The sequence below is a fragment of the Lutra lutra genome, chromosome 5 (assembly GCF_902655055.1).
Source record: "Lutra lutra chromosome 5, mLutLut1.2, whole genome shotgun sequence".
Classification (NCBI taxonomy): domain Eukaryota; kingdom Metazoa; phylum Chordata; class Mammalia; order Carnivora; family Mustelidae; genus Lutra; species Lutra lutra.
This window is the reverse complement of record NC_062282.1, coordinates 94,351,351-94,632,103: the sequence shown is the minus strand read 5'-3', so window position 1 is coordinate 94,632,103 and position 280,753 is coordinate 94,351,351. Positions and strand designations below refer to the sequence as shown.

The window sequence follows — 280,753 nt, the reverse complement described above, 5'->3', positions numbered from 1 at the left end:
CTTTGGAGTTAGCTGACTTGTATCTGAAATGTGGTTCTACCAGCCTTTAGTTAAATGATCTTGAAAAAAGTGACTGATCTCTCAAAACCTCAGTTTTATCAGATGCAATGTAAGGAAAATAATGGTACCTCCTTCACTGGGGATTTGTAAGGATTAAACAAGATAGATAGAATAGTAAAATAGTGAGCACACAGTTACATTTTAGCTGTTTTTATTCAGACAAATAATGACTAAGGGAAAAAGGATGCTTGAACTATTAGTGAAATTGTGTTTTTTTTTTTTAAGATTTATTTATTTGTTTTAGAGAGAGAGAGGGAGAGAAATTGAGAGAGTGCATGAGCAGGGGTCAGGGAAGAAGGAGGAGCAGAAAGAGAGAGGAAGCAGACTCCCTGCTGAGCGTGGAGGCTGATGGCAGGGCTTGATCTCAGGACCCTGGGATCATGACCTGAGCTGAAACCAAGAGTTGGCGCTTAACTGACTGAGCCACCCAGGGGCCTTGAAATGTGTGGATTTGATGAGAAATGAGAAGATAATTGTCTGGGCATTATTTGCCTGTGGTGAAGAGATTATTAGGGAATATAGATAGAGGACGACATTAGTAGGGATCAATATCAATTGATCTATCCCATCTGAGGGATACAGTGATTAGCAGTTGTTATAGTTGGATGATAAAGGAGGTTTTAAATACTTTCTGTGAGCTTTTCTAAATCTTATACCATAGACCAATGAGATCATCGATTCCCTTTGTTTAATGATTGGTTGCCATACTATATTGGTTCATCCTCCCTTAATATTTTAACTAAAAAGACCCCAACAATACAGGGGTGCCTGGATGGCTCTGTCAGTTAAGCATCTGCCTTTGGCTCAGGTCATGATCCTAGGGTCCCGGGCTCAAGACCTGCCTCATCTCCCTGCTCAGTGGGTGTCTGCTTTCCCCTCTGCCTCTGCCTGCCGCTCCCCCTGCTTGTGCTCTCTCTCTCTCTCTCAAAACACACACACATACACACACCCACCGCACAATACATTGTCAGCATTTCCCATGTTATCAAATTGTCTTTTTTTATTATAGTAAAATATATATAATATAGATTTTTAACATTTTACCTATTTTTACATTACAGTTGAGTAACATTAAGTACATTCACGCTGTGCATGAAATAATCTTTTATAACATTAATTTTATTTTATTTTATTTATTTTTTTTAAGATTTTATTTATTTATTTGACAGAGACCACAAGTAGGCAGAGAGGCAGGCAGAGAGAGAGGAGGAAACATGCTCCCTGCTGAGCAGAGAGCCTGATGCGGGACTCGATCCCAGGACCCTGGGATCATGACCTGAGCCGAAGGCAGCGGTTTAATCCACTGAGCCACCCAGGCGCCCCTATAACATTAATTTTAATAGTTGCACAGTATTCCATTTAATGGATGTTTTATTATTTAATCTTTTAATAGATATTTAAATCGTTTCTGATTATTTTTGTTATTACAATAAAACTGGATATTAAAAGACATCAGAGGCAGCAGATGTGGGGAACAAAAGGATGTTGAGGTATTTTACACAGTTCTTAGGGAATGTCTACTGTAAGGCTGCTAGGGTGGCAAAGCCAAATAGTTAAGGAAGAGATTACATAAATCATTTGTTCCGTTTTTCCAACTCTGAATGGGCTTTGTTTCTTGGGGTGACAGAGAGGATAATGACTGAAGAAGACACAGAAATCACTACTGGTATTGAGGTACCCTTTTTTTTCCTTTTTTCTTTTTTTAAAAGATTTTATTTATTTATTTGACAGGCAGAGATCACAAGTAGGCAGAGAGGCAGGCAGAGAGAGAAGGGGAAGCAGGCTCCCCGCTGAGCAGAGAGCCCGATGCGGGGCTCGATCCCAGGACCCTGGGATCATGACCTGAGCTGAAGGTAGAGGCTTTAACCCACTGAGCCACCCAGGCGCCCCGAGGTACCCTTTTTTCATGTACTTTCTGTGTTCTTTGTTTTGTCTTGACACACACTAAGGAATATTTTTGAACTCACTACCACGTAAATTTTGAAGTGAAAATCTAGAAATGCTCCATATTTTAATACAGTTTATATTTGATTACTAATTTTAGTCTCAGCATTACACTGGGCCATATGTGCTGACTTTGTTCTCTGTACCTATATTGTGAAAGAAGGGAACTCTGTTGAAAACTCAGTGTATTGGGGCACCTGGGCGGCTCAGTGGGTTTAAGCCTCTGCCTTCAGCTCGGGTCATGATCCCAGAGTCCTGGGATGGAGCCCCGCATCGGGCTCTCTGCTCAGCGGGGAGCCTGCTTCCTCCTCTCTCTCTGCCTGCCTCTCTGCCTACTTGTGATTTCTGTCTGTCAAATAAATAAAAAAACAAAAAAAAAACCAAAAAAAAAAACAAAAAACCTCAGTGTACTGACAGCCTTTTCTGAACTCAGGAGTGTTTTGCTCTCCTTTCTGAGAAATGTATAGATTTGCTGAAAGAGATGTTTATTTCCAGTTTGTTTGACATTCTGTTTATGCCATAAATCTATATATGATTGACTTAAGTTTTCTTTTGCTAGGCCTTTTAGGGGTGGGTTCTGCTACTGGAAGAAGGTAATCACAAATAGTCACTCTCTGTGAGTTGTATTCATCTTATCAGTTTTGTTAAGTATAATATTGAATTTTTGTTTTGACGTTTAAAATTCTCTTTTATGGGGGTGCCTGGGTGGCTCAGTGGGTTAAAGCCTCTGCCTTCAGCTCAGGTCATGATCCCAGGGTCCTGGGATCGAGCCCCACATTGGGCTGTCTGCTGAGCAGGGAGCCTGCTTCCCCCTCTCTCTCTGCCTGCCTCTCTGCCTACTTGTAATCTCTGTCTGTCAAATAAATAAATAAAATCTTAAAAAAAAATAAATAAAATTCTCTTTTATGAATTTCATACAATTTGAAGAGTATAGTAAAGAATCAAGAAAAAGAAAATGCTGGCAATTTCATTATTTTAGGTAAACATTTTGGGCTACTTCCTTACAGTTTCATTTATGTGCATTTTTCATGTAGTTGAGATTGAACTGTAATTGTATAATCCCTGGCACTACTTTTTCTTAACCATTATATCAAGCTTTTCCCTATGTATATCATTTTCATTCTGACAGAATATAGATGATACACACTTGTGGGTAATCTGAGGAGAGTTGTTTTTTAATTTTAATTCTGTTTGGTCGCCATACACTGTATTATTAATTTCAGACATAGAGTAGGGTGACTGATCAGTTACATACATGTTCTTGTGCTCTTTACATCACGTGCCCTCCTTAATGCCTGTCGTCCAGTTACCCACCTCTCCCACCCTCCCTCCAGCAACCCTCAGTTTGTTCCCTAGAGTTAACAGTCTCTTATGTCTTGGCTCTCTCTCTGTTTTTATCATAGTTTTATTGACGAGAGTTTAATAAAAGGACTATTTACAAAGTTGTGGAAGAGAAAGGGGAAACATAAGTAAAGGATAATATGGTATTGAGGACTTAAAATGTGGCTAGTCTGAATTCAGGGGTGCTATAAGTTTAATATATACACTGGATTTCTAAGAGTTAGTATGAAAATAGAAGAATGTAAAATACCTCATTAATCATTTTTTCATATTGGTTCCATATTGCAACAATAATATTTTGGATGCCTTGTGATAAATAAATGAAATACATTGACAATAATTATATCTTTCTGTAAAAAATGTGGCTAGTAGAAAAATTAAAATTATATGCATTACTTGGATTATATTTCTCTGAGATAATACTAGTATGGAGTACACTTCAAAGATAAGCTGATAAAAACCATGATCCTCAGTAGAGGGTTATAACCAATGCGTACATGGACCCAGAAAGGAAAAGAGTCTGGGCGATAAATACTTTGCCTCTGTTCTTTTTTCCGGGCCCTTTCTCAAATTCCTGGCTGTATCTACCATGGGTTAAACCCAATAGGGAGTCAGTTCATATAGTCCATGGGTTTGGCCTACTTAAGCCCAAAGCAGGGCAGAGACAGAGAGTGAATCTGGAAAAGCCTTCTGAAGATGTGAAGTATAATAACTCATTAAAAGGCTTTGCAAATATAAGTTTCAAGGACTACACATTCCACTTAATGTATGACATTGTACTGTGGAAGTATTGGGTAAAGTTATGATGTAATTGGATTATGGGAATTATTTTGGATATATAGTTTGATTTTATATAAATGATAAACTGAGTTTTTGAATTAGAATAGCAATCATGCAATTTATGGATAAGAGATTTTTAAAGTGTACTCAAGAATTTGAAAATTTTGTACCTAGGTGGCTCAGTCAGTTAAGTGCCTGCCTTTGGCTCAGGTCACAATCCCAGGGTCCTGGGACTGAGTCCCCATATCAGGCTCCCCGATCAATGATGAGTCTGCTTCTCCTTTTACCCCTACCCCCTGCTCATGATCTTGCTCTCAAATAAATAAATAAAATCTTTTTAAAAATTTTAAAAAGTATTTGTAAACAGAATTTTTATATTGCCTACTTTATTTCCATTATTAAAAGTAGCATTTTATGTAGGATTAGTCTTTGTCTATCGTTGATAGTAGGGCACACAACTTGGATTAAGTCCATTGAATTTCTTTCATTTGTTTACATTTATTGCTTTAAATCTGAGAGATTAATTGATAACATTTCATCTTAATGGAACTTGATATTGCCAAAATGGTGAAATTAAGTAGTAAATTTCATTTTGAAATGGGAGAGCATTTAAAAACGTAATTCTACTCATTAAAAGTGCACCTAGTTGGGACGCCTGGGTGGCTCAGTCAGTTGAGCAGCTGCCTTTGGTTCAGGTCATGATCCTGGGGTCCTGGAATTGAGTCCCGCATCGGGCTCCTTTCTCAGCGGGAGCCTGCTTCCCTCTCTGCATCTGCCTGCTGCTCTGTCTGCTTGTGATCTCTCTCTCTCTCTCTCTGGCAAATAAATAAATAAATAAATCTTAAAAAAAAAAAAAGTGCACCTAGTATGAGGCATTTGTTGATAAACTTTTGATAGATGGGATACTTACAAGGTTATGTAGGACGTTTTCTTTCACTAATTTATACAAGAAATGAATGTCTGTTAAAAATGGTGTAAGCGTATTATGATATCTGACTTCAAGGCATATGTACTAGCATGATCAAAATCCTTAATTTTGTTCTCAGTTTGAGCTATGCTTCTTACAATATATGGTTTGCTTTGTACTTTTATCACAGAGCTAAATCATAAACATCTCTTCGGTTCTTAAATCCAGTACACATTCCAAATTAGAATCCAAATTAGAATCAATTATTTTTATAGTAATGTATTTCAGAATTAAATATAGCATATGAAGGTTTCAGTGGATGATTATTCTCATTACTGATCTCTGTAGAAAGAGAAAATTCAACTGTAGTTCCTTTTAGGTTTAGTAGTGACTACCTATAGTGTATAGTTTAAGAACAGGACTATTTACAAAGTTATGGGGAGAGAAAGAGAAATGATAAGGAAAGGATAATTTATTATTGAAGACTCAAAACATACTCTTTGGGTAAATACCAGTAGTGAAATTATAGAATTATTTGGTAGTTCTATTTTTAATTTTTTGAGGAGTCTCCATACTATTTTCCAGAGTGGCTGTACCAGCTGGCATTCCCACCAACAGTGTAAGAGGGTTTCATTCCGCTTTCTCCACATCCTCACAGACACTTGTTACTTCTTTTTGATTCTAGCCATTCTGGCGGGTGTAAGGTAATAACTCAAGTTTAAAACCAACATAGCACATGTCCTCTTCCATCACCATAAATAAATGATGGTGTTTATTTCATTGGACCTTAATTTTCATGATCAGTTTATCAATTCATTTTGGTTTTATAAGCAACACAGATTTATACCTAATTTAATATTTGAACTCATTTTAACTACCATTATGACAATATTTTTCAACACTCCAAATTATGAAAGAATTTATATCTTTCATAAAGGGATTGCCACTCAAATTTAAGCAGCACTAAATTAATGAAAGAGCAGGTGAATTTAAATCAGTTTGTAATGAAAAGTATCTCCCTCCTCTTTTGTTCCTTATAGAAGTGCCTCAAACTATGAGTGGTTTATAATCAGTCTACATTAACTTTTAAATGTCCTTGAGGCCTTGAGTCTTGTCTTTTGTTCCAGATCTTGTCTTCTGCAAAATTGTGCCCTAGGGGTGTGTTTGTGTTACATTTGCAAGAGCTTGAGGGGAAGTATGGTCTGGGTTCTGTTTACATCTGTACATGCATTATCTCATATACCCCTCTGGTAGCTAGATTCCTTCAATAGGAAAGGAGCTATCTGTTCTGATTTTGGTCTAGTGTTAATGGATGACTTTATGTTCAGATCAGCTTGCTATCAGGGATGTTAAATATTTTTGTAAACAGTTTCCTGGCTCTAGAATTTATTGAAACAGGCTCCTAAAATTTATGATAACTTAGCCCCTTAAATGAATCTGAGAAGTTAATGATTGTTGAAATACACAGTAATTTGATGTCTCTTTAATACTTTGATATTTAGAGGGGAGCGTGGGTGGCTCAGTGGGTTAAGCCTCTGCCTTCGGCTGGGGTCATGACCCCCAGCCACCCACGTGCCCCAAGTTGGTGTACATTTTTGTTGCTTCCTCAAAAAACTTAAAAATAGGGGCGCCAGGGTGGCTCAGTGGGTCGAGCCACTGCCTTCGGCTCAGGTCATGATCTCAGGGTCCTGGGATCGAGCCCCGCATCGGGCTCTCTGCTCGGCAGGGGGTCTGCTTCCTCCTCTCTCTCTGCCTGCCTCTCTGCCTGCTTGTGATCTCTCTCTGTCAAATAAATAAATAAAATCTTTAAAAAAAAAAAAAAAAAAAACTTAAAAATAGAAATCCCATATAATCCAGTAATTCCACTACTATTTACCCCCTCAAAAAAGAAAAATAACTAATTTGAAAAGATATATGTATCCTGTTTACTATTTTTAGTATTATTTATAAGAGCCGTTATTATTTATAATTTATTTATCATTATTCATCATTATTTATAATATCAATTATTTATAATTTATAATAGCCAAGATACGGAAGCAGTCTTTTATCTACTTTAAACTCAGTGTTCATTCAGGCCTTGATTATATGAGAAACAGTGCAATGAAATCTTCCACTCAAGTTCTCGCTCTTTTGTCAATTTTCCCCTCTTACCTGGGCAGTAAAGGGATGTGGTAAAAGACATGTTGTAGGGTGAGTGGTGAAAAAACTGCCCTCTAACCTAACCATTTTTGTCATGAGTCATAAGATATTAAGAGTGTTTATAGGCAAAAGAAGATTAACCCTTTTTTGAAACCCACCTTGATTCATATGCCGTAATCTGGAGCTTTAGACACTGTCCCATTAATTATTTCAGAAGTTTAGAATGTAATGTCATCTAACATCCCAAACCTCTTCTAATGATATTTTTACTGGTAATGCAAGTGATCTTAATCTTCCACATGAATAATATACGTGAGTTTGTGGAGATATTTCCCAAGGATAAGATTTAGTAAACCCTCAAGTCCTTTCCATAGCACCTCTTTGGGGCAGCTCCCGTGGAGATCTTCAGAAATGGAAAATCCTTGCTTTGAGATGCCTGAGGCATGATCATGTCGGAAAGCATGGGAAAGCCATCTGTAATTAAAAAGAGAATATTGGCTAACGTGAAAGTAATCTTCCAAAAATGAATATTCTAGATACAGCTATAGCTTAAGATAAAAGTAAATGTGAGGACAGGAATTGACATATGGGGTAAGGAACGGGAAAACATGCAGGAGAACATTTTTGTCAGTGTGATGCCGAATTTTGATGTTTTGAACACAAGATTGAGTTATATAGGTGACCCTTAATGGAAAAAATAAATCAACATATGTATTTTTCCCTCTGAGATAACTATAGACACTCTCCGATAATACAAATACATCGAGCAGGGAGCTTCACTTTGTATGATCTTGTGGCTCTCCTTCCCAGAGTGGACCCTGTTTCAGTTGTGAGAATAACGGGTGCACAGCTGCCTGAGGCAGCCGAAAGTGGGGTTTACAAGTACCCAGTTGGACAGGGCGTCTGGGATGGGCAGTTTGTTGAGGTCCGACTCTTGGTTTCAGGTCAGGTTGTGATGTCAGGGTCAAGCGATCGAGCCCCATGTCGGGCTCTGTGCCCAGCACAGACTCTGCTTGAGATTCTCTCTCCCTCTCCCTCTGCCCCTCCTACTTGTGTCCTCTCTCTCTGTCTCTCAAATAAATCTTTAAAAAAAGAAAAAGAAAAAGAAACAACACCCTCTCCTCTCCCCAAATACCCAGGTATAGATGGGAGTTTTGTGTGTAAGTTTCTTTTTTTTTTAATTTTTAAAAATTTTTAAAAAATATTTTATGTACTTGAGAGAGCACACAAGCAGGGGTGAGAGGCAGAGGGAGAAGCAGACTCCCCACTGAACAGAGAGCCCCATATGGGACTCCATCCCAGGACTCCAGGATCATGACCTGAGCCAAAGGCAGATGCTTAAATGACCAAGCTACCCAGGTGCCCTGTGTATAAGTTTCTACTAATTATTCTGTATTTTTTTTCCATAATGGAGACTGAATGAAAACTCTGAATTTAAATAGCTTTTAACATTTTAAAAATTTAGTTTTATAAATTTTTAAATGTGCATAAGGATGTTTAGAAGTATCTCAAATTATTTTTTTAAAGAAATAGCACAAGTTTGTCAAAATATTGGTCAGTAAAAATTATACTTTCTGTTAAAAACTCAGACTATTTTTAGTTGTATATGGGTATACATGAGTGGGCCCTTAATTTCAGTATCTAACTACCTAGAATTCTTTTTTTTTCTTTCTTATTTGAGAAATACTACTTTTTTTTTTTTTTTAAAAACTGGCTTTATACCGAGTCCCAGTATAGAATTCTGAAGTAAATGAGGATGGAACAGTAGGCTTACGGCTTGAGATCTTTTTTTCCCTCCCTTCTCCCCTTCAACCAAAATATATGACATGGCAGAAGCTCAATATTGTGATCTATACTGTTTTTTACCGTACATATTGTAGGGTACCAAGCAGCAGGCATTAATAAGAGCCTAAAAAATAGAGTGAGACCAGCTATTTGTAGAGAAAGCTTAGAGAAAGTTTTTTTTTGCTTTTACAAAATATTATTATCAATTAGGTTTTGTTTAAAAAACTTAAAGATATCACTCATATCATATAGCTCATCCATTTAAAGTGTACAATTTTCAGTGTTTTTTAGTATGTTCACAGAGTTGTACAACGATCACCATGGTCAATGTTAGAATATTTCCATTACCCTCAAAAGGAACCCTATAGCCCTTGGCGGTCATTCTCGGCATTTCTTTCCCACCCCTGACCCAGCTCTAGGTAACCACTAAAGTGGTTTGGTGTTTTTTTTGTTTGTTTTTTTGTTTTTGTTTTTCACTTTTTACTGTTTTTTTACCTTTTTACTGTCTTCTTGCCCTTAGCATGTTTTCAAGTTTCATCCATCCAACTGGTTTTTGGTATGTTGAGTAAATTACATTTTGACATCAAACCGATCTGATGCTAACATGGAGAATAAACTCAAGAAACTTAAGGTAATGTAACTGGCTATCTGTGTGTACAGTTGAAGGTGAAGTGCATAGGAAGTGCTGTAAGTACCTTTTTCCCCAAAGTTAGAAATGCTTATTTCCCACAGTAAGTGCAGTTAAGACTGAGCTATAGCCAGTAGTGTTTTTTTTCCTTGTAAGTAGTTCACCTCTTGATTTTAAGTGTTGTTAGGTACATCCACAAGGGGATTTCACACATGATTTTAATTGGGCCTAGATTTTGCCCTTACTTTATTTAGATTATTGGTTTTTCTTCAACCTATAGTTGTATTACTTGACCTAGTAGGCTCTTATCCAGTGTTCTCCTTTTGGGTGGGTCATTTGCTTCAGAAAAATCCTACAGATGGGTGGAAATAGATTCTATGAGATTCCCATGTATATTCTGATCTATGAGGCAACTTTCCTTTCTTTCAGAGTTCTCCTAGTATAAAGTCACTCCGTGTCATTTCCCTTTTTGAGTATACCCAAAACAGTATCTTGCACCCAGTAAGGCGTTTTAGACATTCTTCATTAATTTTATAGGCTAGTATGAAATGAGGAGTAGACAGGAATTAATCATATTTTGACTTATTTCCCTAGAATAAGGGCCTGGTGGTGGGGTAGGGGAGGGGCACAGCGCAGGAGCAGAATGAATGTTTGAAGTCAGAACTAAAAATGTAAAAATTATTTTAGGGTATTTTAGACTTTACCATGGTTAACTGGGTTTTAGCTGAATACTGACATGTTGAATAGGTAGGGTGAAGATGATAGGAGGAAGGATGAAGCTGTGAAAAAGAGATAATTACGAATACATAGAGATGCTTTCCATTTCCTTCTTAGGGATCTGGTTAGTGGGTGTTGTAGCAGGGAAACGACCCTGGAAGAGTTGAGCAGCACTGTTGTTTGCTTGGAGGTCAGCTCATTTAAAAAGGCTTTCTCACTGGGTGCCCGGGTGGCTCAGTTGGTTAAGTGTCTGCCTTTGGGCGCAGGTCATCTTCCCAGGGTCCTGGGATTGAGCTCCGCATTGGGCTTCCTGCTTGTCGGGAAGCCTGCTTCTCCTTCTGGCTCTGCCTGCCTCTCTGCCTATTGCTCTCTAGCTGTCTGTCACATAAATAAATAAAATCTTAAAAATAAAAAAAAGCTTTCTGGCTGTCAGCATTAGTTGGGCTGGCAAATAAGAAGACTGAGTCAAATGCCAAAATCAACCCAGCTTCAGGCTAAGGGCGGTGCTGTATCAGCTTTTCTTCAATGAATAGCTATTGGACAAACATTCCCATGGGCCCTGTCTTGGGCGATCAAGAAATTTCTATGTTCACAAGTTCTTGTATTCTTCTGTGTTAAATATTATTAGTTTTTAGGGAAATCCTCAATTATCACATCCCAGGTCTGCTAGGAGGAAAAGATGGATTTTTCCAGCTGAGAGTTAATATCAGAACAGAAATTTCATCATTTTGGATGAAAACTTAGTAAAATGTTCCATAAAGTACTGTGTGCTTTTCTGCCTTCAAATTTATTGCTAAAGTTGACCCTGTTGAATGACTCAAGGTCATCCTCATTAACCTTGAGGAATGTGCAGGAGATATTAGGTGTAAAGGCAGATACCACAGAAAGAATTGACTTGGTTTGGAAAAGGGTACCCATTTAGACTGAGTCTTCTTGATAAAGTTCCATACATCACTTAAAAAAATTTAATAGCTTTATTGAATTAGAATTCCTATAGCAGGCAATTCACCCACGTAAAGTACACGACTGATTTTTAGGGCTGTGTGATCATCACGATAGTCAATTTTCGAACCTCTTCTCCTCCCAAGAAGAAACCCTGTGCCCATTAGCAGTCATTTCTGGTTTTCCCTCAAAACCCGCAGTCCGAGGCGATCACCCATCTGCTTCTTTATAGATTTGTCTAGTACAGATCTTTTGTATAAATGGAATCATGGAATATGTGTCATTTCACAGCAAATGTTTTCGGGACATATCACATTCGCCTGCACCCTTACTTCATTCCTTTTTACTGTGGACTTAGGTTTTAATTTCTCTTGGGTGTGTGTTTCTTGGGTATATATTTCCCTTGGGAGTGAATAAATGTTTCATTGTTGCTGTTTGTGTTTTTTCTCACCAAGGGGGAGTGAGGCACGCATGGTCATAAGACATGTTGGGAGTTGGAATAAAGCAGTTCTTTGTACATGGAAGAACAGTACACCCTGCGTGTGAGATAGCGGTATGAGTTTTGAAAGGCAAGGTGGGGCCAGCCTTGGGAAGGTGTATCCTAAATATTTGAGACCTTTCACTGCGGGTTAAGGCGAACTGTCATTTAATATTAAGCAGGGGAGCAATATCTGATTTATATTTTAGAAAAATAACCAGTGGCAGTGACAGGGTGGAAAATAAGCTGTTGGGGGGATGAGAGGATATATGTGGGAGATATTTCCCAGGTATAATCAACACCCGTTAAAATTTGATTTGATGGGGGACCTGGCTGGCTCAGTGTTAAAGCCTCTGCCTTCGGCTCAGGTCATGATCTCAGGGTCCTGGGATTGAGCCCCGCATCGGGCTCTCTGCTCAGGAGGGAGCCTGCTTGCTTCCTCCTCTCTCTCTGCCTGCTTCTCTGCCTACTTGTGATCTCCGTCTGTCAAATAAATAAATAAAATCTTTAAAAAAATTGATTTGACTTGAATGTAGTGATGTCAGAAATCTGATTCGATTTGGATGCAGAGATAGTGTCAGATACCTTTAAATTGCTTTGAGGCAAGAAAGACGGTATTTGGGGGCCAATTAAATCGGTCTTTAGTTATGGATTCCTTTATTCTGCAGGATGTGTTACTAGTCTTAAACTTATTTTACACGTCTATGGACTGACATTCATGGCATTTCCTGGATTAGATACTGTACCCTTTCCTTCGCAGTCAACCACTTTTCTTGAAAAATAATTTCCCCGTTTCTGTTTAAAATTAGACTAAAAATTACTATCTGATGAATGAATTTGCACACGTGCAGACAAGACAAGTCTGTGCCACTCCGACGGCAAGAGAGAGGATCGAGTTGAAGACGAGCGCCTTTGTCGCCGTAAATCCTATGGCCTGTAACGGAGACAAGAGACACTGAAAGAGGAACAGGGTGAACAAAAAACATAATCAATGGTGGACGGTTGTGTAGAACTGTTGGCTATGCTAACATGTTCTACCTGGAAGGCTTTCACTTCTCAGGACTGCATAGCATGAGCCTGAGGAAGAAGAGTCAACCTGTTTCGAACTTGGAAGGACTTGACTTAGTGGTGCTTGCCGGACTAGAAGTTGTAAACCTTTGAGCAAATAGATCTATATCCTCAGGGTCATAAAGCTGTCGAAGGTGTGATCTGTGGTGAGTCTTCTTGCCATGGAAGTTAGATCAGATCATTTCTCTGCCTCAAGGTCTCCGGTGTTTTCCCACCGCATTCAGAGTAAATGCCAGAATCCTCTCACGCCTTGTTCTCTCTCCACTTGCTGATGCCAACTTTTACTACGCTCTTCCTATTTATTTTGTTCCAGTGACACAGGCCTTTTTGTCAGTGTGATTCCTTGAATAAGAAATTCCTTTTACCTCAGGGCATTTGCATTTCCTGGGTTCCTGCTTCCAATACTCTTCTCCAGATATTTAGAAGGCTTATTCTCTCACTTTTTCCAAGTGTTTACTCCAAAGTTACCTTTTCAGTGAGTCCTTGATTGGTCTCCCCTGTACAAAATACAACTCTAGCATTTCATACCCTGTTCCTCCTCCCTAGCATTTATCACTGTCTGACATGTGGTATGTTTAATGTATTTATTTTATTGTATATCTCCTCCACTGTTGTGGAAACTCTATGTGGGCAAAGATTTTTATTTCTTTTCTATTTCCAGCTCCTGTAATAACACTGGGTATACACATTAGGTGTTCCTGTAAGGGCCCATTTAGCCAGAGTGATTCCATCGTGGATTAAACAGTGATTTTGTTGTTTATGCAGAAAAACTTAAACTGACCCTACCCCTCCCTTTTAGACTTTTGGAAGTAGATATAATAAAATAGAGATTAAAAATAAAGAGGTTAGGAAGTAAAGAAGAAAGGGATTTCCTTTTCCTTTTATTCTGTCCCATGCAAGTGTGAGATGTACTGGTATTGGAGATAATGTATACTGGTGACAATTAGAGCACACTGATGCTTTGTACTACACAGAATTGAGACACCAATATAAATCACCTATGTGGGACTCAGGCTTTGTAAGTTGGGAAGAGGGAAAATCACAAATGTTCATCGAAACATGGGTAGATAGGAGCAGAAGGTAAGCCCAGTGATAAATTCCCAAATAAAGTATCTGTCATCTGACTGTATATTTGTGTAGCATATGCTTTATTCTCACATATGGTTTATGGTTAGTGGTGATAAATGCTTATATATTTTCTGAAGAAATCTGTGCACTTCAGATAAGCAGTGTAAGGGCCAGCCAGGAGTGGAGGAGTAGCTCCCCAGCCCTGCCCTCAGCACCTGCTCTCCTGGCTGTGCTGCTCTGTGCTCTGAGGCCCAGTCCTCCTTTCCAGAGCCGCAGGGGCTGGGCAAGTCCAAGGCCCTAAAGAGGAGGTTCTAAAATATTTTTTGTTTTCCTTTTTTCCCCACATGGAGCTTGTCTGGTGATATGAAGGGAAGCATTCTTATTTTTCCAGTGTAGCAAAATAAAATGTGTTCATTTAAATTTTCATACCTGATCTTACCTCTCACTAGTCTATATTTTGTAGAATTATCCAAGCATAGATTTTTCCATCGAGTGGATGGAATGGAATTTGGGTTGGATCCAGATGCAGTGCTAGGACACCAAATTGTAAAGAGATACTGTCAAAGTTCAAGGACAGTTCTTAGGGAGAAAAAAATGCGTATCTTCTTGCTGTTAAGGAATACATTGCAAAAGTGAGATTGATTTCCTTTGAAAATGTTTTAAATAAATTCCTTGTTTTGTGTTAACAGGTGCATTCATGCACATGCCCACATCCACACCTAAGTTTTCTTTTGAATGTTTCAGATCCTTGGTGGTTTATATAAATGTTTTCCATTGTATTTTTTTTATTCATGAATTTGACTAATTTATTATGTGCAGTTCTGATTTCATTGTTGCTCTTTGTCATGGTATTAGATTTTAAGGTATAGAACATCCAGAATTTATGCTTATTAATATGGTTCTATAAATGCTTGGCAAACATAGCCAGAGGTGGCTGAAGAGCTGTAAAATACAATAGTGGACTTCTAAGCTTTACATTTAGTGGAAAGCTAAAAGAACACATTTAATGTTCATATTTTTAATATATCTTCATTGTTAATGCCATTCTTAATTATGTACAATAAAACGTGGGTCACTAAAATCTGTGAGGACTATTAGGTTTAGCCCCATGCGTTCTGGAATATGCAAGCCAAGAGCCGTGTTAGGGTAGTGGCAGGAAGATGGTTAAAAGTGAGAGGTGTAATCTCAGGAAACAAACTGAGGGTTGCTGGAGGGGAGGGGGGTGGGAAGGATGGGGTGGCTGGGTGATAGACATGGGGGAGGTTATGTGCTATGGTGAGTGCTGTGAATTGTGTAAGACTGGTGACTCACAGAGCTGTACCCCTGAAACAAATAATACATTATATGTTAATTTAAAAATATATAACATATATAATTATATGTAATATATATTTTATATTATATATAATATATATTATATATAATATATATTATATATAATATATATTATATATAATATATATTATATATAATATATATTATATAATAAAATATGTTAATCAAAATATATAATATGTTATGTATAATATATATAATTATATAAAAATATATAATGAAATATGTTAATTTTAAAAAGATGAGCACAAGAAAATAGGGGCAAAAAAAAAAAGTACAGGGTGTGAAGTCCCAAGGCTGAGAGCCGTGTAGTAGAATTCAGATGATGATCAGTCTAAACAGATCTCCCAACCATTTTCCTTGTGTAGCCATATCTAAGGATTCTGGTAGCCTCTTCCTAAAGCTAGTAGGCAGTAGGGACAAGAACAACAGGGTCAGGGTTACCATGTTTAAATCGAGATAGGAGGACAGGAATTGAAAAGGTTGATTCACCCATATGGAAACGTATGTCTTCTTTGTATGAAATTGCATGTCAGTGCCTACTCATATATATATATATATATATATATATATATATATATATATATATATATAGAGAGAGAGAGAGAGAGAGAGAGAGAGAGAGAGAGAGAGATATCGAACACGAGCAGGGGGAGTGGCAGGCAAAGGGAGAAGCAGGTTTCCCGCTGAGCAGGGAGCCTGATACAGGGCTCGATTCCAGGACCCTAGGATCATGACCTGAGCCGAAGGCAGATGCTTAACTGTGAGCTGTCCAGACATCCCCTGTACTGAAAGCCTTTGAAGAAGATTCGGATAGACCATTGGCAGTAATTGCGGTACCTGGCATAGAAGGACAAACTTGCCATATTTCTCAGGAAATAACACTTGCACCAATAGAACTACCAGAAAACAAGGCTTAAGAATTTTTCTCATTATAGGGATGCCTGGGTGTCTCAGTTGTTGCGCGTCTGCCTTTGGCTTAGGTCATGAACCTAGGGTCCTGGATTGAGTCCCGCATATTGGCTCCTTACTCAGTGGGGACCCTGCTTCTCCCTCTGCCTGCCTCTCTCTCTCTCTCTCTCTGACAAGTAAATAAATAAAAAAAAGTTAAAGAATTTTTCTCATTATTAATAATGTGTGTAAAATTTCCAATTCTGTGGGGCGCCTGGGTGGCTCAGTGGGTTAAAGCCTCTGCCTTTGGCTCAGGTCATGATCTCAGGGTCCTGGGATCGAGCCCCACACTGGGCTCTCTGCTCAGCAGGAAACCTGCTTCCTCCTCTCTCTGTCTGCGTCTCTGCCTACTTGTGATCTCTGTCAAATAAATAAAATCCTAAAAAAAAAAAAAAGTTCCAATTCTGATTTAAATACTCTGTAGGTCATGTGGTTTGTTGTCAAGGCCCAAATAGATCTGACAACATTTTGGTATTGTTAAGCATATTAGACGATTTTGATTATTTTGTATTATTCTAGAATTAATTTTAATTCTAGGTATATTGCTCTAAAACTTTCTTTGCATTTGATTCTTATCGTCATGTAACTTTTGACTCTTCAGTGTGTTATGCAGAAAGCAATACATGTACATTTGTAAACATGTTGTCACTTAAATATATGCCTTGCACCTTGTTTCCAGATTAAATGAGTTCTGTGCTCACCTTTTCACAGTACTTACTGATACCTGATCTTTTTCCTCTTAGTCTTTGCTTATTTTTCCTGTCTGAATGTAATACACATGTCCTTTTCCTTCCGTTGTTGCTTTAAAGACCACTCAACTTCACTCCCCTTTATGAATCTGACTTGATTCAGAATAGGAAAAAGTAGATAAGTGTATATAACTGTGACCATTAATATTTATTTTTCTAGAAAATTTGATGATAAAGTTGTAAGATATGGGAATGAGATCGGATATAAAGTACTATATTTTTAGAAGACCTGAGTTTTTTTCCTTTTTTAAAAGATTTATTTAATTTTTGAGACAGAGAGAGAGAGAGAGACGGAGACAGAGACAAAGAAGAGGGAGAGGGATAGAGGGCGAAGAAGAGAGAGGGAAGCAGACTTTTTGCTGTGCACGGAGCCCAACACAGGGCTCTATCCCAGGACCTGAGATCATGTCCTGAGCAGAAATCAAGAGATGGCTGCTTAACTGAAGCCACCCAACCACTCCATGAGTTTTTCATCTTAATACACAGTTCATGTATTTTTTAAATGCAGTCTGTTACTTATTACTTTTGGTCCAGTTAAGACATTTTTTGTTCCTTCTTCCAGAAAGAAAGGAGGGATTATTGCCAAATTCATCAATGAACTATGTCCAAAAATTTACCTTGCAATAGTTAAAAATGAGATTGGGCCAAATTTATAAAGGGCTTATAATAGACTAGTTGATAAAATCATTTTCCTAAACATATGTGATAGTTTTAAGTTTATAATTTATGAAAGTAAAACGTAACTCCTGCTTTTTCTTAGCTATAAGCTGTACATATGTATGTGATTCCAGGAAAGAGACATTTTTTCCCCAGGGATGTCATGTGTGTGTCTTTGTAGTTTGTAGAAGGAAAAAGACACACACAGTTACTACCTGGATTAGGAATAGTGACTGGCAATGACCACCAGCTCTGCACGGTAGCGTCCTTTAACCTGGGTGGGGCTTTATCTGGTAGAGGTGGTACAACTTTCACTTAATTTCCTTCTGCTTTTAGCCCACAAAAGCCAAAATGCATGTGATGATATACATAGATACTGATGGTGTTGTATCAATTCATGAAAACAGAAAGCAGAGAGGAGTGGAAAACTTGGTAGCAATGGTTTTAGCCTTTACATGAATAATCAGATACCAGGTAGATTTCCGAACTCTATTTTTAAATTAGATGGAATAGATAGACTCCTAGGTAATAAGAATTGGTTCTGAAATTCTCAAGCTATGTGATGAGCATTTAAGTGGAGTTCAAATCATGGACAAACCTGAACACCGTTTACAGAACAAGTGGGCATTTATTCATTAAGTAGTGATTGAGCATATTTGGTTTTTGTTGAGTCAACAAGTGAATAACCAGATCTTATATCTAGGTGTTATCATTGAGTTTTGCTGTGTGAATATGTACTACTTTATATGAAAGCTTTAAGAGTAGAGGGAAATGCAATCCAGGAGGTTAAAACCAAAAGGAACTAATTCACAGAGACAAAGTAGAACAAGAGCATCAGAAAGGATAAAGACGAAAGGTAGCAGGTAATAAAAAATGGAATATTAGCTGGCTACCCTCTAGCTTAGTATTTTTCTTCGATAATTTATTGATATGAACTCTGAACATCTACCTTATATGTTACAGATCACTTAATTTTACTCGGTACACATGGCAAATATAAAATGACTTTTCAGATTGTGTTCAAGTTTTTACAGTTAAAATGACATGCTTAGAAAGGCAGCATGTTGGCTGCTTTAAAAAGTATTAATTTAAATGCATATTAATTTAGACAGGGCTGATTAAGAATGTAGAAGTTTCTTTGGAAACCCTTTAGAATGAAAATATATAGTATAAAAATACAAGAGTTTAAAATATGAGAACATTTTAAGCCAGCTTCTTAAGCCATTTATATATTGACATGCTGATTAGAAATCTTCAGTCTTTAAAACAGAACTCAACTAGCTGAGGCCTCTTAGGGTTTCCTCCAATTAACTTGAATTGATGAGGTTTATGGTAATTTATCATTTTTATAGCCTTGGAATTTGCCACTATACTTACCTCAAGGTTTTTATGTTTTCCTTTTTTTTCCCCAAGCAACCTACTTATTTTCTATCGGCCCTCCTTTCAGCATCTAATTTGGTTTTATTTCACTGACAAATAACGTCCATAGGGGGCAGGCTTCCTACTGGGAGCAAGGGTGTGCTGATGAAATCATTTATTTTTGGTTGTTGTCCTTTAATTAGATAGTCAGGCTTTGCACTGAAGTGAAAAAGATCTTTATTAAGTAAGTCATTCAGATGTATTGAAAAAGATTTAATGACCAAAATGTACAAGGGGTACAAATAGAAAATGATCAAGATGATTAGTTCTCACATTTTACCATCTATTAGATTCAACCTAGGGAACTTTTGAGAATCCCTATTGCTATACCAATTAAATCAGAACATTTAGGAAGGAATAGGACCTAGGTAAGAGGATTTTTTTTAAGATTTTATTTGAGAGAGAGAGAGAAAGAGAATAAGCCAGGGGAGGGGCAGAGAAGCAGGCTCCTCCCTGAGCAGAGAGCCCAGTGTGGGGACTTGATCCCAGGACTCTGCGATCATGACCTGAGCTGAAGGCAGACACTTAACCTACTAAGCTACCCAGGCGCCCTAGGTACGAGTATTTTTAAACACCCTCCCAAGTGAGTCTACTCTGTGGCCAAATTTGAAAACCAGTGACCTGTACCAGCTTGAAAAGGGCTCTTGGGTTTGTTTTGTTTTTTAATATGTGATAGCTGTTACATGTGGCCCCAAAGCCTAAAATATTTACTGTACAGCCGTTGACAGAAAAAGTCATTTGGCCCACAATATAGATTTCATGTTTTCTCAGACAAAGGCTTCGGATCACATGAGAACTTGTTAGAAATGCAGGATGTGAGGGGCGCCTAGGTGGCTCAGTGGGTTAAAGCCTCTACCTTCAGCTGAACCCTGATCCCAGGGTTCTGGGATCGAGCCCCGAATCGGGCTCTCTGCTCAGCGGGGAGCCTGCTTCCCTTCCTCTCTCTGCCTGCCTCTCTGCCTACTTGTGATCTCTGTCAAATAAATAAATAAAATCTTTAATTAAAAAAAAAAAAAAAAAGAAATGCTGGATCTGAAGCCCTGCCTCAGACGGATCCCTAGGGGATTCACGGGGATAGTAAAGTGGGAGAAGCACCGACACATGTCATGTTGATGACAGTAAGTATTAAGCTCCCTGATAATTTCCGTTACTGACTTAGATTTTATACTCCTTTTACCAAGGATTATTTTCCTATTTTTCTTAACCCTGCACAGTGATTTCCCGGGGTGATAGATTTATGCCGTTCTGTTGAGAATCTTAGCTCTCTTGCCTTGAATCTGCACTGGCCTAAGTGACGTTCTTGATGAATGGAAAGCCCCCAAAATACCATCCCAGGACTTGTGGTGATCAGCTGGTGATGAGCAGCTGTGTGGTTTCTGCCTGGCTTTCATGAGCGTGCCTTGTGGGAGTTGCGAGCCGCTGTGGAAGGTGTCTGACCGCTCTGAACCTGCCAGGCTAGAGAGACACGTGTAGGTACTCCTTTTGACTGATGTACCTGAGCCCACCTTTCAGTCATCCCTGCATGTCCCCCCCACTCCAAAAGACTAGCCCTCTGGAAGAGTCTCCTGCCCCAGAGTTGTCACCAGCTGACCTCTGCTGTTGCCATGTGCAGCAGAAGAATCATACAGCTGAGCCCTGTCTGAAGCTCTGATCCGCAAAGTTGTGACAGATAATACAATGATTGTTTTCTTGAGCCACTGCATTTCGGATAGTTTGTTGTCCAGCCATAGATAATCAGGCCATCTATGTAGGACATTTAAACACTTCTACGGTACCAGAGAATTATTATTAGAATGATGCAATAAACTTGTGAGTTAGTCCTCATTTTAAGGTTGGTCATTTTCTCTAAATAGGCCAGAGATAAAATTTAGTGGAAGGGCAGTTAGTTGAGCATACTCTTTGTGATGGCTTTGTGGTATGTCAGTGTAGCTAGACTAAACTGCATTCCCTAGAATTGTCTTTCCAGTATATTTCTGGATAAAGAATAAGAGCTATTCTTCATAGGAGTTGGGAGATGGAAGGGAAATAGCAGCTATTTGTAACATATACACACTTACTCCTAGTTATTCAGTAAAACATTAAATTTACTGTAAAGAGACTTTGCAGATATGAAGTAGGTAATCAGTCATTAGGAAAATTACTAGGGTGGGCCTGACTTAATCAGTTGAAAGTTCTTAAAAGACAGCAGCTTCGACCAGTGTCATTGCAATTCCAGCCTTCTTGTGATCTTCCATTTCTGACTACCTGCCCTATGGACTCTGGATTGTCTGACCAGGTCCCAAAAGTGTATAAGCCGTTTCAGTTCCTCGCTATGCATATGTGTACACACACACACACACACACACACACACACACATCTGTACTGGATGTATAGATACATACATAGCTATGTCTGCAGGAATGGAGAGATTCTTCCTGCTGGGTTTGCTTGTTGAGTTGGCGTGGACACAGATTTTGATTCCAGCAGTGCTTCCTGGAGAATGGAGCTTAAGGATGAGTCCTCTGAGTAGGTTCTGATTTTCTGGAATTGTTTCTTGAATCTGATATTTATTTATTTATTTATTTTGAATCTGATAATATTTAAAGGCACAAATGGGCCTCTTCCCAGGAGCTAAAAAGGACGTTGAATGTTCCTGGCATGATGTGGGTCAAGAACTGCTCAAAGTCTCACCTTTGGCTACATGGCACTGAGCACCCGTAGAGGGTGGGGTGCTTACATATGAGCTACTCGGGAACATTTCTGTCAAAATAAGGTGCACGATGGTGTTGGTTAGTTACTTCCTCCTGTCCAGGGTGAAGTGGGGGATGAAAAAGATGAGCTGAAAACATCTATATCTGTCCTCCAAGAAACGCTTTTCTGCGGCTGACCACTGTATTTGGTCTGGCCAGAGCTACAGGGTTTCTGAGAACCAAGGTTAGAAGGTCCTCCTGGGCGTGGCTCATTCACAATGCAAATTCGATTCCCAGCCAGCAATTTAAAATTTTGGTTTCTGACTGTGAAGGAATAGGTTCCTAAAACTGAAGTGAAAACTTACGGGTAGATTCTGATAAAGCTGAGGATCTGAACTTCCTTAATAAAACTGAATCATCTTTGCCAGTAGATGTAACCCTTTTGCCTCTACCTGGGGAAGTGTAGCGGCTTGTTCTGTGTGTCACCTTGACTGGGCCATGGGCTTCTTGGATATTGGATCCAACATTATTCTAGGTGTTTCTGTGAAGATGTTTTTGGGTGAGATTAAGATTTAAACTAGCAGAATGAGTAAGCAGGTTGCCCTTCCTGGGGCCGGTGGGTCTCCTTCAGTCGGGTGAGGGCCTAACTAGATCAAAAGGCTGACCTTCATCTGAGTCAGAGCCTTCTCTTGCCTGAGAGTCTTGGAACTGGGACATCACCTCTTCATGTTTCTACAGCAGCCTGCTGGCCTTCAGACTTGACCTCGACATTGGCTCTTCCTGCTGCGACAGCAGCTTCTGGACCTGGGACTCAAGCTGGGACAACGGCCATGCAGATTTAGGACTCACAAGCCTCCACAATCACGTGAGCCAATTCCGTATAAAAGCCATTTGTATTTATCCTGATGGTCTGGGAGCATTCTCGGGAGAATGCTGAGTCATACAGGAAGGTAGCCCCCTTTGACCTGAACAGCCTGGAATGGCCTCAGCAGAAGTAGTTACCGACAGGGAACGCCTGACCATTCTCAGGACCTACAACCCAGCAGCCCTTTTCGTGTCTAGATCTACAACTAGATTGAAATCACAGCAACTCTCAAAAATGAAGTGCTAGTTGTGGCTCAGGAGGAGGGGTGAAACACACCAAAAAGAACTGAAAGATTTGAAAAACTTTTATAGACAGAAAGCCAGAGGGTGTATGTGAGAATGGGTATTACAGGTGCATCATCAAGGCGGAAGGGATATAAAGTTAGATCATGCTCACTTTGTTGACACGGGCTGACTCATCAGGGATTCTGGGCTCAGTGTTTAAGCTGAAAGAGTTACGAAGGGTTCTAAATGGTTGGGCAGTTGGTCAGCTGGCTGGACCCAAAGTGTGACCTATGTTAAATGAAGTCAAAATGCCTTATTATATTGTAGAGGATGGTATCCAAAGGCTTAAGGAGATGATAATGGTACAATATATATATTCTATAAGAATTGCTTTCCAACCATGGAAGGACACACCTTTCACAACAGCTGTGAAAACAAAAAAGTCGTGGGGGGAACCTCAGCCTCTTTGAAAAACTCCGTGGTCTCTCTTCTTGGTAGGTCAGAAATTAGAAAGGAGACCACTGCCATTGAACTAGGATCACTAAACACAGTGGTGGTAACCAGATCCTGGGATGGCAGGAGCCACACGGTGGCAAGTCATTGCCAAAGACACAGTCGGCATGGTTAATATAACGAACAGTGCGGTCAAAATGGTAATCAGATTAGTCCGATTTACAGAGATTTATGCGGTTGGCCAATTTTCAAGATATTTCCAGAGCAGAAATAGATGATCAGTCTATTGAATTCTTACTTTATCTGTATAAGCAGAGGAGTTCTAAGTCTACTGAACAGAAGTCTGACTTAAATTACCGAAACACAGAGTCAGTGCCTTCTATAAATTCCGGGTTTGAGCTGGTTACAAACCCAGGCTCCCCCACACCCTGCTACGCTGCCAAAAATATATTTAGTGTTAATCTGTCTCCCAGTGTTCCCCTAAAGAGATCCGTAGCCCTTTGCCAGATTGACCGTACATTGGAGAAAGAGCTTTCTGGGATGTGATTTAGCCTAGCCATGTTGACACCCCTCAAAGCCATCACACCTTGCCTCCCCGTTGTCACCTGGGTAAACTGATCTCCTTAAACCATACTGCCTGACACGATAAAGCTGTTTCTATTGCAAACATGCCAGTTCTTTCCAGAACAGGATACAAAGTCCTGGGGTGATGTTCCCCTACTCCTTTGTAATGTAAATCCTGAGATTAATTAGCATCAGTACATCTTGTGATATAAAATTAGCTATTATGAACACAACTTATGCTAGATGATAGTAGGATAAGGCAAAGATAAAATATTCGGTAATATTTATATCCACAATCACAAATCACACACTTTAACCAGTATAGACTTTTAGCTTCTTACAGGAAAAATGGACAGCCTAGGGAACTGCTAGAACTTTGGCACCCTGGGAGATTTCCCCTTACCATTATCTTTCAGGGATGACCAGAGTAAGGCTGTGAGAGTTTTAGGTGTCCACCCTTGGATGGTACCTGCAGATCACGCCAAACCCTGGGCCCATCATGCCCGAGTCTTTTGGTCAGTCAGTGCGGCTTAGGAAGACGGAGTTATGAGCTGAGAGGGTGAAGATAACATAGAAATGCTGCTGTGCGCGCCTGACGTTATGGCTTGGTGATGGATCAGACAATACCCAGTTCATAATGGGTAGCTCAGGGATTATGGCCCATGGGCACAAGTTCAGTCTCTAAGAAGGCCCGAAAGCTGTTTCTCAAAAGGAGAACAGTTACCTCCAGAGGATGGCGTGGCTTTGGTCTAAAACTGTAGGGCTCTGTTTTGTGATCTACCTATGGAAGCTTGCCAGAAGCTTCAAATGGCAGTCCCATCTACCTCTGACTGTTCAGACGCCTTCAGAAGTGCGGGATCTTGTGGCTCAAATGACAGAACAGTTTGTGTGGTAGCGTGGACCTGTTGAAGAAACCTCTCTTATTCTAGTACTGCTCAGTACTGGAAGGGGTATTTTGACATGCTACAAACACTGGACCCTTAAAAATGTCACTGAGGAGGGATGCCTCTGAATTGTTTTATTACTGGTAAAGTCTATATATTAGGAACTGGACTTCTTAGGGGTAGTGAAAAGAATACAGCCTCAAGAAATAGGCATGTCTAGGTTTGACTTCTGGCTGTGGCACTTGGTAGCTGTGTGACACTGGAAAAGTTACCTAACCTCTTATAGCTTTAATTTTCTTGTCTATAAAATGGACATAGTAACAGAAGTCTTCTAGGGTTGTTGTGAGAAATACGATACTATATACAAAACACCTTGATAGTATGGGGTACACATTTATCACTGAAGATGTTAGTTCCTCCTTCTGCCATGCAGAATCACCCATACAAATGTTTGGGTAACAGGTGATTTTCGGTCTGCAGCTGCCTCTGCCATCAGTTAGACCTAGTTGTCTGTGGGAGTTTTTACTGTGTCGACTTGGCTCACCTGCTATTATATTGCCCAGAGTCCTTTTTCTGTCTGGTCTTATCATAGTGGTTTTGTACTTTGCCTGGTAAGCTCAGCTCATGATACTTTTCCAAGAATTCCTTTCCTATATGGTGTCAGGTATAGTTGGCCAAAAGAGAGATTTTCAGGAGATCTGAAAAGCAGAAGCACGACCTGCCATTACCCTCTGAAGGTCTTTGAGGTCTGAGGCAATGAGAGGCTGATGGAGATGGCCAGTAGGTTACAGTTTGTGCTTGTTTTCTCCTGATCTGCATTCATCTCGTCTTGACTGGTGGTACTCTGACCAGGAGGCCCCGGCTCACCACCCCCATTCTTGGGCGAGGTGTTCACAGAAGTCAGTGCACGGAGCTAGTGGCTCTACAGAGACCAGCTTCTTTTTGTGGCCCCACTTTAAGGGCCGGATTTGTTGAGCTACCACACTTTCCTGAAACTTGCCTTTTCTAATGTTTAGGAAGATTTCTCTCTGATTTTGAACTCTCCTTTTTAGACCTTTACTTTCCCAGCTCTTCCAGCGTTTGTGTAAGGTCTCTTCCTAAATAGGGTCCTTATTCCTTAATGTAATATATATCTTGAGTTTTCTTCCCTGACTGAAAGACTCTGCTGTCCAGTACAGTGGCCAGCTGTTAGCCGCACATGCCTATTGAGCCCCTGAGGTGGGGCTAGTCTGAATTGAGACACACTGTGTGGAATAAATACCAGATTTTAAAGACTTAATACAGAAAACACAGTATCTATTATTCTAAAACTAATTTGATATTAATTCTATATTAAAATGATAACATGAGGGGCGCCTGGGTGGCTCAGTGGGTTAAAGCCTCTGCCTTCAGCTCAGGTCAAGATCTCAGGATCCTGGGATGGAGCCTCACATCGAGCTCTCTGCTTCCCCACCCCCCTGCCTGCCTACTTGTGATCTCTGTCAAATAAATAAATAAAATCTTTAAAATAAAAGATAACATGTTGAATGTAATCAGGTTAAGCACATTATTAAAATGTGTTTCTTGTCACTTTTACATGTAGCTGTTAGAATATTTAAAATTACATACAGAGCTCACATTATAAATTTCTCTGACAGCACAAATCTAAGTCTTTTTATTATATAGAGATGCTTTTTATGTGCTGATGGCTACAAGGAGGATTTTCCTTTCTTTATCCATCATCTTATTATATCCGGGGAAGGTGTTGCTGTGGAATGAAATAAACATCTTCCAGGCATCTAGAGCTAGATGGAAGGACTCAAGGTTTGGTGGTGGTTAGGTGGAGTTGAAAAGCCATGTGAGTGCTTTGCCTCTAATATATAGTTTGTATGAAATTTTGTGGATTAATGTGGGAATCCAAATATTACTATAATTCTTTTTTTCTATGATGAAACATATTCTAATTCCCAAGAAAAATAAACGTAGAAGGAAGATTTAGTGAAAACAACTTGTTCTTAGTTGAAGACTGTTACTATATTAGGAAACCAAACACGGAAGAATATGTTATAAAATATTTAGTGCCTGTAAAATATGAGCTTTGGACTGCCAAATATTTAAAAATTGCTCTTACTATTCTATCAAGAATAGCCTATGTAAAGAATATTTTAATTATAGTTGAAAATTATATATATGTAGTCTATAACTCCTTTCTTGTCTTACAGTAATGTCTAAAATATTTTAGAAACAAATCCAGTAGGAGATGTTTGAGCTTAAGGATAATTTGATAGGATAGTCTCAGGTTTATGATCAAAGGTAGAGCTCAGTAATGTACTGAGTGAATGTTACGATTTACTGGCTAGATTATTAAGTTTATAGTACTATTATACAGAGCCATAACTGTTAGGAAAAGGAGGCCCCATTTTCTCTGGATTGGTATGGAATGGCATGCTGCTTCTAAATTGTAGGAGTGCAAAAAAATGATTCAGAGCACTCTTTGAGGTACTTATTATGTTAGATGCTTTTAAGAAATAACACTGTAATTCCAATTGTAGGGAGGTATCATCAATAGAATTTTAAATGTTAAGAAAACAAATGCCAAAAATGGTATTTATTTTATCAAACGTAAAACTTCCTGGAGAACATCGAAAATGGGAACTCCATTGAGAATTGGGAATTCCATTGAGGAATACCTCAACTTTCTGAATAGTCTTATAAATACAGCAGAAAGCATTTGCTTTAGGTTCTCAGTAGGATGCTTTTCTCAGTGTGGCCATGTGCCAGGAGCCAAGTGCCACGATGCTACTAAATCTTGGGTTCAAACGAACTGGGACCCATGAAAGAAGAGAAGTGACTCTTCATCCTGTTGGCTAGAACACTTGACTTACAATTCGGTGTTGCCTAATGGCCCACTTAATTTTTGCTATACTATGGCTTGTCAGCTTCAGGAAAAGTAAAATTTAGTTGTTTGTAATTAAGAACTCTACTCGTGCATGAACAATAATGTGTTTGTGTCTTATTAATATCTTTAAAAAAATAAGACCTTTCCTATGGCCTTTTTGAAAGTAAGATTTTAAAGAGCAGAGAAGAAAAAGAAGAACACATTTACTAACAGCTTGCTTTCACTAGCATTGTCTTTTAATCCACAAATACTATTTTTTCCTTTTCCTTTTTACAAAAGAAGAAACAAAAGTAGAGAGGTTAAATAACTTGGCTGTTGCTAAATAATTGGTAAATACTGCTTTGTCTTTGCATAAATTGTTAGTCAAAGAACTTTTAGATCTGTTTCATCATTTTCTTGTGACCTGAATTTTACCCCAGAGAAATCCTCTGAAGAGTTGTTTTATGGAGCATAGTTTTACAGGTGAGGAAAATGAGGAAAGAAAGTTTAAGTAAATTTTAGTCCTGTAACTAAGGATGGTAAAGAGTTCTCTTGATTCTTGCAGTTGTAATGAATAGTAAGAATTTGAGGTAAGAAGAAATGTCACAGTATATTTTATTATATATCTCCAGAAGTGGTGATATTAGTGGTAAGGATGATCTCACATTTGTTCTCTTCAGATAGATTCTAGATAAAGATATCAAGGGCAAAGTTTGGGTACTGGGGGAAAAAATAGGGAAAAGAGGAGAAATAGTTTTTTCCTTAAAAAAGGGGTGGGAGGGGCACCTGGGTGGCTCAGTGGGTTAAAGCCTCTGCCTTCAGCTCAGGTCATGATCCTGGGGTTCAGGGATCGAGCCCCACATCGGGCTCTCTGCTCCACAGGGAGCCTGCTTTCTCCTCTCTCATTCTCTGCCTGCCTCTCTGCCTACTTGTGATCTCTGTCTGTCAAATAAATAAATAAAAATCTTAAAAAAAAAAAAAAGGGGGTGGGAGGGGTGCCTGGGTGGCTCAGCGGATTAGGCCTCTGCCTTCGGCTCAGGTCACAATCTCAGGGTCCTGGGATCGAGCCCCATATCAGGCTCTCTGCTCAGCAGGAAGCTTGCTTCCTCCTCTCTCTCTGCCTGCCTCTCTGCCTACTTGTGATCTCTGTCTGTCAAATAAATACATAAAATCTTTTAAAAAGGGGGGGGAGTCTGATTTGTGGATTTTAAATACTTACATACTGCTGCCACCAAGTAATTTCAGAAGCTTATTCAATAGATTTATATAAAATTATAGCATAACTCAGTGTAATTCCCATATATTGGATAATATATGGTATATATATGATATATATAATATATAAATACTGGTATAGTACTGTATAGTACTATATACTATACTATAGTATAGTACAATTCTCAAGTGCTAAAACAATGAGAAATTTATCTTTTGGGAACAGTTACTGTAATGACAGGGATGCAAGATCCATCTGAGGTTTTTGAGTTCCTGGTTTTTCTAAGTGTGGCTCATGGGCCAGGAGATCCATACCACCTGATAGCTTATTAGCAATGAGGAGACTCAAGCCTACCTCATCCCTTCTGAAAAATATGTGTTTTAACAAGACTTAATGTGGGCATATGAAGGTTTAAGAAGTAATGCTGAGGTTCACTTTTGACCGAGGTTGATTTTAACACTATATATACTTACCTACAAATATTGGGATCAGAAGAGATAATACCAGTGGCATCCATTTAGTCCTGCAGAATTTGTGAAACAGGACTACATACTTTTTTTTTTGACACGTTAAAATTTTTTTAAATGAGAAAATTAAATTGCATTGTAGCTACACTGTTATGTTTTAAAAATCTTCTATGGAATTCACAACTAGGTACCTATTAATCTTCTGTTGTAAGGGAAATGAAAAGTCAAGGACTGTAGCTTACTCTTAGTTACATCTCATACCTACATTAATATCTATCATGGTGTTATGAATTATAGTCACTTAATTGCCCTTTTGTTTTCCTTCAACAAATGGTAAGACCTGCTTCCAAAACCAGAATGCTTTTCTGCACTCTTATCTAAATACCTTCCTCATCAGTCTCCTTCCCCCATATTTGAGGGACATCACCAGTGGACCAGAGCACTTTTCTTCTTGGAGCCAAGATGGAACCTCAGAATCCTTCTCAATAAAGGTAGCCACAACAAATCAATCTAAGTTTGCAAACAGAATGGAAGCTCTTATCAAATGTAGTATTGCGTATTACACCATGTCCTGCAGATACTGTTTTTCATTGGTATAAGCAATGAAAATTGTTACAAAGTGTAAGTAGTTAATTCCTGCATTCTTGATTCAAATCATCTCTTACATTCCCAAAGCTCCTTTAGCAGTATTACGACCAGTCTTTAGTGAATGTCCCAGCTTCATCAAATTTTATCAGATGCCACAGACAGTAAAATCACAGATCTTGAAATCCCTCATAAATGAAGATAAATCAATCACTTTTAACTTTGTGTGACTTTGGTCACATCACTTCTCATCCTCACCAGTAACATGAGGTTAACATCATCTTATTCCAAGTGTACTAAGGAGATTAAATTAGTTAATATGTTAATGGGACCAGCTAAATATCTAAGATAGAACAGTTATGTAAATAAGCATTATCCTTTCTCACTTCCCTTTTCCTCTTAATGGTTTTGTTGGTAGACGAGGTGACACATGTAAAGCAATGAAAATATTAACCTAGTTCTTACAAGAGCAATAACCTCTCTCACTCTGCTGTCAATAATAAAAATGGAACTTACTGGGCAGTCCGTGTACTTAGTAGGTACTCTTTGGGTGAGGCTCACAGGCTTATAAAAGTGTGAGAGAGTAAAGAGAAACAGGACTGTGTCTTAGCAGCACTTAAATTTATTGATGGGTATGTAAGGAGAGGGAACCATAAACTTGTTGATAACAGTCCAAAAACTATCTTGAGAAGTGTTGAAATAAGAAAAATGATTCTCACAATATATCTATTGTACCATGTGAGAGATCCTGAACAAGAGTGGGAATGGCAAAGTATTTGCTTTTCTGACCCTGTAAGAGAAGCACGATTATTAGATAGATAAATGTACATTGCAGTAGACACATACTGTTCTCACAGGATGTTAATACCATGGCCTGAAGATACTTAATGATGTTTCTCATAAGATCTGTGTAAAAACTAAAAATGTATAAAAGCGATTCTTACTATAGGTGTTGTCTTCAATAAAAAAGGAAAACCAAGGCATCCTGGAGAAAAGGATACACTGATAGAACTTACTAAACGCATACAGTGAGAATTACTGAAAGTCAGAAACTACATGAAAGTCAAAGTTGAATGTGTAGGGGCGCCTGGGTGGTCAGTGGGTTAAGCCACTGCTTTCAGCTCAGGTCATGATCTCAGGGTCCTGGGATCGAGCCCCACAGCGGGCTCTCTGCTCAGCGGGGAGCCTGCTTCCCCCTCTCTCTTTGCCTGCCTCTCTGCCTACTTGTAATCTCTCTGTCAAATAAATAAATAATTTTTTTTTTTAAAGTTGAATGTGTTAAAATCTTCACTCTTAGGCCCACTGTGCTGTCTGTTGGTGTCCTCTGCATTCAACTGCAGCATCTGTGAAGAGTTGAAGACTGACTGTCATTGCATTTAATCTGTATTCCCTTTTCTAAGGCATTCCTTAACAAATGATCCAGAGAAAAACCAAGCGTTTAAAAATCTCTATCTTCATTTAGCCACAGAGAAGGCATTTAAGTGATAACTTATTATTAATTGGCCTTTTTTGGGGTCATATCATTTTAACTACCTTGGAAGCAAGATTCCAAGGCAGAAAGAACAGTAATTGTGGCTTTGCTGTTACATGGAGTGTTTATTACCAGAGTGACATTAGTAATAGAGCAGACTGAGAAATATTAAGTGCTTTTTTTTTCATGCTTGATTTTGGTGATTCTTTGTACAACAAATTCTGATTCTTTCTATGTTTTGTCTAATTTAGATTCCCCTAGCTTCTACTGAGCATAAAATGAATTGATTTCACTTTGTGAAATTGTTTTTTTGCAATCAAGAAATCACCTCCTGAAAGAATTCAGAAATGTAACTTGGGGCGTTTTTTAAAATGCATGTGTGAGAGTATTTAACCTTCACAGTAATTAAGCTCTGGAGAAATAGAAATTGTTGATAGAGATAGCTTAGAAAATTAAACCTTATTAAATAATACTAATTAGGGCATATCTCAGACTTCATCAGTTTCAGGATTTTTCTTTTTTTCCTTTGTTCTTTATTGGAAAATGAGTTTTTATGTGGTGGATCTATGAAAAACACTAAACAAGAACAGCATACAATTTGTTTTACTCTAAAGCTCATTCATGTATTTATACATTTATTTTTCTTCATAAATTTATTATCTATTGAGGAAATAGGAGTCAAGATGGCGGAGAAGTAGCAGGCTGAGACTACTTCAGCTAGCGGGAGATCAGCTAGATAGCTTATCTAAAGATTGCAAACACCTACAAATCCAACGGGAGATCGAAGAGAAGAAGAACAGCAACTCTAGAAACAGAAAACCACTTTCTGAAAGGTAGGACTGGCGGAGAAGTGAATCCAAAGCGACGGGAAGATAGACCGCGGGGGGAGGGGCCGGCTCCTGGCAAGCGGCGGAGCAACGGAGCACAAAATCAGGACTTTTAAAAGTATGTTCCGCTGAAGGACATCGCTCCGGAGGCTTAACCGGGGTGAAGCCCACGCAGGGTCAGCGTGGCCTCAGGTCCCGCAGGGTCACAGAAGGATCGGGGGTGTCTGAGTGTCCCAGAGCTTACAGGTATTAGAACGGGGAAGCCGGCTACAGAGACAGAGCCAAGGAGTGAGCTCTAAGCTCGGGGTTACCTTGAACCGGTCGCAGGCTCAGTCAGCTCGGAGCGCGGCCGGAGGCCAGGGTGGCGGGAGTAATTGGGCGCTGTACTCTGAGGGCGCACTGAGGAGTGGGGCCCCGGGCTCTAGGCCGCCATCTTCATTCCCGCCCTCCGGAACTCTACGGAAAGTGCTCAGGGAACAAAAGCTCCCAAAAGCAAACCCGATCCGATTACTCAGACCGGCCCCGGGTAAGGGCGGTGCAACTCCGCCTGGGGCAAAGACACTTGAGAATCACTACAACAGGCCCCTCCCCCAGAAGATCAACAAGAAACCCAGCCAGGACCAAGTTCACCTACCAAGGAGTGCAGTTTCAATACCAAGGAGAGCAGCGGAATTCCAGAGGAGGAGAAAGCAAAGCACGGAACTCATGGCTTTCTCCCCATGATTCTTTAGCCTTGCAGTTAATTTTTTTTTTCTATGTCAATTTTTTCTTCTTCTGCTAAATTTTTTTTAACTTTTACCCTTTTCTTTTTTAACGTTTTTTAACTAGTTTATCTAATATATATATATATATATATATTTTTTCCTTTTTATATTTTTTCTTTATTGGTTTTCTTTTTTTAATTTTTTTTTTTCTTTCTGACCTCTTTTCATCCCCTTTCTCCCCCCTCACGATTTGGGATCTCTTCTGATTTGGCTAAAGCATATTTTCCTGGGGTTGTTGCCACCCTTTTAGTATTTTACTTGCTCCTTCATATACTCTTATCTGGACAAAATGACAAGGTGGAAAAATTCACCACAAAAAAAAGAACAAGAGGCAGTACCAAAGGCTAGGGACCTAATCCATACAGACATTGGTAATATGTCAGATCCAGAGTTCAGAATGACGATTCTCAAGGTTCTAGCCGGGCTCGAAAAAGCCATGGAAGATATTAGAGAAACCCTCTCGGGAGATATAAAAGCCCTTTCTGGAGAAATAAAAGAACTAAAATCTAACCTAGTTGAAATCAAAAAAGCTATTAATGAGGTGCAAACAAAAATGGAGGCTCTGACTGCTAGGATAAATGAGGCAGAAGAAAGAATTAGTGATATAGAAGACCAAATGACAGAGAATAAAGAAGCTGAGCAAAAGAGGGACAAACAGCTACTGGACCACGAGGGGAGAATTCGAGAGATAAGTGACACCATAAGACGAAACAACATTAGAATAATTGGGATTCCAGAAGAAGAGGAAACAGGGGAGCAGAAGGTATATTGGAGAGAATTTCCCCAATATGGCAAAGGGAACAAGCATCAAAATCCAGGAGGTTCAGAGAACCCCTCTCAAGATCAATAAGAACAGGTCCACACCCCGTCACCTAATAGTAAAATTGACAAGTCTTAGTGACAAAGAGAAGATCCTGAAAGCAGCCCGGGAAAAGAAGTCTGTAACGTACAATGGTAAAAATATTCGATTGGCAGCAGACTTATCCACAGAGACCTGGCAGGCCAGAAAGAGCTGGCATGATATATTCAGAGTACTAAATGAGAAAAACATGCAGCCAAGAATACTATATCCAGCTAGGCTATCATTGAAAATAGAAGGAGAGATTAAAAGCTTCCAGGACAAACAAAAACTGAAAGAATTTGCAAATACCAAACCAGCTCTACAGGAAATATTGAAAGGGGGCCTCTAAGCAAAGAGAGACCCTAAAAGTAGTAGATCAGAAAGAAACAGAGACAATATACAATAACAGTCACCTTACAGGCAATACAGTGGCACTAAGTTCATATCTCTCAATACACACCCTGAATGTTAATGGGCTAAATGCCCAAATCAAAAGACACAGGATATCAGAATGGATAAAAAAAACAAAACCCATCTATATGTTGCCTACAAGAAACTCATCTTAAACCCGAAGACACCTCCAGATTTAAAGTGAGGGGGTGGAAAAGAATTTACCATGCTAATGGACATCAGAAGAAAGCAGGAGTGGCAATCCTTATATCAGATCAATTAGATTTTAAGCCAAAGACTATAATAAGAGATGAGGAAGGACACTATATCATACTCCAAGGAACTGTCCAACAAGAAGATCTAACAATTTTAAATATCTATGCCCCTAACGTGGGAGCAGCCAACTATATAAACCAATTAATAACAAAATCAAAGAAACATATCGACAATAATACAATAATAGTAGGGGACTTTAACACTCCCCTCACTGAAATGGACAGATCATCCAAGCAAAAGATCAACAAGGAAATAAAGGCCTTAAATGACACACTGGACCAGATGGACATCACAGCTATATTCAGAACATTTCATCCCAATCAACAGAATACACATTCTTCTCTAGTGCACATGGAACATTCTCCAGAATAGATCACATTCTTGGTCCTAAATCAGGTCTCAACCATTAACAAAAGATTGGAATCATTCCCTGCATATTTTCAGACCACAATGCTCTGAAGCTGGAACTCAATCACAAGAGGAAATTTGGAAAGAACCCAAATACATGGAGACTAAACAGCATCCTTCTAAAGAATGAATGGGTCAACCAGGAAATTAAAGAAGAATTGAAAAAATTCAGGGAAACAAATGATAATGAAACCACAACGGTTTAAAATCTGTGGGACACAACAAAGGCGGTCCTGAGAGGAAAATATATAACGGTACAAGCCTTTCTCAAGAAACAAGAAAGGTCTCAGGTACACAACCTAAAGGAGCTGGAGAAAGAACAAGAAAGAAATCCTAAACCCAGCAGGAGAAGAGAAATCATAAAGATCAGAGCAGAAATCAATGAAATAGAAACCAAAAAAACAATAGAACAAATCAACGAAACTAGGAGCTGGTTCTTTGAAAGATAATGAGATTGATAAACCCTTGGCCAGACTTATCAAAAAGAAGAGAGGACCCAAATAAATAAAATCATGAATGAAAGAGGAGAGATCACAATGAACACCAAAGAAATACAGACAATTATAAGAACATACTATGAGCAACTCTACGCCAACAAATTTGACAATCTGGAAGAAATGGATGCATTCCTAGAGACATATAAACTACCACAACTGAACCAGAAAGAAATAGAAAGCCTCAACAGACCCATAAGCAGTAAGGAGATTGAAACAGTCATCAAAAATCTCCAAACAAACAAAAGCCCAGGGCCAGATGGCTTCCCGGGGGAATTCTACCAAACATTTAAAGAAGAACTAATTCCTATTCTCCTGAAACTGTTCCAAAAAATAGAAATAGAAGGAAAACCTCCAAACTCATTTTATGAGGCCAGCATCACCTTGATCCCAAAACCAGACAAGGATCCCATCAAAAAAGAGAACTACAGACTAATATCCTTGATGAACACAGATGCAAAAATTCTCGCCAAAATACTAGCCAATAGGATTCAACAGTACATTAAAAGGATTATTCACCACGACCAAGTGGGATTTATTCCAGGGCTGCAAGGTTGGTTCAACATCCGCAAATCAATCAATGTGATACAACACATTAATAAAAGAAAGAACAAGAACCATATGATACTCTCCATAGATGCTGAAAAAGCATTTGACAAAGTACAGCATCCCTTCCTGATCAAAACTCTTCAAAGTGTAGGGATAGACGGCACATACCTCAATATTATCAAAGCCATCTATGAAAAACCCACCGCAAATATCATTCTCAATGGAGAAAAACTGAAAGCTTTTCCGCTAAGGTCAGGAACACGGCAGGGATGTCCGTTATCACCATTGCTATTCAACATAGTACTAGAAGTCCTAGCCTCAGCAATCAGACAACAAAAGGAAATTAAAGGCATCCAAATCGGCAAAGAAGAAGTCAAACTATCACTCTTCGCAGATGATATGATACTGTATGTGGAAAACCGAAAAGACTCCACTCCAAAACTGCTAGAACTTGTACAGGAATTCAGGAAAGTGTCAGGATATAAAATCAATGCACAGAAATCAGTTGCATTTCTCTACACCAACAACAAGACAGAAGAAAGAGAAATTAAGGAATCCATCCCATTTACAATTGCACCCAAAACTATAAGATACCTAGGAATAAACCTAACCAAAGAGGCTAAGAACTCTATATTCAGAAAACTATAAAGTACTCATGAAAGAAATTGAGGAAGACACAAAGAAATGGAAAAATGTTCCATGCTCCTAGATTGGAAGAATAAATATTGTGAAAACGTCTATGCTACCTAAAGCAATCTACACATTTAATGCAATTCCTATCAAAGTGCCATCCATTTTTTCAAAGAAATGGAACAAATAATCCTAAAATTCATATGGAACCAGAAAAGACCTTGAATAGCCACAGCAATATTGAAAAAGAAAGCCAAAGTTGGTGGCATCACAATTCCAGACTTCAAGCTCTATTACAAAGCTGTCATCATCAAGACAGCATGGTACTGGCACAAAAACAGACACACAGATCAATGGAACAGAATAGAGAGCCCAGAAATTGACCCTCAACTCTATGGTCAACTCATCTTCGACAAAGCAGGAAAGAATGTCCACTGGAAAAAAGACAGCCTCTTCAATAAATGGTGTTGGGAAAATTGGACAGCCACATGCAGAAAAATGAAATTGGATCATTTCCTTACACCACACACGAAAATAGACTCAAAATGGATGAAGGATCTCAATGTGAGAAAGGAATCCATCAAAATCCTCGAGGAGAACACAGGCAGCAACCTCTTCGACCTCAGCCGCAGCAACATCTTCCTAGGAACATTGCCATAGGCAAGGGAAGCAAGGGCAAAAATGAACTATTGGGATTTTATCAAGATCAAAAGCTTTTGCACAGCAAAGGAAACAGTTAACAAAACCAAAAGACAACTGTCAGAATGGGAGAAGCTATTTGCAAATGACATATCAGATAAAGGGCTAGTGTCTAAAATCTATAAAGAACTTAGCAAACTCAACACCCAAAGAACAAATAATCCAATCAAGAAATGGGCAGAGGACATGAACAGATATTTCTTCAAAGAAGACATCCAGATGGCCAACAGACAGATGAAAAAGTGCTCCACATCACTCGGCATCAGGGAAATACAAATCAAAACCACAATGAGATATCACCTCACACCAGTCAGAATGGCTAAAATTAACACGTCAGGAAATGACATGCTGGCGAGGATGTGGAGAAAGGGGAACCCTCCTACACTGTTGGTGGGAATGCAAGCTGGTGCAACCACTCTGGAAAACAGCATGGAGGTTCCTCAAAATGTTGAAAATAGAACTACCCTATGACCCAGCAATGCACTGCTGGGTATTTACCCTAAAGATACAAACGTAGTGATCCGAAGGGGCACGTGCACCCAAATGTTTATAGCAGCAATGTCTACAATAGCCAAACTATGGAAAGAACCTAGATGTCCATCAACAGATGAATGGATAAAGAAGATGTGGTATACATACACAATGGAATACTACGCAGCCATCAAAAGAAATGAAATCTTGCCATTTGTGACGATGTGGATGGAACTAGAGGGTATCATGCTTAGCGAAATAAGTCAATCGGAGAAAGACAACTATCATATGATCTCCCTGATATGAGGGAGAGGAGATGCAGCATGGGGGGGTTAAGGCGGTAGGAGAAGAGTAAATGAAACAAGATGGGATTGGGAGGGAGACAAACCATAAGTGACTCTTAATCTCATAAAACAAACTGAGGGTTGATGGGGGTAGGGGGGTTGGGAGAGGTGGCGTGGGATTATGGACACTGGGGAGGGTATGTGCTATGGTGAGTGCTGTGAAGTGTGTAAACCTGGCGATTCGCAGACCTGTACCCCTGGGGATAAAAATGTATTATATGTTTATAAAAAATAAAAAAAGACAAATATGAAATTTTAAAACATTTAAAAAAAATATTTATCTATTGAATGGTGACTGCATGACAGATTCCAGAATTAAATGGTTTCTTCTTATCTCAGGTTTTCTCTGGCTTCTAATAAATTGGGAGCTCTAGGAAATGCTGTACTTCTTAATATTTGGCAGCTTGTAGCTCCATTTGCATATAATTTAAATATTTTAAAGTAAAATTAGAAATTTATATTTCTAAAGTTACTTTTAATATGCCAAATGATGTTATTCTCAGACTAAGACTCATATAGCCCATCTAGAATGTTCCTCCCGACTATGCTTTCTTTTTTTTTTTTTTTAAAGGTTATTTAAGGGTATTATTTTTATTTGTACTTAGTTTGTAGATACAGATCTATAAACTGATATTATCACTGAGCTACTATAATCATATTGGGAATCAAATCTGTTTCTCCGAGAACTCTCTTATCTGTTATACTACTAAGTTTGCTTCATGTATAGTTAGAATCAATCATTTATTTATTTACATAGGCTCCATGCCCAGTGTAGGGACTGAACTCACCGAGATCAAGACCAGAGCTGAGCTCAAGAGTTGGACACTTAATTGTCTGAGCCATCCAGGTGCCCCTTTAATCAACTTTTTTTTTTTTTTTAAAGATTTTATTTATCTATTTGACAGAGAGAGAGATCACAAGTAGGCAGAGAGGCAGGCAGAGAGAGAGGGAGAAGCAGGCTCCCTGCCGAGCAGAGACCCTGATGTGGGGCTCGATCCCAGGACCCTGAGATCATGACCTGAGCCGAAGGCAGAGGCTTAACCCACTGAGCCACCCAGGCATCCCTTTAATCAACTTTTTAATTTAGTAACGAGTAAAAGCACATTTGCTAGAGACGATAAACCAGGAATTGCTTGGGAAATGGCTGCAGTTCATTTTAAAGTTATTAAGATATTGCCCCCCAATCTGTGTTTTGTTAATTTTTCAGTCCTGACACGTATTACCCCCACTTGGAGCAATAAATTATAAATACCCATTTTTATTTCTGTAAGATAATACTGAGGTTTGTAAAAAATATTGTTTTACCACGATATTAGTTATATGCCACTAGACTAAGCATAATTTGTCTATTTTGATACATGAGCAAAAACTGATGCTTCTAAAATGTATTCAGTTTTCTGCTTTCTAGATTTGATAGGGTCTAGTGGACACTGCTGTTTCCTTTTACAGACATAATTTTAAAAACAATAACAGTGTAGAATAAAAATCTGTTATTCTATGAACATCAAATATAGGTGCTTTTATTCAAATACACTTAGTTGTAATTAGGCCAAATTTGGACTTTTCCTAGACTGAACTCTTGAGGCCTCAACAGTGACAATTTGTTTGATGGCGATTTTTTTTTTTTTAAAGATTTTATTTGTTTATTTGACAGACAGAGATCGCAAGTAGACAGAGAGGCAGAGAGAGGAGGAAGCAGGCTCCCTACCAAGTAGAGAGCCCAATGCGGGACCCGATCCTAGAACTCTGGGATCATGACCTGAGCCGAAGGCTTTAGCCCACTGAGCCACCCAGGTGCCCCTGATGGTGATATTTTTAGTGCCATGACAGTTTCACTTTCCTTGTGTAAAAGTATGTTCACTGCTTTATCAGATATATGATAGCACAGTGTAGGAATGTTGTTCATAATCAAAACACTCCTCATAGGTTACACAAAGACCATCTTAATTACTGAAATAAGCCTACTTCTTTGTGCCTTAGTTTTCTCACTTGTGAAAGCGGGGTACTAGTGTTGTTTCCTATTCTGGAATAATTTAGATTTCCTTATTTTTTTTTAAAATTAAGGGAAAAACCAATTCCAAGGCTTATAATACTGTAATAATAAAAAGAAATGCCAGTTTTTTTTTGTATATACTCATAAGCCTATTTCCAAAAATTCCTTATTCCAGATATTAAATTACTTAATAAGAAAGAAAAAATGTAAAAGCCACTCTTTATTGCACATGTACAATATATTTAACAATCTCTGTGTTAAACAAATCACTAAAGTAGTTACATTTTGGACATGCATTGTTCTTTAAACTACTGAAAGTAAGTATTTTAATTCTTCAGGTGAGTAATCCTGTAATTTGGAAAGGATTAACACATCTCTTTCTATTGGGGGTCTTTCACATTTACTGTTCTGTTCTTACAATAAATAAAAATGTTGCATTAATGCTATTATTAGGTCTGTTTAAAGAATAGCCAGCTTTTTTGATAATAGAACAGAAAATAAGTAGAGATAATTGGAAACCAAAACTGAATATACCCTGCTAGATTAATTCCCAGAAAGTATAATTTATATTTAATGCACATAATTTGCCTAAGAATAAGTGGTGATTGACTAAATATTTTTTCAGCAAAGATACTATCTACCCAGATTATCATTTCATTTTGTATTTTTCCTACTTTTCAGTGGAGGGAAAACCTCAGTCTTTACAATTAAGTATAAAAGCAGTATTGTAAAATTAGAGCCCATAAATCCTAAACCAGGGGGAATTATGAAATTAATTATGAAATTAATAGTGCATTGTTGCTAAGTGCTAGACAAACTAGCTTCTCAGTAAACTGTAGTTCATTGCATGAAAAACATTAATAAATAAGTCCATTATTCTCATACTTTCTATAAACACCAACAATTTATATAATGCAACATTATAAAAACTTCAAAACACATTTTTAAAAAGGTTTAATTGCTATCTACATCATTTGTGATAGTTCAACTGTAGTAAGATATGAAAATTCCTAAAACGGAAAGAAAAAATAGCAAAGAAAGCAGAAAACAATGAATCCAATGACCCAGTTCACTGAATAAATATAGATGATCACCATATCCATGTCAAACCACCATCCACGGCTATCATCCTCAAAGTGCAGATAATCCATCCTGTGTGCACCATGTGGGAATTGCCTTCTTGTGACTGGAGCTGCACGTCTATGGAAACCTACAAGATGCATCAACACGTTATTGTAAAGCGCATGGAATTCAGGTATGTGCTCAGAAAGGAAGCTGTGTTACGAACACTGGGACCGTGAATAGAGCAGATCTTGATGTCATTGAGTGATATATTGTATTCCTGACAGTTTGTTTCCCCCCAATGATAAACAATAGTCAGAGTCTCTTTTAGTTATGGGTTCTAAGGGCAGGATCAGTAAATTAGCAAAGAGTATGGGGTATGGAGTCAGGAGACCTATTCTTGTTCTGTCACTCTCTTTGGGTCTCTGACTGCTCATTTATACCATCTAATGACTTAATCACAACGGATCCTCACAAATTTTTAAATTATTTTCACAGGCAAGCAATTTCTACATTTGAACTCGATTCAGGTTGTATTGTCACAACCGCTCTTTGTAACTAGTGATCACCAACTTAACCTTTTATCTCATACCTTGAGAATTTTATTGGTATTTGAATAAAATTCTATGCAGAAAATATCTCGTTTTAGCACTGAACAAACTGGACATACAAAATGGTACACCTTTGAAGAAATTTAGGTTTAATTTTTATAAATTTTAAAGCATGGGCTTACTTAAGGAGATTGGTATATAAAAAGCCAATCTCAAAATCTCTAGCAACAACCTTGAAGAAAATGCACGGGGTATGTGACGTGGAATGTTAGCAGTAAGTCAAGGTGCTACGGGGGTACTTCTGCAATGGACATAATTCTGTTCCCAACCTGATTATGATTTCAGGCCTCTCTAGTTTTCACATACAGAAAGTTTTTTTTCTGTTATATTCTGTCATATGGTGTTTAGATTGGCTCTAGCTGGTTTTTCATGCCCTTGTCTGCTCTTTGCTGGTGATGTCAAGAGAGACATGAAGCTCTAAAATGAAAGCACTGCTTAAGAACATAGGAGAAGGAGAAACTATAACAGGAACACAGGAATACATAAAATCATTTAAATTGAAAACAACATAGAACCTGGACCTGCCAATTGATATTTCACTATGAGATGTTAGTTTGTAAAAACCCCTCTTGCTATGGTAAAAGTCACATCAGTGGTTGAAAGGATATGAAAAATGCAACCAGTCAGTCATTTGATTGGACTCCAAGTGCCAGAAAATTATAAAACCAACCAACCAGCCATCAAACAAACAAAAATACAAACAGACCAAAAATGACCTACTGTATCCTTTGGCTACTCAGGGCTCTGAAACTCAACTAGTATACTACAGAAGACAACTAGATCTGATCAGAAGTGTTTAGTAAAGGGACTAATTTTACCAGAAATTAATGCACTCAGTATTTAATAGTAGTAGGTGTGAAATTTTTTGTATGTGAGTGTGTACTTGTCAGTGCTTACGTTTTGGTACCAGAAAAACTACCAGAAAAAGCTAAAGAAAACATCATCTATATGGATAAAGGGAACATCTAGTGGAAACACCACCATGGGATCCTTCCCAGGCAGCTGGTGGCTCTTTGATCTGTTTTTAGCTGAAGTGTTTGAGAGCTGCCTTACAGCACAGGAACACATGTGCAGGGAGGAACTTTCCTGGCGGGGGTTCCTAAATGCAGAGCATTTCAGGAAACCATAAAACCGCCACAATGGTCCTGATTTTAGCTGGTCGGGCCAAATGGCCACTTGCATTGCTATGTGTTTGTGGGTTTTTTTGGTCCCTATAGTGAAGGTAATCACCAGTCAGTGCCTGAAGGTGACCAAGATCAGAGGCAGCGACAAGTCCCAAGCTGATATCTTGTAGACATTAGGATCCTGGTGCCCAATTCTCAGGCCAGGGTGATCAGAGGGTGATAGGATCATTTTTTTGGACCCCAGTGGCTGTACAGTTGGGTGAGGATATCCTTGCAGATCAAAGCCTCTAGTGCTTCACCCTCACTATTCCAGCAACCCATCACTGCACCAGCTTCCACATGGATACCTTCTCTGACAGGTTAGTGGCTATTGTTCACACAGAAGCCAGTGCCCCCAAAAGCTCACAGTTGTGTATTGCACAGGCCACTCACTGACAGTATAGACCCCTGAACTTGAGACTCCTTGGGGGTGACTGGTGTTGGACTCCAATGTGGCTGCTGCAGCCCCAACTTAGCTCTAGTGTGTAATGTGTGCACAGGTGCCACCCCCAAGGGTATAGAGGCCTTCCAAACACTCTGACACAACCTTCCTCCCACCTTATTAAGAGAGCCATTCTTCCTATGGCTTCCCTGGACAAAGCTAAAATCCCATCTGTCCTGAGACTGACCTTGCTAGTCATGTTTCAGACGTTCTAGCCCTCAATTTCAGGCAGTGAAGTAGACCCTTCCACTCTGTCTACAGCTATGGGTAGATCTATACATACAGCAATCTGGAAGAAAGACAGAGTACAGCAGGAGAGAGATGGAGGAATTTAGGACCAGATACATGTATCTACAGAAAGAGACATAAGATAGAACCTATGGAGGCAAATGCAGATGGAGATACAGGTGTATCTGTGTATATATCTAACAGGCAAATAGAATTCTTTTCTGATTTGCAGACTCTGAACATAAAGGTGTTGGAAAGTGGGCCTTAAATGAAGAAATTCAAAATCTCTCATCTCCCAGGGTAAAATGTTAATATTTTGAGGCAGAATTTAAAAAACAAGGAAATAAACTGCTGGCACCCACATTAAAAAAAAAAGTGGTAGTTCTTGTATGACTAAATGAAAGTATTACTGAGAGATATTACATCTCCTTGTGAAATAACTGCACTTTTTTTCGGTAATATGTACCTGCTAATTATTTAGAGCTTGAACATAAGCTTGCCCAATGGCAACATCTCTTGGTTGACCAATACATAGTTTCAGAGTCTTCTAAAAAAAAAAAAAAAATCAAATTTCAAAGGACTGATAATCTGATCGTAATCTTTGGTTTTTACTTACTAATGCCTACTTTAAGTATTTCTGTCCTTATTAGTCTTAGTGGGGACAATAGAATAAATTATGGAAAGGCTATAATTTTGGTAGCTGCTAGTAACTCTGGTGATAAAAGTTCTGTGAGGCTCAAGCTTTAAGCAGATTCTCGTTCATCCATTTTAACAATGGAAGAACACTAAACATGCTTCAGATCAAGCTGCTTATTCTGATGGCAAGGTTACACTCACTTGGGTAGTAGTATTTAAAGTCAAACTTCTTTGATCAAAGATAATTCTAGATAACTGTTTATTTAAGAAAAGTACATAGCATCTTAATTTTTGTAATCAATGAACATGCAATAACTTTCCATTTAGTTGTGTCTTTTCTGATTACTTTCATCAATATTTTATAATTTTCAGTAAATTATATTTACTTACATTATGTAGATGTAAAACATGAAATTAAAAAGGATGAGATAAAGGGGAAATGGTAAATTAGAGGGCCATATTTCAAATAGGTTTGTAATAATTCATAATGTTTTTGGCTGACTTCCTATCACATTTTATTTTTAAATTATTAATTTTTATTGCTTATAAAACGTTTACAATAGGATGATGTTTCTTCCTGTCTTTTTTGGTTGCTTTGTTAGTATTAAGTCTCTTGTGTACTTTGCACTAATATTTATCTAAAACTAGATAATATAAAGTAAAATCCATTTAACTGGGCATATGCAAACTTCAACATATTTTAACAGATAGAAAACACACCAACAAAGTCCGTCCTTCGGTAATTCGACTTCCAGTTTTCCTCAGCCAACATTACATACCATCATAACCTCTAAGTAAGAATGCCACTGTTAGTCTTCACTCAATATTATTAAAGCTTAACTTCTGTTTAGATAAGTAGAATATATTCTTTTATGTTCTCTTCCCACATTCCAGTGGGTTGCTTTGTACCCACCTGGGGGGGGTATTCTTTTTTGGAGAGCATATTAAGGGAATTTCATCCCAACGGGTTTTTACGACTATCTAACCACCATTCTCTAAACTGTAGTCATTATTTTAAGAGAAAAGGGGGTCTTTCTGTTAGTATAGGAGGGAGGGGAAGTGGGAAAAGTTTTTCGCACAAAGATTAGCCTAATACATAAACACAAATATTTCCAAAGTAGCTGATATTCCTTTTCCAAAGCTTCTTCACAAATAGAGGCTGGAGAATAGGTAGCACTATTATTGGAAATTATTATTATATAACAAAGTGATTTTTCTGACCTAAAGGATTATTTATAAACCTTAGATGTTTCAGATTTAGGTTTCAGTTGGTTGGGTCAAAGGAACGATGGTATTAATGGTATAGCCCTAGAAAAAAGTAGGGCTAAGAGAAGACATGGCACAAAAGACGAAGCATTATGTATGGGTGGGGAGATCATATGTGCTGGTTTCCCCAGGACAGTCTTAGTTTACTTTTGTTGTCCTGGTAGAAGTACTAATAGAGTGCCTCTCATTCTGAAAGTGTTCTCATTAATGCTAATTTTCAGCTCTGAACACCACAAGACTCAGGCAGTAAGTTTTTATAGGTAAGGTGGATAAGGATCATTGCTTAATATTAATTTCTTTTTCAAGAAAAAAAGAGAGGGGAGAGAAAGGGAGGGTCAGAGGGAGAGAAGATCTTAAGCAGTATCCATGCCCAGAGTGGAGCCTGATGAGGGGCTTGATCTCATGATCCGAGCTGAAATCAAGATAGCCACTTAACCCCCTGAGCCACCCAGGTACCCCTTAAATTTTGTCTAGGTGGGGAGTTAGTAAGTAGGTTTTTGTAAATATTTTGGGATTTTCAAAGCTATACATTGGATGGGATGATTGTAATTTCTCAATCAAAATCTGATGAAAGGAAAATCACCTCACAGATATTGTTACTTGGTACGTATTAGATTATGACATCAGAAGAATTGCAAGAATACTAACCAGTGATTAATTCCAGTAATCAGTAACTGATTCCCCTGTAAAATGATCACAATGAAAGGACCTAATCACTGGGCTACCATGAGGATTAGATGAATTAATACATATAAAGCACAGGCCTGGTCCATTATAAAGGTTCAGTGCATGTCAGATTTTTCTTCTTACATTATTATTACTATTGTTACTATTAATATGTGGAAGAAGCTACCTTTTCTTGCCAGAGTTTGTTTTTCATATTATGTCTATCTTTTCTGGATAAATCAATGAGTTGACCATTGATGGTTCAAACAAAATGGTTTCTAACTGTTTAATTATGAGTTGATTTCTTCAAGGCAGTGGGTAATTTTAAGTACATTCTCAGGGTATAGACACTGAAACTATGAGATCTACTTAACATTTATAGAGGGCATATTTACGATCTGTGAGTTGCTGAGGATTTTAAGGTATTTTAGGAAACTATTAGGAAACATTATTATATATTATATATATTAAGAAACGAAGGTATTTTAGGAAACTAGGAGTCTAGAGCAGTGTTTCTCAATCTTTTTTTTTTAAATTAGCACCCCCATAAGGGGAAAAATAAGTTAAATTTAAATTTATGTATTCTAATCAATAAATTAACTTAAACCTACTTTCTTCCTAATGAGAGACAATAAATAGGAAAGAATAAGATTTTGTCAGGTACAGTTAAGCTTTTGAGGGCCACAAACCAAAGTATTGCCTAGGATTTTTTGGTGGCCCCCCAAACCAATCTTTGCCCCCCAAAATCCTAGGATGGCCTAGGAGACAGTATGCCTAAAACCATCATAATAGTGAAATATAGACATATATATATATAGTGATATAGGCAACTACTTTATTCCAAGAGCATTTGGATTGGAATTAATGGAGTGAAAACTTCTGCACCAGGAATTCACTTTTACATGGACTTAACCACAACCTATTACTGGTGAAAACCAATAATAGTCTGGTATTCAGACATGGCTTAAAGAGTATCTAATAATATTAGTACTTCTACCTGTGCTATTTTAAAGTAAAGAACACAGTAAAAACATAAACTTCATACTCCCCCCCCCCCCTCCCCCCATATATTACAGGGAAAAAAAGCACTGTGCAGGGAAAATCATCTTCATCAAGAGATCAGAAAATTTGGATTCTTGTGCCAATATTAAACATAACCATTCAGTCAAGTCAAAATAGTGTCTCTGTATTTTGCAAGATGTTCATATGGTTTTCCTTCTTTAATCTGTTAAGGTGATGAATTCACACAGATTTTTAAAAAAATGTTGAATAATTTAAAGTGACAGATTTTCCAATGTTTTATCATTCCTTCATACCTAGGACAAATTACATGTATTCATGATACTCATTTTCATATACTGATGAGTTCAGCTTTATATATTTTATATGGAATTTTTATGCCTATGTTTGTAAGGAAGATTGGTGTATAATTTTCTGTTTTATGTTATTTTTGCCTGGTTTATCATTATTTTATTGGCTTTTTAAAATATGTTGGCAAATGGGTGACAATTCTACATGGGTCTCTGTGTCTGCGTATCTTGTAAACAGAAGTAATGACTGCTTCTATTCTGTACTGTTTCTTTCTTTTTTTTTTTTTTAAAGATTTTATTTATTGATTTGACAGAGAGAGATCACAAGTAGACAGAGAGGCAGGCAGAGAGAGAGAGAGGGAAGCAGGCTCCCTGCCGAGCAGAGAGCCCGATGCGGGACTCGATCCCAGGACCCTGAGATCATGACCTGAGCCGAAGGCAGTGGCTTAACCCACTGAGCCACCCAGGCGCCCTCTGTACTGTTTCTTGAAAGATATTCCTATAGCATACAATCTTGGCAGACAGGATGTTCCCCTTTGGGAACATACTATATTTGAAATTTATAAAATAATTGAATTTTGGGGCACCTGGATGGCTCAGATGGTTGAGTATCTGACTTTTGATTTAGGCTCAGGTCAATATCTCAGTGTCGTGAGATTAAGCCCCGCATTGGGCTCCGTGCTGAGCATGGAGCCTGCTTAAGACTTTTCTCTCTGCCCCCACCTCCTGCTTGTACTCTCTCTCTTAAAAAAAAAAAAAAAATTAGAAAAAGAACTAAATTTTATGAGCTCAGAGCTCTCCAGGTAATACAACCCAGTGTGTGTGTGTAGGTATCATCTGGCCCTATCTGTAATGTCCTAGGAGAAAAAGGGATCAGGTATCCATCATCAATTCTGCTGTTTTGACTAATGTTGTGAGTAACAGACCATCCTTTGTTTCTGCCCCAGGAATCTTACACTTTTTGCAAACATCCATGAAAGTGGAAGACTAATTTGTTAGCTTGCTAATTAATAGGGTAAAATCTCAGACCCTTGAGAGTTCTCAATATTTACAATCTTGTGTCTTTTTACTCTATGAAACAATGTGGATAAAATTACAATCCTTGATGGTTTGGTGAATCTAGCCTATAAAACCATTTGGCCCTGTTGTCTTTTCAAGTCTGGGGGTAAATTTTTAAATTCCAATTCTTTACTAGTTGTATCAGTTTCTTTATTAATCACCAGTCTGTTAATGTTTTCTAAGGTTTTCTTAAGTTTTTCCATTTTTATATATTATCCATTCAATCCAAGTTTTTAAACATATTGGACTAAAATTTGCATAATTGTGGTACCTTTAGTGCTCCACGCAAATAATCTGGTCTTCTGAGTACATCATTTATTTTGCACTTCTCTGCTGCTGAGAAGGTTAGGCATGGCCATGAGACTTGACCAATGAAAATGACTGTTCAAACAAAATATTCTGCATTGCTTCTGGGTAGAGCATTTATCAGTTTGAAAGGCTGCAGCAGTCTTTTCCCTTCCTCCCTAGCAACTACCAAAATACCAGACAGACTGCTCAGTCAGCTTTGGTCATAAAGCTTAAGATGATATGGCACAGAGGACTCAGGAGTTAAGGGAAAATTATTTCAACATCACTAGGCATTCTGATTGAGAATCACAAAATAATCTATAAAGCTATTCAAGAAAAGGATGATAATCCCTAAAGTTGAATCTGACTTTTTTTTCCCCCATCTCTTTTTTTTTTCCTTCATGTGTGAAAGTACTCTTGGAGAAATTTCATTGTGTGAAATTGAAGAGTAACAAAGGACTGTGGAGAAAATCTCCAAGTCAGAGTTAGGTTGAGAAAAAATACAAAGAAGAAACCACATTCTAGAATCTCAAACAGGTACTTCTGCCATTTTATAGATTCTATTTTCTAAAAACAATTTTACCTCTGAAGGATTTTTCTCCTATCCTAGAAGATAAAGGCCATCACTCCCTGCCCCTCCGTATGGTTTAAGTTTACATTCACCATCAGAGACTATAAATAAGGTAGTCTCCATTATTTTGAAGACTCTTTCAGAGACATAAAGGTTGTGCACAATTATCTCATATATTTTTTCAATTTTAGCAACTTTCACAGTGCTTATACTGGATACTAAATGTATTTGCTGAATGGATGGATGAGTGAGTGCCTGTATATAAGGAAAGACATCAGAAAATAGAATGAATAATTAGCCTGTTTTTCCAGAATGTTTCAAATCAGGCCTCCCAAATATATTTTTAGCAGGAACAGAATATTATTATGAATGTATTTGAGATGCATTTTGTAGCTCTTAAGAAAAAATATTCTTTAGAAGTTAGTTCAGAGAGCACTGAAATTAGTATTAAAAGGGAAAGAGTCATCTGTCATATGCCAAGCATTGGGCAAAGCCTCAGATATATCATTGAACAAGAGAGACACACTGCATGCTCAGAGCTTAAATCTGGTTTCGGAATGAACAACGATGACAGACTACTACTGATTGATTCTTATTTTACAGTCATTGCAATAAGTATCAAATTCATCAACACTCTGTAAATAAGGGAATTAGTTAAGGCAACTTCTACTAAGATTTGAACCTATTTCTTTTTCTCTCATCTGGGGACCATTTGATTTCCAATTCTGCTAGTTAACAACTGTGTGATCCTGAGCAAGTTACTTCACCTTTCTTACTGAGTTTCTGGAGATAATGAATGAGGACAGTAAGATCTTTCCAACCTTACCCATCTTACATCTTACATGTAGTTAGGTGCTTTAAAAAAAGGAAGTATGCGATATCCTTCATGTGTGATGAGACAGACAAAAGGTTGAAGCACAGTATTTTACTGCTGTCTTTTTCGTATTACATAAGACATTTATAGTGCCAAGTTGATTGATCTAAGTAGGCCTTAGCAGAGGTGGAGTGATATTTTTATAGTCAAAAGTAGGTATAGAGTTACTCTGTTAATATACTTGAAAAGCTAATACAAAATGAATTTTAAATGTCATCTTTTTCTCCTGTATTTTTAGGATACCAGAGTCAAATGTACAAGTCCTATAAGATTAATTTTTTTTCTAATGAATACATTAAAGTATGTGTGGATTACATATAGTTCTATAACACCTGTTTAATTTTCAGTATACAGTTGAACCTTGAACAACATGGATTTGAGCTGTGCGGGGACACTTACAAGTGGATTCTTTTTTTTTTTTAAAGATTTATTTACTTTAGAGAGAAAGAGAATGTGAGCTGGGGAGGGGCAGAGGGAGGGAAAGAAAGAATCTCAAGCAGACTCCCCCCTGAGCACGGAGTCCCATGCAGAGGCTCCATCTCACCACCCTGAGATCATGACTTGAGTTGAAGAGTCGGGGGGTTAAACAACTAAGCCACCCAGGTGCCCCACAAGTGGATTTTTTCCCAATAAATACATACACAGTAATGTAAAAGTATTCTCTTTTCCTTATGATTTTCTTAACATTTTTCTCTTGCTTTATAGTAAGAATACAGTATGTAATACATATACAAGTAGACTGTATATCTTATCAGCCAGGCTTCTGGTCAGCAGTTGGTTATAAGTAGCTTTGAAGGAGTCAAAATTTAAGTGTGGATTTTTAATTATGGAGGGGTATTGGCAACCTTAACATCTGTATTGTTCAAGGGTCAACTGTAGTTTATAAAGTTGTCAGGCAAAATCACAAAAAATTCTGTTTTGTTTCTGTTAAGGTAAAAAATGAATATCATGATTTCTTTCAAAGATATTTTTGTGGCAAAAATATATAACACGAAATCTGCCATTTTAACAATTTTTTGGTGTACAACTCAATAGCATTAATTACATTTACAAAGTTGTACAACCATTATCACAAAGACAACCTTTGTAGCCATTAAGGAGTAATTTCCCATTCTCCTCAGTCTCTGGTAACCTCTAATCAATGAATTTGTCTATTCCGGGTATCGCATAGGAGTCAGATCATAAAATATTCATCCTTTGGGGTCTGAGTATTTCACCCAGTGTAACATTTTCAAGGTTCACTGATACTGTAAGCAGGTATCATAAATTCATTTCTTTTCATGGCTAAATAATATCCCGTGGTATATACATACAATGTATGTACAATGTATGTACAATATCCTATTGTATGTATATACCACATTTCTGTTTATCCATTGATTTGTTTATGGCTACCTGGATTGCTTCCATTTGTTGTCTATGATGAATAATGCTACAGTAAACATTGGGATACAAGTATCTCTTCGAGTTCTTGTTTTCAGTTCTTTGGGGTATATATCTAGGAGAAGATCTGTTAAGTCATGGTAATTCTATATTTAGCTTTTTGAGGAAACTCCAAAATATTTTTGCAGTGGGATGCATCATTTTACTTCACTACCAGCAATCTTTGAGGATTCCTATTTCTCCACATTCTTGTAAATACTTGTTTTCTGTTAAAAATTTTTGTTAGAGCTGTTCTAGTAGCTGTGATCTCATTGTGGTTTTCATTCCCTTAATGACTAATGATGTTGAGCCTTTTAAAATATCCTTATTGGTTATTTGTATATCTTTGGAGAAATGTCTATTTCAAGTCTGTTGCTCATTTTTTTTTTTTAAAGATTTTATTTATTTATTTGACAGAGAGAGATCACAAGTAGACGGAGAGGCAGGCAGAGAGAGAGAGAGGGAAGCAGGCCTCTCGCTGAGCAGAGAGCCCGATGTGGGACTCGATCCCAGGACCCTGAGATCATGACCCGAGCCGAAGGCAGCGGCTTAACCCACTGAGCCACCCAGGCGCCCCCTGTTGCTCATTTTTTAATTGGGTTGTCTTACTGAGTTCTTTATATATATATTCTGGGTATTAAGCCCTTATGAAATATGATTTGTAAATGTTTTCTCGTATGGAGGCTGCATTTAATGAAGTTCAGTTTTTTAATTTTAGTGTTCATGTTTTTGATATTATGCCCAAGAATCCAGTGGTCATGAAGATTTGCCCCTATATTTTCTTCGAAAGAGTTTTATGGTTTTCTGTCAGAATGGCTAAAATTAACACAGCAAACAACAGGTGTTGGCAAGGATGCAGAGAAGGGGCAACCCTCTTGTACTGTTGGTGGGAATGCAAACTGGGGCAGCCACTCTGGAGAACAGTATAGAGGTTCCTCAAAAAATTAAAAATAGAACTACCTGTAATCCAGCAATTTCACTAATAGGTATTTACCCAAAAGATACAAAAATACTGATTCGAAGGGGCATATGCACCCCATTTTTTTATAGCAGCAATGTCCATAATAGCCAAACTATAGAAAGAGTCCAGATGTCTATCAACAGATGAATGGATAAAGAAGATGTGGCATGCATACAACACACACACACACACAAATAGAATATTACTTAGCCATCACAAAGAATGAATGCTTGCCATTTGCAATGATGTGGATGGGGCTAGAATGTATTATGCTAAGTGAAATATATCAGTCAGAGAAAGACAAATACCATATGATCTCACCCATATATGGATTCTAAGAAAAAAAGAGATCAACATAAAGAGGAAAACAAAGGAGAGAGGGAAACCCTAAGAGACTCTTGAGGATACAGAACAAACTGAGGGCTGATGGAGGGAAGAGAGTGGGAGAATGGGCTAGATGAGTGATGGATATTAAAGAGAGCACTTGTGATGAGCACTGGATATTGTATGTCAGTGAGGAATCACTGAAATCTATTCCTAAAACCAACATTGCACTGTATGTTAAGTAAGTGCAATTTAAATTAAGAATAATGAACTAGTAACCTTATTATTTTCTGTTCTGTGTGAACTCTTAGGACATACCACATAAGCAATGTAGAATAAAATATAAATGACTAGAAACTTCGAGTTTCTAGAAACATGTAATCAGTCCTTTTAAGTTCTGCTTGGTATGTTTTGAGAAATTATCCTTATAGTCTTTCATTTTCCCAGATTAGAGAAAGCAATGAAAGAAAAAGCAGTTTCTGTGCCATTATTACTGTATTCGCTCTTTTCAATTTTAAGAAAAAGGAAATTTAAATGTAATAATGAAAAAAAAATGGGATAGAAGTTAAATGGTGTTAGATTATATTATCATATTCTACTATAACATCTATGTATATAGCCTTGCATTATATCTAGTGTAGCTATAAAATAGTTCAGCTATTTCAATACTGGTACAATTGTGATGTTTTTCTGTTTTAAGTATCTCAGGCTGTTTTGGTTAACTCTAACACAAGCCTAATTAAGGAAAGGTAAAAATTTGAAGTTTTATCTGTTCAGGCATTTGAAAGTTTTCAGTGCCAAATTATAAATCTGGAAACATGAAAATGTCTTCATATTATCCTATTAACTTTAGTGAGCTAATACTCTAATGCTATTAAAATTTGTAGGTATACATCTCATTTAATATTAATCTATTTTAAGCCATAATAAGTAAGTCCTTCTACTTCATATGCACTGCAAAAATAAAAGACACAGCTACAGCTATGGTATAGTTAATCATAGTCTTTCTGCCAGTTGACAAGAAGGATCTGGAACTTCTAAGCATGTCTTCAGATTATTAGCATACTCTTCATGTCCCCAAAGGAAACAAGCTGGGACTTTCCTAGATACTTACTACTTTTTAATTCTTTTTAGAATTTATCTCTTGAGATTACCTTTATAGCCAATTCAATCCAATTTCCTCTTTTAACAGATATATTTTTTAACATATATGTATTTACAGGTGAACAGACAAATACTTAGTGCCTTGGATACAATACCACTTTATGGTCTCCCCAAATGTCCTGGCATTTTGCTCAGAGAAGTGTTCACAGCATATTGGCTAAACTTTAGTTTGTGCAATTACTTGTAGATTTCTTAAATTTGCACTGTAGTTTCAGTTGTTTGTATTTGCTATCCAAAACAAATGGACAACTGTCACACACTATTAAACTATCACTACACTAAGCCAGGGTTAATTTCATTTTAGTGTAAAACAAACACCATCTCCTTTATTTATAGCGTTGCATTCCATCTAATTAATCTGCTCTTCATAATATTATGAATATGTTACTGCCTGGAAGTCAGAGAATTAAATAAAAGGGTTTTTTAAGGTCTTTCCATTCTGAGTCCACAGTTCTGTACTGCTGTATAACTACAAGTCCTAGCAGCTTCTAGAGTGATGTACCTCACCTTTGGTACTTTGGCTGCACATTGGAATCTCTGGAGGAACTCTAAATACTGACATCTGGGATCCATCTCCAGAGATTCTGATTTAATTGGTCTGGGATATGGCTAGGGCACCAGGATTCATTCATGGTCACAGTGTGAAATAACAAATTAATACCCAGAAACTGTTTTGCTTCAAAAAACAAAATAAAACCTTAGCTCTTTCCTTCCTTAATACAGAAAAAAAAAATTATTTTCCATCTGTTAAAGTCAGTTGAGGACCTGGAAATTTTCCGAGATGAGAAGTTCTGTTTCATAATAATTGTCTTATTTTGTAGTTGCTCTATTTTAGGAAGGCTAATTCCTGAAATTCTGGATTAAGATTATGAATGCTGATGATTATCCCTCTTGGAAGTTCTTTATCTTTTTATTAGTGTGATCAAGCTAACTGCTCACCTGAGTGGAGTGAAAAGAGTATGAATAGTTTACATTTTACTTGCTATGAGGGATACATGATGCAAACCAAATTCCTTAGAAGCTGGTTATGTCATTTTGAAAAAAATGGTTTTTACTATGCAAGTTTAATAATACTCTAAAAAAAGAAAAAAAACCCAAAATTCCTTCCATAAGTCACAATTTTTGTTAGTCTAAAATATTTTTTAAGATTTATATATACTTAACTTACTAACAATTGGAAGGCTTCTGGTCAGTAAATATGACTAATGTTCGATTGTATAACTATCTTATATGAGGAAATGCAAACTATTCTTGTTCTACTTTGTATCTGTCATGACAGGTGGTATGAGTGTTTTTGGTTGGACATGTCCCTATTTTAAAGAGAAATTCTAGTTTTCAAATCATTTGTATCTGAGCACTGAGCATCATTTCATTAAGAAACTGTTGGATTATAGATTCCATCTCTTCAATCCACCTATAATTAATACATTTTATTTAATGAGCACTTCCTTGTTACTTTATTTTTCTCTTAGATAAATGTTGAGGTTATTATGGTGCTTTCTAATAAAGTTATAGATGGAGGCTTGAGTATATAAAGATATAAGAGGCATGAAACACTCTTGTGGATAGTTATCTTTTCATTGGAGAGATTGTCCTAAGGGTGAAGCAGCCACATCTGTAAATATAAACCTTATTTATCATGAAAAGAAATAAGATTTGGAGTGATTACATGTGTTCACTTATGCTGTGCATTGCATAACTCCAGAGAGCACCTTTCAAAAACATGACAATTTTAAAGGTCCTTTCAGGACTGCAATGTGGCAGTCCTGACTTCAAAGCTCTGACTGCTTTTAGAAGAGTCTAGGAGGTAAACTCAGGTAGATAATTCTCTATGATGAGGTAGCCTAGAATAAGCTAAGGAAGAGTAAGCTATACTGTGTAAAATATATTATCTAGATTCTGGTGAATGCAAGGCACCCATTATACTTGAGTTCAGGAAGTAGAAGTGGGAGGAGAACAAGGCATGTCAATTCAAAGCAATGGCTGTGAACCCAGAGACCTGAGCCACTGATAATACAGGGCTCAGTGACTGTTAATTCCCAGTGTCCTTTTTGTTGTTTTTAACAGCTTCCATTTTCTATTGACATTATCCACTCTTTTACCTATGTTGCTCATCTTTTTCTCTTTTCATTAGTATTTTTAAATAGCTATTTTAATATCCTAGTCTTATAACTCCAACATCTAGATCACTGGGGATCTACTCCTATTTTTTGCTTCCTCTTGATTATTGGTCACATTTTCCTAACCTTTGCTTGTCTCATAATTCTTTATTATATGAATGATTCATGCAAATAGAAGTAGATATTATTTCCTCCCAAGAGAGGGCTGACTCTTTTGTCAGACAGGTAGGGTGAGCGCCTGATCACCTGAACCTGATAATAAGCTGGGGTAGAGGTAAAGTAAGGCTGCAGATTTCACTACACTCAGTCTACTGCATTCTACAGCCTATCCTATGTTTTTTTGCAGTCCTTTAATGGGACTTTATCTCTGTAGCCCTATGGAGTTCACTATGGGACCACAGGAGATTTGTATTCTGTTTTTCAGGTCTTGACTCCTCCTTGAGCACTGTCCTTTGGGTTTTTAGTTAAGAGTTTAGTAGGTCTCTATCTTCTCTAATCTGAAAGGTCTGCTTTTCAGAGGTTGTAAATGGAAGTCTATCCTTTCATCCTATAAAGTTTAAAATAGAGAAAATGTCAGACTTCTGCAGAAGGTGGTGGAGTAGGAGGATCCTAAGCTTACTTCATCCCACAAATACAACTCGATAACACTGACATCAGTGCAAATAACTCAGAAAAAAACCTGAAGACTGGCAGAACAGGCTGTCCACAGGTAAATGTAGAGAAGAGGCCACATCAAAGAAGGTAGGAAGGGTGGAGATATGGTGGAAAGCTAAACAGACCCATGGGGCTGTCTGTGGGAGGGGAGGATGCTGCAGGCTTAGAGAGTGGAGAGAAACAGACCCTCATACCAGACACCCCATATACGGGGAAACTGCATAGGGAGAGCGAATCCCTTAACATTTGGCTTTGAAAACCAGAGGGGCATAATTTCTTGCATTTTTATAATCAGTAGGGCTTAATACCTGGGACTTCAAAAATCAGTGGGCTCGGCTCTCAGAAACCTGGGAGGACTCAAGGAAAATGAGTCCCCACCCTTAAAGAGACAGCAAAACAAACAGCCCCACTGAGATTTGGCACAGAAGCAATAGTTTGAAAAACACATGGGGTGTATGAGAAGGGCGTTTGTTTACTAAACTCAGAGTAGTCTGTGCTGGAGGGGCAGGGATCTTTGGGAGACTTCTCCAAGAACAAAAGACCTGGTGGGTGCTGTTTCCCTCCCCCAGCCTAGATACACGGACACCTGCGGGAACTGGCACAGTGACAACATTCTCCACCTCCCTTACTAATAGAGTGGCCTGCCCTTGTGCATGTCTGCAGATCCACTCCCTCCAATGCAGCTGGCTTCAGCAGAATGTCTGGGCAGCTGCAGGTCCCCTCCCAAGCAGACCTTGCTGGCACTGTATGCCCTGCCCCCCAACTCTCCTGCAGACTTGCCCTCTCCATCTTACCAGAGGAGTTTGCTAAAGCAAATTCAAATCCCCTCCCATAGCAGACATGCACAAACCTCGCTAACACCACAGGCCCTGTCCCTTTGTCCTCTTGTGGACTTGGCAGACTCTCATACTCACTTGGCCAGAACCCATCCAAAGCAATGCTACAAACCTGGCAGTATGCAAGCAGAACTGACAGAAGCCAGCACCACTCCAAAGTGACTCTTTTCCTGGGGAGTAGGGGAGACAACCACACACACTAATTTGACTATGGCCCCAGGAGGGGGTTGGGGGCAGACATCTGGTCAGACTGCAGGTCTCACCAACCAATGGAAGCTTCTTAGGGGACAACACAGGGAAAGTGCTCTGCAGTTCGGTGCTACCATATCTCCGGCAAACATGTGTTCTGACTCAAGCCTAGTGTGGCTCCAGATTAGCCCACTAACAACACAGGGACCAAATGCTCCCCCAAACAGGCAGAGAGAACCAGACTGAAGATAAAGGCAGCTCAGCCACAACACTAGGACAGAGGAGACACCTCTCATGTGCCAGGTTCTGGTGAACAGGGGACATGGTACTGCAGGGCACTAAATGACCTCTTCATAAGACTACTACTTTCAAGAGCAAGAGATGTAGCTGACTTTCTTAAAAACAAACAGATAATTAGACAAAATAAGAAGACAGAAATATGTGTGAAATGAGCCATAGCAATAGAGCTAAATAAAAGAGATAAGTAATACACCTGATAGAGAATTTAAAGTAATGGTCAGAATGTCTGTAAGACCCTAAGCAAAGAGAAAATAAGAAAGAACAAATCAGAGATGAAGAACTCAATAACTGAAATTAGAGGAAGCAGAAGAATGGCTAAATGACATAGGGAACAGAGTAAAGGAAAGAAATCAAGCTGAACAGGAGACAGAAAAAATATGGGGAACTCAGTGACACCATCAAGCTTAATAATATTCACATTATAGAGATCCCACAATGAGAAGTGAGAGAAAAGGGGGCAGAAAATTTATCTGAAGAAATAATAGCTAAAAGTTTGAGTCTAGAGAAACAGAAATCCAGTTCCAGGAGGAACAGAGAGCCCCCAACAAAAATCAACCCACGTAGTTCCACACTAAGACACACAGTAATTAAAACAGCAACAAGTTCTTAAAAGCGACAAGAGAAAATTTTAAAAATTACATACATGGGAAAGCCCATAAAACAGTGATTTTTCAGCAGAAACTCTGCAAGGCAGAAGGGACTGACATGATAAATCCAAAATTCTGAAAGAAAACCTGCAACCGAGAATACTCCAGCAAAGCTATGATTCAGCATAGAAAGAGAGATAGAGTTTCCCAAACAAAAGTTAAAGGAATTCATCGCCACTAAATCTGCTCTACCAGAATTGTTAAATGGGACTGAGCAGAAAGGAAAGACCATAAAAGTAGGAGTAAGAAGAGCAGGAAGGAGAAAAACAGTAAAATTAAGCCTATTTTTAAAAGTCAGTTCATGGAGCCACAAAATGAAAAGATGTAAAGTATGACACCATATACCTAGAATGTTGGAGAGAAGTAAAAGAATGAGTTCAAACTTAAGCAACCATCAACTTAATACAGACTTTTAACAAGATATTACATACAAACCTAATGGTAACCATAAAAGAAAAATAGATATGCAAAAAATGAAAAAGAAATCCAGGTACATCACTAAATAAAGCTAGCAGAGAATGAGGGAAAAGACATATATGTGGAGACAAATAAAATGAAAACACAATGGTCCAAAAAGTCTTTGGATTCAGCAAAAGCAGTCCTAAGAGGGAAGTTTATAGCAATACAGGCCTATCGCAAAAATAGTACAAAGGTTAAAAACCACATTATCATTTTAAGAGCTATTAAAAAGGCATTTGACAAGCAGAGAGAGTCAATTATCATATGGTTTCACTTATTTGTGGAGCATAACAAATAGCATGGAGGACAAGGGGAGATGGAGAGGAGAAGGGAGTTGAGGGAAATTGGAAGGGGAGGTGAACCATGGGAGACTATGGACTCTGAGAAACGATCTGGGAATTTTGAAGGGGTGGGAGGTGGGAGGTTGTGGGCACCAGGTGGTGGGTATTGTAGAGGGCACGGATTGCATGGAGCACTGGGTGTGGTGCAAAAATAATGAATACTGTTAAGCTGAAAAAATAAAAAATTAAAAAAGGCATTTGACAAATTAGAACATCCATTCATGATAGAAACCATAACAAAGTAGATTTAGAGGGAACATACGTCAACATAATAAAGACCTTGTATGAAAAACCCAAAGGTAACATCATACTCAATGGTAAAATACTAAGAGCTTTTCCCCTGTGATCAGCAACAAGACAAGGATTTCCACTCACTTCTATTTAACATAGTACTGGGAATGGGAAAAAGTCTCTTTAACAAATGGTGTTGAGGAAAATGAATAGCTCTATCCAAAAGAACAAAATTGGGCCACTATTCTATACCATACACAAAAAATTCAAAATGGATTAAAGACCTAAATGTGAGATCAAACCATTAAAATGCTAGAAAAGAGCACAGGCAGTAATTTCTCACATAGGCCATAGCAATGTTTTTCTGGATATGTCTCCTGAGGCAAGGGAAACAAAAGCAAAAGTAAACTACTGGGACTACATTGAAATAAAAAGCTTCTGCACAGCAAAGGAAACTGTTAACTAAAAGATAACCTATTGAATGGGAGAAGCTATTGGCAAATGACTTATCTGATAAAGGGTTAGTATCCAAAATACATCAAGAACTGATAAAACTCAACACCCTGAAAACAAAAATCCAATTAAAAAGGGGACAGAAAACATGAATAGACATTTCTCCACAGAAGATACACAGCTGGCTAACAGACACATGCAAAGATGCTCAACATCACTCACCATTAGAGAAATGCAAATCAAAACCACAATAAGATATACCTTACACTGTCAGAATGGCTACAATAACCAACAAGGAAATAGCAACGGTTAGCAAGGATGCACAGAAAAAAGAACACTTGTGCACTACTGGTGGGAATAGAAATTGGTACAGCTACTGTGGCAAACAATATGGAGGTTCCTCCAAAAACCGTAAGCAGCATTACATTTTGACCCAGAAATTCCACTACCAGGTATTTACCCAAAGGATATGAAAACACTAATTTGAAAAACTATATGGACCCCTGTTTATTGCAGAATTATTTACAATAGCTAAATTATGGAAGCAGCCCAAGTGTCCATTGATAGATGCCTGGATAAGAAGATGTGGTGTGTGTGTGTGTAATGGGATATTACTCAGCCATAAAAAGGAATGAAATCTTGACATTTACAACAAAATGGATGGAGCTAGAGAATATAAATCTAAGTGAAATAAGACAGTCAAAGAGAAATACCATATGATTTCACTCATACATGGAATTTAAAAAACAACAGAAATGAACAAAGGAAAAAGAGACAAACTAAAAAACAGACTTGTTACTATAGGGAACAAACTGACAGTTACCAGAGGGAAGTTGGGAGAGGGGTGGATCAAGAGTACATGTACCATGGCACTGAGTGTTATATAGTATTGTACAATTACTGTATTATATACCTGAAACGAACACTGTGTGTTAACTATACTGAAATTAAAGTTAAAATAAGGGAAATTTCTTAAGGAGAATTCTTACTATATATTTGTTGTAGGCCTCTTTCTATATTATGACTTGATAGTTAAACTCTGTAAGACTGCAGGAAATTCCTTTTTTGGCACCAACTACTTAATCTCTAGTTTTGCCACAGCTCTTAGCAGATGTCTTAGAGGGGAAATTTGCCATGTTTGGATTACTCTTCCAATCTGACATGCCAGTCCATATGGTTATTGAAACCTCTGCTCATTTCTCGTACTCCTAGTAGACTTCTCTCCCTATGGCAAGAATGATCCTGAGATAATTCCCAGCCTTAGAAAATACTCCCAAAGAAGCACATAGTTGGCAATATTAGCTTTCCTCGGGGACTTTCCCCACAATGGAATTTTAATTCAGTTTACATTTTTAAATTTCCATATCTCCTTATTACTATGATTTTTGTAATTTATTATTTCCTCCTAAGACAGGGGCATTGATACTGATTCTTTCCATCATTTATTATATTTTACTATATCTTATATATCTTAGAGGAAGAACTCTCCACTGTTACTCCCAGAAATAGTAGCTTGATATGTGCTTATTCCTGCTGTTTTTCAGGGTTCTTTGGCTATTTTCTTATTGTTGTGGTCTGAATCAGGCCCCATGTACCCCTCTAATCTGGTTCCCTCATCCAGCACATCCATCTTTTGTTTTTTGTTTTTGTTTTTTTGCTGATGATCAAATGAGATTGCTGGACCAAGAAAGAACAGCCCTGCATCCCATTTTATCGCTGTATCTCAAATATGTAATAAGTCTACAACACAGTGGAGGTCTACTAAAATTGTTCATATTTTCTGATCATTTGGGATAAAAGGTGTAATATAACAAAAACAATAGTCTGCAACCACTGCACAGACCCAGAATCCTCGTCAGAGAACCTTTATGCTCCCTGTTTACCTGTCATTCCTCACAAGAGTATGCCACACACCTTGATCATAGAATAGGTTAAAATGATTACTAGGTGTCTCAGTGGTGGATTAAGTTTTCCATTTCTTCTCTTAAGGTCCATCTCCTTAATCTTCATTTTTCATTCCAAAATTGACCACAGTTTTCCAGGATGATTCATAATCAATACATGTATTGCCCACTGCACGGACATAGTGGTCAGACATTAGAACAAATGAACACTGCTGAAATACTTTTTTTAAAAAAATTAAATAACACCATTTACTAGACATTGACAGTCCAGTTTGAGTTTGGCTGTGCTGAGTTTCTTTATTCTTTCAAAATATTCAATGTCCATCCAGTACCAGAGTTATCTTAAAATTTTCAGCAAGTTTAACTGTGTCATCTATTGTACAGAGTAGTTAGGGAATGCACTGGTATTAGGGAAAGCAATTAAAATCATCAGCTCAGGGCCAACATCAGATCAGATGCAGCCACTCTCTCTCACCCTAAGAATTTGTCTCCAGTGCTAATTTCAGATGCCAATGGTCAGTGGGTGGGTTTTAAATATATGTGCATATGTATACATTTATGTTTCATATCCAAGTGTCTGGAAATGTATTTTCGGCCAACATCCAACTTCATATGGAATTAATAAAGCAACTTCTATATATGCAAAATAATAAAGGGGATGAGTTTGTGTGTGTGAGTCTGTAAGTGTGTATGTGAGAGACAGAGTGGGAGAGAATGAAAGTGCTGGTAGTTTTTAAGAGCTTTGGAATGGTGATGTTTGCAAAAATGTACAATTTGTATTAGAATTCATCTGGATCATAAACTTAAGAAAAGGCGTTCTAATTTTGAGTCCAATGCCTAATGGAACTATTCTGCCTTAGATAGAGAGCATGGATTCAGTGACCCAACACCAGATTAACACGGGGTCACATGAATGGGAAGGACATATTCTAAATTAATGTGAGCTAGCACTTTAAACCTCTTGTCAGGTACTAGTTGCAGCTATGACTCTGTTAATCTTAGTTCTTTTCCCTTAAGTAACTGCTATTTCTAGACATTTCATCCTCAATTTATTAGTATCCAATTTCCAATTGACATGGTTCCCATCCCTGTTACTATCTCTGAAACAGGACCTAGATACCAGATTCCATAAGGAACAGTTGAAGGAATGTGAATATTTCATGTGTGGAATGAAGACTTGCAAAGAACATCAAATGTGTCTTTGTATATTCTAAGAAAAATCTCTGTATAATCTAGGAAGATAAAGACATACCAATAAAAGAAAACTGTGAGAAGGCAGATTTTATTCAACAGAGATTTGTCTGATAGAATTGTTAAAATGTACAAACTTCCTTTTTTAGGTAGTGAACTCCCTAACATTGCATGCGATAAGCAGAGTATAGAAGTCTTTCTCTGAGTGGGATCAGTTACATTATGTATCCTCTCTAGCTCCTTATAATCTATACCCTATATTTTAGTGGGAACGCATCTAACCACTTTTTTAAGATTTTTTTTGTTTTTAATTTATTTGACAGACAGATTACAAGTAGGCAGAGAGAGACAGGAGGAGGAGGCAGGCTCCCTGCTGAGCAGAGAGCCCGATGTGGGACTCGATCCCAGGACCCTGAGATCATGACCTGAGCCGAAGGCAGAGGCTTTAACCACTGAGCCACCCAGGCGCCCCACTAACTACTTGTTTTTAAAGTAGTTTATGATACTCTCAGGCTTCGATACTTGGTTGGCTTCTGAAAAAAAATTTTAAACTCCTAAGTAAATCCTACAGCAAAAATAAAGTCTGATTTCTGCCACTGGAAAATAAATAGAAAGGAAAAGGTACTATGGAATTTGTAAGCCCTTTCAAAAAATTATCTTGTGAATAAAATTGCTCCAGTTTCAGAGGAAATGTAAAGGTTAACGCTAAGAGGCACCATGAAGTCTGTAGCATATTTGAAAATTTCTCTGACTTACTTCCAGCTCTGTGAGAAGGCAAATTTCTGGTTTATATTCAGACTCCTGCTGTTTGAGCATGTATTGTTTTGTTTTCTATTAGAGATAAGCATTCTTTTCCATGTGGATATTCCTTCATTTATATTGAGCATGTATAAACTTGCAGAATTATTCTAACACCTTCAGATAATACTATGTCCAAATAAAACAATTCCCCAGGCTTTCACAAGAAATGAATGAATTTGTCATAAATAGTTCTCAGATGCCTGAAAGTCAGCTCCATGCTTTTCATTATTGTCAGAAAAATTAAGACATGGAGTTTTAAATCATGACCTTTTTTTTTTTATTTCCTTGACTTGAGAGTATAGTCAGAAAAAAATTCAACATGGAACTTTTTTTTTTTTCCTGCAAAAGATCTTGGTAAAACTTCTTAGCTAGTTAGCTTCACATGCATAATTATGTAAAAGTGTTTTCTTCAAGAACCAACCAACATGACATGAGTGGAAATCATGTCAACTGGATACTGATAAACTGAGGATACAATGTCTGGAAATGGTGGACACTTCAGGTAAGAGAACAAAGACTGGCAGAGTCATCAGTGCAAACAGTACCTGATAACAAATAGAAAGTATTAGCTCATGTTTATCTAGAATATTTCCATCCCTTTCCACATCACCCATTTTATGTATAAAATACAAATTTATAAGAAGAAAAACATTTAAAACATGTCAGCTTTGATCTGTCCACAGAAGTTTGGCAGCCAGAAGAGAGTGGAATGATACATTCAATGTGTTGAATGGTAAAAATATGCAGTCAAGAATACTTTATCCAGCAAGGCTGTTATTCAGAAAAGGAGAGAAAAAGAGTTTCCCAGACAAACAGAAACTAAAGAAATTCATGACCACTAAACCACCCCTGCAAGATATAATGAAGGGGACTCTTTGGGGGAAAATAAGACCAAAAGCAACCAAGACTAGAAGAAGGAGCATCACAAGAACACCAACTTTGCAGGGAACACAATAGTACTAAATTCATATCTATCAATCACTCTGAATGTAAATGGACTAATTGTTCCAATCAAAAGACAAAGGTTATCAGAATTGATTTAAAAAAAATTAGACCCTACAAGAGACTCATTTTAGAACTAAAGACACCTGCAGATTGAAAGTGAGGGGATGGAGAACCTGTCATTCTAATGGATGTCAAAAGATAGCCATACTCATATCAGATAAGCTAGGTTTCAGACCATAGACTATGATGAGATGAAGAAGGGCATTATACTATGATTAAGGGGTCCATCGATCAAGAAGATCTAACAATTAATATTTATGCTCCCAACTTGGGAGCACCCAAAAGATGAATCAATTAATAACACACTAAAGGAGGGGCACCTGGGTAGCTCAGTGGGTTAAACCTCTGCCTTCGGCTCAGGTCATGACCTCAGGGTCCTGGGATCGAGCCCCGCATCAGGCTCTCTGCCCAGCAGGGAGCCTGCTTCTCTGCCTACTTGTGATTTCTCTCTCTCTCTCCCTCTCTGTCAAATAAATAAATATTTTTTTAAAAAAAATAACACACTAAAGGAACACAGTGATGATAATAATAGTAGGGAACTTTAACACCCTATTTACATCAATGGAGAGATCATCAAAGCAGAAAATAAACAAAGAAATAATGGCTTTGAATGACACACTGGACCAGATGGATTTAACAGGTTTAATAAGAACATTTCATCCTAAAGTAGCAGAATATACATTCTTTGCAAGTGCTTATGGGACATTCTCCAGAAAAGATCACTTGTGGGTCAAAAATCAGCCCTCAACAAGTACTAAAAGACAAGTCATACCATACATATTTCAGACCTTGATACTATGAAACTTGAGGTCAACCACAAGAAAAAAATTGGGAAGACCACAGATATACAGAAGTTAAAGAATGAATGGGTTAACCAAGAAATTAAATAAATAAAAAAATACATAGAATCACATGCAAATGAAAATAAGACAGTCCAAAACCTTTGGAATGCAGCAAAGGCAGTCCTAAAAGGGACATAAATTGCAATACAGGTCTACCTCAAAGAAGCAAGAAAAGCCTCAAATACACCTAAAAGAGCTAGAAAAAGAAAGCAAAGCCCACATACAGCAAAAGAAGGGAAATAAAGATTAGAGCAGAAAAAAACCAATACAGAAACAGAAAAAAAAAACAAACCCAAAACCCAGCAGAACAGATCAATGAAACTAAGAGCTGGCTCTTTGAAAGAATTACTAAAATTGATATACCCCTAGCCAGATTAATCAAAAAGAAAAGAGAAAGGACCCAAATAAATAAAATCATGAATGAAAGAGGAGAGATCACAACCAACACCACAGAAATATGAACAATTATGAGAGTATTATGAAAAATTATATGCCAACAAACAGTATTTTGGGAGAAATGGACAAATTCTAGAAACATACAAACTACCAAAGCTGAAACAGGAAGAAATAGAAAATTTGAATAGACCCATAACCAGCAAAGAAATTGAATCAGTAATCAAAAATCTCCAACTAACAGAGAAGGCCGATGGCTTCCCAGGGGAATTCTACCAGACATCTAAAGAAGAGTTAATACCTATTCTTTCCAAACTGTTTAAAAAAAAAAAAAAAAAGAAGGAAAACTTCCAGACTCATTCTACAAGACCAGTATTACCTTGAATTCAAAACCAGATAAAGACCCCACTAAAAAGGAGAATTCTAGTCCAATATTCCTAATGAACAAGGATGCAAAAATTCTCAAGATACTAGCAAATCAAATTCAATGCTACATTAAAAGAATTATTCACCCCAAACAAGTAGAATCTATTCCTGGGCTGCAAGGCTGGTTCAGTATTTGCAAATCAACATAATATACCACATTAATAAAAAAAAAAAGGATAAGAACCGTATGATCCTCTCAACAGATGCAGAAGAAGCATCTGACAAAATAAAGCCTGCCCTCATCCTAAAACCTCAATAAAGTAGGGATACAGACAACATATCTCAACATCATAAGGCCATATACAAAAGATCCATATCTAATAACCTCCTCAATGGGAAAAAACTGAGAGCTTTTCCTCTACGATCAGGGGCAAGAGAGATGTCCACTCTCACCATTGCTATTTAACATAATACTCCAAGTCTTAGCCTCAGCAATCAGTCAACAAAAGGCATCCAAACTGAGAAGGAAAAAGTCATACTTCACCATCTGGAAGATGATACTCTATGTAGAACATCTGATGTCCACAAAAAAATTGCTAGAACTAATACATGAAGTCAGCAAAATCACAGGGTACAAAATCAACATACAGAAATATGTTCCACTCTATACACCAATAATGAAGTAGTAGAAAAAGAAACCAAGGAATCAATCCCATTTACAATTGCACCAAAACCCACAAGATACCTAGGAATAAGCCTAACCAAAGAGGGAGAAGATCTATACTCTGAAAAGTGTCACGAAAAAAATTGAAGAGGACACAATGAAAGGGAAAAACGTCCCATGATCAAGAATTCTAAGAACAAACATTGCTAAAATGTCTGTACTACCCAAAGCGAACTACACATTTAATGCAATCCTTGTAAATATACCACCAGCATCTTTCACAGAGCTAGAACAAACAATTCTAAAATCTGTATGGAACCACAAAGACCCTGAACAGCCAAAGTAATCCTGAAAAAAAGGCAAAGCTGTGGACATCATGATTCCAGACTTCAAGCTGTATTACAAAGCTGTGATCATTAAGACAATATGGTACTGGCACAAAACACACATATCAATGAAACAGAATAGAAAACCCAGAAATGGACCCAGAAGTGTATGATCAACTAATCTTCAACAAAGCAGTAAAGAATATCCAATGGAAAAAAAGACAATTTCTTCAACAAATCGTGCTGGGGAAAACTGGACGGCCAGAGGCAGAATGAAACTGGACCACTTTCTTATACCATACACACAAAAAAATGAAAAATGGATGAGACCTAAATGTGAGACAGGAAACCATCAAAATCCCAAAGAACAGAGGCAGCACCCTTTTTGACCTTGGTTGTAGCAACTTCTTACTAGACACATTGCCAGAGGCAAGGGAAACAAAAGCAAAAATCAACTACTGGGTCTTCACCAAGCTAAAAAGTTTCTGCACAATGAAGGAAACATCCACAAAACTAAAAGACAGCCTATGGAATGGGAGAAGATATTTGCAAATAACATACCTGATAAAGGGTTAGTACCCAGAATCTGTAAAGAACTTATCAAATCAACACCTCAAAACCAAATGATCCAGTTAAGAAATGGGCAGAAGACATGAATAGACACTTTTCCAAAGAAGACATCCAGACGGAAAACAGAATTATGAAAAGACGCTGAATGTCTCTCATCAACAGGGAAATACAAATCAAAACCCCAATGAGATACCACTTCACACCTGTCAGAATGTCTAAAATTAATAACACAGGAATCCAGAGATGTTGGCGAGGATGACGAGAAAGGGGAACCCTCCTGCACTGTTGATGGGAATGCAGACTGGTATAGCCACTGGAAAACAGTATGGAGGCTTCTCAAAAAGTTAAAAATAGAACTACCCTTTGACTCAACAATTGCACTACTAGTATTTATCCGAAGTATACGAAAATATGGATTTGACATGCACCCTGATGTTTATAGCAGCATTGTGAACAGTACCAAAACTATGGAAAGAGCCCAAATGTCCATTAGCTCATGAATGGATAAGGAAGATGTAGTATGTATTTATGTATATTTATATATAAATATATGGATACATATATATAAATATATACATGTACACACACATATTTTTACACAAAGTAAAATATTACTCAGCCATCATAAAGAATGAAATCTTGCCATTTGTAGTGATGTGAATGGAGCTAGAGGGGATTATGCTAAGCAAAGTAAGTTAATCAGAGAAAGACAAATACCATATGATTTCACTTGTATGTGGAATTTAAGAAACAAAACAGATGAACCCATTGGAACACAAAGAAGAGGGAGGGAAGCCAATCCTAAGAGACTCAATGACAGAGAACAAACTGAGGGTTAATGGAGGGAAGAGGGAAGGGGAATGGGCTAAATGGGTGATGAGTATTAAGGAGGGTGCTTGTTAGGATGAACACTGGGTGTTGTATATAAGTAATGAATCACTAAATTCTACTTCTGAAACCAGTATTACACTATATATATTAACTAGAATTTAAAAAGAATTTGAAAAGAAAAAGAGAAAACATGTCTGCTTGACTCTTCAATATTTCCAAGATACTACTTAGTAAAAGAAATAGGTCTATTCTAGTGTGAGTGAGCTATATGGCTAAATGAATTCTCTAAGAGTTTATATGAACTTTATTGATTTGGAAATCTAAAACTATGTTAAAATGTTTTGTTTCTGTAGAACACTAATTTTGTGGATCCAAAGGCAGCTATGGGAATGTCCATTCTGTTTCATACAACATCCCCTTTCTCACCTTACTTCCTCCTACCAACCACAGAAAACTAGGCTGTAAAGAATATTTTCTTAGGAAAACAATTAACATGGCAAAGGTGGCATGGTATGTTGAGTATGGTAGTAAAACTATGGGAATCACAGACCCCAATTTTCAAATATGACCTCATTTCCTGCAACTGTATTATCTTTTAGGAAGATAATTCAATCAATATCTTATTAAATGTGGTTTATTTTTTTTTAAAGATTTTATTTATTTATTTGACAGACAGAAATCACCAAGTAGGCAGAGAGGCAGGCAGAGAGAGAGGAGGAAGCAGGCTCCCTGCTGAGCAGAGAGCCCGATGTGGGGCTTGATCCCAGGATCCTGAGATCATGACCTGAGCCGAAGGCAGAGGCTTTAACCCACTGAGCCACCCAGCTGCCCCCCCGCCTTTTAAGATTTTATTTATTTATTTGACAGAGATCACAAGTAGGCAGAGAGGCAGGCAGAGAGAGAGAAGGGGAAACAGGCTCCCCACTGAGCAGAGAGCCCGATGCGGGGCTCCATCCCAGGACCCTGGGATCATGACCTGAGCCAAAGGCAGAGCTGAGCCACCCAGGTGCCCTAAATGTGGTTTATTTCTTATAAAAATATTAAGAAATGAAGAAAAATACTACATGTAACGTATAGGATTGCCAAGAAGGAAATTTATGACCTTAACTATTAATTTTTAATAAGTAAAAAGGATAAAAATTAATGACCTAAAAAGCCACATTAATATGGCATAAAAAGGATAGAATAAACCCAAGGAGTGTAGCAATAAGGATTTAATAAAATACAGAAATTAATGAAGTGGAAAGTAAAGATATAATAGAGTCAATTTCAAAATTTTATGTTTTTTGTTTAAAAATTTTGTTTTTATTTTTGTTTTTTAAACATTTTATTTATTTATTTGAGAGAAGAGAGAGACAGTGAGAGAGAGCATGAGCGAGGAGAAGGTCAGAGGGAGAAGCAGACTCCCCGTGGAGCTGGGAGCCTGATGCGGGACTCGATCCCGGGACTCCAGGATCATGACCTGAGCTGAAGGCAGTCGCTTAACCAACTGAGCCACCCAGGCACCCTGTTTTTATTTTTTTATTAAAAAGAATAAAATTGAGAAGTATCTAGCAAGATCAGAAAAAAAAACCACCCAGAGTATGAGTAAATAATAAGAATACAAAGAAAACATAACTTTAGATATGGGATAGATTAAAAGATATAAACAACTTTTTGTTAACAAATTTTACAACAAAAAAAATGGACAAATTTCTAGCAAAAAGATATATAAACCAACTCAAGAAGAAATTGATAAAACAAATATATTCTAAAAAAGGAAATGGAGGCAATTTTACTCATATATACATATATTTTGAGACATATACATATATGTCTCAAAATATTAGCAAACCAAATCTAGCAGGGCACAAAAATGATCAAATTGAGTTTATCTCAGGAACATAACAGTAGTTTCACATGAGAAAATCTATTACAACCTATTAATGCAATTCAGTACATTAACAGATTCATGAAGTAGAACTATTAAGATCTCAAGAAATGCTGAAAAAAAAATCACAAAATTAAAAATCTATTCAAGAAAAAATTATTAGCAAATTGGGAACAGATGGTAACTTTCTTAAAACCTGATATAGAGTATCCACTGAAAACACAGAGCAACAGTCTACTCAATGGTAAATATTAAGTGTATATTTTAATATCAGGTATGCTATCACTTTTCCAATTCAAAATCAAATAGAAGCCCTAGCTCAGAAAGTATGGTAAGATAAAATAGAAAAAAGTATATTACACTGAAAGATATAAAACTGTCTTAATTTCAGATAAGACAGATATGATGGTCTTCACTGAAAGCTCTCCAAACTCTATAATTAGAGTGAATATAATTTATTAAAGTTGCTAAATATGAGACCACTATCCCACACAATTACATGTCTATACAACAATAATTATAGAATAATTTTTAAAACCTAGCATCACTGCATAATAAATATTCAGAAGAGTAGGCTATTATTTAAAGAAAGATAGAAACTTCTGTAACTTAAGAGAGAGATTCTAGATAAAGACCTAAATGAGAAGGTAAAACTATGAAGTTAATAAAAAAAAAAAATCTAAGAGGAAATTTTTCGATTTGGGAATTTCTTAAAACTTCAAAACATAGTAAGGCAAAAGTAAGGTGGATTTAATTACATCAAAGTTAAGGATTTCTTTCAATGAAGGACAACATAAACAATGTACAGATGATAAAGTGGGATAAGAAATCTGTAATGTCTAAAGTTGGTCAGGGATTAATACAGAGACTATATAAGAAATGTGGGAAGAATGATAAAGGCAAAAACCCTTTTAGAAAAATGAGTAAAGGATTTAAAAAATAAGCATCCAAAAGACTAATAAGCATTTGAAAGAATCTCAACCTGTTAAAGATCAGATATATGCAAATTAAAATAATGGAGGTTCCTAAGTCTTATTCTCTAACACGTGTCAATTTCCAAAATTCTAATTCTTCCCAACCTTCAAGCACTGTTAATAGGTACCTACATCAGTCTTTTGGGAGAACTGCTGGCACTAATTTAGTCAAGTTAGGTGTATGCATATTCTATGATGTAGACATTAGCTCTTAAGTCTACACACTAAATATATATTCACGTGGTTCACATTAAGATATTCATTAGTGTTATGTATGGTGTCAGGGACTGGAAGACATCCTGCATTCTAGTCAGTGAATAGATAAAATGTGGTAGATGCATATCAAAGTAGAGCATTAATTAATTAGAACCCACAGATTAGAGGTGCACATAGCAGCCTGGATGGATCTAAAAGCTTGGTGCTAGGTAAAAAAGTAAGAAATGGGGTGGCTCAGTTGGTTAAGCCTTCAGCTCAGGTCATGATCCTAGGGTCCTAGGATGAAACCTTGCATTAGGCTTCCTGCTTAGCAGGGAGCCTCCTACTCCCTTCTCCTGCTCTCCCTGCTTGTACACTCTTTCTCTCTGTCAAATAAATAAATAAATAAATAAATAAATAAATAAATAAATTTTTTAAAAAAGAGAGTGCAATATATATTTCTGTAAATTAAAATATATGCACAGAAAATAACAAATACTATATAAGAATACTAACAAAAAGATACACATTAAATAAACCAAACATAAGAGAGTAGAGTATGGGGATAAAAGGAAACCAGTGAGTAGAGAGTAGAGTATGGGGATAAAAGGAAACCAGTGAGTGTGGACTAGTGATGATGGTATGCCATAAATTAAGAAACAAGATTCGTCCAACTCTGCACTCAAGGTTCAGAAATGGAGAAAAGAGGACAACAACATAGCAAGTATATAGAAATAAATCTATACAAAAGATGTCTAAGGCAATTTGTAAAGAAAATTATAAAGTTTTATTATAAGGCATTAAAGATTTAGAAGATCTAAATAAAAGAAGATTAAAAACTAGTTAGTAGACAGGGAGAATTGTTGCTGTAAGATGTCGGTTCTCTCCAAATTGACTCATACATTGAATAAGACCTCTTTATTTCAATACAATGTAATTTTACATAGAACTTGACAAGATGATTCTAAAATTCAAAGAGCCAGGATAAAAACACACAAAACCCAAAAACCAAGGCACTCTTACAGCATAATTAGTTTGAAAGGGGACATCAAGACTTATTATAAAGCTTTAGTAATTAACACAATATGGTACTGAGGTTTTGGAAAGATGATGGAGTAAGAGAATCCTGAGTTCTTGTTCCGTGGACAGGAAGAGATAACAACTGCATCAGTGCAACTGACCTTGAAAACAACCTGAGGACTACCAGACCTTCCACAGCTAATCCTAGAAAGAAAGTCACATAGAGAAAGGTAGGAGGAGTGGACACTGTTGGGACCAAAGTTCCTGCATGACTAATCACAAATGGGAGGGACCATCAGAAGCATGGAGAAACAAGAGGATCAGGTTACATGCCAGGCACCCTAGGCACTGGGGACCTGCAGTGAGATGAGTCCCATAGTATTTGGTTTCAAAAGCCAGCAGGGCCTAACTCTGGGAACTTTAAAAATCAGCGGGCCTAATTCCCAGAGAGCCATGGGGTGATAAGAAACTGAGTCCCCAAACATAAAGGGCCAGCATACTAAGTAACTTACCTTGAGACACAAGCACAGAAGCAGCACTTTGAAAAGTGCCTGGGATATACATGAAGAAGCTTTATTGACTACTCTAAGAATGTGTTTCCGAGGGGCAGGGATCTGTGGATTTTTCCACCAAAAGTACTGGTGAGTACCATTTCTCTTCCTCTTCCCTGGCCTAGACAGCCAGAGTCAGTGGTAATACTATCGACCTTGCTGGTACTGTGTGTCCTGCCCTAGCATTTCCCTGCCAACCTGTCCCTTCTGACCCACGTGCCTTAGCAGGCATTCCTTTAAAGTGGCTTCAGCTCTAACAATTCCTGTAGGTGGCCCTTGCTGGAATGGTACCCCTCCAAAATGAATCCTGTCCTGGGAAAAGGGAGATAATCCCAGACACCAGTATGTCTGTAGTTCCTGCAGTTGGGCCTCTTAGCAAGCTGCACAGGGAACAGCCCTGCCCTTCAGTATGCTTGCAACTATGGTAGAAAGGTTAACTCTAGACAAGTAGGCTGAGTGCTGTCCCACCCACCAATAAGCTCCAATATAGCAGAAGGGCCTTTCAAAGACTGAGGGAGCAAACCCTGCCCCGTGTGCTGACAGCAAGTGAAGATGGTCATTGCAGCTGGCTGGGCTTAAGACAATCATGGCTCAGACACAACAGGAGGGCACATGCAGCCCACACAAGAGACACCCCTGGAGCAGCTGGCTCTGGTGACCAGGGGTAATTGAACTATAGGGCATCACAGGACTTCTTCTAAACTAGGCCACTACTTTCAATATCATGAGATATAGCTGAACTACCTAATACACAGAAATAAACACAGAGAGTTAGAAAAAAGGAGGCAAAGGAATAAGTCCCAAATGAAAGAACAAGACAAAATCACAGTAAAAGAGCTAAATGAAACAGAGATAAGCAGCATTTCTGATAAAGAATTAATAATAATAGTCATACATTAACAGATATTTCTCCAAAGACATACAGGTGGCCAGAAGACACAAGAAAAGATGCTCAACATCACTCATCATCAGGGAAATGCAAATCGAAACTACAATGAATTATCACTTCATAACTGTCAGAATGGCTAAAATCAACATAAGAAAAAAATATTGGCAAGCATGGGCGGAAAAAGCAACCCTCTTGCACTGTTGGTGGGAATGCAAACTGGTGCAGCCATTGTGGAAAACAGTATGGAGTTTCCTTCAAAAGTTAAAAATGGGACTCCCCTACAACCCAGTAATTGTACTACTGGGTATTTACACCCAAAATAGAAAAACACTAATTCAAAGGGTTATATGCACCTTGATGTTTATAGCAGCATTATTTACAACAGCCTAGATATGGAAGCAGCCTAAGTGTCCATTAATAGATGAATGGATAAAGAAGATGTGAGATATATATATCATATATACATGATATATGTATATATATGTGATATATATACACACATGTATGTATATACATACATGTATATATCATGGAATATTATTCAGCCATTAAAAGAATAAAATCTTGGAGCGCCTGGGTGGCTCAGTGGGTTAAAGCCTCTGCCTTCTGCTCAGGTCATGATCCCAGGGTCCTGGGATCGAGCCCCACGTCGGGCTCTCTGCTCAGTGGAGAGCCTGCATCCTCCTCTCTCTGCCTGCCTCTCTGCCTACTTGTGACTTCTCTCTCTCTGTCAAATAAATAAAATCTTAAAAAAAAAAAAAAGAATAAAATCTTGCCATTTCCAAGAACATGGATGGAGCTAGAGAGCTACAGAGTATAATGCTAAATTAGAGAAAGGCAAGTATATAATTTCACTCATATGTGGAATTTAGAAAACAAATGAGCAAAGGGAAAGAAAAGAAACCAAGATACACACTCTTAACTATAGAGAACAAACTGATGGTTACTAGAGAGAGCTAGGTGAGGGATGCATGAAAGAGATGATGGGGATTAAGGAGGGCACTTGTCGAGATGAGCACTGGGTGACCACAGAATTATTGAATCACTATATTGTGTACCTGTAACTAATAAGACACTATGTTAACTACAATGGAGTTAAAACAATAAAAAATGGTCATAAAGATACTCATTGGAAACTGAGAAACAAGTGAATGAAATCAGGGAGAAGATCTACAAAGAGACAGGAAATATTAAAAAGACCATGCAAAGCTTAAATAAAGCTGAAATAAAATGCATGATAGAGGACATCAACAGCAGATTAGATGATGCAGAAAAGTTTATAGATCTTGGATACCAGCCCTTTATCTGTAATGTTATTTGCAAATATCTTCTCCATTCTGTGGGTTGCCTCTTTGTTTTATTGACTATTTCCTTAGCTGTACAAAAGCTTTTTATCTTGATTAAGTCTCAAAAGTTCATTTTCACTTTCATCTCCCTTGCCTTTGGAGACATGTCTTAAAAGCAGTTGCTGTGGCTGATGTCAAAGAGGTTACTGCCTACATTTTCCTCTACGATTGTGATGGATTCCTGTCTCACACTGAGGTCTTTCATCTATTTAGAGTTTATCTTTGTATGGTGTAAGAGAATGGTCAAGTTTCATTATTCTGAATATAGCTGTCCAATTTTCCCAGCACAATTTACTGAAGAGACTGTCTTTTCTCCATTGGATAGTTTTTCCTGCTTTGTTGAAGACTACTTGACCATAGAGTTGAGGGTCCATATCTGGGCTCTCTATTCTGTTCTACTGATCTATAAAGAAGTTCTCAAATTCAAGCCCAAAAAACAAATAATCAAGTCAAAAAATGGGCAGAAGACATGAACAGACACTTCTCCAAGGAAGACATATGAATGGCTAACAGACATATGAAAAAATATTCAACATCATTAGCCAACAGGGAAATTCAAATCAAAACCCGCTGAGATACCACCTTATACCAGTTAGAATGGCAAAAATTAACAAGGCAGAAAATGACAAATGTGGGAGAGGATGTGGAGAAAGGGGAACCCTCTTACACTGTTGGTGGGAATGCAAGTTGGGTACAGCCACTTTGGATAACAGTATGGAGGTTCCTCAAAAAGTTAAAAATAGAGCTACCCTATGACCCAGCAATTGCACTACAACTGCACTATGCAAAAATACAGGTGTAGTTAAGAGAAGGGGCATATGCACCCCGATGTTCATAGCACCAATGTTTGGAAGAGCCAAATTGTGGAAGAAGGAGAGATGCCCTTCAACAGACAAATTGATAAAGACGAGGTGGTCCATATATACAATGGAATATTACTCAGCCATCAGAAAGGATGAATACCCACCATTTTTGTTGACATGGATGGAACTTGAGGGGATTACACTAAGTGAAATAAGTGAAGCGGAGAAAGACAATTATATGGTTTCACTTATATGTGGAACATAAGGAATAGCATGGCGGACTTTAGGAGAAGGAAGGGGGAAATGAAGGGGGGAAATCAAAGGGGGAGACAAACCATGAGAGACTATGGACTCTGGGAAAAAAACTGAGGGTTTCAGAGGGGAGAGGGTGGGAGGTTGGATTAGCCTAGTGATGGGTATTAAGAAGGGCATGTATTTCAAGAGCACTGGGTGTTATATGCAAACAATGAATCATGGAGCACTACATCAAAAACTAATGAAATACTGTATGGTTACTAACATAGCATAATAAAAAAACCCAAGCAACTAATATTCTTCAAATAAACTTGATAGTAATGAGAAAGTATGTATCAAATTTAAAGAAAAAAAAAAGATGCCAAAGAATGGATCAGCAATCTGGAAGACAGGTACTAGACAGCAATGAAGCTGAACAGCAGAAAAAAGATTAATAAAAAAATGAGAACAGGTTAAGGAAACTGACATTATCAAGAGTAATAACATTTGCATTATAGGGATCCCAGAAGGAGAAGAGAGAGAGAGAAACAGGGTTATAAAACTTATCTAAAGAAAAAATAACCAAAAACGTCTCTAACCAATATCCTGGTCTAGAAAGCACAGAGTCCCTACCAAAATGAACCCATAAGGTCTCCACCAAGACACGTTAATAATAAAAGTGACAAAAAGTAATGCTAAAGAGAGAGTTTTAAAAGCAATATGAAAGGTGTGCCTGGGTGGTTCAGTCAATAAAACATTCAACTCTTGGTTTCGGCTCAGATCTTGATCTCATGGGTTGTGGAATTGAGCCCCTGTATGGTTCTGTGCTCAGTAGGGAGTCTGCTTGAAGAGTATGTCCATCTGCCCCTCCCCCCACACTTATGTCTTCTTTCTCTCTCTCAAATAAATAAATAAATCTTAAAAAAAAAAAAAAAAAGGCAGTGAGGGCTGGGAGGAAGATGGCGGAGGAGAAGAGGAACTAAATTTCATCTGGTCCCAGGAATTCAGCTAGATAGTTATCGGATCATTATGAACACCAACAAACTCAACAGGAGATAGAAGAGAAGAATAGTAACAATTCTATGAGTGAAAAAGTGACCACTTTCTGGAAGGTAGGACATGCAGAGAAGTGAATCCAGGGCGATATATGGAAAGATAGACCATGGCAGGAGGGAGCCTCTGTTGGCTGGCTACTGGCAAGTGAGAGAACACCATAGCACAAAATCAGAACTTTTAGAAGTCTGCTCCATGGAGGGACGTTGCTCCAGTGGCTTAGCAAGGGGTGGAATCTTCACTGGGATAGTATGGTCTCAGGACCCTCAGGGGTAGCAGAGCTCTGAGTGTAGCAAAGCTCCTAGGTATTGGAGAGGGGAAGCCTGCTGCAAGGACAGAGCCAAGGAGTGAGCTCTCAGCTTGGGGTTGCCATAAACCATGATCTGAGGCATAGTTGGGTCACTACTCTTTGAGAGGGATTCCACAAGTGGCAGATCCGGGCAGGACCCTCCACTTCCTCTACTGGGAGGAGCAGCACAGGAGCACATTGCAGGAATATGTGGGTTTAGAGGCTCCAAACGGGGCTGTGTGCCAGAGATAGAAATGCTCCATCACAGGCCAGTTGAGCAGAGATTGGGGCTGGAGACCAGGGAGACAGAAGTGACTGACTGCTTTTCTCTGAGGGCACACTGAGGAGTGGGGGCCCTGAGCACTCAGCTCCTCCAGGGCCAGAGATGGGGAGGTCGCCATTCTCATTCTCATCCTCCAAAGCTGTATAGAAAGCTTTCAGGGAACAAAATCTACTTAGAGCAAACCCAAGCAGATTACTCAGCCTGGCCCCTGGCAAGGACCATGCAGCTCCACCTGAGGGAAAGACACTTGAGAATCACTGCAACAGGCCCCTCCCCAGAAGATCAGCAAGAACATCCAGCAAGACCAAGTTTACCGATCAATAAGAACTGCAAAACTCTAGTGCTGGAGGAATACAGCATATAGAATTCATGAGTTTCCCGCCATGATTTTTTAGTCTTTCAAAGTTAATTTTTAAAATTTTCTTTATTTTTTTTCTAATTTTTTTGAAATTTTCTTCCTTATCTTTTCAACCAACATCTTATCAATTCCCTTTTTAAAATCTTTTTAAATTTTCATTTTTACAGTCATATTCTCTCTCATCATTGTATTTAACCTTATTTTTTGTATATATATCAGTTTTTCTTTCTTAAAAGTTCTGGGATACAGTTTCTTCTAACAGACCAAAATATACTCTAAATCTAGTGTATGGCTTTGTTCTAATCTCCCACCTGATCACATCCCTTTTTTTTTTTTTCCTTAAATGTTTTTCTTTCTTTTTTCAACCAACTTCTTATCAATTCTTTTTTTAAAATCTTTTAAAATCTTCATCTTTACAGTCATATTCCATCCCTTCATCATATATATCCTTAATTTTGTATATATGTGTTTTTCTTTCTTTAGAATTTTGTGAGGCAGTTTCTTCTAACAGACCAAAATACACCCAAAATCTAGTGTGTGCCTCTGTTCACCAGCCTGATCATATTCACAAATATATATATATGGATATATAAAAATATAATACAAATATAAAATATATATAGACACGTTTGTTCACTGCCCCCCCATACCCCATCTTGGGTCTCTTCTGATTTGTTTAGTGTATATTTTTCTGGAGTCATTATTACCCTTTTAGTGTCTGGTTCTCTCATTCATCTATTATTCTCTGGACAAATGACAAAATGGAAAAACCTACCTCAAAAAGAACAACAAGAGGCTACCAGCTGCCAGGGACCTAATCAATATGGACTTTAATAAGATGTTGGAACTAGAGTTCAGAATAACGATTATAAAGATATTAGAGAATCCCTTTCTGGAGAAATAAAAGAACTAAAATCTAGCCAAATCAAAATCAGAAAGGCTATTAATGAGGTGCAATAAAAAATGGAGGCTCTTAACTGCTAGGGTAAATGAGGGTGAAGAGAGAATTAGTGATACAGAAGACCAAATGATGGAGAATAAAGAAGCTGAGAAAGAGAGAGATAAACAACTACTGGATCACGAGGGTAGAATTCAAGAGATAAGATGTTTCATCACAAGATGAAACAATATTAAAATAACTGGGGTCCCAGAAGAAGAAGGAGAGAGAGAAATAAGGTATATTGCAGCAAATTATAGTGGAGGACTTCCCCAATTTGAGGAAGGAAATAGACATTGAAATCCAGGAGGCACATAGAATCCCCTCAGAATCAATAAAAATAGGTCAACACCCTGTCATCTAATAGTAAAACTTACAAGTCTCCAGAACAAAGAGTAAATCCTGAAAGCAGCTCAGGACAAGAAGTCTGTAAGCTACAAAGGTAGACTGGCAGCAGACCTATCCACAGAGACCTGGCAGGCCAGAAAGGACTGGCATGATATATTCAGAGCACTAAAAGAGAAAAATATGCAGCCAAGAATACTCTATCCAGCTAGGCTGTCATTGAAAATAGAAGGAGAGATAAAAAACTTCCAGGACAAACAAAAAATAAAAGAATTTGCAAACACCAAACCGGCCCTATAGGAAATATTGAAAGGGGTCCTCTAAGCAAAGAGAGAGCCTAAAAGTAATGACCAGAGAGGAACAGAGACATATACAGTAACAGTCCCCTTACAGGCAATATAGTGGCACTAAATTCATACCTTTCAATAGTTACCCTGAATGTAAATGGGCTAAATGCCCCAATCAAAAGACACGGTATCAGAATGGATAAAAAAACAAAACCCATCAATATGCTGTCTACAAGGAACTCATTTTAGATCCAAAGACACCTCCAGATTTAAAGTGAAGAGGTGAAAAACAATTTACTATGCTAATGGACATCAAAAGAAAGCTGGGCTGGCAATCCTTATATCAGATAAATTAGACTTTAAGCCAAAGACTATAACAAGAGATGAGAAAGGACACTATATCATACTTAAAGGGTCTGTCCAACACGAGCCAATGATTTTAAATATCTATGCCCCTAACATGGGAGCAGCCAATTATATAAACCAATTAATAACAAAATCAAAGAAACACATCGACAATAATACAGTAATAGTAGGGGACTTTAACACCCCCCTCACTGAAATGGACAGATCATATAAGCAAAATATCAATGAGGAAATAGACTTTAAATGACACACTGGACCAGATCGGCATCACAGATATATTTGAACATTCCACTCCAAAGCAATAGAATAACATTCTTCTCTAGTGCACAGGAATATTCTCCAGAATAGATCACATCCTGGGTCAAAAATTGGGTCTCAACTAGTACCAAAATATTGGGATCATTCTCTGCATACTTTTTGGATCACAATGCTTTGAAACTAGAACTCAATCACAAGAGGAAAGTTGGAAAGAACTGAAATACATGGAGGCTAAAGAGCATCTTACTAAAGAATGAGTGGGCCAACCGGAAATTAAAGAAGAATTTTTAAAAATTCATGGAAACAAATGAAAATGAAAAACACAACAGTTCAAAATCTTTGGGACACAGCAAAGGCGGTCCTAAAAGGAAAGTATATAGCAACACAAACCTTTCTTAAGAAACAAGAAAGGTCTTAAATATACAACCTAACTCCACACCTAAGGGAGTGGGAGACAGAAGAGCCAATGAAGCCTAAAGCCAGCAGGAGAAGAGAAATAATAAACATCAGAGCAGGAATCAATGAAATAGAAACCAAAAGAATAGTAGAATAGATCAACAAAACTAGGAGCTGGTTCTTTGAAAGAATTAAAAAGATTGATAAACCCTGGCCAGACTTATCAAAAAGAAAAGAGAAAGGACCCAAATCAATAGAATCATGAATGAAACAGGAGAGATCACAACAAACATTAAAGAAATACAATTAGAAGAACATATTATGAGCAACTCTATGCCAGCAAATTTGACAATCTAGAAGAAATGGATGCATTCCTAGAGTTGTATAAACCACCAAAACTGAACCAGAAAGAAACAGAAAACCTGAACAGACCCAAAACCAGTAAGGAAACTGAAGCAGTCATCAAAAATCTCCCAACAAACAAGAGCCCAAGGCCAGATGGCTTCCCAAGGGAATTTAAAAAAGAATTAATACCTATTCTCCTGAAACTGTTCCAAAAAACAGAATAGAAGGAAAACATCCAAACTCATTTTATGAGGCCAACATTACCTTGATCCCAAAATCAGAGAAAGAGCCCATCAGAAAGGAGAATTACAGACCAATATCCCTGATGACATGGATGCAAAATTTCTCACCAAAATACTAGCCAATAGGATCCAACAGTACATTAAAAGAATTATTTACCACGACCAAGTGGGATTTATCCCTGGGCTGCAAGGTTGGTTCAACATCTGCAAATCAATCAATGTGATACAGTACATATTAGTAAGAGAAAGAACAATAACCATATGATACTCTCAATAGATGCTGAAAAAGCCTTTGATAAAGTACAGCATCCTTTCTTGATCAAAACTCTACACAGTGTAGGCATAGAGAGTACATACCTCAATATCATAAAAGCCATCTATGAAAAGCCCGCAGCAAGTATCATTCTCAATGGGAAAAACTGAGAGCTTTCCCCCAAGTCAGGGACATGGCAGGGATGTCCACTATCACCACTGCTTTTCAACATAGTACTTGAAGTCCTCGCCTCAGCAATCAGACAACAAAAAGAAATAGAAGGCATCCAAATCGGCAAAGAAGAAGTCAAACTCTCAGTCTGCAGATGATATGATACTTTATGTGGAAAACCCAAAACACTCTACTCCAAAACTGCTTGAACTCAAACAGGAATTCAGTTAAGTGTCAGGATATAAAATCAATGCATAGAACTCAGTTGCATTTCTATACACCAGCAACAAGACAGAAGAAAGAGAAATTAAGGAGTCGATCCCATTTACAATTGCACCCAAAACTGTTAGATACCTAGAAATAAATCTAACCAAAGAGGCAAAGAATCTGTACTCAGAAAACTATAGAATACTCATGAAAGAAATTGAGAAAGCCGTAAAGAAATGGAAAAACGTTCCATGCTCATGGATTGGAAGAACAAATATGAAAATGTCTATGCTACCTAGAGCAATCTACACATTTAATGCAATCCCTCAACTTTTTCCAAAGAAATGGAATAAATAATCCTAAAATTTGTATGGAACTAGAAAAGACCCTGAATTGCCAGAGGAATGTTGAAAAAGATAACCAAAGCTGGTGGCATCACAATTCCAGACTTTAAGTTCTTACATATTAGGTAAAGGGCTAGTATTCAAAATCTATAAAGATCTTATCAAACTCAACACCCAAAGCTGTACTCATCAAGACAGTATGGTAGTGGCACAAAAACAGACACATAGATCAATGGGAAAGAATAGAAAGCCCAGAAATGGATCTTCAAGTACGGTCAACTCATCTTTGACAAAGCAGGAAAGCATGTCCAATGGAGAAAATACAGTCTCTCGAACAAATGGTGTGGGGAAAATTGAACAGCTATATGCGGAAAAATGCAATTGGACCATTTTCTTACACCATACACAAAAATAGACTCAAAATGGATCAAAGACCTCAGTGTGAGACAGGAATCCATCCAAATCCTCAAGGAGAACACAGGCAGCAAGCTCTGTGACCTCAAGTACAGCAACTACTTCCTAGATACATCACTAAAGGCAAGGGAAGCAAGGGCAAAAATGAACTATTGGGACTTCATCAAGATAAAAAGCTTCTGCACAGCAAAGGAAACAGTCAACAAAACCAAAATACAACTGACAGAATGGGAGAAAATATTTGCAAATGAAATATTAGGTAAAGGGTCGGTACCCAAAATCTATAAAGAACTTATCAAACTCAAACCCAAAAAACAAATAATCCTGTCAAGAAATGGGCAGAAGACATGAACAGACATTTCTGCAAAGAAGACATCCAAATGGCCAACAGACACATGAAAAAGTGCTCAACATCACTCGGCATCAGGGAAATACAAATCAAAACCTCACTGAGACACCACCTCACACAGGTCAGAATGGCTAAAATTAACCAGTCAGGAAATGACAGGTGTTGGCAAGGATGCAGAGAAAGCGGACCCTCCTACATTGTTGGTGGGAATGCAAGCTGGTACAGCCACTCTGGAAAACAGTATTGAAGTTCCTTAAGAAGTTGAAAATAGAGCTACCTTATGACCCAACAATTGCACTACTGTGTCTTTACCCCAAAGATACAAATATACAAATGTAGTGATCCGAAGGAGCATGTGCACCTGAATGTCCACAGCAATGTCCACAATAGCCTAACTATGGAAAGAGCCTAGATGTCCACCAGCAGAGGAATGGATGAAGAAGACGTGTGATACGCGCGCGCGCGCACACACACACACACACACACACACACATATACATATGAGTATTATGCAGCCATCAAAAAAGCCTCCAAATATATATTTGAAGCCCCTGAAATCTTGCCATTTGCAATGACATGGATGGAACTAGAGGGTATTAAGCTAAGTGAAATATGTCAGAGAAAGACAATTATCATATGACCTCACTGATATGAAGAATTTGAGAAACAAGACAGAGGATCATGGGGGAAGTGAGGGAAAAATGTAACAAGATGAAACGAGACAGGGAGACAAACCATAAGAGACTCTTCATATGAGGAAACAAATTGAGGGTTATTGGAGTGGAGAGGGGTGGGAAGGATGGGGTTGTTGGTTGCGGACATTGATGTGCTAAGGTGAGTGCTGTGAATAGTGTAAGACTGATGAATCACAGACCTGTACCCCTGAAACAAATAATACATTATATGTTAATAAAAAAATGAAAATGGGGTGCCTGGGTGGCTCAGTGGGTTGAGCCTCTGCCTTCGGCTCAGGTCGTGATTTTAGGGTCCTGGGATCGAGCCCCGCATTGGGCTCTCTGCTTAGTGGGGAGCCTGCTTCCTCCTCTCTCTCTGCCTGCCTCTGCCTACTTGTGATCTCTCTCTCTGTCAAATAAATAAATAAAATCTTTAAAACAAAATGAAAACATATAAGCAGTAAGAGAAAATAGTTACATACGAGGGAACCCCCGTAAGGCTAACATCTGATTTTTTAGCAGAAATTGTTCAAGCCAGAGGAAAATGGCATGATATATTTAAAGTGCTGAAGGAAAAAAATCCTACAACCAAAATACTCTGTTAGAGCAAAATTGTCAAATCAATATGTTGTACACCTGCAACTAATATAACACTGTATTTCACTTAAAAATATTTTTAATTTTTGAAATTATTTTAAATATTTAATTAAAAACTTAATTAAAAATTATGGTTTGGGAAAAGTATTAGACAAACAGATGAAAGGAACCCAATAAAGACCTCAGAAATAAGCCCATATACATTGGAATATAAAATATGACAGACTAGTATGCATCAGTGGAGAAATGATGAATTATTTTCAATAAATGGTAACTGAAAAAATGAAATAGGAAGAAAGTCCAAATTAATTGGATCCTTACCTACAATATAGAAAAATAAGCAACCCTCACAAAACTTAGGAAACAACAACACGATCAATTCCAAGTACCTTTAGACTATTTGCAAAAGACACAGGAAGATATCTTAATGACACTGGGGATAGGGAAGAATTTCATGAGGCAGATAATACAGACCAGAAAGATGGTGAAACAAATGCAAAACCACAATTTATCAGAAGATTCCAGAAAGACAACAAACAAACCACAACTGGGAGACGGTAGTGGCTATTCATTCATACAATTAGGAGAAAAAGGAGTCACCTGGAAATATTTTAAAACTCTCAAACATCAATAAGAAAAATGCAACCAATAAGAAAATGGACAAAATTTATATAGGGATTTCACAGATGAAAAAATGCAATAGTCAATATTCATATAAAGCTACAATTATTCCCCATTAGTTATTAGGAAATTGAAATTAAAAACCCAGTGAGATACCACTTTTATACCTATCAGACTGGAAAATCTAAAGGACTGAAAATACCAAATGTGATAGATAAAGGTGATGATAAATCAGTACATTTAGGAAAAGCTGTAACAAGTTCTGTGGAATCATATGGGGAAGACAAATATGAAATCACAAAGAACCAAGTATTTAAATGATAGTTTCAGTATCTTGGGATACAAAAAGGTGAAGGAAATTGTTTGGTTATCCGAAAGGTGCACCATTCTTTTTTAAAATTTGGGTGTACAGTAGATGATAGGATACAAAGGAATCTTTTAAAGTATCTAATTCATATTTTAAGTTTTCTTTGGTACAAAATCTTTCAAATAAGACTGATTTTCTTACATTTGCTTTCATATTATGCTTAAGTGTATCTATACCAAATCTGGGGATGAGTCTCTACAGTTAGTTATTACTTTATAAAATAGTACATGTTTATAAATGTCTTTAAACTATTTTCTTGGTTCAAACCACTGTATAAAGTTATATCTGTCCTTAAACTACTTTCTTCACGCCTCAGGGATTTCATAAATCAATTTATTTTTTGCCTCAACCATACAAGCCCCATTTCTATCTCCTTTTGGTTTCATGTCATCATGGTACTGATTTTTTAGGTCTTCTGTAGAAGCTCCCCCGCATCCTGGCTCCTTGAAGATCAGAGTCCTCCATACCTGCAGCTTTCTAGACTCCATAATATCACAAGTTGTAAATGCTAAAACTGCACAGTAGTTCATGCACTGACCATGGTTTTATAAAAGGAGAAATTACATATTATGTCCATATTGTATGATTATCATTCTACAGAAAGAAATTCTCAAAGGTCAAAAAAGTATTAGAGATTGCTTTGACCTTATTTTGATAATTTAGGATGTGATTGCACATTAGCTCATTTGATCCTTACAACAATATTAATTAGATTGTACATATATACATGCTCCCATTTTACATATGGGAAAAAAGAAACAGAAGAATGGGTTCCTATGACAACTCTGAAGTCATTCCACTAGTCAGACCTGAACCCAGAAACTGGTATTCCTATTCCACTGTAATATCTCTGCAACACGCAGTACACCAAGACACTGCTATTTTCTACTTGTTTTAAATTTGTGAGACAATTGTCTCACAATCCTTATAAGGAATACTAGTGCTTTGGTCAAATACAACTTTTGTCAAATCTGATACTTTTGCAATGAACTCATTATCCACATATTAAACATTATTGACAGCAAGGCAAAGTAAATTTAATCATTTGTTTTTCTCAAATTTTGCTCTTAATATATAGTTTCTATTTTCTTCATATACATATTGAAGCTTTCACCCAGAAGATACTTAGCAAAATTCTTCCTTAAAACTGATCAATGCAGAAACACATTTCCACTAACATTTTAGTAAAAAATGGCTTCAAAAAGAGACCTTGGACAAAGTTACTGAACTTTTTTTTTTTTTTTAAATATTTTATTTATTCATTTTACAGACAGAGATCACAAGTAGGCAGAGAGGCAGGCAGAGAGAGAGAGGAGGAAGCAGGCTCCCTGCTGAGCAGGACCCTGGGACCATGACCCGAGCCGAAGGCAGAGGCTTTAACCCACTGAGCCACCCAGGCGCCCCGTTACTGAACTTTTTTGCATTAGTTTCCTTACCTCCAAAAAGATGGAATGCTTTTCTACAGCTTGGTAGTGGCCATTTTGCAGAGCTGGATTTCTGAAAGCTTTGTTTTATTTTCAAATATTCTTTAGGAAAGAATCTTTTTGTGGCATTGTTCAGTTCTAGAATAAAGCAAAAGAAAACAGTAGTTAAACATTAATTTGAGTACAATGGCAAGAATATGAAAAATTATTGTTGTAGTATTTTGATAATCAATTCAGATCGCTTTAAGAGAGAAGGAAAAGTGGAGTCAACACTGTAATTTTAACTCAAGCAAACCTAATTCCCCCAAATTCACAGTTGATACAACTTTGATGTGTCTACACATAGAAAACAGATCTACTGGGTATCTCCTATGTCCTCTGCTATGCCAGACACAGCCAAGAGTGGGACACAGTCCCTGTCCTCAAGAAGACTGAAGAGTAAAAGATGGAAGTAAACAGACAGAAAAGGAGAAAAATGTATTCTAGATGTGTGAAAGAGCAACTTGAGTGCAATAATGGCTCGGGATGAATGACGAAAAGGCAAAACCTCTTGAGTACTTTTTCCTACTTCATAATCTCTATTTCATTCTATATGTGGTGGTCAAGCATTTACTGAATCTAATGCTACTGATTTTGAGGGAGTTTAAAAAATACGGAATCAAATTCTCAACTTTTCAGAGATTTGCTTATGAGCCAAAAAGAAAATATTCCGTTGAAGTAAACATAGAGCAATCTGTGAAAAGGCAGGAGGATACTTATTTTAAATTCTAGAAAATATCCGAACTCTATATGAGCCACAGAAAGCATAAGGACATAGAGAAGAAATGCTCACATTTAAGGAGAACAACACAAGTCAGGGAAAGAGTTAAATCTGCTATTACAGCCTGCATTCAATAGAATATGGCTAGTTTGAATCACAGAAATACCAGTCATATAAATTTTTTAAAGAAAATTCTATATTTAAATTCAATTTAGTTAACATATACTATATTATTAGTTTGAGGGGTAGGATTTAGTGATTCTTCAGTTGCATAGACTACTCAGTGCTCATTACACCAAATACCCTCCTTAATGCAGTAATGTAGGTCTTAAAACCAACTCTTTCGACCTAGCAGTTTCTCACCCTCAGGTCTACTGGTAAGTACACACCCTATAGAATATGGGGTTCAGAAGAGTTCTGCATGCTGGGAAAAGAGAGGCCAGTCAGGAATATCCCACTCAGTATTGATGACTATCTGTACATCCTATGAAAATAAATTTAAACTTTATTTTCACATTCTTTACTAGTAAATCATTCAAAGCTAAAATCTGGCTTAGGAAGTCCCATTATTCAGTTAAATATGCATCCTAATGACAAAGGCCAGATATAACAGAGACAAAAACAAACCAAGAAATGTGTATTTGACAGTGTCAAAATTGAGTTATGGGTGTTACAGCCTGTGAATCATGATAATTACATAATTTATGCTGAACTCATGTTTGTATTTAGGACTTCCTATTTTATTAGCCAGGCAAGCCATAGTTAAAGATTTATCCACTTTTTTTTTTTTTTAAAGATTTTGTCTATTTATTTGACAGACAGAGATTACAAGTAGGCAGAGAGGCAGGCAGAGAGAGAGAAGAGGAAGCAGGCTCCCCGCTGAGCAGAGAGCCCAAGGCAGGGCTCAATCCCAGGACCCTGAGATCATGACCCAAGCCGAAGGCAGAGGCTTTAACCCACTGAGCCACCCAGGCGCCCCAAGATTTATCCACTTTAATCTGATAATTCCATTTATTATTTCTATTACAGTACTTTATACTCATAATTTTTATTCCAGAATAGTAAATGAACTGTTACCATTTTTAACCCTTCAGTCCCAGGAGAACTCTGTTAATATTGTAAGACTTTTTCAAGTTAGAGCATTTATCCAAGCTTTCACCTCAAGCAGTGTGTTCACTTTGTACTTACTGAGGTTCTTTAATGACTTTGGACCACTCAAGAATCATTTTAGTCAATGTTTCATCACCCAAGAAAAAGTAGTTTACTCTCTGCTAGAGGAATAATAAGGGGAGGAGAAGATCTAGTAAATTAAGCTCAGTTTAACCATCACATTTACTGAGCTCTATGATTAAGATGAAATGTTAAGTACTTTATACTGTGATGATGCATACTTTTATTCTTTTGTATGTAAAGTTATATTTCAAGATTCAGAAAATGGCTTTTGAAGTCCTATGGATACAGATATAATACTGGACCCTCAAAAGACTATCACAGCATCCATTCCTGGCTTCTAAGAATCCATAATTCTGTCTTCTGTGTGTAAAGAAATTGGGTTCTCTCTTCCCTGTCCATTGCATCACATTCAATGCTACAGTCTGGTTTATCACTTTTAAAAACTGTCACACACGTCTATGTTAAATATCCAATGGTATAGAAGGGCAAAAACAAAACAAAACAATCATGTGTTCCACTCCTTATTTCTACCCCCACTTCCAATCCCCAAGGACTGTTTAAGTGCTCCTATTGGTAGTTTTTTTCCTGGAGATTAACCTCCTCAAGTAAAAGTCAGTCATTTTTAAGACTTGGTTTGCAAAGCACTAGCAATATGTGAAATGATCAGGGTAATACTGAATGAAAATGTTTAAAAATGTCAAAGTTACCTATTTAATGTGTAGAAGAAATGTATAAACTAGATCAAATAAATTCACAAATATATTGCTAAGAATGAGGCTAATGTCAGTATTTAAGAAAAAAATGGTGATATGAAGAAAATTCTTAAGAAAAAAGTAATTCAGGTGGCACATGGATACAGTAAAAATTGTAAAGGTGGTACCAGATGGGTGCTTCACATGGGTACAAAATGAGTTTTACCAGAGAGTTAAGATCCTTTGCAAATGGCACTTTCTTGCCCCTCTTACACAGGTGCAAAGTAAGCATTGCCTTTGAGGCCCTGAAGATTTTAAGATACTTTGTGCACTTTCATTGTTTGAAAAGCACTGCTCTAAATATGCTTACTTTGATATTTCTTTATAATAAAAATATTTATTTCCACATATTAAAGCTTGAGAATGACTGCACTAGAAAATATCATGACACAGTCAGATACTCTTACTGATAAAAAGAATGAGTCTGGATTTCAGGTTCAGTGACTATTCTGTACAAGACAAACAAAAAAATAAAAGAGTGGAGGCATGGATGGACACAAGAACAAAACCACTATTAGCATAAGAATTAACAGACTGGACTTACTGGTAGAGAATAAGAGGAAGTGTAAAATGCTCTTAATGGGAATAGGGATAATAGACGAAGACCAATGATAGAGTAGATAAAAAGAGAAGTGTGATATTCTTTCGGATGAGCTGCATGTCCTGGATAAAGCCCAGCAGGACACGAGAATGTCAGACGGAACACAGAAGAATTCTCAACTGTGTAGGACTGGCCCCAAAACACTAGGATAACTGTCATCACTGCTCCCACTGACTAGATGCCAGTATCATCCCCCAATTATTGAGACAGCCAAAATATCCCCGGTGAAAAATCATAGCCCTCCTCCATGCTTTAAGTCCTGGATTAGCTTAAATGTCATTTCCTTATTTAGTTAAGGACTTCTATGCACAAGGTAAAATTTTCTTTTCTTTTTTCCAATACAGTTTACCAGTATATCTGCTCATCAGCGTGTTCTGCTAGGTAAAGGCCCGAAAATAGGGGGTATAGAGGTAGGGGCATTAAAGGGGAGATGGAGCTTGAATGGAAGCAAAGAGTGAAACAAGGGAGTCACTCTTGCTGGGGGTTTGGTGCATCTGAATGGGGAGGAGCGATGGCACTGAGTGATTTCGCAGTTGGGGAGGAGGTCATACTGACCCTGGCTCCCTTTGCAATCAATATCTGAGACACTCGCACTTACTATATAACCATGGGTTAGGAGCTCCAAACATGGATACTGGGTCTGTAGTAGGACTGCCTACAGTAGGATCCTTCAGTGTCAGTCCACAACAGGGAAGTGACATGCTTGGTTTGAAGGCTTCGGTCAGAAAGTCAATTCAAGAAAATACGACACGTTCCCTCAAACAAAAGCATGATGTTCCTGTCTGAGGTATTCCTCTTCTGTCACCTTGACAACCCCCACTCCACATAATGCTTGTTAACCATGGCCTTTTCCTTTCCTTGACGTGCTGATTTTAGATGGCCTGCAGATCCTGTTATGAAGCATATAGCTCCTCCCTGAATAGACTAAGTGTTGGGATACTGATGTGGGGACCCTGCATCAGAAATGATGTGAGGTTGCCAGTCAATGAATGGGAAGGGACTCACCTATCCAGTCTTCCTCCTCAGACCTGCCTACACTGGTGTCCTTCTCATCTTCAAAGAAAAAAAGTACTCTAATATAATTTGGGACACACCAGAATTTCCCCAATCTCACAAGCAAGCTTAGAATCTGCCTTGTCCAAACTTGAGGACCCTCCTTTTTTCCAAAGTGACTTCACCATTTTATGTTTTATTTATTTTTAATGTTTTAAATTTATTTTTTATTAACATGTAATGTATTATTTGTTTCAGGGGTACAGGTCTGTGATTCATCAGTCTCTAAGTACTCTAAGACAATAAACTAACTTCTCCAAAGTATCACCAAAAGCACTTGAAACCAGAAAAGGAAAAAAGTCTCTTTTACAAGAGCAACAACAAAAATATACAGGCAGAAAGCTAGTAAGAATTGTGCAGAGGGGCGCCTGGGTGGCTCAGTGGGTTAAAGCCTCTGCCTTCAGCTCAGGTCATGGTCTCAGGGTCCTGGGATCGAGCCCCGCATCGGGCTCTCTGCTCAGCAGGGAGCCTGCTTCCACCCAACCCCTGCCTGCCTCTCTGCTTACTTGTGATCTCTGTCAAATAAATAAGTAAAAATCTTAAAAAAAAAAAAAAAGAATTGTGCAGAGACTTTAGGAAGGAGATTGCAGAAATGTATTGAGAGGTGATATACCATAATAACAATTACTCAATGTTATATCAATGTAAATTAAAAATATGAATTATTCCCATATAACTTATAATTTTAATGTACTTTTGAGTTATTAAAACATTCAAGATACAGTAGCTTTATGAGTAAAGTAGGGGCGCCTGGGTGGCTCAGTGGGTTAAGCCTCTGCCTTCGGCTCAGGTCATGATCTCATGGTCTTGGGATCGAGCCCCACGTCAGCCTCTCTGCTCAGCAGGGAGCCTGCTTCCCCCTCTCACTCTGCATACTTATGATCTCTGTCTCTCTGTCAAATAAATAAAATCTTTAAAAAAAAGAGTAAAGTAATGGGGGTGGTGCCTGTGTGGCTCAGTCAGCTAAGTGTCCAGCTCTTGATTTCAGCTCAAGTCATGATCTCTGAGTCCTTAGTTGGAGCCTCCCCTGCTAAGGGCTCCGTACTCAGTGTGAAATCTGCTTGAGATTCTCCCTCTGCCCTTTCCCCTGCTCACAGGTGCACTTTCTCTCTCTAAAATAAATAAAAATCTTAAAAAAGCATAAAGTAACAGTATACAATAAGATGGAAATATGAATGGAAAAGAACAGCTGCAAAGAAATACATTTATATTTTAGTAATTATTATTATTTTTTAAAGAATGGAAATTCAATTAGAACAGGAAAAATGGACTGTTCAACAATGTTACCAGGATAAATGTCTAAGGACATGGAAAAAAAGCACTCCATTCTTAAACCAGGCACCATAAAGGTGTTAAATGGAGTTAAACGTGGGGATAGAAGGACAAAATGGAAACCTAAAATAAATGTAATAAAAAGAATGTTTATATTATTCTTTAGTGGATAAGGCCTTTTAATACCTAACTTTGAAATTAGAAATAATAAACACCAAGGTTGCTACATGAGGTCTCATAAAAATAGAAAAGTTCTGCACAGTCACAAAACATAATAAACATAACTAAAGTACAAAGGACAAACAGGAAAATGATTTACTGCCTATGACAAAAGTTGACACTAATTAAAAAACATATTTTTAAAAGATTTTTATTTATTTATTTGAGAGATAGATAGCAAGAGAGAGAGAGAGAGCACAGAGAGAGAGTGAGAGGGAGAAGCACACTCCCTGCTGAGCTAAGAGCCTGATGCGGGGCTTGATCCTAGGACCTTGAGATTGTGACCTAAGCTGAAGGCAGACGCTTAACCCACTGACCCACTCAGGTGCCCCTAAAAAGTCTTCTTGTTAATAAGCAAGAAAAACCATAGGAAAAATCAGCAAAGGTCAGGGTTAGAGATTTTAAAAGAAACAGAACAAAACAAACAAAAAATGCCCAGAGTGTAGAGAAAATAAACCCTTGGATAATGCTGCTTACAATAATTTTGGAACATAATTTTGCAACATATACATAGCTTAAAACACAGAGGGCTTTAACTACCAGTCCTACTTCTGGAAATCCCTTGCAAAAAAATACTCAGTGATGTGTGAAAAAAAATATTTATCCCTATATACTAGCAAATAATAACAAATAAATAACTAAACTAAGTGTCCCATATAGTAGACAACTTAAGTAGTTCATGACATATGACAAGCATTTTTTAGTGAAGCCAAGAAGGTTAAAAAAAAAGCCCTATGTACAATATGATCACATTTTTTTCTGTAAGAAAAATAATTCAGTTCACATATGTAAAATATTCTAGAAAGATACACAGTCAAGGCAGTCTCTAAATGTTAGGACTTTGGAGGATTTTGAGTTTATAATTCTATCTGGATGTTCCGATTCTTCTCTAATGAAATTATATTACTTACATAATTTAAAAAGTTATTTTTATAAGAAAACTAGAGTATAATGTTTTGGCTACTAGCGATGTCACTTGCCCTAAATTATACTTTGGTATTTCCTCAGCATTTATCAGAGTATACCGAAAGACACAGTGTCAGGAAACCTGATACTGCATTTGCTCTGAGGATGTTTTTGAGGACACTGCCTACTCTGTTTCTCAATATGCCCTAGAAGAGAAATCACATAAGAATTCCTTTTCAAGTGCCAGAAAAATGTTCGCTTTTTCTTAGGAAGTGGGATGTTTCTTTTAACGAACCATGAGAACCACTTAATTGTACACTTACTTTTATTTTTCCTTAGAAGGGAGACTATTTAAAACTAAACACTTCCTCTAATAATAGTTACTATATACAGTCATATGGTTTATGTATCTGCCCATCTACACTCACCTGCAGAATGTGGAGATAGCATCTTCCTCCCTAACATTCGTTCCACAGTAGTGCACTCAGTAAATATTAGCTCTGCTTACTTCTATCCTTCTTCCCTTTTTCTTCAGCAATTCTCTATGTTCCACATTCATTTGTTTTTCCTCTCTCCATTAGTGCGTTTTAAATACTATGTTAATTGGGTGATGGGCATTAAGGAGGGCACAAGATGTGATGAGCTCTGGGTATTATACAAAACTGATAAATTACTGAACACTACACCTGAAACTAATGATATACTACTATAATTTGGCTAGTTGAATTTAAATAAAAAAAAATAAAAGAATAAATAGTATGTCATATTCCATCTTTACTGATACTTAGGTAATTATGTTAACAAAACAGAAGAGTTACCTGTCTGGAAAAAGACTCTGGAAATAATTGTCCGACACAATGGGCAGGGAGTGCTTGCAGGATTGTCTTTGGCAAGAGTCCGTAAGCAGGGCTCACAGAAGATGTGGTGGCATGGGTAACACATGTATGGGTTGAAATAAACATCCAGGCACACTGCACAGATGTAACTTTCCTTTTCTTCTGCATATTCATTGTCATCATCTGTACTCATCTCATTATTCAAAGTCTGCAAAACATAAGCAAAAATAATTTTCCTGGTTCAGTATGAGATTGGTTTCCTTAAGAGTGAGTGCCTTTATATTTTGTTAAAATGAATAAAAATATTTATGAGAAGCACGTAATATCTGTTTTTGTGATATATTTAAAGTTACAGAAAGATTACCTTGCAACATAAGAAGAAACTCAAAACATACACGAAAAACCCAGAAGTCTTAATTTTTCTTTTTAGTTTTTTATATAATGCTGAATGCTAAAACATACCCAAAATACTGAAGCATACCCGTATCTCTATTTAACCAGTACTAGTTAAATAAGTATCAGGTATGCCCATCCCAGGATTATAGACAGATTCCCCATTTATCCTATTCCCACTACGGCAAATAAAGTGCTTGTCACAAGGTTATGGAGCCTTGTATTGGCACGTGCAGATGATGAAAAGTGAGGGCAAGAGGATATCATATTTATCCTCATACCATGCAGGCATTTTCTATATTTTGTCCCTTTGTGGACCTCAAGGCCCCAAGAAATGGCCAAAGCCTAATGTACATCAGGCAGCAGACAAGGCAAAAAGACTTGCAGTAATTCCGGGATGAGCCTTGTGCTGGGAAATAGGATGAGTCCCTTCCTGCCTCCCAAAGAAAATAGGTAAGAAAGAGGTACTTAGGAAAGAGGCAGCTTAGACATTAGCAGCACGAGATCTGGTAAAAGAATTCCTGTGACTTAGCCTCACAATTTCCCCATCTGTGAAGATGATGTGAGGATGACACAAGGTAATCCACTAGATAACAGGCACTCTGTGAAATCCCATATAAAAAACAAAGTTTAATACAGAGAGGATATGAAGTAAATGTCTCTTGCCAACAGAAAGCTTGTGGCTATGATCTGAACAATAATAACGAAAAATCTGCAGGAAAGGCAACAAAATCCATAATTTTCATTCATTATTGATGTATGAATATTTCCTCCTAAACTTCTAAGATATTTGCAAAGCGAAAGGCATAAGTAAATAATTAGTACTGAATTGGGCATCCCAAATAAAAACATCTACGGACCTAGATGCTGATTTACCTAAATTTTATTTCATAATGCCAGCTTATTCTGCTTGCATTAGATGCTCAGGACTATGCCTTGAGATTTGAACTAATTAACCTTGAAGAAACCCAGGGCATTAAAAAAAACCATAATTTGTAGAACCTCTTAAAGCATTTCAAATCATGACCCAAATATTTGCACAGAATTTTATTTCTATGAAGTACTTTGTCTCTACATATGCAACAAAAGTAACTAGATTTCAGTAAAATACACATCAAAGAAATAAAATCTTTGTTATTTAAAAACACAACAATATTTTAAAAATAAGCTTGATATAAGTTTGAAAACAGAAAGTAAGGTCACAACTATTCAGCTATTATTTAAGCTAAGTGAAGCAACCCTCCCCATAGAAATAACATTAATAAAGAGCTGTGGAATTCACTATGTTTTAAGGAGTTAAAAAGTTTAAGAGTTTTTATTAATTCAGAACAATTTATATCTGCCAATAAATATGGTTATACAAGAAGACAACAAAGTACTTCAAGGATAGAGTTCTACAGGGTTTTTCTCCAAATTGCAGAGATATGCGGTTGTATAATAGAAAATTTGCTGTTGGATGGAGAACTACACTTTTTAAAGTTTTTTATTTAAATTCTCATTAGTTAGGCAATTATATTTAAAAAATTAATTACTCACTAAAGGAGTACTACCAACCTAGAAAGTGGTTTTTAATAGGTGTGTCTATGAACTCATCTTCTATCTCCTCAACGGCTTTTTTTTTTTTTAACTTTATTTATTTATGACAGAGAGACAAAGCAAGAGAGGGAACATAAGCTGGGTGAGTGGAAGAGGGAGAAGCAGGCTTCCCCCTGGGCCCAGTGCAGGGCTCAGTCGACCTGAGCCGAAGGCAGATGCTTAACAGCTGAGCCATCCAGGCACTTCTCAATATTTCAATTGTTATAGATGAAGACCCCAGAAATGTTTCTGAAATGGAGGAAAGAGGACAGAAAAGAGAGCTGGCAAGAACGAAAATCCTTTCTGGAACAAGGTATGCCGTTAGCAAATAATATAAAAATGTAAACTATGCTAAACCAGTTGGCAGAGTCAAGATTAAAAAAGATCGAATTTAACAGGGATATATATAAATTCCTAATTGAAGACTCCAAAATGGACTGCACATGTAGAAGATGAACAAAACTTAGCTAAAAGCAATTTATGTAAAGAAGACCTAGGGATTTTAACTGACTTAACTAAGCTCAATATATGACGTGGTTACTTAAAAAGTAAATCTAAATTCAAGCGTGGGATAGGGTGGGCTTATGTGCCTCTCACTGTACAAAGATCACAACAGATTTGTAGCTACTTGGAGGAACACAGATAAACTAGAGTTATCAATAGAAACACTGAGGGCCACAGCAGCATGACTTCTGAAGCCATCTCCTTGGAAGAACTGTTAAAAGATGGAGGGTATTCAGGCACCTGGGTGGCTTAGTCAGTTAAGCCTCTGCCTTCAGCCCGGGTCATGATCCCAGGGTCCTGGGATCAAGTCCTGATTCAGACTCTGTGCTCATAGGGGAGTCTGCTTCTCCCTCAACCCACACCTCTTTGCTGGTGATCTCTTTCTCAAGCTCTTTTTCTCTCAAGTAAATAAATAAAACCTTAAAAAAAAAAGATGGAGGATATTCATTCAGAAAAATATTAAGAGGAGATGAGATAAACAAGCATCTGCAGGAGAGTGATCCTAATTTTCTCTGTGTAGTTTTCATGAATAGATCTAAAAACAAACGGATATTAAGAGAAAGTAGATTATAAAATACCTATTTACAAGCCAAAATGACATGAACACAGCATACCATTTTTCCTCGTACACAGTACACTTGTCATGGAGCTAAACATTTATCTTGTGTTCCCCATGAAATACTTTGGGACTAGAAATAAGACAAAGTTGTACATATTAACTAATTTCCTGAACATAAAACCCCTAGGAAGTAGGTAGTGTTACTATCAGCATTTTTTAGAATAAAGAAAACTGAGAAACCTAGAGCTCATTAACTCAGATGGCTAGTGGTGCAGCTGGGATTTCAATCCAGCCCGTATGGATCTGGAGCAGCACTCTTCTTCACTACCACATTCTTAAGTGAGTTTAGGGACTTTGAAATGTCCTAGCAAAAAATAAATGTTAACGTCTGATGATTATGATGTAGGTTAAAAGAAAAAGACAAATTTAGATAGGATCTACAGGGAAGTAAGTGTTAAGGCATAGTTATTAAAATTAGCAAATGAATATAATAGGTGCCCAATGTACAACTAGTTTTGGCTCCAGGGGAATTATTCCACAAAGAACCACACGCATGCAGGCTCTCAAACTCCTTTCTAGGGGCTTCCAGTCTCAGAAGAGGACAAAGTAAACTGATACATAATCTAAAGCAATGTTTCCAAAAAACCCAGTAAAAACTAGCCCAAAAATTAACAGACCAAGAGTTGTTATTAGTAATAATGACAACAAAACAGCAGTGCCTCTAGCTCATTTACAATATTGTGATTACTGCTATATTTGGTCTTATTCCTCCAACTTACTGTTTTTTAATGTGATAGGAGGGCAGTGAGTAAGAGCAAGACTCCAGAGCCTGTTTGGGCTCTGCCACTACTGCCTGTGAGACCTTATGCAAATCACTTAACTCCCTGGAGTCTCACTTTCCTAATTTGTAAGGTGGGAATACAGGAAGTACCTAACTCATAGACGCTGAAAGGATTAAATGAGGGAATATATATAAAACATTCAGAACAGTACCTGGAGCGTGTTTGCTGCTGTTATTATATTTAATGTTGTATTGAAGACTTTAAAAAACGAGTCTTACATTTACAGAAAAATTGTACAGAAAATAATAAAGAATTCCCACATACCTCCTTCCACCACACACACACACACACACACACACACACACACACACACACACACACATGCATGCACCCATGTGCACATGCACATACATAGTTTCACCTTCTGTTACCATTATGGTACATTTTTAGAGTTGATAACCAATACTGATACATTACTATTAACTGAAGTCCTTAGTTTATTATTTTAGTATATAGGCTGCCAAAGCGAGCCCAAGTCCATACTTTACATTAGGGTTCAGTCTTGGCTTTGTACATTCTATGGGTTTTAACAAATGAATGTCATCTATCCACAATTACAATATCACATAGAATTGTTTCACTGCCCTAAAAGCCCCATGCTCCCCCTATTCATCCCTTTTATCTTTTCTCCAACTCCTGTCAACTACTGGTCTCTATATAGTGTTCCTTCCCCAGAACGTCATGTAATAGGAGTTACACAGGATGTAGCCTTCTCAGACTGGCTCCTTTCACTTAGCGTTATGCATTCAAAGTTCTTCCTAATTGATCTTGAAGTTACTCCAGGTCGCTAATGAGAACTGCTCTTAATTCTACATCAGTTAATATCTTGGCTTTTAAGAAAAGCAATAAATTTGCTTCATTTTCTAAGTAAATGCAAACTGCCTTCCACCCTTTGGATATTCCTGAAAGACTGTGGTCCAGTGATGGCGGGCTGTCTTATTTTCTAGGACTGTTACATTCTTTTCAAAAACTTATCTTTATAATTCTATTTTCTTTAAACGTATGAGTTGAAATCAATATCATGATTTGATTTTGCTTCAACCTGTCTCCAAAGAAAGTAACAAATATAATGAAAATAAGTTAAAATTTGCACCTAATTAATTTATTCTGTGTGTATATATATTCTACCACATGCAGGGGGGAAAAAAAAGCCAAAAGCCAGTTTCTGCTAAGAATGAGCTTGATGAAGCAGGAAAAAGATTAATTTTTATTAATTATTTTTTAATACACCATGGGAGAGAAACAGGAAGTACACAGAAAGCATTTCTGCTGCATACCGAAGCATTTTTTTTTTTTTTTTAAAGAAAAAGCTTCTTTGTTATTGTTTTAGTTGTAAGCTGAACTAGCTGTTTTTCCCACTGAATACCACTGTTATGTAATAAACAATGGCCAGGGAATCTCATTATTTAGATCTGGTTATTTGACAGGCATTTTAACAAAAATGAACAAAACAAACCTGTCACTTCAAAGGTAAAAACTGATAGTATTTGTTGCCAAATAAAATGATAAAATTTGGGCTTTCAAGCAAAAATAAAAATTTTAGAAATCTTCTAGATGCTTATAGCTTCCTAATACAGAATTCTCTGAAGAGACGATATTAACAATTTTTTGATATTGCTTACTGAAATATGACATTTAGAAGAGCTGTATGATTCAGTGAACCAAGAGTTAAATGCATGATATTACAAAACTATGCATAAGTAAGTTAAGTATTCAAAGTGTAAAGACAGACCAATGGATTTCAATGTAACAGAGTATTTAAAGTTCACATCAAGTGCAGATTCCATATTGCAACTAACTTTTAATAATCTAGCACTTGTCAAGTTTTGGTGTAATATCAAAGACATCTATCCAAAATCATCTTGAAAAGCCATTATAATACAATTCCATTTTCTGTCTATGTGTCTAGCTAGATTTTCTTCATATACTTCAATCAAAACAAAAGAAAAAGCTGGGGACATCACATTGCTGGATTTCAAGCTTTATTACAAAGCTGTGATCACCAAGACAGCATGGTACTGGCACAAAAATAGACACACAGACCAACATAACAGAGCAGAGATCCCAGATATGGACCCTTAACTCTATGGTCAAATAATCTTTGACAAAGCAGGAAAAAATATCCAATGGAAAAAAGACAGTCTCTTCAATAAATTGTGCTGGAAAATTGGACAGCTATATACAGAAGAATGAAACTCGACCGTTCTCTTACATCATACACAAAGATAAAACTCAAAATGTTTGAAAGACCTCAATGTGAGACAGTAATCCATCAAAATCCTAGAGAACACAGGCAGCAACCTCTTCAACATTGGCCACGGGAACTTCTTTTAAGACACGTCTCCAAAGAAAACAAAAGCGAAAATGAACTTTTGGGACTTCATCAAGATCAAAAGCACAGCAAAGGAAACAGTCAGCAAAACAAAGAGGCAACCCATGGAATGGGAGAAGATATTCGCAAATGACACTACAGACAAGGGGCTGATATCCAAGATCTATAAAGAACTTCTCAAACTCAACACCCACAAAAAGATAACCAAGTCAAAAAACAGGCAGAAGACGAGCAGACTCTTCTCCAAAGAAGAAATACAAATGGCTAACAGGCACATGAAAAAGTGTTTATTATCATCATTAGCCAGCCATCAGGGGAAGTCAAATCAAAATCACATTGAGATACCACCTTACACCAGTTAGAACAGCCAAAATTAAAAAGGCAAGAAACAACAAATGTTGGAGAGGAGTGGAGAAAGGGGAACCCTCTTACACTGTTGGTGGGAATGCAAATTGGTGCAGCCACTTTGGAACACAGTGTGGAGGTTCCTCAAAAAATTAAAAATAGAGCTACCCTATGACCTGGCAATTGCACTACTGGGTATTTACCTCAAAGGTACAGATGTAGTGAAAAGAAGGGCCCTATGCACCGCAATGTTCTTAGCAGCAATGTCCACAATAGCCAAACTGTGGAAATAGCTGAGATGCCCTTCAACAGACGAATGGATAAAGAAGATGTGGTCCATAGACACAATGGAATATTACTCAGCCATCACAAAGGATGAATAACCAACTTTTGCATCAACATAGATGGGACTAGAGGAGATTATGCTGAGTGAAATAGGTCAAGCAGAGAAAGAGCATTATCATATGGTTTCACTTACTTGTGGAACCTAAAGAATAAAATGGAGGATATAAGGAGAAAGAAGAGAAAAATGAAGGGGGGGAAATCAGAGGGGGAGATGAATCATGAGAGACTGTGGACTCTGAGAAACAAACTGAGGGTTTCAGAGGGGACGGGGGTGGCGGGATGTGTTGGCCCAAAGACGGGTATTAAGGAGGGCACATATGGCATGGAGCACTGGGTAATATATGTAAATAATGCATCTTATTAATATATGTAAATAATGCATCAAAAACTAATGACATGATGATTCACAGAACTGTACCCTGGGGGGCAAATAATACATTATATGTTAATAAAAATAATTTAAAAGAACTAATGACATACTGCATGGTGACTAACGTAACAAAATAAAATAATAAAAAACAGAAAAATAACAACATATGGCAACAGATTGTACACAGAAACAGATGTGAGAATACATATGTTGTTTATTAGGCCAAATATTAAAGAGATTTGCAAAAATTAAAACAAATGCCATTCTTCTCAAATTTTTTGAATAAATTATTTTTTTATTTATGTGTGAAATTTATTGTTGAAGATTGTAAATATGTAAACCATACCTATAAAAATTGATACATTTAACTGAACTTTTTTTTAAATTAAAAAATTTTTTTTATTAACATATTATGTATTATTAGCCCCAGGGGTATAGGTCTGTGAATCACCAGGTTTACACACTTCACAGAACTCACCATAGTATATACCTTCCCCAATGTCCATAACCCCACCACCCTCTCCTTAGCCCCCTCCCCCCAGCAACCCTCAGTTTGTTTTGTGAGATTAAGAGTCTCTTATGGTTTGTCTCCCTCCTGATCCCATCTTGTTTCATTTATTCTTTTCCTACCCCCAAGCCCCTGACATTGCATCTCAATTTCCTCATATCAGGGAGATCATATGATAATTGTCTTTCTCTGATTGACTTATTTCGCTATCATAATACCCTCTAGTCCACATCATCGCAAATGGCAAGATTTCATTTCTTTTGATGGCTGCATAGTATTCCATTGTATATATATCTCACATCTTCTTTATCCATTGAATAAATTATTTTTCATAATATATGTTATGATTCCATGTAATGAAATTATCTGTGTATGAATAAATCTTTAGAATGTCTTCTCAGTTTTAATATATAATATGGTAAATATTTATAATCCATATACACAAAAGTTCTTTGGGGTTCTCAATAACTTTAAGATTTTAAAGCGATCTTGAGCCCAAAAAGTATGAGAACAAATACACTAGGAGGTAGAAAGCAAAGGTGACTTGGGTCATAGGACTGTATTAGATACTGTACTGAAGCATGTACGTTTTTAGTGAATTGGCAATATTAACAGTAATCTCATCTTACTAAGCAAGATGATTTAGGGAAAGAATATAATGCGGAGTCTAAATTATGGTCAGGTCTCTTCTGTCTGAGATCTAAAGATATAAAGCTCCAAGAAGTATGAAAAGAATGGCAGCACACGGTAGGTAAGGAGAGAGGAAATAAGTATGGAGCATTTACTTCAGAAAGCCATACCTAGATATGCCACCGTATAGAGAGAAAAAGCAATCCGCTTAATATTTACAGTTCTATTAGATGACAAATAACCTCATTTATTTTTTTTATTTGTATCTCTTTAAAGATTTTATTTATTGGGAGAGAGCATGTGTGCAAACAATGGGAGGAGCAAAGGGAGAGGGACAAGAAAACTCCGAACTGACTGCAGAGACCAATGCAGGGCTCACCTCAGGACCCTGGGATCATGACCTGAGCTGAAATATAGAGTGGGACAATCAACCGACTGAGCCACCCAGGAGCTCAATAAATAATATCATTTAAAAATGAAAAGCAAGGGGTGCCTGGGTGGCTCAGTGGTTAAGTGTCTGCTTTCAGCTTAGGTCATGATCCCAGGGTCCTGGTATCAAGCCCCGCATTGAGCCCTATATCGGGTTCCCTGCTCAGCAGAAGGCCTGCTTCTCCCTCTCCCATTCCCCCTGCTTGTGTTTCCTCTCTCACTGTCTCTCTCTCTCTGTCAAATAAATAAACAAAATCTTTAAAAATAAATGAAAAGCAAGAGCTACTATAATACTCTGAGGTGGCCTCTAAAGCATCAAGGAAAGATGAAATGATCTTCAATAGGATTTTAGTTATACTTTCTATGTTATAATTATGGGATAACTGGCAACTCATATGGGGTTCTTAATACAAATATTCACCTAATCAGAACACCTCATTAATAAGCTATTCTAGATAGACTGCAAATTACTTTATCTGAACTGGTTTTTTATAGCACTTTGCAAAACAGAAATACAGCTTTAGATTAGAGCTAATTCTAGGAATCTATGTCAAAATAATCTAAATATCCTGGCTTGAGTACTTGTGTACTTAAAAAAAAAAAATCCAAAATAACATCCCAAGGTGTAGAGTGAATGTCAGTAGTTAGTACCTACAAAAGAAGAAACACACCAAATCCCTACAACCTACAGTAAAGGAAAAACAGAATTCATGGGTTCTCAAATGAATACTGGGGCTGTTATAATTCAAAATTTTGAGTGGAAATTTCCCAGTATTTATTCCTGTAATCTTCCAGCATACCCACAGAAAGGAAGAGACTAAATGAAGGCTCTGCATACCTCTAGGAGGTGACCAATGATGGCTGAGAATATTTTTTCCCATACCATCATACTTCTCTGGATGTTTGTAGGTTATTACCATACTGAGTATTGCCCAAGCCATCAGATACAGAGTTATTCAGAAACCATTTATTCATTATGTTACTTCATAAATAAAAATCCCTTCAGGCCTCCACTCTATATACTGATGAAACTAGATATATGTATAAAATAGAACATTCCAAAGAAGTACATATGGTCACTTTCCCTATACTGGCCTTTGGAAGACTTATATTTATCCCATTAAAAGCTCCGGGGTATGCAACTTTGTGGAGCTTATTTGTTCTTTTTTAAATATGAATATTAAACCACAGTGGTAATCAATTTACTTATGAAGCAAAAAATCAAGTAAATGAAGAAAAAAAACTAAGGAAATAGTCCTTGCCTTGAAAGAACAGAAAATGACCCACATTCACAGTAAATAATTGCAAATGCTCAGCCCAGAATTTATAAATTTCCCCAGATTACTTGGGTCTGGGGACTAAACGCAATGAATTAGAATGGAAACTCTTCTTCAGCAAAATTCAAAGAATATATTTCTGCCATTTCTGGCTTACTTTAGAGTACATATGTGCTCTAAAATTTACTGTTTTTTTTTTTAATAGAAAAACTTATGACTTCTGCTTTATATAAGTTGTATTGCTCACCACCCCCATTTTTGGCATTTGAAATAAAATGTTTGCAATATTTTGCAGTGCTGGTCACTTTTTCAAAGTATCTTCTGTTTTTAGTTTGAAAACCAAGGATATGCTAGCAGTTATTTTAAAAATACTACATGTTCTGCACAAGTTATTAGATCTTTATAAAATGATAAATGCTGCAGTATATATCCTATGCATATTTTTATGGAAACATTTAAATTTAATAATCACATACACTAAAAAATTACTATCCTGTCTGAAATTAAAGGAAGAGTGTTTTGTTATATAACATTTCTAACATATTAGTGATTCTGAAAGTTTTCACCTCATTTACAAAGTCTTCTGCCATGTTTACTTAAGGGAAGAAAAATGCGAATTCTAGGTCATTGGTTAGCTCCAAAAAGGAAAATATTGAGATATTATATCTTTATTTATGCTTATAGTTGGTAATACACAACCACATAGTTAGAGTGCACTAGTTACCATTTTCTTAAAGACTACAAAATGTAGTCATTATTCTACGGAACACATTACTTTGTCTCGATGTTGGAGAGAGGAGAGGGAGAGAGAACGCACTTCCCTTTGTCTTTTCTGGCTTCACTGTAACTGTCCATCTGCTTTATTTACCTTTCTCTTCAAGTGTGTCTTGTGTACAATTTCTGCCTATTACTGACCTTTTTTTTTTTTTCGCTATATAATTCATGTATCCAAAAACTCACCATTTTAAAGTGTACAGAGTTCAGGGGTTTTGGTATATTCATAAGGTGGTACAGCCATTTTACCACCATTGACTATCAGAAAAATTTCCTCACTCTGAAAAGAAACTGCATACCCATTATCAGTCACTTCCCATTTCCCTCTCTCCCCTTCTCCTGGAGCACCACCCTTGGAAACTGCAAATGTACTTTCTGTCTCTACAGATTTGCCTATTCTAAACATTTCATATAAACAAAATCATATAAAACATGTCCTGTTGTATCTGGCTTCTTTCAGTTAATGTTTTCAAGGTTTATCTCTCTTATAGTATGTAACAGCATTTCATTCCTTTTTATGACCAAGTAATATTTCATTGTATGGAGATCCCTCATTTGGTTTACTGTTCCTGACTTCTTATATATGTATTCTCTGCCAACGGCCTTTTAGTAATGGTCTTTAAGAAAACTGTGTTCTGTACTTTCTATTTCCCTACGTGAGCTTACCCTTTCTTACTGTCCTCAAAATCTATTTCCTTAGTACTGATACCAGCAAAATCTTTGTTTAATCTTATCCCTCTTCTGATCTCCAAATACAAATTTACCACTGCCTTTTGTAAATGACTAGGACTCCAATCTTAATATATTCTAACTTGAATTCACTTCTCGCCCAGATTTGACTCTTGATCCTTACCTCCTATATCCAATCCTTACCAAGTTTAGTTCTTAAAGTGTTACAGTGTCTCCCTGTACTCCCTGATGATTCCCTTTATTTTCATTGCCTAATTAAGCTTTTTAGTCTCTGTATTCTCTCAAAAAATATTTATTGAGTGCCTTCTGTGTACCAGCCACTTTCCCAGGCTCTGAGGATACACTATGGAGCTTCTAGTCTTGTGGCACAGAATAAAAAGATGCCAAGAAAGCATAAAACAGAGGAACTCGAATTAGTTTGGGGTCTAGAAAGACTTCTTTGAGGTTGTGGTATTTAAGTTAACCTCTTGTTAGAGATCTTTTTGTTATAAATGACAGAAAACGCAGGTTAAAGTGGCTCAAAAGTTCAAATGGAATCTACTGGTGCCAGTAATAGAAAAATCTAGAAGTGTATCTAGCTTTAGGCAAGAATTGACTCAGTACCCTAAACAACATCTCTAAAAACTATCTTTTTCTTTCTCAGGCCAAATTCCTCACGAATTTAGAACTTTTGCATAAGCTGTTCCTTCTGGTTACTCTTTCACCTCTACTCTTCCCTAATTCCTACATACCATTCAGACCTGCCTTGGTTTGGTTTAGTGGACACTTTTGGGAAATCCTCTCTAGCATTCATTCCACCCATCTTCTGCCAACAGTTTACTGATTTTTTTTTTTAATTGGGAAATTCACCCTTCCCCACTTATAGCCATAACTATGTGTTCCAGCTGGCCTTAAGTGATTCAGGGGAAATGATATGGGAGGACTACCAGGAGGCTAATACTGATATATCAGTAGCCCTACTTGAAAGACTGTACTTTCTGTGAAACAAAGTGTCCTCCAGATCTCTATACAGGACATCTACTATCCATTTGCAAGTCCCTGTCATAGGAATCTAAAATAGCCTGTGATCACATTAGATATAAAGGTTTTTGAATCCGAAATTATTAAAAATATACCAATATTCATGTTTTTTAAACTACTATTATTTCTGCTATTGTCAGAGCAAGGCAAGGGAGGCAAGGTAATAGAAGTGACTAGAAATGGCTAATCAATAGCCTTCAAACCATTTCTGTATAACTTCTGGCCATCAAAAAGGAATCACAAATATTATGTTTAATATATTTAATCACTGTATTCCTATTACTTAGAACAATGCTTGGCATATAGGAGATGCTCAGTAAGTACAACTTACATTTGAGAATAGGAAGATTGGTAAAAGAAAAATGTACTTGCCATACTGGAAAGACCTCAGAGAAACTATTCAGATGAATACAAGGAAAAAGATTAAAAATAACATCAATTTATACAGATAGAATGCATTAGCTGGGGTTCTCCAGAATCCAAACTACAGCAGAAGTTTACATGCTGTTACTTTACTAGGGAATGCGGGTGTGAGAGAAAAGAGAGTGAGTGAGATAAAGAGGAAGAGAAAATACGAGAGGCCTGAGTAGGCCTTTAATTGGTACCAAGTAGAGTCTTAGGAGAGGGTTACTGACTATTGTGTCCCAACTACATGTAGTGTGATCTATAGTCTGCTGAGGGAGGAAGGGAGAAAAAGGTATCTGCTGGTGCCCATCTCCTATTGATCCAAAGTGTGCTCCACTGGGCATTAATACCCCCTCATCTCCGGGTTACACACACATGAGAACTGAGTAGGCCTCACTGCATCTAATGCTTCAGTGACAATAGAGAAGCCCCCCGAGGCAAAAGCTCTTAACCTGCTTGCTGGAGTAGCTTCTGGACAGAGCGAAAGTGGAGTTGTTCTCCAAGGCTGTAGCTAGGCAAGAACAAGTACTGCTGAGGGGATTTGTGGAGGCACAGATAAATACACCTTAGTGTATTCATAGAGTGGAATACTATTCAGCAATAAAAAGAAATAAATTACTTACATACAAAACATCAATAGTGAATCATAAAACCAGTGTTTAATGGAAGAACCCTTACACTGAAGAGGATATAACACCTGATTCTATTTTGTAAAATTCCATAATTAGTTAGATTACTCTGTGGTTGAAAAAGATCAGAATAGTAGTTGGCTCCAAGATATGAAACAGAAAATGGCTGAGAAGGGGAAGAGGAAAATTTTTGAAATGATGTAAGGTTTTGTACCTTAGTGGAGACTATATACACAGGCATGTGCATTTGTTAAAATAGTAAATGGACAACTAAGATTTCTATATTTCACTGTATATAAAATTCATATCAAAAGAAAAACTACAAAAAATGTGACATATTCATGCAACAGAATATGATTCAACAGGAACAAACTACTGTGGCACAATTTAATACAGGATAACACCACTTTTACAGAAATAACATAGGCAGAACAATGCCATGTATTATATGGAGATATATATTCCTAGATATGTATCTTTCTATACATATTTCTAGACATATATATCTTTCTAGATATATATTTCTATATATATATTTCTTTCTCTCACTCTCTCTGTATGTGTGTGTGTGTATATATATATAATTTTTTCCTTTAAAAGACCAGAAGTTTATAAAATAAACTCCAAAGGCTGACTCTTTCTGTGGGCAGTGGAAAATGATCTGGATTGGGAGTACTAACTAAAAGGTCTTCAACTTTTTATGCTTTTTTATTTTTTATTTTTTATTTTTTTAAGATTTTATTTATTTATTTGAGAGAGAGACAGTGAGAGAGAGCATGAGCTAGGAGAAGGTCAGAGGGAGAAGCAGACTCCCCATGGAGCTGGGAGCCCGATGTGGGACTCGATCCCGGGACTCCGGGATCATGACCTGAGCCGAAGGCAGTCGTCCAACCAACTGAGCCACCCAGGCGTCCCCTTTTTTTTTTTTTTTTTTAAGATTTTATTTATTTATTTGAGAGAGAGACAGTGAGAGAGAGCATGAGCTAGGAGAAGGTCAGAGGGAGAAGCAGACTCCCCATGGAGCTGGGAGCCCGATGTGGGACTCGATCCCGGGACTCCGGGATCATGACCTGAGCCGAAGGCAGTCGTCCAACCAACTGAGCCACCCAGGCGTCCCATTTTTTATGCTTTTTTAAAGACAATGTTTTAATTTTTTTTAGTTAAAAATGAACTAAGTCAGTATCTATATTAATCATTCAAAAACAGAAAAATAGAATACATGATTGTTATAGGAAATCTAAAAATTACATTAAATATAAATAGATTCAAATTCAATGTGGCGGGCGCCTGGGTGGCTCAGTGGGTTAGGCCGCTGCCTTTGGCTCGGGTCGTGATCTCGGGGTCCTGGGATCGAGGCCCGCATCGGGCTCTCTGCTCAGCTGGGAGCCTGCTTCCCTCTCTCTCTCTCTCTGCCTGCCTCTCCGTCTACTTGTGATCTCTCTGTCAAATAAATAAATAAAATCTTAAAAAAAAAATTAAAAAAAAAAAAAAGAGAAAAGCTGTCCCGTGTCGCACGCGCATGGCTCAGTCCCCATTTAAAAAAAAAAACAAAAAAAAAAAACAAATTCAATGTGGCAATTTGTATCCCAAACTATTTTTACTTCTTTGTCAGAAACACAGAATTTAAAAATGTCACTGGTTAAGAACAAAGAAACTCTGAAACTGCTGGCAGGTGGTTAAGAGAGGTCTACAAATTTTGAAACTCCTTCCACTTAATACCGCCAGGTGGTGTGAAGTATGTAGGTGTGTACATGGTGCGTACATAGCTACAATCTTCTTAAATGTATTTATAAAATGAATATGATCATGTATAATATTAGAAGTTTTTTTTACAAAACAATGCACTGGATAATTCTTTGGTAGCAATATTATACTTTAACTTGCTCTCTAATATATTCACTTTCCAGAAAAATATATTCAAGACACTCCAATACTTAAATGAATTTCAGTATTTAGGATGATGCTGCTTTTTAAAAAAGAGATTATTTATTTGAGAGAGAGAGAAAGAGAGAAAGAGCATGAGTGGGAGGGGCAGAAGGAAAGGGAGAGAGAATATTAAGCAGACCACACATGGGGCTTGATCTCAGGACCCTGAGATCATGATCTGAGCTGAAACCAAGAACAGTATTCAACCAACTGTGCCACCCAGGTGCCCCAGAATAATGCTGTTTTTGATGATAGGTGTTTGAGAACTTCCTTTGAAATGAAGTTGAGAAATAAAATGCAGAAAGTGGAGAAAATAATGGCAAGTAGATCACCAATAAATCACCTATGACCCCACTTCCCAATAAAATTCTGCTAATATTTTATATACTTTCTATTTCTTTTAATTTTAAATAATATTTCTAACTACATGGTATTTAGAATTATGGTTTTACATTCTCATTTACTATGTTAGATTAAGAATTTCCCGTAATACTAAATCTCAAAATAAACAACAGTTTAAAGACTGTATAATAATGTAACTATATGGTATGCTTAAATAAGCTCCAATTATTAGCTATTTAGAGTACTTGCCTTTCTCTTTTTTACTGTTTTATATAACTTTGTGCTAGCTATTTGCTCTGCCTCAAATGCTCCCTTCTATGTCTGTGATTGCTGATTCTTTTCTTATTTCTTTAGGTCTCAGCATAAATATTATTTCAAAGAGGCCTACCCATAAGATGCTATCTAAATTAAAGCAGCACCACCATCTCCCAATGCACACAATAAATGTGACACTTTATCACTGAGTTTAGAAAATAATGGGCAGCAGTGTCTGGGTGGTTCAGCTGGTTAAGCAGCTGCCTTCAGCTCAGGTCATGATCTCAGGGTCCTGGGAATGAGCCCCTTGTTGGGTTCCCCTCTCCTCGGTGAGTGTGCTTGTCCCTCTCCCTCTACCCCTCCTCCTGCTTGCACTCTCTTTCTTTCTCTCTCTCAAATAAATAAAATCTTCAAAAATTTTAAGAAAAAGAAAATAATGTCAAACCACTTAAGTTTCATTTTCTCTATATATGAGTAATAGTTTTTGCTTAATCTACTTCTTAGTATATTCATGGTTGTTACAATATTACACATAATATGTGAAAAGTTTAGGTGATATAAAGTTGTTTATCAGTATAGCATGTTATTATGGTCTTTTTATGGAAGGCAACACACACACACACACACCCCATTTCTGTCCAGCAGGGCTGAGGACAAAAACATTTCTAACCCAGGGTTCTTTGTTTATTTACTTTAGTATCTGGGTAAATTCCTGCTCCTGGCAATCAAAACAGCCTGAGATCCCGCTATTAAAAGATATGAGGATAACAGCTTGGTACAGCATTTATCTCCATGGGAAGTCTGTACCAAAGATGGAATGGATTAAAAAAACCCCACAAGACTCATCTATATGTTGCCTATAAGAAACTCATATCAGGGGGCACCAGGTGGTGGGTATTGTAGAGGGCACGGATTGCATGGAGCACTGGGTGTGGTGCAAAAATAATGAATACTGTTATGCTGAAAAAATAAAAAATTAAAAAAAAAAAAAAAGAAACTCATATCAGACCTAAAGACACATACAGATTGAGAATGAAGGGATGGAAGAAATGTTCCCCATGGAAATGAAAGCAAAACAAACAAACAAACAAACAAAACCAAAAACCAAATCCAAAACAAAAAAATACTTCCTAGAAACATGTTTCCTAGAAATATACAACCTTCTGAAATTGAATTAGGAAGACAAAGAAAATCTGAACATACTGATAACTAGTAACAATACTGAATCAGTAATCAGAACATTCCCAATAAACTGAAGTCCAGACCCAGCTGGATCCACAGGTGAATTCTACCAAATATTTAAGAAAGAATTAATACATATTCTTCTCAAAGTATTAAAAAAATAGAAGAGGAAGAAAATGTCCCAAATGCATTGTACAAGCTAGCATTACCCTCATGCATAAAACAGATGAACACACTACAAAAAAGAAAACTACAGGCCAATATCCATAATGAGTACAGATGCACAAATCCTCAAAAAATATTAGCAAACCACATTCAACAATACATGAAAAGGACCATTCACCACAACCAAGTGGGATTCATTTCAGGGAAACAAGGATGGCTCAATATTTGCAAATCAATCAGCATTATACACCACACCAAAAAACAAAAACAAAAACAAAAACAAAAACAACCAAAAAAAATAAACCCCAAAATAAAAATCGTATGATCACTTCAATAGATGCAGAAAAAGCATCTGACAAAATTCAAAATCTATTCATGATAAAAACTCAACAAAGTGGGTTTAGAGGGAACATATCAACATACTAAAGCTCATAGATGACAAACCCATAGCTACTATCATCAAACTCAGTGATGAAAAACTGAGAACTTTTCCTCTGAGATCAGGAACAAGACAGAAGTGTCTACTCTCACCACTTTTACTCAATGTGGTACTGGAAGTCCTAGCCCTAACAACAAGACAAGAAAAATAAATACAAGGCCTCTAAACTGGTAATAAAGAAGTAACACTTTCACTATTTGTAGATAACAGGAGACTGTAACTCCACCAAAAAAAGCTATTAGAAGTAAAAATGAATTCAAAAAAGTTGTAAGATACAAAATTAATATATAGAAGTTGGTTTCAGTTCTAAAAATAACAACAAAGTAGCAGAAAGAAAAACTAAAAAAGCAATTCTCTTTCCCTGTGCCAAAAAGAAGAAAATACTTAGGAATAAACTTAACCATGCAGGTTGTGGGGGAAAAAAAAAAAAAACTGAAAACAATGGAAAGGCATACTATGCTCATGGATTAGAAGAACATCAACAGCATTTTTCCCAGAACCAGAATAATCCTAATGTTACACTGGAACCACGAAAGACCTGAAGTAGCTAAAGCAATCAAGCTGGAGGTATTACAAATCCCAGATTTCAAGATATACTACAAAGCTGTAACAATCAAAGCAGTATAGTAATGGTACAAAAAGACACGTAGATCAATGGAACAAAATAGAAAGCCCAGGATTAATCTCATGTTTATATAGTCAATTAATTTATGACAAAGGAGGGAAGAATGTACAGTGGGGAAAAGACAATCTCTTTGATAAGTGGTGTTGAGAAAACTGGGCAGGTACATGCAAAAGAATGAAACTGGGCCACTTTCTTATACCATATACAAAAATAAGCTCAAAATGCATTAAAGACCTAAATGAAAGATATGAAACCATAAAACCCCTAGAAGAAAATATGCATAGTAATCTGTTAAACAACAACCTTGTCAACATTTTTCTAGGTATGTCTCTTGAGGCAAGGGAAATAAATGCAAAAATAAACTACTGGGAACTATACCAATCCATCAATCAATCAATCAATTAATGCAAGCATTTTCACAGTGAAGGAAACTATCCACATAATGAAAAGGCAATCTACTAAATGGGAAAAATATTTGTAAGTGATATGTCTGATAGGGCATTAGTATCTAAAATATACAAGTAACTTTACAATTCCATAACAACAAAAAACTCCCCAAATAAGCAGATTAAAATGGGTCCAGGATCTGAATAGACATTCTTCCAAAGAGGATATATAGATGGCCAAAGACACATGCAGAGATGCTCAACATCAGTAATCATCAAGGAAGTGCAAATCAAAACCATAATGATAAATCACATCACACTAGTCAGAATGACTAGAATGAAAAACAAGTGATGGCGAGATTGTGGAGAAAAAGCAACCCTCATGCACTGTTAGCAGGAATGTAAACTGATACAGCCATTGTGGAAAAGAGATGGATGTTCCTTAAAAAGTTAAAAATAGAAATACTGTATAATCCGGTTAATTCCACTACTGGGTGTTTACCCAAGAAAGTGAAAAGATATACGCAGCCCCATGTTTACTGCTGCATTATTTACAAGAGCCGAGATATGGAAGCAGCCTAAAATGTTCACCAACAGAGGAATGGATAAAGGAGATATCATATGTAATAGACACAATGTATACAATACAACTCAACAAGAAAAAAAGAAAGTCATCTTGCCATTTGGGACAACATGGATGGACCTAAAGGATATTATGCTAAGTGAAATAAGTCAGACTGGGAAAGACAAAATCCATGTCATTTCACTTATATGTGGAATCTAAAAAAACAAATGAGCAAACAAAAAAAAAGGCAGAAAAAGATCCATAAATACAGAATACAAAATGATGGTTGCCAGAAAGGAGGGGGGATTGGGGGATGGGTAAAATGTGGGAAGGGGAGTGGGAGTTGTAAGCTTCCAGTTATGGAATGAATAAATCATGGGGATGAAAAGTCCTTATTGAAATTGAAAATACAATTTCAAATGGTACTATAATAGTGTTGTATGGTGACAGATGGTAGCTACATTTGTGGTAAACATAGCATAAGGTACAGAGTTGTGGAATCACTATGCTGAACACCTGAAATGAATTTAACGTGTGTCAAGTCTACTTTTATGAAAAAAAAATCTATACCAACAAAGAAACTTTTGTATTATGATTTAGAAATCACACTCATGTACTCAATAGTTTGGCTGGTAATTAGCTTTTTAGTGTAAATATCACAAAACAAAAAATTATAACTTAATTATATATATAAAATTAAATTTTCATATGGTTTCTAGAAAGTACTGTAAAATTTAACTATACCTACTTCACAAATATCTTCATTTACAAAATGTGGCATAAGAGCTAAGTGGCATTTAAGCAATATTTGCATTCTGATATTTTAAGATTTAATGGTCTATTAGTGTCTCTGAATTTTATTTCATAAAAAATTATGTTGATGAAGCCAGTTCAGTATTTTAAAGACATGGTTAGCTAAGAGCATCTTCACATATATTTTAAAGTTTTAAAAATTTTATGAATATGGGTTGTTTCTTTTCTTGGGTGTTTCCATCTTGGTTTCTGCTTGTGCACTTGTTTTCTGATGTTAGCAATCAGACTTCCTGTCTGAAATTTCTGCCATTCAATTTTATGTGGATATAAAGCATGTCTGTAATTATTGACTGTGTCAGTATGAATAATGCACTTACTAGTCTCATTATTTCCATTTCTACTATCCAGGTGGAAAGAGGTTATCTCATTTTAATAGAAAGCATTAGAAAGATTTTATATGACTTGGTGCAATGTAAATAAAATATTATATTTTTCAACCCTTCCAACAAGTAGAGGACACATATCTTGCATTGTGGACCTAGAAAAGACATGAATAGATTATTATGTTATGAAAATTTCCACAATTCAGGTCTGTATTAAGTCCCTTATATCTGAACTTTTCAAATGTCTAATTTCTAAAGAAAAAGAAGGCATTCGTAATTTTAAACAAGGAAGTTGTGACATTTCAGAGTTTCTGAGGTAAACCTCCAGTCAAGCTAAGGCCAAGGTGAAAGCATGTAACACCCAGAAGGAAGGAGAAAAGATAGCTACAAAGTTATTACAGCACCATCTGAGTGAACTAGAGCTCCAGTACAAACTGAAACGCCGAGTGGAAATAAGGCCACAGGCCATACTTGGAAGCAGGACAATTTCTGACCTGTCCTCAGGCACCTGCTAAATTAACAAGCTTAGGTAGGTTTGGTTCAGATGAAATGTGAGACTGAGTTGGGCAAAGCTGGGGCAGGAAATGATTTACCTTATAGATGTTTATACCAAATAGGATTCCAATCAAAATAGTCTGACTATATGTATCTTTGACGTAAATTGGTTTCTCTTGGCATTTTAACATTTCTGAAATTCATATGCAATTTTAACCAGATACAGTTCTTTCATCTGAAAATCTTCCCACTTCTCTCCAAACGTATTAATTAAACTGTCAATCCACAGTGTCTTAAAAATTCAAGAAAAAAGGCAAATTTGCCCCTAAGTTTAAAAAAACAAAACAAAAAACTCAACAGCTGCTATGGGCTATGGAACATGACATTCATTTTATACTTGGTATGTTCTAGGCCTACTGTTAATGCTTTTACATACATATAAAATTTAACTCTCAAAACAACCCTTATCTTCCCTGTTATGGTCTGAACTGTAGTGTCCCCCCAGTATTCATATGTTGAAGCCCTAACTCTCAATGTTATGGTATTTGGAGATGGGGGCCTTTGACAGGAAATCAGGTTTACACGAGGTCAGGAGGGTGGAACCCTCTCCTGATGGGATTACCGTCCTTTTAAGAGGAGGAAAACTGAGAGAAAGTTTCTCTTTCCCTGTACAAGCAAAGGAATACCGTGCAAAAAAGCAAGAAGGCAGCTGTCTAACCAAGAAAGTGGGAGCTCACCAGGAGCCCAATTTGCCAGCACTTTGATGTAGGACTTGCTAGTCACCAAAACTGTGAGAAATAAATGTCTGCTGTTTGAGCCACCCATTCTATGTATGGTATTTTATTACAGCAGCACAGGCAGACTAAGATAATCCTCCTCGCAGATATTAGGGAAAGGGGGCTCAGAGTGACTGAGTAAGCTTAAGGTCAAGATAACTTATTTCAGCCACAGATCTGTTTAACCTAAAAACTAACTCTGAACCACTTCTTTATATTGCATCCATGACATTTAATATTATCCTTTGAATCACATTTATTCTCTGTAAGTTTTTCCTGTATTTTTCATGTAATACACATTCTTCATCCTGGTCCAAGGTACAATCATCTTTTGCCTAAGGTGCTGCAAGAGCCTCCTACTAGCTTTCCCTACTTCTCCCTGGTACACATATTTTCTCTCTCTTCCTGTATACCCCAAAGTCTATTTTTTTTTTTTTGAGATTTTATGTATTTATTTGACAGAGAGAGAGGGAGAGCACACATAAGCAAGGGCAGAGGGAGAGGGAGAAGCAGGCGCCCCACTGAGCAAGAAGCCCGATGTGGGAATGGATCTCAGGACCCTGGGATCATGACCTGCACCGAAGGTGACCGCTTAACTGCCTGAGCCACCTGGGCGTCCCAACCCCAAGGTCTATTTTTAACACAGAAATCGGGGTGGGGGGGATCATTTCTTTCTTTCTTTCTTTTTTTTTTTTTTTAAGAAACAGCCTTTTTTTTTTTTTTTTCCTTTTTTTTAGAGAGAGAGAGAAAGCACACAAGCAGGCAGAGAGGCAGGCAGAGGCAGAGAGAGAGGCAGGCTCCCCGCTGAGCAAGGAGCCTGATGCGGGACTCGATGCCAGGACCCTGGGATCATGACCTGAGCCGAAGGCAGCGGCTTAACCCACTGAGCCACCCAGGCGTCCCTGGGGGGATCATTTCAAAATGTCACGTCATGTTATTGGTTCATAAAACCACTCAGAATAAAAACTATATTGTCTTTACAATGGCCTATAAGTCTTGCATGATCCTTCCCAACCACCCTTACTTCTCTGACTTCATCTTCTACCATAACCTACTTCTCACCATGCTCTAGCCGCAGTGACCTGCTTGTTGGTCCTACTATTATCTTAGATCAGTACTTCTATGTTAAGACTTTTGCATTTATTGTTATGTCTAGAATGATTTTTTCAGATAGTCTTCTCACCTCTTTCAAGTCTCTGATCAATTCTCATGTTCTCAGTAAGTCCTACCTTGACTAACCCCACTTAACACCACAGCCTGACCCCCACCCTGACATTTCTAGTTGGCTCTACTTTTTTCCATGACATTTATCAACTTCTAATATACACATAAATTTACTTATTATGTTTATTGTATGACCCCTATGCATGAATGGAAGACCCAAGAGAGCAACAGACTTTATCTGTTTTACTCACTGATGTAAACCCAAGTGCCAAGAACACTGCTTGACAAGTAGCAGGAAACAATAAATACTGGTTGAATGGATGAATGTAAAAGATTGTTATAGAAGACAGACTATATTTTAGGTGAGAAATTAAGAAAAGGCCTCAGTCAACACTCATTAACTTACCAACAGAATGTAGAAGTAGGAGTTTAGGAGTTTAGATAACTCTAAGTCATTTCACATGTTTAAAGTCCACTATTTATTGTGGAAAATTAAGAAGTATAGAAAAAAACACAGTAAAGATGAAAACCACCCATTTGCCAGAATAATCACTAATATTATATATAACTAGTATTTTCCTATGTATAAACATAGCTTTAAATTTTTCTAAAAAAAATTAAGATTATCCTCTCTTAACTTGTTTTTCCCTAAAGGAGATACACATACACAAATGTCTTCCATTTAAACACAACAGAGAAACATCTCCTTTAATGCTATATTTTCATCTAGCTATAATCACTTCTCTCTTTCCCTTCAGAGTCAAGTCCCTGGAAAGAGAAGAACATCAGTTCTGTCTATTTTTTCCCACAACCCACTATTAGACTAGAACTGCTCTAGCCAAAGTCATCTACGACAAAATTGCCACACCCAATAGATTTTTAGTTCTCATTATACATGGCAGTTCCACTGTCATGCATAAAACAATGCATTAAACATTTAAACATTCTCAGCCAATTCCTTCTCTTACAAACGGTCATTATCAAGAATGCCACTTGAACAAAGTCTACTTTTAATTTCTTATCCTGGTTCCTTTTCTGGCTTCCAGTGACCACCACCCACGGAATGTTGGTATTCTGAAGTGCTCAGCCTTGGACCTTCTCTTTTTTTAACACTGCCTATTCTCCTTAAGGAACCTCACCTTTCGTTCTTTTTTTTTTTTTTAAAGATTTTATTTATTTATTTGACAGAGAGAAATCACAAATAGGCAGAGAGGCAGGCAGAGAGAGAGGAGGAAGCAGGCTCCCCGCTGAGCAGAAAGCCCGATGTGGGGCTTGAACGCAAGACCTGGGATCATGACCTGAGCCGAAGGCAGCGGCTTAACCCACTGAGCCACCCAGGCGCCCCTCACCTTTCATTCTTATAGTTGTAGCTACTACCTGTTAAACTGATCACTCAATAGTCTCTAGCTTTAGCTTGGATCACTCTCCTGAACTCCAAATCAGTGAGTCTATAGTTATCCACTAATCTATTAGATATCTATGTCTCTGTGTATTTGCTACCCAGGCATAGGAAAACAGTGTGGTCAGAGGTAATTTAACTTTTCCCTCAAACCTGCAAAATCTTAGTGACTGTTACCATAATCCACTTGTTATTTATCCAAGAAAGAAATTTAGTAATCATTTTAGATTTTTCCCCCATCTTCATTTTCTATATCTTACCAGCAACCAGTTTACATAGATTGTTTAAAACCTGTGTGTTTATTCCCCTTTTCCCTTCCCACTGTTAATTCCTCAGTTAAGGCCTCATTATCTCTTGCCTGGCCTTAGAGTCTACTCCTCTTTCATGAACACTACAATTCATGCTCTATGCTGCTGCCAGATAGATCCTTCTAAATGGAACATGGAATACATTGCTGTCTCTATTCCTATGGGAAGAGAAATTTTTGCCATTCTTTTCAGTCCAGAGAAACTTAGGTCCAGCCTCAGTTACCTCTATCAGTTTAGAGGTAACCGATCAACTGATCAACTATTACTAACTGGTGGATGAAGCCACTAGGTTAAGAATACAAGCTCTGCCACCATCCTCTTTTCCTTTTTCACATGATACTAAAATACTTAGAAACGTGATGATTTTAGGCTAAGAGACTAGCTTGGTGGCTGGTGGCAAGTTTAAATTTGGAGCTTTATTTTCTAATTATAAAAGGAATACATGCTTATGGTAACGAAGCAGAGAAGATGATGCAATACGTCATAAAGGCAAAACATATTGTGGCAGACGCTACTGGTTGGATAACTCAATACTTTTTTCAACCCCTTTCTCCTTTATAAAAATTATTTGTCATTATAGGAGCCAGAAACTTTAAGTAGTTGTTTACCCTGGATTTCTTATAGCTAGAGTTGGCCCAAATTTGGCCAATGAGAAATGAAAAAAGTAAGCTGAAAATTCCTGGTAAAACTTTGGATTTCTCTATGAAAAGGACAGAAATAGCTGATACTATCCCTGCCCTTTCCTTGAACATGATGATCCCAATATTTGGATCTTATCAGCCCTCTGACAACATGAGGCAACACACATGAGAACAGAAGTGGAGGCAAAATTAGAATCTTTATCTTGATTCTAATTTGATTCTTACCTTGATAGCAGAAACTACCTCTAGACTTATTACATGATAAAAATAAACACTGACCTGTTAAGCTCCCTGTCTGTCAAGTTTATTTCATTTATGGCTATAATCACAATAAGCATCTCCATTCTGCCTCCCCATTCCCTGTCTCTCCGATGCAACCATCCTGGAGGCAACACTGGTGAATCCCTTCATGACTTTTTTTTTGGCTCATACCACATATAGAAGCACATGTACACATAAATATTCTGCTGCCAATTTCTTCACTTATCAATATATCATGTTAGTAGACAATGATCTTTATTTTCCTCTTATTTGTCTAACCTAGTGCCTGACTAACCTTTTTTTACATACATATTATCATCTCATAGCTTCTTTTGATATTTCAGATTTTCTTTTTTCTTTGCTTGCCTTCCCCCTCCCTCCACTCTGTAGTCCTGATCCCGTGCCCAGTCTCCCCATCTCATTTCTTGCAGCATTCCATCGTATACCTTTTCATTTCCTCTATCAGGCCTGATCATTCTCATTTTACTACTCTACCCTCTGTAAAATGTTCCAATTCCTTTGTTGTGCCCTTACTATTCTTTTCACACCTTTCATAATACCTGTATTGATCCCTCTATGACATTTCTAAGATCCTTGCAGGTATAGACTACTGTAACCGGACAGGAACGGTCAAACTATTTGGCCTATGGGCCAAATACAGCCTGCTGCTTGATTTTGTAAACAAAATTTCACTGGAACACAGCCATAATCATTGCTGCATGTTCTGTGTGTTGCTACTAAGGAGCTGTGACAGAGACTGTTTGCTCAGCAAACTCTACAGTATAGTCCATTACCTACTAGGCTAAGAAGTCTCATCATGCTTCTGAATGTAATATACTAATTTCTACCACAACCAACAAATACTTGTTGAGTCAACAAATAATTATGTCAGGCCCTGGAGATTTTCTTAGCTTGGGCTATGATAAAATACCATGAACTGGGTACCTTCAACGGGAACGTTTCTCACAGTTCTGGATGTGGGTATCCAAGATCAGGGTAGCAGCACAGTTGGGTTCTGGTGAGGGCTGTCTTCCTGAATTGCAGATGGCTGCCTTCTTCCCTTATGCTCACATGATACTCCTTTCACGTGTCTCTTCCTTTCCTTATAAGGCCACTAATCCCGTTGGATCAGGACTCCACCTTTATAACCACTTAGCCTTAATTGCCTCCAAAAACCCTATCTCCAAATACAGTCACACTGGGGATCAGGGCTTCAACACATGGATTTGCCAGGAGGGGGAGGGGAACAATTTAGCCCTTAGCAGAGATACAAAAGGCACTATGGATGCTGCTGTGAACATAGCTAGCAAGACTTATAAACTAATTTTTAAAAAAAGAAGCGTCAAGAGGAGGTATTTTCAAGAATTGGAGTGCTAAGTAGCAGAAAGAGGGAATAATTAAGGAATGGGACACCAAGGGCCTGATCTAGAGCTGTTGAACTGGGAATTTAAGATATTTTGAAACCAAAATCAGTAGGAGATATTTTTCATTTGAGTGGAGGAACATACACTGGTTTTATAAGGAAAAATTCTGATTTTTTTCCTTTTAAGCCTTAAAATAATCAAATCTCTTGAGTTTACATTTTTATTTTGATTTGCATGCTCCTATTTCTTTTGAAGATTTTTTAAAAAAGAAGTCCAAGAAGGAACACTGAAAAAATAAAATTAAATTAAAAAAAAAAAGTCCAAGATATTATTTCCTGACTTCCAGGCAGGTGAAAGTCCCATGGCGCTAACCACTGAGAAAGAACACAGCTCCAAAACAAAAGTCATTCTTCAGCCTCCCGCAACCATCCTTATGCCTGCCAGTCAGTGCCTGAGCCACTGAACCCAGCTACTCCTAAGCCACAGCATGTCAAGGGAGAGGGATAGAGACAATCTCTAGCAGACTCCCTGCTGAGGATGGAGCATGAAGTGGGGCTTGATCTCACAACTCTGAGATCATAACCTGAGCCAAAATCAACAGTCAGATATTTAACCAACCGAACCACCCAGGTGCCCCAAAATAATTTAATTATTAAATTTTTGGCATTTGATTTTCAAGAGACCGGGATTCTGAGTATAAATGATAGATATGGAAGATTTTTTTTTTCCCTGCTCCTCTTATCTCTGTTCCGTTAGCTCAAGATATACTTGACAAAGATTCTATGGGACTGGGCAAGAATCTGGTGGATCTCTGAGAACGCACTCAGCAATATATTCACCCAGGCTTAAAACTGGTGGAAGGGTAACAGGATAGAAAATCCATCAGGTTTAGAGTTTTGATAACAGGGAAGCCTACAACCTCCCATCTCCAGAATGGAGTCTCAGGAGGAAGTCAGGTCTCAGAATTCTTTCCTGCTTAGTGCAGTAAGGGAGTGGCAGAGATTGGCATTTATTTGGCAGAGTGGGTTGTCAAGATTTTTCAGTCAATACAAAGAAAAAGTAAAGTGACCAGGTAGATAGCTCAGAAGGTATTAGCAGGCCAAAAATCCATCCCATCTGCCAACATGCTGTACTTGAAAGGTTCTAAAAATTTAAGATGCAGACCCTAGGGGGAAAAGAAAGGGAGAAAGTTTGTACTGATTTAGTTTGCGGCCTCCAATAGAAAAATGCTCAAAATGGAAAATTCATTCATTCATATTTATTCAACAAATATTCACTAGGTACTTATTATATATGAATAATTTTTCTTTAAAAAATAAGGAAAATTACATTTCCTGTATATGTGACTTTGTGGACTATGATTCAATCCTAGAGTAAATCTCCCTCTCTCATCTTTTCATTATATCATTTAATCTCTTTTCATAAAACTTAAATATGTCTACCTTTCTCTAAATCTCACTCTTTTGCATTTTTTTTTTATGCCTGACACAAAGTCTATGCTATGTCATGGAAAAAGTTTAGATATTAAAGTTATCAGAAAATAGCAGTGATTAAGAAATGAAACATGGAAGTTACTTCAAATATATAGACATTTTTATTACAGAACTCTTTTCATTTCTGATTCTTAAAGAAATATACATTTTTAAAATGTCATTGTTATGTCATAAGAAACTGTATTTCTAGTCTCAAAATATGACTTTAAATTTGCATAAATACATATTCCAAATTTGACAGTTTTGGATTTCTAACATATGCTAGCTCCTGTATCAGTCATCAAAAATATATTTTAAGAAACAACTGGAAAAGATTTTTATATTGTCAAAAAAGACTTTTGGTCAATATGGGAAAGCAAGTCAAGGCAGTAAGCCTCCCTCCAGTGCTACTTAAATAAAAAAGCTAGATAAAATGTTCAAAAACCTATCTATGTTGAGGATATAGGTCAGGAGTCAAAACTCTAGGCTCTATATAGAGCAAGCAAGTTAGAAAGCCTCTTTGGTCTGTGGAATGTGGTATAGAAGCCAGCTACTCTGGACAAAGAGTCAGCAGAACGATACCAGGACTTCAAACCTGCACTATTTGTTGGTGTGAGGTCTCAATTAGCACTTCCAAAGAACCTTGGAAACCCTGGATAGAGAAAATAACATAAAGTTAAGTCCTGTACTAATGAAAGCAATATGATGACAACAAAGCCAAACACAAAACTGACCACAAGGGGTTTCTTCCACAATTCAGGGCACTTGAGAGTCACAGAGAACCAACTCCTACTGAAGTTAGTTTATAATAAAAAATTACTAAGTATGCCATAAAACTTGTAACTAAAAATTAAAAGTACATGTATGAATGGAAGAACTAACTTGGACAAATACACAGAATGGAGAAATTTACAAGAAACTTTAAGTGCATTGAAAGGAGATTTTTATTTTTATTTTTTAATTTTTTATTTCTTTTAATTTTTTAATCTTTTAAATTTTTAATTTAATTTTTTTATTTTTCTTTTTTACATTGAAAGGGGATTTTAAAAGCAGAACAGCACCAATAAGGCAAGAACAGGCTACCATCAAAATATGATTTAAAAAAAAGCAAATTTGAAACTGAACCTAAATGGAGACTGTAAATATAAAAAAGGTTAAAAAAGATAAAATTACCAAACCAATAAAAAGTGCTAAAAGAAACATACTGAACAACTAATCTTTAAGATTCTCAGCTAATTTTAGAGAAAGTAGACTCTTCCTTGAACTCTTCCAAGTAGAAAATAGGGCTATAAGGATTTCAGAAAATAACCTAATTCAGTACTACATTCAAAGCTTTTCTAAAGAGTTCTTTTAAATAATACTCCATACACTTCTCAAATAATTTTATTATACTTTTCTAGTCTAGTGGTTTCCAATTTCACTGTCAAATTTGTGGGAACAGTTCTAATATGTTGTTTTTGTTTTTTCCTGCCCCTTACTAAGTCACTGCCTGGCTCTCTCATGTGACTCTTCTAAAACCTTCACCATTCCTTTCAAATTCTTCCTGGGTCTACAGTTTATCTTTCTCTGATGGCTTCTCACATTAAACACACACGCTGCACAGAATTCTCTCGGTCTTGCATTTTGTCCTCCCCCTCTCCTTGTCACAGCAAAACTTTAAAGAACTGCCTCTACTTGTTTTCCTCATTTTTTTTTTCACTTCTGCAAATATTCCTCAACCCCTTTCTGTTGGATTACTGTTACTAGATTCAACCAATATTTCTGTTTTCATCTCTCTTGATCTCTTAGCTACACCTGACACTACTGATTATTCTCTTCTTAAACATTTTTAAATGTCTTGCAATATATGTCACTTCTCTTGATTTTTTAAATACAACATTTTCAAACCTGAAACTAATATAATACTGTATGTTAACTGGAAATAAAAGAAAAACAAAAAAAAATAAAAAATATAATAACAACTTTTTTTTCTTATCTTCCTGCTTGCTCCTCCGTGCATCTTCCTTTTTCCTCCCACAAACTGGGGGCTCCTTAATGCTTAGTCCTAAACTGTCTTCACATTTTTTCTTTTCTATGTATATAATTTCCCTCGGCAATGGACCTACAGCCTTTGCTAATAACTGTATAAAGATGACTTTCAGCTCTTTAGCTCTGTCCTAGACTCTCTTTTGAGCTCTGTAACTATGTATCTAGTGTCCATTTGGTATTTTTGTTGTGATTTCTTAAAGCACCTCCATTCAATATGTCTCAAACTGAATTCACAACCTTCTTTTTTTTTTTTTTAAAGATTTTATGTATTTATTTGACAGAGAGAGATCACAAGTAGGCAGAGAGGCAGGCAGAGAGAGAGAGAGGGAAGCAGGCTCTCTGCTCAGCAGGGAGCCCGATGCGGGACTCGATCCCAGGACCCTGAGATCATGACCTGAGCCGAAGGCAGTGGCTTAACCCACTGAGCCACCCAGGCGCCCTGAATTCACAACCTTCTACCTGTAATTGAGTCAACTCTGATTTTCTTTAACTTACTGAACCCATCCAGCTGCACAAGGTAGTACTCTAGTTGTTACCTTTAATATTTCTTCCTAATTTATCAGTACATCCTGTTTACTAGTCGTTGAATTTCTCTTGAATCTATTTCTATCTTAGAAAGATAAAGATAGGATTCTTTACAATCCTTCAGCAGGAGTATTTCAATGAACTACTAACAGGTCCTTATATCCATTTTGCATCTTAACAACTTTTGCATATTTTGCCAAAATAATTTTTCAAATTCCCATTCTTATCACACCACACCATGGTTTAAAAAAACCTCCAGAGGGGGTGCCCGGGTGGCTCAGATGGTAAAGGTTTCAACTCTTGATCTCAGCTCAGGTCTTGATCTTAAGGTTGTGATTTCAAGCCCCACAATAGGGTTCATTGCTGATCATGGAGCCCACTTAAAAAACAAATACAAAAAACAAAAAACAAAAAACACCACACAAACCAACCTCCAATGCTTTCCTTTTGCTCCCAGGCTAAAGAACAAATATCTATCCATGCTCCCTCCTACTCTTCATCCTTCACTATCCAGGTTATTACGCTCTGGGCTCTATCTAGCCTGTCCTTCTTGTATTTCCTTAAAAGATACAAATCTTGGCACATGTTGGTTTATGTATCTGGAATGTTGGGCTCTCATACCTCTTTAGTTACCTCCTACTCACTTATTAGATCTTGGCTAAAAAGACACTTTTTCAGGGAAGTTTTTCTGACTCCTTAATCTAAAATAGGTCCCCCAATTACATGCTCTTATAGCAACATATTCTTCCCTTTCACTGCACATGTCATACTTTGAATTTCACGTCTTTGTGTATGAGAGCTTGATTAAGGTATGCCATACCCACTAGGCTTTCACCTCTGTGCCTCATACGTTACCTGTTATGCACTAGTCATTCAATTATATCTGTGGAATACTGTGGGTTTAAGAAATTGCCAGTGTTTTAAAATAATTTAATTTTTAAATTCTTCATTTCTAAACTATTCTATTTTATAATCCCTGCCCTCTAAGTCTATTTGCATCCTGATTTTCTTTCTTGATTGGGTAAAAAGAAGAAGGATTATAGCTGGGGAGTTGAGAGCTGTGTATAAACCCAGAGATGCTCCTGAAAATGTGTGCGAAATTCTCCTTCATTTGTGTCACAGTATGGGAAAACACACACACACCTGGTAACTGCTGCTCTAGACTGCCAAATAATAAATTGCTTATTTTTCAAAATAAACCTAAAGCTCTCAGAAGAAGAGAAACAATTTTAAGACATCCGAAGACATGCCTCTTTAGGCTAGTAGTCAGCAACATGTGACTAAGGGAAGTCACATTTTGTTCACTCTGTTGTATCCACTGTGTGGTGTCCTAGTTTTAACCTCCCCTCTGGGAATAAGCAAGTTTTTTTGATAAGTAACTATAACAGGCAGAAAGTAGAACAATCCAGTCTTCCAAAATAGTGCTTCAAGTTTACAGGATATTATGTTCCTTATACTGATGGTTACACAAAAGAAGAAGATATCAGTCACATGCTTTATTCCAGTTTTACAGACATCAACAAAAATTCAGTTCACATACATAATATTTACTTTGTTCAACAAGCATGATGCTGTGCATAATATTCTAAGCTAAATTTTAAAATGTTGACCTATCTGTGGAAATCACTGCATATTACAGAATGTTTGTGTACTCCTCAAATTCATACATTGAATCCTAATCCTAATATATATGATGCTATTTGGAGGTGGGGTCTTTGGGTGGTGCTTAAACCATGAGGGTAAAGCCCCCATGAATGGGATCAGCATCTCTATAAAAAGACCCCAGGGAGCTCCCTTGCCCTTCCCCAAGTGTAAGAACACAATGAAAAGACGGCCTTCTATGAACCAGAAAGCAGGCTCTCAACAGGCACAGAATCTGCTTGTGCCTTGGTCTTGGAATTCCCAGCCTCCAGAGTTGTGAGAAATGTTTTTTTTTAAATCTGTCTGCCCATGGTAATTTTGTTGTAGCAGCCTGAGCAGACTAAGACATTGTATCATCCATTTAAAGGCTGAATATTATACAAAGTACATTATTGTTCTAATTAAAGAGGTAATAAATACAAGAAAAACGCAAAGGAAATAAAATCCTAAATAACATTTTTTTTTGATAACCAAGATAAATATGGTTAATATTCTGTTATTTGAATTTTGGTTTGGTGTGTGTATGTATGATTTTCTACAAAAATAAGATCATGGTATATGTATTTTCCCACTGTGAACATTTTGTAAACTTGCATTCTTCTCTATCCTCATAACAGATGCAAAATATTCCAGAGCAGTGATTGTTAACTGAGTTGATGTTTTGGGACATTGGCCAAGGTCTGCAAATAATTTTTATTGACTGGGGATGTATAAGTGCAACTAGTGTCTATGAATCTGGTGATTAGAGGCCAGGAATGCTGCTAAATATATTATAATGCACAGGCAGCCCCATTAACAAAATTATCTAGTCCAAAATGTCAAGAGGGACAAGGTTGAGAAACCCTATTTTAGTGCGAAGTGCATTTTAAATGCTGCAATCAATGGAAGGTGAAATCAAATCTTCCATGGCACTGTCACTAATTTCTGAAGAAGTATTACTAAATCTCCACTGTACTTTGCGGGATGCATAACGTCTCTTTTAATATTCTTAAAACTCTTTGTGATGTATTCCTACTGGGTAGCTTTTAAAAAGCAAAGAAATATCCTTCAAACAATGCTTTAACATTCAGTCATAGAGGTATAATTTCTTAACTCAGCATATACATCTCTCACAGCACTCTGCATCTCTCCTTCCTAGAATTTCTCACAATGTAATTTCACATTGATTTATGTATCTCCTCCACTGAATTACAACTTCCACGTTTTTTTCATCATTATGTTTCCTAGCACAAGGCCTTACACATAACAAAACTTAAATGTTAGATGAAGGAATGAATAACAGTAGTAACTAGTGCAATGAAGTAATTACTTTTTATACTTTGGTTATATATGCAAAAGAAATTATAAATATAAAATGAAAGTCATGTGTACTAACTGTACTTAATATTCAAAAGCAGCATACACACTTACTGTGTCAAATGTTCAACATTAAAAGGAGGGTTACACATAGTTAAAATGGCAGAAAACACCAACAGCATGTATTCGCACACCTCACAATCTGTGATTTTTTTTCATGAATGACTTAACACAATAATGTAATTCATACCCAGTAATAGTTTAACTTCTCCATTCACTAATTCATCTATTTACTCTTTTTAAGAAAAAAAGATTTTATTTATTTATTTGAGAGAGAGAGGGATCACAAGCAGGAGGGAAGGGTAGAGGGAGAAGCCGACTCCCCAATGAGCAGGGATCCAGATTCGTACTCGATTCCAGGGTCCTGCGATCATGACCTGAGCCGAAGGCACATGCTTAACCAACTGGGCCACCCAGGTGCCCATTATCTATTTACTCTTCTTTTCAGATTAATATAAAGATGTAGAATGTCAAGTACATTCCTTCAAATTAAGTGGATTCCTTTAAATTAAGTATTTTATTGTTCAGTTTTGTCTCTTTCAACTCTTTTAGGGATCAAAGACCAGAAATTACACTGAAAGAAGTTAGCTGAGTTTTCCCTCCCTTCCCCTATGGTCCTCCCAACTATTTCTTATGTTATACAAATGAGTGACACCATGTGATAATTGTCTTTCTCTGCTTGACTTACTTCACTTATCATAATCCCCTCCAGTCCATTCATCATAGAGAGAGACAAACCATGAGAGACTCTGGACTCCAGGAAACACACTAAAGGTTACAGAAGGGACGGGGTGTTGGGGGATAGGGTAGCCAGGTGATGGGCATTAAGGAGGGCACTTGTTGTGATGAGCACTGGGTGTTATACACAACTAATGAATCACTGAACACTACATCAAAAACTAATGATGTACACTAGGTGTGGTGCATAAATAATGAATCTTGGAACACTGAAAAATAAAATAATTAAAAAAAACTACTGATGTACTATAAGTTGGCTAATTGAACATGATAGTAAAACAAACACATAAAGAAGTCAGTTGAAAGTATCTACAAGACTATTAGCTGATATCTCAATGATACAACATCAACAAAAAAGTACATCAGTTATGATTTGGTCATATGTTAAGTTCTTTATATTCATCAAAATTATCTGACTTTACCTTCAGATAATTTTTTTGTATGAACAAAATTTCTAAACTATATCTTTTCCGTAGTAGCTCAAAATCTAATTTGGGGAAGCAAAATAGATCAAGAGCTAAAAAAAAAAAAAAAAATCAATTACAGGAATATACATTTTTTTAAAAAAATTGTCAGAGATAGAGCACAAGCAGGGGGAGCAACAGGCAGAGGGAGAGGGAGAAACAGGCTCCCCGCTGAACAAGGAGCCCCATGTGGGACTTGGTCCAGGACCCTGGGATCATGAACTGATCTGAAGTCAGGTCTTAACTGATTGAGCCACCGAGGCATTGCCTAAACAAACATTTTTTTTAAAAACCTTTAAAAACTTATGCTTCAGAAAGGTGTTAAGTTCAATTCCCAGTTTTGCCACTTAATATAGTTTGTGATCTGAGATAAATTACTTACCTGAGTCTCAGTTTATTCATTTGCACAATGAGACTAATACCACTTAACTTCACATATTTGTTATAAAGATTAATGAGATCTTACATATAAAGCATCCAATAAAGAGCCTAACACAAGTGCACATTAAATAAATGACCCCTTTACAGCCATGGGCATACTCAGCAAATATAATCTAGACTCTGCCCTCAAATTCTTAGGCAAGAAAGAAAAGAATATTGTGCTATAATTTGCTTAGTTAGACATGTGTACAGGGAAATGAGTAATGCATTTACAAGTTAAGTTCCCTTTTCCTTGCCCAGATATTTACTGTCAAATTGAAGAGAGAAGCAGATGCTGCCTTAGTGGTATAATCCATTTATTTTCTCTTCAGTTGGGCAGGGCTGGTTATCAATAATAATACTCCTCTCTAAAATGGGATAGATACAAGACAGGACAAATGCCGTAGTTTGCCCATTTATTTCAAAAGTATCTTTTTAAGTCTTTCTGTGAAATATATTAGTTCCTTAAAAGGAAAACAAAACAAAACAACACTAAAGAAATCTTTTGTTTTTGTGCCAGTATTCAGAAGGGAAGAGGTGAGCGGAGGAAACTCTTGTCAGCATATTACCATGGTGGGCAGGATTTACCTGGCCCATACGTTTCAACTAGGCAGTGTTGCCTGCACCGAAGGCCTGTAGTAAGTGAAAAGTGATGGCCTGTAGTAAGTGAAAAGTGATGGGTGCCTCCAAGCTCCTAAGATTTAAAAGTAGGTCATTACTTCACATATATGACAAAACCATTCATGCGCCATTGGAAAATCAGCTTTATTTCAAAAATAGATTTAGAAGTTAGAAAAAAAGTCAGAGGGGAACAACTGTGACACTAATTCCAATTTCCAAAGGTACATGTGAGTTACTCTGATACCCCACAGCTCAGCTGAACAGTACCGGTATTAGAAGAGCAATTTTTATCTTAGATGAACACATCAGGGCCTTTGTAAGAATTTTTGAAAACCATTTTCAATTTTGCTTAGGGAGGAACAAACAAATAATTTTCAGGCTTTTATCTGGGCACATGAGAATACTAAAGAGAGACTGTAGCGCTCTATGAGGCACAAGTAAACACAGAGAAGGCAACTCACATTTGTCACATGTGGGGTGCTGCTGGATATGACAGGCTATCACAGCAGAAATTTTAGGAAAAACAAAACCATCATGCATTTCCTCTTAAAAATTGTGACAGAGAGGTAGGATAGTTTTCAGTAAGTGGTAGTGATTTATAAATAAAGACAGCACAAAAATAGTAAAGCAAAGTAAAGTAAAAAAAAAAAAGTGACTAGTGAATTTAACAGTGTTTCATTGGATGGGTTGTTTGAAATCATCCCTCAAAGGAACTGAAAGATATCAACCACTGAAGAACTGCCACACGAGAGCCAAGAATGGTATGAACAAGGCTATGGGCTTGGAAATCAGCAATTTGGATGCAGGTATGCAACAAAAGATAGAGATGGTAGAGGAAGTAATAGTAGATCACTATGGGCTGGTGGTTTCCTGATTGAGGATTTTGATGCTGTGCTATGAATCAGGATAAGTTTCAAGGAATGGTTTCTGTGATAAAGAAAAGTGCTTAAGGAAGAGGGGGCCAGCTCTGCATATGAGTGACAGACGTTAAGAGGGAATAAAGGCAGGACACATTCCCCAAGGCTGTTGCTGCAGTCCAAATATAAGATGACAACAGGCTGGACTGAGTTTTTGGCTGTAGCACTATAGACAAATGGGCAACAGCAGATGATACATTTTTCTTAAGTCAGTAAATCAGAATATACCAGTTCTTTTGGAATTAACCAAATGCTTCTCAGAAGTGGAAAAATTCAAAATCTTACTTTGGTATGTTCTTCTCCTTCATGTATAAGATGTACTTTGATTTTAAAAGCTAAAAAGAAGTTACTTAGATGGTAGTATCAGAAACATCAATGTTGAAATGTCAGCAGAGGAAATACAGATAGGTTTTTGTCCCCTCCATGCAGATTCTCCATACCTAAGACATTTAAAAGTTTATAACAGAAGGAAAAAAAAAAAAAAAAAGCATGCCTGGGTTGCTCAGTCAGTTAAGCGTCTGCCTTTGGCTCAGGTTGTGATCTCAGGGTTCTGGGATAGAGCCCCACAACAGGCTCCCTGCTCAGCGGGGAGCCTGCTTCTCTCTCTGCCACTCCCCCTGCTTGTATGCTATCTCTCTGACAAATAAATAAAATCTTAAAAAAAAAAAAAGAAAAAGGAAAAGCGAATGTCAAGTACACTAAAAAAAAAAAAAAAAAAAAAAAAGGGCAAAGATTTTAATACAAATCCTGCATTGCTTCCTAACTTACAATGTGGCCAGAGGGGAGAAAACCCTAAAAATTAGTACTATAGTTAGAATTCCATCTCTTAATTGAGAACACTCAGATGCTTTGTCTGTTGTGTGAAAAAAAGCCCTTGAAATACAGTAGGAACCTTAAAAAACAATGCTAGCTGAAAGTTAAGGGCATGATGCGAATTCCAGCTTCATCACCTCATAACCAAAATGAATCAATACTGAAAGCTAATCAGGAAGATAGAAAAATTAATGGTGATTAGTATTTGTTTGTTTGTTTTTTTAAGATTTTATTTATTTATTTGACAGACGTAGGCAGAGAGGCAGGCAGAGAGAGAGGGAGAAGCAGGCTCTCCGCTGAGCAGAGAGCCCAATGCTAGGCTCGAGCCCAGGACCCTGAGATCATGAACTGAGCCAAAGGCAGAGGCTTAACCCACTGAACCACCCAGGCACCCCTGGTGACTAGTATTTGTAACCAAAATCTCTTAAACTATGATCATGGACAGAATGGAGGGGGCAGGTAACGTGAACTAGAATGGGCCATGAATTAAGTACTTCTCTAACCTCTATTTGAAATTTATCACTTCCTTCAATGATGAAAATGGAGGATAAACCTCAGCCATATTAGTGGTACCTGTGACACTGTCACCAACAGAAATTAAAGATATTTTGATATGACATGACAGTTATTGCAGATATCCCCAAATAGCATTTATACTTATTACTGTGATGACTTTACAGTAACATTTAGACCCACAGCTAGGTTCTGTTATTTAATGCCTTAAAATAAAGAAGCATATGTATTACTATACCACAAATGTGTATCATGTTCGTAACTTTTTCAATATGTTTACTTTCTTATTTATGTATTTTATTTTATACATCTAAATTTTTTTTTTTAAAGGAAGTGTATACAGGCTTTACCAGTTCACCAAAGAGGTCCACGGCACAAGAATGATGAAAAACTCATAGTCTAAATATAAGATAAAGGCAATTCATTTTACCACAGTTCAAAATCTATTAATAGAACCCTTTGGGCCAGAGAGGTTTACGAATTCAGAATTTTAAAACATTCAGATTGGTGGAGAAGCTGCATATAATGTAATGTGCCAGCACAGTGTTGGGTAGCATCTTGGAATCAAGCATAATTCAGCAAAACAGAGGAAAATACACACCAAGTGGAACAAATAAAAGCAATAAATACTTCCCCATTACTTCAAGTCAGGTCTTACTGCAAATGCATTCTAATCAGGACAGGTTTTGTGACCGAAAGAAAATGAAATAAAAAATTTGGTTTTCAGAGTTTTTTGAATTTTGGAATTGTGATAAGGGATTATGGTCCAATTTGTGTTATGGATAAATAAATACCCCTCTACTCTGTCTTCTCCCCTACTTACACCATAACTCCATAATAACTTACACCTACAACTCTATAATTTTAAAATAATCTTGTTTCCCCTTAAGTTTTGAATGTTAGTAATATGATTTTCTTAGAAGTTTGGTTGCAGCAGTTAAGCTTGTAGTAGAAAGCCATCATGTCTTTTTCTACAGTTCAGAGAAATCAGGTAATGAAATTTTGGTAATTGGTAGTTACTCTGAGTGAGCAGTGAGCAACATCTTTTTTTTTTTTTTTTAAAGATTTTATTCATTTCATTTGACAGACAGAGATCACAAGTAGGCAGAGAGGCAGGCAGAGAGAGAGGAGGAAGCAGGCTCCCTGCCGAGCAGAGAGCCGGATGCGGGGCTCAATCCCAGGACCCTGGGATCATGACCTGAGCCGAAAGCAGAGGCTTTAACCCACTGAGCCACCCAGGCGCCCCAGCAACATCTCTTTTAGTGAGGACTTTGGTATTTCTGGCTACTCATCATCTATAATACTCTGGGCTCATTCTCTCAGCAACAAATTATTCATTCAGTTATATGCCATACATATACATTATAATCATAGTAACTTTAAAATGAGGAGCTAGTATATTATAACCACTGTAGTTATAACAATCCTTAACCATCTGGAGGCTGAAATGTGAACTTCAACTCTAAGTTTAGCTATTAATAGAGCTTTTTTAGTAACTATATAGAATTTTTCATTGCATTTTTCTTCTATGTAGCACCAACACATATTAAGATGTTCTATTGATGTATGACCCATTTTGGGGAAAACACATTCATTTACCAAAGAATACAGATATTGGAAAGAAAAAGCAAGAACAGAAAACAGAAGACACTTTACAATCCATCAATTTGTGAAAAAAGGCATGTAAAATAAATAAACAAGGCACAATATGTTTGCTCTGTTGGGAAATTAAACTAGTATACCAATAATGATGTAAACCTAGCATGGCAAACACTGAATAGAAAGTATGTAAATTTATATCATAAAAATGCATAAACTACATTAGAAAAAATATAGATGAGTCTTAGCAATGCAAGGTTAAATCAAAACATTATGTAATTAAATTATAAAATATTATATAATTAAATCAAAACCTTATATAATTTCAGAACAATAAGCTCTCCATATAAAATTCAAAATGAATAAAACTAAATAATATACTGATCACACATTTGTGTATATGTGTCATAAAACTAAAACAAACCAGAAATACATTTAACAGAGGATACTCTATCTAGTTCTGCATTGGACATTGGGTTCATGAGAATTCATCAAATCATTAATACCTTAAAAAAAAGAAACCCAAATAAGTAAGTAAATGTGCATAAGTGAATGATTTCTTGTCATGTTCTATAAGAAAAGGCAATTTTGAGCAACTGGGAAACTAATAAGTGTTTTGCATTAAAAAAAAAAGTTAACAGGTCTTCAATGAAACTACTCTGTCAGTTGATTTTTTACTTCAGGGCTGTTAACCAAAATATGACAGGATAAATTAGGAATTGTCAGTCGTTAAAAGTTTTTTTACCTATTTCAGTTACATCTTATCAAGGGATATACTGGAACCAGCTCAAAGAGCCAAATGTGCATATCTCTTTTCAAAGGTCTTTTTCTTTCACTGACTTCATATTGGTTGCTTGAAATCAGCCTCAGTGAGAGTATTTATACTACAGAACTAGGCAAGTGCTACAAGTCAGGGCTCCTCACCAACCCCTACTCCCTGTACAGAGAAATATTTTACTCAAGTATAACTGGCATATAGAAAATTCATAAATGCACCATGAATTCTAACCAAATGAAAACACCTGTGTACCCACTATCTAAATGAAGAAATAGAACATTACTAACATCCTGAAGTACCTTTCATTCTTCTTCCTAGAAAACCCATTCTCAGGCAGGGAACTTACTCAAAGTCACAGAGACTGTAAGTTTCAAAGTCAGGACTTAGCTACAGAGTTCTTACACAATGTCATTTTCATTGCCATCCTATCTCCTTCCCAGTTTTACTTGCTGGGACTCCCATAACATAGGATATCTGAACTAGCAGCTTAGGCAGAATCTCTTATTTTGTAGTGAGAGTTTTGGCTGGGCAGAGACATTGTTGGTATACCACAAACACTCCTTTGGAGAAACTAAAGAAGGTTGCGGCAGGAGACTGGTATAGGAAGAAAGGTACCTGCTGCTCACATAAATGTTGGAGGATTCTTTTTAAGGGTTTTAATGCTCAAAATAAACCACTCAAGGCTAAAATTAACTTTCTCTATGACAGATATGAAATAAACAAAACTCCTTTGTTACTTATGAAAAGGTCTTTGAACAGTGTTTGTATCTCAACGCCATTGTATTTCTAAAAATTAATGTTAACTATTTCCCTATTTAAAAAATATGAAGCAATTAACTGACACTTTTTAAAAATTTCATACTTTTGTTCATGATAATTAGTTACTAGTAAACTATATATTTAAAATTCATATTCATTGGTTGAACACTCAGGTATGGTAATAGGAATGAGTCATCAATTTCTACAAATACCTTAGGTTAGGGGTGCTAATTTAGCTGTTCAGTTATTTATTTTTTTTTTTGGCTGTTCAATTTTGAAACATGAAAAGAGTAATATATAAGTGAATGGTTTATTTAGGCATATAGCACAGTGCCCAACACATAGGTGACACTCAGTAAGTGATTCCCCAAGACTGGTTTTATTTATTTATGCATCTAGCAAAGGGAAAAAAATAATCTTAAAGAATGGGTAATTCAACAACCTCATATTTAGCTTCGAAATGAATGTATCCCTTTTGCCTTTATTTTTCTATTTATTTGATTAAAATAGTTTGTGTCACCTTAGTGACATTTACCACTGTAAGTGAAGGAATATCCCAGGGGGTTACTACCTGAGATATAAAAGCTGGTAAGGTAACTTAAATGCAGAAAAATTTTTAAATAATAATAATAAAATGACAGTTCAAAAGATGTTCTTAAGAATACTGGTAAAACTGGCTATGAGGTCAATAACAATATAATTTTGTTTTCTGGTCAATAAGACTCAAATTGTATCAGCTAAGTAGCATAATCCTATTCTCAAGCAGTATAAATACACCAAGATAAAACACCAAGCTTCCAAAGTGCAAGTTTTGGCTCCATCTCTACCAGACAAGTAATCATGAACAGTGACTTAACTTCTTTATGCTTATGTTTTGTCAGCTGTAAAAGAAGAAAAATCAAAGTACCTTCCTCATAGAACTGTTTTGACATTAAATTAGCTAATATTCATATGGAGTTTAGATGAGAGCCCAGAAGTCAGTAAAAGTTATGTGTTATTATTTTTTTTAAGATTTTATTTATTTGTCAGAGAGAGAATGAGAGAGAGCAAGCATGAGCACAAGCAGGGGAAGCGGCAGGCAGAGGGAGAAGCAGACTCCCCACTAAGCGAGAAGCCTTCTGCAGGCCTTGATCCCAGGACCCTAAGATCACAACCTGAGCTGAGGGCAGATGCTCAACCGACTGAACCACCCAGGTGTCCCTACATGTGTTATTATTTTTACTTCTTTATCATAATATTTGTATTTATGGATACTGCCTTGAATTTGCCAAGAATATAAAAATATATGTTAAACATGATATGCTCAAATCACAATGCACATACATTTTTATTGTTCACTATATGTATCTAACTACCAATCTCTCTGAAAAATAAGTTATTTTAATATTTAACACTGTAAATAATGGAATACATATTTTGCTAATTTATATTTTTACCACATTAAGTGATATTGAATACATCTTTAAGTACTACCGACAGTATGAACTAGCAACTCATTATCTACAGAATCAGTCTTGGAGGTCAAACTACTATCTCTATCAACCAGTCCACAAAGCCAAGCAATAACCCTTGAAACAACTGGCTCCAAATGGCCAGGGCTTGATTAATAACAGCCTCCTTTCTTCATGCCCCCACTTCCAAATTAGGACAAACTGAAGAAAGCCAAACATTCACTCCTAACCAATCACATGGGACACCCTGCTTTTAGTTAGGCCCCCTATAGCTTCTCCATGCCAACAATCTCTAATAAGGGTACATTTGAAGCCTTTCCTTTTTCCTACCATAAAAACTTCCCATTTGTGGTGCCTGGGTGGCTCAGTTAGTTAAATGTCTTAGGGTCATGAGTTCAAGCCCCCTGCTGGGCTCCACACTGGGCATGGAGCCTACTTTAAAAAAAAAAGAAAAGAAAGAAAGAAAGAAAGAAAGAAAAAGAAAAGATTTCCCATTCATCTCCCTGCTTTTGAGACAGCCAAATGCAAGTGATGGTGGCTAACTCACATGCTACAGCAAGTTTAAAATAAATAGCTTTTGCTTATTCACATTTGCATGATCTTCGTTTATCTCCATATGGTATTCATTAACAAAAGACCCAAAAGAATTTGCCATTTAAAACATATATTTGAAATATTTAATCAGATAATGGCATTTTCAGAAAGAAAAAGAATTTGGGGGAAGGGCACTCAATGAGGTTATTGTGCCTAAAAAGCTGTTTTGTTTGTTTGTTTGTTTTTTTAGAAAAAAGGAAAAAGTCCTATAATATCATGTATTATAATACCCTGAGAATCAATGAACAAAAAATATTGGTATTATAAGTATGTAAAAGAATACAATTAACAAATGAAGTCACTTCTATCCAAGGTTGCTCTTGTGGGCAGAAGCATGATATGCTAAGTGATTAAATGAATTCTGAGCTTACAGAGGACTACTAGAAAGCCAAAACTATTAAATCTAATATTTCTGCATGTATTAAATAAATCTATTAGAAACAATGAAATTTTTTATGTATGAGGAAACTAAGGCTCAGAGAGATGATAAATAATCCTTACCTAGTCATACAGCTACTTATTATGTGGTCAGGGCTCAATCCTAAAATGATAGGATTCCAAAGCAAGACAGTGAGGAATTGGTTTTTCTAAATTAACAGATTATTTTACAAATGAGATAACTCAGAAAATATTAGTAGTGTAACGTAAGGCTTTTAACCAAAAATTGCAGAAATTAATTTTTTTTCTTACTTAAATACAAAGTAATTCACTTCAAAAGAAAGACTATTCTTTTATAAATAACTCTCTGAAACCAAACAGGTCATACTGAGAAACACAAACACCATATGATTTCACTCATATGTGGAATCTAAAAAAACAAATGAGCAAACAAACAAAAGCAGAATCATACCTGTTAATACAGAATATCAACTAATAGTTGCCAGAGGGTTAGGGGGATGGGCAAAAGGGGTGAACATCGGGTGGGAGGTATAGGCTTCTAGTTATGGAATTAGAAAGTCATAGGAGTAAAAGGCACAGCAGAGGGAATATAGTCAACCATATTTTAATAGTTGTATAGTGACAGATAGTAGTTACACTTGTGGAAGGAAAGCATAACAGAAAAAAGTTGTATCACGACGTCGTACACCTAAAACTAATGTACCATTATGTGTCAACTATACTCACCCCCACAAAAAAACCTCACCTCTGAAATCAGTTATAAAAAGACAGTAGAAAACAATAAAACTTCATTGATAGGGGAATGACAAAAGAAATTATGGCCTAACTACACAGTGGAATGTTTTGTAGCCATTAAAAAATGATGATGAAGGGACGCCTGGGTGGCTCAGTTGGTTGAGCAGCTGCCTTCAGCTCAGGTCATGATCCCAGCGTCCTGGGATCGAGTCCCACATCGGGCTCCTTGCTCATCAGGGAGCCTGCTTCTCCCTCTGCCTCTGCCTGCCATTCTGTCTGCCTGTGCTTGCTCTCTCTCCCTCTCTCTGACAAATAAATAAATAAAATCTTAAAAAAAAAAAATGATGATGAATATCCCAGACCTGGAAAAATTGTCACGAGGTTAAGTTAGGGAAAAAGCAGTTTATAAGAGTCTATGCAGAATTAATCTTTTTGGGAAAATGTCTATATACATAAATTCTGTATGTGTAAATATAGGCATTACATAATGTGTAATAGACATAATACTACATTCATATATTTATTGTGTTTATTAAATTGTATATATGTAAAGTCTATAAGAGATATGGATCTCTTATCCCAAATGTTATGGATTATGGATCTCTTATCCAAAAATGTTACAAGTAATTGTTTTTTGCTTCTATAAATAGGATTATCAGAGATGTTTATTTTTTCACAGTGTTTGAATTTTTAAATGAGCATAGAGAACTCTTATAATCATAAGCAAACATAAAGAAACAAATTGTGTTTATGTTAAAAGGTAAGAAAACAGAACCACATCTCTAAGATGCCTTGGTGAGTAGATACAGAGCAAAGGTGTCTATCTGCAATATTAAACATTACAAGGCTGATAGCTGAATGACTAGTTTAAGTTTTCTTAGGGCCAAGAAAATATCTCTAAATCAGAATAAGCTTCAAGAAAAGTATTCTGCTCCTCCAGATACTAATCTCTTGCAAACACCCTCATCCTCTGCAATCTCTCTCCAACTCATTCTTTTACTGTGGCTCTCCCACAGAACAGTCCTCTCTGTCCTTGGACTCACACAGTGAGTGCGGTCTCCTCAGCCTCTTCACAGACTTACAGACACCTCCTTCCTTGCCTGAACATTTCTTACCCAGCACATCACTTCTACAACCTTCTCATAAAAGAGTGCTCCTCCTACAATACATTCTTCCCAGTAAGATCAAGTGGGGTTGGTATTCTCTAGCCCTAATTCCTCTTGCAGAGTAGTGCTCTTCTAGAAGTTCTAGAACTCCTTCTAGAACTTCTTCTGCTTCTAAAACAAGCAAAAAAAAATCCCACCAATAACACTCACACACATGGCTACTGAAGCTGCTGCGTCTACTCACTGCTGTCCGCCTTGCTCCATCACTTAGAAGTATCCCACCTCTGTACCCTCACATTCAGAAAACCCACTCTGACACTCAATCCCTTCATTAAAGATGGTGTTTCTCTAGTTGCATGTACAACATTTCTCCCTTTCATTTTATCCACTCTTTCTGTAGAACTAGTCTTCCATATCTAATCAATTACCTGAGAAGATGTTTTTCAAACTGTATCTCAGCCCAAAGATATCTTAAAAAATTTATTTATTTATTCATTTATTTGAAAGAGAGAGAGAGAAAGCATGAGCAGGAGGGGCAGAGGGAGAGAGAACCTCAAGCAGACTCCTTGCTGAGTGTGGAGCCTGACACGGGGCTCGATCCCATGATCCCAAGATCATAACTTGAGCCAAAACCAAGAGTCCGACACCCAACTGACTACACGACCCAGATGGCCCCCCAAATATATCTTTTAAACTCAAACTTATATAACCATATATACAAAATCAACTATTGAATTCATCTGCCTAAATATCCCACAAACATGTCAGTCTTGGCATGTCTACCTATTCCTTATGTCACTCCCCTCCCAAACTTGTTCCTTAACCTGCATTTATAATTGAAGGAATTAGCATCCTCAATTCATTCACCACCAAATCTATTCTTTCTGTTTCACCATCACATCTAATTAGTTCTCCAGTACTGTTGGCACTCATTTTCTCTCAAATTTGTTGATATCCAATGTTATTTTAAGCTCCCTTACCAGGCTTTCTGTAACAACCTCCTAAACTAGTTTCTCTGATTATCATTTCTAAATCTTATCTTCCTCCCTTCCTCCTCTACACTTCTGCTATACTGGCTTCTAAAACACAGCCTTATAAGGTCATTCTTAATTTTGTTTTAAAGTTCCTAGCAAGGCATAAAATTGTCTTTTAGTTCTGGCTTCTACACATTCTTCCACCTTGACTCCTGGTCAGACGTGCTCCCATTTATACTCTTCTTCCAACATTACCATTTTCTCGTTTAGCCTCTGAATAAGCAATGTGCTCTCCCCTTTCACTTTTCTCTGCCTCACCTCCTACTCAACTCCTGACTGTCTCACAAGACTTCATGTAAGGATTCCCAGGCAAAAATATCTTCTGACCCTTTAACTTTCCTGTGCAGAGTTGCCAGAAACTGCAGAGTTGCCAGAGTTCCAGGATCCTGTCTATATCTCTTTTATGGCACTTGTCAAAATTATAAGGACATCACTGCCTTATCTCCGTCTCAGCTATTAGACTGTGAATTCCTATAGAGCGACCACTCCACTGTGCCTTTTCTTTATCTATTTTCCTAACCTAAGAGTATTCTGTACACAAAAAGTGTTCAGCATTAGTGAACAAATGAAATAAATCAAAAAAATTTTAACTTTACCCATTGTCAATTTGATTTACTTTTTAGATGGCTGGTTTAAGTATTTTTTAAAAGTAAGGATCCATAACTTGTCTAGTGGCTGGTTAATTTTTTTGAGGAATGTTTTTTAAAAAATTTAGTTCAAGGGACACCTGGGTGGATCGGTCATTAAGTGTCTGCCTTTGGCTCGGGTCATGATCCCAGCGTCCTGGGATGGAGCCCCACACTGGGCTCCCTGCTCAGCGGGAAGCCTGCTTCTCCCTCTCCCACTTGCCCTGCTTGTATTCCCTCTCTCACTGTCTCTCTCTGTCAAATAAATAAATAAAATCTTAAAAATTTTTTAGTTCAAAAATTGTGATCTTCCTTTAGAAATATGGAAAACATGATTTATTTATGGGGAAATTTAGCATAGAATAGTAGCAGCTGACTCCTGATAGTGTGGGTTCTCTTTCCCTAATATCAAGGTATCAGGTATCATTTCAGATGGCTTAGATACATTTACCAAATGACTTTCTAAGGTACATTACATGAGTCTGGGGGAGTACATATATTAATGTCTAGGGAAAAACATGGGAATTAAATTTTCTTTTCGCTAATGTTCTGTACATTTTCTTAGGCATTTTGTTTTATGCAGTATGCTTGAAGCTTGCCATATTCTATAGTTAGCTAGGTCCATTACAGTGTACAATATCCAAACAAAAAGATTATATAAGAAGGATGGATAATCACAAGAGACTGTCCTATATTTTTACTATGGCTTGCTTTATGACTGCATTATTACAAAACCTAGTTTTATTTGATGAGTCTATTTATAAATGCATTTTCTTCCAGCTCAAACTCTCCTAAATGCTTTCTGTAACATGACACATTACAAAAAGCATGTTGTAAAACTCCAGAGATTTTCTGGTGCCCCCAAGGTATAAAATTCTTTATTACTATTTAAACGAAAGAAGAAATAAAGTAAACAATTTTGGTCTGAGGAGCCATACGTTACCAGAAACAAGACAACAGTATGGTTCTGTCAGTCCCTGAGGAGAAGGAATCATTAGAGGAAACACCATCTCCACGAATTTCATCTTCCTCTTGTCATCAGGCCCTATTCATCGCCATTCTGACCCTGCTTCTTAAATAGCAACTTCCTAGAAAATAGCTAAAGACAGACTTCAGACGGGTTTAGTTCTCCAAAGGTTTTAGCTGCCTAAGGAGTAACCTCTCTTTAAGCTAGAAAGTAACCCTTTATAATCTTGATTTTAAAAGAAAATCAATACATATAAAATATCTGTAGATATATAAGTAGATCTATAAATTTGTAATCTCTCTGTATTTATATATCTTACGTAACTATATAGAATTTTAAAATATTTTCCATTTTTCAAAGGTGAAGTGGCGGAATTTGGGCCTGGTTTTCAGGCTCAGAACACCCAAATGTTCAATTTTACCCTTTACAATAACACTGGTATAAGTATTAAGAAAATGTTAAAGTCTAAGAAGAGAAGATATACACCTAATGGTAAAGGCAAATTTAACATAAAAAATAACTTTATTAATAATACTTGACACTTCTCTAATTCTTACTATATGCAAAGTACTGTTCTAAAATTAAAGTGTATTATCTTATTTAATCCCCACAGTAACCTGAAGTGTGGGCAATATTATCTTCAATTTATAGACATGGGCACTGAAGCCCAGAGATGTTGAGTTATTTGACAGCTATTAATAGAAAAAGCCAGGACTTAGCGAAACTGTTCTGATTCCAGAGCCCAGGTTCTGGGCTGACGCTATGCTAAGCTGCTTAACCTCTTAGATTCTTAACCATGTGACATATAATTAAAAAAAAATGAGTGAAGGTTGTCAAATGGTACAAACTTTCAGTTATAAAAATAAGTAAGCGCTGGGAACATAATGTACCACATTGACTATAGGTAATGAGACTGAATAGTGTATTTGAAAGTTGCTGAGAGAATCTATCTTGCAAGTTCACATCACAAGAGAAGGAAATTTTAACTATACATAGTGATAAATATTGAGATAAATGCCCTGAAAGAAATACAATCACGGAGACGAATCACAAAGCAACCTGGTCTAATCTGGTGGGTACAGAAAAATTTCCAAGGAAGGGATGCTTTAACTGATTTGTGAAGGATGAGCAGGATTAAAAAGGCAAAATGGGGAAGGAGGTGGGAAGGGGCCCAAACAGAGGTTACAAGTGGGAGTGGAAGGAGCACAGATCTAGCAGAGAACGCAGCAGGATCAAGCTAGAGAGGCACACGGACATGGACCAGGCTGGGCTTCTTCAGCCATGTTAGAATGTTGATATTCATCCTAAGAGCAAGACATCTATGGAGGGTTTCTAAGAAGGGAGAAGGTGTCTGTGTTCTGTAAAGATCACTCTGGCTGCAATAGGGAGGAAAGATTAGAAGGCCAAGTGGTTTCCCAGGTGATCATGCTATGCTACTAATGTATTAGGCAATGTGGAAAAAGAAGAGGAGGCAGAGATTTATAAAGTAAATAGCATTTTGAATAACCAATAGACTTTACACGTAATGCTTGCAAAATGATTTGACTTACAAGTAGTCATTTGCATATTTTTTTTGCTTTTCAACCACATAATGAGAACTTACTCATTCAACTAATATTTACCAGGCCAGGTGCTATAACATATCAGGCACCATTCCACACACTAGGGTTTCAGGATTAAAAAAGTAAAACACTCTCTTCTAATGGAAATGAGAGATAATATACAAGTAAGCAAATGAAAAAATAAGACACTTGCAAATAAGATAAGTACTGTCAAGAAAATAAAACAGAGATCCTTGAGAACTACCAGTGGTTAGAAAAGGCCTCTCTGAGAATGAAGCATTTGTTCAAAAACAAGCACAACCACCCATCTAGAGAAGGAGTCAAGAGCAGAGGCAAAGTCTGAGGGTGGGCCTATGTTTGAATATAACCAGGAAACATCAACAAGGCTAGTGCAGTCAAAATGAAGCAAACAAGGGGGAGAGCAGTAGAAGAATGGTTAAGAACACAGGCTGGGGTAGGGGGCAGATCATTAGGGTCCTGACACTGTGATGAGGAATTCTTATTTTCTTCTATGGCATATTCATTATATGGCAATGGGAAGCCATAGGACATTTTGATACAGAGGAGAAACATGATCTGTGTTATCTGGGGACAGGACGGGGTGGGAGGGTGTAGGGGCAAGCACAGTAGCAGGAAGGTAAATTAAATTTGTACTGTGGTCTAGGCAAGTGACAGTGATGATATGATTATTGCTGGAAAGTGGAAACAAATGGATTTAGGACATACAAAGACAACTATACTTGGTTGATAGAAAATGTCTATTTTTGTTAGATTACAGAAGTTTGCTATTTCAAGGAAACCTATGGGAAATACTTTTGCAAAAGAAAGAATTTGTCCTCATTTCAGCCATAATATAAATTCAGATTTTGACATATCTCATTTGTTTAAAAGTGAATATGTCTGTATTATTTTAACTCAGGGTTTTCCCCTACCTTTATAGGGGCACACAAGCGTTATAATGAGGAAACATCTCTTACTAGAAGCACCTTGAGGATATAGACTAGAGAGAAAAGTGAAAACTATGCCAGTACTAACTCTACCTTCTACTCTAAGATCTTACAGATTTTCAGTTTACCCTGCCCATAAAGCTTCTAGGACTCTACTGCATTTACCAGGTTGATGGGATAAATAAAACACATTAGAAGCCTCAGTCAGAAACTTTTCAGACTGAAAAAGAGTACCCTGAGTAACAGTTTGGTAACAAAAATGCTAAACCCCAGGTGAGCAAATTTTACCTCATTTATTTCTTTAAAACTGTAAGAGTTATCTGTGAAAATTTCTAGTTTTTAATTTTTTTTTCTTTGAAGAAAAAGAAATGTTAGTATTCCAGTAATTTAGAGAGAATATTACTTCAGTTGTGATGGTCAGAGGACAAGATGGATATAGATGATGTAAATATTTCTAGAAACTGAAGGCTCAACTGACAAATTTATCATAAAATATCTACAGGAGACATAAAACCCACTGACATACCTTAAACACTTGGCATTAAAAAAAAAAAACTTACAGAAGGGGACTCTAGAGCGTCATGTTTATCATCCAGCAAGTATAAATATTAAGGTCACTAAATTGACATGTGCAAGAACACAAGTGAATCTAACCTATTTAGCTCTCATTTCCTTTGTGTAGACAAGGACAACAATCTTCAGGGAAAAGCATTCATCTCCAGTTTAAAGCTTCATTTCTTGTGGCCAATAGTCAGAATTCTACCCTTCCATGATTTCTTTCCCTTCATCCATCCCTCATCCCTCAGAGGACTTGGGGAGCCACAGAGCTCATATGAATCAGGAAATCTTAGGTGGGAGGCAGAAGGGTATCCTCTGCCGATACTGGCTCTGGGCTGGGGAGGGCCGGCCTCCTTCGCAGAGTGTAGAAAGATTATCATCTGCTAACTACAAGAAAAATAAGCTTCTCTATCAGTTTCCTTTCCAATCAACTATCTAAGGCATAAAGTTCATGTTTAACACCTTCAAAACTTTATCTGGATTCTCTCAAAACTCTTTGGTCAAGAAGCCTAGTTCTTACAAATCAAGAACATTTGCATCTAAAACAATTGTTTTCGTAAGAATTAAAAACACTGTGTCATCAACAACAAAATAAATAAGCAAGCAAAAAACCCAGACGCTCTACTTCATTGATTTGTTTTTTTCTGAATTTTTTGCCTTCTAGTCATGGACAATGAAGGTATAGAACAGAGCCCAGCTGAACAGTGGAGGGAAACAGGGAGAGGCACAATGGAGGAGAGCGTCAGTAAATAGTTCATAAGATTATCTGCTTCAGTGAGACTTTTGTACTTCTTAAATTCTATAACTGATAACTACAGCCCTAGGAAAGTTAATTTTTGTCCATCTTTAATTTACTATGTAGTATAGCATTGAAAATTAAGAACATCCAGTTCATTAAGCTGTTAAAAGTATTTAGAATGCGACCATTCCTCAACCTTAACATTCGAAGGCATAAATTAATATAATAATAGTTGCTGCAGAATCATCTATGTGGTGCTAGGCAACGAGCTTCCTTCCTCTTCCTTCTGCAGAGTTTTGGATGAGTTAAGAAACCTTCCAAATGCAATAAACACAATAACTGATTATATGTAGTTTTAACAAATAAAGTTTTATTTTCTCAGGCACTAAGAAGCCTGAAACTGTGGGCTGCAAACTTCCATAGCTCTGGGCCTTGTGTTCTTAAGACAGGAAGGACAAGTGTCTAGACCAGACACATTGGTTCCTTGTACACACAAGAAAAAGCTTTTCCTAGAAGGTCCTGGAAGATTCTGCTTCTTTTCCACTGACTGCAATTATGCCACACAGTCAGTCCTAGATAAAGGGCAGAATGGCTAAGTTTTTTCCCTAGGGTTTGCTTTATTTTTGGGGGAGGGTCCTCCATAGTAAAGGCAGGCGAAGAAGAAGGAGGCTAGAAACAGGCGCTGAATTAGTGAACTAACAATGTGTGCCACAATTACACTTGGTATAGCTTCAAAATAATATATCTGATGTTAAAAACAACACCTGGGAGAGGCCCAAATAGAAATCCATTTCTATGTACTTAAAAAATGTCATGCATTCACTTGTTCATATTGAATTCCTACATATAGTAGTAAACACAACCTAAAAAGACTTTATTCTTGTGGTGCTTGGAGTCTAGTGGAGATAAAGAAACAAAAAGACATATATATTAGGTGATAATAAGTACTGTGAAGAAAAAGTAACTTTAAGAAAATAGAGAATATATGTGTAGGGTCACTTAGGGTAGTTAAACATTTGAGTAGAAATGTGAAAGAGATGAGAGACTCACGTGGGTACCTGGGGGCAGATCCTTCCACACAGAAGGTTCAAGCCCTTGGTGTGAATAAGAGAACCAAGTGACTGGTGTGGCTATAACTCAGTGGATGAGGGGATGAGTACTGCTGCCATCAGAGAAGGCAGAATGTTACAGTCAGTCTCACTTCTAGTGAATAATCATTGGCTGAAGCAGACCTGTCATCCAGTTTCCACTGGAAATGTAAAACCAGTGACAGTGTAACAGGCACCCCAATACACGTCAGCATAAAATCCAGTTTATAAATGAGGGACCCAAGGCTCACATTGGATAAGGCACTTAGAGTCTCTATTATAAACACAATATGGCCTCATCATTTTGGCACATGGCCTGCTGGTCCTTGTCATTTACTATGTCAGCAATGTTGGATTAAGCAAGATTTAACAGACTTCTTACATAGAGGATCCATCCAGACTGATCTGCATTTCAACCACCCAAAAGGAGAGCACAAATTACAGAGTATTTCCATATTTAATATACTATTGAAACAGAGATTAACGTTTTGTGGAAAGCTAACTGTGGATACTTCTATATATTATAGTTCTATGTGTATTCATTGTGCTGATAGCTAATGTGTAAGAAATTTACAATAGCACTTGCTATTCAGACCTATTTGAGGTTCCTGAGTTCAGATGGTGGGAAGTGAAAGTACACAAAGATTAAATGTGTATCTCTAAAACTGTGCTGAAATCTACTTGTTTCTTAAGTTTAAAGAGTGAGGGATACCTGTATATTTTGATAGCTGAATAATACTTTAGCGGTTTCATCTATGATTTTGAAAAGATAACATCCAAAAATATATTTTGTTATATTCAGCAGAAAATCGTAATCTCAAGTACAACTTTTATCATGTTTCTTATTTTAAATGCACATTTGTTGTCCTTGAGACAATGAATTTGCAAGGTAAGCATTTTCAGATAAATATAATGCTTATTTTTAAGATGACTTATTTATATACAGGCAGACACATTATAAAATATTCATAAGGGCGAGCATATCTTTAAGAGAAAGATAACAGTTCCATGACAGAGGGCACCATGTTTCATAAGATCACTGATTTAAAAATGTTTCCATTTGCCAAATGAAGCCAAATTAATAATTTAGTTTGCTCTAAAATGCCACAATCAATACAACAGCTTCTAACTCAAGTGAGCAACAATACTTTAAAAGACAATTGCCATATAAAATAGATTCCATTCTTGTTTTGAGCCAGACACATAAAAAAGAAAGGGCAGTATTTTCTAGCAGACAGGAAAATGCAACATACAGCAAAAGCAATTAGTACAAGGCGCAAAGTGAGCTGTCTATAAATGACAAATGAGAGCTGGGTACAAAATAGCCGAAAGCAATGAATCTCGAACATTAAAGAACACATGAATCACCTGGGGGAACTTATTAAAATGCAGATTCTGATTCAGTAGGGAGAGTGGGGCCTAGGGTAGTATACTTCTAACAAGTTCTTGAGTGAGGTTAGTGCTACTTGTTCATGGACTCCACTTCTGCAGCAAATCCTTACACACACTGTTTTATATATTTCTGACAACTGTGATGCTGTTTTGAGAACTATACTACGAGGGTCAAAGAAATACTCAAAGGCTTTCTTTAAAACATACTGTTATGTTTCACTGGCAAGAGAAGCAATAGTAAGTTCTTTAAAAACAAAATCAAACAAACAAAACACCCAGAAAGCACCAATCACCATTATAAAGTTGCTCTTCAAAATTATAAAAATTTCAACTGATACTTGAGATTAGAAGAAAAGAGACCAATTTGGATTTTAAGAACTCTGAGGTTTCTTACCAAGAAGATGTGAATCTCTCAGCCTAAGGCTGGGAATATTGGGTTAAAAGGCCTGTTATACCCTGAGAGGATAATGACAGTGTAGCAATTGGACAGGACCAAGAGTACGAAGTTAAAAAACACATACCTACCAACAGTCACTTCTAGGAATTTATCCTGAGGAAATAACAAGACTGGAGGTGTACATTTAGAATATGTTGTGTCAGCCAAAAAGTGTTAACTAACAACGTTACCAAAGAAGGGGATTGGTTAAATAAATTATGGTATAACCATAAAACGAAATACTAGGTGGCCAGTAAAATGTTGAGATAGCTCTATGGTTATCAAAATGGGAGCATGTTTACAGAACACTGTTAAGAAAAAAAGCTAGAATACATTGTGTGCAAAATTATGCCACTTAACTAAATGCAAACTTTGGAATAGTAGGTCATGAGTCATTTGGGAGGTTTTGCTTGTTTGTTTGCTTATCTGAATATTCTATTTTTTCCCAAACAATGATTACTTTAATAAAAGAAAATGAACAAGCATTTTTTTCTGGCACAAATATTTGGGATTTAGAGTTATATCCCACAAATTCAGATTTTGAGTAAACTACTTAACTTCTTTGTATGCAAATCAGTTTCCTCACCTATAAAGCAGGCATACTAACAGTACAAACTTTATAGAATGGCTGCAAGCATGAATATAGGCTTATAGATGTAAAGTGTTTAAAACAGAACCTCACACAGTGAGGGCTATATCAAATGTGGCTCTTTCTTTTTTAAAATGTTTAAACTAGTCTCTTGCTGATCCCATGTCTGAGATGACGTTATCACTAACAAATCTGCTTTTGCCCCTGAGTTGATATGCTAATTCTGGGACCTTTCAAGGTTCCTGGCAGAGGAGAGTGTAAATGAGAGAAAAAATACCCTCAAGTAGTCAAACAGCAGGCAAAGCAGAACTCTGGACATAACTACCCAGCAATTTTCAACATGCAGAAGGACTACTTGTAAACTACCAGTAAGAGGATAAACTACTTCAATCTTTCTAAGATATAATTTGGTAGTGTGTTTTAAACCAAAACCTTAATAATTCTGCTCCTAGGAATTTAGCTTAAAGAAGGCAGCAGAACACAAAGAGTTGAGATTCAAGGAGGTCAGTTTATATTAAAGAAAATTTGTTAACAATCTAAGTTTTCAACAGTGGGATACAGCTGAAAAAAGCAATACATCTGAATACAGAACCCAAGATAGACTAGAAACTCAATGTTAACTTAAAGATTTTTAATATAGTATGGATAGGAGAGTTTGGGGGAACTCAATATTTTAAAAGAAAAAATAAAGACATAATATTTAAAAGAAAATTCTGTGTCAGACATATTTCCTTTATTTGGGTATTCAGGAGATAGTTTATATCCCCAAATAAAGGTATAAATAAAGCTGCATTTATCTGGGTCTTTATTAAGGCTCATTCGAGATATATGCAGCAACTATACTAATACATCTAAAAATCAAACTGTTAGATTTCCTTACAGTCACACATGCTGTATTATTTCTTATACTTGAAAAGTAAAAATGTATTTTACTTTTCTCAACAGTGACATTCCAATGCTTTTCAAGTATTTTTCTCCGTCACCAGATCTGCTTAATATTTATTCGGCTCCTAATAGAGGCCAGGTATAAAGGAAAAACAGTCACGGCCTGCAAGGAGCTGTAGTGAAAGCTGCCACAAAATGATAAATGATGCCTCCCTATGGTGGCTCAGACCAGGCATTTATACAGAAAAGGGAGAAATTGCCAAGCAATTCTGTGTGTTTTTATAAAACAAAATCAAATTTTTTAAAAAGATTTATTTTAGAGAGAGAACTAGCAACGGAGCATGCACAGAGGAGAGGGAGAAGCAGAGGGAGAAAGAGAACCTCAAGCAGACTCCCCACTGAGTGTAGAGCCCCACAAAGGGCTAGATCGATGTCATGACCCTGAGATCAAGACCTGAGACAAAACCAAGAGTCCAACACTTAACCAACTGAGCCACCCAAGTGCCCCCCAAAACCAAATTTCTGAGTGTACACTCTATAACCATACAAATTAAGTTTATTATCTACATGTAAACTTCAAAATATAATTTAGAGCACATATCTGTTAAAAAATTTACGTGTGAATTATAGACTTCATTATCTCAAATTCCTTCCTCAAATCACTCATTTATTTTTTTTTTCATATAAAGGAGAAGGAGTATATTTAGGCATTTCCTCCCTCAGCAGTCCCTCTCTTGGTTAGGCTTCCTCAGAAGTATTATCACATTGTTCAAGACAGAGGTTAATGGTAGATTCCTTATTAATGCTTTCTCTCAGATAGTCAAAATAAATATTTACTTAAAAAGTAAAAAAAAACCTTAGAGAAACAATATTGAGAGCCACTTTTCATTAAGGATTATTATTGGTTCTCCATTATTATCATAGTGATTATATTATATTGGTTATATAGCTAACTTTTATTAAGTGTTTCTTGTTAAGTGTTTTAGTCTGCCCTAAGTACCTAGTATTTATTAGTCATTAAACCCTCACAGCCATTTTAGAAAAGTAAGTAAGGCACAGGAATTTTAAATATATTTAAAGTTAGTTAAATAATAGATGATGGACTAAGATCAAAGCCCATAGTCAGGGTCCAGAGCCCATGCTTATTATCACTACCTCATTCTGACCACTAAAAACAAGAACTAGAGGTCATTCTTTAAAATCTGAAAGACACAAATTAAAGTATAAGTAGATTAATGTACTTCAAATGTAACAAGCATATGGAACCACCAGGAGCTTAAAATATTTAGGTAAACAGATAGTTGCTCAATAACGAATCGTTAGGAAAACTAGGATGCACAAACAAATACAGCCTCAGTCTGCTGGGGCCAGATGCTGACCTTTAACGAACAAACAGCCAGCCCCCTATCCACTGTAGTTCCCACAATATTTCCACAATATCTATTACCAACAGACCCAAAGGCAAATCCATTTAAATGGCAGTCCCTATAAAAAGTCAGAGCAGGACCTGGCACAGAAGGGCCCAGGCTATCTAACGATTACCATCATCATGATGGCTGTTTACATAACACACAGATAATATTAAGGTAGACATAAAGCATACAGCACCAGTTGCACAAGGACTGCTTTTGTTACTTCAGGGATTCTGTCATATATTCTTATTTTTGTGCAAATCACCTGAAAGAGATCTGTGAATTCTCCCCTCTGGGTCTAGTGAACTCGATTCAATGTGTTTTCAAAGTCTTCAAAGTCACTGGCAAGGATAAAATTCAGAAACAATGTGTCTAGACGCCAAGGTTGTGACAATAATTTACACTGTTTGGTGTTACTTGGGAGATGGCAAGTAAAAGAGGCAAAATAAAAGCAAGCTGGTAACACTTGTCTTTCAAACTCAATTCCCAGCATTCTATACCTCTCTCAACTGTTAGGGACTTACTCAATTTCTTTGCTCTCTTCTTCAACGGTAGCTAATGAAGGCTGCTAATGCATAGTGCGTGTATCATTTAATCACGTCAACAACCTGCCAGGCAGTTACTCTGCATTGTTCTGTTGAAGAGACAGAGACCTTGAAATTGGACACATTTGGTTTGGAATCACAGCATTGCCATATAGCAATTGTAGGACATTAGGCACATTTTGAGTCTCTTTGTATTCCAGTTGTTTCATATGCAAATGGGGAGTAAATGCAGAATATTACAAAATTAGAAATACCATTTATAGGATAGGCATTGTATAAATAAGCCTCTGCCACACATTTTTTACACTTCCAAAAATTCTGATTTCTGTAATGCCATTTTAATGTTTTGCGATCATTTAACCCTATTTAGCTTTACTTTCTAATATTATCTCAAAATGGTGATGTTTTATCAACTGGGAAGACTTAAAATGTTTTAATAGTTCACAATCTGTAAAGACACATGTAGTTAGACAGCATATGACAGTCTTTCCGCAACGTAATTCCGCAAGGTAAAACTCTGTATTTTTGATGAATCATCTTAATTCTAGAATTTACTCTAAGGAAATAATCCTGGATAAACACAATTAACTTGAGGTATGTCATCTAAACATGTCCCAAAACTGTCCAACAATTAAATATATTTTCATATGTTCTGATAACTCATTTTAATATTATTTGGTTATTTAAACATTATAGAGGTGTATGTACTAACATGGAAAGATCTCATAAGATTACCAAAAGAAAAGCAGTTTTGAAAATAACATACAAATTGACTTCATTTTGTACAAAGAAGTGACAGAAAATGTGCAAGAAGATGGAATTATAGGAAATTTATACATACATTAACAGCAGTAGGATACTAGGCACATACCTTTACCCTAACGCTAGCTCTAAAGCTAATCCTAACACAAACACTCACCCTAACAACTTACCGCTAACCCCTAGCCCTAACCCTAAACTTATCCCTCTGGAGATGTCCCCGAACTACAGGGTAATAGGCACATGCCTCACCCTGGCCCTAACCCTAACCCTAAACTTTATTCTAGTCCTAAAACAAACCCTAATCCTAGATCTGAGGGGAAAAAAAGATTTGGTATATACATGCAATAGAATATTATTCAACCATAAAAAGTAGATTAAAATCTTGCTATTTGCAATGCCATGGATGGAGCTACAGCGTGTAATGCTAAGTGAAATAAGGTAGAGACAAACACCATATGATTTCACTCCTATGGAATTTAAAAAACAAAAGAAATGGCAAATGGAAGGAAAAAAAGAAACAGGGGCAAACCAAGAAACAGACTCTTAGCTACAGAGAACACTCTGATGGTTAACAGAGGGGAGGTGGGTGGGCATGGATGAAATAGGAGATGGGGACTAAGGAATGCTCTTGTGATGAGCCCAGGGTGATGTATGGAAGTGTTGAATCACTATATTGTACACCTGAATTTAATTAGTTGGCATTAAAATAAAAAGTTAAAAACGCATGTTAATAGCAGTTATTACTGTTGATTTCTATATCTTTTTATTTTCTCTTTTTTCAAAATAAGCCCATTTTTCTGCTGTGTTGTAATAAAAACTAGATAACAGTTTACGTAAATCTAGTTACAAAGAAACATATAAAAAATTGATAGTTATTATATGGATATAGGGAGAAAGAGTCCAAGACAGAAAAGATATGTGTAGATTCTAAAGGCACCTTAGTAGGAAATTTAAGCGTAAACTAGTATAAGAAAAGGAAGGATGGGAGGATGAAATGTCATCAAGGAGAAACACAGTAATAGCAAATCAAAGTAGAAAAATGTGATGAGGTAAATACTATACAACTAGTACCATCTATGATATTTCATATTGCCTGTTCCTGGGAAATTGTCATCTGGATATGTCTGCCTATCTAGATATGTCCTGTAAGCAGTTATGGTCATTAGAGCACATGGAAAATAAGGCACACAATTCTGACATCAGGACAGCTTTAAATTTCACTTTTATAAAATAAGAACATGTTGGAACATATTCTGAGAAGAAATTAAGACACTGACATGCACCTTAAAAGATGAGAGTACTTGATCAAATGTTACTTTATTCATGTTTTAAATTAATTAAATTAATCATTGTACTGGGGTCCTACCTCCAGATAGCTAACTATTAAAGTCCATATAGTCTTATGTTTAATTGGTGTCTATAATATCAGCAAGAGAGTATATTCTTACACTCCCTGCCACTCTCTGCTTGCAACATTTTTTTTTCTCCACTGGTTAACCCTGCCTCCTTCAGGGTGACATCACTTCCTCAAGGTCTCTGTTTGGGACCCCTAAACTTCACCAATATATATAAACAGGCAAACTATGGCTCCCTTATAACATTTTTCATATCATACAGTATTTACTGGTTTACTATCTTCGCTAATAGACTGTGAGCTCCATCAAGGGCAGGGAAAAGGGTTGTTCTGCACTCTGTTGGATTCCCAGTGTTTAGCACACAGGCTGATATAACATAGGAACTTAAACACTATGTGGATGAATGGATGAGAGCTATACGTGTTGATGGCACCTTGGTTCTTTGTAGATCTGGCATGGACTTACATTAAGGCTCATCATAAATCATCTCTCCCAAATTTATTTTTCTACTTATTACAAGGAGAGCTACCAAGAACATGAGTCAGCACTTCATATATCTCCTTTGTGAGGAGCTTAATGGAGATGACTTTTCAGCAATACCAAAAATACTCATTTCCCCAATGGTTTTTACTTCACGGGCACTACGTATTATGTACCTAGTCTTTTCCCTCTTTGTCCTGGCTGTGTTGATCTTCTGTGCTAACTTCACTCCCAGTTTCATCTTCTTTATTTGTGCTTATCCTTCTCCATATTTCCTTATTTAAAAATATAATCTTTCTCCCTCAGCCTCTCTCTCTACTTGTGCTTTCTCTCAAGTTGATAAATAAAATCTTTTAAAAAATATAATCTTTTGTATGCCTCAAATCCTTCTAGGAAATAATCAGAAGACCTAAACAGATTAATACTTTCAAACTCAGACAAAATCATAATAATCTGTGGCTAAGACAATACTCTGGGTAATATGGTACTTGAATGGATTGCTAAGGATGATCAGTTTTCAGTTCCTCGTATACTCAATTAGTATACTTTTTGCATAATTTAAGTTTGAAATATGGGTCTTTGGAGGACATTTCTTAAATTCTACCTTGGCTTTTTTCCTCTGCCATTTCTTTTCTGTTTTCTCCTCATACCTCATCTTATTTAAAGCCCTCTCCAGATTATTTGATATTTTTCCTTCTGATCTCCCAATTTCCAGACAACTTGCCTCAGTCTCCACAATGTACCCCCAAGAGTAATCTCACTAAAATATAAACTGCTGTCAGTGCCTCCTATTGCTCAAAGGTCTCCTCAGCATTACCTGGGAGTCTGTCACCAAATCCCCTCAGGCCCTCCACAAGCTGGTCAGTCTTTTGTCTAGTCATACTTAACTACCTAAGGTTCAAAGACAGAACCAGGCTAATTCATGTCTCTGTAACTTTCTTTACGTTACTCTTACTGCCTAGATTGCTCTTTACCACCCTGAATAACCAGCAAAAACCCTTTCCTCTTCTAAGGTAACTTAATATCTACTCATTATACTGGACAGCTCAAGCACCATGTTTCTCATGAAATACTTTGTCTTTCTCGGGTAGAACTGATTACTTCCTCCTTTGTATCCCCAGTATATCTGATAAAATGCCTATCATCATTTTATTTCCATTTTTCTCCCTTCAGTAACCTAGGTTCTCCATGAAAAAGATCATGCTTCATTTATTCCCATATCCTCAGTGCCTAGTATAGTGCCTGACACATGTCTGTTGAACTGAATTCCTCACTTCAACTGCTTATTTCTTTTCTTCTTTTTTCTGAGATGATTCTACTGAGAAATGTTGCTGTGCAATGCTGAGGAAAAGCAACAAGAACAGCAGCCAAATCAGATGGCTCTCAACACTCACGAACTGACTGACTCAGTCTGAGCAGGAGATGCAGGCTCCAAGATGAAGAGGTACAGTCACTATCCATCATCAACCTTCAAAGCAGTGTTTTTCAAACTGTGAGTTTTGACCCATTAAGGAGTCAAGAAATGAATTCAGCATGTCAAAATAGTATAGAGAGCCCTGAAAAACAATTCTGACAGTGATCATGTACCCTCCAGTTAAAAAAAAATTTTTTTCCTTTAATTTTAGTCATTTTTATGCATGCAGAGTATAAGAATACCTCCAAGCCCTGAGCTAAGAGCAATACTATTTTATGACTGCAATAAAAAATCACTTAAATCAACAGGCTGGGCTCTTACACATACTTCAAATTCTAACTGGGGCCATGACCCATTTCCCTTCCACTGCCATCTGCCAGGGTCCCTACCACACTCCTCGGGCATATTAGATGTTGCCTTCTTCTCTTCAATCTTCTTGGGAAAGGGAACCCTAGGACTGAAAGCTGAGTCTTTCCTGTGGGTCTCCTGTGTAACCGGACCCTCAAGCAACCCAGCTTTCCCCACCAAGTTCCACACTTGCCTCCTTTTAAATATTTTTCTGGACCATTTTCATTAGTGACCACACGCCAGTTTGGCTTACTGCTGGCCTTCAACCCAGTCTCGCCTGTTGAAGAGACTGTCTAGACAGCCTGCCACTTCACATGGATTCTGCTATGCCGTTGTCTAGGGTATAGTGTTATGATCCCAGCTATGCCAATCTACTCATTGGAGGTACTTTTCTTCGGTATGCTCTGATATTATTCTGTTAAATTCCACCAGTGTAAAGGATAAGGGTATTTATTAATTTTGGTTCTCTAGGAACTACTGAAATATCTGCAACTGTTTCAAATATTAAAATTAATGTAGTTGCAGTGAAGAATAAAGCTCTACTTTATTTTTTTAATTTTTAAAGAAGATTTTGTTTATTTGACAGAGAGAGAGAGAGATAGTGAGAGACAGCACGGTTGGGATGGAGGGGCAGAGGAAGAGGGAGAAGCAGGCTCCCTGCTAAGCAGGGAGCCCCATGCTGGGCTTGATCCTAGGGCCCTGGGATCATGGCCAGAGCTGAAGGCAGATGATTAATGACTGAGCCACCCAGGTGCCCCTAAAGCTCTACTTTAAAAGCTTCAATGAAATCGATTTTCTTTATAAATGTGAATGATTTATAGTAGGTTGAATTTTATGCTATAGTGATGGTACCTGGTAAACAATTCATGGAAAATACTATTTGCTATTTGCATAAAAACTATGTTTATACAGACATGCACACATACATGTATTTATTTGTATTCCTTTTTTTTTTTTTTTTTTTGGTAAAGATTAACTGCCCCTTAAGAGTTCTTTCAAGCTTTTATTTCTGAACACTTAATTTTTATGCAAACTTCACCTTCCTGAGATAGTCTTAGTTTTATACATCACTGAATTTTTTTTTTATTAATTTTATTTTTTATAAACATATATTTTTATCCCCAGGGGTATAGGTCTGTGAATCACCAGGTTTACACACTTCACAGCACTCACCATAGCACATACCCTCCCCAGTGTCCATAATCCCACCCCCCTCCCAACCACCCTACCCCCATCAACCCTCAGTTTGTTCTGTGAGATTAAGAGTCACTTATGGTTTGTCTCCCTCCCAATTCCATCTTGTTTCATTTACTCTTCTCCTACCCCCTTAACCCCCCATGTTGCATCTCCTCTCCCTCATATCAGGGAGATCATATGATAGTTGTCTTTCTCCGATTGACTTATTATGCTAAGCATGATACCCTCTAGTTCCATCCACGTCGTCGCAAATGGCAAGATTTCATTTCTTTTGATGGCTGCGTAGTATTCCATTGTGTATATATACCACATCTTCTTTATCCATTCGTCTGTTGATGGACATCTAGGTTCTTTCCATAGTTTGGCTATTGTAGACATTGCTGCTATAAACATTCGGGTGCACGTGCCCCTTCGGATCACTACGTTTGTATCTTTAGGGTAAATACCCAGCAGTGCAATTGCTGGGTCATAGGGTAGTTCTATTTTCAACATTTTGAGGAACCTCCAAGCTGTTTTCCAGAGTGGTTGCACCAGCTTGCATTCCCACCAACAGTGTAGGAGGGTTCCCCTTTCTCCGCATCCTCGCCAGCATCTGTCATTTCCTGACTTGTTAATTTTAGCCATTCTGACTGGTGTGAGGTGATATCTCATTGTGGTTTTGATTTGTATTTCCCTGATGCCGAGTGATGTGGAGCACTTTTTCATGTGTCTGTTGGCCATCTGGATGTCTTCTTTGCAGAAATGTCTGTTCATGTCCTCTGCCCATTTCTTGATTGGATTATTTGTTCTTTGGGTGTTGAGTTTGCGAAGTTCTTTATAGATTTTGGACACTAGCCCTTTATCTGATATGTCATTTGCAAATAGCTTCTCCCATTCTGTCAGTTGTCTTTTGGTTTTGTTCACTGTTTCCTTTGCTGTGCAAAAGCTTTTGATCTTGATAAAATCCCAAAAGTTCATTTTTGCCCTTGCTTCCCTTGCTTTTGGCGATGTTCCTAGGAAGATGTTGCTGCGGCTGAGGTCGAAGAGGTTGTTGCCTGTGTTCTCCTCGAGGATTTTGATGGATTCCTTTTCACATTGAGATCCTTCATCCATTTTGAGTCTACTTTCGTGTGTGGTGTAAGGAAATGATCCAATCGAGCATATTCATTTTTAATGCAAGGAGATTATTCAGGGGAGTCAGCCTCAATTCTAGTGGCAGTGAATGAGAACAAGACAGGTGGAGTGGTAGACCAACATAATTCCAGGGGGTCTTTTCAGTTCTAACATCTGTGACTGCACTCTTCACTAGGGCTCCTGAACTGTTTTCCTCCAGCTCCAAATTCTATTAGTTTTCCTTCACAGAATTTGGTGAGTATCACCCAATATACATTGGATGAGAGAGAAGATCTGGTCTCTTCTCAGAGGCTTGCACGCAATCTTGTTATCAGTTCATGTAGAGCGTACACAAGAACCCATAAGCAAAACTTGGCCCACTGTGCCATTTATAACTATAATGCTTCTTAATGGTAATTATGATTATTTTCTCATGGCATTGATTTTTTAAATGTTTTTCATTTCCAGTTTCCTTAAGAAAACATGTTGGCTGTTTGATTTCCTATTTTACTACTTCACATTGCTTTAAACTAGAGGCATAATTTAAAAATCAATAAGGTAACAAATTGCTCTTTATCAGTTGTTTCACCTAATTTCTGATCTACCGGCACAAACACTGCTCACTTAAAAAAGAAACGAGATAATGAACAGTATTCAGTGAACACTAAGATGGTGGTTCAAAATCCTGGCTGTACATCACTAAAATAACACAGAAAGCTTTTCAAATATTTTAATGATTAGGACAACTCCCGATAAATTTAATAGGACTCCTAGGATGGGGAGTTGAAAATACGGTATTATTTAAAAATCTCCCCAGAGGGGCACCTGGGTGGCTCAGTTATTTAAGCATCTGCCTTTGGATTAGGTAATGATCCCAGGGTCCTGGGATCTAGCCCTGCACCAGGCTCCCTGTTCAGTGGGAGCCTGCTTTTCTCTCTCCTCCTCCCCCTGCCTGTGTTCTCTCTGTGTCAAATAAATAAATAAATAATCTTAAAAAAAAAAAAATCTCCCCAGAAAAGTCCATTTAAGTTAAAGGGAAAAGTCACAGGGGTAAATACTTTGGCTACAACAAGTTTTCCATGGAGTTTTCTGGATGAATCAAAGACAAATGAGGATTAACTCTTAACATTCTGAAGTATATAGCACTTGTAATACAGATTGCAAAATGGTCCTAATAACTCCTTCTATGGCTGTATCCATGCTCCTTCTCAATGTGACTTTTTTTGTTTCTCTCACCAAGAGGAAGACTCTGTTTCTCCACCTATGAATCTGGTCTATCCTCATGATCTACTTTGACCAATGATATATAGTAAATGTCATGTTCTATGATGTCCAAGACTAGATTTCAAGTGTATACAGCTTCTACTCTATCCATCTTAGAAGGCAATGTGGCCTTATGAAAATCCTTAAGGATGAAAGAGCACATGGACAAAGAGAAAAAACTCAAAACACCATCAACCTCCTTATGAGTGAATTAGGCCATCATGGACCTTTTAGGCCAAGTTAAGTGCCAGATGATGTGGGAAAGACTAGCTTGAGCAGTAACCAGCTGATCCTAGCCAAAACTGCTAGCCAAAAGATTTAGAAACAAATAATATAGATGTTGTTTTAAGCCGGTAAATTTTGAGGGAGCATTTATAGCAAGAGATAACTAATATAGTAGTCCTAATGGACATAATAAATACTAAAGACAAAATAATACATTCTGTTCTACTTTGCCAAAAGTAGTACTTATGTGCTGTAAATACCTGCTTGTATATTTTAAAAAGAGAAGGAAAAAAAAAACCAGAAGTATAGTTTTGCAGACATAGTCTTTCATTTTTTTAATAATTCAATAACATATATTTAGGTTAGAACTTGAAATATAAGATCAAAATGTAAGCAAAGACTTTTTTTTTTAAAGATTTATTTATTTGAGAGAGAGAGAGAGAGAGAGAGAGAGAGCACAAGACAGGGGAGGGCCAAAGGGAGAGGGAGAGATTCTCTAGCAGACTCCACACTGAGCACAGCACCTGATGCGGGGCTCAATCCCACAACCCCGAATCATGACCTGAGCCAAAATCAGGAATCAGTCGCTCAACCAAATGAGCCATCCAGGCGCCCCAAGTAAAGACCTTTTATACCAGAGAAAAATCTACTGTAAAAATAATTTTATTTATCTATTTTTTAGATTTTATTCATTTTTTTGACAGACAGCAAAAGAGAGAGCCCAAGCAGGGGGAGGAGTAGGGAGAAGCGGGTTCCCCCACTGAACAAGGAGCCCAACATAGGGCTCAATCCCAGAACCCTGGGATCATGGTCTGAGCTGAAGGTAGATGCTTAACTGACTAAGCCAGCAAGGCGCCCCTAAAAATAATTTTATATCATTTCATGTACATTCAACATTTAAAAATTGTCAATTTCTCACTTTGTATATGAGAAAGCTTTTAAGTCTCAAAACTTTTTAAAAATCACCCAACCCAAAGTATATAATATTTATATTATAAATTACCCAAAACGTCCAGTTTTCAGTATATTGCTTTTGCAAAAATTCACTTCATTTAACAATTACTTATTGAGTGTCTATATACAATAATTAGTCACTGAGTGTCTACATAAAAAGCATGTCTTAGTTGTTATCCAAGGAAGACCCAAAGAATGTTGGTTTGGTTAATTTTTCAGGGACTTTTAGGAATATGCCACATAGTAGAGGTAATAAGACAAATTTGGGGAGTTAGAGCTATAGAGACAATCATTTCTACCTAAGTAAGTATGAAAGACTCAGAAAAAAAATCTTCTTTTAACTGTGTCTTAAGAGATGATCAGCATTTCAAAAGGATGCTCTGGTTCCAGGATGACAATCCATGTAAGTAAAACCACAGAAAAATTAAGCTAAGAGGTGAAACATTTCAGATACAGTAAGCAGCCCAATCTGGCTGGAATAGAAAGTCTGGGATACAACTGACGGTAGGCCTGCAAAGACATGGCATGGCATCCTAGATAGTTATTTATCCTGTAGGCAATTGTAGTCAAAGAGGTTTGGGAAGACGTAAAAGGAAAAAATGTGGAGCCAAAAACAAAATAAAAGAGAATGAAAAGAGAGGATTGCTGGGAGGCCACTGAAATAGTCCAAATGTGAAGAATCTTATCTATTGCTGTAATAAACAGTAATCTTGGGAGTAACAAGAGAAAGAAGCAGATACAGAAGGTATGTGAAAAAAAGCAAAGGGAAATCCTAAGGGAAAGGGAAATCCTAAATCTTTCCACAGGTAGCGGTGTGATTAGGCTGTGTGTGCCTCTTCAGACTCACTAGAATTCAGAAAAATAACTTTTAAATAAGATATCAAGTCCTGGCAGCTTTTTTTTCTTCCTTACTGCTCAGGATCAAGACAACTTCATGTAAAGGAAAAGTATGCAATTTATCACCAAGGACACCAAGAAATGCCCAAAGGCTGTATTTCTCAGTTACATCCTCTGCTCCTTGGGAGTCCTCAATCACTGATTACTATAATCTTCTTAGAAGACATAATACTGGTACCCCAAAGAATTCTCCCACATCTTTTCCATGCTCCCTGAAGCAGAGTCCCTAGGAATAAACCACCTGTGCCCTGGTGCTTAGATCTTTCATTTTAGCTTTCATGACATACCTCAAGAGTCTTTAAAAATATTGATGCTTTAAACTGGTCTAGATTTTTCTGCACAGAAAAGTATAGACTTTTTGTGTCTCTTTGCTAGATTATCTATATACTGATGAAACTGCTAAGATCTAACCACCCAATCAATTCCAGACAGTCATATTAGCCAAAATATTTTGCTTTTTGGACTTCTTGACTGTTTGATACCTCAAAACTTAAAATAATGGTAATAATAGTAACAGCTACCAATTATTGGGTGCTCCTTATGTAAAATGCATGTGCTTGACACTGTGCAAACATTTCCTAACTTAGTCTTACGCATGCCTTACGAAGAATATATTTTAAAGTTTTTTTTTTTCATGAGGAAATCAAGGCCCAGAGAGGGTAAGTAATCCATTAAGTGATTATCTAGCCAGTGCTGTACAGAGTCTGCCCACAAGCCCACAGTTTGAACCATGTTACTACATTACTTCTCATTATACGCATGAAGCTCCAAGGCCTAACAGAATCATGAGATAAAATGGAAAGTAGTGGATAGAGCACAGTGATTAAGAACACAGATTCCTAAGCCCTAAGACCTGGGTTTGATCCACTTAGTTCTACCACTAGTTCTACCACTTAGCTGGGTGGTGGATGCCCACCATTAGGTGGGTCACCCTAGACAAGATCCCTAACCTTTACTGGTAAAACAGCAATAATATAGTAACTATCTCATGGTGTTGCCATGAAGATTAAGTAAAGAATATACTGAAAGGGAATGGAAGAGCTCCTGGCACAGAGAAAGCGCTATGTCAGTGTTCACTGTTATTACTGTTGTTGTTTATCATTATCATTACCACTGTGTGATTCCGAAGCATGTGACCAACTTGAAATCAATCCTGTGTGACATACCATTTAAGAAGGTTTGTTCACTTGTTTTCATTAATATTGATCTTACGACTTTTGATAGATGTAGTCTAGTAACATCAAGGAGAGATGTTTAAACTTCAACTTCAGTCAACTTTAGAACAAGCATTTAAGAGTTAGCAAGTCTGTGTACTGGAATTAACTAGGGTGCTTTAAAAAAACTGTCTAGGGCCTGTCCCAGACTTAGCGCACTAGAATCGCTGAGGGATTGTAAAAAGCTCCCCTAGTGATCCTGATGCAGCCGGTCCAGAGCCGAGGATTTGACAACCACCATACCGTGTAATTCTTGAGGCATCAAGAAAACCTATATGGAGAGATTAAAAATCTCCCTCTCTTCCCTAAACATGTTACTGAGATCAAGTTGTATCAGAAAGCTAAAAATAGAAACTTTTATGCTTTGGAAACCTTGTGAAAAGGAAGCCATCATATTCTCAGTATTTATTACTGCCTGTGGAAAAGAAACTTTTGGCATTTGGTATGACAACAATCACCTACCAGGTGCCAGTCAAGCATTGTGTACAAAGATTTTTTTGTTCTCAAGTATGCAGCCCCAAACTTTGATAAAATCTAAGTGTTTTTAAAAAGCAAAATATCTTAACACTGATAATAGTCACTTTAAAATAAAGGAATTGGGGGCGCCTGGGTGGCTCAGTGGGTTAAAGCCTCTGCCTTAGGCTCAGGTCCTGATCCCAGGGTCCTGGGATTGAGCCCCGCATCGGGCTCTCTGCTCAGCGGGGAGCCTGCTTCCCCTTCTCTCTCTGCCTGCCTCTCTGCCTACTTGTGATCTCTGTCTGTCAAATAAGTATATAAAATCTTAAAAAAAAAATAAAATAAAGGAATTGGTTCCTATCATTTCATGTGTGCTGAAATGAGCACTCTCCTTTGGTTTGCACCTACCTATTGTGGCTACAAAGGCTATCCATTCTCTTGGATGAGCTGGGACATTCTTTTCTTTTCTTTCCTCTTTAGGCTTAACCCCGGGAGTAAACCCATTCATGTAATATAGATTACATGATCGCAATGCATGCAAGTTAGGGACTGCCAAAGAATGCTTCAGAACCTGCTAAAAGAGTGGAATTCAGCAATTCAGTTCTGGATAAGCAGGGACTCTTGATCCTATCACAACATACACTATTCTGCCAACCTACTACTAATTAGTTTAAAGGCTAACTTAAAGTTCTAGCTTCTAGATCTAGCATAATGATTAGAGACTTAGATAACTACTGAGTTAACTGAAAGAGAACTCACTTAACTAAGCAAGTTTGTGGCAACTCTTTCCCATTTACTTTATACCATCAGAGAAGAAGTCATATAGTCTTTCTTTCATATGGCACTTAGTTGTTTCAAAGTATTATAAAAAATAATATTAGGAAGACTGGTCTTTTAGGGTACCTAGGATGTCAGTAAGTACAAAAAACTAACATGGACATCCTAAATGAAAGCTATCCTTTTTATGACCAATATACCTGTGGTCTCTGACTAGTATTTCTATGTACTAAAATGGACCTAGTAGTCAGTCTTGGTATAGTCTTGTGCTACTTGGGAGTTACTGATGTGCCAAGAAGATGTGGTTTATTGTTCAGCGTTCCTTTACCCAGAGTCCTGGTTCAAGGCTATACTGTAAGTTAGACCAATACTACCTTCAGTACCATACCTTTTATCCAACAGCCCTTGCTCTCAAGCTGTTGTCTCTGTCCAGAGCCCACTAAACCTTTGTAAAAATGCCTTGTGCCTCTTATTTTTTCTGAATCAGCTCCTCCATCCAAACTTAATTGCCCTTTAACCTACTTAGGTAAGACCTGAAGGACTAATGGAATTACTTCTGTCAAATTATGATGCTAATGTCCAATAGAGGATTAATTAATTATGCCTCTGGAACACATATTTATTTTCAGAAAAACCCAAGAAAACTACAAAAATGAGTAATGTAGAAAATTCCAAGGAAGGTCAGAGAAAACTCTCATTTTCCCCCCAAGCTTTCAAGATCTATAATAGCTATTTCTTTCTCTCAAGATTGGCTTAACTCATAAATTTCACTAAAACTGTATGTGGTAGGCAGAATAATCTTCTCCTCCTACCAAAGATGCCAACATCCAAATTCCTGGATCCTGTGGGTATGTTAAAGGTCAAAAAGAAGACTTTAGATGGAATTAGATTTGCTAATCAGATGACCTGAAAATAAGGAGATTAGCCTGGATTAATTAGGAAGGCCCAACATAATTACAAGTCATTACATGGAAAAAGGACAAAAGAAGAGTCAGAACCAAAGAGATGACATCATAAGAAAGACTCAACCAGCTATTATTTGCTTTGAAGATGGAAGGTAAGCATGAGCCAAAAAATGTGGACTGCAGAAGCTAGAAAAGGCAAACAAATAAAATGGTTTTTCTCCTTGAACTTCCAGAAAGTAATGCAACTCTGCCAACACTTCTCAATTTAGCCCAGTGAGACTCATTTCAGACTTTTGATCACCAGTGCTATAATAAATTTGTGTTGTTATAAGTAACTAAATGTGGGGGAAATTGGTTATAGTAACATTAGGAAATGAATATACCACCAAAGTACACAGAGGGAGCTAGTACTCTAATTTCCTTAAAATACATGCTTAGGATTTTCCCTACAGGATTATGCTGCTGCTTTACAGACGTTGCCTCATTTGTATTTGCTAGTAATTAGACAGCATGGGCAGATGATCAACTGTTGTGCTTCGAGATAAAAGGGAAAAAGAAAGATGGAACAACTATAAATAATTTTCCTTACACCATAAAAAATGTCTTTAAATGTTCAACTGGAAAAAAAAATACAATTACTGAAAAGAACTCATTGGCTGGTATGGCGTTATTCTGAATATTCTTTTATTCAAGAATAGGGGAAGGATGGGGATGCCTGAGTGGCTCAGTTGGTTAAGCTGCTGCCTTTGGCTCGGGTCATGATCCTAGGGTCCTAGAATCAAGTCCCACGGCAGGCTCCTTGCTCAGCGGGGAGCCTGCTTCTCTCTCTGCCCCTGCCTGCTACTCTGCCTGCTTGTGTGCTCTCTGATAAATAGATAAATAAAATCTTTAAAAAATAAAAAATAGGGGAAGGATGGTTTATCAGATGGGAGTTAACAAAACTCCGCTAAACATCAAATTGCAAACAGTTATGATCTATAAGTTGATATCATTTCACTCACCTCTGCCAGCACCCCAAGCCACACTGAAACACATCTGTCACTGGTTTTATCCTGAACTTAGGGGACAGGCCCATTTCCAGAAAACTATACATGTCACTTGAACCTTAAACCAAAATAGATGCAATATTTATTGCTCCTTCAAAATACGGTATCCCAAATATCATCACAGTGTAGCTGTTTTATTCCAACATAATAAATGCCACTGAAAAAGAATGCAGAGAAAACACTGACAGATTTTTAGCTCATGGCAATAAGGGGAAACATGCCTATTATTTTGTAAACTCCTTCTCACAAAGCACAAATTCTCTTACTGTTAAAATCTGACAAGAGACTAAAATTTACACCATTCCATACTCCACCCCAGTATATGAAATTCTTTGATGGAAAGAAATGGTTTTGTTTCCCTGCAAAAGGAATTTTGGTGCCCTCTGGTGTTGGAAAACTAGCGATCCACCTCACCTTTATAAACTAGCACTCCAGGGAGGGTCATAAAAGCATACAGTTAAAGAGTGGAACAGCTTATCCCAACATAGACATACAGTTCTTTTTTAGTGGAAAGATATATAGATATACAGTTACTTAGTTATAAAGATATAGAGTTATTTTTTAATGGGAAGTTTTGCTCTTGGTTTATTAATCAATGTTTATCCTGATAGAATATTAGACAAGTACTATTAAAAAAACCTGAGCCCATTGGTAGAAGACTCCTTGCCTACACTACCTGTTGGAGCCTCCCTAGCTTTACAAAAAGGATAACAAAGGTAAATGGTTTCAGATTTTGCATCAAAAGTAATGAATAAAAAGGGTGACATTATTAGGACAATAGGATTTATAATTAATTCTTCAACTGTATTATAAAATGTGAAAGGCATTAAAAAATAAAAGAATAGGGGCGCCTGGGTGGCTCAGTGGGTTAAGCCGCTGCCTTCGGCTCAGGTCATGATCTCAGGGTCCTGGGATCGAGTCCCACATCGGGCTCTCTGCTCGGCGGGAAGCCTGCTTCCCTCTCTCTCTCTCTCTGCCTGCCTCTCTGTCTACTTGTGATCTCTCTCTGTCAAATAAATAAAAAATCTTTAAAGAAAAAAAATAAAAAAATAAAAGAATAAAACCTAAGATAACACCTGTGAAAAATACTATCTTCGGAACATAACTGAAAGAGTTTGAGCTCCCCATATAGCACTCCGAATCATATTTTCCCTTCCTCTGAGAAATATCGGCTTTATTCAATTTGATGTTTAAATAATTGATGTGTACATGTATTTTTTTTTTCAGTTTCCTGAACTTTCTCTAACACTGTTAGGCTGCTTCTAAAATTAAAAATTCCCTTTAAATTATTACTTTTTTAAGAAAGCCCAGGGGACAGCAGTTACAACCAGTCATGCAGAGCCAGGGAGAGGGTTCCAGCTACCTCCCCAGTTTGGGGGCACCTGGAAGCTGATATTGTAAGGTTATTAATGCATGAGAAGAGCAGGCGAGATTTATGTCTCAGCATCCGACAGTTTCAAGGAGGTTTGAGCAGGACAAGAAGGCCTCGACTATGATTTTTTTTTAAATAGGTTAGTACAGAAACGGGACAATAAGGGACGACAGGTGGGCAGCGTATACCACAATGGTCCGTGTGGTAAATGAAGCCAAATGTAGAGTTAGAGAATGAAAACCAGGCAGTCTTCCCAGAGCGCACAAGGCCAAAAGAGTTGAAAACGTAGTCTAGTTCTATTCATCCAACACACCTAGCACTAAGCTCAGTCCCACCTGATAAGCTCCAATCTTCTCCAAGCGTCTCTCTGGCAGTAGCTCACTGATGATTCTGTTTTTCCTCTTCCCCAAACAAATCAGCCTTTTCCACATTTTGGGACAGGACAGCACACATCCTTGCCATTCTCTTACACCCACTGCCTTTTCCCCTCAGTGCCTGAGGAAGTGACTGCCTTCACGCTCCCCTGTAGTGTCCAAAGCCTGCCTTCCTCCCACTTCCTCCTGCTTTACAAGCTACCAGCTCACAGGAAAGAGCTGATCCAAGTAAAACACCTTGTACTGCACCTAGCACAAGCCAAAGCTCAGTAACTTTAAGCTGCTCTTTCCATTACTCCCACCGCTAACAAACTCTCCATTCCATTCCCTCCCTCGGGCTTGCCGAGTCAAAACTCATTCTCTTAATGCCAGACTAAGAAAAGCTTTGTGAATATACCAAATGTTACTTGGGCAGAAATATTTGTACTGTCTTTTACTATATGTAAGGAGCTATTTTAGGTGTTAGAAGGTAAGATCAAAGTATTTTGTCTTTTCCAGTATGGTTCTTCATCTAATTACTTCTCCACCTGGTTCTAGCCAGCTGCCTTTCTTCTGTACCATCCATCAGAATAAATTCTCATTGCTCTTGTAAATAAATCCTTCATCAAAGACTCCAGAAATTGACTTCTAACCCACTTTTAATTGCTTTTTTGTTGATCTTTCTTCTTTGCAATAGTTCTCAACTCTGGCTACATGTTGGGATCACTTGAAAATTAAAATATACTGTATATATATATATTTTAATAAACACAAACACATGTACTGATGCCCAGTGTAGACCAAGTGAAATATAACCTGATCGAGGCCAGGCAGTCGCATTTTTAGAAGCTCCTCAGAAGATTCCAACCTGTAGCTAGGGTTAAGGAACCAATGTTAGCCAGAACTGGTTAATTTTCCATGCCTGAATCATTGGATATGTCATTTATCTGTTTAATTCATATACTCTGCAACCACTTATTGAGCTCTTACCATGGATCTAGCCTAAAACTACTCAGCAGCTATATGGCATCCTCATAATCAAATATATGTTTCTAACTACTCCATCACAATTCTTTCTCAGCTAACCTCTCTTCTCTGTCATCAATCTTACCACTTCCACACAATCTTCCTACCCTTTCCCAATCAAGCTTGATTCTTTGTGAATGCTCTGGAATTCTCCAGTGCATCTCACGTCTTGGTCAAAACAACCCCAGATCAAATAAGCTCTTGGCCAAGATTCTCTACAATACGACACCTCTGCAAATACCTAAGAAAAAAACCACTGATGTTCATATGTGTCTCCCCCCTTCCCTCGAAGGTCCATGAGTAGAGGAATCCTATTTCATTCATTGCTGTATCTTCAATATTCTGCATAGTTATGGACCAAGAGTGTTCTACCCCATGGATATTAGTAAAATGCAGAAAAGGATGAAAAAATATAAAGGTATGTGGTAATAAGATATTTTCTTAATCATCTAAGAATGATAAAACATGTGAGGAGAATCTCTCTTCAGAGGTCATGGTATAATGGTTAACAGCATGGACTCTGGGATCTGATCTGCCACATATCACTTCTATGGGCCTAGAATAAAAACCGTGGGCATTGAGTCTATAATAAGCTTTCCTGACACACAATACTGAACATGTTGTCACAATTTTTGATGTAAGAAGTTCATTCTATATAACTCAATGGGGACAGAACCTTGGGGGTATGTACATGGTTTTGTCCAGAATTTGCCCTATACATCTTTTCCCTTTGCTGAGTTGGTCTGTATCTTTACATTGTAATAAAACATAGTTGTGAGTATGACCACGGGGTGAGTCCCTTGAGTCCTCTTAGTGAATCATCGAATGTGGGGTGGTCTTGGGGACTCATATAATCTATAACCCCAGCTTAATCATAAGAAAAGTATTTGTCAATCTTAATTGAGGGAAATACTACAAAATAGCTCAGCAGCATTCCTCAAAACTGTCAAAGTCATCAAAAACAGGGAAAGTCTGAGAAATTCTTAAAGGCAAGAGGAGCCTAAGGAGACATGGTAATGAAATATAATGTGGTACCCTGGGTAAGATCCTGGAACAGAGAAAAGAACTATGCTCCATATATATAATGGAATATTATGCCTCTATCAGAAAGGATGAATACCCAACATTTTTTATCAACATGGACAGGCCTGGAGGAGATTATGCTGAGTGAAATAAGTCAAGCAGAGAGAGTCAATTATCATATGGTTTCGTTTATTTATGGAGCATAAGGAATAACATGGAGGACACTGAAAATGGAGAGAAGTGAGTTGGGGAAAATCGGGAGGGGGAGATGAACCATGAGAGACTGTGGACTCTGAGAATTAAACTGAGGGTTTTAGCGGGGAGGGCTGTGGGGATTGAGTGAGCCTAGTGGTGGGTATTAAGGAGGGCATGTGTTGCATAAAGCACTGGGTGTGGTGCATAAACAATGAATTTTGGAACACTGAAAAGAAATAAAATAAAATGGAATGGAAAAAAATAGATAAATAAATAAATAAACTATAGGTAAAAACTAAAAAATTGTGACTAAAGTAGAGCCTAATTAATACTAATATATCAATACTGATTCATTACTTGCAAATGTAGCATACTAATATAAATTATTTTTTTAAGATTTATTTACTTATTTTAGAAAGACAGAGAGAAAGTGTGTGTGCACACGTAAGCAGGGAGAAAGACAGAGGGAAAGAGAGAGAATCCTCAAGTAGACTCCCTGCTGAGCGTGGAGCCCGACTCAGGGCTCAATCCCAGGACCCTGAGATCATGACCTGACCCAAAAGCAAGACCCAGCCGCTTAACCGACTGATCCGGTCAGGCTCCCCACTAACGTAACTTATTAATATGATAAACTAGGTGGAGGCATATGGGAAATCTCTGACCTAGCTTCCCAACTTTTATATAAATCAAAAACTATTCTAAAATAAAAAAGCTTTCATTAAAAAAAATTCTTGATCACTTACTGTGTGTACAGAGTATTGTGCTAAGCAGTAGGAAATTTAGATCTTAAGGTAAAGGAATTAGCAATTTCATGTAATTTGGTCCACAGTTATTTATCTATATTTTGAAATCAACTGAAATGGCAGGAAAACAAAGTTAAGGTATTTGGTGATGTCTATTAAAACTGACTACTTATTGATATCTTGTTATCTCACGAGATGGTGACTTCCTGCAAGGTAGAAACAATTCCAAAGTATCGACTAATGAACAAGCCCTAAGTGTTGTTTCATTAATAAAATGAAAGAGCTGGCCAATAGGCAACAAAAGAAAGATGCCCCAAATCTGCATACCTCAATATTATCAAAGCCATCTATGAAAAACCCACCGCAAATATCATTCTCAATGGAGAAAAACTGAAAGCTTTTCCGCTAAGGTCAGGAACACGACAGGGATGTCCATTATCACCACTGCTATTCAACATAGTAATAGAATTCCTAGCCTCAGCAATCAGACAACAAAAAGAAATTAAAGGCATCCAAAAAAGCAAAAATAGAATTAGCATATTATCCAGTAATTCCACTACTGGCTATTTGCCCAAAGAAAATGAAAACATTAATTTGCAAAGATCTATGTATCCTTATGCTTGCTGTACCATTACTTACAAGAACTAAGACAGAGAAGCACCAAGTGTCCATCCATCCATAAATAGATGGATAAGGAAAATGTGGTGTGTATGTATATGTATATGTGTGTGTAAATACACACATACACATTAATACACACACACACACACACACTCAAATGATGGAATATTACTCAGCCATAAAAAAGAATGAGATCTTGCCATTTGCAACAACATGGATGGACCTATAATACTAAAGATATAATACTAAGTAAAATAAGTCAGACAAGGGAAGACAAACACTGTATGATTTCACTTGTATGTAGAGTTTAAGAAACAAAACAAATGAATAAACCAAGAAAAAAAGAGACAAAAAACTAACTTTTACATACAAAGAACAAATTGGTAGCTGCCAGAGGGGAGGTAAGTTGGGGTATGGGTAAAACAGGTGAAGGGGATTAGGATTGAATTTATCTTGATGAGCACTGAATAATGTACAGAACTGGTTGTTTTATTGTACAGCTAAAAGTAAAATAACACTGTATGCTCATTATACTTCAATAAAAAAATAAAAGGAAGAAAGTAATGAACTGAAACCATAAATCGACACAAAGTAGACTGAGAAATAAATACCACTCTGTCTCCATATATGACTAAAGGTCATGACGTTCTTCCTAAAAGAAGACTGTTTCATGACCAAGTTTATGCGTTTAATGAAACCAGTAAAATCTGTGTTGTTTTGTCAGATTTTCATTGCTAAGGCTTTTTCTTTCAATAAACCATTAATTTTCTGTTGGAGGCAGAGAAAAAATGGGGAAGAATTGCTCAATATGTGGATTACTATTACAGTTCAGAGATATAAAAATTTCTCCTCTTTTAAAGGGACAACTGAGTATGTGTTTGGAATATGATCTCTGCATGATTTGAAGATAAGGAATCAAGTGATAAAAGAATAAATGAACTCCTTTAAAATCTACGCAAAGTTCAAAATGATCACTATGTAAAAATCCATGGAAATGAAATTTAGTGCCTTTGTGGAAGATATGTATCTTTTCTAGATAAACCCAAATAAGGAGGTCTTTGGAATAATTTATTGGGTCCTATTCTCCCCAGGGCCTAAATCACACCTTTGTAATAATACAAGTAGTCTTAATTCATTTAACTCACTGAGAACAAAATAATATAGTCATTGTAAATGGTTCAGTGATTTATTACAAACCATGATATTAGGTCAATTACTTTATATTCTCATGCACAACACTCCAGAGAAAAATGAGGTATATTCTTTGTTTCACAATAGTTTCTTGTGGGCTTTAAAGAGACATTTTTTTTTACTCATATTAAATAGACTTAAGGTTAAAAAATAAACACAATAGGGGCGCCTGGGTGGCTCAGTGGGTTAAAGCCTCTGCCTTTGGCTCAGGTCATGATCCCAGGGTCCTGGGATCAAGCCCTGCATCGGGCTCTCTGCTCAGCAGGGAGCCTGCTTCCCCTCCTCTCTCTCTGCCTGCCTCTCTACTTGTGAGCTCTCTCTCTGTCAAATAAATAAATAAAATCTTAAAAAAAAAAAAGAAAACACAATAGAATGAAATGCTGTTTACGAAGAATTGTTTTAAAAATATTATGCAATTATACTAGGGACAGTTTTACTTTCCCTCAATCCAGAGGAAGAAATATTTTCCCCAGGAAGAAATTTTTGATTAATTTCCTTAAAATGCTAGTATTTCAGTCTTTTCATGATTATATTAACCACTTAGACAAACAAGGTGGGCCAAAAAAAAAAAAGTCTCCAAAGAAATTAGAAAATAATTTGAACTGAATTATAATAAATTATATGAATTATAATAAAAACCATATAACAACCATAATGTTATAGGATGTAGCTAATGCAGCAACTAAAGGGAAGTTTACAGCATTAAATGCTTAGATGAGAAAGAAAGATTTCCAAACAATAATCTTCTAAGATTCCAATTAATAAGTTGCTAAGTATTTTTTTTTAAAAGGAAGGAAAATGAAGGGAAGAAAGAAAATATTACAGGTAAGAGCAGAAATTAAGAATTTAAAAGTAGCAAACAATGGAAAATATAACTGAAATCCAAGGCTGGGTCTTTGAAAAGATCTATAAAATTGATAATCTAGCAGAACTTTAAAAAAAAAGAAGAAGAAAGAAAAAAGAGAGCAAGAGAGAAGATACAAACCATCATTAATTATAAGCTTTTAAAGGAGATATCATTACCAATCCAAGCCATTAAAAGGATTATAAGGGAATATTATGAACAATACTAATATACAATTTCAACAACTTAGATAATTCACTGAAAACAACAATCAAAACTTAGCCAAAATGAAAGAGATACATAAACTGTTCTATAAGTACTAAAGAAACAGAATTCAGTTCAAAACCTTCCAAAAAGGAAATCTTCAGGCCCAGAAAGTTTCATTAACAAATATTTAAGAAAAAATAACATCAATTCTCCAAAATATTTTCCAGAAAACTGAAGAGGAAAGATTACTTCCTAACTCATTTTACATGACCAGTACTATCTGGATATCAAAACCACACAAGAACAGCACAAAAATACAGAATACCTTGGGCCAATATCCATCATGTGCAGAGGTTAGGAAAAAACTCTCAAAAATTATTGCAAATAATATCCAGCAATATATAGGAAGAAAAATACAATATAATAAAAGTGGTGTTTATTGTGGGACTGAAAGACTGACTCAGTATAATAATCAGTATTAACACTGAAAACACACAATCCTATCAATTGATGAGAGAAAGCATTTGACAAAATTCAACATCCATTTATAATAAAACTTCCAGCAAACTAGGAATATAAGGAAACTTCCTCAACCTGATAAAGGGCATCTACAAAACACCTAAAACTAACATACTTAGTGGTGAGAGGCTGAATGCTTCCTTCCTTATATCAGGAAAAAGACAAGGATGTCTGTTCTCCTCATTTCTACTCAATACTGTACTAGATGTTCTAGCTACTTCAATAACAAAAAAAAAGGGGGGGGGAGAAAAAAAGAAAAAAGATTCTGGATTGGAAAGGAAGAAGTAATGTTGTATTTATTTGCAGACACTATGATCATCTACTAGAAAATACAATGGAATCTAAAAAACAACTACTATTCCTACTATGTTAGATTAGAAAGGTTGTAAGATATAAGATCATACTAACTCAATTTTGTTTTTACATATTATCAATGAACAACTGGAAATTCAAACTTAAGAAAACAGTATGATTTTACAACAGTAAAAAATATGAATACTTAGGAATAAATCTGACAAGATGTCAAAAGATCTGTACTTTCAAATAACAAGATACAAAGTCAAAACAAAAATCCATTGTGTTTTTGTACACTAGCAATACACAATTAATAGCAATATAAAAATTTTAAAAATTAACAACATCAAAAAGTAAATAGGTATAAAGCTAACAAAACATGCATAGGTTCTGAATGCTAAAAAAGTGTAAAAATATGGATGAAAGAAATCAAAGACCTAAACAAATGGAGAGACATATCATGTTCGAGGATTAGGAAAATCAACACAGTAATGATTTCGGTTTTCCCCAAGTTGATCTACAGATTTCATATAATTACAATCAAAATCCCCACAGGACTTTTTTGGTAAATAAACAGACTGGTTCTAAATTTTACATGAAAAGGTAAAGGAACTACAATAAATAAAACAAGTTTAATAAAGAACAGTTAAGTTAGAGGAATCACAGACTTCTACTTTATGATTTATTATAGCTACAAAAACTAAGAGAAAGGACTCCTGGCAATGAGAGAGACACAAAAATGAACTGAAGAGAATAGATAATGCAGAAATAGAACCCCCACACATACAGCCAATTGGTCTTTGACAAAGTTGCAAAAGCATTTCAATGGAGAAAGGTCAGTGTTTTCGACAAACGGTGCTGGAACAATCAAGCACTCTATGTAAAACAGCAAACTTCAACTGAAACCTCACACTTTATCAAAAAGAAATAAACTCAAAATGAATCATAATTCTTAATGTGGTACTTAAAATTAAAAAACTTTTAGATGAAGCCTAAAAGCACCTAAATCATTAGGAAAAAATCTTTATAACCTGAGAATTAGGCAAAAGAGGTCTTAGGTATGACACCAATGGCATAATCCATTTTAAAAAATGGGAAATTAGGCTTTATCAAAATTAAATATGTTTGCTTCACAGAGGAAAAAAAAATTAAGAGACAAAAAGGACAAACTACAAACTCAGAGAAGATCTTTACAAATCACATATGCAATGAAAAACTTATATCCAAAATAAAGAACTCTCACAACTCAACATAATGAACATAACCCAATTAAGAATGACCAAAATATCTAAACAGACACTTCCCTACACAATATATACAAATGGAAAAATAAGCATATGAAAAATGTTCAACATCATTAGGAAAATGCCATCAGCAAAATGCAAACGAAAACCACAATATGATAGGACTACATACCACTTACAACAATTTAAAAAATATTGAGAATACCAGGCGTAAGTGAGGACTCACAGCAAAGGAAATTCTCATATACCAGGTCTTGAAATACAAAATGATATAACCATTTTCCAAACTGTAAAACAATCTGACAGTTTCTTACAAAGTTAAATATATACTTACCATGCGATCCAGTATTCTCATTCCTGAGTATTTACCTTAGAGAAATGAAAACTTAGGTTCACAGGATAACCTGTACAGGAATGGTTTGAACAGCTCTATTCATAACTGCCCAAATCTTGAACAACTCCCTTGTTTTGAACAGGACAATGAACAAACTGCAGTTTATTGGTATAATAGAATACTACTGAGCAACAAAAAGGAACAAACAATAGATACATTCAACAACTTGAATGAATCTCATAGGCAACTGTACTGTATCAAAGAAGCTGGTCTCTAGAGGTTATATATTATATGATCCTAATTTTATAGCATTACATTATTATTTTACAACATCATCAAAAGACAAGCTAAAGTAATAGAGAACAGATCAATGGTTTTCAGAGATTAAAGATAGGACAAGGATATAATTATAAAGATATAATCAAAGCACAACTATAAAGGCACAAGGGAGATGTTGGGGGTGATGGAACTACTCTGCATCCCCACTGTGGTGGTTGTTATATCAATCTGTGTGTTCAGATCATAGAGCTATATGCCAACAATATATTTTATCGCATAGTAATTAAAAAACTAAAACAGAAACCCAACAAGTGAACCCAACGGTGAATAAGAAAAGAGGTTTGTTCAGCACTATTTTCTTTCCCCCAAAGTAGAAGTTTAATTAACATCTGTTGAATAAAACACTGAAAATTAGTTTTAGTTTCTATTTCAATATTAATCCCATTTATACCCTTAAGCTTCAAAAATTTAAATAACTTTTTATAGTGTCATTAACATTTTTATTATGGTATCTGCCACATAAGGATGTCTAGTTTGTGGGGGGAAAATTACTAAAATATCAAATGAAAGTCCTAAATCTAGATTTCCCAACCATTATTTTAAACTTAAAAAATATTATCATTAACAATAGGTAACCTTTCCTTTATATCTTGTATGTTTATCTTCCTTATTTAAAAAAGGGCAGGAGGTACTTGGGTGGCCCAGTTGGCTAGGTGTTAGACCCTTGTTTCAGTTCAGGTCATGATTTCAGGGTGCTGAGATGGAGCCCCACATCTGGCTCTGTGCTCAGTGGGGAGTCTGCTTCTCTCCCTCTCTCCCCCCTTCTCTTTCTCTCTCCCTTAGTCACTCCCACTTGTGTGAGCACTCACTCTCTAAAATAAATGGATCTTTTAAAAATAAAGAAGGGCAGGATCTACGTTGAAGTCATTACTCAAAGGCATGGTATATGAAACACGTATTTGATAAATGTTTACAGAATTAACTACTCTTTAGTAAAGATGGAATGAGCTGAATAGCTAAGCCATTAATTTATCTCAGGGATGAAATCTTTCCAGGACTTATCTTTTGGCTTGAATTAATAAAGCCGCTAAAAATTCTTCTTTAGCGCTCTAACTGGGGTGTGCACTCACATCACTAATTCATATGCCACTTTCATGCTTCTGCAGACTTTTACGTTTTCTTTGCTAAGGATACATTCGGCATTTGTTTGCCAGTAGCTCCCGTGCAACCAAACAGTCCTCCTAGGACCCTGCCGTAGTACTCCCTATACCGACCTGCCACGGGTCTGACTAGAATTCCTTCATTCTGGTTCACTAGCCAAGCAGTTTGGTTAAACCACATGTATGTGAATGAATAAAAGTACCCTTTAAAAAAAAACAAACAAACCCAACACTGATGTTGGTCTTGCTTAGCTTTAACTTGTATAAAAATAGTGTTCCTATGATGGAAAATGATCAGTAATATAGTTTAAGTTCTCAGAAGTACCCAACTCGAGAATTAAACACATTTTTTTAAATTGCAAAGATGTTACCTGCATAAATTTATAATACAGAGCAGGTATAATTTTTATACTTCTTTTAAAGTTCTATTTGTTTGAGAGTTATTTGAAGCCCTCTATATCATTTTTAAGGTAGACTTTCTGAATATTCACTTAACATATGTCCATCCCCAATTTATCTATGGGTTTAAGTCAAATTTTCAATAAAAAATATTGGATTTCATAGCTTCAATATATACTCAATATATTAAACATGAAGTATATTATAATGGTGCTAAAATATATTCATTTTTTACATTCTACAATATATGCTTTGATGCCACATTACACCATCACCTGCAAATAAACCAAACTACAATGCTCTTGTCAGCATCTAGTCAAAAATATAATAATTACCCATAATTATACTCTCTAACCAAATGATGAAAAATAATTAACCTGATTGAAGCACTCAATGCAGTAATTTTATTCTATTCAGTCTATGACTAGGATCATAAGCAATGAGTTTGCTGAATTGTTTAAAAAAATGATTATGCAAAGTTGCAGCTTTCTATATTTAAGCTCTGTGGATGTTGTTAATATTCAACATACTGATTAATAAGGATTGCTATTTACTATAAACAAGTAGGTAACAAAGACAATTTGCAAAAAAAGTGTACATAGAAATATACTGGTCCTCAAACTTCCAAATTTTCATGAGCACCTCATCCACTGGCTTTAATTGGTCTCCAGAGCACCTGCAATTTATTGTTCAGCACTTTCGCATAACCATTTTTGAACCTATCATTATAGATACAGGAGTTTAAACCATAGAGAAGCACTCTTTCCTATAAAATTACAATAAGGGTCAATTGTTATTAAGATAAACTTCACAAATCAGTAGATTTAACCATATCTGGATCATTTGAGCACATAATTACATAATGTTCCTTAAAAATATCCATTTAAGCTAAAAGTGATTAAAGTCAATTAATTTGTCACTCAATTAAATTAGAAAGAATTCTTTGTTTCAAACTGACCTGAGATAAAATCATTGCAAACAATCCCAACATGAACAAATTTTAAATGTATATGACAATCTCACCTCAAAATCATGAGATTAGTATTCATGTAAAATACTAGGATTTAGGAAAACTTCCCGAAAGGACATTTCTTAACCATATGTGAACAGAGACAGGTTTACACTTGCTGATTTTAAGAGAGGTGCATGACTATGAAGTTCACCTAGACGGAAATGTCATTTCAACACTCATTAAAACCATGTTTTTATAATATAGGTATTCAAAGTTAGCTCCTCTCCCCAAACCCCAAGATTTTACAACACGGAATTTTTAGTAAACCTCTTCAAAAAATTACCTGCTTCTGTAGCCATCTTTCATGCCTTCGTTGTTTCCTTCTCAGATTTTTCAATTTGCTCCTTTCTCTCTTACTGAGCCTCTGGTTAATGGCCCCCAGTGAAAAACTGCCCGAGCGCAGGAAGTCCAGTGCCGAGAGGGGCTCTTCCTGGTCCGAGGCCTCCAGCATGCTCCTGCCAGCTGAGGGCAGGTCCATCACGAAAGTCAGGTTGTTAGAACTTGCATGGTCAGAGTACACTGCAGAAGCTTCTAGACCACACTGAAATTCTCCTCCTCTTTGTGTCTGGGTCTCATGGGGAGCCACTGAAAATCTTTGCAGCAGCATATTAGGATCAAAATTGGATGAAATCTGAAAGGAACAGTTATTTTTACTAGATTCTAAAGGCAAGCCTGAAAGGTGAATAGGCTGTGTTTCATTTAGCCTGGGACAGGCAGCAGTCTTACTATGTATTTTATAAAAAGTGGGTAACAAAGTCAGTTTCTCACTGATGTTCAGATCCAAACTATGTGATTTCCTATGAAAAGCTCTTCTAGTGCATCTGCCAGTCACAAGCTGAGGAACAAAAAGCTGGTATTTTGGATCTGATGCTTTGAAGAGCAGTTTTTCATTCTTCATCTGAAAATATGTTGACCGTACCTCCAGGCAGAGTGCTTCTGTTAATCTTCCAGAGCCATTATTATTTTGGGCCATATTTAAAACCCCGTGATTTCTGTTTCTGGAGGCGCCACCTGTCAGCAGAGTTTCCTTGTCACAACCTGACTGAACTCTAGGATGTGACAAGTATTTCAGCGATGGTCTCATTAGTCGGCCTGCCCGTGTTGGCTGATAATCGGTCCAGCTCTTAGAGAGATGTACAGCTGCAAGCTGGCCACAGGAACATTTTGGAGTGCTGACAAAATTAAAGCCCCCTAAACGGGCCCCACAGAAAGGGCAATTCAGTTTTCCAACTGTCCACTGGGCCTACAGGTAATAAAGGAAAGTAAGACAATGCTTTCATTGTAAAGTAATCAAACAGAATGTGAGCTGTATTTTTTTTTTAAAGCCAACCACATGAAAGTTTTCTATGCCACAGCAAAGGCTAGCTTTCTGTTTTCTGATTGGTAGACAGAATAGTAAAGGGAAACAAGCCTTCTAATAAACAGAGATAAGCAACTCCAAAGTTCTAGAATGATAACATACTGCACATCAGCACACCCCAACAATACTCCCAAGCATTCTAAAAGAATCTCTCAAACAATAGGCAGAATATGGATACAGTGTGAACTAATGAAAAGAAAAATACACTATGGAACCAGGAAGCAAATCAGTCTACAGAGCTTAATTTGCAAGTAAAATCTCACAGAAAAGTGTCTGTTTTGATACCCTTCTTGCATACCAAACACTGTGGGAGGGAACCTTACCCAACCAACAGAATAAAGCTCTTCCTGCCTTTTTACATACAACCAAAAGATACTGGTTGCATACATAACAGTGCATTTTTTATACACAAGTGCGAAATTAATAATGAACTGGCTTAAAATTATTTTTTACAGGAGAGACAGTGGAATATCTGTAGCACCCTCATACATTTTGTAAAGTTCAGGACAGTGAAAGCCAGGGCACTGGCTTGTTCCCAGGAAATCATTACAATGTGAGAATGAATGCAGAGGATATCTATCAAATGTTATTTTTTAACAACAACCAAAAAGTCAGGGGAGAATGGCAACTATATTTTTTTCAAAAATCATATTACTTAACACTTTTTCAATGCATGTTTCAAAATATGAGAAATAATAATATCATATTGTTAACAAGGTGAGTTCTTGCTCTTATAATATTTCATTAAGGAGCCTTAAAAATTTGGTAATTTGATTTTGATTGTACCACTGAGAATCATTAATTATCCAGTTTATTTTATACACATATGCATACATGAATAATACAGGACATTTCATTTACTCAGTAGGTATTGTTCTAGGTGCTGGAGATAACAGTAATAAACAAAAGAGAAAAAATTCTGACTTTATGGAGTTTTTATTCTGGTAGGGGAGCTAGGCAATTAACAAGACCAGTAAGCCATACATGTATGTGGGTAAGCATGTGTGCATGCATGCATGTGTGTGTGTGTGTGTGTGTGTGTGTATTTAGGTCTATATTTAGATAGGTCATATATGCTCATTATGCTTACGAGTACTATATATTACATATTGTATGTGCATGTATGTAAAACATAGCTATTTAAATCAGAGAGGAGGAGAAAGGAAGTGTGGAGTGATAATAGCAGAGTAGGGGAACTGACAGTTTGCAGAGGCAATGCCTCATTGTGAGTAAAGATACATGGAAATAAGGGAAGCAGTAAATAACTGTGGGAAGAGCAATCAAGGAAGGGGAAATACCATTTTTTAAAGTCTGAGATAAAAAAGTACCTGGAGCTCTCGAGTAATAATGAAGAAGCCAGTAGGCGTAATCAAGAGTTACAGACCCTTTCTTATCTCTTGAAAGAATGCATTCAAGAAAAATAGCTCTAAAAAAATCCTGGAAGCCTGGGTGGCTCAGTGGGTTAAGCCGCTGCCTTCAGCTCAGGTCATGATCTCAGGGTCCTGGGATCAAGTCCCACATCGGGCTCTCTGCTCAGCAGGGAGCCTGCTTCCCTCTCTCTCTCTCTGCCTGCCTCTCCATCTACTTGTGATCTCTCTCTGTCAAATAAATAAATAAAAATCTTTAAAAAAAAATCCTGGAAGTAGTAAATTCCTAATTTTACTCAGAAACTAAGGAACTTACTTTTTGTATTAGGCAGTTTATCCATTCTGGAAGAGCTTCTATATCCATGTGCCACACATGACAAATACTCTGATCATCAGCAGAATCATGTCTGTCCTGTTGTATCAAAATGCATGATATTAGTTATTACCAGTTCTGGAGTTATTTAACAAATTTCATATTTGAGTAAAACACAAAAATATAAATTCAGTTTTAGCTAGGAAGAAAATAACCACTGCTCTCCTCTTCTCATTCCCATCCCAAAAACAAACCCACAAAGACAAAAACAAATTTTCAAGGAATAACTGCTTGTGAATTAAAAAAAAAAAAAAAGCCTCCATTCCATTGATTTTATCAAATTAAATTTAAAATTTAGCAAAAAGTCATTCAACAGACGAATCTGGCACTCTATTCCTTTTCCTGAATGTGAGAAAAAAATAATGCCATTCATGACAACTTTCCCAGGTCTTTAATCCCTGATTCCATCTGGACTCTACTAAGAATAAAGAAGCTGCCAAACAATCTATTGAGGTACTCAAGAAAAGTACAAGAGGATGGGGGAGAAGAATAAATTCATAGGCAACCAGAAAAGCCTCAACTAAATTTCAGCTGTATTAGAAGAAGAAAATTGCAGAGAGAGGTACTTTTGGCTTTCTGAAACAGATGTGTAGGAATATATGTGATATACAGGTGAAACTGTACACATATCAGAAAAATGCAGGGCAGGCTAGCATGGAGATACAGGACTCTTTATAACCTTAATTAACCTTACACCAATTTGCCTTTACCTCTCTGGGTCTCAGTTTTCTCACCTGTAAAAAACTTCTTGATAATTGTTAAGATCCCTTCTGGGTATACAAAATTGCATTCTATGATGGCAGAAAAGAGTTTCTTAAGAAGAAGAGGGAAAAATAATGCTTCTGTCCATATACCCATTCCCAGCATGAGATTTTACACAGCAGTAACTTTTCCAAGTTGCCAAAGCATAATGTTTTTTTAGATTTCCCTAGCAGTGACACTATTAGGTACTATAATTACATTAACAAAATAAATAAGGAAATTACTAAACATACTTGCAAAGTCTATAGGCACAGTGATAAGAATGAAATAAGACAGAATCTCTGTAAGAACCTGTTGCCAAATAATCTACATTAGATTGTGATGTGGAACCAAGATCGCCAAATTTCTAGGTTTAATTTCCCAAGTTGGTGCCTCTGGGCATTATATCACTTTCTCTTCCATGAATACATCTTAAGATACTAAATGGTGGCCCAGTATACAAGAAAAGTTTCAGTATGATTTATTTGCCTATCAGAAAGATCTATAAAGAAACCACCTTTACCTAATTTCTGTCAGGCTCCCAAAAGATCACAACTTAATAAAAATGCGAAAGGGAACTGAGCTATTGTTGTATGTTAGAACACATTTCATTATTTCATATACTGTACACAACAGTATTTGATACACTATAAATGAGAGCACTAAGCCAAATTCAAGATTGTAACAGAGGAAAAATACTTTTGTTAAAAGGTCTGAAAAAATTTTCCATTTCTAATGTCTGAATCAACAACACAGGTTGAAAATAGTTCAAAGGCAAATACAAAGTCCTCTGAGAAGGGTATATAGTGGGCGAAAGAGAAATTTTATAGTTTTTTTTTTTTAAAGATTTTATTTATTTATTTGACAGACAGAGATCACAAGCAGGCAGAGAGGCAGGCAGAGAGAGAGGAGGAAGCAGGCTCCCTGCTGAGCAGAGAGCCCGATTCGGGGCTCGATCCCAGGACCCTGAGATCATGACCTGAGCCGAAGGCAGCGGCTTAACCCACTGAGCCACCCAGGCGCCCCAAATTTTATAGTTTTATTAATGATGCCTGAACTCTAAATCTGGCTAACAGACTGCAACTTATCACGTGAATAGAAAGAACCAAGATGCCCTTCAACGGACGAATGGATAAGGAAGATGTGGTCCATATACACTATGGAGTATTATGCCTCCATCAGAAAGGATGAATACCCAACTTTTGTAGCAACATGGACGGGACTGGAAGAGATTATGCTGAGTGAAATAATTCAAGCAGAGAGAGTCAATTATCATATGGTTTCACTTATTTGTGGAGCATAACAAATAACATGGAGGACATGGGGAGATGGAGAGGAGAAGGGACCTGAGGGAAATTGGAAGGGGAGGTGAACCGTGAGAGACTATGGACTCTGAAAAACAACCTGAGGGTTTTGAAGGGGCCGGGGGTGGGAGGTTGGGGGAACCAGGTGGTGGGTATTGGGGAGGGCACGTATTGCATGGAGCACTGGGTGTGGTGCAAAAACAATGAATACTGTTATGCTGAAAAGAAATTAAAAAAAAAAAAGAATAGTAAGAAAAGGCAAGGCAAATCCATGTCAAAATGAAGAAGGTATTATTGAATGGAAGCAAAGTTAGGAAGAAAGGAGGAGATACTAGAAACAGTCTCTAGCTCAATCATCTTACTGCTCCCTAATATATATGTCCTCACAAGAGTGTCGGGCAGACGTACAAAGGTTTATTTTATCCTAGATTCTCATAAAACCAAAGAAGGAAAAATTCAGGTAGAGGGAAGTAATTACTGGTTCCAGTATAGTAAAGTAAGCACATAATCTAGTGTATCCTCCCTCTCAAAACAAAGTATTTATCAAAGACAATTATAAAAGTAACCAAGAGCTGAACTAAAAAATATAGCTGGGGAGATTTCCGTGAACCAGAAATTATGAGGAGCCTCTGGAAGATGAATGAGGAAATAGCAGCACAATGTATTCAAGTTCCGAGTACATAATAGATGAGAACAACACAAATAATGGTCCATATCAACGTGGTGAAAACGAGAGACAAAAAAAAAAAAAAGCCCTGGGTAACCATCAGGGGTAGAATGGATGTCTGTCTGTCTCCAGGCAAGAGGTGTACCTAAAGAAGAGGGAAATAGAGCAACATCTCAGGGTAGCTGGAAATGCCTAGAAAAAAAAATGGAAAGCAGTTACAGGAACTCCAGAAGATGAGCTACTCAGGATCAATCTCTATTCTTGCTGAAAATAGTACCATGACATGTAAAGAACATGAGCTAGATTTGTTTGTACTAATAAGATACATCTCTACTACTACTGTTTGCTATTTTTAAAAAGTCAAGTGAATTAGAAATAAATGCACTCTGAGCTATGCTATTAAAAAGCATACACAACCTAAAAATAAGTAGTATTACAACTTTTCTAAGGAAACAAACATAAATATAAAAAGTACCTAAGATGCCATGTACCAAGTTGACAACATTGGTTAGATTTGAAGGAAGAAAGACGAAGGTTAGGAGTTACTAAAAGGAAACTTAACTTTCTCATTATTGCTTTACTGGGAGAATATATTAAATAATACTTGTATAATTAAAATTTAATTTGAAAATTGATTCAAGTAAAAATAAAAGAAACTGATTACTTCTGATTCTGGCAATGTAAAAGTAAGTGGTATTAGACATTCTCTCAGCAAGCATTTTAATAGATAACACTTAGCAATAACTTATACCTGTCAGAAAGGCTAAAGTAAAAAGCTCAAGAAATAACAGGTGTTGACAAAGACGTGGAGAAAAAAGTCACTGGCAATCACTTTTGATGTGACTATAAATGGGTACAGTCACTGTGGAAAACAGTATGGAGACTTTTTAAAAAATTAAAAATACAGGAGACAAACCATAAGAGACTATGGACTCTGAGAAATAAACTGAGGGTTTCTGACAGGAGGAGGGTGGGGAGATGGGTGAGCCTGGTAGTCGGTATTAAGGAGGGCATGGATCAGTGGATATTTCATGCAAACAATCAATCATGGAACACTACATCAAAACTAATGATGTACTGTATGGTGACTAACATAAGAAAAAGAGAAGAAGAGAAAATTTTTAAATTAAATAGAATTAAAAATTAAAAAAAGAAATATAGTATGATCTAATAATTCCACTAATGGGCAATTTACCGCCCCCCCCCACAAACAATGAAAACACTGCTTTGAAAAGACTGATTCACATTTATGTTTATTGCAGCCTTACTTATAATAGCCAAGATATGGAAGCAATCTAATTGATAAAGATGTGGTACACATATACAATTCATTCTCACTGTTTCTATACCACACTGTATTGATGGTCCAAGTCAGCAGAGTATGGCAAGAAAAGGAAAAGAGACACACAGATTAAAAATAAAACAACAAGATACAACTTCTCATCAAATAAGATGGATAATAAAGAAAAAAGAACATAAGTGAAGAAGAAAGAAATAGAACAGTGATACATGCTAGAACATGGATAACATTGAAAACATTATGCTGGGTAAAAGAAGGCAGACACAGAAGGCTACATATTGTATGACTGCATTTATGTAAAATATCCAGAGTCCAGCACATCTATAGACATAAAGCAGATCAGTAGTTGCCTGGGTTTTGAGGGAAGGGTAAATGGAGAGTGACAGCTTAATGAGTATGAGCTTTCCTCTTGGGAGGATGAAAATGTCTTGGAATTAGACAGTGATGATGGCTGTGCAATGCTGTAAATGTACTAAATATCACTAGTAGTAAATTTTATATTAGATATATTTTAGCACAATTTTAAAAAAAGAACAATGTAACTCTTTTATTTGTAGTCAGCAGAGTATGAAGAAACTACTACTAAGGAATTCACCAAAATCGCTGTTTAAATTAAGAAGTTTGCATAATTTCAGTATACAATGTCAACATACAAAGGTCTGTGTATCACATTTCTGTATATTAACAACAAATAATGGGAAAGCAAAAATGTTTAAAATATCACTTAGAAAAGTATCCAAAAATATGCCCTCATTATGTATAAATTTGATGCAATATATTTAAGATCTGTCTACTGAGAACTATAGAACACTATACAAAGAAATTAAAGAAGACCGAATTAAACCAATGAATATATCATATTTTTAAGATATCAGTTCTTCCCAGATTAATTTACAGATTCACCACAATCCCACTCAAAATCCTAGCAGGCTTATTTGTAGAAACTGACAGATTACAAAATTTACGTGAATGCAAATGATCTGAAACACCCCAAGAAATTCTGCAACAGAAGACGAAAGGCGGAGTCCATACACTTCCTACTTTCAACACTTACTGGATCAGTGGAACAGGACAGAACCCAAATAGACCTGTATACATGCTCAATTAATTTTTGGTAAATATGCCAAGGTGATGAGAAAAGATACATTCTTCAAAAACTGGTGATGGAACAACTTGATAAATGTATGAGGCTAAAGGAAAACAAAAAAGTCCCAAACAATCTTTTTTTAAATTAACATACAATGTATTATTTGCTTCAGGGGACAGGTCTGTGAATCATCAGGCTTACACAATTCACAGCACTCACCATAGCACATACCCTCCCCAATGTCCATGACCCAGCCACCCTATCCCTCCCATCCCTCTCCCCTCCAGCAACCCTCTGCTTGGTTTCCTGAGATTAAGAGTCTCTTCTGGTTTGTCTCCCTCCCTGGTCCCATCTTGTTTCATTTTTTCCCTCCCTTTCCCCCACCACCCCCTACCCTGCCTCTCAAATTCCTCATATCAGAGAGATCATATGATAATTGTCTTTCTCTGATTGACTAACTAGAGGGTATTATGCTAAACAAAAAAATCTTGATGCTTACCACATAACATACATAAAAATAACTCAAAATAGATCTGAGTCCTAAAAGGTAACACTGTAAGTACAAACTGTCTAGAAGAAAACACAGAGGAGAAAACCCTGTGATAGGAAATGTATTCTCAGAGTAGAAAAACACAATCCATTTAAAAAAAAATGATAAGGTGGATTTCATAAAAATTAAAGCAATCAACTATTTGAAAGGTATCAGTAAAGAAATAAAAACACAAACCACAGACTGGAAGAAAATTCACAAAACCTGTATCCAACAAGAAATTTTTAGCCAGAATATTAAAAAAACCTCTTACAACTTAATAAAAAAACAAAACAAAACAACCCACAATTTTAAAAATGAGAACAAGATTTTTAACAGACACCTCACAGAGGGCACATACTGATGTTCAAAACCACATTTTAAAAAAGGCAGAACACCATTAGTCACTGCAGAAATGCAAATTCAAACAACAATGGATTCTACTGTACATTTATTTTAAAAGTTCATAAAGAAGAAAAAGAGCAGGATGAAGAGAGAAAGAAAAAGAAAAGAACTAGCAGTATCAGTACTTACAAAGAGCAACCGAAAATCTCATACATTGCCAGCATGAAAGCAAAATGGTACAGACATTTTAGAAAACCTTCGGTCAGTCACTTAAAAACAATACCTACACTTACCCTAAGACCTAGCAGTAGCTGGCAATAACCAGGAGAAATGAAAATAGATATCCACATAAAGATTTGTATGCAAATATTCATAACAACTTTATTATAGCTCAAAATTATAAACATCCTAAACGTCCAAAATGACTATGGCATCCCTACAATGGATAAACAACCATAGGATCCACATAATGTAGTAATATTCAGTAACAAAAAATCAGCTACTGACATATGCAACAACATGATTCAATCTGAAGTGTGCTTGCTTTTACTTCCTGTATTCTTAGAGAAAATTCCTTTAAAAATGTGAATTTTTAACAGTTTGGTCATATATGAGCCAAAGCTCATCTTAACAAATTTAAGTGGACTATACAAATCTGTTTGTTAAAGAACCTTGGGAAACTTACTGAAAATGACTCAATAAAAATAAGCAGTCTAGCTTTACCGAAATACCTTGCCTTAGAAATGAAACGAAGGTATGGATAACATCTTTGCAGAATAGAATTAATCTCACAAAGCAGAATAGAATTAATCTCACAAACGTCTGGCCTCATACACATTAGCCCCTTACATTAGGAGCTGACCTTTATTGAGATTAGTCTAACTGTGACAAATTTTTTTTTTAAATTTATTTGACAGACAGAGATCACAAGTAGGCCGAGAGGCAGGCAGAGAGAGAGAGAGAGAGGAGGAAGCAGGCTCCCTGCTAAGCAGAGAGCCCGGTGTGGGGCTCAATCCCAGGACCCTGGGATCATGACCCAAGCCAAAGGCAGAGGCTTTAACCCACTGAGCCACCCAGGCACCCCTGTGATAAATTTTTTAAAAGACTATTATTGAGAACACAAGCTGGAATTAACAAATAAAGTCATTTTTACTTTGATATTAGATCCAAAACTTTCTCTGAGTTTTCAAGGTTTTATCTATATATGGACTAAGTAAATATTTCTACACTGGTACAAAGAACTGTAGCATATTAATGTCAAAGTAAATTAATGGCAGTCATCCTATCAATATTTACTGAATGATTACTAGACACCATATTAACCATATAAAGGGAGATAAAATTTATATATATATATACACACACATACACATACATATAAAATGAAGTAATAAATAAAGTGTGTGTGTGTGTGTGTGTATATGTGTGTGTGTGTGTGTGTATATATATATATATATATATATATATATATATATATATATATATGCCAGTGGCCAGTGACTATGCTGGGTACCTTACATTTATTATCTCATTTTGTTATTTCATTGTGCATACTCCATTATATTATGTAATCAAATAAAGTGATCATATTTAATCTTGTAAGACTGACTATAATAACACAGAAACCATCATCGACTATAAATTGTAGAGATGCTTCCTGAACATTCTTAAGAGAATAAACTGGAATCACAGTCCTAAGAACTATGAAGGGTATTTTAGAAGGTACTTACTTTTACTAGCTCACTAATATTTATGCTGTGTTTACTATGCCCAGGCACAGTAGGGACTGTTTTAAGGATTTAAGGATTTTTACTATTTTACAGACAGGGAAACGAAGATAAGAGAAATTAGGTAACTTTTAAGTAAGTTGTCCAAGGTCACAGAAGCAAGGATTTCCAGCAGACAGTCGAGCTTCAGAACTTCCATCCTCAGTCACTGAGGACAGAGTGACCTCAGTCACTGAAGTGTTACTTCCTGTATCAAATAAAACTATCGTTTTCAGGCAATCAACCTGATATCATTAGCATGAGTATGTTTTCAGCCATGATACTACTTTTCCCTTACAAAAAAAACAAAAAACAAAAAAACCAAAAACCTGAGCCATAACTTATTTTTAAATTAACCACAAATGATACACTAACTTATAGAAAATGAAAGGTAGGTTTAGAAAAAAATTCTACAACTGATTCTGAATGAGACCCAACCTGATTTTTATTTGAGAACTATTAATATGAAGCAAGCACACATTTTTCTCTTAATAGTTAAGAGTTAAAGCATTGTTTCATGCCAACAGAGGAAGAAGAAAATCAATTACAGCAACTGATACACCTGAGAGGAATGTGAAAGGCTAGGTGAAGAATGTACAGTGTTCTCCATTTTTTCCTCAGGAAACTTAGGTATAGCAAACAAAGACAGCCAGGATCAACGAAGGAGCCTCAATTATAAATGAGACTGCCAACTACTTCACCTGTACTTACACACAGTCTTAGAAAACATATGTAATATTCATGGTATTTACTTCCAATATAGTTTAACAGGTAAAGCAGGGCATCACACTATTAAGTTTATAAGTCTACTGTCAACTAGTTTTTTTTTAAAAAGGTTTTTTATTAACATAAAATGTATTATTAGCCCCAGGGGTACAGGTCTGTGAATTGCCAGGTTTACACATTTCACAGCATTCACTATAGCATATACCCTCCCCAATGTCCATAACCCCACCACCCTCTCTCTACACCCCTCCCCCTGGCAACTCTCAGTTTGTTTTGTTGGATTAAGAGTCTCTAATGGTTTGTCTTGTCAACTAATTTTTAAAAATCAAAAACATATGTGATAAGACAAGTTTTAACAGATGTATTTTAAGATAAATGACTACAATGGAAGCAACTGATTCTAGGAATTTAAAGCCTTTAAAGTAATAGCATGAAAGGTTATCTCCTTTGAGAAAAAAATTAAACTGAAAATTACAAAAACAGTATTATTAGGACTTAAAAAAACCCTTGCAAAACAGTTTTTTCAGGTCTCAAATTTATACTTCGGGGAGGAAGGAAGAGAAGAAGGAGGAATTAACAGCCAATTTCACTTAATGCTATCCAAGAAATATTGACAAAATATTTTGTAACTGAAATAATTTGTTCAAGCAGCAGGGGGAGCCAAGGCATTGTTATTTTGTTTGTTCTTTAAGGGTAGGGAATGTTTCTGGTTGCTATGTACAGGGAGAACTTCATGTAATTTTAAAATTACAAATGTTATGCACTATCTTTTTATCATTAAATGAACTTTAGGATTTTTAATTAAGCCGACAGTTTTAATGTATAAAGCTGACACAGACAATTTAATATTATATGATATTTTTGAAAGATGTTTAACATTTGGCAATTTCCAATATTAGCATTAATACTCCCTCAGCTAATTCATTAAAAGTAAGCCAACTATATATTTAACTACACAGCTATAAACATAAAAGGGAAAAGACTGGGTAAAAAATATATCATTTACATTATTAATTAGAGTGTTACAAATATAAAGGAATCAAATCCTATTATCTTGTCCTCTTTTTTTCCTATTTGTACTCTGAGAAGGTACTTGAGGATGAAAACTTTTTTTTACTCAAAAGGTCCGAATGAATACAAAAATGATTTAAAGCCTCACTTAAGTTCTCCCCACATTCAACCTTGTCAACTTTCTAAAAATTCACTCTTCACACAACACACACAATAAAAATAATCTTTTTAAAATTCAATGGTCATATCACTCCTTTTCATTAGCTTCCCAGCTTTTAGAATAAAGATCAAAGCCCTTAATTTGGCTCACAAGACCATAAATGACCTAATACCTTTCTTTGTAGCTTTAAATCCTGCCAAACTCCCTCTTGATCTCTGAACTCCAATCATGGAAATCTTCTAATTCCATGGATAGCCCATATTCTCTCCAGCACAGGGCCCCAAAGCTTAGAATGTGCTACCTCATGTATTGCTGTCACTAGTCTTCCACCACATCCCCACACAAGTCACTTCCTCAGACAAGCCTTCCTGTTACAAGTTAGTTCAATCCTGTCTATATCCTGTTCTTATGGCTTTCTATACTTTTTCTCTTTGCCATTTACATGGCCATAAATTAGTATTTATGATCAACCACTATCCCAAAAGCTTCGCAAGGACAGGGCATCTCCCTTGTGCTCTTGTTTGAATTTCCAGTGTCTATTATAGGAACTGTTTGTTGTGTCTTAGCTTGGGCTGCCTTACCAAAATACCAGACATAGCCTGTGTGACTTAAACAGAAGACATTTATTCCTCTCAGTTCCAAAGGTTAGAAATCTGAGATCAAAGTGGCAGCATGCTCAAATACCAGAAAGATCGCTCTTCTTAGCTTGTGATAGCCATCTTCTCACAGAGACCACACATGGTGGACAGAAAGAGAGACCTCTCTCTTCTTATAAAGACACAGTCTTTTCAGGTTAGGGTCCTATTCTTAAGATCTCATTTAACCTTAATTACCTCCTAAAGACCCATCTCCGGATGCAAACACACCGGGGAATAAAACTTCACCATGAGCTTATAGAGGAGATACCATTAAGTCTACAGCATGTGGAAAGATTAAGTATGAAATAAATATATGCTGACACTAACAAAAGAGAACATAGAAATATTTCAAAATAAACAATATAAGTATGATTTATTTCATTATTGTAGCTACTGGAAAAAAGATACCATCAGGTGAATAAAGTCAGAGAGAAAATGAGCAAAATATGTTAGCCAAAAAAAGGTGGAAAAGCTGTATAATCCAATACTCAATTCAACATTCAGTAATCATATCTTGGCCACCTTGATTCTAGGGGTGGAGTTTGAAAGCTGAAAAACTCCACAGGCTGTAACTGAAAAAGAGTCATAACCCTGTCATTATAATGCTTTAAAATAAGTGTTGGACCATTCCTCAGTCCCCATATTCCTCCATTCACTAAAACCTGGTACTTGGCCTTCAATTCTCTCAACTACAATGAACCTTGACCTCCCCTTTGCTAAAGCCAATGTACACTGTCATGTAGGGTGTCTATACATGTCCAGTTTGTATGCCAGTTCAACACAAATCTGGAGGGCACCCTTCACAGACCAACACCCTTCAGAACTCTGCGGTGTACAACCTGTACACTGAAGCTAGTGTCTGGTCTTTGACATCTCCCCAAAAGACCCAGTGCCATTAACCAATCCCTCTTCCTAGGAGATACCCATCCACTGAATTGTGTAACACTGTACCCTGATTTTTAGCCCTACCTTTCTTGCTCGTCTTTTTTCCTACTGTGTGCGCTTTGTTTTCTCTGTCCATCCTTTAAACACTCCTTGGCCCTCTTTCTCACTCCATTCACATTGCACATGGCGATCTCATGCACTGTCACAGTTGTATTCTCCACTTGTATGCTGATGACTCCCAGAACCCCACTTTTAGTTCAGATCTCTGTTCTCAATCCCATATCCTTAGAATCGGCAGCCTCTTAGAAATCTCTACTGGAATGTTCTATGAGCCACATAAACTTGACATGTCCAAAGCTGTATCAAAATTGACTAAAAAACTAAAACTGAGGACACCATTCTTAATCACTGGCCAAGACCTCACAAATGGAGAGCATTTCTGTCATTGCATTTTTATGTTTTCAGGGTTTTTGTTATTTTATTTTTTTAAAGATTTTATTTATTTTTTTTGACAGAGATCACAAGTAGTCAGAGAGGCAGAAAGAGAGAGAGTGAGAGGCAGGCTCCCCACTGAGCAGAGAGCCTGATGCAGGGCTTGATCCCAGGACCCTGAGATCATGACCTGAGCCGAAGGCAGAGGCCCAACCCACTGAGCCACCCAGGTGCCCCAGGGTTTTTGTTATTTTGATTTTGGTTTTGGTTCTTGCTCATATTTCATGTATCTTAAGCCTAAAAGCTGGGGTTGGAGCCCCTTTCCTCCTTGTGGACACTGTAAACTGTCTCAAAATTTCCTTCCAAATTCCTTCTTACATGCCTTACTACATGCCAGGGGCTGGAAAGCTAAAGTTCAAATGTCCTAGATTGCCTTACAGCTCAAGTTCCACACATGACCTAGCTTCCACCAGGCTGATATACCTTATCAGTATTATGAAAGCAGAAGAGAGGACTGTGTCTGTGCTCTTTTTTTCTAGTAAGCTTGGTTTTGAAGGTATTTGGTTATTCTGCAGCAAGTTACTGTGATCCCAGTATCAAGTTTTTGATGCTAAAAAGCAGAGTGTGGGACCTCCATTTCCTGGCATGGACAGGGCTAAAGAAATGTGGTCCTTGAGCCAAAAGCTATGGATGTCATCTTCCCAGTTTCCTGATTCTCTGTGTTGTTCTGAGGGTCATTTCAAGTCTGTGTGGGGTGCTGAGGACAGCAGACATAGTCTGAGATTCACTCAGGGTGAGGAGATTCTAAGGGGGACCCCCTACATAAATTTGGGTTATAATCTCAGTATAAGGGTGAACGAACAGTAAATGTGTTGCTCAGAGGAAGACAGAAGGAAACTTGCTAATGTCAACTGTGGTACTCAGTAAAAGGAAAGGGAAAAAATCTTCCCCTCAGGGCACAGAACAATTTCTTAAACAAAAAGTACAAAATATGAAGGAGATGACTAAAAGTCAACTACAGTACATGATGAACTCCTGTTCCTTTAAAAATCCCACAAAGAGTACAATATAAGTTACACAAACTGGCCAAAGATATTTGCAAAAGAAAAACCAATAAAGGATTACTATTTAGAACACATAAAGAAAAACTAAAAAAAAAAAAAAAAAACAAAAAAAAAAACAAACCACAACCAAACAAACAAAGGAAAATTACCTACTAAAAAACAGGTAAGAAAAAAAAGCCATTTGACAGAAAACACCAAGAGCCTGAGAGATGAGATGTGGAATGCTAGTGACAGCGACAATGGGGGTGATAAGCAATGCTCAAGACCTGCTCCTAGCATTGTCAACAGAAACAGTTCAGGGCTGCCCAGCAAAGGCTGAGTGTGCACATGTATTAGGAGGCTGCTGCCTTTACTCTCAGAAATCCACTCCTGCCCATGGGTGCCAAGGTATGTACAAGAGAGCTCATAAAAGCACTGTTTGTAATAGCAAAACACTGTAAGACTCCAATGTCTGTCAAAGCAGGAATGCATTATACACTGTGAAGTATTAATGCGCCAGAACACTACACCAAAGTAAGAATCAGTGGGAACTGTACTAAACATGGCGATTTCAGTGAAAGCAACAATTCCTGGAAAAGGACCCACTTACAGTGTAATTTCATTTACAGAAATTAAAACAACACAACACTTTCAGAAACAAACTTATTTTATACACATGACTTTTTAACTGTATAGTTTAATAGGCAATAAAGATAAGAGATGTTAAATTAAGCATTCTTTCAGCACAGTATCTGATAAAATTATGTTTAGGTTCAGTATTTTTAGTTTCCTTTAATTAAAACAGATCTTTTGCGGGGTGCCTGGGTGGCTCAGTGGGTTAAGCCTCTGCCTTCGGCTCAGGTCATGATCCCAGGGTCCTGGGATCGAGTCCCGCATCGGGCTCTCTGCTCAGCAGGGAGCCTGCTTCCCTTCCTCTCTCTCTCTGCCTGTCTCTCTGCCTACTTGTGGTCTCTCTCTGTCAAATAAATAAATAAATTCTTTAAGAAAAATAACCCAGATCTTTTGTTCATCATTAATAATTTTTATGAAATGCTTCCATGTGTAAAATGTAAAGCGTTCTTATAGTTAAAGAAAGACTGAAAGAGAAGCAAATACCAATATATCCACTACTCAGTTTAACTAATTTACAACAACTACTTTAGAAGCCCCCTCAGGATCCTTGATTACAGACTTCTCCCAGACTTAACAATGATACTAATTCTGAAGATTAGCTTTTAAGAGGTTTTTATATATGTATGTCTTATTTTACATGCATATATTTTAATATTTTATAGAAATACAAACATTGAATATAGATTTCTATAAACATATATTTAACACATTGTTTTATATATTTTTATCCTATAAGGCAGTTTCAATAGCTATATATATGTGTCTATATGTGTGTATATATACATAAATATATATATAATAATAATAATATAATAATAATATAAATATAAATAGTATAATATATTATTATATTATTGTATTATAATATAATATAATATATAATTATTATATTATTAATAAATAAAAATTAATAAACAATTAATAAAATGTATATATGTATACGTATACATTTTATTTTAAATATGAAGCTATGGCAACAAAAATGCAGTTCAGTGGTTACCTGGGTCTGGGCATGGGTGCAGGGCAAATAGGCCTAACGTAACTTTTTGGAGTGATGGAAGGTTTTGAAACTATATTATAGTGACAGTTGCTCAACTCAAATATTTGCTAAAAGTCATGTAACCATATTCTTTTTTTTTTTTTAAAGATTTTATTTATTTGACACACAGAGAGAGAAATCACAAGCAGGCAGAGAGGCAGGCAGAGAGAGAGAGGAGGAAACAGGCTCCCTGCTGAGCAGAGAGCCCGACGTGGGGCTCGATCCCAGGACCCTGAGATCATGACCTGAGCGGAAGGCAGAGGCTTTAACCCACTGAGCCACCCAGGCTCCCCTGTAACCATATTCTTACAATGGATGAATTTTATGGCTTATAAATTATACTTACAAAGTTATGTGTGTGTGTGTGTATGTGTGTGTGTGTGTGTGTGTGTGTGTGTGTGTGCGCGCGCGCGCGTGCGCACGTGTGTGTTACTGTTCTGGTTCTTCTGGGAAGCCCTCCATAACTAGCCCAGGGGGCAGTTGGTTCACCTCCCTTTGTCACTGGACTTATCAAATCAGGATATACTGCTTGGCCTGTCTTCATCTAGGTTTAAAGCCCCTAAAAAAATAAAACAAAATTAAAAAATAAAAAATAAAAATAAAATAAAGCTCCTGGAGAAGTAGAATGCTTTTTTGTATTCTGCATCACTTTCTTGTACAACCCATGCCAATACTAAAGTAGCACTTAACGTTTTCTTGCTCATTAAATAACTATTAAATGAATTAATAACTGGGAGTTCTGCACTTAAATAAAAGTATCAGCCACTCTACTGAGAAGGTGTGAAATTGCATGCTGTCCTGAGAGAGGAACAAAAGGAGCAAAGAGACGGTGGAGTTTAGAGTACTTGCTCTGGACCTTCAGTGTCAGGTCCAACTCTAGCTGCATTGCTTAGGAAAAGTATGATCTGGAGCAAATAATTTAAATGTCTGTACCTCAGTTTCCTTATCTATGAAGTAGAGATTATCTTCCTCAAGACAATCTATTCTTACCGTATACGGAATAATATAAGACATTTAGAACAATGCCTAACCAACAAACACATAAGAAGGTACTTGACATCATTAATCAGTAGGGAAATGCAAATTAAAACAGTAATGATATACCAGTACACATCTATCAGAACAGCTAAAATTACAAAGTCTGAAAAAGGGCTGAAAAAGATGTAGAACAACTGAAATTTACATTTACTTTGGAAAACTGGTAGCAGCTTCTAAAAACATTAAAATACACCTGCTCTGATGGCCAGGAAGGAATACTGACCAGTGAAGTTTAGGAAGATGCAGGTTGGAACATGAATGAAGGTGACTGTGACTGCCTTCCCAACAGAACCCTGGAAAGCTCCCTAATTTAGATTCTGCATGACAGAAAAAGGCAGGCATGAGAAGGTCTCATTATTGCCTTTGAGGATTGCAGTTGAGACGAGCATGCTTATAAAGTGAATTAATATTTTAAAGCATTTAGAAACAATGCCTGACATAGCAATGTTATACCAGTAGAGAGAGTTAAAAAAAAAATACCTACTTTGTGGGCCTTCAGAAAAAATAAAACGGAAACACAGAAAATCTTTTACAAGAATATTGAAAGTAGTTTTATTCATAACCCAAAACTAGAAATTCAGATATCTAACAAGAACAAAATTGATAAATTATATATCCATAAATGATAAATGGCATTCTACTCAGTAAAAACAAAAACAACAAAAACCCAAAAAAACATAAATGAATCTCTAAAACATTTGCTAACCAAAATAAGTCAGGAACAAATGACATGCTGCATGTTTCCATGTGAATGAAGGTGAAGAACAGGCAAAACTAGTGTACAGTGAGAGACATCAGTATAGTAATTGTCCTATGAGAGGGAGAGGAGGCAACTGGCTGGAAAAGGGCAAGACAACCTTCTGGAGTGATGGGAATTTATATACTGATCTGATTCATAGCAGAAAGGAGTGAAAAATTTATCAAATTGTATACTTAATTTTTTTTACTCTGTGTAAATAATACCCAACAAATTATTCTTAGCATAAGTTTTCCCCCCCATTAAAATGTTTTGTCCATTTTTAAGAAGTATCTGATATGTAGTAAGTATGCAAACAAAATTAGCTACTATTATCCATTCTAGTTGGCTACTTTGTTAGAGTGGTGAGGAAATAATCATGATTACATATGGTTGAGGCGAAAAACAAAACAAAACAAAAAGCCCACAAACTAACAAGAACCAAAACCTGAGTGTCTCTCAAAGAAGGGGAACCAAACAATGACAGCTGATTATAGTCACTGTATTGAAAGAACTCCCTACCTTCTATGAATTACTGTCGAGTTGTACTTCTTTCATACTGCCTCTTCCCTAATGCTCTTAGAGCAGTTGAGGGATTTTATTTTTATTGTTTATTTTATTTTTTTTTAATATTTTATTTATTTATTTGACAGACAGAGATCACAAGTAGGCAGAGAGGCAGGCAGAGAGAGAGGAGGAAGCAGGCTCCCTGCTGAGCAGAGAGCCCCATGCGGGGCTCGATCCCAGGACCCTGGGATCATGACCTGAGCCGAAGGCAGAGGCTTTAACCCACTGAGCCACCCAGGTGCCCCTATTTTTATTGTTTAAAAGCCACTTATTTTCACCAGGATGTCTAATACAGAGCTTTTAAATATTACTTAGATTTTCCTATTGACTTTCAAATTACACATGAAGTTGCTCTTCTAGGTCCATATTGAATACTAACTATACACACAAACACACATACACACATACATATATAGACATATATCTCTATACATGCCCACAAATATATACGTATTTATAAATATATATATAAAATAGGTTTTCCATTTCTTACTAGGATCTTGAACTTAATTGTGACTAAAGCTCATTCATGGTGGGGATATGAAAAACACTAACGATTATCTTCAACTTACATCTATGATACTGCACTTTGAGGGCATGTTCATGTCAGCAGCTAAATGTACAGTTAATTTTAGCCATGGAAAATGAGATGGCTTGTGAATACCACTTTGAAATGTTTTCATTGGTAAAGCAAAATAAAGTAAAAGAACCTAAGACAAGTGTTAAAGGGATAGGTGTGTACCTGTGGGTGTGCCCACAGCATTCAGATACTAGCAAAGTGTTTGAAGACTGAGTTCATAGTACTTACCTTAAGAACTTGATTCTCAAGATAATTCATCAAACAACCAGAATTTGCTATACATTTTCTACATTTCCAACAACGAAGAATACTTATGTCTTCTTGATTATGATTTTGAGTTATCAATTCTTTGCTTCTTTTCATCTGTGGAAAAATTAACACATTTTTAAAAGTTGAACTGTCAGATTAAATGTGATTTTCTAAACTCTTACCACAACATTAGTTACACATGGATCAGAAGAAAGAGAATTATCATTTAATGAGGTACCTACTAGTAACCAGGTCTTAGCTTAGCAGGACTCTATAAACTATGTCCTGGATTGAAAATTCCATTTAATTATGATGATGATGCATTTTGTTAGTGATTACCAGCTTATTTTACTTTTGCAGAATATCTTGTGTCTGTTTGGGTCAGAGGGGCACACCAGACACTGGGAGCAGGGTCCATCTCTTGTCCTCTCCCCGGGGCTGCTGGAAATGCCGCCTCCCTGACCGGAGCGTCATCTCAGATTCCGCGTCTCAAAGACGACCTCCTCGTCGCCTCCATCTTTCTCTCACTAAAAGTCCTAAAAGGCAACTGTTGAAGGGTCACTTAAATAAGTTAATGCAGTGGTTTTAAATGAGTCCTACCAAAGAACTACAAATATTCTTCTAAATAGGAAGTTTTAAATACCCACAGCATTAAATTTGAAATACAACAGAATTTATTGAGTTGTAGTTAGTTATGTGAAAATGGGAAGTACTTACTTTAAATTCATGGCAAAAATTCCTTAACCTGAATGCAGTAATTTCTCTTCTATATTGTACTCAGTGGAACACAAAGACTTATAGAAGAGCCCTACCAATTTTGTAGTCTACTTTTACACCTGAGATTTTATGTAAATAATGGAAATTAGACCATTTGGGCAGAAGAGTTTCACACTAATAACGATCCCAAAATAGGTGGAGTATATTTATTAACTTGTCTGGTAACTATTTATTAGAAAGAAAGGAAATGTCTACTAAGCTATCCACAAGGAACTGACTAACATCCCTGGCCACATTTCCTCATTTGTTAGCTCCTTCATCTTTCATTCATTCATTCAACATTAACTGACAGCTAACCAAATGCCATACAGTGAGTCAAACTCCAGGGGGCAACAGGCTCAGTAACACTTATTTTTTGTCTTAGAGGTACACACTGTGCTATAGCTCAACAGTTTTCACCCGAGATCATTATAATCGCTGGGGAAGTTTTAAAAAATGATGCTTAGGCCCCACTCCTAGAAATTTTAACTTATTTGGAGATGGGGAGTGAGTTAGGAGTGGGCACTTTTAAAAAATTACCCCAGGTAATCCTGGATAATTTTTTAAAGTATAGTCAGGTTGAAGACAGAGATGTATTACACAAACTATTAACTAAATTGCAACAGCTGTAAGGACTATAGAAGAGGGAAAACTGATGAACCCTAACCACATTTAAGGATTTAAGGAATCCTGTATAAGAGGGGACAGCATGCCCCTCTTGCAGCCCATCTAGCTCTGACCTTCAGGTAGCTAATTCCAGTTCTGTCTCCACAGATATCATCAGAGCTCATCTCATTTAAATTATGTCCTCAATAATCTCGAGAACATCTTAATTTGCAAATGTCTTATCTCCTCCTGCTTGATGTGCCTTTCTTCATTGTTGAAACCCTCTCTATTTGGCACTCCTTTCTCCTCTCTATATCCTTCTTAGTATCTTATGTCCCCATCTCCCTTTTAACCACAAATAGTTCTCAGCCAAGAGTAGGGACTCCAAGAAGAGGTCCTATCAGAATCAACAATGGAGGAGGTAGGCAAGATGGCGGAGGAGTAGCAGACTGAAATGATATCAGGTCACAGGAGTTCAGCTAGATAGTTATCAAACCATTCCGAACACCTACAAACTCAACAGGAGATTGAAGAGAAGAAGAGCAGCAATTCTAGGAACAGAAAATCGACTACTTTCTGAAGGTGGAACATGCGGAGAAGTGCATCTGAAGTGATGGGAAGATAGACTGTGGGAGGAGGGGCTGGCTCCCGGCAAGCAGGGGAGCAGCAGAACACAAAATCAGAATTTTCAGAAGTGTGCTCCACTGAAGGACGTTGCTCAAGAGGCTAAGTGGGGGTGGAGCCCTCGCAGGGACAGTGCGGTCTCAGGTCCTGCAGGGTCACAGAAAGACTGGGGGTGTCTGAGTGTGGCAGAGCTCCCAGGTATTGAAGTGGGGAAGCCGACTACAGAGACAGAGCCAAAGAGTGAGCTCTCAGCTCAGGGTTACCTTAAACCATGATCTGTGGCACAGTTGGACCACCTCTCTTTGAGCAGGGACCCCACAAGTGGCAGATCTGGGGAGACTCACGTTCCTCACCCAGGAGGAGCAGCATGGAGCAGGAATCGGCTGGGTTTGGAGACTCCAAAGGGGGCTGTGTGCCAGAGATAGAAATGCTCAGTCACAGGCCAGGTGAGCTTGGAGCGTGGTCAGATACTAGGGAGACAGGAGTGACTGACCTATTTTCTCTGAGGATGCACTGAGGAGTGGAGCACCAAGCTCTCAGCTCTTACTGCCATTTTCATTCCCGTCCTCCAGAGCTCTATGGAAAGCGTTCAGGGAACAAAAGCTCCTGAGAGTGAACCCGACCAGATCTCTTAGCCAGGTCCCTGGAAAGGACAGTGCAATTCTGCCTCGGGCAAAGATATTCGAGAATCACTGTAACAGGCCCCTCCCCAAGAAGATCAGCAAGAACATCCAGCCAAGACCAAGTTCACCAATCAATGAGAACTGTGGAACTCCAGAGCTCAGGAAAGCAACACATAGAATTCATGGCTTTTCCTCCATGATCATTTAGTCTTGTAAAGTTAAATTAAATTTTTTTTAAATTTTATGTTTCTTATTCTATTTTTAACTTCTCTTCTTTCCTCTTTAAATGTTTTTAATTAGTTTATCTTAACAATACCTCTCTAAAAAAAATCTTTTTAAACTTTCATTATTATAGTCATATTCTATCCCTCATTGCATTTAACCTTATTTTTTGTATACATATAGGTTTTTTATTTTCTAAAAAAACTTTGGGTACAATTTCTTCTAATAGTTCAAAATAAACCCTAAATCTAAATTTACACCTTAAATCTAGCACATGGCTTTGTTCTAGTCTCCAACCTGAGCACATTCTCTCTTTTTTTCCCCTTTTCTTTCTTTTTCCAACCAAATTATCTTATCAATTTCTTTTTCAGAATTTTTTAAAATTTTCATCATTACAGTCACATTCTATCCCTTCATCATGTTCACCCTTATTTTTGTATATATATAAGTCTTTCTTTCTTTAAAATTTTGGGATATAGTTTTTTTCTAAGAGACCAAAACTCACCCAAAATCAAGTGGGTGGCTCTGTTCTATTCACCAGTCCTATAGATATATATACACACACACACACATACATACATATAAACATATATATAAATTTCTTTTTAAACCTTTTCTTTGCCCCTGGTTTGGGGGTCTCTTCTGATTTGGTTAGTGTACATTTTTCTGGGGTCTTGGGCATCTTTTAGTATTTTATTCTCTCATTCATATATTCTTATCTGGATAAAATGACACAGCAGAAAACTCACCACAAAAAAACACAACAAGAGGTATTACTGACAGCTAGGGACCTAATCAAGACACTGGAATATGTCACAACTAGAGTTCAGAATGACAATTCTCAAGGTGCTAGCTGGGCTTGAAAAAGGTATGGAAGATACTAGTGTGGAGAAATAAAATTCCTTTCTGGAGAAATAAAAGAACTAAAATCTAACCAAGTTGAAATAAAAAAACTATTAATGAGGTGCAATAAAAAATGAAGGCTCTTACTGCTAGGATAAATGAGGCAGAAGAGAGAATTAGTGATATAACAGACCAAATGATGGAGAATAAAGAAGCTGGGCAAAAGAGAGACAAACAACTACTGGACCATGAGGGGAGAATTCAAGGGATAAGTGATACCATAAGACGAAACAATATTAGAATAATTGGGATTCCAGAAGAAGAAAGAGAGAGGGACAGAAGGTATATTGGAGCAAATTATAGTAAAGAATTTCCCTAATATGGCAAAGGGAACAAGCATCAAAATCCGGGAGGCACAGAGAACCCCCCACAAAATCAATAAAAATAGGTCCACACCCTGTTATCTAATACGAAAACTTACAAGTCTTAGTGACAAAGAGAAAAATCCTGAAAGCAGCTCGGGACAAGAAGTCTGTAACATACAATGATGGAAATATAAGATTGGCAGCAGACCTGTCCACAGAGACCTAGCAGGCCAGAAAGAACTGGCATGATATATTCAGAGCACTAAATGAGAAAAATATGCAGCCAAGAATACTATATCCAGCTAGGCTATCACTGAAAACAGACGGAGAGATGAAAAGCTTCCAGGACAAACAAAAACTAAAAGACTCTGCAAAGACCAAACCAGCCCTACAGGAAATATTGAAAGGGGTCCTCTAAGCAGAGAGAGAGCCTAAAAGTAGTACACTAGAAAGGAACAGAGACAATACAGAGTAACAGTCACCCTACAGGCAATACAATGGCACTAAATTAAAATCTTTCAATAGTTACCCTGAATGTAAATGGGCTAAATGCCCCAATCAAAAGACACAGGGTATCAGAATGGATAAAAACATAAGACCAATCGATATGCTGTCTACATGAAATTCACTTTAAATCCAAAGACACCTCCAGATTTAAAATGAGGGGGTGGAAAACAATTTACCATGCTAATCGACATCAAAAGAAAGCTGGTGTGGCAATCCTTATATCAGATCAATTAGATTTTAAGCCAAAGACTATATAAGAGATGAGGAAGGACACTATATCATACTCAAAGGGTTTGTCCAACAAGAAGATCTAACAATTTCAAATATCTATGCCCCTAACATGGGAACAGCCAACTATATAAACCAATTAATAACAAAATCAAAGAAAGAAATCGACAATAATACAAAATAGTAGGGGACTTTAACACACCCCTCACTGAAATGGACAGATCTAAGCAAAAAGTCAACAAGGAAATAAAGGCCTTAATTGACACACTGGACCAGATGAACATCACAGATATATTCAGAACATTTCATCCCAAAGCAACAGAATAACATTCTTCTCTAATGCACGTGAACATTCTCCAGAATAGATCACATCCTGGGTCACAAATCAGGCCTCAACTGGAACCAAAAGATTGGGATCATTCCCTGCATATTTTCAGACCACAATGCTCTGAAGTTACAACTCAATCAAAAGAGGAAAGACGGAAAGAACTCAAATACACGGAGGCTAAAAAGCATCTGACTAAAGAATGAATGGGTCAACCGGGAAATTAAGAATTAAAAAAATTCAGGGAAACAAATGAAAATGAAAACACAACTGTTCAAAATCTGTGGGAAACAGCAAAGGCGGTCCTGAGAGGAAAGTATATAGCAAAACAAGCCTTTCTCAAGAAACAAGAAAGGTCCCAAATACACAACCTAACCCTACACCTAAAGGAGCTAGTGAAAGAACAGCAAAGCAAGCCTAAACCCAGCAGAAGAAGAGAAATAACAAAGATCAGAGCAGAAATCAATGAAATAGAAACCAAAAGAACAGTAGAACAAATCAATGAAACTAGGAGCTGGTTCTTTGAAAGAATTAGTAAGATTGATAAACCCCTGACCAGACTTCTCAAAAAGAAAAGAGAAAGGGCCCAAATCAATAAAATCTTGAATGAAAGAGGAGAGACAACAACCAACACCAAAGAAATACAAACAATTATAAGAACTTATTAGGAGCAAATTTACACAGCAAATTTGACAATCTGGAAGAAATGGATACATTCCTAGAGACATATAAACTACCAAAACTGAAACAGGAAGAAAAAGAAAACTTGAACAGACCCATAACCAGTTAGGAGATTGAAGTAATCATTAAAAATCTACCAAAAAACAAGGGCCAAGGGCCAGACAGGCTTCCCACAGCAAAGGAAACAGTTAACAAAAACAAAAGACAACTGACAGAATGGGAGAAGATATTTGCAAATGACATATCAGATAAAGGGCTACTATCCAAAATCTATAAAGAGCTTCGCAAACTCAACACCCAAAGAACAAATAATCCAATCAATAAATGGGCAGAGGACATGAACAGACATTTCTGCAAAGAAGACATCCAGATGGCCAACAGACACATGAAAAAGTGCTCCACATCACTCGGCATCAGGGAAATATGAATCAAAACCACAATGAGATACCACCTCACAGCAGTCAGAATGGCTAAAATTAACACATCAGGAAATGACAGATGCTGGCGAGGATGCAGAGAAAGGGGAACCCTCCTTCACTGTTGGTGAGAATGCAAGCTGGTGCAACCACTCTGGAAAACAGCATGGAGGTTCCTCACAAAGTTGAAAATAGAGCTACCTTACGACCCAGAAGTTGCACTACTGGGTATTTACCCTAAAGATACAAATGTAATGATCCAAAGGGGCATGTGCACCAGTATGTTCCTAGCAGCAATGTCCACAATAGCCAAACTATGGAAAGTACCTAGATGTCCATCAACAGATGAATGGATTAAGAAGAGGTGGTATCTATATACAATGGAATACTATGCAGACATCAAAAGAAATGAAATCTTTCCATTTGCAATGACATGGATAGAACTAGAGGGTATTATGTGGAGCAAAATAATCAGAGAAAGACAATTATAATATGATCTCCCTCATATGAGGAATTTGAGAGGCAGGGTTGGAGGTTTGGGGTCTAGGGAAAGAAAAAATGAAACAAGATGGGATTGGGAGGGAGACAAAGCATAAGAGACTTTTAATCTCAGAAAACGAACTAAGGGTTGCTGGGGGAAGGGGGTGTGCAGAGGATGGTTGGGTTATGGACATTGGGGAGGGTATGTGCTATGATGAGTGCTGTGAAGTGTGTAAACCTGGCAATGCTCAGACCTGTACCCCTGGGGCTAATAATACATTATATGTTAATCAAAAATAAAAAATTTATTAAAAAAAAAAGAAGTGGGTAGTCTTTATAACTTATGTAATGATATAACTTATATAAAAGAAAAACTAGCTCCAAAAATATAATACAACTTTGACATACCAAGTAGACAGGGATACATAAAACAAAATGAATATAAGAAAATTATATACCAATTTATTTGTGAACATGGATGCTAGAAGCCTAAATAAGATACTAGCCAACAGAACCCAACAATTAAAACATTTTGACCAAATAAGATTATTTTCAGAAATTCAAGGAATGTATAAAATGGAAAAGAATCTATTCATTATATTCAACAAACTAAAAGATTCAAAGGAAAAAACACACAACCACCTTAAAAGATGCAAAATAAAACTTGTGAAATTCCACACTTACTCATTAAAAAATGAAAATACTTAGCATTGTAGACACAGAAGGAAGTTTACCTAACTTGACAAGGAAGGAATTTATTGAAAACTTCAGTAATTATTATATTTGATCACAAAACTTTAAAAGCATCCCCTGAAAATCAAGAAGACAATTTTGCTTACTATTCACCATATTATTCAACTTCACAGCAGAACTATTAGCTAACACAATTGAAGGAAAGTAAGGAAAAGGCTTAAGGACTGAAAAGAGTTAATAAGTGAAAAGGAAACTAAATTTCTGTTCTAATACATGACATCATTTTTTCTTTTTTGGGCTGCGGATATTTCCAACTTCTTAGGACTACGTAAATCACAGTGGTTAGCAAGTTTGTTCCATGATACTGAGGAGCAAACATGTATGGATAAACATTTCTATCACACACACACACACAATTTCTCAGTTCCCTTACCACACTGCTCATTCTCTTGATTTTCAGCTCAACTACATCACTTTCATGTACTTGGTACTGTATATAAGACTTTTATATACTGGTATACATATTTGCCTTAAGCTGTTAAAATTCAACTTTTTAAAAAAGATTTTATTTATTTTAAAGACAGAGAAAGAGAGCATGAGCTTGTGGGCGGGGGAGGGGCAAAGGAAGAGGGAGAGAGAGAATCTTAAATTGACTCTACACTGAGCATGGAGCCTGACCCCAGGGCTTGATCTCATGACCCTGAGATCATGACCTGAGCCCAAATCAAGAGTCAGACCCTTAACAGATGAGCCACTCTGGCACCCCTAAATTCAGGTTTCTGATTTACATTCAATACTTCCAGTATTATTAATGAGCAGAAAGACACCTCCCGCCCCCCTCCAGTACATTTCTTACCAGTTTACATGGTAAGAATAAAAATCATGGGAAATACTTTCCCACACCGTTTTCCTTATTTGAAGGACATAGTGTGCTACTGAAAGAAATCTTCTGGGACACAATGTTACATTTAAAAATAAGGTAATGCAGTACTAGTAATATACTAATTCTCATGTAGAATTGATTTCTCAGTCTGGGTACTTATTTATGGGTACATGTACTCACTTTGTGAAAATTCATCAGGCTGTACACTTGCGATCCACTTCCTCTTCTTTAATAACTTTCAATATAAAAATTACTTTAAAAACTTGCAGCAACTTCAAAGTCAGTCTTTGTTTCCCTCTCCCCTATCATAAAGTCCCATGGTTGCCTCTATTTTGAGAAAAGTGGGTAAAGAATGCTCAATATGGAGCAATGTCTATAGTGGTAACTTTCATCATTTAGTTCTGGTCATGAGGTCAGTTTTTATGATAGATGGAAGTCAAGAAATTCCAACGGGAATGAGACAAGGAATCAGAGATGTGTTTTCCTGCCTCTGCTTAGAAGGGGATTACCCGTTACCAGGGAAAACTGGAGAATGCGGAAAATGTAATAATGTGCCCCTGCTGGCCTCTCATTATACAACCAATGTGCCAAAAATCAGTTTATACATGGATACAGTCCAAGCCCCTTTCACCACCAAAGAACTGGTTAAACGCTAAAAGAGACTTTTGTAATTCAAACCCTGAACAAGTTGCAATGGGTTAAGATAGAAAAAGCTAATGTTAAGGCCTCTCACATAAGCATTATAGTGCACAATGTGCTACTCTTCACACCAACTTCTAATTTAACAGGAGACAACAACAAAAAAAATACACTTTCGTGTTTCATGCATAGAACTTTGTATTCTAATTTTGTATCATAATAGTACAAAAAAGAGACAGTTTTAAATTAGTGATTTCCAGCAGTTTCATCATCTTTATATACTATTATCTAAAATTGGGGCAGAGAGAGGGAGAGAAGAATAGGTGGAACACAGGGGAATTTTAGGGCAGTGAAACTACAATTTGGAATACTAGAATAGTGGATACATGATGTTATATGTGTGCTAAAACCTACAGAACCATATATAACACGAAGAGCAAACCCTACTGTAAACAATGGACTTTAAAAATAATATATTGGGGTGCCTGGGTGGCTCAGTGGGTTAAGCCTCTGCCTTCGGCTCAGGTCATGATCTTAGGGTCTGGGATCGAGCCCCGCATCGGGCTCTCTGCTCAGCAGTGAGCCTGCTTCCCCCTCTCTCTGCCTACCTGTGATGTCTCTCTCTCTCTCTGTCAAATAAATAAATAAAATTAAAAAAAAAAAGAAAAAGAATGTCAATATCCTTTCATTAATTCTAACAAGTGTTTCACATTAATAGTAGATGTTAATAGGAGAAACTGTACAGGGGGAGAGGAATGCATGGAAGCTTTCTTTCTGCTCAATTTTTTTTTTTTAAAGATTTTATTTATTTGCCAGAGAGAGAGAGAGAGCAAGTGAGTACACACACAAGCAGGCAGAGAGGCAGGCAGAGGCAGTGAGAGAAGCAGGTTCCCTGCCAAGCAAGGAGCCCGATGCGGGACTCAATTCCATGATCCTGGGATCATGACCTGAGCCGAAGGCAGAGGCTTAACCCACTGAGCCACCCAAGTATCCCTCAATTTTTTTTATAAAGCTAAAACTGCTCTAAATATAAAGTGTATTAATTAAAAATATATAATTGTTTTGATGTCTAGTAATAGCATTATTTACTCAAAGTTATTAGTATTTGTTAACAAAACAGGGTAAATTTATTTTTGCCTTAGTTATTTAAATAATTCAAAGTAGCTCTTCCTCTGAAATTTGATATAATATTGGTTTTGCTAAATATACAAAAAATTTCTACATTGTAGAACAGGTATGGTGCCTCTTTAGGGTTATTGGGATACCATAACAGAATACCACAGACTGGGTGGCTTAAACAACAGAAATTTATTTGCTCAAGTTCTGAAGACTAAAAATCCAGTATCAGAGTGCCAGAAATTTGGGTCTCTCTTTTTAGCTTCCAGACAGCTGCTTTTCCCCTGTATCTTCACATGGACTTTCTACAATCCCTGTACATTTCTGGTGCATCTTTCCATTCTTATTAGGATGGCAGTCCTATTAGATTATGGCCTCACCCTTATGATCTCATTTAACCTTAGTTACATTTTTGAAGGCTGTATCTCCAAATACAATCATATTGGGGGTAAGCATTTGGACACATGGATTTGGTAGGGGAGGTTTGGGGGCAGAGTTCAGTCTACATTTCTTTTTTTTTTTTTTTAATATTTTATTTATTTATTTGACAGGCAGAGATCACAGAGAAGCAGGCAGAGAGAGAGGAGGAAGCAGGCTCCCTGCTGAGCAGAGGAGCCAAAGCGGGGCTCGATCCCAGGACCCTGGGATGATGACCTGAGCTGAAGGCAGAGGCTTTAACCCACTGAGCCACCCAGGTGCCCCCAGTCCAAATTTCTTCCTCTGGTCCCCAAAACACATGCCCTTCTCATATGCAAAATACATTCATCCTATCATTCTAATAGCTCCAAAAATCTTAACCTATTCCAGAATCAATTCCCATTCCCAAGTAGCATCTAAGTCAAGTATGGGTGACACTTGAAGTATTCCTGAGGCAAAATTCTTCTACAGCTGTGAACCTGTGAAACCAGAGCAATTTTGTGCTTCTAAAATAAAATGGTGGGACAAGCAGAGGATAGACACAGTTCTATGCACTAAATACAAAACTGACTTTTTGTTGTCTGATGTTTTAAACTTAAAAAAAAAAAAAAAAAGTCAATGTAAAGAGAAAAATCTGAAAGAAAAGAGGAGACAAGTCCCAGGCAAGTCCAAAACCTAGCAAGCCAAATTTCATTGGATATTAAGGCTCAACAATAATTTTCTTGGGCTCAACGCTCTGCCCTTGAGGGCCCGCCAAGGTGGTGGTTCTGTCTTCTGTCCACTGCACAGGCCGCTCAGCACCCTTGGCCATGGGAGGCAGTCTTGCCCCTGAAGCTATGAGCAATGACAGCCTGGCCAGATGAAACTGCAAAGGTGGCCCCACACTATGAAACTCAGGAGAGGAGAGCCTTGCCCTCTACGCCTGTGTACTCAGGGCCTGGACAGGCAATGGCAATCCTGCTAATCTCAGTTACCCTCAGGGTCATTGTTCCCTGTTCTTGAAGGATAAGATGTGTTCATAGCTGGGTAGCTCTTTATCCTGTTTTAAAGGAGCCCATAAATTTAAAAGCCTTTCCTTCTTCTGTCCTCTTTAGTTCAAACTGGCAATGTCTCTGCTGGTATGATCTTATCTCTATTCTTTGTGTTTGTTGAAAAGGCTAATTAGATCCAAAGGTAATCTCTTTTTGGAGGAATTAGGACTAGATTCCTATTGGATTAGGGCCTGATCCTATGACCTCATTTAACCTTAATTACCTCCTTAAAGGCCTAACTCCAAATAAAATTACATTAGGGATTAGGGCTTCAACATATAGATATGGGGAGAGAGGGAAGACAATTCAGTCCATAACAGTACCTAGAGATACCAAGCCAGTTTTCTCAACTTTCACATTATTAGAATGCTCATGTTTTACTGTGTTTCCTGTTAAAGAATATATAAAAAGAAAGTTCTGGCATAAAAGAAAATATTTAGTTCATAATTCCTCAAAAGGTAAAAGTTATCTGCTAGTGAAAAAGAAAGAAATATGGCCAAAGAATTTGCAGGTCTCTTATCTATTATTTATGAATTTCTTAAAAATTACCACCAAAGGATGTAAAATTGGTAAAAATGTGACATGAGTAATGCATACTAAATTAGAAAATAAAACACTAAACTGATATAGCCAATTCAAACCATCTCAGAGGGAATAACATTTCTAACTTTTTTTTTTTTTTTTTTTAAGAAAAAGCTAATGAAACTATACTATAGTAAGGGTTGATGTCAACCTCAACTCTCAATACCATGTTAACTCAGCAGAGTGGATGTTACTATTATGTTATATAATAATGAAGTATCTATACCCCTCAGGTCTGCTGAAGACTGGCTAGGAAGCAGTACTTCTACAGATAAACATGTCAGCGGGAGCCTATTTTCTGCTGATGAGATAGGATTCCTCTTTAATGTACAACCAAAACAGATATTAGCTCTTATAAAGGAATGATTCCATGAAGAGGAAGGATGGAAGGAAAGAAGGAAAGAAAAAGAAAGAAGAAAGTCAGTCTTACTCTTCTGTAATTATGATAGCAGTAAAAAATCAGAACTATTAAAAGAAATTGGAGTATTTTTATTTTTTTAGGATTTTAATTATTGATTTGAGAGAGGGAGAGAGAGCATGAGCAGGGGTGAGGCAGAGGGAGAAGGAGAAGCAAACTCTCCACTGAGATGGGCGCCAGACTTGGGGCTCGGTCCCAGGACCCCGGGATCATGACCTGAGCTGAAGGCAGATGCTTAACCCAGTGAGCCACCAGGCACGAAGTAGTCCATATACATATGTATATATTTCCTGTATATACAAGGTTAATAAAAAATATATTGATGTCTGGCAGGATTTTTAGAGAATGACTACTAAATGATTTTTTAGAGCATGATATTTTTAGAGAACGACTACTAAAATCAGAGAGAAAATGACTTATATAATAGGTATATTCCACTACTGGTTCAGAAACACACTGTCATACCTTCTGGGGGCTTAAATTAAAAATGTGTATATGTTTTTTTTTTTTTTTTGCTTAAAACATCATGGTGTATTTTTAGCTTTTAGACTAAGGCGTAGTTTGTCAGCTAAAGGTTGTATATACTATAAGTGTTTGGTACATTCCGTCTCCATAAAATGAGAAGGATTATTCCTTTTGTAATATAAAATGCAGAATGTTCTTAATGAAAGAGAAATCTCATTGTTACAGAGGACACAATAACCCCAGAAGTAATCCATGACTATTTTACAGAAGTGGGCTTTGGAAACATGATTGTGAACATGAATAGAACACATAATGTAGTAACTCTAGTGAGAATAACCTGCACAGATATTATCTTGTACACTGACGTCGGGTCAGCTCTCTTTGCTGATGGTTGATCTTGATATGTGTTGTCAACACAGAAGAATAAAATATGCCCAAATCCAAGCAAGCCAATGAAAAGTAGAATTAATAACACTGTAATCAATTGTCAGTAAAAAGTTGCAAAAATACAAATGACTGAGTTTTCAAAGTAATAAACAGCCACTACATTTGTTTGTGACCTGTGTAATAACACATCAGGACCCAAAAGTAACCTTATGCTAAGCAAAAATTAAAAAGGGGTCTTATAGATATGACCAGATCCCTATGGAATTTATATGCTTTATGGGGCTCTGTAGTTATTTCTAGAACACACATTATTTAGTGAAAGCTAGCTTACAATTCAGCATTCCTCTTCCATTAGTTTCTAGTCTTTCTCAAGGGTATCAGATCCTGTATAAGTACAAATAAGAGACTGAATTGGCTGACTTCTAAACTGCCAATTCTGCAATTCTAGACTTAGTAGCTACAGTGACTAAAACAGCAATTACAGCCAGCAAATTATTAATTCTAAAAATATCCAAGTCACAAATCACAGAAAGAGAATTTTCTTTAGTAACTGTTGATGTCACACACTTCTGGACTCAAACATGATAAAGTCAATTTCAACAGCTTTATTAAAATGGTGCTGCACATACTTATGTATTCACATCCAGAAACATTGAATTTGAAAAGCATCCAACTTTTGTTGATAACCAAGTACTGAGTAGTTCAGACTACCTCATCTCCATCTACCTACCTTTCACCCATCCTCTCTGCTACCTCTCCTGGAAAAGCTGAACTCTTAGGCATGATACAAAGCATATTTAACTTTAAGGAGAAAAGGTAGTATGAATCTGAAGTTGCAGTAGCTACCCAGTTACTTCCTACCTTCTCCTGTAACTACATACAGTTACATACTACAATGCAATACCACCTCTTTATTCTTTTAAACTTCTCTTTTTTGCCTTTTCTTTCTCTCATACATATACCTCAGGCACTCAGTCCTGAATGCTCATTGCAGGTTTTCAATACAAGTCATACTTTCAAGAATTGAAAAAAAAAAAAATCATTAAAGAAGCACATTTTGTTAACTTTTGTATTTTGATTAATTTTGTCCATTTTAACTGCTACCATTCTTTGGTAAAAGAATGAATGAATTGGGGCACCTGGGCAGCTCAGTCAGGTAAGTCTATGACTCTTCATTTCAGTTCAGGTGGTGACTCAGGGTCATGAAATTGAACTGCAGGACTGACCCTGTGCTGGGCGTGGAAACTGCTTAAGATTCTCTCCCTCCCTCTGCCCACACTTCTCCCACTTATGCGCACACATGCACATGCGCTCTCTCTCTGTGTCAAAAAATAAAAATTAAAATTAAAAAAGGAATGAATTCTAAAGATGAATGGAAATAAGAGTGTGTAGGACCCATATATTCACTAATTTCTTCATGCTACTTTCTAAGGGGAAAATATAAGAAAAGGTAGAAATTACATACAGAATTAACAGAACTGTAAGGAAAGCAAAATACACTTTACAAATAAATGGTGTGCTTTTGTATTCACATGTAAATACTAGAAATCACCATAGAGTAAGTCTGCCATTTTTTGTTTCAGTAGTAGATTTAGTCATTTTGGGGATTTTTGAGGCATCTAAAATATGTCTAACGTATTTTAAATAAAACTGCCAGTAATATCCCTAACTGGACTGAGAAGAGACAGCAGAAAGAAGAAAATAAAATCAGGAGATTGTTTAAAATCAGTCTTAAGTTGTGCTTTGAAGCTACAGATATTCATTCATTCAATAAGTATTTGCCAGGCATCTACTATTTTGTCAGGGAATATGAAGAATAACAAACACATGTACTGTGAAAACATATGAGACGTTGAGAGGGGTTCTAAGCCAGCTGGGTGAGAGAGAGTACACAAAATTATCAGGGTTCTGGGAGGGAAACATCTCAATAAAGAATTGATCTTGATGTTAAACAGAGGCTTATTTCCCCCAAATGTTTCTCAGACTGATTTCTAGCAAAGTAAATAAGAGCTATAAAGTATTTACTTTATGTAAAATATTTTAATATGATATGAGCCACAGTCTTAATCAAAAGGTGGCACTAAGTAGTTGTTTAACTTGCCTTGCTTTTATTGGATGGCTATAGTCTTATCGATGGGTCAAGTATCCACAACCAAGAAATGATTCCAATGCGAAAGTGGCAGCAAAGATAAGCACAGTAACCTGGCTTCAAAATCCAGTTTTCCTCTAGGCAAAAGCAACAGTTACACAGAGAGGCTTTTTGTTGGCTATAGAGGCAACTATATACTTGGTTACTGGGAAAGATTGTCAGTAATTGAGATCCAAAAGGAAAAAAAAAACAACACAAAAACAACAGTAGGTATGTCCCAGTGGATAAAGCACTGACCTGGAAGCTAAAAACCTTGGGCTTCTTTACTTAATTATCCCATCATCTTCCCCCCCAAAAGGGTTTACAGCTCCTGGTATTTTACCACTTGCTCTTTCCTGAGCAGTCTTTAGTTGTGAATAGTTCATGAGTTACTCAAGTCTCTGATTAGTACTCAAGTCACTGTACCACCAGGGATGACACTAATGCATACATTTGTTTCTTCCTATACTCTGTAAGCTCCCAGGAAAAAAAAGTAAGATTTAGTTTTAGATAAAATTCTTTTTTTTTTTTTTGAAGATTTTATTTATTTGAGACAGAGGGAGAGAAAAAGAGCACGGGGGAGGGAGGGACAGAGGGAGAGGTAGAAGCAGACTCCCCCGCTGAATAGGGAACCCAGCGTGGGGCTCAATCCCATGACCCTGAGATCCTGACCTGAGCCAAAGGCAGATACTTAATGAGTCACCCAGGTGCCCCAAGTTTTAGATAAAATTCTAAGTATAAAGCATAATGAAAAACACTGCTGCAGTTATCCAGCCAAAAGCCAAGACTCTGATCAGGGTGGGAGCAGCGGTGGTAGTAAGTAATGGTCAAATTCCAGATACACAATGTAGACAGAGCAAACAGAATTTCTGGACAGAGTGAACATAGGGTCTGAGAGAAGAATCAAGCATACCTCCAAATTTTTTAGTATGAACAACTTTAAGGATGGAACTGCCATCAACTGATATGAGGAAGGATGCAGGTGCATGGAGTTCAGTTTAGGACACATTAAATTTGAGAGGTCTATTTAACTTTCTTTTTTAAAAAAGATTTTATTTATTTATTTGACAGAGAGAGAGCACAAGTAGGCAGAGCAGCAGGAAGAAGCGGGCTCTCTGCTGAGTAGGGAGTCCCATGGAGGCTCCATCCCAGAACCCTGGGATCATGACCTGAGCTGAAGGCAGATGCTTAACTGACTGAACCACCCAGGCACCCCCTGACTTGCAAGTATAACTATTAAGTACACAGCTGGATTCAGGAATCTGGACTTGTAAAGAGTGTCTGAGCAGGAGATTTAAATGTGGGATGGTTCTCTAAAGCCAGACAATGGTTGAGATCTACAAGGTTTTAAGTATGGAAAAGAACCAAATACTGACCCCTCATTCTCACTCAGTTCCTCCTGAGTTTTATAATCTTGGAACATAAACTCTACCATGAGACAAGTATGGGGCCCTGTTTGAGGACCTGTCTCTCCAAAAAGAAGTTTCACACTGAACAGGTGCTGAAGGGACATCACCAGAACAAAAATACCCGTTAGGGAAGCTTCTCAGTTTGTGTGTGTTGGGGCGGGGAGGGAAGGGGGTCCCTGGCTCATCTTGGTAGTATAAATTTGAGATCTAAAATCTGAAGTTAAGGCTTCTCAGGTGATTGAGAAGACATGAGAATCTGAAAACGGATAAAGGAAAAGAATCAAATCAACCACTTAGTTATTCTACCTTTGCTAAACAGATTATTTTAGGATAACCAAATAGTTAATGAGGAAAAACTCGATGAGGCATCATGCTAATAAATATAGGATGATTAATACAATCACCATTTTTCAACCCCTAATAAAATGATAGATTTAGGGGAAAAGATCCTCAAAAGATACAAGAAATAGAAAAAAGGGTAATTAACATTATTTTATAATATAAACACAAGGCTGTACCACATGAACTCAAAGATCAACCCTAACATCATTACTAAAGAACCATAAGTAAATAGAGAACAACTGTGTTAGTTTGCTAGGGCTACCATAACAAAGTACCACAGACTGGATGGCTTTAATAACAGAAATTTGTCTCACAGTTCTAGAAGCTAGAGGTCTAAAATCAAGGGACTATCAGGATTGGTTTTCTCTGAGCTCCTTCTCTTTGGTGGTTTTAGATGTCTTCCTTCTCATGGATCCTCATCATATGTTCTTTGAAGGCACCCATCCTGACGTCTTTTTGTGAATCCAAATTTCCTCGGCTTATAAGGACAACAATCAGACCAGATAGAGGCCTACACAAACAGCCTCATTCTAACTTAAGCCCCTCTTTAAAGACTTTATCTCTAAACACAGTCACATTCTGGGATACTGGGAATTAGCTCTTCAACATATTAATTCGCAAGGACACATTTCAGCCCATAAAAACAACCAAACATAAAGCACCTCCTGAGATAATGCAATTAAAAGTACTCAGCACCATCTGTATTCTTTTAAAAAATTTAAATTGGAACCAAATCAAGCATCAAAATCTGAGAACCGTTTTTCTTTACTAAATGAAGAATAAGGGGACATTTTAAATGAGACCAATAAGCATACAACTGGCCATATACAGAATGTGAAAAATTCCACAAATGACTTTAAGAGATATATCAATCAAATGCAATGTGTAGACCATGTTCTAATCACGTAGACCATGATTTGAAGAAGTTGGCTCTAGAAAATGTGTTTTTGAGACAAATGGGGAAAAGTACACATGAACTACATATTGGATCATACTAAAAAATGGTTAACCTTGTGGATGTGATAATATAATGCAGTAATATTTTTTTAAAGGTTCTCAGGCTACAGAGAAATATTGTAACTTTGGTTATTCATAGGCAAAACTATATAATAGAGAAACAAATGACATAATGTAGGAAGAAGAAAAATGAAAGAATAATAGATATTAAAGCTGGCTGATGGATACATAAGGATTCATTATGCCATTCTCTCTACTTCTGTGTATGTTTGAAATTTTTTATAAATAAAGTTAATAAAGAGAATTTTCAAACGAGACTTTTCTCTGTATTCTGCTCAGAAACTAGGTCAATATAAACTTTCTTATAGACTTTCTTATATAGACTTTCTTATAATCTCTCTGGGTCAGCAATTTTCTTCCCCTAATCTACTGTTATACTGAGAATGCTGCCCTTTCTAAGTCCTGGCTTTACTGGGAAGTTTCTGTTGCCACCTCTCTGCCCTCATGTGTAGCCAAGGACTCTGGTATCCTGGATGACTAGAAGTATTAAAATCCATGTCCCTAAGTAAAAACAAAAGAAACAAGCCCCTATGTCATTGAACGGAGGCAACCTCACTCCAAGAGCAAGGACACTTTCTATCTTGGGTCTACTTTCCAAGCTCTCCCCACCTTTGTTTTTGGTTCCATTGCTTTCTTTTATTTTGGTACAATTTCATCTATGAATCTACATGATACATAATCAAACATTTCTAGACAGGTCCTAGATATCTGGAGCACAGGTTTCAGGTTATCGTAACCCGTAGCCTCTCCTGTGCAAGAAAAACTTCTTATTATTCCTGTTATTTAGCAGTGTCACTCAGAGTTATAGCCATGATTCTTCGAATTTGTTCTGAAAACTTGAAAACCCAGAAAGGAAGGTGAGGGAAGAGGATTAAGGTGGATTAAGGGCAAAAGCTTCCTCGCCATTTTTTTAAAAAAAGATAGAATGGAGGGAAGCCCGGATGGCTCAGTCAGTTAAGCGTCTGGCTCTTGATTGCGGCACATGTATTGATCCCAGAGTCCTGGGATCGAACCCTGCATTGGCTTCTGTGCTCAGCAGGCAGTGTACTTGTCCTTCTCAGTCACCCTCTGCCCCTCCCCAACTCACACACACATACACACACTCTCTCTATATAATCTTAAAATAAATAAATAAATAAAAAGGGTAGAATGGAATAGAATTTCTCTAACAGACCAAGGGAGAACTGTGGAGAAAGGAAGACAATTCATTCCATATGCTCTATAAACAATAAGCAAATAAATGTGCGGCCTCACAAATTCTAGGCCAGAAATTATGGTTCTAGTCACCAAAATTTTACTTTATGAAAATCTGAAACATTTTATCCTCTACAGTGAAGGAAGAGTCTTTTGAAAATGCAAAAACAATCATATCTCTCCTGCTTCTTTAGGAGGCTTCCTCCTACTTTGCTGCCCAGGTTGCTGCCCAGGCTCTGCCCCTGTCTGCCCTACAGTCCAGCAGTCCAGCCTCTTTCAGATCCTCCACTCTACTGGCTCCCTCCTCCGACTCCTGTCGCTGGATCCCTGGAGAGCTCACCTCTAGCCTCTAAGGAGTACCTCCATATCCTTCAAGTCTCGGCTTAAATACCCCTTTCGGAGGGGGTTTGGATAATAAACTATTATTTTCCACTGAAGACCTTTCTAGTTCTCCCTCAGCACATTCATCACACTTTTAATTACTTGTCCCACGTCCATCTTCCTTGCTGAGTTGCAAGCTTCTTGACAGTTCTATCTACTAGAGTGCTGACACAGTATGGGGCATCATTCAGTTGACTGAGTAAGCACGTAAGCAGAGGAAAGACAAAAAAAAAATCACTTCCTTACTCTGCTTAACATCGAGGCAAAATTTATTGGCATCACCAGGGTACTCTGGCAAACACCACCAAAGGTCTGGTCTCAGCCTCATAAAGCTATTATAAAGGCTGACTTTTTAGAGGTTCCATCTTAGAACATTGTCTGAATTGCAAGACATCATATGTGGTTGGATGACTATGAGTTTCTGGATGTATTCAATTTATTTATAAACCTCGATGGAGAAATCCATCAGAAAACTAGACTTTTTCTCTTTTTAATTAGCAAAGGGCCAGAAAGAGATGCATACACTCTTTATATATTTAAACTGAAATCTCTATATATACAATATGAAGTCAAAGAGTTGGTATTATTTTAAATACTAGCTGGTATTTTCGAGTACAGTACTTATAAAATGGCATTAGCTCTTTTTTTTTTAATAGAGCCATTTTATGTTTTTTTTTTTTTTAAGATTTTATTTATTGACTTGACAGAGAGAGAGAGAGATCACAAGTAGGCAGAGAGGCAGGGGGAAGCAGGCTCCCTGCTGAGCAGAGAGCCCGATGTGGGGCTCGATCCCAGGACACTGGGATCATGACCTGAGCCGAAGGCAGAGGCTTAACCCACTGAGCCACCCAGGCGCCCCTGCATTAGCTCTTTTAATCATCAGGACATTCCGGTAAGGTAATAATTGTTAACTTCATTTCACAGATAAGGAAACTGAGGCCCAGAGAAGGTAAGTAACTTTCTAAACTATTCTCGCCACTTTGTGAGGGCAAAGTTCTTATTTTCTTGAGTCTTAAGATTTATAAGGATAGGAGGAGTGAAGTGGATTGAAGCCCTCATGGACAGTTTAAAGTTGGGATGGGACAAAGTCCTTTCTGTTAAGCTATTTACTGGAATAGAGGAGGCAAAAACACCAAAGCCTGCCCACCCCCGCTCCCCTACCTGCTGGCATCTTAGATGACTACAGTTAAGAAGAGCAGACGGTAAGGCATGGAAATGGCAACTAGTTACAAGTATCAAGATCTACTTTCAGTCTTGATCAGCTTTTGGGTGGCATCAGAAGTATTCTCCTGTAGCCATTCTAACAATAAAACAGGGCCCGATAAGCCAACAGAGCCTGCAAAAACTGCACACACTCCTAGCTTACCATCTGGATATTGGTACTTTTTTGGTTTTAACATTTGCATTGACTTGGTGGACTTTACATCATGACAAACCTATCATTTATTCTCCCGCTTACCACTGCCTGGCAAGCAAGTGCTTGTCTACGTAGAACCTTGCTACCCTACATAGACAGTCCTTCATCATGGATCACTCTGAAATTCAATAATGCTCATAACTAAGAATATGTGGCTTATGGTCATCCTGAAATGGCCATGCTGCACCAGTGATTCTTTCTGTCTTTCCCTTCACTGAGGCCCTCAGAGGCTACTGAAGAATGTACCGCTTGGCTTGCCTTCTTTAAACGTTTCTGCACCTGTGATGCGCTAATTTATCCCACATTCCGAGCGGTTACTCATGATTCAGTGCATCTAATATGCATAATTTCACAACAAAACATTTAATGATAATCAGTAAGACTGTCTAATGAAACTGATTCAATTTTTAAAATTTCTTTTGAGAATGCCAGTATTTAAGAAAGTGGCAGTAGCACTGTTGCCCTCATACAAAAGCTTGTAAGGGATTCCAAAATAACATCTTGACGAAAGAAAAGAAGAGCTTAAATATTTCACTATTTTGCTGAAGCATAAGTTGAATACTCAGGATACAAACATATTACTCATGCAACTACTACCTATGAAGCCTTTGAAATTAATGTTACATCACTGTTCCTTTCAATAACAAACCTTCCTCTGTTCCACAGTATTTCAGAGATTTCATTTTAGGAATGAATCACAGGAAGACCTGACTAGACTTGGTGTGAAACAGACAAAGTAAAAAAATTACCATGATCACTCTTCCACCCACCTACTCAGATCTATGGTGGCAGAGCTTGCAAAAATACAAAAGCACTCAATCCTGTTTCCCTGTCTCCAGAAGGCTTTCACCAACTGGTTCCCTGTGCTCTTCTGTTCTTCAGAGGGGGCATCATGCCCCACCCTTTACTACCCATTCATTTCCCTGGGAGAGAAACCGACAGGACCCACGCAAACCCAGATACAATGGCAATTCTGCCATTTTCCCCTCGTGATGTTAGCTGTTACGAAATTATTATACATGCCTTCTCAATTATTCTTTCATGTTTTATGTTTTGCTTGTACAGTGCATAGGTGGGAGGCATAGAACTGTCTGCATAGTCATTGACAAACCTGTCCCTCTACCATTTCAACCATGTGACTTATCTGAATCAATCAGAATTGCTCATTTTTCTCTTTGTGCCATTTTGGTAGATCAGTGGTTTTCAGTCTTAGCTGTATGTTGTTCTCAAAGCAATGATTCTGATTCAAGCAGGTTTAGGATAAGGACATCACAGGACTGTAAGAGAGTGAAGCTGGGGTACTTATTTCCCTAGCTCCTTCCTTGCCTGGTCACAGAAAGGCCAGAGCTGTAAGTTGGACAGACTTTTCCACATAGTTACCCTCTTTGGGCTTTAGTCATGGTTCCCTTCTTAATATCCATTCAGGCCTAGGGAAAGTAATGGCTCCCACTACTGCTAGTCCTGGGATCCTTCACCATCCATTGTTGGCTTATTTTAATCCAGGCATACCTTTCAAGTTAAACTCTTCTCCATTATCCCATTTGAGACTGCAACCTATTTTCTACTAGAACACTAACTGATATAATTGTGAAGCATGAAAAAATTGTACCTGAGTATCTGATTCATAAATTTATTTCATAGATCTAATGTTAGGTGTATCCTATTATCCAGTGTTCTAGTTCATATATATGATTCAGAAACAAATATATATTTAAGGTATGACTTATGCCTTTGAGGGAAAAAAATCAAGGTGGAGAACAAGTTCAAATAGAAAGTAAGTGAAATAATAAAAGAGAAAGTAACCAACACATAGAACTATCTGGTAAACTATAAACAAGAACTAGGAAGTCAGGGAAAGTTTTGTGGAAAACAGTGGTATTACAGTGGGATCTTAAAGAATAGATCTTAAAGGGACGCCTGGGTGGCTCAGTTGGTTAAGCGGCTGCCTTCGGCTCAGGTCATGATTCCAGCGTCCTGGGATCGAGTCCCACATCGGGCTCCTTGCTCAGCGGGAGCCTGCTTCTCCCTCTGCCTCTGCCTGCCATTCTGTCTGCCTGTGCTTGCTCTCTCTCCCTCTCTCTCTGACAAATAAATAAAATCTTAAAAAAAAAAAAAAAAAGAATAGATCTTAAAGAAGAGAGAGGATTTAGAGAGCGTTAGTCAAGTAGAGTGGAGAGAAATGGATACTTTGAGCAAGAAAACTAAAATAAGCCAAAACACTAAATTGGGAAAGGATATGGCTGTTTGGTGAGCAAACAGTATAATGCCTGACTAGAAGAGAGAAAGCTTTATTTAAAACTATATAGCCTTAGCTAGTTTTAAGTCAGATAGGTGTAGCTATGTATTATACAATTTATATATTATCCTAAAGACAAGTAGTCTGAGAAAAAATGGGTTTTGCCATAAAACCAAAAATTAAAAGAGAGTATGGCCAGAAAAAATATACCTTAGTTTTAATTTCTATCTCTATTAAATAAACTTTAAACAGTCCTCAATTTACTCATTGTACCATTGGCCCAACTGTCTACACTATTCATTAAAAGCTGTCTACTTTGGTGCCCATACTTCAATTCTAGCCCCTTGGATGATTTTTTTTTAATAGGCTTCTAAATAGGACAAGCAATTCTCAACCAGAATACCTCTCATGCTTATCTCAGCCATTTTATGAAGGATGTTTTGAAGCTGCTTTAAAAATGTGTGCTAATGATCTACTGATTGTTTCTAAAGTCTTCCAGCTATCACACCATCAGTGAATTAATCAGATAAAGAGTTTATAGAATTTGAGACCAGTTCTATTATTAATATAACCTTCTTCAATATTTCTGCTTGCTACAGAGAAATTTATCAGGATTAAAAAAGATGCAATGGATCTAATTTGCTTAGCTTTTCCACTTTTCTAAAAGATTTGCCACTCAAGCCATTTCCTTACATTTTTTTTTCAAAATCTAAGGAAGCAATAAAACACCTTATTAAACAGTTAACGCTTACAGTACCAAGAATAGTTAGATTTCATCAATATGATTCTATTTTTATACACTTTATCATATACTAGGGTGAAAAAAGATATTTTTTGAAGATTTATTTGAGAGAGAAAGGGAGAGAGATGGTGCCCATGCTTATGTGCTGGGGGAGGGGCAGAGACAATTTTAAGCCGACTCTGTACTCACACAGCCCATCATGAGGCCTAACATGGGGCTCCATCTCATGACCCCTGAGATCATGACCTGAGCCAAAATGAAGAATTGGATGCTTAACCAACTGAGCCATGAAGATGCTCCAAAACACATTTTAATGTGGGTATTTTTGTGTCCCCATTTTACTGTGGACTACGATCAATTGTCAGGGTATAAAACAAATTATTAGTTTCAAAATACTTAACAAACATGCAAATGTACACATAGAAATAAATATTTCTATGTACAAAAATACACAGAGACATAGAACTTTAGCCTTCAATTAGGCATTGCCCCCTTCAGAATGTTCCCTCTGGGAAGGATGCAGTTATTCTAACAATGTTGCCATTATTTAAAACTATTACTAAGTCACCCTTTCAAATAGCTTTCATAGCCTTTCAAATAATCTTTTAAACATCCTTAATAGTGGTAAAATCTTGAAGGTACAAATGAGTTTCACAATCATGCAGAAATCATTTTATCAAGTTTTTCCAATAAAATATGGGTTCAAACTGAGTTATATAGTTTTTTTTTTAAATTGAAAAAGTACAAACAAAAACCAGTCCTTATAAAAGTGATCCTCAAAGTACGTTTCTTCTACTTACCAATGGACTAGAAATTGCAAAAGATTTGAAATAATTGTGACTAGCAGCAATACTTTTACAAGTGTTTAGCTTCCTAAAGTGACTACCTGGAATGACCACTCTCTTTCAAAAAATTATTAACAGCATGTTTGCAGGGAGAGGCAGAGTTTCATGACTCCACAGTCACACTTTGAAGTCACAGGGCATCTTTTTTTCCATGTAGTTAACCATATTTACTTCATTAATTCTCTAAATATCCCTTATGAGAGAAAGGCCAGATTATCATTCCTTTTTTTTTTCATTCAGCTGAATGAAGGCTGAATAAGGAAAGAATCTTGTTTATTTCATGAGTTGATAAATGAGTCTAGGCATACTGTGCTAGACTAACATTTGTGCAATGTAGTTAGCAAAATGTAAATGAAATGTTTTAGCTTTATGCTGGATAGAAAGGCATTAAATGAGGTAGATGTGTCATAAAATATTACAGAGATCTATTAAAATGATTATTAATTCACTGCACACTTGCCTGAAAGAATTCTTGCTTCATGTATGACAGCTACTTATTAAAGAGGCTGGCATCTACCTTAAAATACACTCATAAGCATTCTACTGGAGTCTACTTTATCAAAAAAAGAATGCTACTTGATTTTAGAAGGAAAAATATCTTCATTTTGAAAAACCAAAAACACAAATCAAAAAGAGAGGAAGAAAAATGGGCAAAGATCTATCAGCAAACTCATGTAAGAGCAAACCCTAGGGAAAGTGGTGAACAGTTGCTGGTTGTGGAGAGTTAAAAAACAACATAAATGGGGGCGCCTGGGTGGCTCAGTGGGTTAAGGCCTCTGCCTTCCGCTTGGGTCATGGTCTCAGGGTCCTGGGATCGAGCCCCACATCGGGCTCTCTGCTCAGCAGGGAGCCTGCTTCCTCCCTCTCTCTCTGCCTGTCTCTCTGCCTCCTTGTGATCTGTCAAATGAATAAATAAAATCTTTTAAAAAAACAAAAAACAACATAAATGCATGATTACAAGTCAAATTTTACTGAAATTATTGAAATGGCTATTCTTCTAAACTTTTAATTCTTCCGTTTGAGAAAAGAAAACCTGCTGCTCAATATTCTAGAATACCTATGTGCCCACTTCTTCCATTCTACTTATTCATTAAATAAATATTTAAGGCTCCCAGCAGCACCATATTTAAATAGGATATTAATGATCTGACAGGCCAAAGACAAATTTAGTCCTCACTGTTACTCCCGATCCTATTCAACAACTGAAACTGTAACAGCGCTCCAGCTGGTCTTAAGGGCTAACTTGCTTCAAGTTAACACCCTCCTTGTCTGCTGATTTAAGGTCCTTGATCTGTAATAAAACTAATTTGCTTTCTTTGAGATCTGCAGACCACTGGCCTTGGACTAAGAGACTAGAACCCTCCCAGGGCACAGAGATCCACAAGTATGCTTAAAGCCACCTCGACTTTCTGATAAGCCCAGCAATCTTTCAGCCAATTTTTTTTTTTTTCGTTTTAAGGCCACACGAATGACTTCAATGATCTCCCTTTGTCCACCTTTGTCAACCTTGCCCTCCACTGCATAAAGAACAGAGTACTCTTGTACAACCACCCCTGGGTACCAAGGAACCAGATCTTGCACAGCCTCCAAGTACCAAGATACTTGGAGAGTACTATACTCCCTTAACTGATTAAACCCCTTTAAAAACCTCTGGGCCACACAGAAACCTAGGAAGGCCTTTGGACAAAAGTCCATCTTCTCCCCCAGAGGGCTGGTCTCCTGAATAAAGCTCATATTCCTCTCCAACCAAAACTCATCTCTTGAAGAGAGGAGGGATGGGGGTAGGGGGCAAGAGAGTGATGGGTATTGAGGAGGGCACCTGCATTTGATAAGACTGGGTGTTATACTTAAATAATGAATCACCGAGCACTACACCAAAAACTAATTATGTGCGATAACAGTGGCTAACTGAACATAACTTGAAACACACACACACACACCAAAAAAACAAAACAAAACAAAAAAAACCAACAACAAAGAAACAAACAAACAAAAAACAACCAACCAAACAAAACCCTCCTCTCTTGGATATTGGTCTTTCCAGCAACAGGCAGCTGAACTTAGGTCTCCCCAACAAAATGATTCCAGTCTTTTAAGTAACACTTTTTAGGGATAATATTCCAAGAGTCTGAAAAAACTCAACTCCATTTTTAATGAGAGGTGTTAGTAATTAATGACTTACAAAACATAAAGAGTATCCAATGGGCATTCTGAGTCCTACATTTTGTACGGGGTTAAGTGACTGGACCAAGAATAACTCTCAGCCAGACAAGTTCTAATCACACCTCCCACACCGGCTGGCTGCTTAGCTCTGATAAAATCATGTTTCGGCGTGGGTGCCTCAGCTGTCTGGTCTATAAAATGGGGCAATTTAATAGGTACCTGTCCATACAACGCTCCTTTGAAGTTAACTAATGAATGCTGTCTTGGATGCACCTGAAACTATCAGATGCTACTAAAGTATTGAGTACTATCTGGAAAAGAACACGGGGTAATACATACACATTAGTGCTAAATACGGCAGTAATAATAACAGCCCCCACCCCCAACCCTCTCCTCATCTCCGCCCAGCTGCACAAAGCGTCCTTATAACCTCAGCCTAGCCAAGTCTGTACACTCTGGATCCACGACTGCAACAAAAGCAGCTAAAAGGCCAACACCAAAATGGACCAGACAAAAGAAAGTGGCTCTGAGCTGAGGCAACGGGCCACAGAAGGGGGTGTGTGCCGACTCTTCCCAGAAGCTCTCTGATGAAACAGGGCTCAGTTCCCCAACTCCGACTCGGAGGGCACCCAACAATCGACCCAGTCGCCCACCACCCGCTCCCTGCCCTCCGCCGGAACCCTGCTCCCCCTGCCCCCAAGCGTGGCCCCGATCTTCACGGCCCTGGCTCGCATCTCCAGACCCGGTGTAATTCCACCCGGTCCAGGGTCGCGCCCGGAAGGCTCCGCAGAGAGCCTCAAGTGCGCAAGTTAAACCGCTGGGGCCGCATCACCTGAGGCCGGGGCAGGAGGCAGCCAGGCCAGCCCCAGCCCAGCCCAGGCCAGCCCAGCCCAGCCCTCCAGCAGTCCTAGCTCCCCGACTGGAACGACTGGAACCTGGCAGAGCCACCACAGCCGGTCACGGCCGGCGGAGGCCAGACACCGTCGGGGAGGCGCGCCCCGCCGGGCTCTGAGCCGCCAGACCTTACCTGCGTCTGTGTCCGGGAGCCGTGGGCTCCGCGCCCCCTCCTGGCGCGCCCCACGCCCCGCAGCCCGGCTCTGAGGACTCGCAGCGCCGCGGCTCTAGCGGCCGCGATGCCGGTTCTGCGAGACGGGAAGCGACAGGAGCCAAACCCCGCGGAAAGCGCTCCGGCTCGCTTGGGTCTCGGCGCCCCGGCGCTCCGCACTACACACCGCCCAGCTCACTCACCTCGGTGGGTTCCGCCCCGGCTGAGTGTGGGCGACGCCCCGCCCTGACCCACTGCCTACCCGAGCGGCGCCAGCAGTGCCGGGCTCGGCGAGACCCGGACGAAGTTGTTCTCTCTTGCCGTCCCGGTGTCAGAGCAACCGAAGTTTCCTGGGCCTCCTGCAACCTCGGCCTCACCCAGTCGCAACCGGAGGTTTGAGTTCCGAGCCCACCTGCTGGGTCTGTTGCTTCTTGTGCCTTAATTTCCACCTTTGTTCAGCTGGGATTCATTAATAAACTGTTCTTGACTTCATTCTTGACGAATTACAGTTCCTTTGTGAGTTGATGACCAGAAGTAAATCAAAAGTGCTTATTCAGGGAGTGTTGTGGGGAGAGGGTCCTCTTGGAGTAAATCTTGCCTTGTCAACAGCACATCAAAATAATGAAGACAGATGATCCAGAGACTATAAATAAGGTTCGGAACATAAAAAAAGCAAGTTTTATTAGTTCGTTTGAGGAAGGGGAGGAAGCTCTAAGGAGGGAGCCTCTGAAACTGTATTGGTTTTTCTTCTAGATAGAAATTTCAGTTTGCCTGAAGTGGCTTATTTGGACTCCTGGGCAAGACTGGGGTTGCATGTAATGATTTCCCACCAGAGAATCTAAGGCAATCAATAACAAAACCAAAGACATCAAAAAGTATAGGAAACTACAGACCAATATACCTTACAAATATTAATACAAAACTCCACAATAAAACCCTGGCAACCTAAATCCAACATAAACAAAACATTTTATAACATGACCAAGAAGGACTTCCCTGAGGAATGCAAGTTGGTTTATTGAAGTAATACTCTTAGAAGAAAAGGCATATAGACATTGGGGAGGGTATGTGCTATGGTGAGTGCTGTGAAGTGTATAAGCCTGATGATTCACAGACCTGTATCCCTGAAGCAAATAATACATTCTATGTTAATAAAAACAATTAATTAAAAAAAGAAGAAAAGGCAAAGGCCACAGGATCATCTCAATAAATGAAGAAAAAACACTTGATAAAATCTAACACGTTTTCATGATAAAAACATTCAACTAAAAGGGAACCTCCTCAACATGATAAAAGGCATCTATAAAAAACCCAAAGCTAAGATCATACCTAATGAAGAGTTTCCCCTAAGATCAAGAATAAGACAAAAATGTCCTCTCTTCCTACTTCTTTTCAACTTTGTACTGCAGGTTTTAGCTAGGACAATTAGGCTAGAATGGTTAAATATCTAACAGTAAATACAGCAAATACAAGACAAAGAATTATTGAGGAAAACCAAGACAATTGCCCTTGGAACTGAAGGGCATTAGGACACAAGCTTTCACCTCAGTGGATAGAAATGATCTATACCAAGCTGTATTATTGTGAAATTTCAAAGCATATAATGGCCAGAGAAAAGATTTTAATAGATTCCAAGGAGGGAAAACATAGATCATTTATGAACCTTCAGAAATTAAAATGACATTTGACTTTTTGACAGAAACAAATTCTGAGGGAAAATTATGTCCAATCTAAAAAATAACATGAGGTTAAAAACAGATATTTCAGATATGCAAAATTTTAAGTATTTTTTTTTTCATGCATCCTTTCCCAGAAAACAATTGGAGGGTGTGCTCCATTACAACAAATGGTTTGCCAGAAGAGAGAAGTGAAATTTACACCCAAGTCAACTATGGTTGGCACAGTGGCCCTCAAAAAGATGTTCACACCCTAATCTCTGGAACCTGTAAATATGTTACATTACATAGCAAAAAGGACTTTGCAGATGTCATTAGAGTTAGGAACTCAAAATAGGAAGACTACCCTAGATGATCCAGGTAGGCCCAATGTAATCACATGGTTCTTTAGAAGCAGAAAAACTCCAGCTGGAATCAGAAAGATGAGACATAAGGGAATATTAGAGAGATTTAAGGCCTAAAACTTGCTAGAATCTCCCAGTGCTAGAGGAAACCATATGAAAAACACAAGGAAGAATGTGGGCAGCTCATAGAACCAGAAACCTGGCTAGATTCACGGTTTTTTGTTTTGTTTTTTAAGAAATAAATTTTTAAATTTTTTTTTAAAGATTTTATTTATTTATTTGTCATAGAGAGAGAAGCGAGAGTGAGCACAGGCAGACAGAGGGGCAGGCAGAGGCAGAGGGAGAAGCAGGCTCCCTGCCAAGCAAGGAGCCCGATGTGGGACTCGATCCCAGGACGCTGGGATCATGACCTGAGCCGAAGGCAGCTGCTTAACCAACTGAGCCACCCAGGCGTCCCAAGAAATAAATTTTTAGAAGTACAAAGTTTATTACCAACAGGCCTGGCAGGAGAAAGACAAGACAAAAAGTCTTAGCACTTTCTGATTAAGGCATGTAATTTAGTCTCTTATTTACTATGAAGCCAAGAATATAGTCAGAGAAATGACAGGGTTGAAAAATCTGGCAAATAAAAACAGTATACCCAGTTAAAATTAAGTTTTGGACAAAATTTTAGTATAAAAATACTTATACTAAAAAAATCTTTCATTGTAAGTTCAAATTCAACTGGTTATCCATAGTGACCTAAAAAGTGAGCCCTCAAAACAATGGTCCTCAACACTGATGGTACATTGGTAGCTCCTAAAGGGCTGGTGAGGATACCCATGCTCACTGTCACCCTGGTATGACTGATTCAGAATTCCCTGGGGTGGGAGCCCAGTTGAGTCCAGTGTACAATCAAGGTTAAAAACTGGAACCCTAGAGAGGAGTCAAGGTGTACAGGTCTGGTGAACTGAAACCAACCTCCCCTGCCAGTTTACAACCTGTAAGTAAAAAAAATATTCTAACAAATTTTCTAACAAATATTCGTAGTCTCAAAGTTACCAGTGAAGACTATGGTTTTCAATACTTTGCAGAAGAGCTTTAATTTTTTTTTGTACAGACAGATAAAAGCTCCACTTCATGGTTATAAGGTACCAAATAAATACTAATTTAACTACTAGGTAATTGGTATCTCAATATTTACTGATAGTATATGGCACCCTACCAGATATAATGGCTAGCAGAGTATGAAGTCATCTCAAAGTCCCTATGTCAGTAGTCTTCGCACTACCTAAGAGTTGAGGTTTCTAACTTCTGGCTTCAGTTACAATTACCATTCAAAATTAAGATCAATAACAAGGGAATTATAACTTATGCCTAGAGACCCAAAACTGTGTGCCACAACTCCTGCCATTTGAGATTAGAGCAGGGCTTTTAGGTGATCTGAGACAGCAGGCAGTTAGAAAGAAAAACTTGAGTTAATGGCATCATTTGCAGAGGCAATCTTGGAAGTTGTGAGACCACCATGGGAAGACAAAGAGTCCTTAGGAAAATTCTAGGTTTAGGACCACAGCAGAAAAAGAGTTAAAGAAGTTCCTGTTGGAAAGACTGGAAAGAACTATAAGAAAACCATGTTGTAGAAAGCAAAGGCTTTCCATAGGAGTATGAAGAACGAGTAGATGGTGTTGGACATGGCATAGAGGTGAAGGAGGAAGAGGAAAGGCCACTCGGTTTGATGACTCACAAGGCAGTACAGGATAGCTCAGCTGTTGGGCTCTGGAACCAGAGGCCCCTGGCTTGAATCCCACTTAAATTCATAAAACCTTAGGACAAGTTTCTTTGCCTTAGTTTCTTCATTCAAAAATAGGAAATAATGTAGAGTTATTATGAAGTTTCAATGATTTTATCTACATAAAGTGCTTAAAATGATATCTCACATAGAGTAAGGACTCAGAAAATACCAGTTGTTAATTGCTAGTATTATTGACAAGCTTTAAGAAAACAGTTTGTGTAGAATAATACTTTAGTTGGGTCTCATTTCAGTGAAATGACGCAAATCCAATTCAAGTTGACCCAAGGACAATATTCACAGGAATAAGTCTATGATAGTTTTATGCATATTCAGATCTAAGTGCTCAGATGTTGCCATCAGCAGGATATCTCAATCTTTTGGCATTATTTTTCCGTGTTGGCTTTATTTTTAGGCAGGATCAGCCTATGCAGTGGCAAATTTGGCCTCCAGTAACTCCAGGCTGAAATTCAAGCTGTTTAGCGATTGCAGTGGAAAAAGAATACCTCTTTCCCACTAGTCGTAGCAAAGTTCTAGAACTGAGGCTTAGTATACAGACTTTGACTGCATGCCCACTCTCATCAATCACTATGAAAAGAAGGAGGTAACTAGAAGGTTGGCCAAGTGAGTGTCATTTACTCACCCATAAAACTCATGTGTGAGTGTATTGAGATGTGGGTGTTGGGAGGAATTAGCCTCCTTACTCAGGCCATAAAGGTTGAAAGTGGAAGAGGTATAATTTCCAAAAAGAATGTTGGGTACTATTATCAGAATATGGAGATGGATATTTAGGCAGGCAAAAATAAAATGTCTATTTTAAGGGGTGACTGTATGGTTAAATGAGCATGGAATAAAAGATTACTGAACATCAGATAAAGAGCCAGGCTGAAGCTTGAGTGATGGTAGAAATCTGTATGTAAGTTTAGAGACTTTCTTCAAAATGTTCATCATCTCAGGAAGAAAAATAAAAGCAGTCTAATGATATGATTTACATGAGGCCCAGACTTGGGAAAGTTAGCATGCTCAAAGGACAAGGATCAAAGGGATGATTGTTTCATAAAAGAAGTGCTGGTGAATCTGTGGGTCCCAGATTGGGCAGGGATGCAACAAGGCCAGAAAAACACTGGCAAAGTAATCTCTACGTTCCTGCAGTAGGAATATTACACAACTAATGCTGAAGTTATAGAGCAAAGCAATGCTCCTAGAGATGGGTACGTAACAGGAATGGAGATGGGAAAAGCCTTCAGGAAAAAGTAGCTGTGTGTTTTCCCTTTGACACTCTTTCTTCTTGACATAGAAGACTATAGACATACTGCAATTTGAACTCAAATCAACTGAAATCTGAAAAAGCTGAATAAATCTGATTTTGTATTTACAAGTAATCAATACACACTAATTTGTATTTTATTACTGTTGGAATGAAATGTGACTCCATCCAAAACACTTTAGTGACACTAAACCATAGGCTTATTTAGTTACTATATTAAATTATAATGATATATAATACAGTTATATATACTAATTAAAATACTTAACATATTTATCATAAATATAGATTAAATAAATTAGCCTTACTAAAATCAGGACAGAATTTTTTTTTTTTAAAGATTTTATTTATTTATTTGACAGAGAGAGATCACAAGTAGACAGGCAGGCAGAGAGAGAGAGAGAGAGAGGGAAGCAGGCTCCCCGCTGAGCAGAGAGCCCGATGCGGGACTCGATCCCAGGACCCCGAGATCATGACCCGAGCCGAAGGCAGCGGCTCAACCCACTGAGCCACCCAGGCGCCCCACGACAGAATTTTTTTTTAACCAGGTATGTTCATTCCCTAATCTTTGCAACACTAATAGGAAAAATCTTCTTTCAAAGAAAAGCATGATATTATGAAAATATCAAAGAAGACTTGAGATTTATGATTTATTAGCTACATAATCTTGCGCAAGTCACCTACTTACTTAAGACTGATCTTAAATGGTATGTCTTAGTCCTGTTCTGTTCTATTCTGATTATCAGATGTGAACATTATGTGACAATGTCTTATAAACAACAAAATCATTTAAATAGGTCATTTTTTATTAGAAATATTTTACAATTTAGATACCTACTTGATTAATCCAAATTAGATAGACTTAACATTAATTTCTAGCCTACTCATAAAGGATATACATTTTAAGACTAACTCTTCATTTAAGTACTTCCTTCCAAATTATTGAGGCAACTCCCCAATCACAGTCTTCTGCCCCTCACTGAGTTGTGTTTTCTCAGTTAATAATTCAAAGTAGTTGTTCAATCAATTTTTTTTATCGGAGTCAATACAACCAATTGATTTATCGTAACAGAGACTATTACTAGTTTCAAAGAGGTTACATATCCTTTCCACCTTCAAATGTTAAGGGACCCATTCCAAATGTTAGTTGTTCAGTTTTAGAATTTATTCATTTTTAAAGATTTATTCATCTATTTTAGGAAGGGTGGGGGGGGGGAGAGAGAGAGAGAGCACACACATGAGCAGAGGGGCATAAGGAGAGGGAGAGACTCTCCAGCAGACTCCTCACTCAGCACAAAACCTGATGTGGGGCTCCATCCCAGGACCCTGAGATCATGACCTGAGCTAAAGTCTAGAGTGGGAAGCTCATCCTTCTGAGCCACCCCAGTGAAAACCCTGGTTTTAGAATTTAAATGAAATTGGTAACGGAAGCAGTTGTTTTTCATCAGAGAGTAAGAAAGAGGGAGAGAAGAGAAAACGCAAAAAAATGTGATTTACATGTGCTGCCTTGCCAAAATAATTCAAGCAAATATAACCACTTAAATATTATGACAGTTTTTATTCGAGCTAACTCTAGCAGCAGTGGATCTGAATCTATCAGACTGCCTACTCTTGCTTTCCCTGCAAAAGGTTCAACTTGCAGTGTGTCCTAAATTTTAAGTTTATGGTCTTGGGCCCTGAAGACATGAAATTCACAAATTTGCCAAAATAGCATCATTTATATTGGTATATATCATTTCATATACCTCTCTGTCCCATAAACTATTTATATTCGAAGTAGATGCCACTATTGTCCTTTAATGGAGGAGTCACAAATTTACAGTCTTATAGTTTCATTTGCAGTCTTTACTGTTAGCTACCCAGTAAGTGAAGATGCCCCTATCAGTAATTCTTGAAATAAATAAAGAAATAGAGGAAGGAAGGAAAGGGAAGGGAAAGGGAAAAGAAAAAAGGGAAGAAAGGAAAAGAAAAGAAAGGGAAAAGGAAAGGTTATGGTTAGCGGCTTGCTCTAAGAGTATTACCTAGAGGTCAAAGTTCTAGACACAGTGCCTTCATGAAATTGGGCCATTTAAATTAGACATTTCACAGGAACGGAATGAATGCCACTGTGATGCCTGAAGGCGCTCTGAATACTGGGGATAGTTTAGTCCTGTCTTCTCCAGTCAGGATCATGAGGCGGATTCTACTTCTGCAGGGTTTGTCCACGTACAGCGAGAGGGCGTTATGGCACAGATTCCTTGGCTGTAGCTTCAGCCTTCGTCTTCAAGAGCCAAAAAGCCAAATGCTGATTTGAGTGTCATTTGTGTAATACATCATCTTTATTTTGACATCATCTTTATTTTGAAAACCAATTACATTACTATTTTGTGGTGTTACTATATCCAAAGTTGAATGAAAAAAAATTCTCTGAACTGATTTTGTGAAGCAATGAGTCCATGAAAGAAAGAAAGCAAAAAAAGTTAATATGGTTGCCCTCAGGAAGCATTTTGTTTCGTCAGGGAATGAGGCGTCTGAGAATCTTTGGGTCTAGCTCATGAACAGGGCATAGGTTGGGAAACTTAAGAATGAATAACCTTGGTCGGTTAAGATCAGAGAGGAAGGAAAGATTGAGGACATGATGGCAGTACCTTGTACTGACAGAGCTAGCTGAAATGTACCTTGCATGTCTACCAATCTCAAGTAAAGATGAGCAAGGAGAATCACCAAGGTGCACCGTAATGAGCACCTCGCTGCTGCGGCGCTAAGCAATGATTAATGATTGTATTATAATACTAGACTTTTAAAATTATTAATATAATTTATGCCAACATTGCAGCACCATTTAAAATAAATTTTCAGGGGCGCCTGGGTGGCTCAGTGGGTTAAGCCGCTGCCTTCGGCTCAGGTCATGATCTCAGGGTCCTGGGATCGAGTCCCACATCGGGCTCTCTGCTCGGCAAGAAGCCTGCTTCCCTCTCTCTCTCTCTCTCTGCCTTCCTCTCCGTCTACTTGTGATCTCTCTCTGTCAAATAAATAAATAAAATCTTTAAAAAAAAAATAAAAAAAAATAAAATAAATTTTCAGCTTTAATCCGATACTCAAGAATTCATTCTACACTGGTTATTTTCAGTTTTGGCCTTGACTTTGGCCAAATATGATATAAATATTCAGTTGTTCAAACAAAATGCATATTTGGTGCACTGCAATGGGAGATTTAGTTAAACTTTCCATGCAACTCAGTAACTGCTTCTATAATATCCTGGAAGAAAGCTATTCAGTTCTGTTAGGGCTCTTCCAGTGATGAGCAATTTACTTGTGAACAAAGCAAAATTTTCCTTGTCTTGTTAGTAGACAGCTCTAATTAATCAAATTTTCTTTACCATATCATCCTGAAATCTTCCTCATGACATTTGGTTCACTACCCTTAATTCTGTCCTCTGATGGAACACAGTAATAGAATACCTGCTTCATAAGATAAACCTTTAAAGATCTGCAAGCAATCCACTGCCGTTTCATTTTCAGGCTAAGTGTGATCAGGCCTTCAGCTATTTATGGCACACACAGGCCACACACGTCAGTGTCCTAGTGCTCTCCTCTAATATTTGATACCCTTCTTTAAAAATGTAGAACCCAGATTTAGAGCCTACATTCGCTCAAGAGATTTTTATTAAGAATCTCTCTTGTGGGGCACCTGGGTGGCTCAGTGGGTTAAGCCTCTGCCTTCAGCTTGGGTCATGATCTCAGGGTCCTGGGATCGAGCCCCGCCTTGGGCTCTCTGCTCAGCGGGGAGCCTGCTTCCCTCTCCCTCTCTGCCTCTTTGCCTACTTGTGATCTCTCTCTCTGTCAAATAAATTAAAAAAGAATCTCTCTTGTGTGTCTGTAGAGTGGGAAGATACAGCACTGAACAGAACAGCTAAAAATCTTGCCCCTGTTGAACTTACATTCGCACAAGGAGCGATAACAAATAAGTAAAACCCACTGGCGTGTCATAAAGTAAAATACACTATGGAGGAAAGCAAAGCAGGGAAGGCAAATAAGACGTTCTGAGGGTAGGGGTGGGGTTCCATGTCATAAACCTCCCTTGAAGTACTCTGTTTCCAAGGATGCTGCTTCCTGTTGGGACCCTGACTGATACAGTGCTATCGGAGTAGATAGGGAAGAGGTAAGCCATGTGCACACCTGAGGACACACATACTCCAGGAGCAGCTGGTTCAAAGGCATGTTGCTACACACATAGTCTGGGAGTGCGGAGTACAGAAGACCTTTCATCTCCCTTGACCACTGCATTATATGCCCATCGGTGTAGTCAAAGGTTGTAGCCATACTCTTTGTTAATAAGTTTGTTATAACTCTAATCTGATTCTTTTAAGATTTTATTTAATTTTTTTTTAAGATTTTAGAACAGAATACAGGATTATACATGTGTATCAATTTTTGTCTTTTTTCATTAAATTTAACAGGCACCCACTATATCAAATGTCATGCTACTTACTGGGAATCCAGTGGTTAATACCATGAGAGTGGTTTCTACTCCTCTGGAAGTTTTAGCCTAGGGTAGGCAACAAATAATCACACAAATAAAAGTAAAATTAAAATTCTAAGTGCTATGTAAGGAAGGTACAATGTAGTATGACAGACCATACCTGAAGAATTCGACTTCAGTATGGATGTTCAGGAAAATCTGAGAAAAATGATGATTGAGATAAAAGTGAAAAAAGAAAGTGGGCAATTTGGTGAAACAGGAAATTAAAAACATTCTAGAAGAAGAAAAGAGTATGTAAAGGCTCTAGAGATGAACATGAATTGTCAGTTCGAGAAACTGGAAAGAAGCCCTTAGGTTTGACACAGATCCAGAGAATAAATGTATAAGGAAAAATGAGGCTAACAAAATAAAAAATGGCTAGATCATGCAGGGCCTCATGAGCTATGGTAAATATTTTGTTGTTTATTTACAAAGTAGTGAGTATCCACTGAAGAGTTCTAGCAGCTGTGTGAACGCATCAGGTAAGTGTTTTGAAAATACCTGTCTGGTAACAGCATGCAGAATGAATCGGAAGGAGTTAAGAATAGACTCAAGAATACCAATTAGGGGCTACTTTAGTAACCTTGAGGAGAAATGTTGGGATTACGGAAGGAATGGAATACCCTTCCTCTTTGAGAGATCTTGAGGTGAAATTGTCACAAAAGAGAAAGTTGGTGCCTATGACGACTGCACTCTATTTCTGGTTTGCATAATTGGCTAGATGGTAGTAGCGTTCAGATTAAAAGTAGACTACTTTAAGAGACCCATGCTTTAGAAAGAAAGGTGGTGAATTTGGATATAGGAAATCTAACATTGTCCATAAAGATATCCAAGAAGAAAGGTCAAGCAGGCAGATGGGAATGTGGATCTGGGGCTCCAAAGACAGGTCTCCATACAACCAACCAACTCTACAGCTTCTCATCATCATACTGGTTTTCTGATACATAGTTACCAAAATTCCAAAAATCCTGATTCTATTTTTAGCTGTTTTTATTTCTGAGTCCTCTGAAATTTGGTGATGTACTTTCCATGTACTCTTCCAGTTTGGTGACTATTAACCAGACAGTGTTAAATCCTTATCAAGAGCTCAGTTTGGAAACCTTAAATCCCAAGTGGATACTGACTGTGATTCGAAACAGCATTCTCCAAGCTGTGCGTGTTCTCTGGGCTATTAGCATATATTTTACATTTCTGGCCGGCCCTGTGCCGCCTTCTTTTCTTTCTTCTTGGTATATGTGTCTTTCCTATTTCTGCTGTGTACTTTTGGCATGATAGCCTCAAAAGATAGAAATGGGTAGCTAAAAAAGTAGAGAAAAAAATGAATAAACTTTTAAGGTACCAAAGCTTTAAGTGTAAGCTTTAAGTGTTTACTTAAAAAATGACTAAGGGAAGAACATTACATAGCAACCATGTGTGTTTATTGCTTTTTGGTAAATCTAGGCTATTCCTTTTACTGATTCATTGTGTGTCTGTTCTGGTACTTAGTATAAAGTTATCAGGAACAGCCAGCTGTAATATCCCTGGTTATATGTAGAGCATGGCTCCATGTTTTCCACTGTCCTAGATGATGTTCCAAATCCCAATCTTTCATACACAGAGCTGAATTCTAAGGCATCTTACACATCTCTACACAACCCAGAGGTCAACTGTCTGTCTTCTTCTCAGTCAGCTCTTTTCTGTTTCCACAAGAAGGCAAAGCTCACCAAGCATACTGTAAACTTTGCAGCTTTGCGGATCCCAGCAAGATCATGCTACCCCCCACCCCAGCATATATCTTTCAAAAATCTGATTTTTTTTAAAAGATCCTATGTATTTATTTGACAGACAGAGATCACAAGTAGGGAGAGAGACTGGCAGAGAAAGGAGGAAGCAGGCCCCCCACTGAGCAGAGAGCCCAATGTGGGCCTTGCGGGGCTCAATCCCAGGACCTGGGATCATGACCTGAGCCAAAGGCAGAGACTTTAACCCACTGAGCCACCCAGGTGCCCCTCAAAATCTGATTCTGCTGTCCCTTCCCAAGTCTCTGCTTCTGGCCACACCATCACTAGACTCCTCTTTAGACACTCCCATCTCACAGGTCTCAGCTGAGACCTCCTGGTTTCTGTGCTCCTAGATGTTTCTTCCTCAGGAATTTCTATCTCTGCTTCTCAATGTTTCTTCTATAGAGCTATTTAGTGTTTTCCTAGTTTCTAGCTCTAAGTTTTCACACCTCACAGAGCTCACCAACAAAGGACCTTCCAGGTAATAGGATCTAGTCTCCGAGGGCAGTGGGAGATGGTGAATCATATTGAGTATTTTTTAAAAAAATGTGAGATATTTATGACATTTTCTCATTCCTCCCACACAGAAGGAAAATCAGGCTCTTTTTCTCAGTGTCTCAAAGCCACCCCAGGGAAAAGAGTACTTTTGGGAGGAATGTAAAACTGGAATTACTATAGAGGGTATTCACTAAAAAACACTCTTAACATTAGACTGGAGGGGAAAGTAAGAAATCTGGGAAATTAGGAGGGGTGGAGGGGATGAATTATTTTGGAGAGGTTATAAGAAATGTAGACAATTTATACCCAGAAAGTACTGCATTATAACAACCTATGTTTTATTTGAAAAAAGTTAATGAAAGGCAATCCAGTAACTAGTAAGGCAATTGATCTCCAAGTAGAGAAATAGTGTGATAAATATGCATACTAGTTTGAATCTATAGTCTACCACAACTGGTTAATGACTGAGAAAATTAAGAAGGAATCCATTTTCCTGAGATGTGTGAAAGATCCATCAGAATGACTAGCTTTATCAGTGATCCACACCAGAAATTTTGAAAATTAGTATATGGATGTTAGAAATGATTCTTTATTCATGTTGTCCATGGGGTTTAAAGTGTACAGACTGGCAAAAACAAAACAAAACACTTCACAGTTACCTCCAGGCTTGCATGAATAGCTAATAAAAATCTTCTAATCCCAGGAGACTATGCTGTTGAGAGTACCCTAACCCTAAGGACGATATTGGGTCATGTGTATAGGTACTTCTGGAGGTGTCTGTTATCTGATCTTACCGGAAAGTTGACAGACTCTTATAACTAGAACATTACTGCCTCTGCCTTGGTGAATCTTTCTTCTCTTATTATTATTATTTTTTTTAAATCATTTTTTAAAATTTATTTTCAGCATAACAGTATTCATTGTTTTTGTACCACACCCAGTGCTCCATGCAATCCGTGCCCTCTCTAATACCCACCACCTGGTTCCTCCAACCTCCCACCCCCCCACCTCTTCAAACCCTTCAGATTGTTTTTCAGAGTCCATAGTCTCTCATTGTTCACCTCCCCTTCCAATTTCCCCCAACTCGTTCTCCTAACTCCCCATGTCCTCCATGCTATTTGTTATGCTCCACAAATAAGTGAAACCATATGATAATTGACTCTCTCTGCTTTACTTATTTCACTCAGCATAATCTCTTCCAGTCCCGTCCATGTTGCTACAAAAGTTGGGTATTCATCCTTTCTGATGGAGGCATAATACTCCATAGTGTATATGGACCACATCTTCCTTATCCATTCGTCCATTGAAGGGCATCTTGGTTCTTTCCACAGTTTGGCAACCGTGGCCATTGCTGCTATAAACATTGGAGTACAGATGGCCCTTCTTTTCACTACATCTGTATCTTAGTAGAGAGCCCAGATATGGACCCTCAACTCTATGGTCAGTTAATCTTTGACAAAATGGGAAAAAATATACAGTGGAAAAAAGACAGTCTCTTCAATAAATGGTGCTGGGAAAACTGGGCAGCTATATGTAAAAGAATGAAACTCGACCATTCTCTTACACTGTACACAAAGATAAACTCAAAATGGATAAAAGGCCTCAACGTGAGACAGGAATCCATCAGAATCCTAGAGGAGAACATAGGCAATAACCTCTTCGATATCAGCCACAGCAACTTCTTTCAAGATATGTCTCCAAAGGCAAAGGAAACAAAAGCCAAAATAAACTTTTGGGACTTCATCAAAATCAAAAGCTTCTGCACAGCAAAGGAAACAGTCAAGAAAACAAAGAGGTAACCCACGGAATGGGAGAAGATATTTGCAAATGACAGTACAGACAAAAGATTGATATCCAGGATCTATAAAGAACTCCTCAAACTCAACACACACAAAACAGATAATCATATCAAAAAATGGGCAGAAGATAAGAACAGACACTTCTCCAATGAAGACATACAAATGGCTATCAGACACATGAAAAAATGTTCATCATCACTAGCCATCAGGGAGATTCAAATTAAAACCACATTGAGATACCACCTTACACCAGTTAGAATGGCCAAAATTAGCAAGACAGGAAACAACATGTGTTGGATGGGATGTGGAGAAAGGGGAACACTCTTACACTGTTGGTGGGAATGCAAGTTGGTGCAGCCTCTTTGGAGAACAGTGTGGAGATTCCTCAAGAAATTAAAAATAGAACTTCCCTATGACCCTGCAATTGCACTATTATTATTATTTTTTAAGATTTTATTTGATGGAGAGACACAGCAAGAGAGGCAACAGAAGCAGAAGGAGTGTGAGAGGGAGAAGCAGGCTTCCTGCTGAGCAGAGAGGCCTATGCGGGGCTTGATTCCAGGACCCTGAGATCATGACCTGAACGGAAGCCGGAAGCTTAACCCACTCAGCCACCCAGGCACCCTTTTCTGTCCTTTAAAGGACAGAAAGACAAGGACAGAAGACAAGCACAAAGTCTTTTTAAAGGACAGAAGACATCGATGTCATTGAGTTTATACAATAGGTTAGTAATTTTTTTGTCCCCATTTGTGTGTGTGTGTGTGTGTGTGTGTGTGTGTGTGTGTGTGTGTGTGTGTTGTGGTAAAATACACATAACAAAATTTACCACCGGAATGATTTTTAAGTGGACAGTTCAATGATATTAAATACACTCATAATAGAGTGCTATCATCATCACCATCCACTTCCAGAACTTTCTATTTTTTTCAAACTTAAACTCTGTACCCATTAAATAACTCCCTATTGTTCCCTTTCCCACCCAGTCCCTTGCAACTACCATTCAACTTTTTATCTCTATAATTTCAACTACTCTGAGCACCTCGTGTAAGTGGAATAATACAGTATTTCTATCTTTTTGACTGGCTAATTTCACTTAACATAATGTCCTCAAGCTTTATCCATGTTATAACATATGTCATAATTTCCTTCCTTTATAAGGCTGGATATTATTCCACTGTCACTTTTTTTTTTTTTTTTCTTTTGGCCCACTTTTTTCCTCTAGGATTTATAGCTGGGGAAATTTTGGCTTGAGACTTGTTTTCATTGAAATACTCCATCTGGTAGCAAGAGTTTGGGGGAGGAGAAGAGTCCTTACTTATGTCTGTTGAACCAGAATATTGTTATTTACCAAAAGTATCTAATAATTAGGATTGATCAAATTGGCTTAAGACAGTTAATCAATGTTTAGTATAAAATATTATCAACAACTTTATTTATTTATGAAATCTCAGGATTATAAACCATTTTTAGAAGAAATGTAGCCATATTCTGTGAATAGTGTTACAGTCAAGTAGGAAAATTTTTAACAATATAAAATTCTTAGTTTTTATTCATTTATTTCAAAGCTGCTTCCCAAATAAAATAATTCTAAGTAATTCTTTAGAGCTAGACTTTTGATATCTAAATGGGGTCAGAGTTTGGATTCAGCCTTTTAGAATTATGACTTTTTAGCCACATATACATAGAAAAATGATTTTTTAGTTTCGAGTTAATTTTTTGCAGGTGTTCTCATTGCTTAAAGTGGGGCACAAAGGAGAAATTCCCTTACAAATGCTGTGCCTGTTCTAGGACAGGAAACTCTCATTTCTGCATTATTATTACAATTCAGAAAGAGCCCAAGGAGGAGCCAAGGTGAACAAAGAGAGGGAATTACAAGAAATCAAACAGAAAATGTTGCCCAAAGGAAGCAAACATGATAGGAATTGGAGACAAAAGAAATGATCAAGTTCAGACTGATGAAATAAATAAGTGCCCACTACAAAATCTCTATCTTGGGTCTAAGTGTTTAAAATTATATTTTTGAAATGTAAATTATTATTATTTTTTTAATTTTATTTTTTATAAACATATAATATATTTTTATCCCCAGGGGTACAGGTCTGTGAATCGCCAGGTTTACACACTTCACAGCACTCACCATAGCACAAACCTCCCCAATGTCCATAACCCCACCCCCCTTCACCCAACCCCCCTCCCCCCATCAACCCTCATTTGTTTTGTGAGATTAAGAGTCATTGTTTTCTAGTATTGGAAAAAAAATGAATGCTTTTCTCTGCTGGGAGATAAAATAACATATATGCGAGCTGATTCACTAAACATTACAATGTGCTAGGCTCTTTGAAAAAACAGTACCTTTGTTTTTTAACTCCTTACTATTCAGCTCAATACTAAGAACATATGACTCGCTTATGTATGCAAGTTCATCGTAATAGGAAAGCAGTAAGACTGGTGGAAAGATAAAATTGGCACTTTTAGAGGATGTACATTTACTTAAGATGGAAACAATCTAGAAAAAAAATAGGAGGTATCTCAGAACCCATCCAGATGTAGCAACAGCTTCTTAAAGTAAGAGAGTTCCCCATATATCAATCTAAAAATGGTGAAAATGTTGGTAATAAAATTTCATCATATATGAAAAAAAAAAAAAAGAGAGAGAGAGTTCCTCATGGAGACTTTAGCTATGGATGATGCCACTGGTGCAGGGTAAGGATTCCTTCAACGCAACAACTTGCCTCTGCTTCCTAGGGTTCTGGGCCTGTTAACCCACCAGATAGAGGTAATTGGGGGAGAACAACCCAAGAACATTCCTAAAGATTTGCTGCAAAACAAAATGATGAGATGGTCAGTCTCCCAAGAGCATCCTTCAGCAGGACAAGCTTGCGTTGGAGATCATTTCTGAAAAGTACTACAGAGAATAGAGCCTTTACTGTATTACACATGTGGGCATCCTCAAAGGTAAAATTTAAAGAACTCAGGGTAAGCCTGAGGTATGTAAGGTTACAAAAGACAAGAGTCAAGTGTGTGTGTATAATATGCATGTAAATATTGCCACTAGGTATGCATGTTATTTACAGGTAGCCAGAGCTTAGAACTTTAAATGCCAGAACTAGAACCATTTTTCCTGGGCCTCAATCACCATTCAGAAACTGTGTCTATCACCTCTTCCCAAATCTGTATTACCTATTAAAAACAAGTAAATTATTTACTTTGAGGTCAAACATCACACTAGACATGTTAAGATCCTGAAGAGCTCAATTTGTCACTGAAATTAGCAATATTTTAGGAATATAATGTGTGTTTTCTCTATCGTCACCCATTAACTCCCAAAGTAGCAAGTTGACATCCGAAAACCATTTTTAAAGGACTAGTCAATAAACTTTCATGATTAAAAAATACTTTAACATAGAATAAAACCTATTTAAAATGTTTTTAAAAACACAAACTTCCTTGGGGCACTGGGGTGGCTCAGTTGGGTAAGCATCCAACTATTGATTTCAGCTCAGGTCATGATCTGAGGTTGTGATATTCAGGCCTGTGTTGAGTTTCATGCTGGGCGTTGGCCTGCTTAACATTGTCTCTCTCCCTCCAACCCCCACCACTAGCTAAAAAAAAATAATAAAATAAAAACCAAAGCTTTCTTGTCTTATAACAATATTTCTATCTTAGTATTTTATACCACCACCAACGAGAGGACAGGGAATATAAAATTTATGGACATTCTTAAAATATCTGAGCTTGTAAACGTTAATTCATACTTTAGGTATTCTTAATGAAGATGGAAGCAAAAAAAAAAAAAACCATTAAGATTTGTGCTTTTGGTAAAAACAAGGCACTTTAGAGCCCCGATGATACTTTAATGTTTATCCTTTCCCCTAATTCCATTAGCACACGTTTTTTCATCAAAAAGTTTTGGTGCTTATAACTTTGGTTGTCTGGTCATCTCATTCTGCTCTAACTTGCAGCATAAATTCTGGGTGAGTCATATAAATTCTCTGAGTCTTAACCTATCTGTCAACCTCGTTTTAAGTATCTGAGTGCATGAATATATTTCTGGGGAGAGGATTCGCAGCTGCCAATAGCTTCTTAAAGGAGCATACAATACAAAAGGTACAAAAGGGGAACAATTTTAAAAATCACTGATGTAGGTATTTTTTTTTAAAGGTTTTATTTATTTATTTGACAGAGAGAGAGAGATTACATGAGCAGAGAGCCTGATGAGGGGCTCAGTCCCAGGACCGTGGGATCACAACCTGAGCTGAAAGCAGAGGCTTAACCCACTGAGCCACCCAGGCGCCCCTGATATAGGTATTTTTTAAGGCCTTGTAATAAACGTTGTTTATTGGTGCCTGTCTAGATTCCCTTTACAGGTCGGTCCATTCACCTGTGAGATGTTGTCAGTGTCAAGAGAACTCAAGATGCCTTCCTGCCTAAGGGAAAGTCCTCAGGGAAATGGGAGCCACCTTGCCTGGATGGCTGTCTAAACCACCACCCCAAATCCCTGCCACAAGGCAGGAGAGACCTCAAGCAATGACTGACTGGCATGTGGTAGAGAGGCAAATCTTGGGATAGGATCAATTCTCTGGTACAATTTGAGCAAGTCTTATTTTCTTTCCCTCTTTCTTCTCTTCAAAGTATTCCTGAAGAATCACTTGAATAGAAATCCCTGCCTTAGGCTCTGCTTCCAGGAAAATAGAGTAAGAGAAGCATCTTTGAGCTCTGGGAAGTGGTTTTAGGATATAGACTCAAAGGATGGGTTTCTATAGTTCCCTCATTCATTCTGGATTATTCTGCAGCTAGACAATTAAGTGAGATACTTAAGATAATTAAGTGAGGATACTATCACGCTGATAGTAGATAGATCTGACGGTCCCTAGCATGATGCTGTGGAATAATTGCTAAGACATTACTTAGTTCACCATGGTGCAGGGGGATGGGATAGAGCTGAAATGGGATCTGTCACCTGGTTCGGTGTTCAGTGGGTTGAGCAATGTGGGGAGATAACTATAAGGACTGACATTGGGTTGCTATCACTAAGAGTGATCAATGCTTAAAAGATGACAAAACATATCTATTCATCAACCATATAAAACAAAGAATGAGGATCAGTGGGCCTCCTCGGCACCACTGAAAGAGACTCTTATAATCCACATCCACACGCTGATGACACGGCTGAGAACCTAATTGTAAAAGTAGTAGAAATTCAGAGAAGATTGAATTCTCAACCCTGGCAAGTGTTTTACATCTAAGTCGGTGTGCCCAGATAGGAGTGTGACTATCAGCCATGGGAAGAGGGTATTTGGGTAGATGTACATGAGAACCTTTGAGAAACATGAACTCCTGGATCCCCTTAAATGTTCTGAATCTGCAGGATTGGCTTATTCTTTGTATTTGAAGATAAAAGTCCACTTGCTTGAAGCCCATGAAGAAACTTCAAAGGAGGTGGGTGCCTTATAGAACCCCCAATCTTCTGAGAATCTGCCCTATGTTTTATATTGGCCACCAGAAAATAAAACCTCAGCATCTCTTAAGCAGGCAAGTGCTAGGTAAGGTTAAGAGAGCAGAGAAATTGGGGTGCCTGGGTGGCTCAGTGGGTTCAGCCTCTGTCTTCAGCTCAGGTTGTGATCTCAGGGTCCTGGGATCGAGCCCCGCATGGGGATCTCTGCTCAGCGGGGAGCCTGCTTCCCACCCCCCCCCACCTGCCTCTCTGCCTACTTGTGATCTGTCAAGTCAATGGATAAAATCTTAAAAAAAAAAGAGAGAGAGAGAGAGAGAGAGGAGAGATTATGTGCTCAAAGTGCTGCAGCTCCTAGATGACACATACTAACCCAACCAGGAAATGATGCCTGAGAATGGATCCCAATGTTGAATCATGAGGGTAGGACGATCAACTGGCTAGGGCAGTTTAATGACATGGGAGCACTCTCCTGTGATAAGGATTTAAGCCCCTTGCAATAGAAGTAAGTGATGATTCTACTACATTCCTGGAATGACATGCATGGAATATTTTAGAGATGTTGGAGCCCGGTCGCCATCTGTAGAGGAAGGGATCCAAAGGCTTAGAGAAGTGGGAATGATTGAATGGTTTTTGTTTTTTTGTTTTTTGTTTTTTTTTAACGGAAAAGCCATTAACTGAACATATCCTTTGGGAGGGCCCACATCAGAAGCAGGAACAGAAGCAGTTTGCATATGAATACATCATGTAGTCTTGTCTCAGGGCTATGTTAATTCTCTCACTCCTAATGTAGTTTGAAGGGACCTTAATCATCTGATCATTCTGCTAAATTAGTCTGCTATATTGATGATATGTTAATTAGATCTGATAAACATGAGGCAAACATGTTAAGATTCATATGCTCCAAAGGGTGGGAGATTCAGGGGCCTCCTGCATTTGCAAAATTTTTAGGGGCCTCTCATCTTCTGACTCAGGATAAAGCAAAGGAATGGCTTCTTGAATGTGCAACTGAGTTGCCAGCTTGAGAATCATACCATGTCAGGAAGACTTACTGTCCTCAGAATGCATTTTCTATCTTCAATCAATGGTAGTCATACTCTCAGTTTCAAAGGGGAAAACTACTTTATTGATATTATAAAAATCTAATAGGAGCAGAAAGAAAAAAAAGGAAATCTGCACATAGATGAGGGCAATAGTAAGCAGTAAAGGAGAGTACGTCAGAGTTACATCAAACCATATACCTAAAGGATCCAACCTCATCAGCTGGGGAAGCCCCATGGAGACCACAAGGCTGGAATCTTGATTCAGAGGCCTGGGTGGTGCATCCTCTCCTCAGGTGACACTTCCATCTGACCATCCCCATAAGGACCATATTTATAGGGCAAGTGATGGGGTCTGAAGTTAAACATTTGCTTGCCTATATGCAGTTTGTAGCTAGCTGCATTCTTATGTCTTTACATCTTCAAGGAGCCCAGGCTAGGTATGTTTGCCTCCCCTCACTCTCCCCACCTTCCGTCCCCAGATTCCATTCTAGGGGGCCAACCCAGGCCGGAGCCGGAGGGGATGCAAAGCAAAATTTATAGATCTAGGCATCCAGACCAGAAGGGCAAATTCTGACTTGGAGGCCAGTTTACAGCAACCAATCAAGCTCCCAGGGTCCCTTTTGTAGCACAAGTCTCACAAACAACATTCTTTAGCCTGCCTGCATACCTGAACTTTGGGGTGGTCAGTTATGCAAGACACATCACAGAAGCCTCCATCCATACAATATAGTGTTATATTCCTCTACCCTATTCTGCTTCTTATACCCATCTTTTATCTGAGCTCACTCTGTGAATAAAACACTTGAACAGAAATCCCTGTCTCGGGCTCTGCTCTCAGGACTATGAACCTACATAGTCATTATGTAGTTCCAGCACAGTAGGAATCTATGATTATAGCAGGTGGAGGGAACGTGGAGTTCAGATTAGGTTACGGATAGCTGAATGGCAGGGAAGGCCAAGGAAAGCAGGGGCAACAATTTCTTGAGATCAGTGCTGTTTGCCAGATATCTTTACCGGGGTCTGGTACACTGGCCTTTTGAAGGAAATGGCTAGAGTGTAATGAGAAGCTGCAAAATTGCTTTAAAATTAAATCCTATTGATTGAACAGCTTCCATATGCCAGAGATACAGAGGAAGAGTGGATGAGTGACGACTGGTGGCTACAGTCTAGATCAATGCACTTCAAGTTTTGATGAGTAAATAAGTCACTTGGGGATTTTTTTCATTTTGCATTTCTCAGAAGTTCCCAGCTGACACCTTTATTGCTGATATGCAGACCACAGTTTCAGCAGTAAGACTCTCCACTGGAATGGTGCTATACAATAAAAATATAAGACCTTGGACACCTGGGTGGCTTAGTTGGTTAAGTGTCTGCCTTCAGCTCAGATCATGATCTCAGGGTCCTGGGATCAAGCTCCACATCAGGCTGAGCCTCCTTCTTCTTCCTCTGGCTCATGTACGCTCTCTAATAAATAAATACTTTAAAATAAATAAATAAAACCTACGTGCAATTTACTTTTTTTTTCTAGCAGCCACATTAAGAAACAAATAGATGAATTTTATATTTTAATTGACTCAAGATATATAAAATGTTATCATTTCACCAATCAACATGAAAACTATTAATAGAATATTTTACATATTTTTACACTAAGTCTCCATTCTTCAGTTTGTGCTTTATGCTTGTAGAACATCTTAGTTCAGATGCTAAATTTTCATTGGAAATATGTATATATTTGCATTCCATATCATCTTCAAAAGTAGATTCATGTAACTCAAGTTACTCAAAACATACTTAAAAGTTTCCTAATAACTGAATCAAGTATATGCTTTTAAATGTAGTTTATTAAAGGGGAATACAACTTAAAAGTTTCCCAATAACAGAATCAAGTATGAGTTTTTAAATGTAGTTTAATTAAAAGGGAATACAATTTAAAATTCAGTTCCTCAGTCACACTAACCACATTCCAAATGCTCAACAGCCTCCATATTAAGCCGAGTAACTAATTCATGCAAGATAGACAAGAAGGATGCTGAATGGAACACGAGGGGCTCGATCCCAGGACCCTGGGATCATGACCTGAGCCAAAGGCAGAGGCTTTAAAAACCTATTGAGCCACCCAGGCGCCCCTATGGTACATTTTTTTCCCCCTCTTTGGAGGAATGAGGATTTTTCAGGGGGTAAATGACAAGAGTCTGAGTGAATAATGGGAAAAGTCCTTGTATTTTTCTGACCATTTGTGGCTACAATTATTTTGACTTCTTTTGATAGTGCAGAGGCACCAGTGTCTGGTTTTCTTCTGCAACACTGTGGACCCAAGGACTTGCTATTATTGTTTTTACTTAACAAAATACTAGATGTCAAACATTTCAATGCTTAAAAGAAACTTGGCTCTCAGGGAAGAGGTGCCACATGGGCTGGGACCTGCACAATTCTCCATCTGTCTTTTTAGAGGTAGGTACATTTTGATTGTAGACTCTGGCTATGGAGATAAATTGGCTTGTATTTGGGAGGGGTACCTCTTTGTGCCCACTACTAACAGTTTTGTGTGACATTATTGTGATACTTTGCCTAATTCTGTGACACCTAATTTGGTTCCCTATCAAAGGAGCCATTCATTCCACAGACCCCCAGTATGGGTTTCATACCCTAGAAAAGATCTGTCTTCCTCTCTTCCTGCCTCTTTCCCTACTTCTTGCTGGGGACACAGTCAGAACCAGCTCTCTTATCTCACTCTCTTCAACTCAGACTCTCAGTGTGAGCTGGGTCTAATTTTCTGCCTTCCCTTCTGAATTGCTGACCCAACATGGTGGCTACCTACTGAGCTGGTGAAGCTTTGCTGCCCCCTTCTGGTTTCAAACCACTATAAATACTTGCTTAATGAATTCTGGAATTCTATTTTAATTATATGCTTTTCCAACTGCTAGTGTGTAATCAAAAGCTGCATATAATTTTTTTAAAGTTAAATAGTATTTGTTGAGCGGCTTCTGTGTGTCAGAGATGTTAGCAATGGAGATACAGCAGTGAATAAAATAGACAAAAATCTAGGCCTTCATTGAATAGTCGGGGAGACTGACAAGAAATACATAAACAAAGTATATGGTAAATCAGGAGTTTTACAAAAATAAATAAAGCTGAGAAAGGAGATAGGGAGTGAGTGAGGCATTTAAATTTTAGATAAGGCCAACGAAGTTCTCCTTCAGACCAAAGGGACATGAGGGAAGTAGCAAAGAACAAAAAAACAGTGAGGCGGAAAGCTGTTTGGTGTGTTTGAATAACATTAATAACATTAAGAAGACTGTGTGGCTGAAGCATTAGAGCAGAATGAATGGTGGAGAGTAGGAGGACACAGTTCAGAGAGCTAAGGAGGGAGAGGATTACATAGGGCCTTGCAGTGAACTACATATTTACATAAGTGACTCCAATTATGTATATATATATTCAGAGTCGTGTGTATAATATATATAGTAGTGTGTATAATATATATTATATACTATATTATTTTATATTATTTTTATATATTATTATATATATTTATATATACATATGATACACACTCTTCTGAATTGGACATGACATACTTAAATAGATCGCTCTGAGGATTATCTAATGAATAGACTGCAGGGGTGGCAAGGGACAGGGAGGTAGGGAATAACAAAGACTTGGACCAGCATGGTAGAATGAAGATAGCGTGATGTGGCAAAATTCTGAGTATATGCTAAAGGTAGAAAATTTGTGGATGGATCTAATTATGGGTGTGAGGGACAAGGCTCAATGATGATCCGATGGCTGAGCAAACAAATGGGTGCAGTTGCCATTTACTGAGATGGAGAAATCTGGGGAAGGGCAGGTTGGAGGGACCCAGGTAGACAAGAAAACAAAAGTAGTTATTTGGGGGTGTTCTGTTTGAGATGCCTGTTGGGACATATACCTAATTGGAGATCAGAATAAATATCTAAGGTAGTGATATAATTTTGGAAGAGATAGCCTATAGACAGTATTTAGAGCTATAATTCTAGATGAGATCAAATTAAGAGCACTGATTCAATGTGGTAGAATTCAGCTAAAACCGAATTACCACTTGCAACGTGAACATGGTTCTGACTGCAGTGGTGCAGGTTCATTTTAGATTTAAATGCCCATTTTGCTATGGGATGTAGGACTTCACTCTCCTGTTACTTTTCTTTATATGAACTTTTATGAAGCTAGAGTTCACATAACTCATTTTGTCTGGTCTTCGCATGGCAGAACTCTTAATGTTTATAAATTGTACCTCTGACTTTATTCCTTTAGTTCACTGTAGTTCAAGTATTGGCTAGCTGTTCTAGGACTGTGAACACAGGTGTAAATGATGGCACGGTTACACAATGCCTGCCATGCTTTGCCCATTCCCACATCTTCTTGTTCAACTAGAAAATTTGTGTGTATCCTCAAAGACTCAGTTTGAATGTCAGGCCCTTTGGAAGTCCTTGATGTGACTGGCCAGTGTCTAGTGCTCCCTTTTTTGTGTTTTCATCATGCCTCTTTTTACCTCTCTTATACCCCTTGTATTCTCTTGAAGTTCACACATCATGGATGAGAAAAATTTAAAAAGCTTTGAACAAATGCAGAATTAGGCTGTGTTCTTGAGGGGGAAGAAATACTCCATTTCTCTCCCAATCCCAATTTCCCAATACAGTTTTATGCAATCTGTCAAACTTTTTTATAAATTTATAACTGGATTCTAAAATCTTCAGGGAAATGCAAAGATATTAGAATAGCCCAAGCAACCTTGAAAAAGATGAACAAATTTGAAAATGAGTACTGCCTGACTTCAAGACGTACTACAAAGTTTCAATAAGCAAGCCAATGTGATATTGCCACAAAGAGGAACGGTTCAATAATGCAGAACAGGGATTCCAGAATAGATCCACACTAAAATGAGTAACTACTTTTCAGTGGCGCAAAGGCAATTCAGTGGAGCAAAGATTATATTTTCAGCAATTGTTACTAGAAGAATTGGAAAGTCATATGAAAGAAATGAACTTTTTTACTTTGCAAAATATCAACGTATAGCCTGAAACTCATGAAACAGACAAAAAATTTTGTGACCTTCGGTTAGTGCAAAGCTTTCTCACATACACCACCAAAAGTGTGATCAATATGAGAATATAGTTAGAATTTTATCAAAGTTAAGAACCTCCACTCTTCAAAGGAAGGCACTTTTAAGAGTGAAAATACAAGCCACAGTCTGGGAGAAAATATTTTAAGTTTTGTACCTGAAACTTATATCCATGGTAAGTAACTTAGTAATAATAAAAACATGTAACAAAAAATGGACAAGCTATTTGAACACATGCTTTGGCCAAGAAGACATACAAATGTCAAGCAAATGAAAAGATGTTGAATGTTATTCGTTATGGGAGAAATAGAATCCCAACTACAACCAGATAGCACTAGTGTTGTATTCCTTCTTAATGAGAGAGCACCAAATAACAACAAGCATTAAAGTCAGAGCACTGTTTGGAACTTAGTAAGGCATGCAGTATAGCAAATGAATACTAAAGGATAAAGATTAAGATGGGCCACTCAAAAAGAAAAATTTAGTAATGGTAAGTTATTTTAATATTATAGAGCATTAATGACATTATCTAACTGCTGTTAATAGAAGTCTTTTTTTTTTTTAAGATTTTATTTATTCATTTGACACAGAGAGAGAGACAGTGAGAGAGGGACACAAGGAGGGGGAGTGGGAGAAGGAGAACCAGGCTTCCCACTGAGCAGGGAGCCTGATGCGGGGCTTGATCCCAGGACTCTGGGATCAAGACCTAAGCAGAAGGCAGACACTTAACTAACTGAGCCACCCAGGTGTCCCTGATGGAAGTCTTTAACAGGTCAATATGCATTCTTCATACTGCATCATTAAAAGATGGGTTAGAAGGATTTGCCTTTTTGTGGGATGATATATCTGTTAGCAATTTTGCAAACTGGACATAAAATTATATTCAAAGAGGCACTTGGAGATGTTTTCCTCCATCATGTAGATCAAGAAATTCTTTAGAAATTCTTCTTTAGAAATTCATGGATTATTTAGCATAATAATAAGAGACTAAGCAATCAACACAAAATCAACTTGAGATAACAGGACACCAAATAATGCTTAACCATTAAGGAATTTTAAGGCCTTTCTTCTCAGCACTACCATTAATAATTGACTATCTGATCTCATTGCTGAACACATCAAAGAAATGAACGCACCGTTGGCCTTCACTGTCCTTAAGTTTAGCATAGTCTGTCATCATCTCTGAAGGGGGTCATCAATTTTCTCAGTGTTTTCCTCTCTATTGTTTTATTGTTACTTTCATTAATAGCAGCAAGATACCTTTCATGGTTTTGATTTAAAGATAATACCTTGGCTATGAGTTGAAGCGTTGTTTTTTAAGGTTTTTTTTTTTTTAAAGATTTTATTTATTTATTTAACAGAGAGAGAGAGACAGAGACAGAAAGAGAGATAGATCACAAGTAGGCAGAAAGGCAGGCAGAGATAGAGGGTGAAGCAGGCTCCCTGCTGAGCAGACAGCCTGATGTGGGGCTCGATCCCAGGACCCTGAGATCATGATCTGAGCCGAAGGCAGAGGCTTAACCCACCGAGCCACCCAGGCACCCCAAGTTAAAGCATTTTTTAAAGTACTCATATGTTACTACCTTCAGTCTTTATTAAATATATTCGCAATTAAAAGACATACAATGTTTAAAAATATCCTGGAATTTTAGCATGGCATTAATATCTAATATGGTCTCCCAGAAATACATTGGATGTACTAATCTTAGACTGGAAAAATAGAATCTACTTGCCTATGTAGAGAAAAATGAAGCCTAAATTTTACTTTGGGAGAGTATTCTGGAAACTTGGATGCAGACAGCATTCTTTTTGTGGAGCATTACTTCCAACACTCCAGCCTTTGGGTGCATTTAAGGATTTGAAGGATCTCAATGTGGACCTCTCTCAGGGCACAATAAGAGAAGGCTGAGGAGGCAGCTAAGGTCCAATAGCAGGTGTTTCATGAGCGGACTCTGCTAAGGTAATCCCAGGGCATTGTGAACAAGTCCACTGAAAGGGTTCTGGAGCACTGTTGTCGCCAGCACAGCACAGTTCTATGGTGAACTACAGTATAAGGGTGGGGCATGGCCTAGACTAGGCCAATCATAACCCTATGTGACCTTTGCTAAAGTGATTGGACAAAGAGATGGCATGTGACCTGAGCAAGCACACTCTGGTCCATTCCTACATATTTGATTGGAACTAGAGGGGAGAAAACCCTTTTTCCTCTTAGGTTAGCAGGTAGACTGTGGCCATGTTCCCACAGCATGGAGAAAGCCTTCTTGCAGTAAGTAGGCCAGAATGAAGTTGCACAAAGAAGAGCATAGATCAGAGAGGAAGGGAGAGAGAACTGATTGCGCTTGGGCCTCTGGTTCCAGTCTCCAACCACATCAGAGTTTCCCTGGTCCTGCATCTTTTTTTTTCACATTTTAGAGCTATGATAAGGTTAATATCATTTGTTAATAACCTAAATGAGAATGTTAATGTGATTAACACCTAATTACGTGGAGGACAGAAAAATCAAAACCTACAGTGATAACATTGAATATTACTTAATTCCCAATACACAATCAGTAAGAAATAAAAATTTAACAAAGAGATATGATGGTTTTAAACAATCAAAAGGAGTGAAACTGAGCAACAAAAAATAATAAAGCTGCTATTATGTAAAATCCTATTACAACATTTTTTAAAGTTACTTTTGGAGAGAAAAAGACCCAGTAATACTACATCAACTTTGGACGCTGTTTATGATTTTTGTGGTACTTCAAAATTTGTCTCACCATGGGAATCTTAGCTAATAAGATGGTGAAGAAGGATACTGAGATGTTTGTTAAAAGGAAAATAACATTTGGGTTATGTTTCAGATGAAGAATCATTAGGATGCCTCAAAAAATTGAGTTTTTAAGTATTTCAAAATTCAAGTATTTTTAGCAAATCACATAATTTTGTCTTGGTATTTCTCTGATGACCATCCTTCATAATGTGTGTGTTTAATATGATGGTCCAGCCTCTTTTTGTCAGTTATGAAAAACACCCCGGTCTTAAGTACCTACTTTCCAGGAATCTTTTAGACTTCTCCCTCCTTATTTGTACCCAGACATATATATTTAAGGAGCAAAAAGTAATATAACAAAAACCTTAGCAAAATACAATTAAGAAGCCTAATTGTAAGTTTGTAGAAGTTTCTAACAGGAGATGTTAGAGCTCATTGGTTCAATGACCATATTTTATTGGTAAGGGATTGAAATCAAGGAGATTAATTTGAAGCCCAGTGTTATGTTTGCTACTAAGAAAGAAAATGCTCCCCAACTAAATAAAAGTGATTTTTAGGTAATACATTGTTTTGCTGTTTTTTTTTTTTTAAGATTTTTATTTATTTATTTGACAGACAGAGATCACAAGGAGGCAGAGAGGCAGGTAGAGAGAGAGGAGGACCCTGGGATCATGACCTGAGCTGAAGGCAGAGGCTTTAACCCACTGAGTCACCCAGCCACCACTGTCTTACAATTTCTATGCCTGAGTTTTTACTGGCTTTTTATATTCAAACTTTTTTGGCCCTATTTTTAATTTATTGAGTGATAGGGTTTAGTGCACTGATTCTCAAAGCATAGATCTTGGACCAACAGTATCAATAGCACCTGAACACTTACTAGAAATACAAATTCTTGAGCCCATCCCAGATCTGGTGAATCAAACTGTGATAGTAGGATCAGGCAATCTGTGTGTTAACAAGCCCTTAGGTTATACATGGATATACTAGGCTTGTGAAATACCATTTGGTCCGAATGTCAATAAACTGAAGTCTTTAAGTTAAGTTTCTTTAACTAATGGGTGACAATTGGCAGCTCACCGACCTTAAAGCAAATCTACTATACTTTTCCCTTTCTTAAAATCCTCTAAGACTTCTCCCACGGGCTATAGAACATAGTTTAACCCTTTTAGCCCTATGTGAAGTGATCCCCTCTAAGTCCTTTCAGCTTTTCCCTTAACTTTTGGTGCCAACAACACCAATACCTCTGTTCCATTACCCGTATTACTCCCTTGCCAGGAATGCTTTTTCTTACCTCTTCACCTGACTCACTTTTGTTGTGAATCAGACTAATGACCCAGGACTTTTAGGAAGTCTTTGGCTTCCTCCCAAGAGAAGTTCTATATCTCCTCTCTTGTTTTCATAATATTCTACATCCATGACATCATTGAGAGATGAAAACATGTAGGTATTAAGTACTTAGAGGAAGATGAAAGAGCGTCCCAGGACAAAAGAACAGTTTGTACAAAGGTCCTGTGCTAGGACAGCATGGCACAAACAACGAAATGACAGATGTGGTGGAATGCAGAGGATGAGAGGAAACAGAGTGGTATAAATGGAGGCTGGAGAGATGGGCAAGGGCCAAATCATGCAGCACTGTAGTTAATAAAAGGGAGATTCATTTGCATTTTAAGACCAATAGGACAATGTGGTTATACTTTGAGAAAAGTGAATGTAGTTAAGATTTACATTTTAAGAGGATCACTTTGGCCTTTTGTTTGAGGGTATTAAGAGCAGATGTTAGGTGACTGATTGGGTAACCACTTCAGTAACTGAAGGAAGAGACAATGGTAGCTAAGACTTCTCATGTTTTTATAGTGAATATAAAGAGAAGGGAATGGACTCATCAGATTTTTGGGATTTGGTGATGGCTGGAGGGGTGAGGCAGAGTTAGAAGACAAGAATGACCCTAAGGCTATTGATTTGTATAACTTGTTCATTCCGTCATTTACTTGGACAATACTGGAAGACCACTAGTTTTTGGAGAATTTGCCACGAATTTGAGGCAATGTCATAATCAGTCATCAAACTCAGAGGCAGGTCAAGGGTGAATATGAAAATTTGGGGTTAACTGCTCAAAGGTGGTCTTTAATATAAAAGGTTTTATTTGATCAGTGGGGATAGAGGCCAGATTGTCATGGGTTGAATAATGAGTGGTTGCCGGAGAGAAGATGAGTAAGGTGTTGGGCAAAATGGGTGAAGGGGAGAGAGAAATATAGGACTCTAGTTATGGAATGAATAAGTCACAGGAATAAAAAGTAGAGCATAAGAATACAGCCAATGGTATTTTAATAGAGATGTAATGGGACAGATGGTGTCTATACTTGTGGTGAACATTACATAATGTATAAACTTGTCAATTCACTAAATTGTACACCTAAACTAATGTAACATTGTATGTGATTTTTTTTTTAAGAGGTGGAAAGTAAGGAGACAGAATTGGTACATTTTATTAAGTGTATTGAGAAGTGAAAATGTGAAAAGAGAATGATAGGATTGCCACTGAAATGGGGAGTGTAGACAAATTTGGGTTTAAATAGAAAGAAGTTGGGGGGGTTTCCATCTATAAGTTTATATTCTGTCAGGAAGGTTACAGTTGATCATATACACAGTGTGAAGGGTTTGTAAACCCTCATTCTGTTGGTTAGCATTTTAGGGATCATGTCAGGGCTTTGAAATCATGCATTATATTATTAAGAGATGCCAGGTATGCAGAGTGAGGCATTGTGAAGTACATGGGATTTGACTTCATTGGTTTTGAGTTCAAGTCTTCTCTCTATAAATATGAACACATGGAAGAGTAACTCTAGTCTCATAAGAGTTGTAAGGGGTCATTGTAAATGAGAAAACTCGGAACCAACGTTAATTACTTTAGCACAACAGTGTCTATGGCCATGGAATTTTACAGCCTGAAGTTTCTTTGTGGATCCTTATTCTAACAACAACTCCAGTGAAGGTCATGAAGAAACAGAGGCCCAGACCAGCAGGGTTAGGATGGAAAGTAAGTATCCCATTCTTTGTGTACTTTCCATTATTTCATATTGTTCAATAGCCTTTGGAAGAATTGATTTGGGTGGTTACCTTATTTTAGCTTGCTTAATTTTTTATGTCTATCTTATCTATTTCTGAAAGAGAATTTAATGCAATTTATAATAAACATCCTTGTTTTCTTGTATTCTGGTAGGTGTAGTTTTGAAGTCAGTATCTAATAACTCAGTAATAGCAATACTGGCTATATTGTTTATACCTGCCATCTTTATACTACCCAATAAGGGAACACTACGGTTTAAATAATCTGAGCAAACTTAACAGGTATCTCAGTCCCTGTGTATTCTCAAAGCATGGCTCATTCTTTATGAGCAGTCAATGTACTCCTACTTAATACTGCCTTTAAGAATACGGTACATAGCCAGCAAGATGGCAGAGGTGTAGGGGACCCTATTTCAACTGGTCCCCTGAATTGAGAGCTGTGTATCTGCCGACTACTCTGAACAACCATGAAATCAGCTTGATATGTAAGAAGATATATCAGGATCTATACCAACAGAATATCTCCGGTGGCTGGTTTTGAGGTATGAAGCAGGAGCTGAGACTCTGTGGACAGCTATCAATGGAAGGGGGAGGGAGCTGCCATGAGTGCTGGTGCCAGGAAGATGAAATAACACAGGAGCACAAAAGAGTCCCACTCTGGGGCCTCGGCACAGACTCACAGACTGGCAGCCATGGGTAAAGGACTATAGGGCAGCCCCCCAGACTGAAACCTGAAGCTGCAGGAGTGTGCATGTGAACTGGGGGCGGCTGGTGGTTTTAGAAGCACAAAGGGCAGAGATGTGCCTGGACCTGGAAGTGAGGGCTGGGAGTGCTGTTGTGGGGTGCACAACCCAGGTTGCTGTGGTTTTTAGCAGCACAGACAAAAACAGAGTCAGTGTGATCTGGAGCGATTTTTGGAGAACAGATTGCAATCTCCCTGTTCTGAGACAGAAGTTTGGACACAGTCACTTCTGCTCTGACTCTTGGAAGGGACACAGAAACCTGCCAGGGAAAGCCGCCAGAGAACAAAAGCTCCTCCCCTGCAACTTGTTTTCACTGAACCCATCCCCCACCACAGGGGGCAAGGCAATTCTGCCCAAACAGGGTTGTCTGAGTAACATCGGGGCAGGCCCCTCCCCACAGAAGACAGGCTGAAAGAACAAGAGGCCAAGAGCCCTAAGGTCCCTATAAAACGGGTGCACTTTGCTTGGATTGTGGTCAATAGTTTGGACTCTGTACATTCCCTCAACCACCTCTCACCAGAATGACTAGGAGGAAGAACCCACAACAGAGGAATAATTCAGAGACTGTGACCTCTGCCACAGAACTAATGGATATGGACATAAGCAAGATGTCAGAAAGAGACTGCAGGGTAACAGTTAGGCAGACAATAGCTAGGATCGAGAAAACCATTAATGGCAACATAGATTCTCTAAGGGCAGAAGGGGCAGAAGTGAGAGCTGATCTGGCAAAACTTAAAAATGCTATCAATGAGATCCAATCTAATCTATATACTCAGCTAGGGTAAATGAAGCAGAAGATCAAAATTAGTGATCCAGAAGATAAACTGATAAAAAGAAGGATCAGAAGGAAGCCTGGAACAAACAGCTTAGAATATATGAAAACAGAATTAGAGAAAAAATGATGCCGTGGATAGTTCCAATGTCACAATTATTGGGATCCCTGAAGGGGGGAGAGAGAGAGAGAGAGAATGGACCAGAAGATATAGTTGAGGAAATCTGAGCTGAGAATTTCCCTCACCTGGGGAATGAAACAAGTGTTCCTGTCCTAGAGACAGAAAGGACACCCCCTCTCCCAAGATCAAGGAGGGCAGACTCATCCCTCACCATGTGATAGTGAAACTGGCAAATCTTAAAACCAGAGAAAACATCTTAAAGGCAGCTAGGGGGAAGAGATTCCTTACGTACAGAGGGAGGAACATCAAAATAACATCAGACCTGTCCACAGAAACCTGGCAAGCCAGAACGGACTAGCAAGACATATTCAGGGCACTAAATGAGAAGAACATGCAGACAAGAATACTTAATTCGGCAAGGCTGTCATTTAGACTGGATGGAGAGATAAAGAGCTTCAAAGACTAGTAAAGACTGAAATAATATGTGACCATAAAGCCAGCCCTGCAAGAAATATTAAGGGGGTTGTTCAAAAGAAGAAAGACCCCAAGAGTGATATAGAACAGAAATTTTACAGAGACAATCTATAGAAACAAGGACCACACAGGCAACATAACAATAAAATAATATCTTTCAATAATCACTCTCAATGTGAATGACCTAAATGTACCCATAAAATGGTTCAGGGTTGCAGCATCCTTTCCTGATTAAAACTCTTCAAAGTATAGGGATAGAGGGAACATTCCTCACCTTCATAAATTCTATCTATGAAAAACCCACAGCGAATATCATTCTCCTTGGGGAAAAGCTGACAGCCTTCCCTTTGATACCAGGAACACGTCAAGAGTGGGCACTCTCACCACTGTTCAACATAGTACTAGAAGTCCTAGCAGCAGCAATCAGACAACAGAAAGAAATAAAACATATCCAAACTGGCAAAGAAGAAGCCAAACTCTCTCTTATTGCAGATGACATGATACTTTATGTGAAAAACCCAAAAGACTCTACTCCCAAATTACTAGAACTCATACAGCAATTCAGTAATGTGGCAGGATACAAAATCAATGCATAGAAATCAGTTGCTTTCTTATACACTAACAATGAAATTGTAGGAAGGGAAATTAGAGAAATGATTCTATTTACAATAGCACCAAAGACCATAAAATACCTTAGAATAAACCCAACCAAAGAGGTAAAGGCTCTATACTTGCAGAACTATGGAACACTCATGAAAGAAATTGAAGACACACAAAAAGATGAAAAAGCATTCCATGCTCATGGATCAGAAGAATAAACATTATTAAAATGTCTATGCTGCCAAGATGTCCTTCAACAGATGCATGGATAAAGAAAATATAGTCCATGTGTACAATGAAGTATTATGTCTCCATCAGAAAGGATGAATACCCAACTTTTTTATCAACATGGATGGGATTAGAGGAGATTATGCTGAGTGAATTAAGGCAAACAGAGAGAGCCAATTATCATATGGTTTCACTTACTTGTGGAGCATAAGGAATAACATGGAGGACATTGGGAGATGGAGAGGAGAGGTGAGTTGGGGGAAATGGGAGGGGGAGACAAACCATGAGAGACTGGACTCTGAGAAACAAACTGAAGGTTTTGGAGGGGAGGGGGATAGGGGTTGGGTGAGCCTGGTGGTGGGTATTAAGAGGCACGTATTGCATGGAGCACTGGGTGTGGTGCATAAACAATGAATTTTGGAACACACACACACACACACACACACACACATGTCTATGCTACCTAGAGCCATCTGTACTTTCAAAGCCATCCCAATCAAAATACCAACGGCATTTTTCAAAGTGCTGGAACAAACAATCCTAAAATTTGTATGGAACCAGAAAAGACCCCGAATCACCAAGGAAATGTTGAAAAAGAAAACAGAGCTGGGGGCATCATGTTGCCTGATTTTAAGATTCACTACAAAGCTGTGGTCACCAAGACAGCATAGTACTGGCACAAAAACAGACCCACAGACCAAAGGAACAGAGCAAAGAGCCCAGATATGGACTCTCAACTCTAAGGTCAAATAATCTTCAACAAAGCAGGAAAAAATATCCAATGGAAAAAAGAGTCTCTTCAATAAATGGTGTTGGGAGAATTGAACAGCTATGTATAGAAGAATGAAAATCGACCATTCTTTTACACCATATCCAAAGATAAACTCAAAATGGATGAAAGACCTCAATTTGAGATAGAAATCCTCAGTAACCTCTTCGACATCAGCCACAGAAACTTCTTTCAAGACATGTCTCCAAAGGCAAAGCAAACAAAAGCAAAAATGAAGTTTTGGGACTTCATCAAGGTCAAAAGCTTCTGCACAGCAAAGGAAACAGTAAACAAAACAAAGATGCAACCTATGGAATGGGAGAAGATATTTGGAAATGACACTATAGACAAAGGGCTGATATCCAAGATCTATAAAGAACTTCTCAAACTCAACACCCAAAGAACAAATATTCAAGTCAATAAATGAGCAGAAGACATGAACAGACACTTCTCCAAAGAAGGCACACAAATGGCTAACGGACACATGAAAAAATATTCATTATCATCAGCCATCAGGGAAAGTCAAATCAAAACCACATTGAGATACCACTTTACACCAGTTAGAACAGCCAAAATTAACAAGGCAAGAAACAACAAATGTTGGAGAGGATGTGGAGAAAGGGGAACCCTCTTACACTGTTGGTGGGAATGCAAGTTGGTGCAGCCTCTTTGGAACACAGTGTGGAGGTTCCTCAAAAAATTAAAAATAGAACTACCCTATGACCTGGCAATTGCACTACTGGGTATTTACCCCAAAGATACAGATATAGTGAAAAGAAGGGCCATATGTATCCCAATGTTCATAGCAGCAATGTCCATAATAGCTAAACTGTGGAAAGAGCCAAGATGCCCTTCAACAGATAAACAGATAAAGAGGATGTGATCCACATATACAATGGAATATTACTCAGCCATCAGAAATGATGAATACCCAACTTTTGCATCAACATGAGACTGGAGGAGATTATGCTGAGTGAATTAAGTCAAGCAGAGACAGACCATCATGTGGTTTCGCCTACTTGTAGAACATAAGGAATAGCATGGAGGACATTAGGAGAAAGAAAGGAAAAATGAAGTGGGGGAAACCAGAAGGGGAGATGTATCATAAGAGACTGTGGACTCCCAGCAATAAACTGAAGGTTTTAGAGGGGAGAGGGGTGGAGAGATGGATTGGCCTGTTGATGGGTATTAATGAGGGCACCTATCACATGGAGCACTGCATGTTATATGAAAACAATCAATCTTGGAACAGTACATCGAAAACCAAGGACATACTGTATGGTGACTAACAAAAGAATATGGTAAATAAAACCAGATTTACTGTTAATATCCTTTACTTGCCACTATGTAATTATAGATAGCAATGGAGAAAAATCATTCAATTAAACTCTCCCTAAATTATTTCTACATTTTTTCTAGTTATTGCCTCTCATCATCATTTGTTCCCAGTCAGTGCTCCTTGTAGTGTTTACAAATATTTCATAAATCTTATCTTTTGCTTCATGTTGAAGTTTAATGACTTTCTTTCACCTTTACTGTCCTTTTGATATATTATTCTCATTACTGTGGAAGGATAAGGGTTGAATATATTTTTTTGAGCCAAGTATAAGATTTGTAAAACTTGCACAATTGTCCATTTTATCAGGATTTGTGATTTTAAAAAATCTCGCTAAGAGTTTTAAGATGTATTTATAAAACATGTACTGATTTGAGGTTAATAACACTCATGTTTGAAAAACACTTGGATTCTATATGAATAGATATTACTTATTTAACTGAAATGGGCCTTCCAATTTCAACAATTTTAGAAGACTGACAAAAAACAAGATGAGAAATTTCTTTTGTTTTAATTTTTTAAGATTTAATTTAATTTATTTATTTTTAAGATTTTATTTACTTACTTGACACAGAGAGAGATCACAAGCAGGCAGAGCAGCAGGCAGAGAGAGAGTAAAGGAAGCAGGCTCCCTGCTGAGCAGAGAGCCCGATGCGGGGCTCAATCTCAGGACCCTGAGACCACGACCTGAGCGGAAGGCAGAGGCTTAACTCACTGAGCCACCCACGCACCCCTTATTTTTTTTTTTATTATGTTCAGTTAGCCACTGCTTAGTACATAATTAGTCCTTGATGCGGTGTTCAGTGATTCATTAGATAAGTATAACACCCAGTGCTCATCACATTTCTTAAGAGAAAGTCACTAAGTGAAACCTGAGTGGGTCTATAACCTTCCTCCTCTTCCTCTTCTTCTTGTGCAAGAAACAGTTATCCTCAAGAGTTACTGGATAAATGCTTGTTGGTCTTCTGAACACACTAAGGAGATATTATAGTTGAAATTTGTCTAGAAAGTCAGTCAGCTAAATGCTGTGAAATAGGGACTGGTTATCTAGGAAAAAAACATTTTCTCTTTTCAAAGAACTTGGCAGCAAAGTAGTGATTCTATTTACGTCAGTAGGATGTTTCCAGTGCAGGAACACAGTATCCTCATCCTTTAGTTGTGTGCCATGAAAATGCTTAAGAGATAAGAACCTCTTATAATATAGTACTCCTGATTTGACAGTATTGACATACTCTTTGACAGACCAACTTCTTTATGAAAATGATACTGAAGTGAATGGTTTTGGAAAGAGGTTTTATTCTATTTGCATTTGATAGATGAACAAAATAGTTGGCAAATTTTTTGATGAAATAAAAGCAAACTGTTAACAGAATGCAGGCCAGGACACATCTTCTAATCAAGGCCTGGGATCTAGTTTATATATCCTCTGGCCTTTAGTAAAAGATGAAATCATCCAGAGCTAATAAGAATTGCTTCTGCTTCCACAATTTTCTGGCAGCCCATTTAGATGTGTAACAATGTATACTCAATCTATTCCATTATGTTCTGAAACCTTTTTCTGAATTCTGTCCTCTGGAAAACAACCAGCTGGTCATCATTTTCTTTTTACTTATTGATGTTAAAAATATTTATTGCCATCTATTTTTTCAGCTTGAATAATTCAAATTTGTGTAACCTTTTCACATAGGATTTTATTTTCTCAACCCTGAACTTACACTGATAATCTTCCTGAAACTCTCTCCAGGTTCTTTCCTGCCATGGGATGTAAAACTTAATGAAGTTGCCTTGATACCACAGGAGGCCTGGCTCAGTCCCCAAGGCTCGGCCTGCCCCTTATTTTGTGCACTCCCCTAGTGCTTACCTTCCTGATACCACTATTTTCCGATCTCAGTTCTGTGTCTAGAGAGCAGTGCACTGGACATTCCCAGCCAGACTGCCATAGGAGTAGGGGCAGAGATATAATTCTAGGGTTAATAAGAATGCCCACCATCTTCTATTTACTCCCTGGAGTCTGTTACTTCCTTCAATGGACTCAACAATTTAAATCCACAGTTACATAAAGTTTGCAATACAAATATATCCAAAAGAGATAATGTAACAATGTTATTTACATAAAATATTAATGCCTAATATAAACCTCAGAGATTATGTAATGATTGCATGTAAGTGCCCAATTTAACTTCACTCACTCCATTGCACTATCACTTTTGTTTAGAAGTGATAATGGTTCTTCCCTAGAAATTACTAGGTAGTGATGTGTTGCCTTCCTGGGTTCTCAATAAAAGCTGAATTATCCATTGCTTAGACCTAGCTCTGAGTATATTGCTTCTTGATCTATCTTCAAGCATACTGATTCTATTTTTCCTTTTTTCTTTTTCAAGTTTTTATTTAAATTTCAGTTAGGGGGCACCTGGGTAGCTCAGTGGGTTAAAGCCTCTGCCTTTGGCTCAGGTCATGGTCTCAGGGTCCTGGGATCGAGCCCCACATTGGGCTCTCTGCTCAGCAGGGAGCCTGCTTCCCCCTTTCTCTGCCTGCCTCTCTGCCTACTTGTGATCTCTCTGTCAAATAAATAAATAAAATCTTTAAAAATAAATAAATAAATAAATAAATAAATAAATAAATAAATTTCAGTTAGTTTACAGTGTAATATTAGTTTCTAATGTACTATATAGTGATTCAACACTTCCATACTACTTTCTTCTATGGCCATTTCCAGTCTACTAATGATCCCATCAAAGGTATTTATTTCTGTTCTTTAGTCTTCATTTGTTTAAGATAATGATTGCACATGACTGGATTGAAGAAAAAGGGACTCAGCCACAATAGCAAGGTACAAGCAACACACATAGGAGATACCCCTGAAATGCCAGATTCCAGTAAATAGGAGACACTGCACTGCATGGCACTATAGAACATCATCTTCACAACACCACTACTTTCAAGAGCAGGAGATGTAGCTGAGTTAACACACAGAAACAGGCACAATACGTTAAACAAAATGAGGAGACAGAGGAATATGTTCCAACTGAAAGAACCCAAAAAAACCAAAGCAAGAGACTTTAGTGAAACAGAAATAAGTAATATGCTTCATCAAGAATTTAAAGTAATGGTCATAAAGATACTTACCAGACTTGAGAAAAGAGTGGATGACATCAGTGAGACCCTTAACAAAGAGATTAAAAAAAAAAAGCAGTCACAGGTGAACACAATAAATGAAATGAAAAATACACTAGGTGGAAAAAGTAAACTAGCAAAAGCAAAACAAATCAATGACCTGGAGGACAGAATAATATAATCAAGTTTAACAGGTAAGAGAGAGAGAGAGAAAACAAAAAAAAGAAAAAAAACTCTGCAAAATGAGAATAGACTTAGGAAGCCAATGACTTTACCAGCATAGTAACATTCACATTAAGGGCCCCAGAAGAGGAACAGAAATAAAAGGAGGAAGAAAAATTATGTGCAGGAATAATCACTGAAAACTTCCTCAATCGGGGTAAGAAAATGAAAGTTCAGATCCAGGAGGCAGAAATCCCCCAACAAATAATCAACCCAAGGAGGTTCAGGCCAAGACGCCTACTAATTCAAATGGCAAAAGTTAATGATCAAGACAGAATTTAAAAGCAGCAAGAGCAAAGGAGATAGTTACATAGATGGGAAGCCCCATAAGGTTATAAGTAGATTTTTTAGCTCAAATTTTGTACACCAGAAGTGAGTGGCATGTTATGTGCAAAATGCTTAAAGAAAAATACATGTAAACAATAATACTCTACCCAATAAGGCTATCCTTTAGAAAAAGAGAGATTATAAAGTTCACAATCAGCCAAAAGTTAAAGGAATTCATCACCACTAAACAAACCCTACAATTATTATTAAAGGGGACACTCTGAGTGGAAAGAAAAGACCATAAGTAAGAATAAGAAAAGTAGGAAGCACAAAAGCAGTAAAAAAGTGAATCTGTAAAAAGTGTATCTGTAAAAAAAAATCTGTCAAGGGACTCACAAAATAAAAGGATGTGAAGTATGATACCATATACCTAAAACATGGGGAAGAGATGAGTAAAGAATGGGTTCAAGCTTAAGTGACCATCAACTTTTTTTTTTAATTCAATTAGCCAACATAGAGTACATCATTTATTTTTGGTGTAGTGTTCAATGATTCATTAATTGCGTAAAACACTTAGTGCTCATCATATCACGCAACTATAAACTTTAATATAGATTCCTATATGTAGAAGATATTACATACAAACTGAATGGTAACCACAAATCAAAAACCAAAAATTAAGAGAAAGGAGAAAGGAATCCAAGTATATCATTAAAGAAAGCCAGCAAACCATGAGAGAAGAGAGCAAGGAATGCAATAAATTCAACAATGGCAATAAATACATAGCTATTAGTAATTACTTTGAATATAAACTGACTATAAGCTCCAATCAAAAGATGTAAGGTGATAGAATGGAATTTAAAAATGCAAGACCTATGTAAATGCTGCTTACAAAAGATTCATTTCAGACCTAAAGACACAGACAGATGCAAAGTGAAGGGATGGAGAAGCATTTATCATTCAAATGGAAGTGAAAAGAAAGCCAGGGTAGTAATACTTGTATTAGGCAAAATAAACCTTAAAACAAAGACTGTAACAATAGACAAAGAATGACACCATATAAAAATAAGGGAAACAATCCAGTAACAAGATATAATGATTGCAAATATTTATGCACTCCACACGGGAGCACCCAAGTACATAAAGCAGCTAATAAGAAGCATAAAGGGAGTAATCGATAGTAATACGATAACTGTAGGGGACTTTAATACCCCACTTACACTGATGGACAGATCATCCAAACAGAACATCAACAGGGAAAAAATGGCTTTGAGTGACCCACTGGAATAGATGGATTTGGCAGATATATTCAGAACATTCTTTCCTACAACAGCAGAATTCCCATTCTTTTCAAGTGCACATGGAACATTCTCCAGAATAGATCATCGTTTGGTTACAAAACAGGTCTCAACAAATTCAAAAAAATCAACATCCTACCACGCATTTTTTTTTAACATAATGCTATGACACTAGAAATCAACCACAAGATAAAACATGGAAAGAACACAAATAAATGGAGATTAAATAGCATACTATTAAACAAGGATGCAAGGGTGGTTCAATATTCACAAAATCAATGTAATTCATCACATCAATATGAAAAAGGATAAAAATCATATGATTATTTCAATAGATATAGAAAAAGCATTTCAACAAGTACAACATCCATTCATGGTAAAAACGCTTATCTAAGTAGATTCAGAAGGAACATACCTCAATATAATGCAGGTCTTATATAAAACCCACCCTCAATGGGGAAGAACAGAGCTTTTCCCCTAAGGTCAGGAATAAGACAAGGATGTCCAGTCTCCCTGCTTTTATTTAATCATAGTACTGGAAGTTCTAGCCACACCCATCAGACAAGAAAAAGGAAGAAAAGGCATCCAAACGGTAAGGATGAAATACAACTCTATTTGCAGATGACGTAATACTATATATAGAACATTCAGACGACTCCACCAAAACACACTAGAATTGATTAATGAATTCAGTAAGGTCGCAGGATACAAAATCAATGTACTGAAATCTGTTACATTTCTATACAGTAACAATGAAGCAGCACAAAGAGAAATTAACAAAGCCATCTCATTTACAACTGCACCAAAAAGAATAAAATACCTAGGAGGTGAAAGATGGAAACAGCCCAAGTGACCATTGACTGATGAATGGATAAAGATGTGGGATATATGTATGTATGTATATATATGTATGTATGTATATATGTATATGTATGTATGTATAAAGATGTGGGATATATGTATATATGTATATATATGTGTGTGTGTGTGTGTATATATGTATGTGTATGTATGTGTGTGTGTATACACACACACACACACACACATATATATATATATATATATATATATATATATATATATATATATAAAACTTGGCCATAAAAAAATAATGCCATTTGCAACTACATGGATGGAGCTAGAGAGTACTAAGTTAATTGAAATAAATCAGTCAGAGAAAGACAAATATCACATCTGATTTCACTCATATGTAGAATTTAAGATACAGAACAAATGAACAAAGGGAAAAAGAGAGACAAACCAGGAAATAGACTCTTAACTATGGAGAACAGATGGTTACCCTTGGGGAGGTAGGTGGGGGAGGGGAGCAGTTTGGAGGTTAGATGGGGGAAATAGGTGATAGGGATTAAATATTACACTTATGATGAAAACAATTTTTTAAAGATGCTGATTCTTAAAATTAAAAGAATGTTTTATTTCTTTTAGCCACTGGAATAATTTTGAGTCAGAAAACAGGATGATGTATGGAATTAATTAATCACTATATTGTATACCTGAAATTCATATGACATTGTATATTAGCTATGCTGGATTTAAAAAATTTTAAATACCTTTCTGAGAATTCTAACACCTATGTCTTATCAGAGTCTGATTTTTATGATTTCCTTGTCTCTTGTGCTTTTCCCTTGTCTGTTGGAATGCCAGGTAAATTCTTTGTTGAAAGCCAGACATCTTTATATGAGGTAATGGGTACTGAATTAAATAAGCCTTTAGTGTGAGGATTTGTGATTATCTGGCTAGGAACTGTGCTGTTTAATGTTTGCTGTAGTTATAAGTACCAAAGTCTTAAAATTCCTCTAGGGACCTGTGTTATCTCCCCTCTTCACTTTGGGTTTCCCTCAGTACACCTCATCAGATAAAGTCTTTGTCTTGAAGCCCTTTGAACTGTAATTCACTGTAGTTATATATTTTGTTTATGTAGTGGTAAACTAGGGGGAAGGTGCTACATTCTATGATATTATTTGTGGTCCCATGTCTCAAGTATGTGACCTTCACAACTACTATTCTGTAATACAGTTTTTATATCCCCCTTAACTAAGACAGAGAAGCTAGAACATGCAGGAAGGTAAGGAGTACACTTCTCTCAGCTCTGATAAGACTCTGGGAGCCTTTCCCCTTACCACATAGGGGTTTGGTATAGACAACTCTTTGGGCTTATCTCACAGTGTTTGCTGTTTGTCAGATATTTATTATGAGAACATGGTAGGGATGCTGGAGGTAAACTCATAAAGCATCAGCTCACCTTTAAACTGTGACCTCCAGGAGTTTCTCATTCTCACACCAGTCCACATTCAACCTCCAGCAAGTCATTAAAATTGCCACTTCAGTGTTCTTACCGGTTAATGGATCTAGCAGCTTTTGCTCTGCATAAGCACACACTGGCTATTACTTTCCGGACTCCTATCTCTCTTCAGATTCTTGGGTGATGGTTTGTCCTATAACCACAGTTTTCTAATGGAGGTCCAAGAAAAGAAGCTGCTTTTCAGTTTATTCAATTATTTCTTGTTTTAAGGACAGTATTGGTGACTTCCAAACTCTTTAAAGGTCAGAGCTGAAGGTGGAATTCTATTACTTCTTTATGCAAATTTTATCTTATGTTATTCCTCCCAGGTCACTTCTCTTGAGGAAACAAGATTATTTTTTTAATTGAAATGACTGTAGTTACATTTACACATAAATCAGGTCTGACATTAGCAGAGTTGAAATAATAAAACAAGATGATTTTAGAAAATGAAGCAAGTGTTGGAATGGTTTCAAAATTCTAATAATGGGACCCTCAGAATCAAAAATTCATTTTCCCCAATACAATCATTCCTCCCCGTGAAATGTAACATAAAGGCTACCTTGATACGGGGCTTTAACTGATATAACCTGAACATTTAAGAACAAAGTATCTTGTAATAGCTCCTTTTTCTAACTGATTCTTTGAGGTAAGAGTAAATCTGTTTCCTTTTTTTTATTCTACCACACCTCCAATGAACTTGTAAATATTCTATGGCTCTTTTAAAGGTCACATCATATGCCACATACTATATTACACCACCTCTAACAACCTCAAATGAAAATAACTTCTCCCACCTATTCTTTAATTATTACAGTGGTGCACTCTCAACAGTTAAAACTGGATCATGAGAGCCAAGTGTGAACATGCATCTCTTTCCAGTTCCAGATTCAGAGACATCATACTGGTAGAGAAATCACCTATTGTAGAAACACTTACACGGCTGATTTGGCAAACACTACAAAACAGGGTTTTTGTTTTCTACTTAGAAAGCTAGTTAGATATTTACCATCACATCATCATGAGTATCTGTGTAGACACATACATAGATGGATGGTGGCTGGGGAGAGGAAGGAAAGAGTGAAAGAAGGAGGTAGAGAAGGAGGGAAGAACTGTTTATGTACTTTCTGTCTTAGTGTACTCTGTGGTTTCTTGAGATTAGATGTTGCAGGCCAATGTTACTTTTAATCCTGGTTATCCATTACCTCTTTTTAACGAGAAAAACTGGGCCCTTATTTCATTCTTGGTCATTTGGGAGGGGCTTAGTTTTCTCTTGGTACCAAGAGCAGACCTGAACTAGATAAATCAGCATATTGGTTCTCTCTGGCCACAGTGATGGTTCAAGGGTAATCATTTGACATAAACCGATTTTATCAAAGCCAATAAATAGTGGTCCTGAGACTTTAGTTGGAGGTCTTGGAATAGCACTCTCATTTCACTGAGGTCCTAAGTTGGTAGATATGAAGTTTAAAATTTGTGGTGGTCATTTAGCCAAAACAGAGGTAGACCTATCTATGAATAAAGTTAACAAAGAGAAATGAAGAACAGAAAGATGAAGAGAGATCAATATTAATGAACTGGAACTATACTCATGTCACATGACATTTCACGTCCGTGAGCCAGGAGCTTTTGTTTTTGTTTTGTTTTGTTTTAAATACTCACTAGTTTGGATTGGGTTTCTGTCACTGGCCACCAAAAGAGCCCTCACTAATGTAGTAAATAAAATAGGTTTTAAATATTATTATAACCCTACATCAGCATAATGCCTTGTTTCTAAAGACGCTCAATGATTGTAAGTATGAAACTATTGAGACTATACCAAAATAAAAAGCTTCTGCATAGCAAAAGAACCATCAACAAAAGAAAAAGGCAACCTATGGAAAAGGAGATTATTTTTCACAAATGATAGATCTAATCAGGGGTTAATAATTAAAATATATGAAGAACTTATACAAATCAACAATAAAAAACCCAATTAAAAAATAGGCAGAGGAACAGGAAGGACATTTTTTCCCAAAAAAATGGCATATAGATGGCCTATACCACTATGAGGATATAAATTTCAGTTATTTGCACCACTCAGGCTGTGGTATTGTGTCATGATGGCACTGGTAAACTAACATAAAAGTTTTCTAATTAAGAGAGATCCTAGGACATTGGGGAGGGCATGTGCTATGGTGAGTGCTGTGAAATGTGTAAGCCTGATGATTCACAGACCTGTACCCCTGGGGCAAATAACACATTATAGGTTAATTAAAAAAAAAAAAAAGATGGGTCCTAAAAAAATTTGTTGTAGGGAGAAGAAATGTAGTGGATAGTAAGAAGGTGTGACTGACCTCTCTTTTTCTGGTATGTTGGTTTATAATTATAAAATTAGAGACCGTGTATAAATTTAGTTTGATTTTCATTGATGGTGCTTTTTATATCTCAAATTGAATTGTACTCACTAAAATGGGAATAAGAATTCATTAGGGAGCATGGAAGGTAGATCTCATAAATTATGTTTGAAAGGAGTACTGGTGGAAATAAAACTGTCTTGTTCAGATTGTTCAAAAAGCTAGTTATGCATGCAGTATTGGCACCTTTGGTATTACACATAGCTACACATGTCACCCATCTCATTGCATATGCTCCAAGACAAGTGATGGTTTTCTTTATGGCATTACTGTTTTTTAAAAACTGCTTATGTTTTGACCTAGAATATAGTCCCTAGTCATCAGATTTATAGACTAGGAGAGGAATATAAATATTGTCTACATTTTCTTTTGCCTTTATTTTCTAACTAGAGAAAAGCATAATTTCAAAATTCTGACATTTCTTATTTTCTGTATTGCCTTTTCTTTTGGCAGATCATGTCATGACCATTGCTTCTTTCTCAGTGTGTGTGTTTGTGTGTCTATAAAAGAGACTGAGATGAATGGAGACAGAATTAGCATATTTAAATGTTCTCTATTTCAAAATTAACTTTGACCAACAGAAATATTTAATGGGTCATATGGATGGCTCAACAGAGGAATTTAATTATCTGTTTAATCTTGGCTCAGATACTACACAATTTCAATCAATAGATTGCATTTATAAGTCATAAACATCTGATAATGCAATTCCAACATTAACTGACTTGGGTGTTTCAGTGCATTTGCCACCAGACATCCGGTACCACCTGCCAATACTACTGACATATTTAGTTGGCATCTTACTTAACTAGTTCTTATGCTTTTTAGTGTGAAAATATGAGCTATGAGTTTTTCCTAGGAGATCTCCTTTGGAGAATGTAACATGAATAAGAGGTTTGAAATGTTTTAAATACCAGGATATCACTGGAATGGTACAGAGGAAAATAATCAGAATTTAAATAAAGGAAATAAGCAATATATTTATGGTAATTATATGAGGGGGGATAAATGAAGATGACTAAGCCAGAGAGCAGCTAAATACCAACTAAAATGTGATCAGTGTAAAGCAGTTTGCAGGAAAATCCTAAAAGGAGTGTAACAAAAGTTATCCCTAATTGTTTGATGAAGTTAACCTTGTTAGTATTCATGTAACCCTTAACTGAGCTTCATTTAAATCCATTTACAAACACTCATTCTGCTTACATTTATATCACATTAATGTATGTAGTGTCAGTGATCATAACAACTGAACAGAAGGCAAATACATCAAGTATCCCACACTTGGTCATCAAATTTAGGAAAAGAACTCACACTGCAGCATAAACTACCATCTGTTTTTGAAACCCTATGCAATGAACTCATTCACTTGCTTGGTAAGTTTGAGCTTTATTTACCTTCCCTTAGAGTTTGTTTTTTTTCTTTTAATATTTTATTTATTTATTTGTCAGAAAGAGAAAGAGAGAAAGCACCCAAGCAGGCAGAGAGGCAGGCAGAGGCAGAGAGGCAGGCTCCCCACCGAGCAAGGAGCCTGATGCAGGAATGGATCCCGGGACCCCAGGATCATGACCCAAGCCGAAGGCAGAGGCTTAACCCATTGAGCCACCCAGGCATCCCTACCTTCCCTTAGGGTTATAGGGACTTCCTTGCATGGCTTGCTTCCTATATCAGTTGTGGTTGGCCTAAATATGGCCCCCAAAAGATAACCATATTAAATCCCTGGAACCTGAGAAGGACACCTTACTTGAGAAGAGTGTCTTTGCAAATATATTTAAGGATCTTGAGATGAGAAGATAATCCTGCCTTATCTAGATATATATATATAGAGAGAGACACCCAATATAGATAAGATACACACACAGAAAAGAAAGCAACATGCAAACAGTGGTAGAGAACAGAGTGATGTAGCCACAAGCCAAGGAAGCCAAAGAATGTTAAGTGGTACCAGAAGCTGAAAAAGCCAAGGAAGGATTCTCTGCTACAAGTGTTAGAGAAAGTATGTTCCTGTCAACATAGACCTCAATTTCAGACTTTGGGCCTCCAGAACTGTAAAATAAATTTGTTTTAAGCCACTAACTAGTTTTGTAGTAATGTTTTACAGCAGCCCTAGTGAACTAGTATGGGAACCAATACATATGCATACGTACACACAAATTTTATACACTATTCGGACCATTATAATTTTTTAAAAGATACTTATTTAATTGACAGAGTGAGAGAGCGTGCACATGCACCCAAGCAGTGGGAGTGGGAGAGGGATAAGCAGGCCACCGATCCAGGGCTTGATTCCAAGACCCTGGGATCATGACCTGAGCTAAGGCAGACACCCAGCCGACTGAGCCACCCAGGCACCACAGTCTGGTGCCCCAGACCATTATTAATATTAGTTCAATTTTTCCTTAGTCTTAAAATTATTTAGACTCACCCTCTGTTTTCCAAAAAATACTATTGAAAGGTCAAGATTAGCTCTAGGAGAGCAAAATAAGGATTTACAGGATCTGGTTCCGTTCAGGATAGTATACTTCCTTTCTAAAAAAAAAAAAAAAAAAAAAAAAAAAAATTATTTTTAAGGTAGCATTCTAATTATCTCTTATGCTTAACAAATTACTTCAAACCTTAGGGGATTAAAAAAAAGTATGATCTTCTCTCGAAGTTCTGTGGATTGACTGTGCTCCATGGGTTGTTTCTACAATGGGGTTCACATTAAATGAAGTCACATAGCTGGTGGGACATGTATGATCTCAAAGTCCTACTGGCTGGCTGGTATTTCAAATGACTCACTTTCATGGTGAGAATTGATTCTAGTTGTCCCCTAGGAAGTCAGCTGGGGTTATTGCTTTGGAGCACCTTACATGTTTCTTCTTGGTATCTGGGCTTTTTCTAAGATGGCAGCTAGCTTTCCAGAATGAGCTTCTCAAGAGAAAGTTTTCCAAAACACAAGACAGGAAAATGTCAGACCCACTCTGCTATACTTTATTGCTCAAGAGGTATAAGACTTACCCAGATATTACCCAGAGGTATAAGTCTTAGCCAAGAATGTAGAGAAGTTAACTACAATTGTTGTTGCAGAAATGCATGTGAAATGCAAAATATTGTTTGATTGTCTTTGCAAAATACAATCTGCTATGCATAGTACTCAGGTTCAAAACTAACACCAAATTTAGAAAAAAGAAAAATTGTGTTTGAGTAAAAGGGTTTAACATTCAAAGGCACTTTGAGACGATAATCTTCCACAGGAGACTCCTTAATAAAGCATTTGTCTAGAAGCCTCAATTTTGGCCTCTATTTCTCCCAATTTCTACTAAAAGAAACAGGGTAAAAGTGCATCACTTCCAAAAACTGAGAGCAATGAGCAATATCATATGAGTTCTTTTCATGGCTCATCTAGGCTCAGATTAATGCAATAGAGTACACCTAAAAAATCTGCATAAAGACCTTCCTACCATTACAACAGTCTGTTCCTAGACCTAGAGTCCCAGGATGTAAATCACTTAGAAAATTAGGCAGCTGTTGCACTATCCCAAAGGGGCTCAACTGTCTGTTTCTCTATCTCACTCTCAACCTTCAATTATTATTTCCCCCTACCAAGTTACTACTCCTATTAAAGGTAATTCCACTAGGAAACAACTGGGCAAGAACTGGGGAGGGGAAGAGGCTTGGAACTGTGGTGTTACATAGGCTTCGGGGAGTGTAATGCTAAAAAAGTAAAGGACTTTTGGTGAGGATTGAGACAGAAAGGGCTTGTTTTAGATTTAAGGTTCAAAGTAATGCAGTTCCAGGTAGTAAAGGTAGACAATGAGGCTGTTTCTGGAGAACAGAGGTGAACTAAAGAAAAGCCTCCAAGAAGCTGAGGATTCAGCTTCAAATAGTGTACACGATTCTGTCCTTCAGCTATAAATTTGAGAAGAAAAATGAAACATCACTTGAGCAGACCAAGAACAGCCTACATCAAAGGTCCAAGGACAGAGATTACTGTTTAATAGAACTTGTCTTGTTCAAACAGAACAACAGTGTTTTAAGGATCACCACTAAAAATAATCATGACAAAGTGTAAGAGACATTTCAAGTTGTATGATATTTCCATCAGAGTCCAAAAATATCCAGCTATCATAACATGGAAACAGAAAAAGGAAAGCGAGATGCACAGAGAGATAGATAAAAGAATATATGTATATAAGGCAAGAAAACATTTTGTTTTTTCCTCCACTGAAACTTCTAGGCTAAATGAAGATATTAAGTATATTTTCCTTAAATTTAAGGCACTAGTTGTCCTTAAGAAAAAAATGAGAAATAACTGCTGGGACTAATAATGGTATAAAAAGACTAGTACATTTGGATAATTTTAAGAATTTTTATGTTTTATTACTAAGTCAAGTATGTCAGCAGTAGTATACATTTAAGGACATGAAAACACATTCTGCATATGTTTTTATTGATCATGCTCAGCTAGTAGAATTTTTAACATTTTAGGATGATTTTGGAAAAAGTAGGAAGGAAGAATAGCAAAGGAACAAAGCAGTTGGAAATATTTAATCCATAGAACATAATGTTATGCATGAGATGAGGAATCACAGAGGGGTGCTGGAGTAGAGACAGACAGATTTCCTTTAATACTTGGCAATCAGGCCTGGGAAGAAGTATGGTGGGCTCAGTTAAAAGGGAAAGAAAGAACAGCCTCATCTGCGTTGGGGTTTTAGTCCCCTAGGTGTGCATGGCAATCATTGGCTGGTGCATTGTGGGGAATCAGAGAGGCTTTGGGCAGCTGCAGCATGCCATAATTTTAGGGCTTGGGGAAGAGGAAGAACAAAGAAGGCCTCAGAGAAATAGAAAAGGACCTGTTACTAGGAAAATAGAGCTTGGAATTTCAGCAATAAATATACATCTAGAATGGGATGAAGCCATGAGGGCAATTCATAGTCAATGATGCACTGGAAAATATTTTGGTGAAAACAATCTTATAACAGGAAACATGTGTGTTCATAGGTTACTCTTTTGAAAAGGCATCTGTGTGGTTGAGAGCATGCAGAAATGGATACCTCATTATCAGAAGCACATGTGTTCATTATCCACACACATCAGGAACCTTTTTTTCCAGTTATATTTTCATTTTGCTTAATGACACATATTTATTTTAATTCATAGCCATTTTCTTAACCACAGTATTAATGTGAATTTTTTTTTAAACCACAACTTTAGCTT

The 280,753-nt window shown here is 37.4% G+C and overlaps 1 protein-coding gene across 1 annotated transcript; it reads right to left on the bottom strand.

Moving 5' to 3' along the window:
- Positions 1-39,911: 39,911 nt before the first annotated feature.
- Positions 39,912-230,032, bottom strand: RNF180 (ring finger protein 180). The gene is made up of 7 exons (XM_047731593.1): positions 229,868-230,032; positions 201,639-201,773; positions 184,127-184,222; positions 181,367-182,326; positions 95,100-95,325; positions 87,558-87,683; positions 39,912-41,123 (listed from the first exon to the last, which is right to left on the bottom strand). The coding sequence occupies exons 2-7, from the start codon at positions 201,771-201,773 to the stop codon at positions 40,924-40,926; spliced, it is 1,743 nt and encodes a 580-aa protein (XP_047587549.1). The 5' UTR covers positions 229,868-230,032; the 3' UTR covers positions 39,912-40,923.
- Positions 230,033-280,753: the final 50,721 nt, after the last annotated feature.

Coding starts and splice junctions, on each gene's coding strand:
- RNF180 (XM_047731593.1), bottom strand. CDS start 201,773: ATGAAAAGAAGCAAAGAATTGATAACTCAAAATCATAATCAAGAAGAC. Junction 184,223..201,638: donor TTGAGAATCAAGTTCTTAAG/GTAAGTACTATG, acceptor TTGATACAACAG/GACAGACATGATTCTGCTGA. Junction 95,326..181,366: donor AAAGATGGCTACAGAAGCAG/GTAATTTTTTGA, acceptor TATGTTTTGCAG/ACTTTGAATAATGAGATGAG.